Source organism: Canis lupus, chromosome 28 (assembly GCF_003254725.2).
Source record: "Canis lupus dingo isolate Sandy chromosome 28, ASM325472v2, whole genome shotgun sequence".
Taxonomy (NCBI): Eukaryota; Metazoa; Chordata; class Mammalia; order Carnivora; family Canidae; genus Canis; species Canis lupus.
This window is the reverse complement of record NC_064270.1, coordinates 9,671,787-9,892,375: the sequence shown is the minus strand read 5'-3', so window position 1 is coordinate 9,892,375 and position 220,589 is coordinate 9,671,787. Positions and strand designations below refer to the sequence as shown.

Here is a 220,589-nt window from a genome sequence, read left to right as displayed (position 1 = left end):
TCCGAGCACATACTTGTTGTGGAACTGGTTGCCGTGGTGACAGTGCTAGTGTGGTGGACACCATTCGTTTGTCCCTCAGCACCTCTCTGTATTCGTTTCCACCTGTTTGTGTGCTGAGGACCTCAGCTGGCATCTAAAACTGATGATCGCAGCTCCTCTAAGGTGGCCCTCTTTCTCTGGGCACTGCCAGCCACTCCTGCTCCCCCCTTCAGGCCTAGGGGTGGTAATGACGCTCAGCTGGTGTAATCCTGGGGCACTACGCTATCCCCCAAGGAGGACTGTTATAAATAGTCCTTTGAATAAGCCCTCTTCAAATATAGCAAATTGAGTATCTCACTTATTTCCTGTGATACAGGGTCATTTTTAACCCAAGGACAGAGGTTCCATCTAATCAAGGACAGTTAGGGAGACTTTGGGGGATGTTTAGAATTTTGTGGTTATCTCAGGAAGGGTAGTAAGGAATCCTGTTTTTTGTTTTAAGCACTCAGTTTGGTCTCAATGCAAAGCGCTCTAAATGCAGAACCACTTATGCAACTGTGTTGTGCTGCATGGGGAGTGTCAAGGTTTTAGGACTTTTCTTTTTGCCTTTACCAGTACCTAAAGGATGGACCCCAATGGGACAAGGGTATGAATGCTTGATGGGTCAGTCAGAGTAAAGGGGTTTATGCTGCATCAAAAAACAACCCCCACATATACAAAATTACATAGGAAAGGCTTATTCCTTGTTCATACTACATGTTTATTTCTGGTGTCTGCGAGCTCTTCCACATTAGCTGTGGCCAGGACTAGGATGAAGGAGCAGCTCCTACCTGGAGCGTTGCTGATTTCTATGGCAGAGTGAAAGAATGACAAATCACACACTGTCTCTTACAACTGCCTGAGAGTGCTATATGACTTCTACTCCCGTGTCGTTGGCCAAAGGAACTTGTATGGCTACTCTTAACTTCAGATTAAGAATGAGATGAACTAGAAATATCTGGCAGACCCCACTAATGGCTCTCACATGTGACATTCATAGATAGGGAAATGACCAGAATCTTTCTGTTTGTTTTAACATTTTACTTCATCACTATTTCCCTACTGGCATTTTAGGTACAGATTTAAAAAACAAAAACAAAAACAAGAATAAGGCCATTTATCATTTAGAATGGTCCAGGTTTTTAAACTGACCATTATTGCCTGGCAAACCATAGTGCGGCAATTTAAATGGTGGTAAGATACAAATGATGAGAGAATCTCAGAGTTGGTGCCCTCCATCTCTTCACCCACTAAAGGGCATTCCTTCTATAGTTTCTAAGAAGATAATTCCCAGAGGAAGAGGGACCACTTATTTCACCCATTCCCTCTTCTTTGAGTGATGGTGCCATGTTCCATTTGCAGAACACCCATGCTCCAATCGTGGTCACCTGGGGCACATGACCCGAGCCAGACTGATTAGCTCCTCTTCCTGGAATTGAAATCTTGATCAAGGGGCAAAAGGGCTGAGATTTTCCCCAGGGAGGATATCCTGAGAAGATGGTGGAAGAGTCTCTGCCACTGAAGCCTCAGTAGCAACCTCGTTCTGCCTTCCCAGAAGGCCTCGTCCTGCCTTTCCTAGCCCTCTCTTCTTTCTGTGAGATCTCCTATACAAAGCCAATCGAGTCTCTCTCCTCCTTCTTAAATTAATTACAGTCCATTTTCACGCCTGTGACCAGAGAACCACAATGGGCCCAGACACTTGGCCAGTGCACCACTGACTAGAGGTCTTAGCCATTCTCCTAAAGGGATACCCTGTCAGTTGGAGGGAGGGGTGGTGGTCAGTGGATGTATAGCAGAGTCAAAAAGGACCTCACCGGCCTTACCCATCATAGACAGCCTTATCCAGAGGGAGCGGGGGCCATGAACTAGAGTCCCTTGGTCCAGCTCTCTGGTCCAGGTATGAGTCTGTGCCCACCAAGAAAAGTTAGAGGCACAAGTTGTACCACTTGTACTGATTTCACTAGTCTAGTCACTGTAAACCTGATCAACCCCATTTGATAGAGACTGAGGCTAGAAGACGTTACTTTACTTGCCTAAGACCACTCAGCTTCCATGATTGCAGCTAAGGCGTTACACACAGGCCTGTCTGAACTTAGCTGTCTCTGTGACGTCCAGACACTAGGACATCAGTGTAGGCATCGGCATCGCTGTGGAGTTTTGGGAACTGGAAGCCCCATGAAGCACAGGCCGTATAGGTCTCGCTCAAGACAGTACCCTAGTGCCTGGATCCCTGGGCCCCAAATCCATTTTTCCAGTGTCACCTGCCCAAACACACGGTGCCACCGTGCCCTCTGTGAGCAAGCCCCAAACCCAGGAGTCAGCTTCCCTGTGCACATTTTACTCCACTGTCAAAACTCACTGCCTCAACCTCCACAGTAAGTCACATGCCCATCCACTACTCTCCATTTCCACTGTTCCCCATCCCAGGGCAGCCACCACCTTTGCTCTGCCAGCCAGGCTCTGGGCTGACACCCTTCCCTTGTGATCCAGGCTTCACGGGGAAGCCAGGTGATCTTTGTCAACAACAATTAGCTCCTGCTCTGCTCCTGCTTTAACTCACTCTGCCTTTTGTTGTTGTTAAGACATTTTTAAGTTAATTAATAATTATTTTCCAGTGCATTAACACTGGCATTAACATATGGCATTATATTAGTCTGAGGAGTAGGATATAGCCATTCAACAATTCTGTACATGACTCAGTGGTAATGGTCATCACAGTAAGTGTCCTCCTAATCCCCTCACTGTTTCACCCATCCCCCTCTTCCCCTCTGGTGACCACCAGTTTATGTTGCTTCAGGAACATGGACCTCCTTCCAGTCTGTGTCTGCTTCAGCCCTGGAGCTTTGCATATGCTGTTTCCTCTGCCTGGGACCTCTTCTCTTTCACACACATCTGAAGTGTCATCTCTCAGGGACATTCAAAGCAACTGTTTCCCAGTCACTCCAATCACTCCTTTTGCTCCTCTCCTAGTGGGTCTCACTTATTCTGATTGGGGTCCATTGGCCCTCGTTGGAACATACACTCCCCAAGAGTCGGGGTCTCATTTGTCTTCATCACCAAGGCCCAGAACCATGCCCAGAAAAACACCTGACATATAGAAAGTGTCAGAGAGATTTGTTGAATCATGATGAGTGCATTCATATAAGTCATCAGATTTATTGGTCATAATTCTGTTGTTTGTTGGCATGGGACTCCAGCTCCCTCACTGTTTCAAAGAAGCAAATTCCTAACAAAGACCTCATAAAAAACATAAAGCATCCATGTCTGTGTCTTCCTCCAACTCTAGGAGGATCTCCTCTCAAAATGTGAGAACAGAAAGGGGGGTGAGGCCAAATCCCCACTAGGAAGCTCATTGACCAGGGAATGTGTTCCCTAGGGCAGCTACAGCCCTGCCTCAAACACAGAGCAGGCTCCAACAGCCATCACTAGGCATCCTCTGTGTTGATGCTGTTGGTGTGCTGCCCCCCACAGCTGCTGGGACAGCGGTCACCAGGGAAGCTTGCAGAGGGGGAGGGTGCGGCCAGCCTCTGCCTGTGGATCCCATTGTTTCTAAAGTGCTGCTCACCACAGAAACCACTACGTTCTCTAGCCAGCTATGGGTTCTTTGCTGAAATGGAGATGTAGCTGAGGAAGGAGCCTGGAAAGCAAGGAGGGAAAAAACCCCCAAAGAGGATGGGTGATCCAGGCCATCCATAGTGGCTGTGAAGCAGGACACCATCTCCCTGAAGGATGGGCAGATGACCTGGCTACTCCCCTGACCATAAATGGCTTGGCCAGAGCTCTCATGGAGCCGCCCCTTGCCCTGTCACGCTTGCTCTCCCAGCTGGATGCTCCTACAAATGTTGAGACACAAGCCAACAACTCCAGCAAGAAAGGAGTTCGCTGAGGGTGGTGTTTGGTGAAGGTTCTTGGGAGGCTGTCAGAAATGGTGAGTAGGCTAGCATCTTTTCTTACCCTACCCTTCTGTTATCGCTATAAAAAATAACTCCCAGGCGTTTAAAGCTCACATCTCCTAATATGAATATGACTGTACCCTCAGTATTATGATTTCAAGGAGCTTGGTTTTCTTTTTTTTATTATTTTCCTATGTGCAAAATACTAATCATTAAAAACAATTCTCATCTACTATTTGCCGATCTCATCTTTTATTTTAACATTAAAGTTTTGTTTTTAAAACTCCACATACAACAAGGGTACAAAGTAGATGTTTCAGCTAAATTCACTTCCCAGTCGAAGCAGTGGGTGTGATGCACCTTTATCCTCATTTGCTCGGTCCACCTTCCATTACGCCATCAGCCACGTAGATACTCACAAGTTACATCGGAACTTTCCAATTTTCTTACTGACTTGTGACACATAATTGGGTGCGACTCAATCAAATGAAGTTTGCTAAGTTAAACGAGGCTACTGGGGTTCCTTTATTAAATAGATTATGAAAAGGAGTTGAATTCTGGCTTTGGAGTTAGGAAGATCTGTGATCTAACCAGACCCGGACCACTTACCAGCAACCTGTCTTGCTGAGTCCCCACACCCGCGATGTAGGGATGTTCCTTTTACAGGGAGGTTATGCATGCGGTGTCTGACACACAGTGTCCCCTTAATAACAGTGAGTAACTACCTGTCTCTCCCTCCTCCCCTCACAAATGGCAAGTTTGTAATAAAGGACACTTGGCCGCTGAGATCTTAATGTGCCATCAGAACTGTTATGTAGATATTGCATGGTGCTTAGACCAGCAATAAGTGTATTGTAACAAATTCCAGTACTTGGAATGTTGCTAATCTATGCATGCAACTCCATCCAATAAGAACTTCCCAAGTGGTTTCCTTATGCCTTGCTCAGAGCTGACCAAGCCACGAGGAGCATGACATGGTGTGACTCCCCCACCACATACTCCCCCACACACCTGGAATATTTTACAGTTCGGAGGGGGCTATCACAGATGTTATTCCCTTTGGGCTTCTTCTGTGAGATGGGCAGGGTGAGTTAACATTATCCCTATTTTAAGCCCGGGAAAATAGATTTGCTGAGAGGAAATGGAGACCAGAGACTTAGAGTCACTTTTCCAAGGCCACACAGTTACTAAGTGACTGAGTCTGGACTGGTAATCTAGATCAGGTGACTGCAAGCCCAGTGTTGCCCCACCCCACGCAGCTGCCTCTCTAAAGGACACTGCCGCAGATTCTCCCCACCCAAACTGATGTGATGTTTTTCTCTCCATGAGAGCACTGTAGCGTATTTCTACAAAATAGGAATGTCTTTCTGAAATCGGCCAAAATCTTCGTCATCCAGATATTGGTAAACAGCACATGCAATGGCCCACTTGTTGCTGCCCCCCCTCTTCTGCTGTCCCCCCAAAGGAAGCTTTGTCTTGGGCCTGCTGACATCAGTACTCAGTATTCACTGATGAGATAAGGCTCTGGGCAGATGTGTTCAATACAGTGGCCACCAAGTGTCCTTGCAGCATTTGTGGGCTTGGTTGATATTAGCAGGATGGGCAGCGGTTAGGTCCCTGGAGCAAGCAGACACAGGCCTAAGGTGGCCCAGATAGTCCTCTTGCTCTAACATTGTCCTAGAAGGTGTCTATCTTGGTCTCAGTAAAGAGCAGCCTGGAAAGATTGGCATGGGCAAGCCCAAACTGCAGTGACAGAAGATGAGCACAGGGAGCAGGGAGGAGCCACAGCAGGATTGGGCAGGCTAACGATTTGGTGCCCCATGGAGCTCACGATCTTTCAATATTGCCTCCATATTTGGGGGAGAGGTGAGGCTGGGTGCTGATTGAGGGGAGGGTGCAGAGGGTTACTTTCTCTTTTCTTGTCCCGAGCAGCTCTGCTCCAGCCTGGCAACTGTGCCTTACACTCAGCGCCCACAGAAGCCTTGTCCTTCTCAGGCTCTCTCTCCTGGGGAGGGGGTTAGGAGCAGGTGTTCTTGCTGGAGCATGCCCCTCGTGGGTCTTACTTCCTACCCCAAGCAGAAAGTACCCAGAGCTTCTAACTCCCACAATTCCCTTCCTAAAAGGAGTTCTGGGGAAAAACAACTTTCAGCCCTTTGCTGAATTTCTAATACTCTTTGCTGCCCGTGGGTTGGGACCCCCACCAGGCAATCACTGGCTGGCCCCTTTATCTGGCCCTGGCTGGGGATCTGGGTGGGGATGGGGGTTGGGGTGGGGGAGAGAGGCAAGACTGACTTAATATGGGGAAGGACTCAAGACCCTAGCCTCCTCTGCTCCTTCCCTCTTTGGGGGCCAAGATTGGAAGCAGAGGTTGGGGGCTGACTGAGCCTGTGGAATCAGTGAATTTCCCTGTGACCCCCGTGGGTACATGTCAGTCGGTAGAGGGGTCAGGAGCCTGACTGATCATTCCCAGAGTGCTTATGTTTGCTTCTCCCCTCCAGGGTTTCTCACTGAACTTCACACTGCCAGCCAACACGGTAAGTTCTGCAGGCTCAGTCTCCAGGCAGGTGCATGCTTGCCTAGGGGTGAGGAGGGGCAGGAGGAGCGCCCACCTTCACGTGGGCCTCATGCTGAGGGATGAATTGCTGGTTTTATTTTTTTTAAGATTTTTTTAATTTGTTTATTTGACAGAGAAAGCACAAGTAGGTAGAGTGGCAGGCAGAGGGAGAGGGAGAAGCAGGCTCGTGTTGAGCAGGGAGCCCAGTGTGGGGCTCGATCCCAAGACCCAGGGCCATGACCTGAGCCGAAGGTAGCCCCTCAACCACTGAGCCACCCAGATGCCCCGAATTGCATTTTCAAAGGCACTTCTGAATAGTTGGGGGGAAGGGGCTGAGACAAATTTTTTCAATTATAAAAGCTATAAATAAACATTTTGAAAGTAAACTAGAGAAAAAAGATCAACACACCTAAATTCTGATCAGCAAAAAACATTGGTGTCTCTTCTTCTAGTCCTGTTTGACTTTGCATACATTTTGACATTTGTTCTCTGTGCCATTATGTTCTTACTCTACATATTATTTAATATAGATTTTATGATAAATATTTTCTATCAGCCTTTACAACTATAACTGGGGGATGTTACATGATATTCATTTAAGTGAATTATTTCTTTAATTGATTAGCCACAATTAGGAATAATTTTGTAATAAAAAGCTAAATCCTTGTCTGCATTTAAGAGGATTTCTTTACTCTATGTTCTAGAAGGGGTGTTGTTGGGTGTTGAAGTTTATGGCTCTAGACTACGGTGTTTAGTTACAAGTCAGATGGAGCTTGTAGTTGCTGACGGCATGTAGTTCCAGTCCACAGCTGATCTGTCTTCTGCTCTCTGTCTTCTGTGCATAGCGATAACATAGCCAGGGGAGTTTTCTGCCCAGATGTGGTGTTATGATTGAGCCAGACATTTTCCTGGCCCAGTTTCTTAGTGGGTTTGGCTCTGCCAAATTTTTCTGATAAGTTACATTGTTGTTCAAAGAGAATAAATTGAATTTACCTGATTTGGAGGATGTATACACCAGTGTTCATTTTTACTGGAACATGGGGGCATCATCCTGGAGAGCACGGAAAGGGGCAACCTGGACTCATTGCTGCCTTCTGGCGCCCACTCCTGGCCACCCTGGATCTCTGTCCCTCGACTCCCCTGGCACCCACTCTGCCATCCCACAAGGGCCCTGCCTTTGGAATCACCCTGTCCTGCTCTCTCTGCTCTCTGCTTCAGCCTCTGACTGTTGTCCTCATACAAATTCCCCTATCCCTCTCTGTACCTGTCAAGACCTTCTCATATGGTTCCTGCTTAACTGAGCAGGTCTGTAGAGATCCCAGTTTCTGTCTTATCCTGGTTTTTGGCCTATCCTATGAGGGTAACTCACAAGAAGGCATTGCTCAGGGCTGTGGAGGTGAGGGGGGGTGAGAGGGAAACTCTTCATGATGCTAGTCATCACTTTGTGTAATGCCTCCTTTATTAATAGCCCATTTCTCTGGGCACTGTCCCTTCCTCCCTTTGAATCTATGTAAGGCAACCAACCATCCCAGTTTGTCTGGGACTGCCTGGTCTTAGCATTCATGTCCTATATCCTGGGCAAGTACCCTATCTGGCAGTTACATTTGACTGCATAACCCTTCCGTTTTGGGGGCACCTGAGCAGCCTGCTCTTGATTTCAGCTTTGGTCGTAATCTCAGGGTCCTGACATTGCACCCTGGGTCAGGCTTCACACTCAGCGGGGACCTTGCTTCAGGATTCTCTCTCTCCCTCTGCCCCTCCCCCTGCTCTCTCTCTCTCTAAAATAAATAAATGAAACTTAGAAAAATAAATAAATAACCCTTCCCTTTGGTGCTCCTGAATGACCAGAGATGCCAGTGCCCTGGGAAATAAGGGAGAGGTGAATACCTGGCCCATCAGAGCCTGTCTGCAGGGGGTTTGGAACAGGGGAGCATGTGTAAGTCGGTTTCTGTTGAGCCATACTGAACCATCAAGTACAAAAACCGGGTTGGGGTGCTACATTTGGTCTTGGAACGCAATGTAGCTAGCACATGGTTAAGAACATAGACCCTGGATCTACCACTGAGGGCACTTACCACTTAGGGCTGTGTGACCTCACACACGTTGCTTCACTTCTCTGTGCTTCTCTCTTCTCTGTAAAATGGGGGTCATTATTGTTTTTCTTCACTAGCTGTTGCGAAGAACAAATGAGCCAATACAGGGAAAGTACTTGAAGAGCCTGGTACTTAGTAAGTTCTCTGTAATTGTTAGCTGATACAGTTAGCAGGGCAGAAACATCCATCTGGAGAGAGAAAGAAGGGCAAATGGGCAGAGAAGAGCACGCGTGAAAGGTTACGATGCTCAGGAGAGATAGAGAGGTCCCAAGAGGTACGGCTCCAATCCCTGGAGAACCCAGATTCCCTCTGGACTTGGGCTCCCCATGGCACCCTGCAGCTTTACAGTTAGCTCCTCTTCTTCCTTCCTTCCTTCTTTCCTTCTTTCCTTTCTTTCTTCTTTCTTTCTTTCTTTCTTTCTTTCTTTCTTTCTTTCTTTCTTTCTTTCTTTCTTTCTTTCTCTTTCTTTCTTTCTTTCTTTCTTTCTTTCTTTCTTTCTTTCTTTCTTTTCTTTCTTTCTTCTTTCTTTCTTTTCTTTTTTCTTGCCAAAGCCAGCCCAAGTGAACTCTACAGACAAGAATGTTTTACCTGAAACAATATCCACTCTTCCCACTACCCTGAGGAATAGAACACTTTAGGCAGATGGCAGCCCTGAAGTGCCCCGGGCGGGGGGGGGGGGGGGGGCAGTGTGTGTGTGTGTGTGTGTGTGTGTGTGTGTGTGTCTGTATTTAGGCAACAGTGTAATCAGTTAAGTACAAATCCCTCCTCTGATGGGCGTTCTTTGGGAAAGAGACCTAGGCTTAGAATTCAAACACCCAAGTTTATGTTAGATTTATAGTTACCCCTGGAACCTAGGAAAAGACCCATAAGTTGTCTAAGATGTATTCCACTTTTTCTAAGATAGAGACAACAAGTAAAAGCCCAGGCCCTGGGCACTCCAATGTGCTCCCTGAGGTTGAGAAGATTAAGTAAATAATAGGTCTGACCAGAACTTTGCCAAGTTTAGGGGAAACATGGAAGCGTATACTTCTGATGCTCACTGGATCCTCATAACAACCCTAGAAGTAGGGACTAACATCCTGATTTTACAGACGAAGTGGTGCGGTCCCTTCCTTTGCTTGAGTTGAGAAATTACCATTTTGTTCCAGGCAAATGTGAGCCAGGGACCCCTGCTCTTAACCCCACCTACTGTAGCTTACACCAGCTAGTGGTGAATGTAGAACTTTGTCCCTTGAGATTTAGTGATCTATGGAAGACTCTCACCTGAAATATCTCATAAATGGGTGAAATATGATTCCCTCTCCCTTGAGTGGAGATATGGACTGGACACATGTATTCATGGATATTCACAACTTCAGATACCCCCCGAAGCCACTTGCTTCATTGTGTATTTGAAAACAAGGAAGGCTCCCTTGAAGAAACTTGCTTCCACCAATTCTTATATTTGTTTTCTTCCTAGCAACGTGGACAAGTGGCCCAAAGGATGCTGGAAAGGGTGTAGGGACTAGGGACAGATGAAAGCCTTTCTGAATTGTAAAGTGTTTTACGGTAAATCCAGAGGCGGAGTAACAAAGACATTTGAATTTCTGAATTCTCTCTTTATAGCCAGATTTCATTCCTTCTTACTGGAAAGCAATCGAGTAAGGTTCTATTTGGCAGTTGTCATCTGTTCTCAAAAGAAACTTGAGCAAAAGAGTGAGCTTTAGTCATTATAGCTTAACCTTTGATGGGCTCTCTTGTATAATGTGCACTGTGTAGATTTGGGCTTTTTAAGATGTATGTTCTTTTTCCACACAGACTTCCTCCCCAGCTGCTACAGGTGGGAAAGAAGCAGTAAGTATATCACTACATTATGGAACCTTGGGTTGGTTACTTATAAAATGGGAATAATAATGCTCCAGCCATTTCCTACTCATGTTTTGAGGATTAGAGTTCGATATGTGAACTGTTGCCAAGCATAGAATCTGGCTTAACAATTACTCTTCTGACCAATTTAGCCCCCAAAATGAGGGAGAGGGGCACCTGGGGGGCTCAACAGTTGAGGATCTGCCTTTGGCTTAGGGCATGATCCTGGGGTGGTTATAGAGATTCTGCAGATTATCTTTGATATTTCCATACAATATACAAACCTGAAAATTTAGGTGGAGACAAGTGTGGCTATTTCCACTCAGATCAAAACAAAATGGAAGTTTTAAAATTGATTGCTTAATGGATATAGTGTAAATAAATGTAAAGATCCGCATCAAAATGATGTGGGATATAACTTTTTACTTTTTGCCAAACTGGTTAAAATAGTATCTAATCTTTGCTTTGAATTATTTCTCAGCTTTTGCTATGTTGATGAGACATCTGTATTTCTGTTCCTAGGAAGAGCCTGTTCATATCATTTGCCCATTTTCCTACTGGATTATCACTCTTCTCCCATTGATTTAAACTATGTAGATTAAGTCCCAGGACATGAGTCATTTGTCATATATAAATTGCAAACATTTTTTTCCACAGTATCTTATTAACCTTTTGATTTTGTATATGACACTTAGAGGTTGTGCACGTTTTTGTTTTGTCTTATTTTTAATCAACTGAATTATTCCTTTATTCTTGGAAAACCTGACTCTGCCCTTCTCTGTGTGCCAGGACTGTGGGCCCTCTCTTGGATTAGCAGCAGGCATCCCGTCCCTGGTGGCCACAGCCCTGTTGGTGGCTTTACTATTTATGCTGATCCACCGAAGAAGAAGCAGCAATGAATCCACCGAGGTGATTAGCAGCTTCTTTGGGTTTGGCTGTATTGGCAGGAATCAGTATTTCAGTGAACTGGCCTTGGACTGAGAGTGTCAGGATTTGAATCTGTTTCCTGGGGAGACGATGGTGGACATCCTGCCCCTCAATTTCCATCTCAGACTCATCTCAGATGCCAGCAGAGCCAATCTATCACACATCCTTCATTTTAGGAAATCCGTGGCAACAAGGATAGTATTTGGGGTGGCAAAAAGTAGCAGTGGAGAGGGACATGTATTATCATGGCAAATGCGCATCTGTGGGTGTGTTTTCTAAAGTCAAGGAAAAAGGGCCTAAGCTTCATAAAGGAAGTGGAGACAATCTCAGGAAAGGTAGGAGACTAACAGGTACTGAGGTGTCTATGGTAGGGATACGCCCACAGGTATGTGGCTCTGTTTACCTTTGCACTTTTTCTACATCTGAACGCACATCAGTCACAAGGGAATCTGCCAACCCCACCCCTTCAAATGCTGGATTGCTCTGGAGACCATGCTCAGAATTCAAAGGCCACCCAGACAATGTCCAAGAAATTTCCATGGTTGTAATACAACTGTGTTGTGTGGACACTGGGCTCTAATTCCATCCTGTATTTATGAATGATCCTGGTTGTTCTCATATTGATAAGCACCAACGGGAGATAGACACAATAGGCTCTTACCCCGGCTCTGCCACTTTATGATTTATGTGATCCTAAGTAAGTGACTTCACATTTTCTGTGCCTTGGTTAGTTCTACTCCAAAATAGGAGTTATAAAAACTACCCTCCCTATTTTAGGAGGTAGGCAAAGTTCTGAGGATGGACTGAGATCATGGTTATAAAGATGTGTTGACAAGTTGTAAACTTTAAACATATTAAGGTGTATTGTGGTTGTTGGTAGTGTTATTTAAGTCATAGTTTCTTAACCTTCAGTGCACTTTAAAAATCATCTAGATTTTTATTACAAAAAATATCAATCACCAAAACGAATTTAGTTAGTATCTCTGGAAAATAGAGCTGTGGTGTGGAAAATTTTAAATATATACTAGAGAGTATAATGAATCCAATTATCGAAATGTGGCCAATCTTCCTTGATCTTTACTCCCACCCACTTCTCCCTGCTGTCAATCCTGGGCTATTTTTGAAGTAACATACAATGGTATTTCTCATTTATGGATTTTTTTGGGTAGTTATTATCTGTTTGCTTATTTTGTTTTGTTTTTAATGCTTTCTGATGATTCTTATGTGCATGCAGGTTTAAGAATCACTGATTTTAATCATGAGCATGGGCAAATGCTGTGACCTTTCATCTCTTCCTCCTTCCTTATTTATTTTTACCAACTTAGGAAAGTGAGAGGCCATGTGAAATTTCAGAAATCTATGACAATCCCAAGATTGCTGAGGTAAGAGCTCTGGGTTAAAATCACTGTATATCAAGGGAGCCCCTGGGTGGCTCAGTCAGTTAAGCCTCTGATTCTTGATTTTGGCTCAGGTCATGATCTCAAGGTGGTGAGATTGAACCCTGCATCAGGTTCTGAGCTCAGCAAGGAGTCTACTTGAGATTCTCTCTCTCTCTTTTTCTTTCTCTCTCTCTCTCTTCCTCCCCTTTGCTTCTCACCCCCTCTGTCTCTCTCAAATATTTTTTTTTGAAAATCACTATATATCATTGATACATGCAAGCTGAGGGTTTTTAAGCCTTCTGTGTATAGGAGAAGTACAGTGTGAACACCTGTGGAAAAGAGGCAACCCAATGAAGCTCAGGCATAAAGGAAGTTCTCACTATATTTTTATTGGCTGGATAGAAATTCAAGGTTGAATTAATATTAGAAAATCCATTTAACATTATTTAGTTCACTGAAAAATTAAAAGAGAAAAATTGTGTGACCATCTCAATTAGGAGAAAGAGTCCAAAAAAATTGAAAGGCCATTTGTGATTTGAACTCTTAGCAAACCAAAAACAGAGTAGAAACCTGAAATAAGACATCTTTTTAAAAAAAGTTATAGCAAACATCATACCTAAAGGTAAAATATTAGTGAATTCTCTTTAAGATCAGAAACAAAACAAGAATGCTATATTGAATACAATACTATTCGATATTAAATGTAATTCAATATTGTGCTTTAGGTTCTAGTCAATGCAGTAGGATTAGAAAGAGAAGTAGAAATTAACTCTATAGGGGGAATCCTTTCACAATGTATATATATGTCAAATAATCACATCATACTCTTTAAACATCTTATAATTTTGTTTGTCAATTATACCTCAATAAAGACTAAAATGAGAAGAAAAAGAAGTGGAAATATAAGACTGGGAAAGAAGAAACAAAACTTCATTATTTGCAGATGTTATGATTATCTACATAGAAAAGCTAATTATCTACAGATAAAGTATTAAAATTGAGAGATTTTTAACAAATTTCCTAGATATAAAATCAATATACAAAAGTAAAAGACCTAAATAATGAGAGTTACATACCAAGCTCCAGGATAGGAAGTCTCAAGAGCATAAAGATGTCAAAAACACTCAAATCAATCTATATGATAAATGTAATTCCAATATAAATTCCAATAGATTTTTTTCCATGGAACCCAATAAGATGCTCCTAAAATCTATGTGGAAGAAGGTAGAAAAAAAAACCCTTAAAAAGTAGCAATGAACAGACAGAACAAATAGAAAACAAATAGGAAAATGATACATTGAAACCCAACCATATCAGGACTTTACTACACATAAGTGATCTAAATACCCCAATTAAAAGGCAGAGATATAAACATCAAATTTTTAAATCAGTGCCTATAAAAACAAGATCCAGCTATACACTGTCTGCAAAAACTCACGTTAAATATAGAGACACTAATAGATTAAAGATAAAAGGAATGAAAAAGAAATACCATACTAACATTTAAACAAAAGAGAGTTGAGTAGCAGAAAAGATCTGCCAAGGCGTTAAGCTTGGCAATTGTAGGCCTTTCCTCATTTGTTTTCTCTCAAGGATCGCATCCTTCCTTGCCTGATGTCCAGTGTCTTGAAAACTATTGTTTTATTTTTTATTTATTTTTTAAAAAAGATTTTATTTATTTATTCATGAGAGATACAGAGAGAGAGAGAGAGAGAGAGAGAGAGAGAGGGACATAGAGGGAGAAGCAGGCTCCATGCAGGGAGCCCGATGTGGGACTCGATCCCAGGTCTCCAGGATCACGTCCAGGGCCAAAGGCAGCGCTAAACCGCTGAGCCACCCGGGCTGCCCAAAAACTATGGTTTTAAATGTTTTGTGTTTTTTTTTTTTCTTTCTGACTATTGGTTGTTTTAGGTGGGAGGGTAAATCTGGTTGTTGTTGTTCCAGTTTGGCTAGAAGCAGGAGCCTTTGCTCTATTTTTGAAAAATCTGTTTGTTTTCTCAAGAATCCTAGGAGGTCACCCACACATGAGAAGAATCTGATGGGAGCAGAAGGAGCCCATGTATATGTGAAGACTGTAGCAGGAAGCGAGGAGCCCATGCATGACACTTACCGTCCTGCTGTCGAAATGGAGAGAAGGAGGGGATTGTGGTGGCTTATGCCCAGATTGAGCCTGGAATGATGCAGTTCAGTCAAGGAGCAGATCTGGAGCTGGAACAGAGCTTAAAATCCAGGGATTCGCGCTCAGAGCGAGAAGAGATGCCAAGCTGCTTCTTAACCAATCCAAATTTCATTTGCAGATCTGGAAAACTTTTGGGTTGATTTGTCTCTGTAGGTGACAGAGCTAAAGATTCATCCCAACATTCAGATCTTGTTGTTTAATAAGCAGTGAAGCACCAAGTGAGATCCAGAAGGAGCCCTTCGATCCTCTTCTCGACCTATGCTTTTCTTTATGATTTGGGGAAAGGGGCTTGATTTCTGCATGTCTTGTCTTTTTATCTTTTTCCACATCTCTTTTCTCAGAAAAAATAAAACAAAACAAACAAACAAAAACCCCATCACACCTGGTTTCCATGGGAAGGGTTGGCCAGAGCCAGCGTGGTGCAAGTTGGGATATAAATAAAACTTAAAGGGGATGTATGAGGGGAAGTAATTTCTTATTTCTGAACATCTCAAAGTAGAAATCATGGGGAGTCATGTGTTCCCTGAGCACTGGGATAGCACAGAGCTGGGTCATTCATTGTTCCCATGTGTGTCTGTGATCAGAGAGTATTTAAGGAAGACAATTCTAAAATAGACTGTGTGTGTGTGTCTGTGTGTATTGAGGGTAAATAGAGTGGCATGAAAGCAAAGGTAGTTCCAGGAGATTATTAGAAATGAGGGCTATACTCTTGATGAGTAGAGAGAAAGGCCTCCAATCTACTCTCTAGAAAGAGAGAGCAAGAGGACTGAGTGGATGAACACAGGACCAGAAGGGTAGGCTGAGTAGCGATTTACTTGCCATCTGGGGAAAAGCCTGTGGACATCACCAGCTGGCTCAGGTCATACCTTCACCATTGCTTCTGTGAGGAGGCTTCCAGGAGTCCTGGTTCCTTCATGCACAGAGGGCCATTGTTGGTGAACAAGCAGGGTCTCCTCGTGGGAGAACCTGGGACCATAGCACCTCAGGATCCATCCACCAACTCTGCTTTGATATGTTGTGGAGGCATTTCTTTCTCACACAAGGCCTCTGATTGCTCAGCAACATGTCCCCTCTTCTTCAAATACCTAAGAACAGGTTCTACAAACCCAATCAATTACTGCCACCTGCCAACACATACTTTCAAAGCTGCCTCCCTTACCTTGGGTATCCTAAGATGAAAAGACCAAGAGAGAACACCTCCCTGAGAGAGAAAGGGCCACTAAGATCCAGAGAGAGACTCAGAGATAGAAAACAGGGGAGATATTCCTTTGGCTGGGGCAAAGTCTTTTTTTTTTTTTTTTTAAGATTATTTCTTTATTCATGAGAGACAGAGAGAGGCAGAGACATAAAAGGAGAAGCAGCTTCCCTACGGGGATCCCAATGTGGTACTCTATCCCAGCACCCCAGGATCATGACCTGAGACAAAGGCAGATGCTCAACCACTGAGCCACCCAGGCGCCCAGTTTAGGAAATTATATTACTGAGTGAAAGCAGTGGGAACACATCCATGTGTGGTCTTGTGTTGGGACGCCCAGAGAAACAGCTCCATGGACACAGAAGAAGCCGACTATGACCTGAGCAGAGTGGATCAGGAGTTACTCCATCCTCCAAAAGCTCCAGAAGGCACCCACAATGCCCTTAGAATCTCTGATCTTCTCATTAAACCTGTCTCTCCTCGAGATAAATCTTAAACTCCTCATTTTTTTCATTTTGTCACACTTTTATTTAGAATATTTTATAGTATTGAGTGAAAAAGAAGACTCTACCATCTTGTTTCCTTCTATTTTTATTGCAGATATACAGTATTTCAGCTACGCTGTGGGCAAAGTGGGCTTTGATGAGCCTCCCTGGAAACAAGCCACCAATTTCAACATCAATTCTATGGAAAAATGCATTGTGAATTCTAAGCAACAGTCATACAAATGGCCTATTAGAGCATAATCCATTACCAGGTGGTGTCTTATCATGTTTCCAAAACTATTTCTGAAAGCAATCTGCATTTCAATAAGGCTTAAAGAATCTCATATTTTCCTAAGGCATCTTTACTATAATATGAAGCATAATTTATTTAACCTAAGAAGAAAAGCTGAAAAAAAGTTGACAATTTTTTCTAGGCATTTCTTTCCCATGGTTCAATGTAATCCAATCCCAGATGTGCAAAAATTTCTTCTTCACTTTCTGCTTTGAGGAATATTTTCTGAAAGTATAAAAAGAAATATGTGCATTCAGATATTTTTAAATATCTCAATGCTGACATAGTGAAAGTTTTACTTGTAAATTGTCTTGGCAGAATGAACTATTACCAAAACATAATTCCCTGCTTCTGAGTATAAAAAGCTGTCTTAACTGACTTCTTTTTTTTATCTTAACTGACTTCTGTAATTTTTACATTTTCCCACCCAAAAATATGGTATTTTATGGATTAAAGTAAAATTACAACAGCCTTACATATTTAGCTACAGGCATTTGGTATTTTTCTTGTGGATCTGTAACCACAGTCGTTCATTAGAACCACCTGAAGGAACTTTTAAAAAAACATTGAAGCCTGAGCTACACCCCAATCCAGTGAAATTAGAATCTCAGGAGAGGTTCTACCACCAATCTATTTAAAGGCTCTGGATAAAAAAATAAAAAAAAATAAAAAAAAAAAAAAGGCTCTGGATAACTCTCATGTGCAGCCAGAATTATGCACTGCTGCTCCAGGTAATGAGGAGAAGCAATTATATGTTGGGTTCAGGCCTTCCTCTGTCCCCACCCCAACCTCCCCCAGGCTCCCACCCTATGATGTCTTTTAGACCAACCATCACTTTTTTCATCCCTTCTTGCCTTACATGCCCACAGCGTTGGGCATGTAAGATGTAGTCAGTTGTTAAACTATTTAGTATGTGTTAGTTTGTAAGTATTCCTAAATTGTGTTATGTAAATCTGCCTCCACTCACATGCTTGAGGCTTTCCTGCCAACATCTACAGCCCTCTCATCTGAGAGCACCTTGATTCTCTCTTTGGGAAACCACCTTTCCCTACTCGCAGTCCATGAGGATCAGGTGGGCCTAATTCCATCTTCAAAGAGGGCTACCACATGATCCAAGCCAGACCAAATAGCCACAGTAAAGGGTTCAGGGATGGGCACATGGCCCAGGCCTGGCCAATGAATGTCACCTAGGACTCTTGTCAGAACTATTAAGAAAGAGGTTCTTCTATGTCAAGCTTGAAGGATGAGAATCATAGGAAAACCATGCCTGAGAATGAAACCAACACTGAGGGAAATCTGCATTAGCAGCTGGATACAGCCACACCTGAAGTTGGTATTACCCCTAGATGCTGCAGTATATAAGCCAAGGACCCCTTTTTTGCCGTGCCATCTTGGTTTGGGTTTCTGACTTGTAACTGAGATAGCTCTAATTGAATACAGCTCAGTTAGACTGTAAGTTCCTAGAGCATAAGATCATTACTTATGGAGAGAAGGAGTTATTTTGTGTCTTATTCCCCTCAGAGCTTATAGTTTAATGTCCTTGACCACTGTAAGAACAGTAGACCTTGACCACTTGGAAGAGTAAACTTGTAGATTTAACAGATGAATATTTAACTCTTCATAATTCATACAGTAATTTATCATTTTGCTGAGCCATGAATTTGGATACCGAGTTATATAGCTGGAGAGTGAGCCTAGTTGATTGCCCATCTACATTTCAGGACATCTCTTTTGCTCTGTCTCTTGCAGTACACTCTCATTAATGACTTACATGGTCACTTAAAACGTTACTGCCCATTACATTTAAGGGGTACTTGAGTGGTATTTATGATTTGGGGAAATCCTTGGTTTCCTTTGGAATTATTCACTAAAAATACCAAATATAGACCAAACTCAATTAATGTTCACCGCTGTACTGGTTCTGAGGGCCCAGCAAGCTCATCATCATCGAGCCCAAAGCCCTTAAGGTACATTCTGGGCCAGGTGGGAATCATGCTCCCATCAGGATTTTTCTAGTTGCTCTTAACTGTGATCTGTGGGAGCAGGACACTTAGGGAAAAGAAACTGAACCTGAGCACTAAAATCAGGTCAGGAAAAGTGCTCAAGGAGCCCGCCATTGGGATGAGGATTGAAGTAGCCCATGTTGGGTAGACAACTCTACCTTGGTCTTGTCATATAATGCATGGTTATCCAGGATCATCTTCCGCTCATGAGAGGCATAACGCCGGAGGTCTCTCTCGAACTGCTGGACAAGATATAATTAAAATAAATTACTATCAAGTCTAGAATGTCTTCAGTATTATGTGTTTAGAGATATCTAAATCCCTATAATGAAATATTTATTTATCTCCACTAAACATTCTCAAAGCAGTTTTCTCCCTGAGGGCAAAGGTCCGTGATGACAGAGGTCTGCGCTTGCTCGTGCACACTAGAATGTAGGCTACTTGAAAACAGGAGCCCGACTTGTTAATGACCATACTCCCTTCTCTAACAGTGCCCAGCACCTAGAAGATGTACAGCAAATGTTTGTTGAGTGAATAAATAAATGTTGCAAGGATTGTGTCCAGGATAATACCTGGCCCTAGGTAAATGCTGGATAAATAGTAGGGTGTTTTTTTTTTTTTTAAGATTTTATTTATTTATTCATGAGAATACACAGAGAGAGAGAGGCAGAGACACAGGCAGAGGGAGAAGCAGGCTTCATGCAGGGAGCCCGACGTGAGACTCCATCCTGGGTCTCCAGGATCACACCCCGGTATGAAGGCGGCGCTAAACCGCTGAGCCACCCGGGCAGCCCTAAATAGTAGGTATTATTATTATTATTATTATTATTATTATTATTTGCAATATCACTATTATAGAGAGGATTAGGAGTCAGGAGACCCAAATTCCAGCCTGGATTTTGTCCCTATATGGCTGTGCATCTTTTGGCAAGTTACCCAGCTTCTCTGACTCTTGATTGGTTGAACAGGAGGATGAAGGACGTGCCTAAGTAAGGTCCCCTCTGGCTCTAACAGTCTCAGATGAGATTCTGTAAAACTGATGGTTTGAGCCGCCTATCCCAGAATATCCTGTTCCGTGGTCAAGGGTGGGCTCTGGGGCTGCAGGGAGTGAAAGCTGATCCTAAGATTGAGGATAGTTGCCACCCAGGTTGATTTTCCTGGGAGAAGGAAGCGTAGATCTCGAAACATTGATCTTTCCCTGAGAGGTAAGGAGGGAAGCATGGGGTAATCGCGCCCTCTAGTGGCGATGAGCCATCTCCTCTTTTAGGAAAGCTGGTTGAGGCTGGGACCCCTTCCCCACCACCACCTGGGGTGTAAGAAGACAGATTTTCCAAACAGAAGTCCTTTATAATGTGGCAGAGGGGGAGCCAGGGTTGTGAACAAATCAGGGTGAAGCAGATTCTGAGTGAAGTAGCTAATGGTCTGTGAAAATATGGAGGTATTACTGGGCACTGTGCTTCCTCTCAGCCCTGGGACACTGTCTTCATGCTCCCCTCTCCAGCATTTAGAGCAAAGGCTGCTCACACTATGTTATGTTGAGAACAATTCCCAGGCCCTGAAATCTTTGGGTAAAAAGGTGAAACTGAGTTTCTCACCTGCAGAATTTTAGACTAGGGGTACCTCGGTGGCTCAGTGGTTGAGGCATCTGCCTTCGGCCAAGGGGGGGATCCTAGAGTCCCAAGGATTGAGTCCCACATCAGGCTCCCTGCATGGAGCCTGCTTCTCCCTCTGCCTGTGTCTCTGCCCACCCCCCTCTCTCTCTCCCTCTCTCTGTCTCTCATGAATAAAAAAAAATCTTTAAAAAAAAGAATTTTAGACTAGAACTAATTCTGGTCACCCACCAACAGGTATCAACCTGGAGACAAAACACACCACATTCAGTGGCTGCATAAGTAGGGCATAAAGATTATAACACAAGTAGCTACCATATACTGAACAGGTGCCACATTTAAACCCATGTAGCCTCTTGTTTAATCCAAATGGCAACATTAGGAGGTTACCCACAAGAGAGATGGCACAACTGGAGCTTATAGAGGCTAAACCACTTAAAGTCGAAGAGTAGAAAGCTTAGTGTCCTATCAGCACCTGCAGAACCAATAGCAGTAATTTCCAAGAACTCTGAGACAAGAGACTAGAATGTGCTGGAAACATGCCTGTCTTCAAACAAAATGAACAAAAGGCAACCATTTCTGCCAGTGATTCCTAACTGGTCTGACCTTGTATAAAATTGGACTTCTTTTTAGAACTCTCCCCTTCCTCAACAGATTCTGCGTTCCCAGAGACTCAGGTCTGTCAGACAAGCTGCATTCTAGCTGCATCCGAAACATGAGCAGGGCTTTTTTCAAATACAGATTTCTGGGCTCCATCCATCCCCAGACTTTCTGATTCAAGAGGTCAGGAGTGGGGATGAGGGGGAGGATTTAGATGTCTAACCAGCGCCCAGGTGAACTGCTGCCGGCCTAAGCCCACACTGTTCTAAATTAATCAGTCTCACTTGACCACATGCAGGGGCAATGCCTCCCTCCGCTGCCATTGTCTCTTTCCTGGGCCTCAGTAGACTCATCTTTTGAATCCCCCATCTTTGAATCCATATAGCACTTACCCTCGAGCCAGTCCAGCCCAGCAGGGCAAAGGCACGGCGCTCATAGGGGCACATGACCAGGTCCACACGGATGGCCTTCCAGGTCTTCCCCTCCTGCTGGCTGCACTTGCCACCATCCACTCTCTGATGGTGCAATTTTAAAATCAGAAAACATTTTTGAAAATGATCTAAAGCATCCACCTTCCTGCTAGGCAACTTTAATTTTTCAAATGTCGACTCCACGAGGTCACAGTATAAAAGTAATCCCTGAAAACAAACAGAAAGATATCAGGAAGTGTCCCCAGTGGACGGGGTCTGCAATTTTATACTGGCTCTTACTGAATGCTCTCAACAGAAGCCTCACAGGTTTGAGCAGTGTGTGGCCATGCTTTTCCCTTTTGTGAGCCCACCTGGCACTGGGAGAGGAAGCCAGGAGGTGGGTGCATTATCCTCTCTCTGCTGCAGAGAAATTTAGTGGTTAGAGAGGCCAAGCCCACCTCTGGCAAAGCCACCAGAGAATCCCTCTCCTTACTTCTGAATTACAAGTCTGTGCTCAGGAACTTGCCCTACACCTTCGAGTACAAACCAACCATGAACAACAGCCCTGCCGCTTTTTAGGCAGGTGCTTTGAGTGTCCCTCTATATTATACTGATGACCCAGTTTCCTTGGCCCAAAGGGTTGTGGCTGGAGGCTCAGCCCCGCTTTGGGGTAGGACGACTCACTACTTCTAGGTAGCATTTTAAGATTGTCACTCTGTTCGCCTTGGAGAGTGGGATAAAGTTAGTGATGGTTATCCTACCTAATGTTGCCGAGTCAGAGAGATAAGATGTGTCCAGAGATCCTCCAATTTGTCTGCTCTGTGGCAATTTCTCACAGCACAGGGCAGATGTGGGGCAGGGAGAGGCAGTGATAATCAATGCTAAATCTGAGTGTCAACTAAAAAGGCAAATAACCTCAAAATAATTCCATCGTAGCTATGTTATTATGCATTCCTTAGATCAGATGTTCTCCAATTTTATCATCAGAAGCATTTGGAAAGTTTGTCACAGTACAGTTTGTAGGGCCCTCCCTTCTCCCCCCTCCCCCCAGTGATTCAGTGGAGGGAAAGTGAGAATTTGCATCTCTAACAAGTTCCCAGGTGATGCTGATGCTACTGGTCAAGGCACCACACTTTAAGCATCATTGGTTCCGTTTATTTATTTTCTTTAAAGATTTTATTTATTTATTAGAGAGAGAGAGCATGTGGGTACAAGCAGAGGCAGAGGAACAAGCAGACTCCCCACTGAGCAGGGAGCTGGCCATGGGGCTTGATCCCAGGACACCAGGATCATGACCTAAGCGGAAGGCAGATGCTTAACCAACTGAACCACCCAGGTGCCCCTGGTTTCGTTTATTTTGTTATAAGGAATGCTTTGCATTTCTTCTGCAGCCCTCCAAGAGACATTGTTTTAGTTCCACCAAACTCTGAAGGGACATTTTTCCTGACCTCAGAAAAGGACTCTAGCTCTCCAGTACATTCCTCAGGAAAGGTATTAAGAAAGAACACATTGTTTGAAGGGGGCTAGGAGGGAAGCACTGGTGTCAGGAAGACCCTTTGGGGGCAGTGGCAAATGTTGCCATAAAACAATCTAATAACCAGCTCAAGAAAACACAATTCTGCTTGTTAATGAAACTTTATGAAAATGAATACAGTATAGCAGCCTTTCTTGTAAATTTGAATTATGTACATTTGAAAAGTGAGCTATTAAAATATTACCCAGTCTTTCTTTGAAGTCCTATTTGGAATAACACCCACCTCCCCCCCAAAATCCACAACACTGGCTTCCTAATAATTATGAGCTGTGTTTGCACGACAGTCACTTTGGCTGGTTGTAGACAAGGGGCCATCCTGGGTAAGGGTTTGCTCTGAGTTTTGCAAGGTGTTTGAGAATACGTGCCTTGAAAATGCTCCTGTCTGCATGTTCAGGCACTTGTTCTGCAGTAGGGCACAAGTATCAAACACACACACACACACACACACACAGCCCCTGATGTGGCTTCCTGCTCTCTGGCTTGGGCTGTCTTGGGGCATCTCTGTGTTCTACCCTTTTGTGTTGCTCGCCATTTATTCTTTGGTAACTTCTTTCCTTCTTTGAAAATCCCTTTGAAGTTTCTGGCTCTGGCTACCCAGCCATAGCCACAGGGTGACTACATTTCCTATCAGCATGTTTTTTTCTTCCTACTACTGGAAACTAAGGGTCTCCTGACAAGGAGGGATGCCTTCCATGTTCCTCCCTCCCTCCCCAGGGGACCGAGCAGCCCACTGGCAGGCTAATGACACAGCCCTCCCCCTATCTGATAGCCAGGATCCATTATTCTTCGGTTTCTGTTTCTTCAAAGTCAAGTCTGTTTCTCAGCAGGAGTGAATATGTTCTTTACTCTAAAGAGTGTAAACACTTTCACTCTCTCAGCCTTCCAGGAACTAGGGATGTAGCCCAGTAGAACAGTGAGTGGTCCCGACCAGGGTCCTACCCACAGGGGTGAACCCCACCATGCTCAGTTAGCCCTCCCCTCTTTGGGTTAGGAGAATGCAGGCTGGAGGAGCCTTAGGCCTGGGGACCTCTACCGCACAACAGTGCTCCAAGCTCTTTTTCCTCCCTTTTTTCCCACTGACCAAGAGGTCTTCTATAAGGCTCACATTTACTTAAAAAAAAAAAAAATTAGAGATTTTATTTATTTATTTGAGGAGAGAGAGGAAGAGCACACAAGCAAGGGGAGAAGCAGGCTCCCCAGGGAGCAGGGAGCCGCCACAAGGCTCCATCCCAGGACCCCGGGATCACGACCCCAGCCATAGGCAGATGCTTAACCTACTGAGCCACCCAGGCACCCTAAGGCTCACATTTAGATTCAGCTGATGGGCGGCTCAAACCGATGCCTACTGGCTGCTCATGACGCTCACATACCCCGTGCATGCTGAGTATGTGCATGCACATACCTGCGTGGGATATTATCGTGCAATTTGGAAAATGGAAGTCTTGGTAAGAACGTCAGGGCTGAGAAGTGAAGTAGAAGATTTTAAAACCATGGTGGTAGGGGCAGGCCCAGGGCCACAGGGGTGCAGGCAGAGCTGGGACACCTGACTGCCCCTCAGTATCCCCTCCTCAAGGTCCTGTTTGTCCCCAAGTGAGGAGGAGCAGCTGCTCCTGGGGCCCTCAGCTGGCAGTGGGCCTGGCTCTCCGGCAGAACTCAGGGATAATTGTGCATGAGTGAATCATGCTTACAGCCAGTGTTTGTTAGGCATTATCAGGCCCTGTGTCAAGGGCTTTATCTAATAATTATCAGTTAATCCCCCTGCGCATTAATGAAGTGAGAGAGCCTTGCCATCTCTGTTTCATAGATGAGGAAAGATTAAGCAAAGCATACTAGGTGATAAGGCCAGTAAACGGCAGGGTTGTGCTTCAAATGTCCCAAATGCCCACACCCTGAATGTCCCAAATGCCCACACCTCCACCTGTGCCTGCCCATCTCTTTCCTTGGAGGTCAGAGGTATGACTTCCTCAAACTGAGAGAAGACGAAAGGAGAAAGGCTCCTTATCACCAGGTCTTAGTCCAGAACAGTCTCACGGCATGAGAAGTGTAGTGCCTAAAAACCCAGACTAAATAGGCCCTCCTTCACAGGGACCCCAGGTCTTGCAGTCCCACAGGCCTTGATCAGGAAGTCCATGAATTGTGCTGTCTCTCCATGAGAAATTGCCAACTTCCCTGCTTGAGCAGAGCAGAGGGGCCCATGCAGGTGGGGCTGACTCTTCCTCATCCTTCCTTTCCCTGGTTTGGCCTAGAAAGTTCACTCTCAGGTTCCCTGGCCACCCTGTGTCCTCTCTCCTGAGATGGACGAGGGGACTTGGGATGGCCTCAGAGATGAATTTGGATCTAGTTCTAATGTTGGGTCCTCCCTTCTGGTGCTCCTGGCTTTTATTTCACTTCATCTGAGGTTTCTCTCTCTCTGCCATATAGATCACTCAGGAAGGATGAAGTTGTGCCAGAAAAACACCAGCCTCAGTTTCCTCAGCCCACCAGGCTTTAGGCCTCTGGGGTCGAGCCCACTAGTCTCTTTGGGAAATGGAGCTCTCACTGGAGTGGGGCACGAGTCAGGGCCCTGTAGGTGGCTCTGGCTGCTGCTCATCCTTCACTTCCTCTGCCTGGCAATAGGTAGCCTAGGGTAAGTCTGATCTCCTCAGTGGGTGGAGGCTTCTGAGCCCAGCCTGTCCTGGCTAGTTCCCTTCTTCCCGTCTCAGCATAAAGTCAAGGTGGTTGTTGACCAGCAGAGTTCAAGGCACCAGCAACGACTCCTGGGCTAATTCTATCTCAGTCCCAGTGGTCCTGCTCCACCCCTAAGCCTGCGGCTGCCCCTCTCACACCTCCCAGGTCTTTATGGCGCATGGTCTCCATTTGTTTAGGGGATGTAGTGCTCCTGCACATCTGACACTGAGACATACCGCCCTCAGCGGTATGTCTTTGGAAACAGAACAAGTGTGTATAAACAAGATAGATATTCACATCATGGACTCTAGGACTCCAAGCAGATAAGTCTCATTGTGTGTCATGTGGCATCGTATAAGCTGTTGCAAATCATTGAGAATCAATCAGATGGTCATCACACAATTATGAGGTAAATAGTATGCAAAATTCAACTGTATTAATGTAATGCTTGAGTGTCCAAACATCTACTTTTGATCCTTCTTACCTTCCTTTCCCATAAGTTTATCACTTTAGGTAAAAGTTGTTCCTCATCTTCGTCTGTTGACCCAGGGCTGGTAATTAAAAAATCTACATCATGCCCCATCTTCTTACCCCTGACCAAAAAAAAAAAGTATAAAATGGAAATGAATTATATTTTTAGCTCTCAATTTTTCAAAGTCACCTTTATTTCTGTGCCCCATGTTCAAGGTTTGCAGCATAAAATGTTCATGATTATATATTTTTTAGATGTCCTTGGTTGTATAACTCTACTCTTGCAAAATAAATTTATGAAATAAAAAAATCACACATAGTACATATATGATTATATAACTATGGGTAAAAGAAATAACAAAGGAAGTGATTTCTTTTGCACATGCACATGTGCACACTCACCCCCACTTGTCCATACAGAGACAAGCATAGCGACAAGCAAACCAAGCACTTTATGCACATGATATGAGCGAGGGCTCTCAGAATTATGGCATTGACTGAGGTATTTTCTTAGATTTGATTTTCTTCTCCTACTTGTTGCCTCACTTCAAACTTGGCTTGCCAGGATGGCCAATGAACGGCTAACAGGTAAGAGGGCCACAGGGAGAGCTGGAGGAGTGGAGGGAGAAATCTCTTTCTGAATAGGAGGCTTCAATACCCAGCAACTGCACACATCTCTGTGAAGAGTTTGTTCATTCTCTTCATTGACTTAGCCAATATTTCTTGAGTACCTGTTTTGTGCCCGGCACCAGATTCTCACAGAGCACTAACATGTTTGTGCATACAAACAAATTGGTTGGCAGGTACCTCTGAAGAGGGCTGCCTGACTAAGCATGGAGGAGGAGGTGGTGTCTGAATTGGGTCTTAAAAGATGAGGAGAAGTCAGTCAGGTGGCAATTTGAGGAAAGCCAATCCAAGCAGAAGCGTCTGACTGAGCAAGTCACAGAGGTGTGAAACAGCTCCATGTGTGCAAAGGCAAGCCATTTGGGGTTGCTGGGGTGGAAAGGTGAGGAACAGGAGACAAGGCCACAGAGACAGGCTGGTATCAGATCACCAAAGGCCTTTGCATCATGCCCAGAAGCCTGAACTTCTGAATAGGGGGAGCCACTGAAGGTGTTAGAGCCGGAGAGGCAAAAGCAGCTCTCATTATCTACCTCCGGAATCCTCCTGTCATGGTGACGAAGGCATCCGGCAGAAATGCCCCGACGGCCTCTTTAACCAGCACTCCAACTGCTTCTGCTTCTGCCCTGGTCACACAACTGACGAGGTCTTCATAATAGAGGAAACCTAGGGGCCATTGAACAGGTCAACGGAGAGAGTGACACGTGAAATGACTAGCCCTCTGTGGGAAGGGATTCTGCGCCCAGATAGAGCAAACATGACACAGGTATCACCAAACGGTTTTCCCAGAGGCAAGTGTATTCTCTATTCTCTTGGCTGTAAATTTTTCATGGTAATGATAACTCTTTACTTTCTGACTTGTAAGAAAGTGTCTTACCATTTCCTGCCTAAGAAAGAGACTATTTCCTATCCCTCCAGAAAGCAAGCTCTTCGAATATGAGTTCTTATTGAAGAATCAGGCTTCTTGAATGAATACCTACCATTTACTTTGACATGGATGGACCTGGAGGGTATTATGCTGAGTGAAATAAGTCAATCAGAGAAAGACAATTATTATATGATTTCACTCATATGTAGAATATAAGAAGTAGTGAAAGGGACTATAACGAAAAAGAGGGAAACTGAATGGGGAAAAATTAGAGAGGAAGACAAACCATGAGAGACTCTGGGAAACAAAGGGTTGCAGAAGGGGAGGTGGGTAGGGGGAATGGGGTTACTGGGTGATGGGCACTGAGGAGGGTACATGATGAGATGAGCACTGGGTGTTATACTATATGTTGGCAAATTGAATTTAAATAAAATATTTTTTAAAATTAAATAATATGAAACTTACAATTAAATTTTATATTAAAACCAATGGTAATAAACACTCAAAGAATAACCCACCTTCTTGATCAATAAACTGTGCCCTGTAATATTTTAAAGATAATGCATAAAGATTTAGGATGGGAAGATTCAGAGTTGGAAAGTGGTGGATGAAAGTTCAGATACAGTTGTTATAATGACTTGGTTATTCCCAAAGACTCATGGAGGAAGCTTCCTCCAAAAATTAAAAAGAGAAGTACTATGTGATCCAGAAATCCTGCTTCTGGGAATGTATCTGAAGGAAATGAAAACACTATGTCAAAGAGATACACGCACCGTCATGTTCACAATAGCCAAGACATGGGAACAACCTAAATGTCCAAAAGCAGATGGATTAAGAAGTTGTGGTGTGTGTGTATGTGTGTGTGTGTGTATGAATATTATTCATCCACTAAAATGAGGAAAGCCTGCCACTTGCAGCAACATGGATGGGCCTTGGGGGCATAATGTTAGGTGAAATAAATCAAGAGAAAGACAAATAGCGTATGACCTCACTTATGTGTGAAATCTAAAAACAAAAACTCATAGAAGAAAAATCAGAGGAGTAAAAAAAGTGTGTGGTTATCAGAGGTGAGGGAGGGTGGAGGGGGAATTAGAGGAAGGTGATCAAAAGAAGTACCAACTCCCAGTTAGAAGATAAGTAAGTCCCAGGGATGTAATGTACCTTGGGATGGCTATAGTCAACACTGCTGAATGTGGTCTGCTCTTTCGCATCACAATTATATTGTATTTCTATTGCAAGTTAAAAGTAAATATTTAAAACACTTATAATTTTTTGACCCTTTATTTGCATTTCTTCATTAAAAAACGTTCACCAGAGCCCTCCATAAATGGAAGCACTCAAGCCATCACCTTCGATCTGTGGGAGGTCCTGCAAGGCTTCAGCTGCCTCAACATAGTCTTCTCTTCTTAGGCTGGCGGGTCTTGAACAGGTAGATCAACCCTCTGTCTAGATTTGCATACTTTCCCTTCTATTTCCTGGTGTATTGCTGTTTCTAAAGAAGATCTGCATTTGTGCCAGCAGTGACTCTGGTTTGTTCAAATATTTTTTACTCCTCAATCTTCATGCCCATTTTCTGCCCAGCACTCCTTAGCCTCTCACCCCAAGAGAGATAGCCAGGACCAAACATCTAGAGCCAGTTCAGTAAGGACCAGATCAGCAGCAAAACCCAGTGTGACATCTGGATGCAGAAGTGACAGCAGCCACCATGCAGAGCGTCTTTCCCCTATGCCAGGCACAGTGCTAAGGACTTTGCTTGCATTAACTGATTTATTTCTCATGAACTAGCAATGTTGCCCCTCCCCATCCCTCGTCCTTTATAGATGAGGTAGCTTAGGCTCAAAGACTTAAACAAGCTTGCTCAAGATCATGCAACCACAGTGTATTGGAGTCAGGATTTGAACCAGGTCTGTCTGATTCCAAATGCTTGTGCTTTTAACCATAGTATATAAAAAAAGAGAACAAGTGACCCAGCTTGCCCAGACCGGATTTGAAGTTCAGCGGGCTCAGAGCTGTACCACAACCTGGCCAGCCCCTGGCAACAGCAAGAGATCTGTAGGAGAGACAACTTACCTGCTTTCTGCATTGGTGTGAATTTCAGGCTTTTGTCCGACTTTATTTTGCTCAAAGTTCTGAAACCCATCCGGAACCATTTCTCAGATGTTTTCAGTCCCACTCCAAACACAGAGGTAAAGAGCTGAAACAGAGGGAAAGGCATGCCTTTAGTCTCTAAAATGATCATTATGACAATGAAGTTACACTTTTTAAGGTCAAGGGATTAGGAAAAAGTGTAAGGAAATTTCTGACCCAGTTCCTCCTGAATGTGACAAGTGGGCTGGGGAGTGATGGTAAACTTTTGACAGAGCTTTTTGTTTCAGGAGGGGCCTCTCCTGACATGTGGTATTACAAAATGGAAAGAAAGTGAAGAGGTGGGCTCTGGCATCTGCAGAGGCTTCTGTGGATTCTGATGGTTGGCGGCCTGTGCTGTCCATGTGTGACAACAGCTTTCCCTGTTGGGCACTCCTCCTACCCAGAGTCCCTTACATGCGCTCATGCTCTGCATATTTTAAGAGGGATGCTCATGTAGGTTGTGTGAATTCTCTACCATCACTCAGCTGATACATGGCAGAGCCCAAACTCAAATCGAGGCTGTCCGTACTCCAAACTTAGGCTCCTGCCCACAGCCCCTTTTTAGGCCTGTGTATCATTCCGGAACCGAAGGGATGGGCAGGAATCCCTGCCAGCTGCAACTCCAAGGTGGGGGAACATTGGGAGGTAACAAGCCCTGCTTCAAAGTAGAGCAGGATGCAGAGGAGAGCTTCCAACACAGGTTTGCTCTTTAAGAACAGCCTTGTTTTTTCCCATGGTCCTAGTGTCCCCATGATATTTGCACCCATGTGTGACAGATCCTAGAAAATAAGGCAATTTGTACCTCATCATAGCATAGTAATGAAATCATGCACCCTTTTTTATTTTGGCATCTGCTTCCTTGACCACTATTTTGGACTGACTGTGCCTGCCTCCATTCATATGTTGAGGCCCTAAACCCCATGGCAATGGTATTTGGAGATGAGGTCTTTGGGAGGTAATTAGTTTTAGATGAGGTCTTGATGGTAGGGCCCTCATGATGGGATTAGTGCCTTAACAAGAAGAGGCCCCACGGGACTTCCTCTCTCTGTGTGTGCCATGTGAGGGCACATTGAGAAGGTGGCCATTTGCAAGCCAGGAAGAGAGCCCCAACCAGAACCTGACCATACTGGCACCCTGGTCTCAGGCTTCCAGGCTCCAGAACTATAAGAAAATAAATATTTGTTGTTTAATCCATCCAGTTTGTGGCATTTTGTTACGGCAGCCTGAGCTGATATGACCACTTAGAATAAGTACTAGGAGTAACTGAAAAACCATTTTCAATAAATAACATGTAAAATTACTTACTTTGAAGGACTGATACCGTTCATCATTTAACACAGCTTTAACTTCAGAACTTTCTCCATCTTCAATAATTTCCTGCATGGAGAGTTAAAAAATATTTTATGCTAGTGACATTAAACAATCACAGTCTAGAGCTATCAAATTCCCAGACCAAGTAGCTTGATTGTTCAGGAAATGTACACCTGTTGCCTGCAGACTGTTTCCCTAGCCAATCTGGACAAAACATTTCCTATAATCTTAGAAATCCCAGCTTATTCTGAGTACCCCTTTATAGTCCTCAGGGACAAAGTCACAGAATGACCAGGGTCTAATCCACGGAACATCAAACCAAAATATTCACTGACAATAGTATGTCTGAATATTTGTGATAGTTTTCTTTTCGATGGATACGAGTCAGCTGAGACAAAGGGACTTCTCATCTGAGCAGGTTAATTTTGGGACCACTGAAAAAACCAATTCAAGTTCAAGCTCTTACGACGTCTAGCTCTAAATAGAGTTGAGATTATTTTCCTTGACTACTTTACTTTGCACTTAACTATACTTGAAACTTACTCTTGGATGAACAGTTCACTTTGCTGGGGAATCCTTAAACATTATTACATAAATAAATACCCATTCCTGACTTTTTCCTTGGAACACACAGGTAGAGATGCAGAATCAGTTTCACTGCCTGGTCACTCCCACCACCACTCTGGAGGGCAACGTTCCCTAAGAGGAACTGAGGTCCTTCACATAGTCTGTGTTTGAAGTCAGACCACCCCATTGCTGTTGAGCTTTTAGGTCACTTGAGCCTTTACTGTGATTAATAATATGGGAGAGTTCTGTTTCCACTAGATTGCCCCACATAGCCCCAGCTGTGATAATGGATTGATGGATTCTGTGATAATGGGTATGGATTCTATCTATCTATCTATCATCTATCTATCTATCTATCTATCTATCTATCTATCTATCTATCCATCCCACATCTACATAGTTGACAGGAAAATCAACTGCATTTACTTCCCCCTCCTCTCTACCTATTAGGAAGTAGGACAAATCAACATTTCACCCTTACCTCTATGATACACTTCACTTGGTCCCCCAGACAGGGAATTCCTTCTGTGTCCTTCATACTGATGATTGTGAATGGCAGAGATTTAAGTACAGAAGCTGCTCTCATAAATGTCAGAGAGAAGACTTCATTTTCTCTAAATTCATAGTTTTCAGCCAGTACCTCAAAGGCGTCCTGAAGAGTGAAACCAGTTAAGCAAAACATGGTCTGTTCCCAGCCCCTTAGCTAGCAGTCACCTGCAAACACCTCTTGCTCTTGAGTGTTGAAATACCTCCTGAAGGTGGGATTGGGGTCTCCCGTATCTTTGCTTGTTATGAGAGAAGGTGAATTGAAAAGACATGTCACAGAGCACTTTGTAAGGAAACTTTGAGTTCGCTGCCGTTTAGGTATTCGGGAACGATTTCATCAAAGTCTGATCTCATGCTCACTGCATCGTTCTAGTCATTACTCAGCAAGACTTACCCTACCAGACCCTCTTTCCTTGCAGACTTACCCTACCAGGCTGTGGCCAGGATTCTGCCTTGATCACTGGGCACTTTCATTTCTAGCTTGTATGTAAAACAGGCTTGCTGAATGAAACGAGTGTGATCATAATGACACAGACCCAAGGCAGGCACTTTAAGGTAGGGTGCATTTGCATTTCGGTAGGCTCCCTGCAGGGAGCCTGCTTCTCCTCCCGACTCTCTCTCATTCTTTCTCTCTCAATCTCTCTCTGTTTCTCATGAATAAATAAATAAAATCTTTTTTTAAAAAAGAAAGGAACTATCTTGCCTAAGCTGGTTAAGATCAGAAAGGTGAGAATCCAGAATCTACTGTTTCTCAATCACTTGGTTACCCAGCAAAGGCTGTTTATGCATTATTGTTTCTTTATGATTAGCTCTTATTATGTTTTGGACTAATTACAGTATTTGGTTTACCCAAATACTTGCCTTTGACAACTGTTGTGCCCCAAAGTGTGAACTCTCAATAAATAGTAATTTACCATTTCTAAAGAATATACATATATTTCCAAATGTATTTGTCCATTTTTATGACAGAAGTAGATCTTGACAGAAAGAAGAACCAAAGATCAGGCAAGGAGGGTGAGTGAGTGTGAGGAAAACATTTCTAGATTATTCAGGAAATTTCATAATTGAATTTGTAGACCCATGGAAAGAAGCTGCAAGCCCTTCATTTACTCTGGGTAGTATTGTAAAACCCCTTACCGTGAAGACATTGTTATAGTTGTTTAAAGTGGTTCTCCTCTGACATGCATATTGAGAGATCTTTTTTACAGCAACTGGCAGAGTCTTCTGGAGTTCTGGGTTGGGGCTAGCTGTATAGTCTCTTCTCATCTAAACAAATGCATAAGCATCCATTTTTAATAACAATTGATAGTAATAATAATAGATATGACAAGGAAAAAATGGCAGCAGTTTGATGGCAATTGTCTCTGGAGAGAGGATAAAATTATAGGAGAGTCAAAGTTTATGTTGTATGTGTCTCTAATATTAGGATTTGCTACAGTTAACATAATATTTTTGCAACAAGAAAAATAAACATGAAATAGAATGATCAATTAAGTACCATTTTCCTTTTCCATGAACTTATGTGATCATGGTCTGAATCTTCCTGATGGTTCTAGCATTAATGGTGAAGGACTTGGAATTAAGAGTTTAAATTTCTTTATTTTTTCTTTATGAATGATCACGGTAAGAAAAAAAATAGGAACCTTCCACTTTTTGGGCTACCAGAACATCAAGGCTTCCATATTTTGAAATATTTGTCCATAGTCTTGTTCATAAAACTAGCTACCATTTATTAGGTGCTATAGACCAGGCTCTGTGGTGAGCGCTTTACACATGTTACTCTAATTCTCATAACCATCTTGTCAGGGAGGTCCTATTGCTATCTTATATTGTAGAGGAGGAAATGGAAGTTCAGAAAAGCTAAGTGACTTGCCTGAAGTCACACAGGGAGTAAGCAGAAAACCTGGGGTCCCAATTCAGGTCTGTTAATTCTACAGCCCATGTTTCTAATCATCAAGTAAAGGGCAAAGAAAATCACAATCAGAAAAAGAAGAAAAAAAAGAAAATCACAATCATAACACTTACAAGCTGGTGTTTCCCTGTCATCTCCACTGGTTTTCCTGCTCCCATGGATTCTATCAGCCAGGAGATATCAAGGAGTTCTAGCTGCGAGCTGGCTTTTATATTTTGTACCTGCAGCCACTCCAGGACATCTGAACCAGAGTTGTTTTCTGCCACAATGTGCGTGATGGAATCACTGCAGAATTCAAGACAACGTTACCAGCTGAAGGGAATTTCAAATAAGTGCTCCTCTTTCCTTGAGATGTTCAGAACATCCTGTCTCATGAAGAAAAATGCATACCAGACCTGACCATAGGCACAGAGAACTTAGGCCTCCATGGAAGTGAATTCTATATTAATTAATATAGCCACAGTGGTCTATGTTACATGTAAAACACAAGAAAAATAAAAAAAAAAAAACATTAAGAAGATTGTGGTGTCATTGGAAAACCAAAGTACAGAGAAGAAAAAGATGAAATTGTTCTTAAAGTAGCACTGAGCACTCTACATGTGGCTTTGGTGTATCATTTCATTTTATTTGTAGAGAGCTTTAGTCCAGTGCCTTTCACAAACTGTCTGGTTCTGACCCACAGTTAGAAATACATTTTATATCATGACCTAAAATAGAAAGAGATACATATAGATATGCATCTAACGTTCCATTACATTGATTTCACAACCCATTAATAGATGGTGACCAGCTTTGGGGAAATATTGCTTTACATGTTTTTCAAAGCACAGTCTAGTGATAGAGGATAGGTGGAGAGTCTAATAACCACTGAGCCCATACCTGTTTCAGCACTATCCAGGTACCTTCCATCCATCATCTCATTTAATACTCCCAAAGCTCCTCAAGTAAGTGTTATTTTATTCACACTTCAAAAATAGGGAAACTGAACAACAGAGTTTAAGTGACACTCTGAAGTTCACACAGCTAGTAAATATTTATCCTTTTTGATCCTCTCTTTCTGGGTCAAGTATGTTATTTCTGTTTTTTAATAAGTCTTCACAGTCAGCATCATATCATTGGAACCAACATATTTTTTTAAGATTTTAATTTATTTATTCATGAGAGACACAAAGATAGGCAGAGACACAGGCATAGGGAGAAGCAGGCTCCACACAGGGAGCCCGACGTGGGATTCGATCCCAGGACTCCAGGATCACGCCCTGGGCTGAAGGCAGGCGCCAAACCGCTGAGGCACCCGGGCTGCCTGGAACCAATATTTTTAAGGCTTTTTTCAGTTCAAATAATCTATGAATCTGGGAGGTAGTAAGATGCATCTTTAGGCATCCAAGAGAAAAATAAAATTCTTGCCTCTTTTCTACATCTTTTCCATGACTTCTTTCTTTTCCCTATTTTAATTGATTCTTGGATTAGTTGGGTATTTTATGGTTCACTGTTATATTCATAGCCCTAGGTTCTTTCTGGTGGTGGTAGAGGTCGTTGTGGTGGCAGTGGTGGTGGGGTGGTAGTAGTGCTAGGAAGTTAGGTAGGAAGGTACCAAAGAAGGAAAGGGAAGTTTCTGGATATTAGTATCTTATGTGAAGTAGATGGTTAATCATATATTATGATAAGACATGAGGCATTGACAAGATCTGAAAGTGGTATGTAGAGAAGAAAGAGAGCTGGTGTGAGCTGGAAGAGGCAGGATGACTTTGTGGAAGGAGGGATTTTTGCCCAGTCTTGATGGATGGGGAAGAATAAGGACCTGGAAAGCAGAACTTTGGGCCCTCCTGGAAGAAAAGGTTCAGGAGCCAGAAGGAAAGTAGGAGAATGGTCTGGACCAGAGTGAAGAGTTTATTTGGGGAAGTAATTATAGATGTAGCTGAGTCGTTTGGGACAACCATGTTATAGAAGGTCTTAGAAGCCTGGTTGAGGAGGTTGGATCTTATTTTCTGGGGGTGTGGAGCCAGTGAAGGCTTTTGTGAGCAGAATATGCATAGCATCACTGTGTTGTTTAGAAAAACTAATCTGGTCCACACAGTGATTTGGAGGGAGGGAAGAATGATGGATAGGGAGGGTTGGGAGCTACTTAGTAGAATGAAACTGTGACTACATGTGAGATAATTCTAACCCGGTCTGGATCCTGTAGCACCAGGAAGGAAGGCAAAGGAGACATAGGAAGAGCCTCTGGCATTAGTTCACCTATATAAGCAGAAGCAGAGAACAAATATTAATTTCCCATATCTATCACAGTAAAGTAAGAGAAGTTTTGGTAGAAATAGGGATTTATCTCTTTGGGGTGGGGAATGAAATTTCAGGTATGCTGCATTTGAATGGTGGCCGGTTGATGTGAAAATGTCCAGTTGATGGTTAGGATCTGAGGCTGGCGCTGGAAGAGAGTGGGTCTGGAGACCAGAGCTGAGGCTTCTGGGTGTCAAGATGTGCAGTGGGCCAAGCAAAAGTATCGTGTGGTGAAACCACATCTGACAGGAGTCGCAGGAAGACAACTAACTGTGTCTCCAGTCTAGGTCCACATCATTCCAAAAGTTATTTATAATAAGCTCTGGAAAGCTTCTTTATGTGAAGACTTTAAGAAGACAACAAAAGGATTAATAGAGCTACATAGGAAGTGTTATTCCGTCTAGATTTCTGCCCTTTGGAGGAAAGCTTTATTATATTATTATTAATTATAATATAACATTATTTGTTATTATAATTATCATTAAGGTTCTGCCTAAACTTCAGGGGAGAAGGGTGTGCTTAGGAGGAGCTCTGGGGCTCAACTTCCAAAGTCAAGCCCCTCACCATCCGCTCTCCTGCCATCCTCACCCCCACTATGGCTTCTCCTGGGACAGAATGGCAATGTCTGAGCTCATACTATTGGATGAGAACCACAGGCATTTTTCACAGAGTTCTTATAAGCACATTTGCAAGTAAACAGGCTGCCCATCCTATGGAAGAAGACTCTGATTCAAACTTCCAACCCCTGCTCATTAAGCAATTAGCAAACAAAACTACAATAATAGAGCACACACACAAAATCAGACAGGACCTCTTCAGCCATCAACACAAGGCTACTCAGAGTTCATTACTACTTGTCACTGCTTCCCACAAGGTTAGCACAGAAATCAAAAGTCAGCATTTAGAAACTTTAATTGTAATTTGGCACCATCACAGCAGCTTCTTGTTTGTTGTTTTTTTGATAAAAGCATTGATCTGTAATGAATTTTTTGAAAACTGGTCCTTCACCACAAATAATTTAAGAAAACACTGTCTAGAGAATAATCTCTGCTCTAGCCCAATCTCCATTCCCTGTCTTCTCACATTGCCTGGGTTCAGCTGATGGGCTCCTCCTGGCCACCTGGGTCTGGATGACAACGTGCTTCTTGCATCAGGCTTGTCATACCCCCTTTGCAGACCATTAATGTCTCTGTTCATTTGCTCACTTTCAGTTCTGAACCCTTAGCAGCAGCTGCTAAGGAGAGCTGCTGCCTCCCGTGTGTTCTGCTGACAATTTCTTAGTGCTGTGTTGTGGCAACTCTTTGTCTATTTGCTGCTAGGGTAATTTTCTCTCTGCTCTGAGGACACCAATATTGGAAATATTAATAATATTGGAATATTACTATGTGCCAGATCCTATGGTAGGCACATTTCATGCATTCTCTCATTTAACTGTAAATAATGCTATGAGATAGGGGTTATCACCCTTATCATTATAAAAATGAGAAAAGAGACCTTGGAGACATCACAGATTCACCCAGCTGATAATTGGTGAAGCAGAGATTCAATCTTCATTCTATTTTATTCCAAAGCCTGTGTGCTGAGCTAACCTGAACTACCCCTCTTTGGCTTTGTGTTTATTCCATGGCTGTGGAGAGTGCTGCTCTTTTTTGTAGAAGGAACAACATCTGGAAGGGTATTATCATAATAAAAAAAAAAAAAACTCTGATTCCCTTCAAAGGGCAGAAACAGAGATATGGTAACACTTCCTGTTAGCCACACTGTCCCTGCTGCTGCCGCATAGAATTTGTGTTTGGTATCTTATGTCCAATAGCATGTGGACCTCAATAAGACTGCAAGACATGTAGACTGTCCCCCCAAATCTGAAAGAACAGTTGCTATAGCTACACACCAAGATGCAGAAGCCACAGGGAGACCTTCAGGCTCTCTGAGATCTAAATTTTACCTAAACCTTACGGAGAGGCAAAAGTGTTGAGGGGGAGCCCTGGGGCTCATCTTTGCAATTCAGGCCTCTCACCATCCACTCTCACCCCTGCTCCACCACCACTTACCTCTTCATGGGGGATGTCTCTGGACACCGCCCTGCCTCTAACAGAGATAGCCTGAATGCCTGGGGACGTGATGGGGGCTGCTGTATAAGGATCCACAAACAATATAACAAACAGGCATACTCAAAAGAAAAGACCAGATAAGACTCCAGAATACTTCAGACTGTTGGAAAATACACACACACACACACACACACACATATTCTTACTCAGTCCTCACAAGTCTTACGAGGTGGGCAATATGATTTCAGAAAAGAAAACTAAGGCTTGTGGAGGTTCCGTGAAGCCAGGACAAAGCCAGCTGTGCATGACTCAAGCAATCTCTTTAACGTTCTACTAAACTGTGGTTAGACCTCGGAGGGAGGTGGTGTTTAAGTTTTTTTCTATATTTTCCCATTTTATGTCATGAACCAACTATCACCACTTTCTACCTTGGAGGAAAAATACACATGAATGTCATTTTCAAAATCAAAACTTGGGGCTGGGGCTGAGGTGGTATCTGTCTTGGCACCAGTCCCAGGTTTGGGCTTTCTTCTTATACTAAAAGGCAGCAGAAGCACCAGGCAGCAGCCCCAAACCTCTTCCAAAGACACCAAGGTGCTGCTGAAATGGCTGTTCCAGAAATATCAGCGAGTTCAGTTCTTTAAGTACATCTAGTTTCTTAGCCAGGGCCAATTACTGATGCCTTGGACTAGGTTTGGGAGGGCTGGAGCCAATTATAACAATTCTGAACTAGGATTTGTCCCTCAACTTCTCACAGGGAAAAAGATGCAAGGTCTTCTCCTCCAACAAGTGTTCAACTGAAATGTGCTTGGCTTGCTCCTTGGTGCCCCTGAGGGCAGGAACCATATTATTATCTGCCTGGTTATCATCTGGGGGATAATTATGCCTGATGCCCAACACATGGCCAGATTCATAGCAACAGGGAATAGATAGATCTTTGTGGGATGATTTTATGAATTAATTAATCAATAGCTCTAAAGGAACTAAATTCTAGTGTCTACCAGAGACACCCAAGAAGCCTGGACCCAATTAGCAGAGATTCAGATCCAGTAAATCTTACTTAGAGCCCAGGAATATGCTCCCTTGGTAATTCTGATGTAGCCAGTTCTAGCTATTCATTGGTGCATAATCAACCCTCTCAAAATGTAATGGCTTAAAAAAGCAACAACTTTATTATATCTCACAGTTTTGTGGATCAAGAATTCAGGCAACTGTCGGGCATGGTGACAATGGAGGTGTGATGCTCCATAGGGCTCGGCATGTCTGACACTTTGGTGAGTATGGCAGTGGGGCTGGGTTCAGATGTATCTATCAACCTGAGGCAACTTCATGTGGCCTCTCTCAGAAGGGACTCAAACTTCCTTCATGAGGGTGTGAGATCCAGGGAGCAGTAGAAGTCTCAGGGACCTCTGTGACCCAGCATCAAAAGTCAGTGTCACTCTATTGGTTGAAAGAGTCACAAGCTCTCCCAGATGCAAGGCCAATAGTCCTTGCCTCTCCTTGAGAGTGACCATATTTCAAAACCACTCGACAGCCCAAGAACTATACTTTGAGAAATGCTGCTGGAGAGAAAAATCTCTCTTTAACTTCCCCCACACTGGATGTTGCGTTCAATGACAGCCACGTTTCCAATGTGGTACTTAATTCTCCATAGGTACATGAGATCATTTTAGCAGGTACACAACTGGGCATGAAAAATACATATCTTTTTATAACTACATTTTATTTTATATCTATATCTTCTTTATATCTACATTTTATATCTACATTTTAAAATTAGGCATATCAGACCCATGGTTTTTATGGGTATCATGGTTTTTATATTAATCCTTAGGACAAGGCTAAATTATCTGTAATAATTCATCTTAGAGACAATTGAAGGAAATACATTAAGTCTATAATAACGCATGTGGAAAAAATATTAAAACAATCATGAATGCGGCACTCAGATGTTCAGAAAGCCCTGAGTTATAGAATTAACTCACAAAGTTTGGTTCTTATTTTTTTTTCTGATACTTGTATCCTCACTATAGCTGTTTTTCTTTTCCCAGTTGGTCTGCCTAATAGTGTACTTAGAAAAATTCTTTATGAAGCAAGAGGCAGCCACCCTTCTTTGCCTGGAGACAGACTGACCCCCCAATCTGATTTCCCCAGCCTTCCCAGATGGTCACCTGCTTTTATCTTTGTCTTTAAAATTGTTTTCTTTTTGCAGAGAGGTCATTCCCAATTCTTCTCATCTAATGTAGGACTTATCTTGTAAACAATGATTTTAAATAGTAATTTACAGTTAAACTGAGCTGTTTGAAAACCCTCCTGCCAATTTCTCTTAGCAACTGATCTGCTTCAGAATCCCTGACATAAAAAAATCAAAGCAGTTTTATTTGGTTTTATCTCACACCTTTACTAGCACCAGTAGATAGGTTTCTATTTCCAGCTCTGATATACTTAAGACTGAGAGAGTCTTGCTTTGATTTTTTTTTTTTTGCTCCCACTTTATTTTTTTTATTTTATTTTTTAAAAGATTTTATTTATTTATTCACGGGAGACAGAGAGAAGAGAGAGAGAGAGAGAGAGAGAGAGACGCACAGGCATAGGCAGAGGGAGAAGCAGGCTCCACGCAGGGAGCCCGATGTGGGACTCGATCCTGGGAATCGATCCTGGGACTCCAGGATCATGCCCGGGGCTGAAGGCAGGTGCTAAACTGCTGAGCCACCCAGGGATCCCCTGCTCCCACTTTATATGAGATTATGAACAGTAACTTAAAGTCCACAGATTCTGAAACATGACTTAATTTGGACCAGAGGGGGACTAGAGCTTACAATGCATGTTCTTGAATTTAAAAAGTCTTCGTTATTTTGCTGATTACAGAAGTATTCCTGGTGCATCATAGAAAAAAATTAATTACAACAGTTGGGGTGCCTGGGTGGCTCAGGCAGTTAAGCATCTACCTTTGCCTCAGGTGGTGATCCTGGTGATCCTACCCTGTGATCCTGGGATCAAGCTCCTCGGCAGGCTCCCCACTCAGCAGGGAGTCTGCTTCTCCCTCCCTCTGCTTTTGCTCTCTCTCTTTCTCTCAAAATAAATAAATAAAATCTTTTTAAAAATTAATGTTGGTAGACACAAGTTCCTTTGGTTGGTTTTATATTCACCAGACGAATCATTCTTTGAGCACATATTTCCTGAAGCTACTATGTATAAGAAAAATGTCAACAGTCTGAGCGGGTTGTCTACAGGATGGCCCCCCTGATGCCCTTGACTTTGTGGAACCAGAGATGAGTAGTTGGAGGAGGTTAGAAGTAAATCCAAGTGGCCGAGCTGGGGCCAGCCCTATGCCATAGATTAATTACATCCACGTATTGGAGAGGAAGTTCTGTCCTCTAGCAGGGTTTCTGGAGGTCATAGGTCTTAGATGCAGAAAGGGGCAGGGAGAAAGGATTTAAGGTTGTGGTACATCTTGCTTTCATCAGACAGTATGTTTCAAAGGTACCCTTGTGGAAGAATTAAGGGAGTCTGAGCAGGACAAATGTATCATCCGGTGGGTTTCTACTGTTCCAGCAGTAGATATGACTGGTTCTAGCCACAGCTCTTTCTTCTCCGACATCAGCAGTTTAGGTCAAGACATAATGAGCTTCACTGTTGTGTTCACGGAGGAAAGTTGATGACAGAGTTTTAAAATAGTTCAAAGAACTAGAACTAGGGATGAAATAACAACATGACAAGTACTAGAGATTCTCATCCTTCCCTGGCTTGTCCCAGATAATTTGAAGATTTCGAAGTTCTCTAAAATTTAGAATGTTGGCCATGGAATAAAATTCGGTATCTTCTTCATGAATGTGCAAAATGCCTCGAATGACTTGACATCTCCTCTAATTTCTATTTTATTTTATTTTAAAAAAGATTTCATTTATTTATTCATGAGAGACACACAGAGAGAGGCAGAAACATAGGCAGAGAGAGAAGCAGGCTCCATGCAGGGACCCCGATGTGGGACTCTATCCCTGGGCCCCAGGATCATGCCCTGGGCCGAAGGCAGATGCTCAACCTCTGAGCCACCCAGGCATCTCCCCTGAATTTTATTTTAAGACCCAGCTTTCTATCAGACATTGAATAGCATGTCAATGTCCGATTAATATAACATATAACATAATATAAATATAACATGAAAGTGAAACCCATTCCAAATATAAGGATACAGTGCACATATGCTGGGGTAAGAAATAACTCCAGAATAGTTCAATGGATTTAGGTACATCATTTCTAAGCTATGGGTTCAGATACAGGTAAAGTAAGAGATTTTTCCTCAACTGTAATCCTCATGGCAGCCAAAGGTGTAGAAACTATGGAGATTGCTGCCTATATCCAGAGTGTGTGAATATATATATATATATAGTTATATATATAGTTATATATATAGTTTATAGTTTAAATATATAAAATATAATATATATATTTAAATTGTATATACATATTTTAAGCTCCTCTTCCTTTGGTTTTTATATACCAGAAAGGGAATGTATAGTCTTCACTATTAAAAAGTATCTTTTGTTTTATAAATCAACTTTCTTTATTTTTATTTAAAATATATACCTTATTGTAAAAACATTTGGAAAACACAGAATAAAAGCAACCATATCCCTTCCTATTAACCCCTTCCTCACAAAATAACCACTTGCAATATTTTGATGGGTTTCCTTCCTGTCTTTGTTCTGTTTGTTTTTATCATTTGACCTAGTTCATATAATGGAGACAGAATCGTCCCATTTGGGTTTTGCTATAATGGTCAGTGGATCCAGCTTATTAACAAGAAAACAATCACACTTTACATCCTTATATCAGTTTTTAATTTACCAGAGCACATTGACATCCATCATTACATTTGGTGATTAGCCCAGATAGAACAAACTATTTTTCAGGAAACTAAGGTCAGAGAGTGGGGAGGATGTCTTGTCCCACACTACATAGCTGGGAAGGGTCAGAGCCAGAATTGGAGGTCTCTAAATTTCTTACCTAGAGATTTCCCCCTACAACAATTTCTATTGCCCTTTCCAATTAAAGGCTACGTATCTATGCGCAGAAATTCCGTTTGAGAGCTAGGACTTCTACTTCCTGTGGTTTATTTTTGTGCTATAGAACACATTTGTATTTAATGTGTCTTCTGGGCTGCCAGCCTGGGAGCTTTGCCACCATCATACACAGAGCAGCAGTTTGCTTACCATGCACCAGTTTCCTCCAGAGCCTGACCAGCTGGGCTTGGTCCTTGGCAGCAGGCATCGGACGCTCGGAACTTCCTCTCTGGCTCTGTTGCCAAAAGAAGAAACTTGCCTCCCGTGTCTCTCCATGTACCTGCCTCAGCCCCCATGTCTGTATTCGTAGCTGTGCCTGTAACTAGTCAGTCCTTGCTGGAAGTGTGGACGTTTCAACCGCGAGCTTTCTATGTAAGTGGTACTTTGACCATCTGGCTGTTGCTTTCCTGCCTTGCCCTTGTCAAATTTCTTTATCACAAAAAGCAGTTCCATATTTGCTGAAGCTTTTCATTTCTTCTTTTTTAACTTCCTTTTTTAAAAATTTCTGGGTTTTGGCCTTTTACCTGTGTCATCTTTTCTTCACCTAATTCCAACATACTGTGTCAGTCGTAAGATTAGGTAGATTTAACAGATAGATTAAATCTATAATTCCATGGAAGGGATGTGGAGATTTGGGCCTAACATCCCAAATGAGATAGGGGGTTAAAACATAAATAAGAGGCAGAGAGGGATAAAGGAGAACACACAAAAATCACATGGGAGAGAGACCAAGGGAGATTCAGGAATTTCTGAATAGGGCATTTTAGTAAAAAAAATAAAATGTTTCTGTGACATTGACTCTTCAAATGAATTATGAGTATTTTGAAAATTATAATATCTTATTATTGACTTCTTACATGTGTTTCTCTAGCAATTTGAAGTTGGCGTTTCTTCAACAGGAAATGCTTATTCAATTTAGTTTTTAATATTTTAACATCAAATATATAATATTTAGTATTAAATATTTAAATATTTAAAAGTATTTTCAAATACAAATTTATTTTCATATATAATTCTCACAATTTTTCCTAAGAAAGTTGTGGTCAATCTATTTCTTGGACAATTAATGCCAGCCACTTGCATTGATTATCCTTTATCCACTGCAAGCCCCTAGCCATTCCATTTGGAATTACTTATGTCAAGGTTTTAATACCATTTATTTCTGGATTTTGTGTTGTCTTCTCTTCCAGCCAGTGGAGACCAATGAACAGCTGATAGAAAAACAGTTAGAAAAACAACAAGTCTAATTGCTGGGATGAGTGGGGTTGTGAGTGAATGAGTCTGGGTGGCCTAAGAGGTGGCTTCAGTTGTCTTTTTGTCTGGCAAACTTTTGTCTGACCGTATCAGTCTCAGCAGCATGTCTACCAGCCCTGGACAGAGCTGTCCTTGAATCTAACCAGCATTCCTCTGTAAACCCCACTGGTACCAATCTTTGGAAAAGCATTATCAAGGCCACTTTTGAGTGTCGATGGAGAGCCAGCTACAGTCACTCCTCCTAGCCCACCACAGACACTGGTCACCTCAGCACAGCCAGGTATTTCGCTTAATTGCCAAGGAATCAAACCATTCTTTCTGCCTCAGAGTAGCTGACATTTTTTGATTGAACTCAGTGGGGTTTGTTCAATTTAGTCAGGAATAAAATTGAGTGCTATCAGCATTAAATTTTCCAATTAAGTTTCTGTTATGATCCCTGGATACCACATCTCATAATGGTGAGAGGCAAAAACAAAAACAAAAAAACACCAATCCACAACTGAAATAACCTTATCTTTTGGTGCCAACTAGTTTCAATATAATTGTACCACTCACTCATTTTATTTCCCCAAACTAGTTGGCTCGAACGTGTTCTTTGATTGCAAACCTACTTTCCCAATGGGAACATCACCTCTTCTGTATGTGGAAGAAAACATAGGTTCCTTGGGTTCCAAAGAAGCTGTTCACAAAAGCCCTGCTTATTCACAAAGTGAAATCAGTGATGTCCTACCTGAACTCATTATCAACCCTGAATCCTTTCCTTCGTGCCAGCTCCATGAGGAAGGCTCTGCGGGTGGTTCCCATTTTCTTCTCCAAAATATAGAGGACCAAATCCTGAAACTTGATGTTATGAGGTGGAGAAACCATTGGGGCACCCATTTGCCTGGGCCTCTTCTTCCGAGGGCCTGAGTGGGCCATTTGCAAAGGATCCATGGGAAGAGACTTCTGATGCTTCTATCTGTGCCATCAAGTGGTGTCTCCAGAAATGAGGGAGAGCCTGCCCTTCTTCATGAAGAGTTCTGATGTCATCTTACTTGTAGATTCTCCTACCAGGGCAAGGTTTCCTGGGCTCTGCCATGGTGACAGCTTCCTGCTGAAGAGCAATGGAGAATATTTATCTCTGTTCAGCTTATTTGTTCAATGTGGAAATCATAATGGAAACAGTAAATTAACTTTGCTTTCCTGTGCATATTCTTACCAGATCCTCAAAATAACCTTGTGAGGAAGGTAGGGAAGCATCATTACTCCCATGTTAGCATCTATCTATCCATTCATTATTCTTTCATTCATTCATTCATTCATTCATTCATTAAGACCCTTCTTGTCATTATTTTTGATTCCTTTTTTGTTTTAAAGATTTTATTTATTTACTCATCAGAGACACACACACACAGAGAGGCAGAGACACACGCAGAAGCAGAGGCAGAGAAGCAGGCGCCATGCAGAGGCAGAGACAGAGAAGCAGGTGCCATGCAGGGAGCCCGACATGGGACTCGATCTCGAGTCTCCAGGATCACACCCTGGACCAAAGTCAGTGCTAAACCACGGAGCCACCCGGGCTGCGCTGATTCCTTTTTAACATTCCAACTTGCTTGCATTCTCTTCCTTTCAGCCAATCATTATAATACATTGGATTTCTATAGTTTCCATGGGTGTTATACATTGTGTGTTATTTTAATTTTACATAAATGGCATTGTTACATTTATCATTTTGCTGATCACTTTTTCACTCAAAACTATGTTTTCCGACCTCCCCATATTGCTCTATGTTCTAAACTGTTATCTCTAATTGTTCCACAGTAGTTCATGATGGACTTTTTAGCTATGTTGGTACATTTCGTAAGTGAAGAAACCAAGGCTCAGGCAATTTACTCAAGATCACAGAGTAAGAGGCAGAACCAGGTCTTAAACTCAGGTTTCCAGACTCCAAATGTTATATAGCTCAGTTTTTTAGTGGACTAAGGTTGCCTGGACAAAAGTCTATCATGTAACTCTAAAATTGATCTTTTGAGATGGAATGGGATGATATTTAGATAAGAGTTACTGCCATAAAAAGATATTTTCACAACTTCTGTTCAAAATAAAACTAGTGTCTCTCATCAGTGTACTTTATAGATCTCATTTCTTGAGCATCTACTATGTGGTCAAGGCAAGCACCTATAAGCCTTAGCTCATTAAGTCCTCATAATGCCACTATCTGGTAGGTACCAGCATCCCTGCTGAGGTAAACACCTTATGCAAGGTCGCAGAGCTAGTAAGTGGTTATAGGTAGGAAATGATCGAGTTAGGACTTGAACTCAGATTTGTCTGCTTTAAAAACCTGTACTCTTACTACGAGAAGCCTTCTTCTGTGCATGTCTTCTCTAATAAAAATCAAAGTTCTGCTCCCCTATTGGCTATATTATTTGAGACTCTTGCTACCTCCAAAGGCACATGAGCTCCTCACCACAACACTAGGGAAAAGTGATGTGACAGTTGCCTTCAGGCACTTGCAAAATTGTATTGTCCAAGAGAGCAAGATCAGAAATTTTAGGTGGATCTTATAGAGTAATAGATTTTAACTCTTTGCAAATAAGAACTTTTTATTAACTAGAGCTATCTAAAAATACAGGGCGACTGCGTGGTACAATGGGATATTACAGGTTATGCGAAGTGTTCAAATGGAATTCAAATAGTTGTTCACTGAGATGTTACAGAGGGATTCAAACATCTGGTAAGCATCTTTAATGCAATTCCAGTATTCTGTGATTGTTTGGTAAGACAAAAATCTGGTGCCTCGAGCCCATTCTGGACCTCACCATCAGGTGTTTGGTTACTGAAGTACTGAGTCCTCCGTGTGAGAACACAGTCTTAACTACTGAGTGCCCCACAGCATGGGAAAGCAAAAGACTCTTGCAAGAGTCTGGGGTTGTTGTGCTTATCCCTGTGACAAGGCCAGAGGAAGAACAGGTGTGTCACCTACATGGCAAAGGGGTTGGGAACCAGCACAGAGACACGGCTGAGAGCTTGGCATTGACAGCTGGCTGCTGGCAAAAATCCCCGCTCCACGTTTTTGAGCTGTGACCTTAAGCACGGTGCTTTCTTCCCAAAGCCTCAGATCTCCCTCTCTGTAAACCGAGGACTGAGGTAACCCTTACAACCTGCTGAGCAGAGTGATTGGCACAGAGGACACACTTCAAATAAATATCAGATGGTAGTAATTTGGTGTTTTGCGTTTAGAGGAGAGCCAGTTTTATCTGAAATCAGATCTTTATGTTTCATAAAACTACTAAATCATCAAAAGATGATGTTAATGTTACCCAATGTTACCGATGGGAACATGTTACCAAGACAATGTTAACCAATGTCTTACTTAATCTGCTTTGAATCACTGGTATTGAGAAGATTATCAACACAAATTTAAAATGGGATGATGGTTGTCCGATCATCAGGCTGTTGTCTCTCAGCCCCCAATCTACCTTTGTGTGATGGGCTCTATGAGGTTGGGGCTGGGATGGTGCAATCGCCATTTCTCCCCGACAGCTGACTCCATGCTAGACTCTACCAGTAGGGGGCACTAGAGGGGCACTGCAAAGCTGGACAGAGGGGAAGGTCTTGATCCTTTGGGTTGGCTTGCTGATATACTGAGGGTCTTCTTAGTAATGGTTTTTCACTCTGGCTGCAGCAGCTGGTTTCATTCCGCAGCATTTAAAAAAGATTTTATTTATTTATTTTGAGAGGGAGAGAATACATGAGCAGGGGGAGGTGTAGTGGGAGAGGGAGAAACAGACTCCTCACTGGGCAGGGAGCCGGACATGGGGCTCCATTCCACAACCCATGAGATCATGACCTGAGCTGAAATCCAGGCCGATACTTAACCCATTGAGCGACTCAGATTTTTTTTTCTTTTCCCACAACCCGATGTAGCTTCATCATGCCCTTCAGAGATACCAACGCCAGTCAGGAACATGTCCATTTCAGGGGTCTGAGTCTGACTCTGAGCTACAGGCAGTGCCCCCTCCTCAGAGATCTGTGTTCCAGCTCCATGGAGAGTGCCTGCTCCACGTGTGCAGGCTCAGCAATCCCAGCTGGGTCCCTTTGTCCCCACAGCCCTAGGGGTGAGCCATGCTTCCTACAGTTACTCTTTCTGAGTTATCTCAGTCTTCTTCTGCTTTTCAGTCCTCCAATACCTGATAAACCAATCTCTGATAGAAAATTCTTTCTGTTGAAATACCTTGTGTGTTTTCCTTTTTCTTTAACTGGGCCCTGACTGATACACTGTCCAATTAAAACAAGGCATAGGAAATGAGAACCCACCTACACTTCAGCAGCGTACTTTTTTCTAAAAGGAACTTTGACAAAAAAAACTTTGAGACATCCAAATCCCCTGAACAAGCTTTTCTATTTTTTTAGGAAAGAGAGACAAATACTAATGCACTAAGATGTTCATAGCAATATCTTGCAGAGAAGACTTGAAACAACATGAATGTCTAATAACGGGGGTGAGGGGAGCAGTGTGATAAAGAATAATAGGACACTATGCTGCCACTAAAAATCGTATCATGAGAAAATATTTTAAAACATGGGTAAATAGGGACACCTGAGTGGCTCAGTGGCTAGGTGTCTGCCTTCAGCTCAGGGCATAGTCCTGGAGTTCCAGGATCGAGTCCCACATTGGGCTCCCTGCATGGAGCCTCCTTCTCCCTCTGCCTGTGTCTTTGCCTCTCTCTGTGTGTGTCTCTCAGGAATAAATAAATAAAACCTTTAAAAAAAAAAAGGTTTAAAACATGGGTAAATGGTCACAATCTAATAATTATAAAATCAGTGTACAAAATAGTAGTTACTGTATGGCATCAATTTTGACAGAGAAGACTAGAAAAATATATGGCAAGCCTGATATAATAGTAGATATCACTGGTTGTCAGTTTATGCATGATTTCTATTTCTTGTCTTTGTGCTAGAAGTATTTAAAAATTTGCTGTAATAAACATGAATCATATTTGCCACCACAAAAACAAATGACTTCAAAAATTATGTTAGGTTGACACCATGGCTTTAGTGAAAACTATGGTTCAAAGATAGTGAGGTTGCTGGAGTAAGCTAAGTAGCAGGTGAACATGTTTTCTGATAATCACAGCACAGGGCTTTATATTTTGTGCGAAAGCCCTATCTCACTGCCTGGCAAGACTTCACTGAGGAATGTGAGGGGCTGTATAATCCTGCCTGATTTATATAACTTATTGGAGCTGATTCTCGAGAGGGACTCTGTGGCTTCTATGTCCTTTTTCCTGCCTCTGAGGGTATTTTTCAGTGGTATCATGTGGCCTATGCCAGGATGACAGTTATGCGAGCTGAAACCATTGTCATGGTTTGAGGAAGGGAGATGTAAAACCCTTTAGCTTCACCTTAAAACAGGCCTGAGTATACCAAAGTCTCATTGTTACTTCAAGAACTAAACTGAATCATGCCCATGAAAGTGCCTGAAAAATCATGAACCACTATTGTACAAAGGTCGATTGCTCTTGTTATTCTCATTGGCACTGCTGCTAATGGCAGGAATTAATTAATTTCCTCTTACCAAACCATTATCTTCTGGAGCTATTTGCACCAGGGGTTGAGCACACCCTTCGTCCACTATATGGATTGATCAGCCCCAAATCTCAGCGGCTTAACACAACAAATTTTATTTTCTCTTATGCTACTTTTTGGTAGAGACTTCTTCTTCACTCAAGACTCAGGTTGATGGAGGCTTCATATGTATGTACCTGTACTGCCTGGATCATGAGGTTGTCTTGATCACTGTGGCAGAGAAGAGGACACTGCGGGGGTGGAGGGGGGAGAGTCTTGTGTCAGCAATTAAATGCTTTGTCTCAAAAATGATACACATGACTGCTGGTCATAGCCCATTGGTCAGAGCAAGTCACATGGTCCTACTTAAATACATCAGGGTTTGGAATTGCAGGGGAGCACTGGGAATTTGGATTTTGGGGGAAGATTCTTGTTCCTGCTATGCCCAGGATCAAACTAAGGGCTCATTGATGGTTCTGGAGATGCCTAGTCAATGGGATGTTACTGCATCTACACTAAAGCTATGGCAGAGATTAGAGAGGACCAGGGCCCTGCACTTCCTAGAGGAGAAGCTCAAGAGAAGGACCACACTATACAGTAATCAGGCCTTTCTAGGACCTTCCTAGAATTCCAGGCTCTTGGTGTGGTCCTGGGGACAAGAAGGTCTGCTCTTTCTGAAATACCTCCATACCAACTGTTCCTCCTTTCAAGGAGTAAATAGAGGAGAAAGTCCTTTATAAAGTGTCAAAGTTTATCCTAAATTTGAGTCAGGTGCCGTCCCTGCTCACATGGTCTTATGTGCCTACTTGCCTACAAGAGCATGTGTCACCCTGTATTGCAACGCTCTAATCCCCTGTGTGTACCTCCTACTGGACCAAAAGTCCTGTTGGGGCAGAACTCATGTAGGTCATATTCACATCTGAGTCCCCAACACCTGATGCAGCATCTTGTACAGTAGACACCAGGTAAAGTGGAAGAAGCTAGAAATCGAATGTAAGTTGATATTATTATTATTAAGCTTCTATGCTGTTTGGGTAACTATGATATGTCTTCTGGACAACCTCTCTTCTCCACCCTACATGTTCCCAGCTAAATGTCTCTTCAAAATGAACAAGTGTAATACAGTTGTTAGGGGGCCAGACTACCTGAATTCAACACTCAGATATTTATGAGCTGTGTGACCTTGTGCAAGTTACCAAACCTCTCTAAGTCTCAATTCCCTCGTCTGTGCAATGGGGGTTATAATGATTTCTATCTTACAGATGGTTATGAGGACTAAAGAAACACTTCAAAGAGTACTGTAGTGTCCACTATTACTATAATTAGCACATTCTTCTTGCTCCCTCTTCTGTCCGTCCCTGTCCTCCCTTTGTATTCCCATATACTTGAGAGGTATTTCATCACTGGCCTTTTGACTTTCCTAGACTCTTGTCAGAGTGGCATCAAGCCCACTCAAGAACAGACTCAGGATCTCAGAGAGACTAAAGGAATGCCTGCAATGATTCCCAACATGGGTTCTGAGGAACACTAGTCTCATGAAGTGTTCCAGGCAAAACAAAAAATTCTGTAGTGAATTAAGTTTAGGAAATCCTGGCAAACTTTATACAACTTGTGTTAGAACATTGACGTTTTTGAGAAGCCTTTTAAATTTGTTTAGCCCAATGTATTCCCAACTTGCTTTTATTTTTGTTTGTTTGTTCTCTAGAACAGTTGTAGCATCTTGTTGAACACAAGTGCTGATGGTTACATATGCACTAAGCCTGGGGGCCTGGAGTAAGGCCTGGTAACCACCTGTCGCTCACCAAGTATATGATGTTGGGCAAGTCCCTTAACCCATGGGATTCTCAGCTTCTGATTTGTAAAATGGCAATTACGGCACCAACTTCATCGCACTGGAAGTGAGGAATAAGAGAACATAAACATACCCCCCTGGCCCACTGGGGTGCCTGTCCCTATTCTACTTTTGCCTTCACCCTGCTTCTCTCAGATGCTGGCAGACATGACCGGTGCTCCTGGCTTGGGTAGGCGGTGCCACCACCACCCCCCCACCCTCCCCAAAGGAGCATAGCTGGTCGTCATTGACTGCCATTGTCACACTCTTATGCAACTGCTGCCCTTCTTAGCTTAATGTTAACTTGTTCTTTCATTTTGGGTAATACTTGGTCTCCTTACCATCATTCTTAGAGACCTTTATGAGTGTGGGCATATGGGGCAGGAAAGAAGGGAGAGGATTGCAGGTTTATGCTGGTTTGGTGGAGAAGTGGGCCTCTTGTCATCAACAACATTATTTTTATCCCTAGCAGTCCTGTTGCTCTGTTTTTGTGCTTTAGAAGAAGTCAGTTTGAGAGAGAAAACTTCTGCATCCGGTAGTTTTATTTTCTTTTATATACGAAATATCTTCTATCATCTACTCATTTCAAGCTGTAGATCTGGGAACTCTGCCATCCCCAAATGTGCGGCAGGGTTTTGTTTTGGTTTGGTTTTTTACCGAGCACCAGCTTCCTCTGCTGCCTGAACAGCTGTGCTTGGTTTTTGGCAGCAAATGTTTTCTGGAGCCTTGATGTACCCCCTTGGAAAAACTTACAGAGTTTCTTGAATGACAAAAATCTTAGAAAATTTGCTTCTTGCCACCCAGAAGCAACCTGTAGCCATAGATCCTTCATGCTAATACATACAGAAAACTCTGTATTTCAGTTACAATGTAGGGTTTCACCTTTGTCCACAAGGTGAGAAAGGATGGTAAGAACAAGGAAATTGATGGGAACAGCAGCTTATTTGCACTAGTATTTATTCAAAAATATTTATTAAACTCTAGCTGTGCACAAAATGGTGGGCGAAAGCATGGGTATCAGGTGTGGAAGGGAGAAAGCACAGACACTTGCCTCAGTGGAGAGTTTGAAAAGAGGGTTGGGATTTTATTTGCAAAGAATTGGGAGCTGAGTGAGCAAAGGTGGAATGTGACAAAATGGTGCCTTAGGAAGACTAATCAGTCAGTAATGACTGGATGAATGGAAGGGAATAAATCAGGAGACATGGTGATAATCTAGGTGTGAGGTGATCGAAGACTGAACTAGGGTAGCCAAAGGAAGCCTGGACAGAGCCTAAAGGGGAGAGCCACAGGAGCTGATGACTGTGCCATTGGCCACTGGATGGGCCCATCCAGGTTCCTCTTATGAGTCTTACTCAAAATGCCTAAAACTACAAGCCCACACTCCCGAAACTCCTCCTTCATCTCTTCCCAAGATACTTTTAGTTCTTTCCTTGTCACTTGATGGTGTTTCTGAGATAATCAGTAGTGTCTCTGTCCCCTCTGGATGACACACCAGCAACAAGCACTGGGGAGCATAGCCCGGGAGCATGGAATGTTAGACAACTGGCTAGCAAAGTTCCAGAACATTTAGGCTTTGACTTTTGTCAGCAGACACTGGCTGGTTCCACCATGCCATGCGACCTAAATCATTAGATGCACTCCATTTCTAGTAAACAGAAGAACATGGCTTGATTCTATACTTCCTACCTTCAGGACACCTATAATTTAATTGAGAAGTTTCGTGATATCATCACATTATGATGATGGAGTAGCAATCACCGTCCTCTGTAAAGGTGTCAAGCTTTATGAAGTGCTTCAACAGCTCTCCTCACGCTCACTCTTCAGAGCACCTGGAGGACATTCAACCTGCCCCTCTTCCCATCTCCGATCTCCTGCTGGCAGAATTTGAGAAAGAGAGGGGAGGGACAGGAATGCTGCTCGTGGAGGAGGGAGCCCTCTGTTCCAGGGTGAGGAGAGATGGGCCAGATCTTGGAGAGCACTGAATGCCTGAGTTGGCAGCATGAAGCCAGGAGAGCTTCTGAGCAGGACGGTGGCAAGAACAAGTCAGCCTAGCAGTGTGGTGTAGAGCATCAGAGAGGGGACTCCTCCCACATGTGGCGATCCAAAGCCCTGACTCCAAGGAGTCAGTAGAGAGCTGACAAAAACCAAAACTGGAGCCACTCATTCATTCATTCATTCACCATATTTATTGTATGGCTTCTCTGTTCTGGGCATTCTTCTGCTCAGTAAGAAAACAGAGTGAATAAGCCAGACCATCCCTGCTCTACAGAATGTACATTAATTAAAGAGAAACAGACAATAAATACAATCAATACTGGACTAGAGTAGGCCAGTTGGTGGCAAGTTCTTTAGAAAAAAATCAAAAAGGTGGGGGGGGGGGTTGGGGTGTCCTAGTTTTCACTAGGACAATCAGAAGGCCTCACTGAGGAGGTGACATTTGGGCAAAGGCCTGAAAGAGGTTACTAGCAGGGGAGATGGAGAATGGGGGTAAAGACAGAACCAAGAGGCAAATCATGAAGAAACAACTTTGGGAAGAAAACATCCGGTAGTCATTGAGACAGTGAGTTGGGGAACAACAGGAGCATGACCAAAACTGTAAATAGATAGAATTAAACCAAATTTGAAATGTGTTTGGCCTTTCTGGTTTGAAAAGAGTCAGTTCAGTTTATTCTGTACCAGATTTTATGGGGGCAATTCTATGCTATAGCAGCATTTGTAACTCTGAGGGTTTGAGATGGTCTCAGGTCAGAGTGAAAGGAACAGCAGAGGCTGATGTTAGTAATATGCTTCAAATTCTCTGATGCTCCTCGTCCCTTAGGAATGGACTGTTGCTCTCTCCTGCTATAAACAGTACCACGGTCGGTGGCAGATGTCTGTCATGGCTACTGTCAGAACTGAGGCACACATTTCCTCCCCTGCAGGGAGTGAGCTGATGGCTCACTGCCAAAGGCAGCCACCTGGCCTAAGGGCAGAACCCTCCCCAGGGACAGCCACATCCAGTAACTGGTGGTGGGGTGGGGGGCGGGTTATGAAGGACAGACCATCTTGTTTCAAAGGGTGACAACTCTGAAGTCACCCCCTATAAAGCCCCCCAGCTCCAGAGCCTTCTAGAGATTGGCTTGAGGCCTGTGTTGTGTCTGCACTGTGGAACATGTTCCCTCTCCTTGGTTTACTTCCTTCACCCCCAATAGATGTTGATCCCACAGGCATCCCCGACAGGCTTCCTGCACACAAATCCCCATTTCAGGATCAGCTTCCCATAAACTCATTCTAAGAACACAGCTTTGACACTTAACCTATTTTATTGTCTTCTAACTTCCTTTCTTAAAGACAAGACATGATTGTCTTTCTACCCAGGTAGGAAGGTCTAACCTTCAAGATAACCGGGAGACCATCTTTGACCTCTGTATTCCCTCGAGGCCCAGAGCTCGTCCTTGTATGTAGGTGACCATCCCTAATTTACAGGCTTAAGAAGCTTTCTGCTTCCCTCCAGAGAGGCCAGTGAGACTTTTGAGGAGGACACACCCCTGGTGCACAGAAGAGAAGAGCTGAGGCTCGCAAGTGTCTGTGCCAAACCATTTCTCTAAAGCTGGTTTTGCTGGAGATGCAGCCAAAACCCTTTTATTCCCTGCCAGGAAGTGAAAGTCTTTTATCACCACCTGGGAGGAAAAAGGAGTTCAACCGCTCAGGCTTAGTAGAAACAATCTCACGTTTGGTGAATATGGTATGAAACTCAGTTCTGGATGCAACAACTTTGAGAAATGTATGCTAAATGTATGTTTCTCAAAGAATAATTTAGGGGCAGGGAAGCAGGCACTCACTTTAGACATGTTAATCTTTTTTTCATAAAGGTTTGTGAGCCTTATGCCTTACTTTCTTACAATTAAGCCTTAATTGCTTACTTTCTAAAAATAATAGAAAATTTTATATTCAATGTTTTAAAATTATGGAGGCTATTGTGTAGCTTCTGGTTTATGTGCTAAGTGATGCTATTTTATTTAACCAAAGTGCTTTAACTTGTATAAACTTTATGCTATTGTGGTGCAAAAGAGCCTGGTTTCTTTCAAAAGCTTCCTGAGGTAGCAGGTTACTTAGTCTCAGAGGAAATAAACGTATGTCAGTCTGAACTCTATTAAAATAAGGCAGAAGAGGGTCCAGCATAGAGAACTACAGCTGGAGTTTGCTTCAGACGACTTGGGAGGAGGACTTTGGGAGAGAACAGGGAGTATTCCAGAAAAATCCAAAAAGAGCCTGGCAGCTCTGAAAGGAAAACTCACTAAATTCTAGATGTTAGAGTCTCCCGGGATACTGGAGCATAGTGAGTGTCTTAGTCAATTTGTGATGCTTATAATAAAAATACCATAGACTGGGCAGCTTCAAAAACAGAAATTACTTTCTCACAGTTCTGGAGGCTACGAAGTCCAAGATCAAGGTGCTGTACAATATGTTTCCTGGTGAAAACCCACTTCCTGGCTTACAGATGACCGCCTCCTCACTGTATCTTCACATGGCAGAGATCTGGTCTCTACTGTCTCTTCTTGCAAGAGCACTACTCCCCTTCATGAGGGCTCCACCTACATGATCTAATGGTCTCCCGAAGGCCTCACCTCCAAATATGACCACATTGGGCATTAGGGCTTTAGCCTGTGAATTTGGGGGAGACACAAACATTTGACCCACATCAATGGGTAAAAAATAAAACCAAAAAACACCATTTACTTGTTACATGCAAACGTTGCTACATAATATTTGTTCTCTTCTGAGAACTTTGGTCCACATCCCTGCCTACAGGGTAGAATTACCTGAGGGGTTTTTTTTGTTTTGTTTTGTTTTTCTTTTAAAGATTTACTCTTTTTTTAGTGGGGGAGGGCAGAGGGAGAGAGAGCCTTTTTTTTTTTTTTTAAGGATTTTATTTATTCATGAGAGACATAGAGAGAGAGGCAGAGAGAGAGAAGCAGAGACATAGGCAGAGGGAGAAGCAGGCTCCCTGCAGGGAGCTTGATGCGAGACTCAATCCCAGGACCCTGGGATCATGACTTGAGCCGAAGCCAGATGCTCAACCACTGAGCCACCTGGGTGCCCCAGGGAGAGAGAGTCTTTAAGTAGACTCCATGAGGAGCGTGGTGTGGGGCTCGATCTCACAACCTTGAGGTCATGACCTGAGCCGAAATCCAGAGTCGAATGCTTAACCTACTGCGCTACCCAGGTGCCCTGAACTACATGAGTTTTTAAAATAACAGGGACCAGGCTCCATGCCAGGAAAATGAAGGCTGAATCTCAGAGGGTGGTAGTGGGGCTGAGCATCTGTGGTTTCCTCAAGCGCCACAGTTACTTTCCTGCACTGCCAAGGCTGATGCAACTGAGAGTTTAGAATTTGATTGTGGATGGCTGCCATTGCCAACTCTACTTTGTCCTCCTTCATAGAAAGCTAAAAAGATATGGGACATAGACTCCTGTCTTACTCCCTTTTGATATTTGTACTTGTTAAATGAAATCACTACTTTTAATTTGTATGTTTTCCTCACATTCTGGACAACTCAAACTTACTCCACCCAGCACTTACCACGTGGCATCAAGCAGGGCTTTGGGAGAACGCATTGTCATCCTTTGAGTAATAGCTCTACTTTGTCACCACTATATGAGGCAGTACTCCCTAATGCCACAAGGACACATGGCCACATGCTTCTCCCATATACCCAGGTGCCATCTTGAGAGTAGCACATTTTCTGGAGTTATTTAAGCATAAAGAGAGTTACTTAATGGGGCAATTTAGATTGGACTGAAATGACCAGATGAGACTAAACTTTAGTTCTTTCCCCCCATCCAGCAAGAAGAAAGAAAATCAGCTCTTCTATAGATAAAATAACAAAGCTCACATTTTCTCTGTACACATAAGGTAATGTGTATGTTGCACATACACAAGTGTATGTGATGTTGCATCCTACATAAGCTTATAAACGTACACACACACACACACACACACACACACACACACATCCACATCCACGTCCACACATGTAAGGTAAGGCAGTATAAATGAGATCCTAGAACAGGCCAGCAGTGGGCAGCACCTGGTATGGTCTGGGATTCTAGCATCAGAGAAGAAACACCAGCTTCTTGGAGGCAAATCCTGATTTGCAAATGCTACAAAATAAAACCCATCAGTTTTTTCTAAATAGGCATTTTGTTCAGTCCTATATCTAAACACACAAATATCTAAAATGTTATTTCTTTAATCCATAGACTTAGAAACTTACATTAATGTAAATAGCAGGCGCTTAATGCATATGGAGTAAAAAAGGGATTAACTGCATTTGTTTGTTTCAACAAAGTTTTGAAAGTAAAGCTTAAAACATATAATAACTGAATTTTATGACAGTCTTTTGAGATTCAGAAATTGTTTTCCCTCAACCCAGGCTGAACTTACTTCTGGTTCCTTTCATATTATCTTTCCTTGTCTTTACCTAGTGAGAAAAGATCCAGCTATTCAGGGGGCCTGCGGGCTAAAACTTTCAATGTATGAACTTTCAACATGGTTCTATCATTCTGGCAGGACCCCACTTGGTTGCCTTTAGTATTTCTCCTTCTAACTGGGGTCTTAGCCGTTTACACTCCGAAAAACGATGCAGCAGTAAATTTTGACTCTATGGAAAGATCACTGTTCATAGTAATACATTATTTAGCATATTTGAATATATGACTATTTCAGTTGGTTCGTCTGAAGTTTTAACAGGTTATTTTTCTCAATTCAAAATCACATTGAAAAGTAGTGAGAAAACTGCCACAGCTGAGTGTTTGCAGGTCCTAAGGTGAAGTACCACTTTTTTCCCAATAAAATAGTGTTTTATTATTTTAGAAAAAAACTATCAGTGGTGCTGTTAACAAGCCAGTTTACCTGGGAGCTCCCACAGTTGTATAATGAGCTGTCCAGACACAGCAGAGCTATTTTCCAGGGCTGTTGCCCTACTCATGGAAGTTCTAGTTGTCTCCACTTGGTGTCAGTATTTTCTATCTTAAAAGGTCTCTAGGTTCAAAGCGAAATACCTGTTGAAGAAAGTCTTGGGCATTTGGTTGTGAATAAATTACTTTACTTAAAAAAAAAAAAAAAAGTTTAATATTCTTCCCATGGTTTCACAACCTTAGCAGCACAGGAAGGTGACTGTAGTGCTTGGTGAAAACCCGGATGCTTAGCTCCACCACCAGCCTCTGAGACTCAGCCTCCCTTTGCCTGGGATGGAGCCTGGTCCCTAATATTTTAAAAATTCAGGTAGCTGTTCTGTGTAGCCAGGGATATGAACCAAAGTTCTCAGTAGAGACCAAAGAGCTATGTAGCAATGTATGTATGTAGCAAGCAAATAGTGTTTTGGTTTTTGCCCATTGTTATGGACTGAATGTTTGTATTTTCCTAAAATTCACTCCTTCATTTCCTGCATTGTCATTTTTTTTCCCTCTGTGCAGAGAAAGGGCAGCATCTTCTTCTTCGGCAAAGGCCAGCATAGGATTACCCCATTCATTCATTGGATCAACAAATTGTAAGGATCAGCAATGTACATGGGTCCCTCCTTTTACAGAGCTTTTGGGATTGTGGATGGCAGCATAAAGGGCCAGAGGAAGCTTCTGGAGGCCGCAGTTCTGTAGGGAAAAGAGACCGGTTCTGGCTTTGAGCCTGGCTTCACCACTTAGCAGCTGTGTGGCCTTGGGCAAGAAACTTAACTTCTCTGAGCCACAGTCACCTCATACATAAAACATACATATTATACAATTTCTTCCAGTTTACCTGAAAGTTAAGTGTTACTTGTACTCACCAGTACTAAATGAATGTCTGTTTAACGCATAGACAGGGGCTGCTCTGGCCGGGCCTCCTCCAGCTCTGGTGCTTTCTTAAATTTTTATAGATTTTTGCCCATCTGCAAATTGTTCTCCATGGAAGAGGTACTAGTTTACACTTAAATTATACAACAGAGAGGTGGGAATGGACCCATTTCCTCATCCTCTTAACACCTAGTATATAATCAGACTTTGAGATCTTTGCTGATCAGTCATGTGAAAACAGCCATCTCAGTGGAGTTTTTATTTGCATTTCCCTTAACATGAGTGAGTTCATGTACCTTTTCCATCTCTTTCAGGGCTCTATTTCTGCAAACCATCCATTTATATCTTGTGCCCACTTTCCACTGTAGGGTGTTTTTTTTTTTTTTTAATTGATTTGTGGGATTTGGTCACCTATTTCAAAATTAGCCTTTTCCTGCATATAGGTTGCACATACTTGCCTATATTTGTCCTCCAATTTTTGATTTGGTTAATGGTGGTATTTTTTAAACATACAGATTTTTTTGTGTGTGTGTAGCCAATATATTGATCTTCTCTTTTATGACTTCTAAATCTTGTGTCAGACTTGGAAAGCCCTTTCCCACTCTTAGACTCTGAAGTGAAAATGAAATCCATGTTATCCTTTAGTTTTTTTTTATGGTTTTATTTTCATGGTTACATCTTTAATCTTCCTGGAGTTTATTTTTGTGTACAGAGTGGGGTATTGGATCCAAGTTTCTTTCCCCCAAGTAGCTTCCTAGTTGTCCTAGATTCTTTTATTAAATAATCCATATTCTCTCCACTGATTTGAAACCTACTTAAGTTTTGAAAGAAGGTCAGAGACTTCTAAATTTGGCAGCAGGAGGATGTCCAAGCTGCAAAACTTTAGATGAAGCTTGTAGCTCTTTCTGAGTTGTGCCTCTTGTCATTTGGAAAAAGAAGAAATACAGGTGCATTGTTCTGAAAATGTAGTTCAACAGCCAACTGTGTGGGAGAGTGGAAAGAACACAGACTCCCAGGTCAGAAAAACCTGACTTCACTTCTCCTGTTGAGTAATCATGGGCTAGTCACCTAACTGCTGTGTGCCTCAGTTTTCTCCTCCATAAAATGGGTCTAATAATAGCATCTATGTCATACTGTATTGTAAAGTTCAAGTGCATTAATATATGTGAAAGAGCTTTATAAATTATAATGGTCTGTGAGCACATTAGTTATTTGAAGTTTTACAAGTTGGTACAGCAATGCTGATTGACTTAGGCAACACAATTCTAGATTTTTACATTTATTAACTTTCTGGAAATCTCCAAAGAAGTCCAACTTCTTTGGAGATAGTTATCTTCTTTCTTCTTGATGGTGAGTATTGTGGGTTTGCTGCATTTTTGCTTATTAGTTTGTTTTCTGACAGTATCTGAGTGGAGGAAGGAAAAGAAGAGTAGGAAGTTAGATCATCCATTGGGTTTTGAGGGAGAAGGAGGTGAATCAGCAATGGGGGGAGGAGAGGGACTTGGTAGAGGGAGGGAAAACCAGAGGGAGAGTGAATGAGTTTATTTCCAATCTCATAAATATAATTATTTCCTAGAAAATGTTAAAACTCATTGCTTTATAATTTAATTTGCAGCAAAGTTTTGTGGGCAGTGCAGAATAAACGCTGAGCGGCAGGCAGTATAGTGCTTGGGCAGAGTCCCTTGTCTTCTTAGTATACCCAACTTCCTCATCTCTGAAGCAGCGACACTCATAAATGCAGTCCTCATGCTCACGTGAAACTAGATTGAAGATCAGAGTAGGCAATTGAGGAAAAAGTATAAATATATGATGGTGGCTTGTGTTTGTCCCCAGAGAATGCAGTCTACATCATCTGCAACCAATCCTGCTGGAGACAGGTGAGCCTGGAGTCCCGGCAATGACTCTTCCCCATTCCCCGGGAGAAATGCTCTCCCTAGTTTGAAGCCAGCAGAAGTCCAGGCAGTGGAGGACTTTGCAAACTCTTGCAAACTCCTGCAAAGTTTGCAAGAAAGGACATGGGATGATGACTCCATTATCACAAGGGGAAGAGAGACTGCCCAGGAGGGAGAAGGTGGGGACACCGGATGGGGACCTGGAAGGGGTTTGGGGGGTGGTGTCCATGAAACCAGCAGAAGGACCAGGAGGGAATGAAACTACCATTTGGGTACCAGGTGTGGGGCACGTAATGAAGAAAAATGTGACTGTGATTTAAGTTGTTGGAACCAGAGAAACCTGTTCTTCAGAATGCACTCAGCTGTAAACCTGACTTTACCCTCTCTTTTGTTGATTAGTTATGAGGTGGCTAACAGGAATCACAGTTCCCAGCATGCAGAGCTCTTCCACATGCCTTATTACAAATGCTTCCAGCCCTAGGGGAAAGGCAACTTCAAAATTCCTTCCATGTGCACACTTTGGCAGCATGTATACTAAAATTGGAATGATAAAAAGATTAGTAAGGCCCCTGCACAAGGATGACACCCAAATTTGTGAAGTATTCCATATTTTTAAGAAAACAAATGCTTCAAGTCTACAAGTACAAAATTCCTCCCATGTTTAGCACATTTTAAGTGTATTTTGTTAAGTTCTAAAAATTTGAAAACAGATCACCCAAAACATCCCATTCATCAGTTGGCCCAGGTGCTACAACAAATTATAATATTTTCTCTGTATCACTCATTATAAATAAGTGAATTCTCAGGAAGTATATTGGAAACCACCACAGGATGTTTGCACTTTTTGGTGAGGTCACATAATTAAATTTTCACCATGAATTTCTGGTTAATTCTGTAATAGCCCAGAGAATTGTGCCTATGTCTATGTGTGTACACTTTCATTAATAAAAACCCTCCATCAGGGCCAGCTCCATGGGCATGTGTGTGGCCTGTGCAGTCATCCAGAGCCCCACCCTCAGAAAAGCCCTATGCATGATTCAGTGTTCTGCTGTCACTGCCTTGAAATTCTTAATAATTTTTGAACAAGGAGCCTCACATTTTCATTTTGCACTGGATCCCACAAAATATATACTCAGTCCTGCACACTATGAAATATTGGACTTTGTCCAAAATGGCAAGTTTTTTTAAACATTTAATTAGATAGTTATAAGTATTTTTTTTTAAATGCCTACTATTTAGAGAAAGGGGAACCCTCTTACACTGTTGGTGGGAATGCAAACTGGTGCAGCCACTCTGGAAAACTCTATGGAAGTTCTTCAAAAAGTTAAAAATAAAACTACTCTATGACCTAGAAATTGCACTACTAAGTATTTATTCAAAGGATATAGACATAGTGATTCGAAGAGGCACATGCACCCCAATGTTTATAGTGGCAATGTCCACAATAGCCAAAATATGGAAAGAGCCCAGATGTCCATTGGCAGGTGAATAGATAAAGAAGATTTGAGATATATACAATAGAGTATTACTCAGCCATCAAAAAGAATGAAATCTTGCCGTTTGCAACAATGTGATTGGAACTAGAAGGTACTACGCTAAGCCAAATAAGTCAGTCAGAGAAAGACAAGTACCATATGGATTTCGCTCATATGTGGAATTGAAGAAACAAAACAGATGAACATAGGGGAAGGGAAGGAAGAATCAAATAAGACAAAAACAGAGAGGGGGGCAAATCAGTTAAGAGACTCTTAACTGTAGGGAACAAACTGAGGGTTGCCGGAGGAGAGGTGGGTGGGGTGATGGGGTAACTGGGTAATGGGCGTTAAGGAGGGCACTTGATGGAATGAGCACTGGGTGTTATATGCAACTGACGAATCACTGAATTCTACCCCTGAATCTAATAATACAGTATATGTTAATTTAAGAAAAAAACACCTACCATTCAGGTATCCCAAAATTTACACGGGAATGTTTATAGGGGGGAAATACTTCATCGTGCCAATGTACAAAGATATGAATTTTGAATAAACAGCAATAAATAAATGGTTGGGAAAGGAAAAAATATATATAGTTGAAATAATGTCTTTGGTTCAGGAGCATTAATTCCAACCATGTCATCCCCTCTATTTAGAGGAAGTGAGAGAAAAATAAAGAGGCTGAACAGAGAAGGCCAAGGTTGTAGCAAAGAACGGAAGCGAGGGTGGGAGAGTGAAATGAATCAAGTGTTGAGTCCAAGTCTTCTTTAGATGCAAAAAAGCAATTTGCATGGTCACCCCCTCTGATGTATGTGCGTTATCTGATGCTATCGACTTCTCAGGGAGTCAGACTGTGTGCTCTCTTCACTGTGTGGTTTAGAAGTTTTAGTGTGTCTGGATTTGCTTTGCAGTGGAGTAGGGACCTACTTGGCAATCTCTGGACTCAGAGTAAAACAGCTGTTCAGTGGCTTTGAGCTTCTCTCTCTGTGCTTGCAGGTGGCTTATTGTTTGGCCTGAACCTGTAACAATAAAGTTAAAAAATGAGTTAGCCTCTTTTCTTACACTCTGCAAATACATACCTCTCTCCCTAAGTTCTCAGCATTGCTTTATTATATGTTTGGTCCCAGCCATTTCTTTCACCAAGTTTTCTCTTAAACAGATATGTGTTCACCCAAGAAGTGATTCTGTTGCTTTAAGAGGGGAAAAAATGTCACACTTGGTTGATCTGAAAATGTAGCACCTGGCGCCCATATTTAGAAATGTGAAGACACACACACACACACACACACACACACACACTTACCAGCCTTCACTGAAGTGTGCAAAACATCACAGGAAGCTCGTTGAGTTCAATCATTTATTTGTAAGTTGGTTGTTTGGAACTTGAAAGCACTTTTTTCCCCATAGAAATGAAGCTATAAATGGGGCTTTGGTCCCCAGGCTCGAAAGACTGTTGCAGAAATGTCTGCTGTGGCAATGAAAACAGAAAACGACTGTATGGAGATACAATAATTGAGCCAAAGAGAAAAGCTAGAGAAGTAAAGCTTGTTTCCTTCGAGTGCTTCCCTGGAAGAGGGATGGATTTCATCTAAAGAGGTGTGAAGGTAGCCAGAGGCTTCTGAGGTGCCTGGGGGTCATGTCAGTGCCCCAGACTCTTTGTAGATCCCCTTGAAAGCCCGGGTGCTCTTCATCCCCCTGGAAGGGTGTGCCACACAGCACTTTGGTGTGACTCCCATGTGTGCATTCTATTTGTGGCTCAGAATGGAAAAGAGAGCAAGAGAGGAGGCGAACTTTTCTTAGGTATCTGGAGTTTTGAAAAAAGAGCAAATAAAGTTGGGTGACCTTGTGATGCCATAGCTCATGTTGTTCCCTTGGAAGAGAAAGTCCCTCTGAGCTCCTCTTCACAAGCTTCCTATTTGTTTGGAAAACTCCAGCCCACAGGTCCTCTTCTCTGGGGAGCTGTCCCCACTTTCCTAACTAGCTCTCACTGTAGCAGATCTATCTATATCTATATCTATATCTATATCTATATCTATATCTATGAAATCACACTTCACATCCTTTATAAGTATTTGTCTGTATGTCTCTCCCACTTGATTAGGAATCCTTTAAAGAAAAAATAATTCAAATTCATTTTTAAAAATCTCAGGAACCTATACAAGAATGTATGTTTCCTTTGTCTATGTTGGAAGCAAACTATGAGCAGTAAAAAATGGGACTAGGGAAATATAGTGGGAACATCATCCCACCACAGGGGAAGATTGGAGAACACCAATCTTGGGAAGATGTCTCGGATCAGAACCTACCCCTCTCTCCCCACTTACCAAGAGCTTCACTAGTCCAGAACCACTTGCCTCTTGTTCCATGACGAATGGAAGAAGGAGACCTTGAGGTGGGTCAGGGGACATAGCTACTACTTTACAAACTACAGTGGCTGTATTTTGAGGATTGTCTGGTAGCCATTCTCCTTTCCTCCAATGACAGCCCCTGACTTTCATGTAGGGGTCATGGGTGGACCTCAGACCTAGCTCCAAGGTGGAGGATGGGCATCAATTTCCCCCTGGCCTTGGTGTTGGCTCTAGGGTTGGAGATGTGGCCAAAATATCCACTCACAGTGGATCTCTCACTTTTGAGGGTGCTGTCACCATCCCATTGTACTTGAACCTGAGGTTGGAGTGGCCAGAGTGATGGTATGTTAGTGAATGTTTAATAATTAGCTTTCAAACAAAAGCCCAAACAGCCCTGATTTGCAGTGTGTCTGCCAACTCCTGTAGGGTAAATATTTTTACCATGGCTGTTTTCAAGCTCTAACAGCGTCACTAAAAGTGGAGTTGGGAAGAGATTCACAGTGGCAAACTGCTATGTCGTTTTCCCACCTTCAAGAGAGATACCATAGGTGTGAATAATCTCAAGAGCATAGATATTAGCTAAATGTATTAAAATAACCAGAAAGAGATGAGTTTTGAATATCTATTACCTTTGTTTTAAATATAACTGATTTAATTATAGGCTTATTTAATTTATTTTTCAAATAATGGCTATATTAACAATAGCTTCACAACATTTCTGAAAATGTAATTGTCTTCCAAGAGCTGATATGGGCTCCATCCAAAACCCACTGAACCAGAGCTACCTGGTTCCCTTGAAGAAAGGAATTAGGCAGGAGGGTCAGAGGGTGTGACAACCAGTCCTAATCATAGTGTTTGGGCCTTGAATACTGTAGCCTGCTTAGCCCAGGACAGTTGGATAAACCAATAGTTTCCTTTCTTATTAATTCAGCCTGAGTTGGGTTTTCTGCTACTTGTAATTGAAATAGTCCCAAGTGAGATATAAATATTTTTTATATTTATGTACTTCACATTTCTGATTCAAATGAGACTGACTTACAATATGTAGTGGGTTGAATAGTAGCAGAAATATATGTGTCTATGCCCTAACCTTTGAACCATGAACCTTTTCCCAAAACGGTTGCAGATGAAATTAAGTTTAAGATCTTGACATGAGATCATCTTGTATTAACTTAGTAGGCCCTAATCCAATGACAAATGTTCTTATAAGAGATATACAGAGAAGAGACAGACCCAGAGAGAAGAAAGAAGGCCATGTGAAGATAGAGGCAGAGATTTGAGTTATGCAACCACAAGCCAAAGAATGCCTAGAGCCCCAAGGAGCTGGAAAAAGCAAAGAAGGATATGTCCCTAGAGTCTGTAGGGGGCCTGCTCCTGCTTACACCTTGATTTTGGACTTTGGTCTCCAGAACTTGAGAGAATAAATTTCGGTTGTTTGAAAGATACCAAATTTGTGATACTTTGGCTGTAGGACACTAATGCAAGGTAATAATATTTTGCCTGTTCAACAAGCATCTTTTCCATCCTTACCCTAATTTTAGGTTGGACAAAAGATCCATTGTAGAGTTTAGGAAAGTTTTTAAAGTGGATGTGATGATTACCCAAAGATAATGACTCTCAATATGCTAGTCTGCTCTCTTGGATGTGTGTAATTATAAAACCTGAATTATGCTATATAGACAGCTTCAGGTCATACTTTTATTTTATTTTATTTTATTTTATTTTATTTTATTTTATTATTTTTTGCCAATACATTATGAAGATTTTCTCATAGCATTGTAACTTACTTGAAAATAGTGCTTTCAGTGGCTGCAGAACACTTGATTTTATGGATATATCGTAATTTATAATGTTACTACATTATGTTAGATGACTATATAATTCCTAATTCTGCTCTATTATAAATAACTTTACACTCAGGAAAAATTCCTAAAATTTTATTTTGTTCCTTTGAGCATATTAACATTTTAAGAATCCTGCTGCACATGACCAAATTGCCTTCCAGGAAGTTTCTTTCAATCTGTGGCCCTGTCAGCCACAAGAGTACCCATTTACCAAGGCCTTTAACAAACTCGAAGCTGATCACTTTTTAAAAGCTGAACCAATTTGATAGGTTAAAAAAATGGTACTTAACACTTGCTTTAATTTGTTTCTTTGCCTTAGTGAGATTGTGAGCTTCCTTATTGGCCATTTGTTCCTCTTCTTTTGTGAGTTAACCTTTGTGCTCTCTGCTCACTTTTCTATTGGGGGATTAGCCATTTACTCATTGATTTGAAAGATCTCTTTAGATAGGAATGTTTTAGAACATTTATGAAGATTTCTTTATATAACGTGGCTTTCTATAAATATTTGCTACATTTTACATGAGAGTTCCTCTAACTTACAGAGGAGCAAAATGTTGAAATCACATAAGACAAGAAGTCATGCTCTGGGAGGATGAGAGGGATCCTTTGTATTTTGTCATTGCAACTCTAAGGCTGGCACACACGTGCTTGGATGTTTCTGGTCTGTCGATCCTTGATATGCCATTTCTTAAAAGGGAATTTGAATTCTTCCATTCAGGTAACCTGAGGTTGGAGATGCGAAGACCCATTTAAGCCTTTCACTTTGGGAACAAAATTATTAGGTTAAATAATTATAAATAGAATAAATAACTGGAAAAGCACGCAGATTTCTTCATAAGTGATCTGATTCCTTGCTCTGATTCAACATGTCTTGACCACAGACATGGTTGTATTCACAAAGCAGACATAGGTTGGTTGGGAGTAAGGAGATCTTTGTTCTTTCTGCTATATCGCTTTTTTTTCTGGTTTAGGCCTTTCTCCAAAATGGACTTTTGCAAATCAGTTCACCCTCTGGGCCTTCATTTCTTCATCTTGGGGTTGCTAGTGAAAATAGAGGACATGATGCAGTACTGGGGACATGCTCTTACTAAAAAAGTATCTGTTGCTTATCTAGAATTTTTCTGGCATCATGTTTTTATTTGCTGAATCTGGTAACTCACTGTCTAAGGCCTACTCCAGACCTGACAAATTATGATCGAATATAAGGCCATGAAATGTAACCCAGTCTCAAGGCACTCTGAAGTCTGGGTAATCTGGTCCTGCACTGCAGTGGGGATACCATTGTCCAGAGGAACCTTCCCAGAGAGAGCAGGAAATATTGGTTAGGCATCGGGAGGTCAGGGCTCTGTGTGCACATAGATAGAACATGCAACCGGGAGCAGAGCAACAATATGAAAAAGACTGTAGAACTGACAACTGCTACCTTTTTATGCTCTCCATCATTTTTGCCTTTTCGAGAATGTCATCTAGTCGGAATCATACAGTTTGTAGCCTTCTCAAATGGGCTTAAGTTACATTTCAGGTCCTTCCATGTCTTTTCATAGATTGACATCACTTCAAAAATCCTAATACATATTTTACTACTAAAAGTAAATGTAGTGAGAGGATTTTGAGATTTCTTTGCAGCCATTTTCATTCTTAGGGTATATTTTACGGAGGATGTACAAAGGACTGTGTTCAAGAGTCAAGATCATCCTCTTTTATGGTATATATATTATTACCATTTACATTCATTTGTTTCTGTTGAACCTAGTTTACAAGTTGAGACTCCATAAAAAGATTCAGAGAATCTATATCCATCCTTATCACTTCTGCTCTGTTTCCAGCTCCCTTTGCTTCCTGTTGGTGGCTATTGTCATTAATGGCTCGTTTTTCCTTCCTATGTTTTTGTTTATTTTTGCAGTACATGTGTATCTATAAACTTCCTCTATCTTCTTGTTAAAAAAAAGTAGCTGGCACTGTACAAACCTTGTGTATTCTACTACCAAATCCTAGAATGCAGGCTTTTTGGATGGCTACACTGAACTCTGCTATAAAAATGGACCAAAATTTATTCAGCCAGACCCCACTGATAGCCATTTAGGTTTTTCAATCTTCTGCTATTGCAAATAAAACTGTAATAACTATGTGCAGATGTTGCATGTGTGTGTGCATGCATGTGTATCTGCAGAGTAAGATCCTAAAAGTGAGATGGCTGAGTCAGAAGGTACATTCATGCAGTTTTGTTAGGTATAGCCAGTGCCCCTCCATGCGGACTGTAATGTACTGTAAGTGAAGGGTGCCTGTGTCCTCAGAGCACTCTATCATCAGACTTATAGATTTTTGTCAATCTAATATGTGAGCTATTCCTTCAAATGGTGATAGTTTTTCTTTTAATAGGAGTGTGATTGAGCATCTTTTCACCTGTTTAAAGACCTCTTGCTGTTCATGGTTATGGTTTTTGGCTGCCTTTTGTCTTGGTTTTTCTTTTTTCCATCTCAATTCTTAGGAGCTCTTTATCTATTAGTGATACATATCTCTATTATTTCTGTACATAGTATTAATATTAGTATTATCTCTAGACATCTCTATATTTGTCTGTGATGCCTAATGTAGCATTTTATTCCCAATTTGTCCTTTGTCTTTTGATGCTGCTTATGATGTTTTATATGCCATGAAAAATTTCTTATGTTTCTCTAGTTAAATGTATCAACCTTTTCTTTTATTGCCTCTGAATTTTAAGCCAGAGAGAAGGTTTTCAAATTTTACTGTGTTTTCTTTATTCTTACACTTAGCTCTCTGATCTACTGGTAGTTGTTTTTGTAAATGGTTTGAGGTTTGAATCTAGTTTTATCTTTTGGCATCATATTGAATTTATATATTAATTGGAGATAATGGACACCTTCATGATATTGAGTCATTCTACCCAAGAACATAAGATGTCTCCTCATTTGCTCAACTCTGCTTTTGTTTTGCAGCCCTTTAAATCCAAGTGGACTGTTTGGATAGGAAGACTAGGAACTAGTCAAGCTTCACTCTAGAAAAGATGATAGAAATATATAATCAATCAGAGCATCTGCTACCAAGAACTTCTAGCCTCTGGGAGCTCAACCTCTGGAGGCTGTGAGTCTTACCTTGGCTCTCCACATCTCCGTGCTCCCATTCCTTGGACAGAGCACACTGCAACCCCACCCTTGCCTGTTCTCTGGCTTCATCGTGGCCCTGACTGATGGGAATAACCTGGCCTCCTAATTGCCTCAGGCCCCTCATATCTGCCTCCCATTGTATTCCTGGCTGGTGGCGGGGCTGTGCGACTGAGGAGGAGAAAAGAGAGTTTGAAAACCCCCAAAGAGATGCTCACCTGCTGGGAAGAGTGAGGAATAAGATGAATCCTAAGATGAGACTCAATCATAGAGGGGCATGAATGACATTCATACTTGTTCTAGAAGAAAAGCCTCTGAAATCCTTAAGAAGAGTCATCAGCTGGGAATGTGGGCTGGGAACAAGAATGAGAGTTGATCTGGCTACCCAGGAGTATTAGGAGGCTGAGCGATTGGTGATCCAGGTGAGGGCTAAGGCTGGCATGAGAGCAGGGTAACAGTGCATATACTACAAAGGAGAATCTTGTCGGCAGATTGACTCTGAGGGCTGGAGGCAAGGGAGGATGTGATGGCACGTGGGCCAGGAGTGGTCCATCCTGACAAGAGACTACTATAATGTTCTTGCCAACCAGGGACTTGGACTGATACAAGAATAAAGGCTGTTACCATCCAGGTTATTCGCCTAGAGAAACACGTTGCACTCCAAGCAATTTGACCTACAGAATATCAAGTTTCCTGAATAGGTAAAATGGGGAGTGGATTTGTCTCACAAAAAGTGGAGACTTGAGCTGCAAAGAACCTTTGTCCATCTGCCCAAGTCATAGATCTCTTCTATTCTCTTTTTCCTTCTTTCTCCCTTCTGGACCCCACTCCCCACGAAGGAGGAAAACAAGACTGTCAGCATCTGCCGCACTTCCTTTTCTCTCTCTCTCTGTCTTTTCTGGCCTCTTCTGCTATTTTCCCCACTTGCTCTCTGGGTGCCAGGCTTCCTCCCTTAGCTTCCTCTCAAACCTTCCTCCATCTCGGCCCTTAACTAGTACTGCCTGGTTAACCAGGCATAGGCCTGACCAACAGATACTTTGGCCTGTAGTATCAGGAAGCTGCCGGAACCACTATTCCTATAGACACCCACCCCACTCCACCCCAAGAAAGAGGGCCAGCACAAGAGAGGAAGTAAGACTCAATGGTTCAAGACTTAAGGGGCCTGGCTTAGGGAGCAAGATGACTAGGTGGCCTTAGGTAAGCTATGTCACCTCTCTGAGGCTCAGACTTCACATCATGAGTGCGAATGATAACAATAGCCCCTCGTAGTTGCTGTGAGGCTGACCATCATGGGAGTAGGTTATGATTAGAACCACAGAACTGGAACGCCTGGGTGGCTCAGTTAGTTAAACATCTAACTCTTGGTTTCGGCTCAGATCATGATCTCAGGGTGGTAAGATCTGACCCTGTGTCGGGCTCCATACTTAGCCGGAAGTCAGCTTGAGATTCTCTCTCCCTCTGCCCCTCCCTTCACTCATATGCACACTCTTCCTCTAAAATAAATAAATAAATAAATCTTAAAAACAAAACAAAAGAACCACAGAACAATTCCGCATAGTACCAACATCACCACTTGCCGACTTTGGTGGTGTGTCTAAACCAGCCCTAGTAGGAGAAAAGCCATCAGCAGGTGGGTGGCAGGGCAGAGTGGCTGAACTTTCAGTTCCAGTGAAGACTTGGACTACTTCCAAGGCTCTGTAAACTGCCACAACCACTTAATCCCTCATTGGGAAGCAATCTAGTAAAGACCATCATAGGCTTCTCTTCTGGAAACCGTGAGGGTGTTTCCACTGGTGGAATTCAATTTCTGTACACACGGGCCAATGTCTAGGTGCCTGGACAGGAGCCTGAGCTCTCCTTGAATCTCTTTTTTGTTCTCTAAAGATGAGAAGTTGAGGTCAGGGAGACTAAGTGATTCACCCAAGGTCAGGGATAAGTTGGTGCCTCTGTGTCAGAGCAGGGCCCCTTCCTGAATACGGCCCATTCTTGTGATGGCAAAGCTTTGTAATTCTCAGCTTAGAGTACAGAAACAGGCTTGGGTTTGAGTCCCAGCTCTTCCACGAATGATTGGCAGAACTCTCAGCCAGTTACCTAACCTCTCTACAAATCAATTTTTTCACATGTGAAGTGGGCGTCATCATATGGAAACATGGAAAGCATTCAGTAGCATGTTGTTGTTTGTTGTCACTAGTAGATACAAGGAAAGAGCCAAGAGAAACCAGGGTTGGTTGGGTCTCATCCCCGAGTTCCAGTACAGTGTATCTTTTTGTTCTCAAGTCTCAACATCTCACAGAGCTGAGACTCAGTCAGGCTGTCCTGGCTTTGCCCCATAATTCTAGAACATATCTTCTTTTATTTATTTTTTGTTAAATATTTAATACCTACAGTAGGTATCTGTATACTTGCAACTCAACTTGAGAAGTAGGACATCACCATTGTCTTTGAAGCCCTGTGTTCCCCTTCACTCCAACCCCCTTCCTTGATGACCATTCACCTGAATTTTACATCTATTTACATCTATCATTCCCTCCATCTGTTTGACCACATAAGTGTGTGTGTCATAAATTATATATTAGTTAGTTTTACATGTCTTTAGCCTTAATAGAACAAGAATCATGATACATGATCTTCTTTAACTTCCCTTTATTGCAATAAATTATTTTTATTATTTATCCATACTAATGTGACTATACTTCACTCATTGTCACTGTTGAATAGGACTCCATTGCATTCATATGCCACAATTAATGTATTCATTCTCTGGTTGATGAGCAATTGGATTTTTTCCAGTGTTTTTAAATTTTCTATTAGAAATGGTTCTTCCATAACAATTCTTGCACATGGCCTTGGTGTACACAGTATATTCGTACTGCTTTCTCATGTCTATGACCCAAATTACTTTGGTAATAACAAAGTGTTTCCAGAGTGATTGTACCTACTTGAATTTTTGTCAACAGTGCATAGAGTTCCAAATTTTCTCTAAGGTTGGGATTGTCCATTTGTCATCTGTTCATCTAGAGATTAATTTTCATGTGCACTGTGCCATGTAAATTGTGACTGTTTATTACAGTACGTTGTTCTCCATGTGTTGTGGAAACCATGCCGTGTGGCCTCATTCTTTTTACGAGTCATTAGCTAAGACTTGGTACCCTTGATCTCCAGGCTTGCATTGATCTTCTTGGAAAGCTGGTTACAGCTGCAGAGCAGTTGTGGCAGCTTGGAACATTATGGTAGTCATGCTACACACCACATGGGGCAAAATGTCCAGTCTGGAAAAGCAGACTCTCATTTTTATTATGTCAGACTAATACAGTAAGAAAGAAGAAAGACAAGTGGCTGTAAAAAGAAAAAGCAGAAGTGTAACTCTTGCCGCTGCTTTTTTTTTTTCTCTGGGGAAATAAGAAGTTGCCAGTCCAGGTGCTAAACAGATTTGTTAGTTGAGAGAAAAGTCAAGTGGCTGATGGGGTGCACTTTACAGTAATTTAGAAGAAACAGGCTGGCTATCATCATCCCACTCAGTGAAGCTTGATTTTCTTGATCCTTGGTGACATTGTAATAGCTTTCCCTGTTCCCATCTACTAGTTTTGTTTTGTTTTTGTTTTTGTTTTTCAGTTAAGAACTATGGAGAGAGGATAGGTGAGGCTCTAGGACTCCTTCGGGATACACTGCAAGGAAACTGAGCTTCTTGTTTGGGGAAAATAAACAATTGGAAGAGGCAAGTGCTTGAATTTTTCTCATGAAAGATTGTCTGCTCCCTTGCTGGCCTGGCCAATTTAGTGGCTTGGCCAAGCAGAAGGGCCCCACCCTTTAATAGCTTTGAGGATTCTGCTCCTGAACACCTGGTCGAACTAGAAATTCAGAGGCAGAACATGAATGTGAACAATCAAGATTTACCTAGAGAAATATAGAACCTCTGTTTGTACAAAGAATAGATACAGAAGGGAAGAAATCCATCTACCACTTGTACTCTGCCAGAGAGGCTGCCTCTCCCTCCCCTCTTCCTTCTCCTCCTCCCTCCCGTTCTCCTCCCCACTCCTCCTACCCCACCTCATTCAGGTCTCTCCTTTTGGCTCTTCCTCCCATCTCCCCTTCTATCTTCAGCCAGACCTGGGGTCTGTAACAGGAGAGGTAACTTGGAGCCTCTGCTATGTCCTTCTTATATATTCTTCAGACCCAGGAGAGGATTAGTCACTGAATAAATGTGCTAAATATGCACCTTCTTCACAAAGGTGAGCAGGAATTTCTTGCTGGGTGCAGGGAAGTGTGCCCAGACATAAAAGGAACTGTCCCTCTCATTTTCCTCCTCCCTGACTTAAACTGCCTTCTGCTCTCTAAATGACAGTACAGAAATGCCGTTTTCATATCATGGTTCTTTAAGTGGAAAAATTTATCCATGAATTTATGCAAATGAACAGAAAGTCCCAAAGAGACCTGATGGAATTGATTATTCTGCTTTTCCTTGAGCCCAGGAAGCAACTGGGGACAGAATGACACCTGCTAAAAACAGGGCTATGTGTGTTTGGGACAACAGGAAGTAGTGACCATCTAGAAGCCAGTCCTGACCTGATTACAAATCTGGTTATAAAAGAAAGCAGCTGGAAAGAAATTTGCATGTCCAATAGGTTTCACTATTAAAGTTTACACGACGTGGAGTAATCAGCCAAGCCGGCTGGCTACCCAGATCACATGATTATGTAGAAACATGAAACTTGACTATGTGCTCGAGCAAGTTTTACTTCTCCCTACTGTAGGGTGTTTGCCAGCAGCCTGCACTCTCGGAAATCAGACTCAAGTGACTGGGACCCTTGAGATCAAAGGCTTACCATGCTTCTCCCTAAGAGGGCCAGGGCCTGCTGACATTACTGCTGACGGTTATTCGTGGTTCTTATAATTAACAAAAAGAATGGACAAGCTTAATAAAATAACTGTCCCTGCCAGTCAGAAGTTGAGGTAAGATTTTCCTTATCTAATACTTCTCCTTCCTCTGCTTCTTCTGCTTCTTCTTTTTTTTAATGCTCCTACTGCATCTGAGAAATATTGAAATCCTGGAATACTTTGCTAGTTGTAAGGCAGTGGGTGGCAGTTGCTATAGGGAAGTAGACTGAGTTTTTAAAGAGATATGTAGGAACAAGTGGGCTTATTCCTGCTGGTTTTAGCTATTGAAAGATTAAGGTAGAAAATTCTGGAGAATTCTGGCTTAGATTCTACTAAAGTTCAGCTTTCTGAGTCTGAATACAACAAACTAGTCTAAGGAAGGGTTTGTCTAACCCTTGTTTAACCTTTGCTAAACGCTTAACTATTTCATTGTGGATTACTATTTATTATTTAATGTTAAGGATCATTGTAATCATTTGTATTCATTGTAGTTGTACTATCTCTTATTTATTTTGTGGGTGTATATCACAAGTGCTTGGGGACAGGAGATCTGTTTTTCCAGTGTTCTTATGTCAGTATAACAATTATCTATAAAAAAGCCACTTGGAAAAAAAAAAAAAAACAGAAGTGGTGCAAGGAGCAAGAATCAAAAAACTCCTCTGAGTTATGGAAAAGACAATGTCTCAAATTCTCATTTGGAAGATCTTTTTGTCTCATTGTAACAGCATCATGTTTTTAGAGACTGAAACTTTTAAATACACAATGAGTGTTCTATATTCCAACTACCATTTGAACTTCAGTTTTTAGAGGGTGATATGACACGTGAAGCAAGTAAGTTTCCACAAATAATAAGGAGCTAGAGAATTAGAGCTTTTGAGACAAAATTTATGAGAAATTAGCCTGGAATTGGTAGAGGGATGGCCCTTTACAGTGAGAGTATGCATCTTACATTTGGCCGGTGCTTGGTAAATAGTGGTTTGAAATGAACTGCTGATCTGGGACCAGTAGGCTCCATTAATGTGCTCAGACATTTCAAGGGTGTGTTGGTGAGGGCTGCGGTATGACCTGCACTGACAGGGGACAAGAAGGTGCCTCAGCCTTTGCCTTGGTTTCAAGTTGCTACACTCTCATGGGAGGGGGGCAGGTGAATCAATGAAAGTAGTAAGTGACTGAATGAGTATAGAAAAGGAATTGGAAAAAAAAAATTAAAAAAAAAAAAAAAAAAAGAAAAGGAATTGGGATAGCCAGGAAAGGTTTCATGGAGAAGATGCTTCAAGAGCTAGGTTTGAGAGGTGGCTTAAGGCAAAAGTAGTGTGAGAATTGGAGGAAAAGCAATGAGCCAGGAGGAAGGAAATAGAGAAGCTGACACTTGAGGCTGGCCTTGACTCAGTGCATTGGTGGGATGACGAGGAGAGTGTTCTGTCCAACAGAGACTATGGAATAGGGTATATGGTACCAGAGGGTAGTCATAAGGGAGAATGTGTCGGGTGTGGCCAGCTCACAGAGGACAGTGAGGCTCTAACTGTGGGGGATTAGAGAATGGTTTACAGGGTTAGAGATGCCATGCCAGCAGGCTTACTAATGGGTGACAGAATGGACTACAGGGGTAGGAAGCTGGGGGCAGGGATATTCTGTAATGACGGTAGTTGAGGAATGACGGCTTCTAGTGTTAGGGGCCTGGACATGGGGCACAGCAGTGAGAAGGGAAAGGAAAGGAGAGGTAAGAAAGACATGCCAAAGAAACTAACAAGGCATGGATATTAGTGCTTCTCTCAAATGAGCAAGAGGGTTTTAAAAAGTCCTTTCTAAACATTCCATAACCTAGAGCTATACCAAGCCTTAGAACCCCTTTTAGGAAATCCAGATCAGAATTTAAGTAAAGGAAAGCACTAGAACCTGAATCACTGTATGATCTCCACCTGCCACCCCCCATCCCTTGGGACAAAGACCAGCTTAATCACAGAGTGGTTGACAGGCAATATGCAACCATAGATTATAGGGTAGAAAACCAAAACTCTACTGTGGATAATCATACACTACATTCATCTGCTTAGGCAGAAGTAACTTTTTCTCCACTTGGTCACTCAGTTGTCTTTACAGAATTGGTCTGTTTTGGTAAAATGTGCACTGCTGACGTGGAACTTTAAAAAAAAATGAAAAAAAATGAAATTGTAAACACGATGGACTTGAAGCACCATCTTAAATATTTTCTAGTTAGATGGGATGGCAAGGAGTAGGGAAATGAAGTAATTGATCCCTATGGTCTGTGTCCTCTGTCCTGACTCGTTAATACCAAATCAGACGGTTGTCTAACTGCAATTATTTGGTACCAGGTGACAGTATAAGTGAAGAGCTGTGTTTATATTCTTAGGTTTATCAAAATTTAGATGAGAATTTGCTTAAATTTTTAGCCACAAAAGTAGAGAGATAATTAGTGTCCATCAAGGGCACATAGTGATCCTGGCCCATAATAATTATCAGATTAAAAATGATATTAATATCATTATTATTCTTTCTTATTAATTCCATAGGTGTGTAATTGAAATCCTGAATAGAAACATAGGACTTTACATTGATCCTTGATAAAGTTTATGTTCATTTCAGTTCTTCTTTTTATCTATTTTGGTTATTCGGTTATTTTGGTTATTTTACCTGTTGGTTGTAACTCCTATGGCATTTAGCTTTGCAAGGACTGGAGGCACAACAAACAACCCTCCTCTGCCTTAACCTAAGTGGCTAATAAAACTGTTGAGCACACAGAGCCCTTCTTGGGTGTCTGGGTCTCACTGCTAGGACTCTTACTTAGAGATCTAATTTCACAGGTTTTGGGACATGGCTTCTCTTCTCGAGTCTTGGAATCCTTAATTGGAATTTCCAGTTACTTGATTTTTCAAGTTCGATTCTTCAGAAACAAATCCACTGGGGTGTCTGGCTGGCTCACTTGATAAAGCATGCGACTCTTGAACTCAGGGTCATGAGTTTGAGCCCCATGTTGGGCTGTAGAAATTTAAAAAAAGAAAGAAAGAAAGAAAGAAAGAAAGAAAGAAAGAAAGAAAGAAAGAAAGAAAGAAAGAAAGAAAGAAAGAAATTCACCTTCTTTTCACCTTCCTGCCACTAGCTCCATCTCTGATACTCTGTTTCTGTCAATAGTATTGTCATCAACCCTAACTCTGATTCATTCCTCTCTGCACTGCCATTTACTACCACGCCCTGTAGTCTTTATTTTGTGATACTTCCATATATTCTACATATGGCTTTTCTATCACATCACCCTGGATAGATCCTCATCTCCCCTGTGTCCCCCATCTATAAAATGAAGAGTTTGGAAACAGACAATTTCCAAAGTCTCTCTCAGCTCTAATGCTATGTGATCCCTTAAGCATGGAGACCATTCTCTGACCCCACTCTTGGGCAGCTTTCAAAGATTTTATCCCAAAGCCCTCAGGAAATATTTCCTGATTGAATCATCTGTCTTTGACAGATGCCTATCCGTAAACAGTAGGGTCAGAGAATACAACCAGACAGCATCCAAGGAGGTCATCTAGAAGGTTGCTATGATGTATTTAGAAGGACAATGCAGTTGGAGCCCCAAAGGGTTGAATTTCAATTGCCAATTATTATCTATGGGTCCTGAGGAAGTCACTCAACTTCTATAAAGCTTGTTTCCTCAATTGTCAAATAAAACTAGAGATGCCTTCCTCACAGGCTTATTGTGACTAAGTAAGAACAACATGGGCTGAAGTGCCCAGAATGATATTTTGCCTCATGGTCAGTATAACAAGTAAATAAAAAGTAAACACAATGACCAATACTTCAACCCACACTTCATGAGTGACCATTTGTTGTCTTTCTTCCTACTCTTGGTAATGGATCCAACCCCTTTAACTGGAGTGGCAACAGAGCAGGGGCTCGTGGTGGGTAGAGCAACTTTTGAATATATATGTGTCTGGGAGCATTTCTCTTCTCGTTCTTTATAAGCTTAGGGCAGAGACCAGTGCTGATATGGGAGGGCAAAAAGAAGGCACAGCATCTACTGGTAGAGATGAGATAAATTTCCCAGGAAGTATTTCTCTTCACACTGCCCACCTGCATTATGTCAGCTGAGTATTGGCTCAACTGGGACATCCTGTGTCACACAAACGGATGGAATCCCAGACAAGTCTTCTTTCTCCTTGTAGGCAAGCTGCACTGGAGCCATTACTAGAATTTGCTTAGTTTTTATAACTTTCAGGATCATCAGCTAACAAAACTCAGGTTTTGTCAGGAAAACTCTAAACCAGATTTCACACATCCAAGGCACCCTGTCTCCTGGATCCAGAGGTTGCCTGTGTGCTGTAGCTGAACAACTCCCTTCTTTTCATACAACTACTCTCCCAGTGGGCTGTGATACACTTAATTAGGTTTTGAAGAACTGAACCACAATTACATTCCAGCCAGGCCTTCTACATCACTGGATTTGAGGAGACTGGCCTGGTACCAGATGCTTAAGGTACACATTTAGAGTATCTTCATTTTCCCCCACAGATGACTAACCTTGTCTGTTCAGTAGAGAATTTACTGTTTGGTTCATTTTCAAAGAGGATCTTACCATTGCCCTCATGCAGTGGCATCAAGGAATCTAGGCTTGTTAAAGAATATGAATAAGAAAGATTGAATGGCAGCTTGCTGCAGGGAAACTGAGAACTTTCTTTGGCTTTTTAGTAACCCTATAGAAGCATCCATCTGTGCCCCCCCCCCCATCCCGCAAAGACATGACTGCATCATTTAGATCAGTGTTTCTCCACCAGGGGCATTTTTGCCCTCCAAGGGACATTTGATTGTCACAACTGGAAAGGGGGGTGCTATTGGCACCAAGTATGTAGATGCCAGAGGTGCTGCTAAACATCCTATGTTTACAGAGCAGTACTCACAGCAACGAATTACCTGGCCCAAAATTTCACTAGTGCTGCTGTCGAGAAACTGATTTAGACCAAGTAAATGAATTCTGTCCAGAACTGGAAGCACTTCTTCATTTGTATGTTCTTATGGTCACGGTATATATTTATCGTTTAGAATATATATTTCTTTGCAATTGATGGGTCCTCTGCTCACTGGGCTGATTTTCCTCTATCTGGGATGGTTTGGGTGAGGAGTTGCCAAGGAGAAGGGCTAGAGGTGCTTGGGCCTATATTTCAATGAGTTGTTGTTGTTGTTTTTTAAAAATGTTAGTGTCAGACAAAACTAGATTCCACAAACTATATGAACCGTTGGAGCATATTGTTCTTTACTGGGTTGAGAAATGAGAGCAGGAAAGCTCTCCAGTTGTAAGATCATCTTGGAATAGTCTCTGTTTTCTCTGTAAGTAGAATGTATAAACTATGAGTGGAAATCCTTAGAGTTGGGATAAAGAGCAAATTAACTGATAAGATAGATATTAAGAAGCCCAAGGGCTTATGGATCTGATATTTATGGCCAAACTCTGATGAGGTAGATATGCCATGCTTGTCCTCGAGCAGAATGTGTTGCCCTAAAGTCCATAGGTAGAGTGTTACAGGATAAAGGACAGATCAAGGGGTGAAGGGTGTCTGTCAACCCTTTAACATCTTCTCAGTCCCATATGAAGATCCTGCAGCTGTGTCTGTGTGGCGAGGATCAGAATAACTCTGCCATCACCTGGGATAGTTTCTGCTGCAGTATTTACCTTTTCTTGCCTGCTTTCTCCTTATGGCACTGGTGTATATTTTGTGAAACTGATGGCTGGGTTTTAAGGAGGCAACTTTTTAATTATTTTTATTTAAGATTTTATTTATTTATTTATGATAGAAAGAGAGAGAGAGAGAGTGAGAGGCAGAGACACAGGCAGAGGGAGAAGCAGGCTCCATGTAGGGAGCCCAACATAGGACTCGATCCTGGGACTCCAGAATCATGCCCAGGGCTGAAGGCAGGTGCTAAACTGCTGAGCCACCCAGGGATCCCCAAGGAGGCAACTTTTTAAAAAAGAGTTTATGCCAGCTCTGTTATAAAACAATCCTGTATCCAGCCTCCCACGACTCTTTAAGTTGATGTCAATCTTATCCAGAGGAGAGCAGTTTCTTGATTCTCTTACACTATTGGGAATGGTGGGAAGATATGTATGTGAGGGGTCCAGGATGGTGGGAGGCTGGTGTATGTTATAATATCAGTTCCTCAAGGCTCATGGGTGACACTAGATCCCGCTTCCAAGCTATAGGGCAACAATGTTCTTGCCCCTGTAGATAAGACCTTGCCAAGGAAACAAACCTTTTGTGTCCACTTAACCGGATTCTGTCTCTGTAGGATACTGGTCAGAGGGGTCACTGTCTCCCTGTCAGACACATTATGTCTCTTGCTTTGTGATTCCCATTGGTCAGCCCCGCTTAAATCTCACAGATCTGGGGCCATTCTGCTTCTTTAAGGTGATCCTGTGCCTCTCTACAAGCTCAGGACTGTTCAAGCCTTGGGGACAGATTTAGTTTTCTCATTGTACACACTTTCTGGGCTTCCTGGGCCCCCAGGCACCAGCACATGATTAGAGGTTAAGAGAATGGCACACCTGTGCTCCAGAAATGGGGCTCACCTGCTGATTGGGTAGAGTGCCAGCCGCAGTGTCTCACCTGCAGATCAAGGGAGCGGTGAATCCTGAAGTGTGACCATGGCTTGCAGACTTCCAGGTCCCATGGCCTCAAGGCTCCCAGCACCTGGTAGGGAAGTGGGTTTTGTGCCAGCCTCTGATGCTGAAGCCACGCTGCCTGGCCTGTAGTGCAAACCCTCTCTCAGGGAGCATGCCTCAGGTCCATACCTTCTGCCGTGGGGGAGCCTCCTTATTGGCTCGTGTGTTCTCATCTCCAGTTCTACACACATCCATGAACAGGCTAGTTTTCCTTCCCTGCCTGTACTTTGTTCTACAGCTGAGGGCTGTCTGCTCCCCAAAAGCTCCTCCTCCAAGCCCCTGTCCTCTTGCCTTGACCACATCCTCCTACCTGTCCTGCCTCACCTCCCTTTTGGAAGGGTGTCCGTGGGCAGCTCCACCTGCAGGCTGATTTTCAACTTGATAGGCTTACAACCATTTAGCAACATTGTGGTCTAGGCCCCCCCGCACAGGCCATTTTCCCAGTCCAGCACGGCTGTTTCAGCGCTCACTTCAAAAGCAAGACAAGAAAGCAGCTTTAAAGGGCGTGTTGCTTCTCCTTGACACACCACCACACTTCTCCGTTGGCCACTTTCCTGAGAAAGGATCGCATTAGCCTGGGGGGTCTTCCAGCAAGCTAGCTCCCTCCAGATTTTATCCCTTCTCACCATGGAGGGAATATGCAGCAGGCAGCCCTGAGCTTCTGAGACGTGTGGCCATGAAGCCACACAGGCCCCATACTTGGTTTAATGCCCTGCTTTTGCAGCCCTACAATTCTTAATGATTTTGAACAAGGGGTCCTACATTTTCGTTTTACCCTGGGCCCCAGAAATTATAGTGCTGGCCATAGGCTCCTTGAGCCACGTCAGCTAAGCCTGCTTCCCCCTGCTCTATGTCCAGACACAGACACCAATGGAGAAGCTCCTACCCAGAGCACACAGGTTTCCTGGCAAGGACCTGAGAGGTCACCTCTTCAGCTCCTTTATTTTGGAGGCAAGAAAGCAAAGGCCCAGAGAGGAGAAGTTACAATCCAAGCTCACACCAGCAGAGCCTGCTCTAGAACCACATCTCTCTGTTTGCCTGTGGGGAGATGGGGAGAGTAGCCACCTCTCTCCCTACCCCCTCTTTAATCCTGTGTCATTTACTGGCCAATAAAGCTTAGTCTAACTTACTCTGTGTTCTATATTTTCCCTAGGCTTTTTTTTTTTTTTTTTTTTTTTCCTAAAAGGCAACTAATTCACTGTGAGAAACCCCAGTGAAGCCCTACAGAACCATGCCCATCAGGATTTCAGGCTTTAACGTGTTTCCTGGTCCAGACTTGAATTCCATACTGACCCAGACATGTCTGGCATTTATGTACAGATACATATTTTTTCAAAGAATGCTCCCACAATAGTTTATTTAATCTAAGAGAGAGTTGTAATTATAAAGAGTTGCCTTACACATAGAGCATAGAGAACCAGTGTGGTATAATTTCAGAAGTGCTCATAAAGGTGTTTTTGCTGTACTGAAAAGAAGATGATCTTTGAAATCAGGCAGGCCTGGGTTTGAACACTTCTCTCTACTTACTAGCTCAAGGTCACTCAATCCCTCTTTGCCTCAGTTTTTCCCTCTGGAAAGTAATATCCTATATTGTTAAAATAATATAGAACATAATAAGGGTGTTTGTAACAGTGAGTATGTTAGAGAGCAACAGCTCAATGGATGCTTCCTTCCCCCCAAATCCCTCCCGGCTGGGGCTACCCACCAACTTGTGTCATGAGATAGGCATCCATGTGGGATAAGGAAGTGTCTCAGAGTCCCGGTTCAAAATTAAACCTCACTAAGGGCAATAGATTACCTCATTAAGGCATTATCTGTCGCTGACGCTCCTGCAGCTGGAGGGTGGATCGCTGGGCTCTTCTCTCCCTACACAGAGGTGGCTCAATCAACAATTGTTAGCTGAGAGAATGCAACACTGTTCAGGAAAGAACTGGTGATAAGAATGGAAAGGTCAGAGGAGGGAGATCATACCTAAGCAAAGAGAGTTGGTGGTGGGGAGCTGTGGCTAAGAGTGATCCCTGGAGGGTAGAGAATGGAGCTCAAAGATGGAAAGAAGGGCCCTTCCCAATTGATTTGTTGTTGTTTACTTTTAACTTTACTGGGTTCAACGTGTAAAAGGTCACAAGTCAGAGGATAATCTCCTAACCACGTGAAACATAGTAATGTCCACAGTCAATCCCCGACAAGGAAGGAGTCATTTTATTCTAGAGAAAACAACTATGGTAGAATAAAATACAAACATGAGAAGTATATTTTCAAAAAGAAAATGCCAAATGTAATACCAAATTCTTGGAAAACTGGAACCTTGATATATATATGACTATTTGACTATTTTGCCTTTTATACTGTCTTTACAGCCTTTTCAGGGTCAAAGTCCTTTTTTTTTTTATTTTTTTTTTATTTTTTTTTTACTATAGATGGTCTTTTCATTTCCTATCATCTCCACATTTAAAAGCAATCACATTTGCAAACCAGTCAGTCACAGATGAGTGGGCCTAATATACCTGATGAATGCTAAAAACAACCTCTTGGACATGATTAAAACAAAAAGAATTTGTATAAATACCTCCAAATGAAATGGGGAAAAATCTGCTTTGAAATTGCTAATAATCACTTTATGGGTATGAGGTTTCCTTTTGGTGTGATGCAAACCTTCTGCAACTCGACAGTGTTGGTGGTTACACAGCATTATGAATTTCCTGAATGGCTGACTTGTACGCTTTGAAATGGTTGAAATTGTGAATTTTACATTATGTGTGTCTTACCACAATTAAAAAATTGATAATGAAATTATTTTCCATACTGTCCATAAGATATCATATCTTGGCGACCCATGATCATATTTTTGTTGGACCAATTAGATATTGTTTCAAAGTGTTTTTTAATATAGTATTATTACTAAGCATTTCTGGATGGTTTTTAAGAATTGCCTTGCTTCTTTCCACTTTGATCCCTATACCTGATATTCCCCCAAATCTCTTTTTACTCAGATCTCAATGAAATGAACTTAACTGAGTTGAATTTTTTCAGGTGAAAAAATTCCTCAAAATCACTCTTTACTCCCTGAAAATATCTTCACTGTTAGCTACTGAAATGGATGTCCTGGGGTGCCTAGGTGGCTCAGTCAGTTAAGCATCTGTCTTCAGCTCATGATCCCAGGATGCTGGATGGAGCACTTCAACAGGCTCCCTGCTCAGTGGGGAGCCTGCTTCTCTCTCTCCCACTCCCCCCGGCTTATGCTCTCTTTCTCTCTGTCAAATAAATATATAAAATCTTAGGAAAAAAAAAAAAAGAAAGAAATGGATACCCAGACAAGTAGGTAACAATATTACATTATAACACATAGACATAGGCAAGACTCTTTTTTTTCCATCAAGGTTAATCCTTAAAGGAACATGCTCAAATTCTTAAAACACATTCCTTCTCTAGAATCACATAGAATTATGCTTTTGGCATTTTCCAAAAAGTGATTAGAATTACGTATCACACTGTCTTACAAATTTATTGCTTGGGAATCATCAGTAGTGCATGGTAATTGTGCTGGTGGAGGAGAGACTGTAAACATAGCAAAATTTCAGCCGTGTGTACTGTGTCAGAACAAAGAGCATTCTAAAGTGGAGTATGGTAATAGGATTAAATAACACGACCTTTGGGGACTCTTCCAAACCAACAGTCCGTCATCTGTGGATACAGGGAACTTTTTTGGATTTTGCTACCTGCTTGTGTATTGTTTTTGGGAAGAGATTTCCCTTTACCCAAGCCCTTCCCTGCCACATGACTGGCTGAGCACAGGGACCAACAAGGTTGCTGCAGTGCCCAGAGGAAGGAAGGGGCTTCATCTCTGTAGGCCCCACAAATCAGGGAGGAGGAAAAGCTGTGACAGATTCTACTGTCACACCAAGTGGCAAATCTTCTAAGAACTTTTTAAAACTAGTTTAGCATATTTTCTTGGCCATCTCATCAGTCTCAGGATGCCAAGTCCCACGCCTAACTGCCTGTGATAGGGTAAAGCATGCCAGGATTTTTTTTAAAAAGGACTCAGGGTATTAGCAGGATCATCCCTACTCCTGCTTGTGCCAAGTCAGCCCAGTTTCTGTCTGCTTATAATCCAGATCAGCAGTTCAGACATGCCAAAGATGACCACAGAATATTTGCAGATCTCGGTAGGAAAAAAGAGAGAAAGAAATGGTAGTGTGTTTGGAGAAACTTACAAGTTACCTTCTCCGGTTAATGGGTGTTTAAGAACTGTTGTGCCCAAGATTGCAAACCCGAGAAACCACCAAGGAGCCGAAGCCGATGCAAGTACATGAGGGTTTATTTACGAGCTCGAGCTTGGGTCCAAGTACACTCCATACAGCAGAGCAGGGACTTGGACCCCGAGACTAAGAAGCACAGCAGTGTTATAAAGGCCAGTGGCCAATGAGATTGTAACATATGTAGAAGGTTGCACAGTCATGTTGGTCCACATGCAGGTGGCCAATTGAATTATGATTCACCTTATAGTGACCATTTGAACTAGCCTATTATTCTGGTTAGAATTGGGGCGCAGGTTTGGCGGGCAAAAGAGGGGTTTTCATTCCTTGGCGGTTAAAGGTCAGAGATCCCGCATTCCTATGTGTGCTAGTTTCTGATAAGGGTGTGCTTAATAGCTAAACTAGGGTGAGGGAGTGCCTTAAACAAATAGGCAGGTCATGTGGGGGGCTTTACATGAGATGGCCGGTGTAGCACAAAATGGAGTTAGTCCTGCTCTGCTTGTCCAAGGGTAGGAGATTTTTGTTAGATTTCCTGGGTCCCACAGAACCATGACAGTGAGATGATCCCAGGTAAGGGGCACACATTCCTCCACTCCAGGGCTCCTAAGTGGTCTGACAAGGGTGCTGAGAAAGGATGCATGGGGACATGATACTCCAGTCTCTCTCCAGGAGTCTAGCCACTCTGCTCCTCAGCATGTCCCAGACCCCAAAGAGTCCCTGACCACATTCCCACCCTCCTCTCATCTGCTTGCACTACTCTCTCCCCTTCTCCTACCATCTGTCCCTTCTTCTTTGTTCTTTGCCCCTCTCTAAAGACAGAAAAAGACCCCTAGGAGCCCATGCTCCCCTCTGGCAATAGGTCAGCTCTGGAGACCAGCAGCAGGGCAGGAATGGGGGCACATGTGTCCCCGGTAAAAACTTCTTGGACAGAGAGACAGAATTGTCCAAAGAGGCATGTGATGAAGCCCACCACCTGCCCAGGTGAAGGGTCGGGCTGAAACAAGCCAGCACAGGTTATCCAGGGGTGGTTGGGAGCCTGGGCTCTGGGGTCAAAAGCCCTGGTTTTGAATCCCAGCTGTCATTTACTAAGTCGAGGATCTGGGGCAAATTATTTAACTTCTCTGGGCAAATATTTTCTCATCTGTAAAAACGGAGATAATCACAACAATGTGAATTTACAATGTATATGTGAATACACTACAGATCTAGACATTTAGAAGTAATTAAGATGACAAATTTTATATCATGTGGTTATTTTTCAATCACAATAAAAAATGAGGATAATAATAGGACCTACCTCACAGGGTTGTGAAGGTTAAATGAGGTCATGCATGCCAAGCACCTGGCACACAATACATGCTCACTGAGCGTTAGCTTCTGCTGTTGTTGCTGTCAGTTATCCCAGTTTGACCACCGCCATGGCTTCCTGGGCTTGTGGAGCCAGGGCTTCGGTACAAGAAGGTAGAAGACAGTCTCTGCCATGGAAAAGCTGAGCCTCTGGCAGGAGACTCCAGTCGTGTATGGGAAGGGAAAGAAAAGGGTGTGATGGAGAGACCTGGGGAATCTTCAGATTGAATACAGTCCTGGGGCCCTGGCAACCTTTCTCTATAGCTTTGTTTCCTCCCTTACAACAAGAGGGGATAGACCTAGGATATTCCTACAGTGTCTCTCACTGCCAAATATCTGTGACTACCTTAACGACAGAGAAACCTAGGAGTCAGGGATCCCAGCTGTGTGGTTTGAAACAAGTGTCATGAATTCTCTGGGCCTTAGGATCTGCATCTGTGAAATGGGGTGGAGGTACTAACTCAGCCTTGGGAGGCTTCTTCCACCATGGAAGGGGCTGTCAAAACTTCCAGGCCATCTTCAGCGTGACTCACTTTCTAGGAGGAGGAAGCCCCCTCGGCTGCTGAGTTGCAAATCTAAACATAGGTCCAGTGATGCTACAGGAAGGAGGAGCATGAGGAAGACGGGCCAGGACTTGGAAGAGGGTATGGAAAGGCAGAGGAGGGGAGCCCAGACAGGACAGGCTCTGCTGCATGCAAATAGCAGATCTAAAAAGTGCCACTAAAAAGTGCCACTAAAAAGTGGCATGCTGTTTCAAGCTGACGGCTTATAAACAGCGACTTCAGCTTTGAGACAAATTACCCAAAAGGAAGATATTTTGTGTGAATCAGAGAATCCCCTTAACAGCCCCCACCCCCATTCTCTGTCTGTGTCTGTCCTCTGGTTTCACAAAAGTCAGACAGTTTTTGTCATGCGATAAGGAGGCAGAAGGGACCTCTTTCCTGCATTCCCAGAGGGAAGGATTTATGTTCGGCTTCATTAGCTGTGTGTCCCACATGTGCCCTTCTCAGTATGTGTTCACTGAGTATTTGTGGACTGAAGAAGACAAATACAGGTCTCGTATAAAAAAATGACATTAAACTTTAAGGGAGACCCTCCCCATCAGTAAATTAAGATAAACAGTATTTTAAGATAATATTTTAAAAATTGAAATTAAGTACCAGAAAAAAAAGTTCATGATGAACAAAAATAGTGACATTTTAAAAAATGAAGACAGGACCGATATTGCCAATTTATTTCGCCTCAGACCCGAGGATGGTCCACCTTGCAGCCATTAGTTTTCCCTCTTGCCCAGCTGAGGCCCTAAAGGGCATCTTGATGGTGTCCCTCCAGCATCCCCTACTGCGGGGGGCCTGGGGGCCGGAAACGGTGACTGTCATACTGGCCTCCCAACCGCCAGTGTCCCCATGCGGAGGCCCTCCTCCATTCTGCCACCCTAATCAGGCCACACCTCTGAGGAAGGGTTTTCAGGGGCTTCCTGCTGCCTATAACCCATGTCCTTGGCCCGACTAATAAGGCCCTTGACTCCCTGTCCCCACCATCCAGCCTCATCTTGAACTACGCCCTCCCCCCAACACCCCACATCCTGCTACTTGCAGCTTCTCACCAGACTCCAAACATCCCGGCCAATTTCACCTCTCAGCCTTACTCTTGCTGTTCCTGTATCCAGCTGCTGTTCCTCACTCTTCTGCTTGGTGGATTTCTATTTTCCCAGCAGGACCCAGCTCCCAGGACACTTCATCTTAAAACCTCAAGTCAGCCACATCCTTCTCAGGGTCCTCATGGCCTCTGACCCACCCCGTGCTCAGCAAAGAGTAGTTTCCACTTTTACACGTCTGTGTCATATGAATGTTTAGAGATCAGCGTGTATTGCTTTCATAAACTGAAGAAACAAAACTACTTTGTGCTTAGGAAATTAAGATACAGCACACAAAAGATGTCCTGTGAGCCAGATGACACTTCAGAAGCTGCTATTAGCACTGGAGATTAAATGACCAGTCCGTAGTGCTGCCTGAAGTGCTAGAAATCCAAGATTCATAGAAGTTAAAATTTAGAGCTGCAAAAGACCTGTGTGTCCATGGAATCCAGTCTTCTCATTTTACAAGAAAAAGTGAGGCACTGAGTGATGACAAGAATTGCTCAGATGGGCACAGCCAGGAAGCAGCAGAGATGAGAGTAGAATCTATCTCTCTGGACTCTTTCCCTACGTGACCTCTTTCCTGTGCCCGAGAAATTATCTGGAAGGGGGAAGGAGCCACTTAAGAGGGGCCTTGGGCAGAAAGAATGGAATGAGAACAATTGTGGATTCACAGCAGTGGGTTAATTATGTCTAAAATGTCTGGTTGGGTCTGAATTGTGAAGGCCTTTGAATGCCAAGCAAATGAGTTTGTTCTCTATTGTGCGAGAAACAGGGAGACCATGTGTGGGGTGTTATGATGAAAAGGGGCAATGTAAGAAAATGCATTTGGGGGAGGGGAGAGATGGAAGTAGGGAGGCCAGAGGAGAGGCCACTGGCATCAACCATTGCCCATGGGATCACAGTGGCTGAGGCTGCAGGGGTGGGCACAAGGAAACAGAGACAGGTAAGATCCTCTAGAGGTGAAAGGACAGAACTGGTGATGGGAGAGGAAGAGTCAGAAGAAAGAAAGGGGGAAAAAAAAAAACCCCAGAGGTTTCAAGCCTGAGGATCCAAAGGTTCCACATTATAAATTTTGTAGTCTTCTTATTCTCTTTCTTTTTTTTTTTTTAAATAATTCTCCTTTTTTATTTATTTATGATAGTCACAGAGAGAGAGAGAGAGGCAGAGACACAGGCAGAGGGAGAAGCAGGCTCCATGCACCAGGAGCCTGATGTGGGATTCGATCCCGGGTCTCCAGGATCGCGCCCTGGGCCAAAGGCAGGCGCCAAACCACTGCGCCACCCAGGGATCCCTCTTATTCTCTTCCTAATCAGAAGTCTTCAACTTTCTATAAAATGCTGGTATTGAAATTTTAACAGCAAAAATAAAATATACTATAAAAATGATGAGTAACATCTTAAAAATCCAGAGTCAGTAATAGGAGATTATTTAAAAACCTAAGAGGAGAAAGTCGGATAAAAGATCTGCAGACCCCACGATGATCATTATGTTTTTGAAAACTCACTCATCGTATAAAGTAGTTCGGAGAATGGATGTCTTCTTTGCTTCTGTATATACATATATATATATACATGTGTATACATATATATGTGTGTGTGTGTATGTATATATATATATACTAAGAAAAATGTTAGAGAGATTGCACCCTAGAATGATCTTAGGAACATCTTAGCCAGATGTAAGGAGAGCACAGATTTTCTAAAGTACCTAACCAAGTAGATGTAGAGGATTCACAAGAAAGAGCCGGCCATCAGCGGGGGTTCCAGGAGCTGAGAGTGAGAGTAAATAACTGAACCAAGAGGAAAAGTCAGGATTATTCAAGACCACATAGAGGCTCTTGGGGAGGGTGTGGCTGGTGTAAACTGGGATTTAGAACCAGGAGCTGAGAAGGGCCCTCAACACACACAGAGGACCAGCCCCACAGATACTGAAAAGATAAAACTCCAGCCCCTGGCTGCTGTTAAGATTTGGAAGGAGAAGGAAGGATTTACCTGTTCTTTTTGTTTGCAAAGATTCTCTTACGTCTGAGACCCTTTTGAATCCATTCCTAAATCCAGATTAAACACAGATTTTTTTCTGATTAACACTGTTTTGCATTCCACCTTTCTTGGAAAGATCAAAGTGCAAAACCCCTCTAAAACCTGCCTTTCATGGTCCTCTGTGAATGCATTAAGGAGCTAAAAGGAAAGCAAGATGTTTTCTGATCCTTTAATTTTTTCTACTAAATTTCAAAAAATATACTTCTTGTGGATAATACCATCTTTTAAATCATCTCCTGTATTTAATAAAAATTATTGGAAAGGTATTTTGTAGACTATGAATTTTCTTAGGCTAGTTTTTGGTGATCTGGCCAAAATATCCAGGTGCAGTTATGTTTCCAGCACTCTTTTGGCCCTGATAGAGCCTTGCATCCACCAACCCACCCTTCCTGGATCTGTTCTGTTCCTCTATATACCAGGGCTGCTCTCATCCTGCAGATTCCTTGCTGAAGGGCAGTCAGCATCTATGGATTCCTCTCCTTGTGCTCTCTTAGCCAGTGGCTCTTTCTTGGGGAATCTACAAATGGTAACACTGCCAGTGGTTCTCAGTCTTGGCCATGCATCAGAATCTCCTGAGAGCCAATGGTCTGGGTATGAGGATTATTAAAAGCACCCTAAGTGACTCTAATGTGTAGCCAAAATCAAGACCTCCTCCTCCAAGAAGACGATGTATAGAGACTGCCTATTGATGTAATCTCTTTATCTTCAATTCAAAAACACCCATTGAACAAGGTTGGGCTGTTTGTGTTTAGCCTCTGGAGCTAGAGTTCCTGCTCTGGTGCCAGGTTGTTAGGGAACAGCAGGCAGGCAGAGGAAAAGTATCTCTGTATCAAATTTGTATTGATCTGAGCATACGTGAAGGTAAAAGCCTGGTCATGAAGGTAAAGCGGGGTTGTCAGCACTCACAGCTGGTTCTTTCTGCTCTTTCCCCCTGTTGAGAGCAGACATCACACCATTTGCTAAAACTCCTATTTGCCAGTACGTTAGTTTCCTGGGGAGAGAAAGTATCTGGGTAAGCCTTCAGCATCCCATTATGCAGTAAAGATTTGCTGTTAAAGATATTTCAGGCAATAAAGGCAAGTGGGAAAATACTCCGGAGAAGGGGGCGGGAGAGGGGAGCTTCTCTTGTGCTCTTTGGGATTAAGCCTGGCCTAGAAACAGAAAAACCCACCTTGTTTCTTTTAATAAAGGTTCTCAGCCTTCTGTGTGCATAAGAATCACCAGTCCCAAGAAGCTTGTTCAAATCCCCACCTGGGATTTTTATTCCATTGGGACAGTTGAGGGACCAGCAATCTGAATTTTTGTTTTAAATTTAATTTTTTGGCAAGCACATCATTTTTACTTGCAGTAAACTTACTGTAGGTTAAAATGCTCTCTTCTTACACTTGAATATGGCTGACTGTATGGAAGCACTCATTAGTACTAAAGGCACCCTAAGAACCCAAAATAATTAATCTTTTTGCAAAAGTATTACTGTAGGCTAATGATCAAAATGCCACTCGTGTCAGGGCACACAAATCCCCAGTTTTATGCAGAACCGTGGTTAGTAGGTGATTCCCACATATTGGTATCAATCAGCTATGCCAGGTTGGGGAGTGTTCTCAGCCAACCCACCCTGCCACCACCCATCACCCTTCCCCCCAAAAAACACTAATGAAACAACAATGACAAACACACCCAGAACCAAACCCAATTCTGGAGCACCTCCTGGCCTGGAGGAGAGCAACCCAAGTGAGAACGTTCCCCATTCCCATCTCTAGCGCATGTCACTACTATGAATCTAAACCAGTCTCCAGGGTCTTCTGCAAGAAGAGCGGCTATGATGAACTGACAGTGCCTGTGGGGGCAGGCACTTTACATTCATTATCTATTATCTTCACAGCAAGCCTGCTACGTAGATATCTTCATTTTACGATTGCTAGCATTAGGTAGTCTTCAGACCATACTCTAGAAAACACTGTTTCAGAGAGTGGTCTGGGTTTGAAGGAACAGTAGAGAACCTGAGATTGACTCTCTCCTGCCCCTCAGGCCCAACCCCCTGATCAAGGACCCCAGAACAAGGCCTCCAGCACTTCTCAACAACTCTTGTTCCTGGTCTGCTCAGGCCGGGTCTGGTCTCTTCTTTCCCTTCCTTCAAGTATAGGGGTCCTGACATTTCACTGTTCCCGGTTACATCCGCCCAGATTGGAGTTTCAGCTAATTAAAAGCCCCTTTGTTTGCAGGCAGAGGAAAGATACAGATAAACACTGTCTGGCTAAGCAGATAAAACCTATGGATCACACTCACTTATGAAAATGTTTGAGATATAAGTGGAAAATGTATGTTACAAAATGTCAAGTATGATCTTAATTATGTAAAATCTGTACATACTATACATGTGTATAGGCTGTTTAATTAAATCTTAATAGTGGAGGTTGGAGGGCATCTGAGTGGCTCAGTCAGTTGAGCGTCTGCCTTCGGCTTGGGTCGGGATCCCAGGGTCTTGTGATCCAGTCCCACATCAGGCTCCCTGCTCAGCAGAGAGCCTGCTTCTCCTCTCCCTCTGCTGCTCCCCCTGCTTGAGTGCACTCTCTCCCTGTCAAATAAATAAAATCTTTTAAAAAAATAGTGGAGGTTGGAATTAAGAGTGATGCTTTAAGTATTATTTCCAAATTTTGATATAATGAGCAACTGTTACATGTGGCCATTATAGCATTATACAAAAATAGTTTTACTATTTTTGTGAAATATATATTTCACCTCCTCCCGAACTCGTGACAACCAGTGATCTTTTTCTACTGTATCCATAGTTTTGCCTTTTCCAGATTCCAGTTGGAATCATTCAGTATGTAGCCTTTTCAGGCTTTCAGGATTGATTCACTTAGCATGTATTACATTTTTTATCAGAAATAAAGTTACAAAATTAAAAACTGTACGACCTATGTGACCAGCCACTACTCACGTGAGACTCCAAAGGAAAAAAGTTTACATTACTTTTTGCCATTCAAAATACAGTACCCCTATCCCACTTTTACCAGATTTCCTGCCGCTGGTATTCTGGGAGTCCCAGGGCTGCTCACACATTCCACACTGCTCCATATTGGCTCCTGCTTGTCTCCAGATCCATGAGCAGGTCTTCTTGGAGCCATTCCCTATACCCCCACACTCCCCTACCCACCCACACTGTGGTGCAGATGGCATCCTCCAGGCTCCGACGGATTTCTTGGGCTCTTACCACCTTTGGCCATAGACCCTTTCCTCATTTCCACACAACCTAATAGTCTTATAAACACATAGTAAGACTCTGCTGGAATTTGGGGACTAACAGAAGGGAAGCACAAGACAGAAAATGATTTATATTTGCTACTAGACAAGGCTTCGCTCAGTGTCCTGGATCTCTCTTCAGGTCTTCCCTGCTTTGCTCCCAGCCATAGATCATTTCAAGTGTCAGCTCACCTCTGCACTGTAGAAATCCTCATAGAAGTCAACCTGTGGAAGGACCAACAACCAGGAAGCCCCAGGAAGATAGGAAACATCCGCAGAGCAAAGCCCAAGGCCCGCCCACCACATCTCCATCTTCCTCACTTCCAGTTCTGGATGAGAGTCTGCAGGCTGAGTGCAGGGAAGATAGCCTGTTTCCCACAGACAGGGATATGGTCATGTCTTTAGTTCCAAAGTCACCAAATGGTCCTGACCGTGTGGCTCGACGCCAAGCAGATCCTGTCCCTTTTTTCCATTGTTGCAAATGCGAGAGGCATGTTCATCCTGCACCCTCTTCATCACGATTCTGCCACTTTGGCTTTCCTCAAGAGGAAAGCACACGACTCTAAAATAAATTAAAATATACAGGCAGTGGGTAATCTAAATCCATACAGAGAAAGGCAGAGTCACAGAAAGGAGGGACAACTACTAAAACCCACAGCCCAATGAGGATAAATTGTCTGAAATTTCGCACTGGGAGTCATGAGGACTTGAGCTGTCTCCCAAGCATCAATTTGCTTAACTTAGGCACTACTGGAAGTCCCACAGCACAAAGGGGTGTTCCGAGGGTGGTCTTCTGACCAGTGCAGTCAGCATCCAGGAAATTGTTAGAAATGCAAATTATCCAACCTTCTAGGAACCCATCCAATCAGAAGCTCTGGGGGGCCGGGCCACCTTCTGCCTTCCAATAGCCCTCTGTGTGATTCAGGGGGCAGTTTAAGGTGAGAAGCCACTTTGAAGACAAAAACTGCTGGTAACTTTCAAACTATGATTTGCCCAACTCAGTACATGTGGGATTTAAATCTTTTGAAATTCAGGCTCAGCCTGGGTCACACTACTTCAGGGTGTTGTTAAAAACTAAATTTGTTGACATTAATTCAAAAACTTAAAAAATGTTTAAATCAATGACAAAGGAGAGAATGCATAATTTGATTTGGTTTATATGAGTAATAATTATAATTATTTCTATAATCTGCTCACCATTTGAAAATGCTGAAATGCCATGCTGCTTTAAAAATATGTACTAACATCTTTTATTTTTTTCTTTTTTCAAGATTTTATTTGAATTCAAGTCAGTTCTAGTTTCAGGGGTAAAATTTAGCGATTCATAAGTTGCATATAACATCCAGTGTTCATTCTATCATGCCCCCTCCTTAATGCCCATCACCCGGTTACCCCATCCCCCCACCCACCTCCCCTCCAGCAACTCTCAGTTTGTTCCCTATAGCTAAAAGTCTCCTATGGTTTGCCTCCCTCTCTGTCTTTATCTTATTTAATTTTTCCTTCCCTTCCCCTATGTTCACTTGTTGTTTCTTAAATTCCAGATACTAGTGAAATCATGGTATTCATCTTTCTCTGACTTACTTCACTTAGCATAATACATTTTAGCTCCATCCATGTCATTGCAAATGGCAAGATTTTATTCTTTTTGATGACTGAGTAATATCCCTATATATTTAATGGGGTGCATGTGTTCCTTTGAATCACTATGTTTGTATCCTTTGGATAAATACCTAGTAGTGCAATTGCTAGGTCATAGGGTAGCAGCTCTATTTTTAACTTTCTGAGGAACCTCCATACTGTTTTCCAGAGTGGTTGCACCAGCTTGCATTCCCACTAACAGTGTGAGAGGGATTCCCCTTTCTCTGCATCCTCACCAATATCTAATGTTTCCTGAGCTATTAATTTTAGCCATTCTTATCACTATGAGGTGGTATCTCATAGTGGTTTTGATTTGTATTTCTCTGATGATGAGTGCCATTAAGGACTTTTTCATATGTCTGTTATATCTTCTTTGGAGAAATGTCTGTTCATATTTCTGCCCATTTCTGGTCTGGATTGTTTATTTTTTGGGTGTTGAGTTTGATGAATTCTTTATAGGTTTTTAGATACCAGCCCTTTTCTGATATGTCATTTGCAAATATCTTCTCCCATTCTGTGGGTACCTTTCATTTTGTTGATTGTTTCCTTTGTTGTGCAAGAACTTTTTTTCTTGATGAAGTCCCATTAGTTCATTTTTGTTTTTGTTTCTCTTTCCTTCGGAGACATGTCTAATAAGAAGTTGCTGTGGCCAAGGTCAAAGGTTGCTGCCTGGGTTCTCCTCCAAGATTTTGATGGATTCCTGTCTCATATTTAGGTCTTTCATCCATTTTGAATTTATATTTGTGTATGGTGTAAGAAAGTGGTCCAGTTCCATTCTGCATATTGCTGTCCAATTTTCTCAACACCATTTGAAGAACTGTCTTTTTTCCATTGGATATTCTTTCCTGCTTTATTGAAGATTAGTTGTCCATATAGTTATGGGTCTGTTTCTGGGTTCTCTACTTTCTTCTATTGATCTATGTGTCTATTTTTCTGCCAATACTATATACTGTCTTGATGATTACAGCTTTGTAATACACCTTGAAGTACAGAATTATGATGATTTCTGCTTTTCTTTTCTTTTTCAACATTACTTTGGCTATTTGGAGTCTTTTCTGATTCCATACACATTTTGGAATTGTTCTAGTTCTGTGAAAAATGCTGATGTTATTTTGGTAGGGATTGCCATATTAACATCTTTTTAAAACATATATTAGATTAATTTTGTTCTTCATTTTATTTTGTTACATGAATATGGCTGTGTCTTCACAATTTTAAAAAACTAAATTGTGATCCTATTATCCTTCTGCCATCTATGGAAGGATTTCTCTGAAAGGACTAATCAAAGAGAAGCTGTTTTATGCCAATTTTTACCTACACTTGACTTATCACACTGAGACAGCTGGTATTTAAATCTGGGAACAGTCCAGCAGTACATTCCTCTTGCATATGCTTTATGTTGTAGTAGAGGAAAAAAGTACTCCAAGTGGAACAGATGTTGCCAGAGAGCAGGAAAGCTGTGCATCACATAGTGTGCGAATAGTTGATAAAATGAGCTGAGAGTATCATCACATCTTCTTAGTTTGGGGGACACTGTGCTTTTCCAGGTAAGAGAAGCTTGGTGTCTGTAACTGAGCAGTCTGTGGGCAGTTTGTGTGAACTAGAGACAGAGGGAGAAGAAGAGTTTTGCACACAAAATGTATGGTTTATGAAACAATTCACAATGTGCTATAATTATATAATTATAATTACTTTAATAATCTATAATGAAAAGAAATTAAGACCGGCCAAGAAGCATCAGATACCAAGTTGAGCAAATGACAAAATGACATCACACTCTTAGTTTACATCTGTTTATCTAAACCTGCAACAAAGTTGCTTATACAAATCAGCCCCCAGCTCCCTCTTAACTCTGTCTGCATCCATCTTCACACACTTCAGAGAGCATCCTTTACTCTGGCTCATTTTGTCCTTGAATCTGGTTAAGGATTAATTTAGCCTAAAGGCGTTCTGTTCAATTACTGTCAGTTTACAGCCCGAGTTGCCTTCCCTTCTGCACTGGAAATTATTCAATTGCCTCCCAATCAAACCATTCTAACTTCTCTCTCTCAATCTCTCCTTTTCTTCATGCCCAGACCTCTTATGTTTGATTTTCCCTCCTTCCTCTGTGTCAGAGATTCCCTATAGTGCTGCAGGAAAAGGAGATGGGGGTTTGGCGCAGGATATATGTGAACAAACTCTAGAATCCTATGGTGTTCTGAAGCAACTCAAAGGTCCAGCTCTGGGGACACTCTGTCTTGGATGGGCAGGTAGTCCCCCATCTCCCTGATCCATCTTTCCTCTCTGCTGTCCGAGGCTAGGGCTTTGCTGAGTTTTCATATGAATGGAATCAGTGAACTCAGCCTCCCTAACTGCGGATATAAAATGTGATCTCATTTCCTTTGTTATCCCATTTACCACTTGGCACTGACCTCCCCCCATATCCCAACATGGATCCCTCAGTGGGTACCCCAGTTTTGTAGACAATTTCCCGAAATGCAGCCTAAAAATTGTCCTGTTTCTCTTATCCTTCTACTCCACCCTTCAGCCTGTTTTCCTTCTGCCCTTTACTCCTCCAAGCCAATGAATCACATACTTCCTGCAGCCTGGCTGAGACTGAGGCTGAGATGCAACTACCTACAGGATACCACTGAACATTCAGGAGCAATGGAGAGTAGTTTTCTTGTTGCAAATGGGTAGCTATGTGCCAGTAAGTCTGGAGCCCAGACCCAGTCTTAGGTTTCAGTCAACATGCCACTCTCAGATCCCTCCCCACCTACCCACCAATGACTATCCCTTAGATTTGTCTGTGCTCTTCAGAATTAGCTCCTAACAGTCATTAGACCTGGGAGGGGAGAGAGCTCCCTAAAATCCCCAGTGCAAGTTCCCATTCTTTGAGAATCTTCCTTTTCCCCAAATGGTAAAGGGTAGGAGGGTCTATCCCTACTCAGTAAATCTCACCCCACGCCTGGGTGCCCAATGGTCCTCAGTAAACAACCACAGCAGAACATCAGCCGAGATGGGTTAATTAGCCTTAAATTAAGACTTAGCAGTGAATGCCAACAGACCAGGCCAGGCACAGCTCCTCTAGCAAGCTTCCTCTCCTGCTCTAAACTGCTCCACCCACACTGAAGAGCTTTGCAACATATGCGTCCTAAATCCATGCAGAGCCAGAGAATATTCCTCCAGATTCCCCCTATTCAACAGGGATTCATAGGCCTCATTCCCCTAGTCAACAGGGATTTATAGACCTCTGCCAAGCTTAATTGTGCACCACTATTCATATTACCTAATGGAAGGCCTAGCTCCCAGAGCCAGAGAAATCTGCAATCAGGTTTATAGGAAATCACAATCTTCTCCAAGAATGGTGGCTGTGTATAAGATTTACACTTTGTTAACTATAGGGCCCAATCAAATGGTTTCCTCAGAACAAAGGAAAGGCTTGCTTGAAAAGTGAATTGAAACATCTTACTCATTGAGGACAGAACCATGTGAAATTTTATAAATATAATTTATGTTTATATATAAATGTAAATAATACATATTGTATATTTTAATGTATTTGTATACATTATTTATATACAACATGAAATGTAAGCATGTATGTTTTGTACACGTATGCACATTATATGTGTACATATATAATACATGATATAAATAATATATAAGATATATTTTCAATATATTAAAGTATATATGTAAATATAAGTAATGTATTTATATATTTTTTGAAGTCAGAAAATTGTTATGAAGAAAAAACTATGGCCTTATATTCATTAACAACCCTGTTAACATTTTTCTCTATATATGTATATAAAGTACCTATTTTATATACATAATAGAAATGATATATGCACAAGCGATGAACATTCAAATAATATAGAAAAATCTTCATTGTAAAGAGAAAGTCTCCTTTTTATAAAGTGGAAGCCCCTATCCCCACTCGAGCCTCCAGCCTTCATTCTATAGTTGATACAACGGTGCCCAGCTATGAGGACAAGTAGAGGCTGAAATCTATTCCTTGTCTGTTTGCCAAGCTGTGCACCAGGCCACCGAGGAGATGTCCACCCAGAAAAAAAGGGGTACCTTTTCCTAATTTGTATGAGAAACTCTCTTGCTTTTGAAAACAATCCTTTAATAATTGTTTACATATCCTTCTAAAAAGCTATACACATACTGACACATACGAGCTACATGTCCTTTCTCATCCCACACAAAAAATATGTGCTACACATTGTTCTGAACTTTCCTTCCTTTTTTTCTTTTTTTTTCTTCACTATTTTTGTTTAACTCAATATGTGTTGGGGATTTTTATGTGTCAGCAATACAGGTGTGTGTCTCTTTTTTTTCCTTTTTTTTTTTTTTTTAAGGGTCTGTGGTATTGCACAGCTTTATCAGAGTTTATGTGACTAGTTCCCTTTTAATGATTCATGGGCATTTAGGTTGTTTCCAGGTTTTTTAAGGGAGGGAGGCAGGAAGGATTAGGGTTATTAAACAAAATGAGTATATGTACATAATGGTATATAGTTTTATGACCATGTTTATAATGGCAAATTCCTAGCAGTAAAATTTCTGGGTCAGAGGCATAGAGGTTTTTAAATTTGACAGTTATTGATTGTAACGATGTGCATTCCCAAGAATATCTGTATTCTTGTACCCCCATATACCCAGGTTATTATCACATTAAGTTTTGCCAGTCTGATAAGCAGAACATACTTCACTGTTGTTTCAATTTGGATTCCTTTAAACATGAGCCATGATAAATATCTTTTCATTAGTCTGTTAGCCACTTGTCCTTTCTGTTAGCTATGTGTTCACATTCTTTGCCCATTTCCTATTGAATTATTAATAATATTTTTGCTGAGTCATAAGATTTGTCAATCAAAACATGTAGCCCCCCCGCCCCCCCCAAAAAAACATGTAGCCCTAGGGTATCTGGATGGCTCAGTGGTTGGGTGTCCGCCTTCAACTCAGGTCATGATCCCTGGGGCCTGGGATCAAGTCCCGCATGGAGTCCCCGCGGGGAGCCTGCTTCTCCCTCTGCCTCTGTGTCTCTCATGAATAAATAAATAAAATATTTTTTAAAAAACACATAGTCCTTGTTATTATTGTGTTGCAAATATTTCTTCCAGCACATCATTTATCTTTTGATCTTGTGCATACTACTTTTTGTTCTACAGAATTTCCAAATGTTTATGTAGTCAGATTCATTAATCATTTTCGTTATGGCTTCTGTGTATATACAATTCTTTGGTGACAGTTTTTCCAGATTCTACCCAGTAAAGTTCACCAAAAAGAATCTTGGACCTGATTTCAGCCCATGTGTCCTTCAAGGGAGCTCCATCTTGCAATGTGAATGCCCCAAGGACAATCAGTGGTGAAGAATGAGGTTTATCAGAGGGCTTTTACCTCACATGTGTCCTCAGAATGGACAGATCTGGAAACCACAATTTCTCTTCAGAGCCTGAGCCTGGCCCAGACATCCAATGGACTTGGACAGGGACATGGCCCAATGACTACATTCCTTGCAGAATCAGTCACACTTTCCCTTTACACAAGTAGCAGATGGTCAACTTAATTAAATATAATACTATTCACACTGTTTGGGGGTTTTATTGTAGGTCTTTTTTCTCTTTTTGTATTCAAGAAGGACAGATACTTTATTTTTTTTGGGGGGGGGGGAAACTGTAAAGTTCATTTAATTTTTTTTTAATATTATTATAATATTATTATTATTTATTTTTTATTGGTGTTCAATTTACTAACCTACAGAATAACCCCCAGTGCCTGTCACCCATTCACTCCCACCCCCCGCCCTCCTCCCCTTCCAACACCCCTAGTTCGTTTCCCAGAGTTAGCAGTCTTTACGTTCTGTCTCCCTTTCTGGAATTTCCCACACATTTCTTCCCCCTTCTCTTATATTCCCTTTCACTATTATTTATATTCCCCAAATGAATGAGAACATATAATGTTTGTCCTTCTCCGACTGGCTTACTTCACTCAGCATAATACCCTCCAGTTCCATCCACGTTGAAGCAAATGGTGGGTATTTGTCATTTCTAATAGCTGAGTAATATTCCATTGTATACATAGACCACATCTTTTTTATCCATTCATCTTTCGTTGGACACTGAGGCTCCTTCCACAGTTTGGCTATCGTGGCCATTGCTGCTATAAACATCGGGGTGCAGGTGTCCCGGCGTTTCACTGCATCTGTATCTTTGGGGTAAATCCCCAGCAGTGCAATTGCTGGGTCGTAGGGCAGGTATATTTTTAACTGTTTGAGGAACCTCCACACAGTTTTCCAGAGTGGCTGCACCAGTTCACATTCCCACCAACAGTGTATGAGGGTTCCCTTTTCTCCACATCCTCTCCAACATTTGTTGTTTCCTGCCTTGTTAATTTTCCCCATTCTCACTGGTGTGAGGTGGTATCTCATTGTGGCTTTGATTTGTATTTCCCTGATGGCAAGTGATGCAGAGCATTTTCTCATGTGCATGTTGGCCATGTCTAGGACAGATACTTTAAAAAAAAAAAGTCAACCTAGTTATTGATATTTTATGTTTAATTTTGTTTCTTGCAGGCAACTTCAAAAGATGGTCCATGATATCAAGAACAATGAAGGTGGAATCATGAACAAAATAAAAAAGTAAGTTAAACTCCATAGCACTATATAAGCACTCATTTATATAAATAACACATCATTCCAGCCTTTGCTCAGTGAAAGAGAACAAAGTTCTCTGTTACCAAGTGAGGAGTTGCCACCTCTTTAGTGTATAACCCTTTCTTACTTGTGCCTAGAATCCATGGTGGTAAGATACATATTTAGGAAACATGGCAAATGAACGGGGTGATACTCAGGGCACTTTGCTTTTCCCTCTCACTGCAGTAAAAGTGAGCTGTACCACTCAAGGTGTCAGCAAATGTCAACAAAAATGTTTATAGAACAGGACAATCAGCTTCTATAACTATTTAGTTAAAGTCCACGAGGACGCACTTGGAGGAATCCAAAAGAGAAGCTATAAGACCACAACTCTGTCATTTTTAGGATGCCATACCGGTTTTCCATATTTCAATTTTTGCTTTTTCAATTATAGCCTTAAAATAGTGTTTTCAATTGGCACTTGGTGAGAGACAGCTAGAATTTCAAATCTTCCTGCACATCAAAAACTTTGAAGCTTTCTTTTTTTTTAAAAAAAGATAATAAAAACTATGTACCTGTATTTGCCACTCAAGATCTAAGTTAAGAGGAAAGAGGAAATAGTATCCCATTAAGTTTTTGCTTAAGTTCTTTTATTCAGCAAATGAAAGTAGTAGAGATTAGCCAAGAAAAAAGATCAGAGTTCAGAATTGCATAAAGTCAAAATCTCCCACTTCCCCATACCCCCACCTCAACCCATTCCAGGGAAATAGACAGTGTCATGAGTGAGTATGGTATATATATCTATATGTATGTGATACAGTATATACATATACACACATTTTCATCATGAATGGAGTCATACTTCATAAACCATTCTATCAACTTGACTTTGTTTAGTGGTTTTCCTTAATGCTATATTATGGATGTCTTTGTTTGTTCGCATGTAAAGATAAGCCATATTCCATTTTGAACAGTCTGCTATAAACGCATTATCATTCATTTAACCAGCTGTGTATTGGTGGACACTTTTTATAGGGAAGGCAATGCAGGAGTTGAAACTGGCATATTCTTGGAGGGCAATTTGATAAGATCAATAAAAATTTTGTGGCCATTTCTTTCGGTTTAACTGTCATAAATAACATTTCAATAAATAATTCTTAGAGATTTTGAGTATACCAGAAAGCTTAATTCCTAAATGAAATTTCTAGCTGGAAGAATTTATGCCCTTGAAATTTTTATTGATATTACCAAATTGCTTTCCAAAAATTTTATACCACTCATAGTGTATAAAAGTTCATTTCCCTATGCCTTCAGAACAAAATAGTACCTTCATTCTATTTGGTCTTTGTTAAACTCGAAAGCAAGAAATCATGTCTAACAGTGTTTTTAGGCTATAAAATGCAAATGAGCCTCAATATGTATAAGTGATCATCATAAAATAGTTAAAACGGTGTTCTACTTGTGGAGCATCTCCTAGAGAATTAGTTCTCATGTTCTGTGGTAGGGAGAGGTGTGTTATTCTCATTTAATATTTCTGACACATGCAGAATCTCATTGAAATGAAGAACCCTACTAGTCATTGTTTAATCATTAGCACTTCTGGATTAATTATTCCACTGTTGCCAGTTTTACAGTACACCAGTTTTCTCAATAATATTAAGCCTCTGTGTAAAACGTCTCTCTATTCCATGGTCAGGCATACTTACAGCATCCACAGAGCTCAACGTTTTTCAGACAGTTTCTATTTTATTATGCCCTTTGTTCCCCAAAATACATTTTCACTTAACACACCATGTTTCCTCTCAGCTTGGAAAATATGGCTGCCAAAGTCATTACCCTAGGTGAGTCCGTGGCCCTTTGGTTCTGAGTGATCTGCTCTTACACTCTTGCTCGTTGCCAGGCAACAGGTGCTACCTTGAAAGGAGGAAGCACAGTTGAACACACTGTTTTCCTAACACAAGACCATGACAGAATTGTCATTGGTCCATGGCCAAATGAGAAAATAAGGACCTTGAAGCGTTGGGGGTTGGCATGCAGCTGCCAGCTGCTAAGTGAAGCCCAAACCACAGATTTTATTCCTGGTCGGTGTTCAGTGACCACCAGACCCTTCCTGAGTCTGTCCTATGTCCTGAGATGATAACCTTCATACATTGTGGGGTGTTAACATACTCTTTCTTTTCTCTTATGAAATGATGGCAATAATGGGTAGTGGTTGGTTTGTGTTTTTCAAAATTTTACCAGTCCAAGAACAGATTCGGCATCTTTCCTTGTTTGTTTCGTGCTTTTTCTCCCCCTATAACACTGTGGCTAATCTTTCTCTCTGGACCTCATTATAAGTCTAATGATAATATCTCCCCAGCACACGCTAGCTTGCTATGAGAACTGAATGAAATAATCGATCTGAGAACCTTTGGTGAAACAAAAAGCAGAATTTCTATGCAAATATAAATATTGTTATTTTTGCAACATTACAACTCTGGTTTGTCAGGCTTATTTTTTGTAATCAGACATGAATTTCTGTACTGCGTTTTTTCCCCCCAAAAGAAATGAAATGTTTTGCATGTAATGGTTACCTTATACCTTGTCTCTAAAAAAGGATATGATGTTTCAGTAAATAAAGGCTTCTGGATATAGGTTTTGTTTATATATACTTTAAATTTAATTAAGCAATGTATCCTTAAATAAAATGGGCAACTATTATGAAGAACAATAATTTACTAGAAAACCTACCCATTTCAAATAATAGAATGGAAAGTGTTGTTAGAACTTGTGATAAACCTAAAAATTGGGATCCATTTTTTGTTTTGTTTTTTTGGGGATCCATTTTTAAAATGTAATTTTAGGGGTGCTTGGGTGGCTCAGTCAGTTAAGCATCTACCTTTGGCTAAGGTCAGGATCCCACGGTCCTGCTCTGCAGAAAGCCTGCTTCTCCCTCTCCCTCTGCCTGCTACCCCTCTGCATGTGCTCTCTTTCATTCTGTCAAATAAATAAATAAAATCTTTTTTAAAATGTAAGTTTAATTTTCTTCTTTTAATGAGGGGGGAAGGATTGTGAATATTCAAACATTTTATATATGCATAAAGATGCTAAAGTAGTTTTGAGAGTGCCTGAAACAATTCAACTTCTAAATAAGCTAAATATCACGATCCCTAACCTGGAGATGTTTACTGCTCACTTGTTTAGCAATTTTTTAATAGTGCCAAAATAATCTCAGTCCAACCAAAACCAATGTGCTCATTATAACTAATATTTTTCTTGTTATTTAAAACATTTGTTGTTATTTATTAAAATAGAGTTCATCTTCTCTTACTGTCCTATCAACCAATCAACATTTCTTTTCCTTGAACCTCTGAACTCTGTGCTTGCTAGGATTCTGAACTCTCAAAACCCTTCCACCACTTGACTTCACCTTTGCCAAGTCATAGCCCTGTTACACACTGGGGAGATGAGGGAGATAGAAGACCTCTGATTAATGACTTCACTACATTTATAACACATTTAGTTTTTCAATGTGGTGGGTCCAAAAGAAGCCTTTATTCTATTAGTTATCTGTCTGTTATCGCTATATCCGCTTATATTATGTGCCTTGACAATAGTTGTCCTACTCACTCACCATTTGTTTAATGGTTGTTATCTATAGGCTGAAAGTCAAAGCACCTCCAAGTGTTCCTCAAAGGGATTATGCCTCAGGTAAGAATATTTCTCAAATACTTGGACTCTTGACTAATCTCATGTTCATATTTACTTCTTGAAAACGGAACTATGTTCTACTCATTTGAAAACAAGAGTCCCCATCTTAATTTTAAGAATGTCCAGATCTATCAGGTATTTAACTATAGTGGAGTCATAGTATCCCACCCATCCATCATCCATCCATCTATCCATCCATCCATCCACTCATCTGTTTATCGAAAATTTATTATCTTCCATGTTCCAGGCACACACAAGGTTGTAGGTAGAGATACAGTGCTAAACAAGACAATATTATAGTCTCCCCACTCAGTATTTACAGTGAAGAAAAGAAGATATATTATGTAAAAGCAATTAGAGTTCAGGGTGATGGGGAAGCACAAAGTTTGATGCAAGTCCATACAGCAAGGTCTAATCTGATATGAGGTAGAGGGTGTGGAGGAAGCGGGCAAGGGAAGGCTTCCTGCATACAGAACTGTTAAAATGGATACTTGAGGGATGGGGGAGGGTGGTGAGGAGGGGAAGGGAGAGGATGAAGTATTGATGGCACATGGTTCACTCAGTCCTCTCTGACTTTAGCCCTGCTACCAGTCTACTCATACCAACTAGGATCATTTTTGTCAGGGGAGAGTAGTTAACCTTCAGATTAGTATTGTTTATGGCAGTGGTGAGCAAACTAAATTATCCAATGTACTTCCCCATTTCTAGAAGACTTGGGAAAATAGGTCTAAAATATCTTTCTGCTGGCTTAAATTTAAAGATTTCCTGGACATGGACAGATCTATATAGCCCTTAAGAAAACCCACAGGGCTACAGACATCAATGAAGTCTCTTCCTCTGCAGGGCAACAGCTAAAACCAAATCACAACTTTAAGGGATGCTTACTATTCTTTTTTTCTGTCACTGATCAAGATAGCAATAAATCGGACAGCTGAGTTCCTCTTAGGCACTAATTAAATCTTATCACACTAAGAAATGCCAACCAACATATCAAGCCTGGTGACTGACTTGTTGGACCACTTTCCCCATCTCCTTAGGTTACAGAATACTTATGACGTACCTTGCCAAGTCTTAACAGTTAACCAGGAGATTCCTTTGCACTGAAAAAATAAAAATAAAAATAAATAAAGACCTTGTCCTGATATTTAAAATATACCTGATCAAAAGCCAAGGGGAGGGGCACCTGGGTGGCTCCGTGGCTGAGCATCTGCCTCTGGCTCAGAGTGTGATCCTGGGGTCCTGGGATCAAGTCCCACATGGGGCTCCCCGCGGGGAGCCTGCTTCTTCGTCTGCCTGTGTCTCTGCCTCTCTCTCTCTGGGTCTTTCATGAATTAATAAATAAAATCTTAAAAAAAAAGAAAAACCAAGGGGAAATAGTCAAGGAGCTGCTTAGTTAACAAATAAGAACAAATTCATCCTTCTCTCCCAAGTTCTAAAAAAAGAAAAGAAAGCAAAATAAAGCAGACTACATCTGCCCAAGTTTTGATAGGAAAATTATAGAATCATGGAATCCCAGGTTAAAAAGGACCTCAGAGGTCAGGACCTCAGCCTAACATCCAACCCAGTGCTTACAGCCACCCCGCCACATGCACCACAAATGAGGCTCACTTTCTGTTTGGACATTTCCTGTAATGACCTTCCAAGCATATCTGGTCCTGTCAAGGACAGATAGCTCCGGCAGGACAGAGATGCGGTCCATTTCCTTGTGGCCTTCTAAGTCTGTTCTCATGGCCACACAGCACAAGTCTTTAAACATTCAAGAAAACAGAAATAGAGTTGTGCTATGCACCTTCAAGGAGAAAATTAAGAAATTAGGGTATTTGAATGGTTCCTTCTCTAGTATCAATATCTTCAGGTGCTCCTGCTGTTTCACATGTTCTTTGGCTCATTCGACAAATATGACACAACTATGTTCTGTGTTATACTCGCTCTACTAGATGTGGGGGGGGGAACAAAATGTAACCCCTGACTTTCAGGCACTTAATGACTAGTGGGGAGTCCAATAATAACTGAGAAAGCCAACAGGTCATTATTTACTGAAAGTCACACAGTTGGTGGAGGGAAGCTCCACTGGCCGTTCCCCAAACCCCTGAGTGGTAAGAATTGAATGAGGCCTCTCTCCCCTAATACCCAGGGGCTGTTGTAATAATTCTCTTCCCACCACTGATGGCATTCAGGGAGATCAGAGCAGTTATAAAGAGGGAGAGGGAATCCCTGGGTGGCTCGGCGATTTAGTGCCTGCCTTCGGTCCAGGGCATAATCCTGGAGTTCGGGGATTGAGTCCTGCATCAGGCTCCTTGTATGGGGCCTGCTACTCCCTCTGCCTGTGTCTCTGCTTCTCTCTCTCTTTCTCTCTGTGTCTCTCATGAATAAATGAATAAAATCTTAAAAAAAAAAAAAAAAGGGAGAGACCTCAGGACAAAGGAAGGTACTCAGAGAGATTCTTGGGTGAATGCCCACCACAGAAACACAGAGAATTCCTAACAACCTTCCGTCCACTAAAGCAGTGAGCTATAACACCACTTTTCCCATGCCATGATGTCCTTACTGAAGCCAGGATTCACTTGATTTTTTTGTCTCCCTGTCTCCACTCTGACTGGTGGTACCAGCAAGCCTGACACGGGGAGAGCTGCACTCACCATCAGCCCCGCCTCATGGAACTAAGACTAGAGGAATGAAACTTAGACTCGAAGGTATTTGAAAGCCTGGGAAGTCCTGAAAGACCACCCAACCCTAGCTTCTCGTGTTAGGGATACTTGGAAACCAGACAGGCCAAGTGGCTGCCCACGGTCATCCAGCTGGATGATGGCCAAGCCAGGACTAAGTCCTCCATTTCTGCACACCCACCTGCTGTTAACAGGGCTCTGAGAAGGGATGAAGGGACATGCAGCAAAGGGACTTTTTAAAGATGTTAAGTATTTAGAGGACTCCTGGGTGGCTCACTGGTTGAGCCTCTGCCTTTGGCTCATGGCATGATCCTGGAGTCCTAGGATTGAGTCCCACATTGGGCTCCCTGCATGGAGCCTGCTTCTCCCTCTGCCTCTCTCTCTGTCTCTCTCTCTCTCTGTCTCTCTCTCTCTCTGTGTGTGTCTCGTGAATAAATAAATAAATAAAATCTTTTTTTTAAAAAAAGATGCTAAGTATTTAGATGCAAATCACCTCTCCCAGCCAGCTCAGATCCATTCCCCACATAGTCACATCCCTTTCTCCTTTTGGGATGTACCCAGTGGGACTGTTGCCTGGCTGCCTCCCCCACAGCTTCTGTAGTTCTTTCTGTTCCTTCCCTGAGACTGCCTCCACCACCACATCTAGCCCGGGCTCCTTCCTTCTTTCCTTCCTGCATCCCACTGTGGTATTCCCACTGGTTCCCCACATACCACCACCAGTTCCATAAGAGGAGAAGCTGGCAGGCCCAGTGGCCCAGAGTATGGCCTCTAGAGCTGAATCAGGGCCACAACTGAATGTATGTCAGGCACACAGCTTGGAGCGCACCCCTCAATGCCCAGAGTCACTGGCGCTGCTCATGACCCAGAATAGAAAGGCTCAATTCACACTCTTGGCTTCACCCCTTTGCTCAAGCTCTCATGACAGAATCCTTTACTATCTTTGCAGCCATCCCTTCCCATTCCCAAGACCCCCAGTGTGATTCAGCCTCTGTCTTTATGCCTGAATTACTCACACACCATCCTCATCAGCCTCCCTGCCTCCAGCTTGTCATTGGGACCTACAGTAGCCTCTGTGGCTTGAACAACCCCTTGGCTGGCAGCAAATTTGGCTTTGTCTTCTCCCCTGACTCTTCAGTACAGCTTGTTCATTCCAGGCACATCTATGCCTTACAGATGCTTCTTCCAGCTGTCAGCTAAACCCTGCTTCTGTGGATGACACTCAGGCCTCCGCCTTAGGCGGTAGAAGGAGGATGCTCTCCCTCATCTTCATCCTCTCGTTCAAGTCCCGCCCATCCTCCAAGGCCCAGGTCAATCCCACCTTCACAACACAGCCTCATACAGCCCCTCAACTTTTGCTGAGCACACCCTTCGCAGAACTTTGCCAGCACCTGGCCATGATTCTAGGTGTTGAGACATTGGTCAGGAGAGCTTACACTGCCCTGGATCGTCCTCAGTATGATACATGACTGTTCTTCTAGGCTCTAGCTCTATTACCTCCAAGGCTGGGTGAGAAGATCTTGGACTTTGGGATCCTTTAGCCCTGGGTCAGAATTCTGGCCTTGGCCCTATAACATTGTGAACCTAGAAAAGTTTTATAACTTCCCTGAGCCTCAGATTCTTGCTTGGAGATGAGAATGCCGATCTATCCTTCAGGCTATTATGAGCATTAAAGTAGATTAATAACAACAAACAGCATCCGTTACACTCTTACTCCTCTCAGGCACCCTTATATGCACTTTCCCTGGGCTATTTCTTTTTGTTCTCCCAAAACCCCATGACACAGGCACAACTTTTCATGTCCATTTCAGTGGTGAGAAAACAGATGTGCAGAGGTTAAGCAATTTACCTGTTCATGCTGCTAGCAAGCAGCAAAATCAGGATTTTGATCAAGGCAGCCTAACCCCAGAGCCGAAGCTCGAAGCCCTGGAGAGGACATGGCATAGTGCCGTGTCTCATAGTGCCAGGTGCTGTACCCACAGGCTTGGGGAGGCATGTGAATCACAAAGCCTGGACCAGGCAAGAGGAGGAGTCCCCCTATTATGTGGCATGGGATTGTGTCACTGTAAATAGAACATCAACCCCAAACCAGGTACACGACACAATGGGAAAGGCTTTCCCTAATAAGGAAGCCCAACCAGCCTTTCAGCTCCCTCCCAGAGACGTGCAACCTTACATCCCAAGTTAAGCCACCTGGCCCATCCATACTAAACTTGAACTTAACCTCCTGAAAGCGTCACCCTCTACACTAAAGGCTTCCTTGAGTCTATTTCTCTATGGTAGCCAAGTTGTGTGGTTGCAATTACAGTGAAATAGAATTGATATTGTTTTGAGGGTTTATTAAGACATACCAATACCCAAAACAACAATAAGTAACATTAATATAGCATTTATCATGTGCCAGGCTTTGTGAAGCACTTTACATGCATTGTATTACTTGAGTCTCATAAAAAACATGAGGCAAGTACTATTCTTACCCTTGTTTCACAGGCGAGAAATTGAGCTTTAAACAACGGAAGTCCTGGTTCACTGCCCAGCAGGTAGTAAAGAGCAGAGCCAGGATTTGAACCTGGGGGCCTGATTATAAAACCACAAGCCACTTACTTTAGGAGGCTCCCCGAGATGCTGGACAACCACCCAGTACTCTGGATCTAGTACTTTGGACCATCATGCTTTTTAGTTTGGGAAATGACCCACAGGCTGTGACTTAAAGAGTAGGATATTGTGAGCTGCCCCTAGGAGCAGAAGGTGGGTGTAGCTGGGAGAGGGAGGGGTACCATGAGGCAGTCGCTCCCACACGGTGATGCTTTTCTCTCTTTTCTGCCTCAAAGCTCCCCAATGCTGGATTGGGCCATCCTTGTTTTTCCTAGATTTTTTGTTTTTTAAGATTTTGTTTATTTATTCATGAGGGACACACAGAGAGAGGCAGAGACACAGGCAGAGGGAGAAGCAGGCTCCATGCAGGAAGCCCAATGTGGGACTCAATCCCGGGGCTCCAGGATCGCACCCTGAGCCAAAGGCAGATGCTCAACCACTGAGCCACCCAGGTGTCCCTCTCCTAGATTTTATCCAAAGGCTCAGTAGAGGGTCAGACACTTTACATGAGATTCCAGCTGCCGGGGCCATGCAGCCTCAGGCAGGTTTTGCAACATCTCTTAGCTCCAGTTTCTTAGTTTTTGCGACTATAAAATTGAAACATGATAGCACCTACCACAGAGCACTATTTGAGGATAATAGAGAATATACACTTACCCTAGCACTGAGCACATAGGATGTGTTTAATAAATGGAATCTATTATTATTATTCTAATTTTCATTCTTTCAACTCATTTGTTTGTTCATACTTTTATTACCGCATGGATTACAAATGCCAAATGTCATTCAGACACAAAGATAAATTAAATAGGCCTTGTTTTTCAGTACACAGAGACACACAAATGATCATAGCACAGGCGCAGAATAAAGCACATGTGTCATCAAGGTTCCCACAGCACCTACGAGGGCCCAGAGGAAGGAGTCATGGGTTATAACCTGAGGGACTGGGAAAACCATATGGCAGAGGTATAACAGGGATTTCCACGCAAAGAAGGAAGATGGGGGAATAGCCCGGGCAGAGAACTATCAAAAGCTCAGGCTGGGAAGAATACGCTGCCCAGTATCACTGTGAGAGCGTGGAGGCATTTGGACAGGTCAACACAGGGCCTTGACTTTACTCCATAGGGAGCCACTGATGATTCTTGAGGAAAGAAGCAGCATGACCCAAACTTTATTTTAAGAAAATAACTAGAAGCAGTACAAAGTATGTGTTGGAGAGGAAAGATAATGGGGAGCAGAAAAATAGTTAGATAGCTTCTGCAAGTATTTTCAGTAGTGACTGACCATAAAGCAGGCCCTGGCTCTCTGAGAAAAGGCTGAATACCAGTTCACCAAGGCAGAGAAGTGTGTTTCATAAAGATATTTATAATAATTCCTACTTAAAGGTTGAAACAAATACGTCTTGTCACCGTAAGTGCTGACCTTCAATTATCCCCAACCTTAAAGTTTTAGAAATGTATTCCACCTCTGTGTCAGGTATTGACATATTGGAAGGAGGACTCATTTACCTAGTCTTCTTGAGTTTCTTGGAAAACCCCAGTGGTCGCAGTGCACTCTAATTCGGTATAAGTTAGCCCAAATCATAATTTAATAAGAATTATCTTCTGTTGGGATCCCTGGGTGGCACAGCGGTTTGGCGCCTGCCTTTGGCCCAGGGCGCGATCCTGGAGTCCCGGGATCGAATCCCACATCGGGCTCCCGGTGCATGGAGCCTGCTTCTCCCTCTGCCTATGTCTCTGCCTCTCTCTCTCTCTCTCTCTGTGACTATCATAAATAAATAAAAATTTAAAAAAATGAATTATCTTCTGTTAATGTCAAAGTCTGACCCATTATTTGGCTCACAGAATAAAGCTCCTTCAGGGTGCCTGGGTGGCCCAGTGGTTGAGCGTCTGTCTTTGGTCAGGCAGTGATCCCGAGGATCCTGGGATCAAGTCCCACATTGGGCTCCACACAGGGAGCCTGCTTCTCCCTCTGACTATGTCTCTGCCTCTCTCTCTGTATGTCTCACGAATAAAGAAATAAAAATCTTTAAAAAAAGAAGAAGAAAACTCCTTCTTAGTACCTATCATGTTTTTCCCAAGAGAAGGCACTGTTGCTGCCATAGTTTGTTTAAAATCTGGCCACTCTGATCTGAACACCTCCTTCAGGCCCCCATTTTTGCTTGGCAATTCCTTTCCTTGTGCCTCTTTGAAGTCCACTGGAGCTGGACTCAAGGGTCTGCCATCGCAGGGACTGGAAATAGCAAGAAAAGTTTCTCTTGAGGCTCTAGAGGCTTCTGGGACTATCCACTGGGCTGATCAGTGGGATGGGAGGAGAGCTCAGAGCCTCTCTGGCACAGTCGCTGGAGCCACTCTGCTATGTGGCTGTGCCACAGCCAACCCTGTGCCTGGTTGATTGCCCACATAGCTGAGCGAATTGTATTTAACCTCTAATGTCAGTTTATGTGATGGGATGGATGCTAAGCTTCTCATACTCTAAATGTGTTTTGAAGAAAGGGAGTCAGTCTCTTTGGCTGTCATAATTCAGATCTATTTTATCCTTCAAGATCCTAAGCTCCTTGAGACCTGTCATATTCATTTTTATCCTGCCTGCAGAGCCTATACCCTGGCATTCAAAGGCAGTGAGGCAGCGTGGCACTGGAATCCAGAGCATGCACTTACAAGTCAGCCTGCAGGGCTCAATTCCTGGCTCTATTATTTGCTATCTGACCTCGGGCAAATGACTTATTTTTGCTAGGCTTCAGTTTCCTCATAAGGTTTTTGAGAGAGCTATGTGAGTGCAAAACTCTGATAATATTGCCTGGCATGTAGCAAAGCACTGGGTAAATGCTTCTTAATAAGAAAGTCAAAGTTAGAGCTACAGAGAATCACAGAAGTGATCTCATCGTCTTGTAGATCTTGAAACTGAGGCCCAGAGATGTTAGCTGTCTTGTCCACTTTCCGACTAGTTAGGAGCAGAGCCTGCATGGGAATTTTGGTCAATGGGACTCTCTGTCCAGTGCTCTTCCTACTATACCATCCACATATTGATTCATAGAAATCTTTAGAAGCAACATGGTATGAATTGCAGGTGCCCCCTGGGTTATTTGAAAGTCTTCTTAACAAAGACAGACATGGTTCAGATGTACCATTTCTCTGCTTCAGTGAGACTTCCCTGTATGCTTTGAGAATTGATTTCTTTGAAAAAGAGGAGTTGAAAGTGGATGAAGATGAGATAAGTGAACAGAACCAGGGAGCCCCAGGACAAAGAAGGCAGGCGTGGGGTACTGGTGGACAGGGTGGAGTTGGCCAGCTGAGATTCATGTTTGTGCCTTCTACTTCCCACATGCCATTGCAGAGAACCCTGTTGACGAAGAGGAGCAGTGGTCAGATGATTTTGTAAGTATTTGCTCCTGGGAGGAGACAGTTGTGGTTTCCACCAGGGTCTGTGGGAGGTCTTTGCAAGAGCTTGTTTCTGAACGATATGCTGGTGGCCAGGGGTACACCACAGTAGAGCCATGACTGGGCTGGAAAGGCCACCCATAAACAAGGCAGTGAGAACCTCCTAACGGCCAACTTGACCTAGTGCCACCATGTGCGGGGCTAAGTGCCTTATCCACATTGCCTCATGCAATCTTCCCCACAGCCCTATGTCTAGGCATTCTTATCCTCATCTTTGGTGCTGCTATTCAGAGTACTCACCAGCACAGCCAAAACAAACATGAAATGTTTTTAAATATTTCTGTATCAGTTGACAAATGCCTCTGCCCAGAATTCCTCAGCACTCCATCACTGCCTGGGCCTTATCTAAGAGCCCTAAACAAACCCACACCAAAAAGTGAATGCCTGGCACATCAGGGGGCCTCTGGGACACCCTTTAGGGCCAAGTCAGGACCTGGGCCATGCTGGTTATGTCAAACATTTTGAATATCAGCCCTGCTCATTTTACTGGTAAAGAAACCAAGGCACAGCAAGTTTAAGTAACTTGCAGTTTCAAAATTCAAACCCAGGCCCTCAGATTTCAAAATCAGGCTTTTAAACTCCAACATGCTTGCTGTAACCAAGAGGACAGTAGCAGATGCTGGGGACCACAGAGCGAGCAAGGGACGTGACCACAATGACACTGGAGGGTGATATGTCAGAGGTAACTGTCAACCTCTTCAAGGTGCAGCCCACACGGCCCCAGTGGTCACTTCTCTCTGGGGTGCAGTCTTGTTGGGACAATACATCCTAAAAACTTTTACACAACAATTATTTCTCATTTATATCAAACTCAGCCAGAATGTTAGCCTGCTGCACTTTGTGTGTTTTATCAGGACAGGATCCAAGAGGGCCTCCACACAGCCGCCCACCCCATTTAACAGATAAGGAAACCAAGGCTAAGAAAGTGAAAAGGACTTGCCCAACAGCCACTCTGTTACTCAATGGCCCAGTTGGAATGAGAGCCTAGGACTCCTGTCCACTGAGCCTGAGCCCAGCTCCACACTGTGTACACCAGCTGGAGTTTATTCAGAGTGTTATGAAACAGGAGTATCTCCCTTCTCAACTGCAGAGAAATGATCTGTAAAAAAGAGGGGATAAGAAGGTCTCTCCGCAGGTCACTTGGGTGTGGAGTTCCTTCCAGGCCGGCGCAGCCCCTGATCCCTCAGAAGCACTGTGGTTGCGCCCCCTGCTGGCTGCACGCTGCAAAGTTGAGAGCTGGTCTGCATCCACAGGGAAGCCAAGAAAACGGAGCTCTGGCTGAATAAAAAGAGCACAATGTGGGGACTTAGAACACACAAATAAAATCATCCTGGAGAGGAGGGGATAATTTGTGTCCCAAAGCCAAATAACTAAAATTAAGGTACCAGCTGCCATAAGGATTGAGTAAACATCCACTCACAATTATTTTGACCTTATTGGGTTCCCATTGTACAGAGAATGAAATCCAGGCCTGGGGCCTCTAGGACAGATGAGATCTGGCCCCTGCGGACCTGTCCAGCCTCAGCAGGGCCTTGTGTACCATGGCCCGGTGCACACATCTGCCCCCAGCTGTAGGACAGGCCAGGGTCATGCCTGCTAAGTGATTTCAGACTCGTGGACCTCTGGCAGGCAGAGGAAGAAGGCAAGAGAGGGGGAAGCGAAGAGCGTCGCCATCCTTCCTCACTTGCTCTGCTCTTTCTTGTCCTTCAGGCTTGGCTTCACTCTTTCTCAGGAAGGCCTTTGCTGCACCTGATGTAGAATCCCGCACCCCATTGCTCTGTCTCAGGACCCTGAACATTCCCTCAAGGGCATCTACCACTAGTGATAGCTGTTTTATGTTTGGTTTTCTACTTATTATCTCTTAGTCACTATTTGTTTATCATTGTTTTCCCCTGCTAAAATATAAGTCCTGTGAGGGCAGGGACTGTGCTCAAAGTCAAGCACGATGGCTGGCACACAATAGGTGCTCACTAAATATTGACTGATTAACTGAATGAACAAATGAATGAATGGATAATTTGACAAGGCTTTTGCCTGAATACACATTCCCTTCTTCAAAGTTTCCATCCCACTGTCCAACATATTCCACTTGCTCAAGTATTAACTGAATGAATGAAAGAATGAGTTTTGTTTGTCAGAATATAGAATAATTTGAGGGGAGGTTTCTTTTAAACTGTTCCTTCAGAAGTTTGAAGAGACTCCCCTCTAATTCTCTTGATTAAAAGGCAATCATTTCACTATGCTGGAAATAGGAAGGGCCTCAAAGTAGCCTCCCACAGAAAAGACCTTCCAAATGAAGGGGCAGCTCAGCACTTCCGAGCACCCACGTCCTCCTCCTCAGTTGCCTTCAGAGCCCGGGGTTCAGCTCAGCTCATTCATTCACTGCATGCTGGGGCCTGGACACACTGTCTCAGCCCAGTAGTCCTCATGGGGCTTATGGTCTGGGAGGTGGCCCAGTGTCAGCGTTGGGCTGCCAGGAGCAGCTGATGTGAAGTCGCTCTACCTCTACCTTCTCTGCGCCTTCGGCCAGCCTGGGCATCTCAGTCTGCCCAAGGGGCTGTAGGACCCCCGTGCCCGCCCCCCCAGGATGCACATGGCTCCCCAGCCTCCAGGTGATCAAGTCTAGGAAGCCCGGTGCCTGCTCCACGACAATTGAGACAAAGTGGGACACCCAAACCAGCTCCCACCCGGGCCCGTGTGTCTGGGTGCCTACTGCTTTTTTTCACTTTCCAGATGGTTATTAGAGCAACCGTTTCTCAGCACGTTACCGACGTCTCCCTAGGATGCTGCCACAACAGTGACCATGTCCTTGCATAGGCCAGGATGAGGGGGGTCCCAACAGCCTCAGGCTGGGTGGGAGGAGCCTTGTCAAGCCAGGCTCTTATCCCCAGCCACCCTTCTGCTTCCACTCCACCTCCCAGGTGGTCTGAGAACAGCTACGGCTTCTCCAGAACACAGATCGCAGACTTAAATTACTCAACTCATCATGCCTCACTTTCTCTGAGGACTTAAAAAAAAAAACTCCTACAATCGTGGTAAGGGGCACCTGAGGTATGCAGTGCATAGAAGTGTCAGTTACAGTAATAATCACCATTACCAGTATTCTATTTAGCCTAATTTCATATTCCTGGTCAGGATAGATTATTGAGTCTCCCTACCTGCTGGTAAGGGAGCTTGGGGAAAGCTCTCTCATCAGCCTTTCTCCGTCCCTGTCCTATTCACTCCACAACTCCCCTCTCACCAACCCCACCCCCCGACCCCCACCCCCAGACTGAGGAGAAGAGCAGCCCTCACTCCCTCACTCATCATTCACTGCTGCCATACTGTGCTCCTGCCCTGCGTGTTCATGGGCGAATCGTGTGAGCATCTCACAGTGTGTCAGGCAGTGTGGGCCAAGGACCTCTTAAGTCCTGGATCAAATATTTCCTGCACATGAATATATGTACAAGTGAAGAATTAGCTAAGTGATCCCTGAACAAAATGCACAAGAAGCTAGGAACTGTGCCCTGGGGGAGGAACTGAGAGGCAGGGAGACTTGATTTACATCCTTTTGAACTGTGTTGATGTATTTTCAATATACATTGAATATTCAATATTCAATCATTTTAATATAGACTTAAATAAAATTTATATTAAAAACAAGGAAAACAAAAATGAAGACAATGGATTCTGGGTCAGATAGAAAGTTTAGCCCCCACAGCTTGCCAGCTCCGTTGAAAAACAAACAAACCTCATCTCCTCAGAGGTATCTGTATTCTGTGCAGCCCCTTACCCTCTCCTTATTAATCTGTTCCCTCGACTGTCAGCATTCATGATAAATGAAACCTATTGGTTATTTCTATTTTATTGGGTCCTTTTCTGTTTTTTTAAAAATGTATTTTATCTCCGACTGTTCTTCTTTGCAGACACACAGAGTTTCAGCCACCCTTCTTGTTAAATGGCCCACATGCTCCCCCAGGATAGTGGTTCAGGTGATAAATTCTGGAGGCAGAAAGGCTCGGCCTCAACCCCAGCTTTGCCTCTGATGGCTGCCCAACCTTGCTTAGCCAACCCTTCCAAACCTCGCTCTCTGGTCCCTACACTGGGGGAGCAGTTCCCACCTCGTAAAGCCAGAGCTGTTCTGATAACTGAACATAGATGGGGCACTTGAGCATGGGGTCTGCACTTGCAGGACAGCGACTATGAACACCCAGATGAGCACTCGGACTCAGAGATGTACGTGCTACCTGCTGAGGAGACTGGGGACGACAGTTACGAGCCGCCACCTGCGGAGCAGGAGACAAGAACCGTTCACCCAGCCCTGCCCTTCGCCAGGGGCGAGTATGTAGGTGAGGCAGCCCCACACCCTGGACGCTCAGCCTGCCACAAGGGAAGGGGGGCAAGCTGGGGTGGCGAGATGGTGGGCGCCTCTCACTCTCACCACCTCCACACAAGTCAGCTGCTCACAATAAGCCATGGAACCCCCAGACAGAAAGCTTGCCCATTCAAAGAGGAAAGGTATCTTTCCTAAATCATGAATGTTGAAAACAGGTAAAGGATAAAACATGATGCAGTGAACCACACCCTTCAACAAGGCAGGAGCAGGCACCACGGGGAGAGCAGGTGGGGCAGTTGCAAGAAGCCCAGCAAGCACGGGGCAGACGCAGTGTGAGTGCCTGGGCTGTTCCCAGGGTGAGGACTCCAGGCTAGTCCTATGATAAGACTTTCCTGTGATGTATCAGTCTGAATCCATGCTTAGATTCCACTGTACAGACTCCATTGCCTCACTCCTCCACTGGGTCCTGTTGGTGTCTTAGTCCTGTTTGTTAGGCCTCCACTCTGCCAGACACACTGTTTCCACTGCTTTCTTCCTTATCCCTACAAAAACCCTTCTAAGATGGCTATTAGGATCCTCACTTTAAAAATGAGAAATGTGAGTCCTGGAGAGGTTGAATAATAAATAACTAGTCCAAACGAGCCCAGACAGTGAGAGGCAGAGCAGGGGACCCAACTCAAGGCCATTTGACTTTGGATCCTGTGCTCCTTCCCTGACGCATGCCTAGGACACAGTCTCACGGGCACGCCATGATTTGAGGGAAATCATTGAGGGGAAGAACGTGTAGGTTCACTCAGATGGGTAGTTGCAACCCTGAATACAACTTAGAAAAAGCTGGAAAACTTTTGAAACCTATAATGCCAGGACCTTCCCCTCAAGTTCAAATTAGTGTGTCTGGGGTGGGGCCTGAGCCTTGGCATTTTCTTAACGTTCCCCAGGTGGTTCTTGTGTGTAAGGAAGATTGAGGATCACTGCCCATAAGTGTTCATGGAGCAAAGTGAACCTTTGAGAAGCACACTCCTCTTAGGCTTCCCTGCCAAGGTCATCCATCCACTGTGTTTGGCAGAGTGCTAGGCGGTTGGGTCTCCTGAGTTGGTGGGTCTCCATCACTCCCCTGGGAGGATGTTTTTTGATGAGGACATTCTGTTGGTTTTTATAATGTAAGTCAACAGGGAGTTGAAATTTTTTGCCTAAATGCCATTTTACACTTGTAAGGGATGCCCTGATTAATCATTTGTGACTACATAGATGCTGGTGGTGGTTTTATTCTTTGGCCCAGGGAATGATCCAGAGCCCCTTTCATCTTCTACTTTGTTGTTGTTCCTTTCAAGACAATCGGTCAAGCCAGAGGCAGTCTCCGCCCATCAGCATGACACTTCCCAGTAAGCCCGACTGGCCTCCGCCAAAAGCAAAAGCCAGGCTGACCTCCACTCTGCCGGCTCTGACTTCTCTTCAGAAACCTCAAGTCCCACCCAAACCCAGGGAACTTGAGGATGAGGTAACATAAATCTGTCCCCCAGGCTTTGCTGCGAAGTGAAGTGGAAAGCAGGATGCAGGGGGAGGGGGAAAGGCCTGGATGGTCTGGCCTCTGGCATGCCTTCCTCCTCCATGTCCCCCCCCCCCCTCCCCACCCAGCACTTGCCACCCGTCCCTCTAACTTTCCACTGGTAAACCAATAGGGGTTTTTTCTCCCTAAAAAGGGCATATGTGGCCTTATTTTAAGGATTTTCACTCCCATGCTCCGTGGGTAATACCAGTACTGGATCTGTGCCCTTTTTACTAGCCTCCCCCCCCCCGCCCTTGGTTTCCTGCCAATCTTCTTCCTCCATAAGAGATTTCCCTATCATTATTGTCCTTTGCTTCTCTGCCCTGTCTGCCTTGCTTTCTTTCCTCTATCTTCTTTTCTCTCTGCTTCTCCACTTTTCTCCTATAAGATGCACAGGTATGTGGGCAGACAAATGATGGAGACCGCTTGTCCTAGGGAGGCCCTGCCCAACCTATGGAGGAGCCGGCACCTCAGCCACTACTATCCAGGGACTCACCTTTGCAGATTGTCCAGAACTCCATCCTGGGTTTAGCTCATTATCTCTCTTCTGTCAGCATCCAGGTTTTATGAGTCTTCCTCCCTATGGAATAGCTCCCGTTTGAAAAGGAACCAATAAACTCATTCAGACTGTGGTGGGAATGACTGATAAGGCTTATTAAATCTGTTGTGGCTCCAGAGGTCCTTGCGTTTTAAATAAGGACAAAGGCAAGCCCCCAAACTTAGCCATTAGAACAACCCTACAAGTTGAACAGCCTCAGAAGCAAAATAACAATAAAGGCAACTCTTAAATATGACTGGACATAATTTTACCACAGCTTTTGAAGAAATAACTTGTTTCTAAATGCCTGTAGGTGACAAAACCTATAATGTATAAACATGTTGTACAACAACCTACATTTGCACCTTAATATGATTTGTAGCCCAGCAGGAATTGGAAAAGAGAAACTTTTAAATAAGATAGAGGCAGTGTTTAGACCCAAATTGCTGCTTTGACCCTTACTAGCTGTGTGACATTGGGCAAGCTAGATAACCTCTCTGAGCCTCAGTTTTTAATCTCTTTAGGTTGCTTTAAGGATTTAGTAAGAGAACATATATACAGCACTAAATACAGTGCCTCATACGTGGAAGCACTCCATGTGTCATATATTCCTTTCTAAGCATGTTCTAGATTCTTTACAAAATCCAATTTTCTAGCTTCTCCTGAAAACTGAAAGCCTGGCAACACTGGGCCAGTCGTGGCCTGAAAGCAGCTGAGCCTCATGGCAATCCCTGACCCCTGTTTCCACTGGTCATAGTTCCCACCCCTCATATAAGGTGTGCATGCATCCTTCCTCCGCACCCGTCCCCATAACTGTCTCCTGCCTGCGTCTGGAAGTGGTTTAGTTTCTGACTTCTATGCTAGGGCTCATTTAAGTCAGAGAGGCAGCTGACAGAGAGAGAAAGGATGTGTTGCCAGCCCTCAGTCTGTCTGTCTGAGAGGCAATGCTGACTTTTTGGGGTGAGAAGAGGCTGGCAGGAAGAAGCTGAGCAGGAGACAGGATGCAGAGACTTGCTGTTAGGGGCTCACTGTAAATTCTTTCAGCACTTGGCAAATCCATATGAAGATATAAATTCAGACACAGAATATGGATGAATATGGTGGTACGTTATATAAGGCTCTCCATTTCCGTGAACAGCTGACAGTGGACCCCTGTGGGGAGACGCAGAGTTTTGCTAATACCAGCCTTGTGGAGGTGGCTGGGGCACGTATGAACCAGTGGGAAAAGGAGAAGTATGGAGGAGGCTGCATTCTGGAATGGGCAGATGGACAGTCAAGATAAGAAAGAGGTTAAAAAAGAAAAAATAGGCCAACATTAAGATCTGCCTGAACCATCAGATAGGAAAAGAAAAGTCAAGCACGCATAAATAACTAAAAATATTTAGCTCTGCTGTACAAATTACAGGAAAAGTATGGGGGTACAGGCTAACTGGAGAGTTGAAGGGAACGAAACGTAGGAGGAAGAAGCATTTGTGCTATAAGGACAAGAGTAGCTGGCACTTAGTGAGTGCTAGAAATCAACTGGTGTTCTGAGGGCTTTATATTTGTCCCATCAAGCCTTCCCAAGAACCCCATGAAATGGGTACTATCATCCCCATTTTATAGATAATAAAATGGAACAGATGAGGTGCAAAGGGGTTGAAAAACTTGCCCAACGTCACAGAAGTCAGATTTGGAGGTAAAGAAAGAGATGAGCAATAGCAATTAAATGAAGAGAGGGTAGAAATTGGGGAGAAAGAGAAGGGGAAGGCAAGAAGGTCCTAGAATGTAGTGGATAAGAGTATGGGCACTGGATCCTTGAACTGATTCTTGAATCCCAGCTCTACTACTTTTTAACTATTAGGACATGAGAAAGCTACTCGACTGCTCTATGCCTTGGGTTCTTCGAGTTTCTTCTTCTTGAGGTGGAGCTGACTGACAGTAGCACCTACCTTATTGGGTTGTTGTAAGGATTGAGTGAAATAACACATGTAAAGTACTCAGATGAGCACTTGCTAATAAGTGCCAATAAATGTTTGGATTTTGTTTCTCTAGAAGCCATCTGGGCTACCCACCAAGATGGGTTGCAAAAAACCACATTTGGGATCTGATTATCTCCTTGGCTTCCTATCAATATAAAATCACTTCCTCCCCTTATTTATGGCCAACTGATTATTAACAAAGTTGCCAAGACCAGTCAGTGGGGAAAGAATCATTTTTAAACAAATTGTGCCAGGATAACTATATCCACATGCAAAAATGTGAGAGTGGACCCATGTTCTGCCATAGAAAAAAAAACTCACCAAAAATAGATCCTAGATGTAAATGTAAGAGCTAAAACTATAACATTCTTAAAAGACAACAAGGACATAAATCTCTACAACCTTGCATTAGACAGGAGTGTCTTACATATAGCACCAAAAGCACGAGCAACAATAGAGAAAATAGATAAAGTGGGATTCACAATGTCAAAACGTTGGTGCTGCAGGTGACACCACCAAGAAAGTAAGAAGATAACCTACAGAATGGGAGAAAATTTTTTGTAAATTGTATACCTAATAAGAGGCTTCTATCAGAGCATTTAAAGAACTCTTCCAACCTAATAATAAAAAAGACAAAAAAGAAAAAGACAAATAACCTATCTAAAAAATAGGCAAAGAAGTCATAGAGGCTTTTATCTAAAGGAGGTATAAAAAGGGGGGCACCACCTCAGTGTTTGAGGGTCTGCCTTTAGCTCAGATCATGATCCCAACGTCCTGGGATGGAGTCCTGCATCGGGCTCCCTGCAGGGAGTCTGCTTTTCCCTCTGCCTGTGTCTCTGCCTCTCCCTTTGTGTCTCTCATGAAAATTAAATGAAATCTTAAAAAAAAAAAAGATGCTCCACATCATTAACCATCATAAATGCAAATCAAAACCATAGTTATATACCACTGCATGTCTTAGGATAGCGATATTCAAAGATAGACAATAACAAGTGTCAGTGAGGACGTGGAGAAACTGGAGCCCTCTTACACTGCTGGTAGGAATGGAAAAGAGTGCAAATGGAATGGAAAACTTTGGAAAAACAGTTTGGCAGTTCCTCAAACTTAAACAGAGAGCTACCATATGACCCAGCAATTCCACCACTCAGTATATTCCCAAGAGAAATGCACATTTACACAAAAACATGTTCATGAATGTCCTTAGCATCATGATTCATAATAGCCCCCAAAGTGAAAACAACCCAAATGTCCCCCACCAGATGGATAAACAATATGCAGTATATTTATATAACAGAATATTATTTGGCCACACAAGTTAATGAAGTACTAACATGCTACATGGTTGAACCTTGAAATTAGTACACTATATGAAAGAAGTCACTACACATTATGTGATTCCATTTCTAATGTGATGCCAAGAATGGGAAAATCTTAGTGATAGAAAGTAGATTAGTAGTTGACTAGGTTGGGGAAGTGGTAGGTGAGAGGTGACAGGGCTCCTTTTGGGGGCAATGAAAGTGTTCTAAAATTAAATTGTGGTGATGCTTGCACACTCTTCAAATACACTAAACCCACCAAGTTCTACACTACACGGAGAGGAATTTAATGGTATCTGAATTAGATCTCAATAAAGGTATTAAAAAAAAAAAAAAAACTCCTTCCCAGATAATAAACCTGGCCAGAGTGGACAGCTCCCTCCTCATTCACCTCTGTACTTCTTCCAGGTGGATTATGTGGTCCCTGTGGAGGATGGAGATGAGAACTACATTCACCCCACAGAAGGCAGTTCGCTCCCGGCAGAAAAAGGCAAGAGTTTGTAGTTTTAAGCACTTGAAATGTTTAGTGGTTGAGGGGGGTGTCTGAGATTATCTGGTAGCAAGCAGCAAGGGGTGCACAATGCGTGGGGCCCAGGCCTCTATCCTCCATGGTGGCGGCATCTGCCTCCCTGGGTGGAGCAGAGCATCTGCGAGAGACCCATCTCTGTCACACCCTTCTGCCTCCATCCACTTTGGTGCTTTAATCCTCCCAGCTCAAATTAGGAAAACATCTAGGTTCTTAGTTAACTGACTGTCCTCACTTAGAATGGATTTCTCATAGAACTCAATCCTTGCAGAGCCACAGGCCACAGTGTTGGCCTCAAAAGTATTGCACCAGAGCAATGTCCACGGAGGACAGAAGAAATGAGAAAGCGAAATCCTCTCTGTGTCCTGACTCTTGAAATGTAGTGCTATCTAGGTGATGGGAACTGCTTTGGTTGTAAACCCTTCATGGAATAACACGTGTGAAGACAAATTCTCTTTAAAAGACAGTGCCATCTACCCTCAGGCCAGGAGTGCAGCATAACATGTTCACTGTGGACCTAGTTGCTGCGGAGGATAGGATCCTGTAGAAACGATGCCTACTCATCTAACAAACTCAACTCTCAAGTTGTCATAATCAGTTTTTACTCTACCCTTCTGTAGCAACCCTCTACTGGCCTCTCTGAACATCACCAACAGCTTCAAGACCCATTTGAATTCCTGAGCCACTCATCACCACGAAACCAGAAATTGCTCCCCACCCCCAAACCCCATAAAATCCAAGAGAAATCGTCTGTGTTGCATGTGGCAGGGGAGGTGCGAATTTGTTCCCTTCACTATTGGTTTGATACACTTCTCTCAATGAAGAAAACAAAACTCTCTCATCAACTAGACCACCAGTTTGGCAAATGAAATTCCAAGCCAGAGTTCATTTTAACAAAATCCCGATAATAAAATAATTTGACTATCCCTTTTATCATTAGTATATTTATTCTGAAGAAGTTTCTTCAGGCTTCTTTCATGGCTTATATATTTAACAGGTGGGTTTCCCATTCTTTACAAATTCCCTGATCTGCCCCACTATTTCCACAATGCATTTTTCCATTAAGTGTGAATCTCCCACAATAGACCGTATCTATGATTGTTATATGTATGTATATATTTGTGTGTTTAAGCTCCCATGGTGAATAGATCCACCAAGCCAAGTAACTCCTCAAAGCCAGCCTCTCCTCCAGGGACAGCTTCAGGTAAAGTATATGCATGATTTGGTGTTTCGGGTTTTTGTGTGTGAAGTGATTGTTTGGGGGTTTGGTTTTCCAGTCTATTCCAAATAAGATAAACAACTCAGATCAAATATTAAGAAATAGTCACTTGTTTTTCCAAATTTCTTAATATATTGTGACAGAAGGCCTTGTCCTCATCTTCATGCATTGTCTGGTGGCACTTGTGTCAAAGGGACCCTGCCCCATGCTTTCAGGCCTCTGTTAGACAAGTCCTGGCTTTCCTCCAACCTCATTGGGCATTTCACTGGCTTCTCCTCCTCCCCTGCACTGACTGAGGGTGTTTGCACTGTTGGGTCCTCAGCCCTCTACTCTTCTTCCAGAAGTGTGGTGGCTAAGACCTTGAGTTTGGACGAGATGGAGCCGGATTGGAATCCTAGTGCTCCCAGTTGCCGGCTATACCATTTTGGGTCTGTCCTTTGGATCTCCACTCCTCAGATTTTTTCCTCTGCAAATGGAGATAAGAGTCCCTGACCTGTGACAGGAAAATTCTGGAATTGTGCATGGGAAAGCTTCAATGCAGTACATGGCACAGCAGGTGCTCAAGAAAGAATATCTTTCATGTCTTTGAGGTTCATCTATTCTTCTGGTTTCACCTCTCTTGTCTAAGCCAATAACTCTCTGGTGTCTAACTTTGACCTGATTTCTCTTCTGAACAACTTGACATTCTCACAGCCTCAAGCTCAATGCATTCATCACCTCCCTACCCATAGGGCAGGCCTATTCCTCTGTGCCTGTCAGCCCACAGGCCACATGTCCAAGGACCTGTGTTCTTTCCAGAGCCTGCTATGTCTTTTTCCTGAGTTTGCTCTTCCATTTTAGTTGACACCACTGTAGTCTAGGCTTCCTTTACATTGTCACTTCACATGTCCTATGTCCCATCTTCAAGAGTGCACTAGCCAATCTCTACCCTTGCCTGTAGGCTTTCTCTTCAGTCATTAAGATGAATTTCTGAGTGCCTCCAAATGTTGCCAGTTTTATTCCATTTCAAAGTTAGTTTTTGCCATGTCACCTGTACCCAAACCATGAACACCCAGTGGTTCCTAGTTGTCTACTGTACAGATTGGCAGCCCCAAGGCCAAGGCCTGTGATGCTGAGTGGCACCCACACCCCACCCTGTTCCAGCACAGAAGCACAGGAGCCTCCTCTCCAGCCTTCCCTTCTTTTTCACAGCTCCACCCATATCTATCACACACACACACACACACACACACACACACACTCCCTTCCCTCCCAGCACTGAAGGCTGAACACAGATACTAGGAGACTGAGCTCTGCTTCTAGGGATGTGCTTTTTGAAGGAAAATGAAAGGAGGTTATTTTTTTTTTATAGACCACAGACTCATTTCTTGAGCAATTGTTCACCTTCTTCACAAATTCTTGTCTTATTTATTCTCTCTCTCATAACCCACAGGCTCTTTATGTGTAGGGAGAAGAGATCAGAGCCACCATATCCAGCTCATCTTAACTTCTGGGAACAAATGTCAATGCAGCAACCTAAAATGTCATGGCAAGGTCACTTTGGTCCCAGATGAAGTGGTGACACCTGACTCCTGATAACTTGGAAGAAGGGTTATTACCAGAATAGAAAACCTTTCCCTAAAATGTAAATGAAGGCCTAGGACCTCCTTTACAATGACAATTTAATCATCTCTGGTGTCTGCATCTTAAAATGTTCTTCTTACTTTGCAAAGACCTCTTCCTAAAACACACCCGGTACTCCAAACAGCCTGTACCTTTTGGCCTTTGTTTATGTTCTCACTTTTATGATACCAAATCCTACCTAAGGCCCAGCCTGAGGTCTCTCCACTAGGAAACCTGTGGTTTCTGCAGCCCACAGAGAGCTCTCCTTTGCTTTAAGTCTCATCCCATCTACACTCAGCCCATTCCTATTCTCTAATTACGCTGGGTCTCAGTCTAACCTCCTTAAGTACCCCGGTGGCACAGCGGTTTAGCGCCGCCTGCAACCCAGGATGTGATCCTGGAGACCCTGGATCAAGTCCCACATCAGGCTCTCTGCATGGAGCCTGCTTCGCCCTCTGCCTGTGTCTCTGCCTCTCTCTCTCTCTCTCTCTCTCTGTGTCTCTATGAAAAAATAAATAAAAAATCTTAAAAAAAAAAAGTACATTACAAGCTCCTTAAAGATATTGCCTTACATCTCACATGTTCAGGAGGCCTTTCCTGACCTCACAAAGAAGGTAGATCCCTTTGGTATCCCCTATAGTGCCCTGCCCTGCCCCTTTATCTCTAATCTCCCCAGAGATCTCTGCCTGTCTTTTCTATAAGATCCTCAGCTCCATGTCTTGCTCATAGATGTGCTTCCAGGGGTTATACAGGACCTGAATCAGAATAGGTGCTGATATGGTGGTTTAGTCATTTGGTTGAGAGTGAATGTGTCCCCCAGTACTGGCCGTATTTGAAGAACTACATGGTGCCATCATCGGGGCATTAACCCGTTGAATTTATTATTCGTTAACTTTACGTTAATCTAGTATCACTATATTTTAATACTAGAGGCATCAGAAGAAACCAAATCTGAACAAAAAAATAATTTCCTGGTTATATGGTTGTTGGATATGCAAGAGAAGAAGTACAGGAGGAGGAAGGAAGTGAGATAATTTGGGAGGGACAAACCTGAACAGTTAGAATGATTTTCTGAATATGCAAACAGTCTTCAGAGATGGTTTTTACAAAAGGAATAACCAGACTACTTGCCTGTGTCTTTCCATAACCCTCCACTAGCCTTTAAAGACTTCAGGCAGTGCTAGATAGGCATCATGAAAGTGCTAAGGCTTCAGATCTGCATTTCTGTCAGAGCAGCACACCACAACACTGGTCTCTGATTAATGGATGTTGCTTTTGGCTCTTTGATGGCTCATAAAGCGCTTGCCAAGGATTACACAGAGGATTAGGTGCAGTGGCAGTCTCTGCTTCTGCTCCATGTTCCACATGGAGAAGCGCTGTTTCAGGACCACACAGACTCCAAGGCCAAAGGATTATGATCTTGGCTCTGACGCACACTAGGTGCCAGACTTCAAACAAGCTGATCAATCTCTGTTTCTTAGTCTCCTCCTCTGAAGAAGGAAATGGCACATGTGCCTAAGTCGTGCGGCGGGGGAAGGGGCAGGGCAGGTTAAGTTGAGTAAACATATATGAATCCCACTCCTAAACTGATAGCTCTGTTTGCCAGTTTTTGGAATCCTTTGTTTCGCATGCCTTGATTCATGACCAGTCTGGAGGAGTGCCCTGGACCCATCCCAGGAGACAGTGGTTTCTTCCTTTCCGCATAGAGTTTTAATGTAACTGAGGGTATCTTGACCTCTGCACAGCTGGCATTTGGGGCTAGATAATTCTTTGTTGTCCTGGCTGTCCGGTGTACTGTGAGATGTTTAGCAGCATCCTTGGCTGTCTCTGCCCACTAAGTACCAATACCATCCCCTCCCCAGTAGTGCTAAACAGAGATGTGTCCAGACATTGCCAAAGGTAACCCACCCTCCCCACGGAGGGGGCGGGTACCAAATACTCCTAGTTGAGAAGCACTGGTTTAAACAAACAGAAAGACTGAAGTGTTTTAGTGATTTATCTCTAAATGTGATTTGGAAGAAAGTTGTGGAGACCCTAATTTATTTGTAGATTTTGTCAGAAGTGGGTAGACAGGGCATGCATTTCTGAACTTCCTCTAAGTCGGTAGCATTTAAAAAGTGTTCTCTCTCCTCATTTCCTAAAATGGGTGGGTGGGTGGGGGGAGTTTGGGAATTTACAGTTCCCTGCCAATATGCAAGTTGAATTTTACCTATAAGCCAAATTGTTCTGAAGCTATTAAATTAGATCTCTTTACTTGGCAGCACTCATGCAGGGCCTGAGAGTAAGGGACACTCCAGCTGGTGGACAAGCCCCACTAATAATAATAGGTTTTCTAGAACATCTAGAAGAGAGTAAAATCCTAAGGGCTTACTATTCCAGCATTGAGACTGTTACGGGTAAGGAAACTTGCCACCATTGCATGCAAGAGTGAAGAGAGGATGATGCAGTAGAAGGAAAAACTACGAGTAGGTCATTTTCCCAGTTGAGAAACTTTGGTAAGCACCAGCTGTGCAAATATTAACATCATTTTTTGCTCAATACAATGAAAACAAAGCTGATTTTTCTCTTTTATTATACTTTTAGACACATCTCCGTTTATCAAATTCCCAGTTTCTTCTTTGGAGTGTCACAGCCAAGAATTTGGCTTTGCCAGAAAGCAAGAACCCCGGTCACAGAAGGGACCAGGTTGTCCTACCCCAGCTATGCCCCTGGGTCTGACTTCAGGCCCAGAGCAGCAGAGAAGGTGACTGGCCTATGAAATAAGAAAGTCAATTTTCATCTTCCCGTGGGCATTCACAAAAACACCGCTCTGTTTCACTAATCTTTCCCACATAAGGTAGAAAGAGCAAGTGAATCTGAGCTGCCAAATTGCAGCCCAGAGTAATATTAATAGGCATTGGTTGGAGAGGAACATGTCCACTGGCTTTAAACTCAGCTAGCCTCGCTGTTCAACTCCAGCCCTGCCACTTAACCTCTCTGAGCCTCTGTTTGCTCCACATGATGTTATGGGAGGCTTAGAGACGGCACATTTAAAGTACCCGGCATAGTGCCCAGCACCCAGAGACACTGTGGTGGTTGATAACAAGATGCTAAAACAAAAATAGCAATAATCACATTTACTGAGATCCTAATGAATTATAACATACACATCATAAAACTCAACTCATTTTACATTTATAATGTGGCATTTTTATAAATCATTACATCTACGAGCTTTTCCACCATCACAACAATCCAGTTTTAGAAAATTTCCATGCCCACCCCAACTCCAAAAGATCCTTTATGCCTATTTCTGGTGAATGTTCTTCCCACTGCCAGCCCCAGGTAACCACGGATCTGCTTCCTGTTGCTATAGATATGCCTTTTCTGGACATCTCATATAGATGGAGTCATATAGTATAAAGCCTTCCCCGTCTGACTCTCTTCACTTTAGCATAATGTTTTTAACCTCATATACTTTCAGTTCCTTTCCAGCAATATTAGTTTTTATTTGGCTGATTCTTTACAATTTCAAAGTTCTCCCATTGCCTTACAACAATAACTCTGAGTTAGGTAAGGTAGCTGGTTGTGTCCCCATTTCACAGTGGGGGACACTGGAGCACCAGTGGCCACCCAGTCAGTTTGTAAAGGAACACCTAGCCGGTTTGGTGGCCAAGAAATAGCTAGAACCCTGTCTTCCTGATGAGACACCATCGGTTTTCTACCAGAACTCATACTACCACCACAGAGAAAAGCGGCATGCTTCTCCCTCTCTTATTGCAGAAGTGATTTATGAGGAAGGAAGCGGGAAGGAACATGTTGGCAGACTGTTTGAAGATATGAAGGGAAGGGAAGCTTAGTAGAGAAACTAGGCAGTAAATATGACAACAACAATGTACTCAAGCCAAAGGAGCCCTTGGCAGTGAAAAAGAGGGAAAACCCCTGGGAGGAAATTCTGACTTAGGCCTTCTTTCTACTTCTTCATTTTTCAGACAAGGTTTTTTTTTTCCCCTTCCCTGAAATATTCCATCAAAATCTATGAGTAGCCAAGGATATTTTAATAGGGTTAATCAGGTGTTAAGAATTTGAAGAACAGCATCCATTTGGTACCCTAGCCAATGAAACACAGTTGGATTCATAGTCCAGATGACATTTCAGTTTATTGTCACATGAAATATTAAAAATTCCAAATGTAGTCTCTTTTTCTATATGTTTTCAAAAGTCACATCAAGGTCGGGTAGCACCTTAGTGAGAATCACATAGAGCGGCCATTTCCTTATGGAGTGCTAGAGAGTCAACACTATGCACTCTTGACTGTTCTTTTCATTTATAAGCATTCATGGAAATTAGCCCTGTGTGAGAACCATATGTAGAAGAGGAGTGGATGGGCACTGAGTGAAAGCCTGAAGGCCTCTCTCTAGTAAAATACATGAGAATGAGTTTTATGACCTCTATTTGTAATAGTTCTTGAAGCTCTTGTGTTTTGGATGGGCGGTTCTGTCAGATGAGGTGGCATGGTGTGTGCATGTCCTCACAGTATAAGTTCTGGGGGGACAGAGGCCTAGTTCTGCTTCTCTACCTCTTTGACAACCCCTAACACAGTGTTGTTCACATACCAGGTTCTCAATAATTCTTAGTAAATGACTATTTCCTCAGTGCTCAGCTATATGTGCTTTATCTTGCAAACTAAAATAATGCATCCTGAGGACACGTCCAACCTATATTTACAGAGTATCCTCTGTAGGTCCAATAGGAGTTGTAGACTTAGAAATGTAGTAGGTTCTTAATAAAATATTATATTCGGTTCAATATATTCAGTAACGAGCCATAGTGTCCAGGAAGGTGAGCATCAGCATGAGAGGAGGCAGGCAGGAGACACTGAGAGAAGCAGGCTTAGCATCTGGCTCTCCCCCTCCAGGCCTGCTCTGTCTGGTGGTGAAGCTCTGCCTATCTCTCGGTTCTTCACTTGTGACTGTCTGCTTTCTGTCTTAGGTAGCCAGAGGGGAAATGAGATACAGTGGACAAGGTGCTCTGCGTCTCTTCTGTGGCTTTGGAAGATGCAATTTGGGCAGTAGCTTGTCATTGGTCTCAATCTTTCTATCAGTGCAATGGGCAAAGGCCCTGAGAATTCAGAGGTGAATGAACAGCCTCTGGATGTGAGGTTACTATGTGTACAGTAACCTATGTGTATAGTCTGTGTGATCATGAAAAGCAATGCCTATAGGCATGTAGCAGGAGTGGTGGGTCTGTGTCTCTCCATCCTTAGGCACCACTGATGTGCACAGCTGTGCAGTGTATATAGATGCACATGTGTGTTCTTGGCTCTTTCCTGTAGGAATCTTGTGGGCCTTTCACTGAACCTGCAGAATCAGGGGACTCTGCACTTGCCCCATGGGAGAAAAGAGAAAGTTGTTTAGAAATGTCAAGATGGGGGATCCCTGGGTGGTGCAGCGGTTTGGCGCCTGCCTTTGGCCCAGGGCGTGATCCTGGAGACCCAGGATCGAATCCCACATCGGGCTCCCGGTGCATGGAGCCTGCTTCTCCCTCTGCCTGTGTCTCTGCCTCTCTCTCTCTCTCTCTCTGTGACTATCATAAATAAATAAAAAATTAAAAAAAAAAAAAGAAATGTCAAGATGGAGTCCCTAATTCACATTCTGGTTCCAAGCTTATAAATTGACATCATATATATATGATGACATCATATATATATGACATCATATATATATATATATATATATATCACCTTTGTCTACAGATTTTCCCCAATAGCATCCATATAACCACCTATTCATGCTTAACTGAAAGAAACCCAAAAATGTGCCGGTATTTCTTTTTTTTTTTTTTTTTTAATTTTTTATTATTTATGATAGTCACAGAGAGAGAGAGAGAGGCAGAGACATAGGCAGAGGGAGAAGCAGGCTCCATGCACCAGGAGCCCGATGTGGGATTTGATCCCGGGTCTCCAGGATCGCGCCCTGGGCCAAAGGCAGGCGCCAAACCACTGCGCCACCCAGGGATCCCATGTGCCGGTATTTCTGAGCCTATCAGGAAGGCCAGCCTCACTGTCACTATAAGCCTCAGATTCAGGAGTTGGAGACTGACCTGTGTATATGTTTGTGCAGGTCGTAACAGTGGAGCCTGGGATGCTAAGTCATCTTCTCCTGCTGCACCATCCCCACTGCCCAGGGCTGGGTGAGTACCTGCTGTGCAGGACAGCTCTGTGAGATGTGAGTGGATGGTCTCCACCACTGTTGTGGGCGGGCCTACCTGGAATCCACAAAGGGGTCCAGCCTGCAAATCTGGGGGGAAGTGGGTGCTTTTCTGCTATTTCCATCCAGAAGGGCATACCTGCCCGAGCACAGATATAGGTGTACCTCACATTACAATAGGTGTGTTCCTAAAAGATGTAGAAATGAAACCCCGCTGCCCTGTTCTTCTCTACCCCTATGGCATGCTTCAAGTCGGACTAGGGGTCCCCTGCTGAAATTAAGACTAACAGTCTTTCCTTTCCTAAATTTTTAGTTAAATTGACTTGTGTTCTGTAAGACAGAAGCTCCAGCATCTGAATAGTTTTGAGACCCATAAGCAAGTTTCATCTTTACTTTCGACTCCTCCACTTCTCTTTCAAGTAGTTAGTGAGCTATAAACAAACACATACATACCCAACAGCATACACTGGGTTGTTCAATCAAGGCCACACTGCTGAGATTCCTTTCAAAGGTGATACAAGAGAGTCATTCTTTCTTATTGGATTTAAAAGAGCTTTGTAAACTGTTAGGAGATATAATATGTTAATATCACAAAGGGACCCCATAATTTTATATTGTTTCAATAGGTTAGTTTAAAAGTATGCTTAAATATGTGCAAAGCTGGCCTGCATGATTATAAACTTAATTCTACTTAAAGACATTATTTAAAAAAAAAGACATTATTTTTTATTTTTTAAGATTTATTCATTTATTTGAGAGAGAGAGAGAGAGAGCACATGCGGGAGATAGGGGGGTATAGAGGGGCAGGGGAAGAGAAAATCTTGAGCAGACTCCATACTGAGCTTGGAGCCCAACACAGGGCTTAATCTCATCACTCTGAGATCACCACCTAAACCAAGAGTCAGACCTAGAGTCAGGAAGCTTAATCTCCTGAGCCACCCAGGCACCCCAAAGCAAAGACATTCTTAAATTCAAGGGTTTAACCAAAACTTCTCGCTTGGCTCAGCTTTATCGTTTTGGGTAAGTTACTTAAACTCTCTGAGCCACAGTTTCCCAATCTCTAAAATGTAACAATAATAGCCATTTTTAGAGGTCACTGTGAGGTTTAAATAACATATGAAAAGCCTTAACCCAGTGCCAGGCACTTAAGAATTGTTAGTGTTCTTCCCCCAATCTTCCAGCTCTCAGCCAAAAACAAAGTGAGAGAGAGAAAAGGTGAGAGTGTCTTTAAAATAAACACAGAAGAGAAGCATACACCCTTACAGTATGAGATTACAGTCTCTACCAAAACAAACCAGAACATTAGCTCAAAAAGCCCCTTCAGGACCAGAGATCACAAAGGTTTTCACATTTATGTTGGTCTTAGATTTCTCTGTTCGGGATGAAATCCTAGGCAGATGTCAAGTAGAAAATGTCACTAGAGGCAGGGCAGCAGTTGGCAGGGGAGGTGCCTGCGGTAGCCTCACCCGCCAGGCTGTCCGCCTATCTCCACCCGAGGCCCTGGGCTATAGCCCGAGGGTGCTGTTGGAGGATGGGAGGGCTCTGCATACATGCCTTGAAAATACTGATGCTAGTCCTCATTTTATAGATGAGGAAACTAAAGCTCCAACCAGCCTTACAGGCAAGAGAAAGAGGCCTGATGTCACAGAGTAATCAGCAGCAGAACTGGAACGAGAATTGTTTTCCTGACTCCCTGACAACTGGCGCTCCTATTTATCCCCAATTAACTCTTTGCCATCTGTCCATGGACCCTATCTGAAGCTAGGAGGATCACAGCTAAATCCTGTTTCCATCCCCCTTGGCCTTCAAGGACAGTCTTTCAACACACTCATACCATGTTTATTATTCTAGTTTAGATTTGAAAGTAAAATGATAAGTAGTCAGCTCTACTTTATCTTTGTTATGTTTTAACAAAGCCCAATCTTTTTATCCCTCAGGAAAAAACCAGTTACACCACTGAAGACAGTAAGTTAATTTTGCATTTAAATGTGTTTCATATCTCCTGCAATGCTTATTCTTGTTCTCTTATTTAAAATTGACAATGAAAAAAAAAAAATAAAATTGACAATGCTTCCAGATAAGGTGAACGCAGCAATCTTAGCAACTGAAATTGCTGCCCAGACTACCCAAGAGAAATTCAGTGTTCTTGGTTAGCCAGGGAAGATGCTGCGTGGGAGGAGCTTATCCTCACTTGACCCAGGGTGGCTTCACTGAGTGTGAGCGGCAGATCCAAGGTGGAAGCCAGGCTCCCTGCCTCCCCTGACATCTGTCTTCCCCACAGGGAGCCCCTGTGTCTGCTTTCCATCTGCTGGTCTGGGAGCTAATGGTGTATCAGGCACACATTGGCCTGACTAACCTCAGATTCTGGCCAGAATTTTCGGGGAACCTGGGCCAGCCCACTATTTGAGGAAGCCCACCTGGACCTAGTACCTGCTCTGTAACCTGACATTTACAGTCATTTAGCAAACACTGAGGTGGAGCCCTAAGACCAAAGCCAGGTGACACTTTCCCACTATGCAAGACCTACTGGCCAGCAGCTACTGGGGACCACAGTATCCATCAACCCTGTTGACAGAGCCAGGAAGTCCCTAGTCCATTGTCACTTATTGGAAAGGTTGGTCTGGGAACTGTGTGTTTTTTATTGTTGTGATTGAAAGAATAGCTATGATCAAAGAAATGTTCTCCCTAAATATTTATTTTAATTATATCTCTTTAACATTTATTTCCACATTCTACTGTATTGAATATCCTTGCCTTTTTTTTTTTTTAAATAGACTCCAGTTGCCTCTACACAGAATGCCTCAAGCATTTGTGAAGGTAAACTATATTATTCTGAAGGCTGAATATATCCTCTTACAGTTATTTTAATTAAGGATTTGTACATAAGTGTATTTCTAAATTGCTTTCACTGTTTATAAGGCAATAACAAAATGGCCTTCACTTTGCAATGAGTAGTAAGGACCTGAGCTTTCAGTCCAGTGTCTTTGGGGCAAGGCTATAGTTTATATGCCCCAAACCTGCCTGTTTGTAGACATATGACTTGCTAGAAACAGTACCATCACTTCACATAGATATGAGGCCTTATTCAGAGCTATTCACATTTCTTAGAACTAATAGCTTAGTTCAGGTAATGAAATTTTTAAAAATCTGCTTATTTGAAAAAGTTCTTATGCTGTTTTCAAAATTTTTTTTCTGAATTCAAATGTCTGTTTTAGTACATCTCCAAATGTTTTCCTTCATCTTATCATATCCTAAAAACCTAATATATATTCTTTTAATTCGAATTTTCCCATTTGAAAATTACTCATATTTGAAAAATACCAGAGAAAAAAAAAGAGAAAGAAGTAAGAATGATCCATAATCTCAACACTTAAAGCACTATACGGAAGTTAAAGTCCTGAACTCATCTAATTCACAACTGAAGCTACCCAATGTTAAAGCTGAGTGAGTGTTCTCACCATTTCCTGAGTTAACATGGGCACATATACATAAAATGTCCTGGTTTCTCTGGTGATGGTTGGTGGACATTTTCTGAATGTGTTCTACAACTTGCCTGTCTGCTTTAATTGCTCCACTGGGGATTTTTTACATCTATTTCCCACATCTTTTCTCCTCCAGGTTATTTCAGAGATATCATTGCCTTTCTGGTGTCATGCTTTTGTCCGCTTGTCCTTTGATGCTTTTGTCTTGCTGTCCTTCCATTCCTTACAGTTTTCCATGCTTGTTGAACAGTGAGCTCAAATAATAGTGGAGCCTTAGGGTAAGCCTCTGCAGGAAATAAGCTCAACCTCGTGCAGATTCCATTGGCTTCAGGGGACTTTGAAATCCAGCAGAGAAAGAGCTTGTGAATGCCCCCACGCAGCTTGGGTGTCCACACTGCCAAAGGGCTCCTAGTGCAAGAGCTTGGCATTTCATCTGTTTTGTGACTTGTTTTAAGAACAGAGGCAACCATCATCCAAACCCAATGTGGGTAAGCAGCCTCTTCTTACCTAGGAAGGAAGCCTCCAAGATGCAGAGGCAAAGCGAGATGGTCAAAGCTCAGCAGCTGTAGGAATCAAGTGTATTTACTATTTCTGCCTTCTGAAATTGTTTTTTTTTTTTTTTTTTTTTTTTTTTGCCTTCTGAAATTGTAAGCTGTAAAGTCATGAACAAAACATCTCACACAGCTGTTCAAAGAAACTTGCCACAGACTTAAAACATTCTTAAGGGATTCAAGGCTTCTGAATTTTGCTGCAATACAAGAAACTCCAAAGTCTATCTTACCATTTATTTGAATCTTTGAGTTTGCACTACTTTTATTCCTTTTGAGTTCCTGTAATGGAAAACCAAGAGTTCACCTTTCTTCCATGTGGGACACATACCCATAGACATATCCAGATTTGACAAACCCCAAACCAAATTTGAGGTAGAATTAGCATGAAAGTGATTTATAATCAGATTATCAGTGGTTCAGCAGTAAAGTTCACTGCGTTCAATATAAATTTCTTACATTTCAGGTTATACCCATTTCCCTATATACTGATTATAACTCCACCCTTTCGTCTTCCACTCAGAAAAACAAATGAAACGCAAGTGAGATTAACATTATTATAAGGATGACCTTGAATTTGTTCAATTAACTTTTTTAAAAGAGTAGATTATTTGCAAACTCTGATATGTACCTCTTATCAGTAAAAATTACTTATACCACCTCTTATGACTAATGAAGATACTCCAGGGTGTTATAACATTTGTGTAGGGGATACCGGTGTGGTTCAAACTTGTTCGTTTCAGGTTGCCACCTGTACTCACACGCTTAAAGGTCCACCCCACAGGCTCAGTCCCCACGTATATTGCCACAGAATGGTAAGATGTGCCTGTAACGCCTCTGGGGAGGAGTCCTGGTCCTAATAGTACAAACACATCACCAGACCGCCAGATGCAGAAACAGATAGTGTCCCGGTGAAAGACATATTCATGGGAAGACATCAAACCAAATCCTGGTCTCCTCAGTTGGTGTTGCTGGGTTTGGACATGGAGATAGACATTTCATTTTAGCCTAATACGAGAATTTTCTTAATGCAGAAAAACCTATACCTGCTGAACGCCACCGAACATCTAGTCACAGACAAGAAAATATGCAATCATCAATGTTTCCTCCTACCCAGAAGTAAGAAACCTTTCTTTTAAAAATAAGTTTCCTGACACTTTTATTGTTAGACTACATAGTGACACTGGTTTATAGTGCTTGGTATAAAAATCTGACATTTCATTGCATTGCAATTAAATTTTTTAATTTTAATTTTATTTTATTTACATTCAATTAATATATAGTGTATTACTATTTCAGAGGTAGAGTTCAGTGATTCATCAGTTGTATATAATACCCAGTGCTCATTAAATTTTAAAAGGTGTTGAGCAGGTGAAAACTTTAAAAGAACTGCTGGGAATCACAAAGACCTAATATTTGGGTTAAGTATTGGTCTCAACGAAAATCTAACACTTTAATCAAGTCTCTTCCTTTTTAAAAACTGAAGGGGACAGTGTTACTTAAGTTGAAGACTTTGGTGCCTTTCCTATCTTTAGATATGTTTTATTGGTCATTTGTGTTAATTCCTTTGTGGTGGCTCTGCTCAGAGTATCTTCACTGCAAGTAAAATGTTGAACTTACTCATCTTGTGCTTTGCCCTTTAATTAATATGAAAATTCTTCCTTTCAGACAAATCCATCACAAACCCATACCTCTGCCAAGTAAGTACAATGAAGTCGCGAAAAGCATATTCAGATAGTGGGTAAGGCTGGATATTCCTCTCTGAGCAACATTTCCAGCTGGAGGATGTTAGTTCCTCTCTTGTTTGTTTCCTTTCCTGTTAAGTGGAGCCAAGAGTATTTATTTCATAGAGCTATTTTCAAAAGTAAATAAATTTGGGGTGATTTTTACTTTCTATTTTTTAAATATTGATTGAATATTTTACTGATCATATTGGTCATCTTTTACACTTAATTTTTAAATAAAAACAGTACAACTTTTTTCAAAATAAGGAGATTAAGTACCTGGTATAGTGCTTTGAATATAGAAGGTCTTCAGTAAATGATAGCTATTTAAATTAAATCTAAAATGCATTTTGATGCTCATAAAATATATCCCTAAAAGCTACCCCCAAAAGATTTGGGGGGCACTGGATGGGTCAGTCAGTTACACGTCTGCCTTTGGCTTAGGTCATAATCTCAGGGTCCTGGGATTAAGCCCCACATCAGGCTCAGCAGGGCATCTGCTTTTCCCTCTCCTCTGCCCCCTCCTCACTGCTCATGCTCTCTCTTTCCCTCAAAAAACAAAAAACAAAACAAAAACAAAACAAAACAAAACCTAAAAAAAAAAGATTTGACAAATACTCTGGATAATTTTCCCAAAGCAAATAGTACCTCACCCTAAAAATATATGAAGTCAGTCTTGTAGAACATAACTGCCCAAACTTTGATTTGCCTTCTACTCAATGGAGGAAAAATGAAAAACAAAACAAAACAAAACCCTACCTTGCATGGGTCATTAGGAAAATATTCCAAAATAAGCAGGATGTGGTACATTTAAATAAAGAGAGTAATTGTTATAAATAAACAATTTATGTGCACTTATCTTAAACATTAATCAGATTTTTAGGTTTCAATTAGATTTTTAAATTTATCTTCAACAAATGAAACTTGAAGAGCACCTAAATGGCTCAGTTGGTTTAGCATCCAGCTCTTGATTTCAGCTCAGGTCATGATCTCAGGGTCCTGATATTAAGTCCTATGCTGGGCTCCATGCTCAGTAGAGAGTTTGCTTGAGGGTTCTCTCTCCCCCACTCTCTCTGTCCCTCCCCTGACTCATGCTCTTCTAAATAAATAAATAAATAAATCTTTATTTTATTTTTTGTAAGATTTTATTTATTTATTTGAGAGAGAGAGAAAAAGATAGAGTAGGAACAGGAAGATGGGCAGAGGGAGAGGGGGCTCCCCACTGAGTAGGGAACCTTACTCAAGGACTCTATCCCAGGACCCTGAGATCATGATCTGAGCTGAAGGCAGACACTTAACTGAGTCACCCAGGTACCCCTAAAATAAATAAATAAATAAATAAATAAATAAATAAATAAATAAATAAATAAATCTTTTTTAAAAATTTAAAAATAAATGAAACTTAAACTAAATATATGTATATATCTTTTTAAATTCTGAACATCAACTGCAAATGGTTTGGCTATAAAAATCTTATTTTTCACTATATAAAGCTTTATTATACTTTTTATTGTTTTTCAGCCTAAGTCATTCTTTCAATGAACAAATACTTATTAACCATCTGTCACATGCCAGGCACTGTTCTAGACACAGGGTATATACATCATTGAATAAAACAAATAAACCCTTGCCCTTATAACAACTAGATAAATCATATAATTTCAGGCAAATGCTAAAGTGCTATAAAGAAAAAGAAATCAAGATGGCAGGGGGTAGGGTCACAAAGAGTAAGGAAGGAAATGAAGTCTGCTATTCTGGATGGGCAGTCAGGGAAGGCCTTATTTGTAAAATGGGGTCTAATAGCTCCTCCCACAATGGGCCAACATGAGGACAAAATGAGCTGGGAAGTGGAAAACAGAACAGGACTGGTACTAATTCAAGGCTCAGCAAACATCAGCCTTGAACACCCCCAACTACTTAACCTGCAGAAACCGCCAACCACAACTTATACTGTACTGTGTGCCTTGGAAGAGCCTGACCACCCACTCTCTTTTGCTGTTCCCACCCAGGAGTACCATTCCTACCTTAGAATGAGCCCTTCCTTCACGCCCACCTGGCTGAGCCCACCAAGCCATCACTGCTCACTCCTGTTACAATGGTGGCTGTCACTTTTAAACATCCAGGACACTTTCACCAAAGTCTGTTTCTCCTACACACTTCCCTTCCTAATAAAGGACAATTCTAGTTGTTCTACTCTGCTCTAATTAAAAAACAAACAAACAAACAAACAAAAAACCTTAGAGTCCCCCTAGGACTGCTTGCTTGCTTTCTTCACACACCTTCCAGCTATTCTTTCAAAATATAATTGATGTCCAACCATCCACTGATGCCATCTGTCCTGGGCCACCATCATGTCCTGCTTGGGCTTGCAAGAACACCAAACTGACCTCTTCTCTTCTTCCCTTGCTCTCTTGGATCTATTTCCAACCCTGTAGCCAGGGGACCTTGTTGAAAGACAGACAGATCACATTCCTACTCTGTTCAAAACCCTCCAAAAGTTTCCCATACCACATTTGTTAAAGCTGAAGTCATGCTAACAGCTCCACCAGGTCCTACACATCTGTTCCCTTCCTTACCTGCTGTCTTCCATCCCTTGGTCTCTCCTTTTCCTTCCACACTCCAGGCACAGTGGTTCCCTGTCTATCCCTCAAATATGCTAGGCCCTAGTGTGCTGCTATCACTCCTACCTGGTACATTCTTTCCTGAGACAGCCACATGCTTCCTCCCCTACCCTCTCTCTTCCTGCAGATCTTACCTGAGTGTCTCTTCATGAAGCCTTCCTGACTAGCCGATTTAAACATACTGCGTGTCCAAGGCTAGTCCCCAACCCCCTTCCCTGTACTTCTCCATATACTTATGACTCTGTGATATTGTATATACATTTGCTTATGTCTTTATTGTCTATCTCACTCACTCCATTAAAACTTAAGCTCCATTAAAACTTAAGGGCAGGGCATTTTGCTGTATTGTTTGATATATCTATACATCTATCCCCAAGGTTTTGATCCATGGCAGGCACACAATGATGAATGAATGAATGAATGAATGAATGAATGAATGAATGAATGCAGTGAAGTATTTTCCCTATTTTGTGTGTCCCATATTTAGATTATAAACTCCTTGAGGAATTTCATGCCATAAGACAGCAATTCTCAAATGTTTTGGTCTCAGGACCACATTAACACTCAAAATCATTGCAAACCCAAAGAACTTTAGTTCACATGTTTCTTTCCATTGATATTTAATGTATTAATTAAAAGTGGACAATTAAAATAAAATCTTAATTAGTAGATTTATTAATCTATTTTAATTAAAACTTATATTTTTCATTTAAAAATATTAAACTCAAAAAATACATTACATGTTAACATAACATGTTTTTATGAAAAATCTTCCAAACAAAAACAATTTAGTGGGAAGAGTAGCATTGTTTTATATTTTAAGAATCTCTTTAATACCTAGAATAACAGAGACAGTTGGATTCTCACATCTGCTTCTGTATTCAAGCTGTTGCAGTGTTTTTCTAGCTGAACTTTACTAAGAAAATGGCGCTTCACAGAGATATGGGTTTAGAAAAGACCTCACAACCTCCCTGAAACAATCCTGGGATTCCTGATGTCCTCAGACCATGCTTTGAGAACCACTGCTATTAAGGATTTTTTGGTGTGTGTGTGTGTGATTTTTCAGTGTGTGTGTCCCCCGCAACATCTAGCACAGTGTTGGAGTATAGGCACACTTAACTGCTCAAGATACAATGAAGACCTGTTGATTTTTCAAATCCTTTCCAGGATTTCCAGAAGGAGGAAGCCCAACTGTAGATGGCCTATTTTCATCTAACCCTCATTTGTCAGAACAGGTATGAATGAACTCTTATTATTACCATTAAACTGCAGGAAAAGGAATGTCTTCTAATGTCTTCTTATAAGGAATTTAGGGTGAAGCTTGAGGACAGACTATCTTTTAAGTCAGCTTGAGAGTTGTCATTTGCTAATAGGTACAGAATGCATTTTGTTTTCAGGGATTAAGACCCTGCTCCACGTATTCCAATTTGTATTCTGGATGCCCTAAGTAATAATTTGTGTTTTTTCAAAACTAGCAAAGAAGTGTGCTATTTTTATTGTTCTTCCTTTCACAAATATTCTATTTAAACTGTGTAATTTTCGCAGAATAGATCTGTGGAGGCAATATGATATTAAAACCCATAAAGCAGCAGTTTTTTAAAAAGGGAAAGAACTCTGTGTGCCCTTGGGCAAGTCTCTCTAAGCTTTCTCAAATGTAAAAGAAGAATGATAGCATGTATCCTTCTTGCCTTCAAAGTAGTTAAAAGAATCCAGTAAGATCATACTTGGTAAAAACACTTTGGAAATTAGAAAGCACTCCACAAAGCAACAACAATAAGATCGTGATAGGGAGCTTATAACTTTTTAGGAGAAAGGAATAAATGGCTTAGGAATCTTGCAGGATTGATTGATTGATTGATAATAATGTTCAAGTACTAAGGCCAAAAAAAAAATCAATTATATAATCCTGTGATTGATCAAAGAAGCAGAGAACTCATTTTCAAATTGTTGGTTCAAATATAGTTAAGTAATGCAAACTACCTATAGTTTGGTAATGCAAAATGGGACTGTTTTCAGTGCACAGAAGGTGCCGTATTATTGAAGGACCATCTCATGCTTAGTAATGGTCTCCATTTCACAGGAAGCAGACATTCACTGCAAGCCTTGGTACGCTGGTGCCTGTGATCGGAAGTCTGCTGAAGAGGCTTTATACAGATCAAACAAGGTTTGACCATTTTTAGATCCCATATTCTGCTCTAGGCCTACAATAGGCACAGCTGTCATCCCAATAATCCGTTGACTAAATAAGTGCAACAATTATGGATTCAGGGATATTTATTTATTTATTTATTAGAGAACAATTGCCATCCCCTCCTCCTTTTCTCTCTCTCTCTCTCTTTCAAGTTTCTCCCTCTTTGTTCTTCCATCTCATTTCTACTTGTCCTTTCTTTGCAAGGATCTATAGGCTCCACTGTTCTCCAAACAATGGGAGAGAATAAGGCTCCTGGGTGAGACCTCTGTAAGGCTTGGCGCTACATGAGAGCCATTCAAGAGTGAAAAGTAACAGGCTATTTTGAATCAATGCATGGGTTAAAAGATGGAGGTCAAGATGGCAAAAAGTACCTGGAAGTAAATTTTTGGAGAGTCTAAGCCCAATCATATAGGATCACTAGGAGCGGTTTGGAAAATCCAAAGTTAAAGTGCCACTTCTCCCTTGCTTTCTCTTTCTTCCTTCCATTTTTCTTCACTTGCACCCTACTTTGTTGGAATATATAACATTTACATATTGGTTTTTGTTACCTTTGCTTTAGTCCTAGCTCTGTAATTAAATATGTTAAATGCTTTCCATCAATCCCTTTGCTGGCTTCACCAGTTATCTCTTTTTGTTTCACCAAGCTCACCTTGTAGTAAATTCTCAGGAAGGACTATATTTACATTATTATTCCCTGAGTTCTTGCACATTCAAAGCTATTCATAAGTTGATAACCTGGAGGATATCTTGGCTGGTTATAATATCCTTGTCTTGAGTTTTTAAAAGTGTTGCTCCACTGGATAGCCTTGTTTTATAGGATGCTTTTGAAAAGTTTGAAACTAATGTTATTTTCTTGCCCTTATAAATAATATCATATTTTAGTCTGAAAGCTCTGCAGACCTTTTGCTTTTAAAGTCTAATAGCTTTCCAGAATATGTCTCTGAGTTGACTTCCAGGTCAATTTTTTCAGATAGATGGAACTCCTTTTAATATGTAGATTTAAGTTTTCTCTTATTTCCAATACATTTTCTTAAACTCCAGTCTTAAAAAGCAGTTCTGCTTTATTCTATTTTTCTTTAAGATCTCAAATTACATGCATTTTGGACCTTTTTGTCTTTCTTTCATTCCAGCCACTCTGACCCTATTGTATTTCCTTTTTTTAAAATCTCCTTCTCGGGCAGCCTGGGTGGCTCAGCGGTTTAGCGCTGCCTTCAGCCCAGGACCTGATCCTGGAGACCCAGGATCGAGTCCCACGTCAGGCTCCCTGCATGGAGCCTGCTTCTCCCTCTGCCTGTGTCTCTGCCTCTCGCTCTCTCTCTCTCATGAATAAATAAATAAAAAATCTTTAAAAAATAATTTTAAAAAAATTGTCTGGGTTGCTTCCATGCCTTCCTTCAGTCTTTTATCATATCTCCTTTTAAAGATATTGTCCCTTGGGCATCTTGTAATTTCTTCATTACTGAGATAGGTTTGCCTTTCTCTTTGATTTCCTTCCTGAGTTTGATCAATTCTTGTTGCATTTCTTCTTTTTTGCTTTTTGTCTATTTTTTGTTCATAATTTTTGGATTTATGATTCTAGAACATTTATTTTTTAAAGATTTTTAATTCATTTATTCATTTTAAGCAATCTCTACACCCAATATGAGGCTCGAACTCATGACCTCTAGATCAAGAGTCTCATGCATTTCTGACTAAGCCAGGCACCCTTTGAATATTTTAGAAAAGAATTAAATTGGTATGTTGTGTTACAGTTCCTTTCTGCTTTAATATAAGTTTTAGGGAAGAGAATTTTCATCAGCTAAAATGATTTGGTTCCCAATTTCAGCTTTTTTCCTCATAGTACTTTTGAATGGAATTTGTCTCATATTTTGTTGTTCATACATAACTTGTAGACATGGTTTCTAGTTCGAGTGCCCTATATATTTAATCTTAATGTGTCCTTTCACACATTTCTAAGTGTATAAACATAACATCTTATTTCATGCATCAAAAAGCTAGCGTTGGGACGCCTGGGTGGCTCAGTGGTTGAGTGCCTGCCTTTGGCCCAGGATGTGATCCTGGGGTCCCAGGGTCGAGTCCCACATCGGGCTCCCTGCATGGAGCCTGCCTCTCCCTCTGCCTGTGTCTCTGCCTTTCTCCTCTGTGTCTCTCATGAATAAATAAATAAAACCTTTAAAAAAGAAATCTAGCATTGACTTTACTCAGGATTTTCTATAAGTATATATTTTACTGAAGTATTTTCTTGGAAAATAATAAATTGTAACCAATAATAAAAATCACATAGCTCAATAATTACCTTTTGAATATAATATAGGTATAAAATGATTTATAACCTGTGAAAACATAAGTAATACTCACCACAGTTATGTTTTCCTTTTAATAAACAGGATGGATCATTTCTTATTCGGAAAAGCTCTGGCCATGATTCCAAACAGCCATATACACTAGTTGTATTCTTTAATAAGCGAGTATATAATATCCCTGTGCGATTTATTGAAGCAACAAAGCAGTATGCTTTGGGCAGAAAGAAAAATGGAGAAGAGGTCAGTAACTTCTCTTTTAATCTAACTCTATAACTATGTATTGAGCACAATGGCATCATAGTGTATTAGATGCTAGAGAAGAGGAGAAAAGATTCAAGAGTATTTGGTGCAAAGCTCACATGCATGTCATAAAAAGAGTACAAGATAAAATACTGTGTTCAGGCAGCATGTCCTATGAGAAATCAGAAAGGAAGAAAGACTTGTATGATGTAAAGGCTGCATCTCAGTCCCTTTACCCTGCTATTTAGTGCACTCAGTCTGATTCAGTATTTTGGTTCAGGAAAACATAGAAATCAAAGTTGAAGTGTCAGTAGAATCAAGGCAGTGTCCAAAGCTCCTAAGTCAAGAACTAGGATCTCAACTCAAGTACCAAAGCAGATGACCAGGGAAAGATCAGAGGAGATGCAGAAACTTGTGTTGAAACATTATTCTGTAGCCCTAGGACCAGAATGAGCTTTTGGGCCTGTAGCAAGAGAAGAGCATTCCAGTATGTCTTGAATACTAACCAAATATTAAGTCCAACTCCTCTTTAATCTGGACCAAACTCAATGCTTACCATACATCTGTTTAGTCAGCTTGTTTTTATAAGAAAGCCCTGATATATGGGCTGGAATAATGATCTGATTATTTCTGATCATAAATGATCAGAAAGGTAGTGAAACTTGTTCTGAACTTGAATGATGGATTGAGTTTAGTAGGGAGAATGAAAGTTAAAGATAAGGAGAAAAGTGGAAAGAACAATCTAAGCAGAGAAGATAGCATTTTAAAAATCTAAGTTAAGAAATATTTTTAATACTACTTCAGAAAGAACTATACTCATTTCAAACCCAGCACTTGTTAGAAAATGTTTGAATTGAATTGTTAGAAAGTGTCATAATTGCTGAAGTGTTTGTCTTTTCCACTAGGTCTTACTCATCTCTGTATTTCCAGAACCATAGCATAGCTATCTTCAGTGGATACTTGATTAGTACTTATTAAATGAATGAATTTACTTGTTGACTGAGTGATCACAGGCAGGAGACTAGCATTTATAAAACAAACTGATAAGGCCTTCTATCAATGAGTGTATTCTTTATTTTGCTTTTTAAAAAATGTGGTAAAAACTTCTAATATCTTAAAATTTACTATATTAATCATTTTAAGTGCATAGTTTAGTAGTGTTAAATATACTTACAATGTTATAAAACAGATCTCCAGAACTTTTCATCTTGCCTATCTATGTTCATTGAAAACAACTCCCCTTTTCCACTCTCCCCCAGTCCCTGGCAATCACTTTTCTACTTTCTACATTCTACTTTCTATTTCTATGAATTTGACTACTTTAGATACCTAACATAAGTGGGATCATACCATGTTTGTCCTTTTTTTGACTGGCTTATTCCATGCAGCATTATGTCCTCAAGGCTCATCCATGTTGTACACCATGTGACAATTTCTTTCCTTTTTTGAGGCTTCATAGTATTCCATTGTATTATACACCACATTCTGTTTATCCATTCATCTGTTGATGAGCATCTGGCTATTGTTGATGGCTATTGTAAATAGTGCTGCTATGAACATGGATGTGCAAATATCTCTTTGAGACCCTTGCTTTCAGTTCTTTTGGGTATATATCCAGAAGAGGGATTGCTGGATCATATATGGTCGTTCTATTTTAAAACTTCTGAGGAACTGAAGTATTGTTTTTCATGATTTCCTCATTTTACAATCCTACCAACAGTGCACAAGTGTTCCAACTTTGCCACATGCCCACCAACACCTGTTCTTTTCTGGGATTTTTAAATAGTAGCTATCCTAATGGGTAAGAGGTGATACCTCATTGCATTTCTCTGATTTGATTTGCATTTCTCTGATAATTAGTGATTTTGAGCATTTCTTCATGTTTGTTGGCCATTTGTATATCATTGCTGGAGAAATGTCTATTCAAGTCCTTTGCCAATTTTTAAATTGGGTTATTTGATTTTTTGGTTTTGTGTTGTTGGAGTTCTTTATATATTCTAAATATAAACCCATTATGGGATATATGATTTGCAAAATATTTTCCTCCATTCCATAGGCTGCCTTTTCATTCTACTGATTATGACCTTTGATGAACAGAAGTTTTAAATTTTAATTTAGTCCTTTTTGTCTATTTTTGTTTTTGTTATGCTTTTGGTGTCATACCCAAGAAATCATTGCCAAATACAATCTCATGAAGATTTTTCCTCTTTTTCTTTTAGGAGTTTTATAGTTTTGCATTTTATTTTGCTTTTCGTAAATTCTAAGATAATTGGAAATGCAAAACTCTTGAATATGAAAACACAAACCATAGATCAAGACCAAACTTAGGTTTTAAAATATAGATTGCATTATAATTTAATACCAGTTAAACTTTAACAGAACTGTCTACTTTTCCCTACTCACAAAAACCTTCATTCTCACTGAAACCTTTATCTGACAAACCTTTTAAAAATAAATGCTCTTCAGTAGCAATCAGTTGTAGCAGATGGTGGTGATCCTAGTAGAACAGAGTGACTTTGGATGATGGCTTCATTCTAAGCCTTCCCAGGCAGGGGTCCAGTCCTTCTAAAAGAGGCTTAAGGGTGGGTGAGGTAGCTATCCTGTTTAGAGGTCCTGAAATTCTCATAAATTTTGAGCTCCCAGAGGGGCTCTGGACTCTTGTCCTGCTAAGGAAACTCTGGTAAGCAGGGATTCCTCTTGGCCTAAAGAGTCTTCATCCCTAGTACAGGATGAATATAGATCAGAACTTCACCTCACTCCCCACATCCAGCCTATAGATAGCAAAACAAATAGCATATTATTAAATGGTATCTAAAAGTGCTAACAGAGTCCATTAAAACTCTTACTTATCTATAATTAAAAGGTTATTTCTCCCATATACTGAATATCTGAATGGAAAATGAAAACTCTGGTTACATGATATCAGATATGTGGATATTGTGAAAAGTTTGTTTGCCTGTATTTGTGTTTGAGTGTATATGAGTAGAAAAAGAAACCAACTGACTGTTTAACTATTTTATTAAGTTGTTTTGGCATTAGTAGATATGGCATTCAGTAATTTTGTAGCTTTGATATGTTTGCTTTATTTTATGGACCATGAGATTTTGAGTTATTAAACAAGTTGTTTTTCTGTCCACGTATGAATATCTCAAATACAATGAATTACTGTAGCCATTTTTTTTAAAAAGCACTGAGGGGAAACTGCAACTAAGTTATGCTCAATTTTACATTCAATACGCCTCAACTCTGCTCCCTACTTCACGCATTTCAACTCACCTCAACTCCCTATTTCAAACATTTCAAGCCCCAAACATTCCAACAAAGAAATACTCAAAAATACTCAGGGACTGGATGTCTGTTTGTGTAAGTATAGCAACTCTCTCCTGTGTTTCCTGGGTTCAGAAAATACTTTTTCCCTTGGAATCCACTTCAAAGAGGCCATGCTATTTCATTTCCTGGTTCTTTAGTCCATCAATTTAACTTCCAACTGTATTCAATTTAACAACATGCTATGCCAAGCAAACAAAATGAATGTCTTTATGAATATTATAAAAGAATTTCATTGGCAATTGCAAAAGAGCTGTATGATTGAAGAGCAAGTTAAGAAATAGTGAAGATAGTTGAAGGCCCCTGTCTCTCATCTTTCCTCCTTGACCTAATATTCAAATAGCCAATTATTTAAAAGACAACTGGTATTTTATTTGAAAAAGTTGACCAGTATTCTGAGTATTTTATTCAGTATATAGATATTTGGAAGCTATCCAAATAATAAAGGCTTAAATTTTTTTTATTTTGTTTGTCTTTATATAAGAAATGAAAAGACAATAAAATCAGTTAGTGATAATTGCTAAATTTTTGGCAGTGTTGCAAAACAATTACTGCTTTTTTGAAAATGACTCTAAATGCATTTATTTATGATTATGAACTTGTAATACTTTTGTATAATCAATGCATTTCATTTCCTGCTGTATATTTATTTTATCTTTCATTTAAAATGTTGATAAATTTTCAGGAAAATATTTGTCATAACCTTAAATTAAAATCCATAGACAATAGGAGTTAGCACACAGGAAAATAAGTATGTATGGTAAGAGCTTAGCATGGATTCCATTATTGATTAACTCTAAACTAATTATTAAGTAGCTCTGGGAGCTAGAGAAAAAATGGAAATATGAGAATTTAATAAAGCTTTCTTTATTCAAAATGGAAAACAAAAACAAAACTAGCATGAATTAATCTGGGACATAACTCTCTTCTGACACTAAAACACCTAATTTATTCCATCAGTCCTTGCATTTAAGACTCGTGCAACATAACAGATAAGCTATATTTTATAAAGAATGTAGAGAAACTCAGTGTATGACAGTTTTACACTTGTTACTAAATAAAAATCCATTAAAATATTACATCATAATTCAATGAAATAATTTCTCTAAGTGGTTACACTAATTGAGGCTGCCAGTGTTTTTACTGTTACCGACTACAGGCAAGGCCAGAATCTGCCACTTTGAGGATTACAGCCTTTGTTAAATTAGACTTTTTTGGGTAGAATGTCAGCTGAGACCTAGTAACTTTGACTAACTTGAGAAAGTGGGAGCAGATTGGAGGAGCAGAGCTCAAAGTTAAATTCCAACGTTTAATTCATTTATGTTTTCTTGCTGTAGTACTTTGGAAGTGTTGCTGAAATTATCAAGAATCATCAATATAGCCCTCTGGTTCTCATTGACAGTCAGAATAATACAAAAGATTCAACAAGACTGAAATATGCAGTTAAAGTTTCATAGATTTTTTGAAAAAGGTCAACATCATCGCTTCAGACATTTTCTTTATTTCTGCTTTTGAGAAAAAGTCCCCAAACTTCATATTTTGGATTCTGAATCCTCCAGTAATAGAAGATGGAGGCAGCTACTGAAGTGGTCATCCATTTCTTTATAAGAAGCTCACATGGACTTGTTCTATTGCCTGACCTGATGAACTGTGAATATTTGGTGAGGTTGAGTTATCATGCTACTAATATTCTTCAAATAAATGCCTTTATTTAAAAGAAATAGGTGTAAAGTCTTTTTAGTCATGTATGAAAATAACCCTCTGTTTTCAAAATAAGAAAAAAAATACTCTTGGATTAAAACAAAGCTACTGGAAATTTGAGCCACCACAATGGTCACTGGTACACTAATGTAATGTCTACTGCCAATGCTTGACAATTATGTCTTGGTTGAAATTGCAATGTGTAGAAAATAAAATATAGACAATGTACAATATTTATAAGTACAGATTAAGGGGGATGTCTGTTTTGTGAGTGGGAAACTGCAACTAAGCCATGGGAGATGTATGTGAATAGGAACTTTCTAGAAGTCCTTGTCCACAATTATGTTGTTAGCTTTGTTTATTAAAAATAATTATACTTCTTTGATCTGCATGTCTATTAAATGGACCCTAAGCTTGATATAAAATTCAAAGGGGGATGAAGGCAAAAATAGGGAAACATCCCACAGAACAAGAGCAGAAAAGCAGACATTGATGAAACTAAGGAATAAAAGAGATACCATTATCAGCAGGCACATACAAGGTCTTAGATCATCCCAGAAATGTAATATACTTTGTCATATCAAAGCTTTTTATTCTACTGTGTACTTAAATGGTAAAGAAGCTACTTAAGATAAATCTAATAATTGATCACTGAGTAAGAGCAAAATCTGAAAAGATTTTGAAAGGCTGGAAGGCAGTATTTCAGAGTAACACACAGACCCACTTGTAAAGATCATTGTACTTTTAGCCGCTAGAACTGGGAGACAATGAATTTCTGGGTTTTCTTTTTAAGGTCATTCAATTTATAATACTTTGTTATGGTAGCTCTAGGAAACTCAGATAAACTGGGTTTATCTTTTGTAAAGCAAAGCATCCATTAGTAGTATGGAGTATAGGTTTCTGTTTCAGTTTTCCTCAGTGCTGTGTGGAATTATTTTCTATTTGAGTAAATTCTCACTAATTTATTCTGCTACCAAAATATTCCTGGCCCCATAACAACCTCTTTGAATCCATCCCCACTATCCTCCCCCCAGGTAGCCTAGTGAGGCTAGGTGGAGGAGAATAGCCATGAGATAATATTAATCCAGTCAAATGATACTCAGCACTGCTAGGGTACATTTCTTGGAGCAGAGGCTGGGAGAATTTATGTGAGATAAGCCAGTCTCTGCCAAGGCATCCACTTCTCCCCAGAGCTGGAGAAACACCCTATCCAAGAGAGCAGTCTCTTCTGCCTGTTACAAGAGGATGGCCTACCTACTTCTCTAAAACTTTCTTGTGCAGGTGGTATAGGCTACTCTGTGAAACTAGAGAAGCTTTTAAGAGATCTCAAAGGCCCTGTCCATGATTTGCAGTGCTTGACAAACAAATGGTTTTGCATAGGGAGATTTTCATGCAAGCTAGCAGGTAGAATAAAAGTCGCTAGTCAAGAAGTACATTGCATAGCAGCTCAAAGAAGCAATTGACTACAGTTCCTGTTTTGTGTTTCAAGGATGTTGCTAACTCCATTGCAGCTGCAGGAGGAGGAGGACTGTTCCTTTGTTCAAATGGACAATGGAAATGGGAAAAGGAGGCCTGTGGGCACCAGAGGCCTAAAGTGTGCTATAATGAGTCAGCCAGACCAATGGTTCAGATACCCTACAGTCTGGGAGCTAAACCAATCCCACTGCAGCTGTGACAGACTTGTCTAAAAGGGAGTCCCAAAGAACAGAATGTAGAGATGTGAATGGGATATGATCTTAAAGCCAAACTGAATTCCTGTTCTTCAAAATGGCCCGAAGGTGCCATATAACTCAGCCTCTATTTCTAGGTAGTATTGTAAGGAAACCACAGAAGAGCTGCCTCTCAGCAAGGCTGGTTACATTGAATGCCCTTAGCATTTAGCAACTGGGTCTAACCACAAGGTGAGGTGGTACCAGCTTCAGAGTTAGGTCTGGGTACCCTAGTCCTACCACTTATCAGTACATTATCCGCCATGTTCTTACCATTCTAAGCCTCACTTTATACAATTGTAAAATGATATCTTTCTGGTAGTGATACAAGAATTAAGATAAGCTTAGATATGTTAAATACCTGACATTTATTTATTTTTTTTTAATTTTTTTTTTTTTATGATAGTCACAGAGATAGAGAGAGAGAGGCAGAGACACAGACAGAGGGAGAAGCAGGCTCCATGCACCGGGAGCCCGATGTGGGATTCGATCCCGGGTCTCCAGGATCGCGCCCTGGGCCAAAGGCAGGCGCCAAACCGCTGCGCCACCCAGGGATCCCAAATACCTGACATTTAGTTGTGCCTAATAAATATTAATTTCTAGTCCCCTAACCAAAGTATCCTTTGCAGAGATAAAATGTAGTCTGTGGACATTCCTTCAAATAAACTGACCTATAAGTATTTTTGAACATTTAATAACTTTAATTTTGTCTCAGGAAAATCCCAAATATTTCTCCATGTCCATTATTATATAATAACTAATCTTCTGGTTATTACAAAATTCTTTAAGAATCTGATGAGAGCTTGTAGGTCTCTGCCCCAAGGAAAAAATGTGTTTATGCACACACACAAACTCTAATCAAATTTCATGAGATACATGGTCCCATAGGGCCTGTCCATGGACCACAGATCCAAAGATCCAAGGCTAAGAACCCTTGGCCTACATCTTAAAATGTGAAGCATCAAGATGCATATATTAATTCTACTAACAATCTCATTGACCACCAAGATAATTCTTCCATGAGCCAAGAAGCAAGATACTATTGTGGTTTAGTGTAAGGGATTATGAGTTAGTTGCCTCAATCTCTGTTTATAAACCATGGTCTGCCAATAATCATATGAACTTGGCCACGAGTGTCTTGGTTTCCTCATTTGTAAAATGGAGATGATAATGCAACCAACCTTATGGGGTTCTTAAATGAGTGCATTAAATATTGTAAAACTTGAAAGTGATATTTATAATTCTTTCATTCAACCACCCAACATTTACTGAGTATGTCTGTTGGTATGTATGTCAGGCAAATGAAATGCACAAATAATCTCAAGACCTTGAAGATAACCAAATAGCCACTCAAATATCTTTAAAATCAGAGTCATCACTTTATGAGAATGTCAAACAGAACTTTTATTCAGGATGGTAACTGTACTTAAAATAATGGCTGAGAATTAGAATAACCCTTAAAGGAAAATAAGTGGAATAAAAGTCCCTACTTAAAAGCACTTGTCTATTATCTCAAGTGCAAGTCTCCTCCCTTTTTAACCCTAGACAAATGTAGAACTTTTAAATTTTATCTGTTATCTCTTTTTACTTATAAATGGGCCATGTGGGCCTAGGTCTTAATCCTGCTGGCTCTGTCCTTCACTAGCTGTATCACCTTGAACAAAGTACTCAGTGCACTTATTTTTCTTATTTCCCTTGCAGGGTTTTTATGAGAATAATATATACAAATACTTATGGCAATGTAGGTCTCTGAAAATGCTATCCCCATTGTTGAAGTCTCAAATATCTCACATGTAAGTCTAGAAGCAAAAGACACAATTTGAAGATTATTGCAAGCAGGCTGTTGTAAGATGTGGGTCTAAACTCTGGTACTGACCAGTCAGTCAGTAAGTGTGTGCCTTCAGCTCAAATCATGATCTAAGGCTCCTGAGATGCAGCCTCGCATTGAACTCTCTGCTCAGCAGGGAGCCTGATTCTCCCTCTCTCTCCCCCTGCTGATCTGCCACTTGTTCTCTCTGTCTCTCTCAAATAAATAAATAAAATCTTTTTAATAGAAAGAAAGAGATATAAGGGAAATGTCTAAGGACTTAAAGGGAATGTTAACTGATCATATATGGGGAATAGGGTGAAATATGAGTCCACACTAACTCCATTGATTCAAGCCTGGATAACTGGAAGACTGGAACTGCCTCTGACTGAGAGAAAAAAGTCTGGACGGAGAGCTGATTTGTATTACATCCTTGACCATACAGTTCTAAGGTAAGAGTCTCAAATCCAGTTCATTGAATAGAATATCAGAACAAGTTAGAAGACTTACGTACAGTCTCAGTAACAGGAAAATTTATTGTATTGATCTGGCAAGAAATCTTAGAGTTCTGGAAGCTGGGGCATTAGAAGAATTGCATTAAATGTTAACACAATATTAATTATTTTACATTTTTGTTTAGTTTTCGCAATGATATAAGGAAGTAGCATTTATGAAGATTGTTCTGACAAAGTGCAGTTGAAAATTGAAAGGCTGGAGGCAGAGTGGCCACTGGATTAACTAAGGCCTGAAGTGCTGAGGCTCCAGATTAGTATGATGGGAGCAAGTAGGGGAATGGAGGAGAATCCAGAAAAGGACACTCCAGAACTTGGAAGTCAGCAAAATACATTTGAGATTCATCTGCATTGTTATGTGTATCATTAGTTGTTTCTTTTTATTGCTAAGTAGTATGCTAGTATATGGATATACATCCATTTGTTTTTCTATTCACCCATTGATGGAATTTGTTTCTGGTTTTAAAATGATGGAAGTTGCTATGAACATCTATGTGGAAGTCTTTATGTGAACATCTGTTTTCATTCCTCTTAGGTAAATACCTAAGAGTGGTAATCCTGCGTCACATGGAAAGTACATATTTAACTTTGTAAGAAACTGCCAAAATGTTTCCAAAGTAGATGTCCCATTTTACAGTGACATCAGCAATATGTGAGAGTTCTGTTGCTCCATACTCTAATCAGCACTTAATATTATCAGTATTTTATTTTATTTATTTATTTTTTTATTATTATTTTTTATATTATCAGTATTTTAATTTTAATCATTCCAGTAGGTGTGTTGTAGTATTTCACTGTGGCTTTAATTTGTGTTTTCTTGATGACTAATGATATTGAACATATTTTCATATGTACATATCTTCTTTTTTTGAAATGTCACTTCAAATCTTTTACCCATTTAAAAAATTGGGTTGTCTTTTTATTAAGTTATAAGAATATATTATATAATCTGGATACAAGTCCCTTGATGAATATATGTATTGTAAACATATTATTTTACTTCCCTGGAGTAAACCCTACTTGGTCATGATGTATCATCAATTTTATATATTGCTAATTAGATTTGTTAATACAGTGTTAAGGATTTTTGCATACATTCATAAAGGATGTTGGTCTGTAGTATTCTTATAATGTCTTCAAGTTTTAGTATCAGGTGACTGATGAACTCATAAAATGACATGAAAAATGTTCTCTTTTCTACTTTCTGAAAGAATTTGTATAGCACTGATATTATTGCTTCCTAAAATGTTTGATAGAATTCACCAACAAATTCATCTGGGCTGAGGTTTTCTTTGTGTGAAGGTTTTAAATTATGAATTCAATTTCTTTAACAGATACAGGCTATTAAGACTTTCTATTTTTTCTCTGTATTTTGTTTATATCTTCCACTAATTTGTCTAATTCAAATAGAATGTCAAATTTACATAAAGTTGATACTAATATTCTCATATAATCCTTTTAAGGTGTGTGGGGTCTGTAATAGTATCCCCTCTTTCAGTCCTGATGTTGGCAATATATATCTTCTTATTTTCTTCAGTCCAACTAAATATCATTTTTATGATTTTTTCCAAAGAACCAAATTTTGGTTTCACTAATTTTCTCTGTTGTCTGTTTTCTATTCATTAATTTTCATAGATGCCTTTATTATTTCTTCCTTCTTCTTATTTTGGGTTTAATTTGCTCTTCTTTATGTGCTTTCTTAAAATGGAAGCTTACATAAATGAGTTTAAACCTTTATTGTTTTCTAATATAACTTTTTAAAACTGAAAGTTTCCCTCCAAGCACAGCTTTAGAACATCCCACAAATTTTAATATAGTTTTCTCAATTTTATTCACTTCAAAACATTTTCAAATTTTGTGGGGTTTTTTTTTTATTTAAACCATTGGTTGATCAGAAAAGTGCTATTTAATTTCTAACATCTGACAGGTTTCCAAATATTTTTCTGAGGTTGATTTCTATTATAGACAGAAAATAGTCTGTATGAATTCAATTCTTTTAAATTTATTTCAATTTATTTATGGAAAATTGGAATGATCTAGTGGATGTCCCATGTATATTTATAAAGAAGTATGGAGTGTTATAAAATTTCATGTAGCTCAAGTGGATTGGTAGTGTTGCTCAAATCTTTTATGTCCTTACTGATCTGATTTTTTTGCCTAATTACTCTACAGAGAGCGTTGAAAACGCTAACTATACCTGTGGATCTCTCTTTGTAATTCTGTCAGTTTTGCTTCATATATTTTAAAGCTTTGGTATTATGTGCAGAGATCTTTAGAATTGTTTTATCTTTTTTACAATTTTATTTAAATTCAATTTGCCAACATATAGTATAACACTCAGTACTCATCACATCATGTGCCCTTCTTAATGCCCATCACTCAGTTACTCTATCCCCTTACCCAGCTCCCCTTCTGCGACCTTTGTCTGTTTCCCAGAGTTAGGATTCTCTCATTTTGTCTTCCTCTCTAATTTTTACCCATTCACTTTCCCCCCTTCTCTTATGGCCCCCTGCATTACTTCTTATATTCCATATATGAGAGAAACCATATAATAATTGTCTTTTTCCGACTGACTTATTTCACTCAGCATAATACCCTCCAGGTCTATCCACATCAATGTAAGTGGTAGGTATTCATCCTTTCTGATGGCTGAGTAATATTCCAGTGTGTATGTGTGTACACATATATATCTCACATCTTCTTTATCCATTCATCTGTTGAAGGACATCTCAGCTCCTTCCACAATTTGGCTATTGTGGACATTACTGTTATGAACACTGTGGTGCAGGTGTTTCACTGTATCTGTATCTTTGGGGTAAATACCCAGTAGTCCAATTGCTAAGTCATTGGATAGCTCTATTTTTAACTTCTTGAGGAACCTTCACACTGTTTTCCAGATGGCTGCACCAGCTTGCATTCTCACCAACAGTGCAAGAGTGTTCCCCTTTCTCCATATCCTTGCCAACATTTGCTGTTTCCTGTCATGTTAATTTTATCCATTCTCACTGGTGTAAAGTGGTATCTTATTGTGGTTTTGACTTGTATTTCCCTGATGGCAAGTGATGTGGAGCATTTTTTTCATGTGTTTGTTGGCCATATGTAGGCCTTCTCTGGAGAAATGTCTGTTTATGTCTTCTGTCCATTTCTTGACTGGATTGTTTATTTCTTGTATGTTGTTTTTTGGGTGGTCTATAAGTTCTTTATAGATCTTTCATACTAGCCCTTTATCTGCTATGTCACTTGCAAATATCTTCTCTCATTCTGTAGGTTGCCTTTTAGTTTTGTTGACGGTTTCCTTTGCTGTGCAGAAGCTTTTTATTTTGATGAAGTCCCAATAGTTCATTATTGCTTTTTTTTCCCTTGTCTTTATAGATGTACCTTGCAAGAAGTTACTGCAGCAGAGGTAAAAAAAGGTTGCTGCCTGTGTTCTCCTCTAGAATTTTGATGGATTCCTGTCTCACATTTAGATCTCTCATCTATTTTGAGTTTATCTCTGTGTATAGTATAAGAAAGTGGTCCAGTTTCATTCTTTTGCATGTGACTATCCAATTTTTCCAACACCATTTATTGAAGAGACTGGGTTGTTTTTGTTTTTTTTTTTCCTGATTGGATATTCTTTCCTACTTTGTCAAAGATTAATTGACCATACAATTGAGGGCCCATTTCTGGTTCTCTATTCTCCATTGATCTATGGGTCTGTTTTTGTGCCAGTACCATACTGTCTTGATGATCACAGCTTTGTAACACAGTTTAAAGTCAGGCATTGTGATGCCCCCAGCTTTGGTTTCTTTCTTCAACATTCCTCTGGTTATTCAGGGTCTCTTCTGGTTCCATACAAATCTTAGGATTATTTTTTCCAACTCTGTGAAGAAAGTCTATGGTATTTTGATAGGGACTGCTCTGAATGGTGTAAATTGCCCTGGGTAGCGTAGACATTTTCACAATATTTATTCTTCCAATCCATGATCATGGAATGTTTTCCCATATCTTTGTGTCTTCCTTAATTTCTTTTGTAAGTGTTCTGTTGTCTCATGGTCTTTGGTGCAATTGTAAGTGGAATCGATTCCATAATTTATCTTTCTTCAGTCTTACTGTTAGTATATAGAAATGTAACTGATTTCTGCGCACTGATTTTGTATCCTGCCACATTGCTGAACTGCTGTGAGTTCTAGCAATTTTGGGGTGGAGTTTTTTGGGTTCTTCATATACATGGGTTCTTCATATATACTATCATGTCAACAGTGATGAGTGAGAGTTTGACTTCTTTGCAATTTGAATGCCTTTTATTTCTTTTTGTTGTCTGATTGCCAAGGCTAGGACTTCTAGTACTATGTTGAACAACAGTAGTGAGAGTGAGCATCCCTGTCATGTTCCTGACCTTCAGGGAAAAGTTCTCAGTTTTTCCCCATTGAGAATGATATTCACTGTAGGTTTTTCATAGATGGCTTTTATGATATTGAGGTATGTTCCCTCTATCCCTACACTTGGAAGAGTTTTAATCAGGAAAGGATGCTGTATTTTGTCAAATGCTTTCTCTGCATCAACTGAGAGGATCACATGGTTCTTGTCTTTTAGGAATGTGATCTATCACATTGATTGATTTACATATGTTGAACCACGTTTACATCCCAGGGATAAATCCCACTTGGTCATAGTGAATAATCCTTGTAATGTACTGTTGGATCTTATTGGCTAGTATCTTGGTGAGTACTTTGGCAACCATTTTCATCAGGGATATTGGTCTGTAATTCTTTTTGATGGGGTCTTTGTCTGGTTTCAGAATCAAAGTAATGCTGGCCTCATAGAATGAGTTTGGAAGTTTTAGTTCCATTTCTATCTTTTGAAACAGCTTCAGTAAAATAGATATTATTTCTTCTTTAAATGGTTGATAGAATTCCCCTGGGAAGCCATCTGGCCCTGGACTTTTGTTTCTTGGGAGGTTTTTGATGATTGCTTCAATTTCTTTGCTGGTTATTGGTCTGTTCGGGTTTTCCATCTCTCTGTTTCAGTTTCAGGAATTTATAGGTTTCCAGGAATGCATCCATTTCTTCTAAATTGCCTAACTTGTTGGCATATAATTGTTCATAATACTTTCTTAAAATCATTTGTATTTCCTTGGTGTTGGTTGTGATCTCTCCTTTTTCATTCATGATTTTACTAATTTGAGTCTTTTTTTCTTTTTAATAAGTCTGTCTAGGTGGTTACCTATCTTTATTCTTTAAAAAAAAAAAGCTCCTAGTTTTGTTGATCTGTTCTACTATTCTTCTGGTTTCTATTTCATTGAGTTCTGCTCTAATCTTTATTATTTCTTTTCTCCTGCTTTGCTTAGGCTTTATTTGCTGTTCTTTCTCCAGTTCCATTAGGGGTAAGGTTAGCTTATGTATTTGAGATTTTTGTAATCTTTTTGAGAGAGGCTTGTAGTGAAATGTACTTCCCTCTTAGGACCACCTTTGCTGTATCCCAAAGATTTTGAACAGTTGTGCTTTCATGCTTTCATTTTCATTAGCTTCCACGAATCTTTTTAATTCTTCTCTAATTTTCTGGTTGAACCATTCATTTTTTAGTAGGGTGCTCTTTAACCTCCAAGTGTTTGAGTTCCTTCCAAATTTCTTCTTGTGATTGAGTTCTAGTTTCAAAGCATTATGGTCTGAAAATATGGAGGGAATAATCCCAACCTTTTGATATTGGTTGAGACCTGATTGTGACCCAGTATGTGGTCTATTCTGGAGAAAGTTCCATGTGCAATTGAGAAGAATGTGTATTCTATTGCATTAGGATGGAATGTTCTGTACATATCTGTGAGGTCCATCTGGTCCAGTGTGTCATTCAAAGCCCTTATTTCTTTATTGATCTTCTGCTTAGAAGATCTGTCCTTTGCCGAGAGTGGAATGTTGAAATCTCCTGCTATTAATGTATTATTATCTATGCATTTCTTTATTTTGGTTATTAATTGGTTGATATAATTGGCTGCTCCCACACTAGGGGCATAGATATTCATAACTGTTAGGTCTTCTTGTTGGATAGACCCTTTAAGTATGAGATAGTGTCCCTCTTCATCTCTTACTACAGACTGGTTTAAAATCGAATTTATCTGATATAAGGATTGCTACCCCAGCTTTCTTTTGAGGTCCATTTGCATGGTAAATGGTTCTCCACCCCCTCATTTTCAGTCTTAGGTCTAAAATGAGTCTCTTGTAGACAGCATATAGATAGGTCTTGCTTTTTTATCCAGTCTGATACCCTATGTCTTTTGACTAGACCATTCTCATTCAGAGTAACTACCGAAAGATACGAATTTAGTGTCATTGTATTACCTGTACAGTCACTGTTTCTGCAGATTGTCTCTGTTTCTTTGGTCTCCCTCTTCACTTACAGGATGTCCTTAATACTTCTTGCAGGGCTGGTTTGGTGGTCACATATTCTTTCAGTTTCTATCTGTCCTGAAAACTCTTTATCTCTCCTTCCATTCTGAATGACAGCCTTGCTGGTCATAAAGTATTCTTGGCTGTATGTTTTTCTTGTTTAGTACCCTGAATATATCATGCCAGCCATTTCTGGCCTGCCAGGTCTCTGTGGATAGATATGCCATTAATCTTATATTTCTCCCCCTGTATGTTAGGAATCTCTTGACTTGAGCTGCTTTTAGGATTTTTTCTTTATCTCTGAAATTTACAAGCTTCATTATTATATGTCAGGGTCTTGATCAGTTTTTGTTGATTTTGGGAGGAATCTTCTCTATCTCTTGGACATGAATGCCTGTTTCCTTCCCCAGATTAGGAAAGTTCTCAACTATTATTTGTTCAAACATACCTTCTGGTCCTCTCTCTCTCTCTCCATGCCCTCTGGAATCCCAATAATATGGATTTTTTTTTCAAACTATCATTTATTTCTCAGAGCCCTCTCCTCTCCTCCTGGACTTAGTTGTTTTTCTATTTTCTTCAGCTTCCTTTCATTCCTTCAATTTGTCTTCTATGTCACTTTTTCTTCTGCCTCATTTGTCCAATTGTTAGAGCATCCAGAGTATTTTTAATTCCAGCCTGATTAGATCTCATTTCTGTAGTAAGAGTTTCTCTAGAGTCTTTTATGCTTTTTTCAAGTCCAACTAAAAACTTTATAATTGTAATCCTGAATTTTATCTCCAACATTTTACTTAAATCCATATCCATTAGATCCGTGGCAGAGATTATTACCTCTGATTCTTTCTTTTGTGGTGAATTCTTCCTCCTAGTCATTTTTTCCAGTGCAGAATGGCTGTACAATTCAACAGAATCAAAAATATCAACCATGACCCAAGCAAAATATATACTAAACAATTCTGAAGAGGTCAGGGACCAGAAAAAAAAGAAAAAAGATAAAGACAAACAAATTCAAAGGGGGGGGCGGGAAATGGGTGGGGGAGAGAGAGTATAATCTCACAGAGTGGACCAAAATGGTGGTCCACTTCATTCTCAGTGTATTTTGGTCTATATGTTAGAAGGTACTAAATACTGAAATTATAAAAGAAAGCAAAACTTAGGGATCCCTGAGTGGCACAGCGGTTTGGCGCCTGCCTTTGGCCCAGGGCGCGATCCTGGAGACCCGGGATTGAATCCCACATCAGGCTCCCGGTGCCTCTGCCTGTGTCTCTGTGCCTCTCTCTCTCTGTGACTATCATAAATAAATAAAAATTAAAAAAAAAAAAGAAAGCAAAACTTAGATAGAGAAACAGCAACAACAAAAAAAGGGGGGGAATGGGATGGGGCAGGACAGAGAATATAATCTCAGAGTGAACCAACATGGTGATCCATTTGGTTCTGAGTGTATTTTGGTCTGTATGTTAGAAGGTACTAAATTCCAAAATTATTTTTTTAAAAAGCAAAACTTAAATAGAGAAAAAAACAACAGGAAAGAAAGAAGGAAGGGAGGAAGGAGGGAAGGAAGGAAGGAAGGAAGCAAAAGAAAGAAAAAAGAGGAAAAAGGGAAGTGAAATGGTGGGGGGAGAGATAATATAATCTCACAGCATACCAAAATGGTGATCCACTTGTTTCTGAGTATATTTTGGTCTATATATTAGAAGGTACTAAATTCCAAAATTATTTTTAAAAAAACAAAACATATATACACAAAAATAAAATTCAATATGGTGAAAGGAAGCCAAAAATGAAGAACATTTTTATAACATATAATAATTATAAAATATGAAAGTTAAAAAAGAAAAAACTTAAAAATGAAGAGTTAATAAATATTATAGTTAAGAGAGAAAAAAAGAAAGACTATTGGAAAATTTTAACCTGAAATGTAAATGAATCATAAGAAAAAAAACCCCTCAAGTTCTATATACTCCCCTAGTCCTGGAGTTTTTCAGTCCTGTTTGGTCAGTAAACTTGCTATTCGCCTGTTCTTCCTGTTGGTCTTCTGGGGGAGAGGCCTGCTCCACTGATTCTCAGGTGTCTGTTTTTGGGTGGAGTTGCACTGTCAGGTGGCTGGGCTCAGTATAAGCAGTTTGCCATGTGAGGTCTTTGTTCCTGGAGGCCATGCCTCTCTTGAAAGAAGTGGTCACTTTTCTATTTGTAAGTGCCCGCCATTCTTTCTTTATATCTCAGGTTGAATTCATAGGTGTTCAGGTTGGTTTGAAAATTATCTAGCTAAATTTTGGGGAACCAGATGAAATGAGGATGCCACTCTTCCGCCATCCTGCCTCAACTCCGAATTGTTGTATCTTCCTAATGAACAGATCTCTTTATCATAAGTGTTTCTTTTTATCCCTAGTATTATCTTTTGCTCTGAAGTCTGTGTATTTTTATCCTAACAATTTCTGACTTTTAATGGGAGTGTTGGCACCATTTACATTTAATGCAGTTACTGATGATTGGGTTTAAATCTACTATCTCTATTGTTTTCTATATAATCTCACCTGTTTTTCCTCCCCCTTTTCCCTGTCTTGATAGGTTTGACATTTTAAAATCTACTCTGTCTTCACTATTGACTTAATTAGCTATATCTCTTTGTTCTTTTTTAATGGTTTTAGGGTTTACAATATACATCTTTTACTTATCACAATTTATCTTCAAATACAATAGTGTATCTCCATTCCTCCTTCCCTGCCTTTGCACTATTGTTATACATTTTACTTTGAAATGTTATAAATACTATGATGTTATTTTTTGCCTTAAATGTTGAATTCTCCTTAAAAGAACCTAAACAAAGCAGGGAAAGTTTTTAAATATTTATTCATTTACTCATCATTTCCAGTGCTCTTTAATTCCTTTGTATAGATCAAATATCCATCTGGCATCTGAGTGTATTTTACTGTCACTTGAAGCATTTCTCTTAATATTTAAGATAGTGCAATTTTGCTGGTGAGGACTTAGATTTCTCTTGTGTGAAATTGTCTTATCTTCATTTTTGAAGAATAATTTTGCTTAAGGATTCACTTTTTCCCTTCAGTATTTTATAGATATCACTCCACAGTCTTCTGGCTTGTGTCACTTTGATGACAAGTATGATGACAAGTATGCAGTAATTCTTCTCTTTGATTCTTTGCACATAATGTGTGCTTTTTCTTCTCTGACCACTCAGCATTTTCTCTTTATCACTTGTGATTATAAGAATGTGATTATGCAGTAATTCTTCTCTTTGATTCTTTGCACATAATGTGTGCTTTTTCTTCTCTCACCACTCAGCATTTTCTCTTTATCACTTGTGATTATAAGAATGTGATTATGGTATGTCTTTATATGGTTCTCTTTGTTCTTTTCCTGCTTGAGCTTCATACTGCTTCTTAGATCTTGGGATTTATAGTTTTCATCAAATTTAGAAAAAAATTCAATCATTACTCCTTCAAACATTTTGCCTGTCCTTCTCCTCCCCTCTGAGATTCCAGGGACACAGATGTCACACTACTTGACATTACCCCACAGTGTGGCAGCCATAGAAGTGTACTGCTTGGATTTCCCATCAAGAAAAAACTTGGCATTTAATTGTGAGGAATGCAATTAGCTGACAGCCTTCAGCTGCCAGGGCCTTTACAATCTACCTTGGGTTTTGAGCCAAGTCCAAGCTCTTCCTGGCCATTTCTGCTCAACATGGAACTCCTCTAATGGGAAGTCTTTGACCTAATACATTCATTGGATTGGCTGACTTCATCAGCAATGCACAACATACTGAGGCTTTTTATACTCAAACCTGCTTCTACTCACAAGCCCTTTACTTTCACCAGGGTCTGTACTATGTTTCAAAGCTTTTCTTACTCAATCCTGTTCCCTTCCCTTTAATTTTTCCCAGGCATTACTACTCTTGCACTCCAAACTCAGCATCTTCTCGTCAGGAAACCCAACTGACAAGGCTAATACCAGGAATAGTCCAAGAAAGTAGGCACTAAGATAGGTCTTTGGACAAGATTGCTAACCACCAAGATGGTAGTGGGGACCTCATCCTGGGGGTAGGTATTTGATGCATGGACCATCTCTGGTATAAAGTGGCAACCCAATTAATCATCTCCTACCATGAGAGAGGAAAAAGCTGAAGACCAAACTCAGGATTTAAGAGTTGCTGAGTTGTAAAGATAATTTAATTCTAACCCAAGACAGGTCTGTTATGCTGCAGAGCAGAGTCCCAATCAAGAAAACCTTAGACCATGACAAGTGGGATGAGTATATCTGGTGATGAATGGTAGTGAACTTGGTGGTGGTGAATGCCACCAATTATTTAGTTTCCCAGACTCCTCTAAACCTTCAAAATCTACAGAAAGGACAGAGGTGTCCATTTCATTAAAAACTATGACTCTGTGTAGGAAGACACTGCAGAAGCCTCTCCCCTGCAAGACAACAGAAATTTCCTTTAGAATATGCCCCATCTTGTCTTGGCTGCTAGACCAGTAACTAAAGTTAAATAACAGCCATGGGTGTGCTAGTCCTGCTGAAGAAAGAAAAGAATAAATTATGAAAGATTAAAGAATTAGGCACTATGTATTTGGCAGGAGCTGAGGGAGTATCATAGGACTATATTTTGAGAATGCTTGAACAAAAGAGCCAGAATATGACCCAATAAAAAATAATTTATTAACTTAAGGGAACTTCTCAGGATACAGAATTTAACACCTGGAAAGATCCCTAGGAAATGGTACCAAAAAAAAAAAAAAAAAAAAAAAAAAGGAAATGGTACAAATTCACTGGGTGGCTCCTGCAAAACTAGAGAAAGTGATGATTTTCACTAATTGCAGCTGAAATGTCTGAATTGCTGTGGAAGACAGTGGAGGAAAAAATTTAAGACTCAGAGAAATAAGCGTGCTAGAGTGGATGTATTGTGAGGGAAAAAGACCCACCAGAAATTTATGTTCCAGTGTGTTCACCAAGGCCTTCAGAAATGCACTGGTAAGCATCACTAAGTTCACTGGTGGTCCCTTCCTGGTTCCAGTATGTTTTTTCCCATGAGTGGATTAGGGATGCCCAGTGACAATCAGTCTTCAGCTACCTAGCAGGCCCAGCTCATTCACTGAGCTGCCTACAGGCCAATTTCTGCTAACTGGCTCTAGCTCACCAGTGCTCAGAGCAGATTTCTCTCAGCCACCTAGTGGGCTCCAGCTTGGCCACACTCTCCAGAGAGTTTCTCTACCAGTCAGTGGGGCAACTACCTGGGGACCAGCCTACCTAACTCCTTCCAGTGAGTTTCTAGAACACTCAGCAGGCTGTTTACAACCTGAGAGGCTCTAACTAACCAGCATCCTCCAATGAGTTCCACAGCTACTGAACGGACTACTCCTACAGACCAACTAAGGTCTGTACCATCTGACAAATTTCTTTACTGTCAACCAACTAAATGTACCTGTGGCAGCTACAATATCTTAAGGGGATGCTTGGGTGGCTCAGCAGTTGAGCATCTGCATTCAGCTCAGGGTGTAATCCCAGAGTCCCAGGATTAAGCCCCACATCAGGCTCCCTGAATGGAGCCTGCTTCTCCCTCTGCCTAGGTCTCTGCCTCTCTCATGAATAAATAAAATCTTTTAAAAATCTCTTTAACAAGATCTGAATCTCAGTCTAGAGATTGGGGAGCCCTACTCTAAGTACTTAGTTTCTTCCTATTTATTCGTTTTTACTCCTAAAAAATAATAGTGATTCCTACATTTGCCATTTCTGTGCTCCTTAGCATCCAATTTCCCCGTTCTAATGGTTAACTTTTACTAGATGATAATTTTAATGGCATCATTGAGATATGATTCACATACTATAAAATTCACCCACTTAGAACTGTATGATCCAGTGGGTTTTACTACAATCTGCTTAGAACATTCTTACCTCAAAAAGAAACTCCATACTCATAAGCAGACACTCTCTATTCTCCATCAGTCCCCATCACAGTTTACTTCTAATCTATCATGTCTCTATAAACTTAATATTCTTGACATTTCATATGAATGAAATCAATCATACAATATGTGGTCCTCTGTGACTAGCTTCTTTCTTATAGCATATTTTCAAGGTTCATCTATGTTACAGCATGTACCAATACTCCATTTCTCTTTCTCTAAATAGTATATAATACAGATATACCACATTTTTCATTCATTGGTTGATGAACATTTGAGATGCATCCACTTTTTGACGACTATGTATAACAACATTCTAATCACTTGTGTACAAGTTTTTAGGTGAGAATATTTTTTGCTTTGGGGTATAGATCTCAAAATGGAACTGCTATGTCATATGATAACCATGTTTAATAGTTATGCCCAACTATTTGCCAAAGCACCATTTTACATTCTGACCAACAATGTATGAGAGTTTCAGTTTTGCCACATAACAGCACTTGTTATTGTCTGTGTTTTTGATTATTTCCATTTTAAAGGGTGTGAAGTATTATCTCATTGTGGTTTTGATTTGTATTTCCCTAATGACTACAGAGGTTAATTAAGCATATTCTCATATGGTTATTAGCTACTTATATATCTTCTTTGAGGAAATATCTACTCAAATTCTTTGACCATTTCTTAATGGGATTGTCTTTTTATTGTTGTTATAATCATTTTAATATATTTTGGGTACAATTCCCATATTAGATATATTATTTGAAAATATTTCTTCCATTCTGTGGGTTGTCTTCTAATCCATGAACATGGATGTCTTTACATTCATTTAGGTCTTCTTAATCTTTTTCAACAATGATTTGTAGTTTTAGTGTAAAAGTCACAAAGAATTGTAATCATTTGACTAATCTGGTAGCTTCCTGGAAACTGACTTTTGTCCACCTGAAGTTTGCCTGGAGCTAAAGCTGCTACCTGGGGGCAATGCTAAAACATTAATAGGCAAATATTTTGGTTACTGTTGCCTGGGGTAATAGATAACATTTGAAGCAACAGACCCAAAAGCTAGGAAGGACAGGCTAGGGAATGAATGATGTCCATTAGGGCTTTGGAAAGTTATAACATATTCCTGGGAATCTAGAAGGCGACATGCATGGTCAGGGCTGTGTGTATTCTAAGGAAAGCCCTGAGAAGGCCTCAAGCTGTCATCTCTGACTGACCTGGAGGTTCTCCTAAGTAGAAAGCTGAGGTTAAGGCACAATTGTAAACTACCTGGCTGAGTGCTGGATGTGCACCACAAAAACACACACAGAATCCACGGCAAACAGTGGGAAATTTTTTCATTCTGGATGTTTAAGGAAATCTCTGTCCAATCATTAGCTGGCCATTAAGTTAACAACAGATACTTCAGTGGCCACACATGACAAAGAATACAGACTTTACAAAATTAGTTCAGAAAAGTTACTAGACAAACAACAACTACAACAAGCAGCAACAACAAACACTAGGATGGAAGAGGGAGTGGAGAATCTGATTTTCAGTGTTGCCACATTATAATAATTTAAAAGTTCTGTTTTCAACTAAGAATTACAAGGCATGCAAAGAGAGGAAAATATGGCTCATACACAGGAGGAAAAGCAATCAATAGATATCCTGAGAAAGCCCAGACACCGGATTTTCTAAGCAAAGATTTTAATGAAGCCATGTCTAAAGAATGAAATCAAAGTATGTTTCAACCAAATGAAGACTATAAATAGAAGTAGTGAAAAGAACTTTTAAATCTATAACTTTCAATTAGAGTTGAAAAGTATAATAATTGAAATGAAAATTTCACTTGAGTGGCTCAGCAACAGATTTGAGCAAGCAGATGAATATATAAACTTAAAGATAGATCAACTGACATCGTACAGTTTGAGGAACAGGAAAAAAATGAAGAAAATGAACAGAGCCTAAGAGAATAGAGCCAACAAGTATAACAGCATATATATAATGTGAGTCTCAGAGGAAAAGGGAAAAAAGCATCGAAAAGAATATTTGAAAAAAACTTCCCAAATCTGATGATAAATATTAACCTACAAATCCATGAAACTCCAGGAACTCCCAAGTTCTCAAAGATATGTATACCCAGACATATTATAATCAAACTATTAAAAACAAAAGCAAGAGACAATCTTGAAACAGCAAGGGACTCATCAATACAAGGGATCCTCAATAAGATTAACAGCTGACTTATCTACAGAAACCATGGAGGCCAGAAGCAGTGAGATGATGTACTCAAGGTGCTGAACAGAAAAAACTGTCAATCAATTCTATAGTCAGCAAAACTATCCTTCAAAAAGGAAGAAAAAAATTAAGACATTCCCAGATAAACATTGCTAGAGGAATGAAGATATGTAGAGCAAAGTTTTTATTGAAATTATTGAATTAGATGAAATAGGTCAACTCATAATCTAATAAAAACTATGCATTTTAAATTATTTCTTTTTTCATTTGTGATTTTGGTGTCATATCTAAGACGACTACTTAAAGAGGTCACAATATTTTCATGAGTTTTATGGGTTTTGCTTATATTTTGGTTTATGATCCATCTTGAGTTGACTTGTGCATGTAGTGTGAGGAAGGCTTTTTTTTTTTTTTTTTTCCCATTCCTTTTCCCATTTGTGCTTCAGATTTTGTAATTTCTCTCCATCCATCTTCAGGTTTGCTGATTCTTCTGCCAGCTTAAATGTACTATTGAGCCTCCCTAGCAAAAGTTCCAAATTTTCAACTCCCAAAATTTTCATTTAGCTCTTTTTCTTCCTACCTTTTTATTTACATTTGATGAGTCACAGTCAGCATACTTTAATTCTTTAAACTTGGTTTTCTTTAGGTGTTTGAACAGATTTACAATTGTTTCAGAACACTTATCCTGTATCTGCTGTCCATCAAAGGAAATTTCTGTTGCCTGCTTTTGTCCACGTGTCACACTTTGTTTCTTTGAATGTCTCATAATTTTGTGTTGAAAACAGGTTTTAGGTAACATATTGTAGGATGTCTACATGGTGGTTCTCCGGTCTACTCTGAGCTTATTTTTTATTTAGTGGCATGGCTGAACTAATTCATGAAGTCTGTGTCCCTCACAATGTGCAGGGACACATCTGATGTTCCTGCTCAAGTTGTTTCTCTCATTTTTATCTTTAAGGATGACTTCCTAAGGGTTGCTTCTGAGTCAGCATCATTAATGATCAGCCATTAATTAATAAGAGGTTGTGTTTAAGCCCCCTGAATCAGGGAGATTTACACCCTACAACAATATGTGGGGTGTGGCATCTTTCACTGTTTAGGGAGTTTACAAGTTTTGTCCTACATTCTGTTAGGGACTTGTAACTCTGGTTGTTCCTATGTGGCTCTAGCCTGAATCACACACATTAATCACAAGGGATGTCTGTAGTTTTACCCAGTCTTTGTCTCCCCGATTTGGTCTTTAAGCTTTCTGGCTGGTATCTATTGGTATTACCAGTAACTGCTAGCCTCTATTTAATTGGTAGCTGATTGTCCTATAGTTTTCAACAATTTTGGGGGTACAAACAGCTCCAGTCTGTTCCAGGTAAAGTTAGGCCCCTAGTATATGGGAAGTGTGCTGTCAAGCTCACTCAACCCTTCTCTTAAAGTGAACCCCTTTCTTCGCCTTTGTACTATGGAGCATGTTTGGTAGGGCGTAGGAGTGAGGGTATGGGAAACCTGGCTCTTCGCTGAATGTCTCCCAGATCCTCCCTGCAGAGCAGTTGTGTCAGGGGTTAGAGGACAACATGGGGGAGAATCTTCTATCACCTCCCAGTATGGATCTTCTATAGCCCAGAATCACAGAGGACGGAATCTGCTCTAATGTTCACTAGTGGGATGCCTGAGTGGCTCAGTGGTTGAGCATCTGCCTTTGGCTCAGGGCGTGATCCCAGAGTTCCAGGATCAAGCCTGCATCGGGCTCCCTACATGGAGCCTGTTTCTTCCTCTGCCTGTGTCTCTACCTCTCTCTGTGTTTCTCATGAATAAATTAAAAAATCTTAAAATAAAAAATAATTAAAAAAAATAATGTTCACCAGCTGCTGAATGTACACAGAATAGCTCTTCTGTCCCCAGAAAGCTTTGAGAGATATAAGCTGTCATCTGGATGCCAAGCTCACCAGGGCAGGTCTCTCATAACACGGTTGTGTTGGAAAGGTACTTGTACAATAAGAGTAGCTGTCCTGCCCTGATTCTCCTTACACTACAGGATTTGGGAATGGTACAATGGGCACCACTAACCAGCTGCCACCTCCCACTTGATACAAGCCTTCTGTGGAAGATCTGTGTGGAAAATGGGACCTATCAAATGGGGATATATTTAATCTTATACCCAGAGACACTGTATCTCCCAGTTAAGTTTTGTAGTTTTTTCCTTTGGCAGCGCCACATAACTTTTATTATTTTGTGGATCTTACTATAAATGGGTCTTCTCTTATAATTTGCCAATTGATTATTATTGTTTAGGAAAGCTAATTTTTGGAGCAGCCTGGGTGGCTCAGCAGTTTAGCGCCACCTTCAGCCCAGGGAGTGATCCTGGAGACCCGGGATCAAGTCCCACATCGGGCTCCCTGCATGGAGCCTACTTCTCCCTCTGCCTGCGTCTCTGCCTCTCTTTCTCTGTGTCTCTTATGAATAAATAAATAAATAAATCTTAAAAGAAAAAAAAGGAAAGCTAATTTTCAGTGTAATTCTTTGGATTTTCAAAATATTGCAATCAAGTAATTTGCAAATAGTATTTTATTCTCTATCCAAATTTTTCATTTTGTTTTCCTATCTTTTTACATTAGCAATAACTTATGAAATAATTGATGAGAGCAGGCACCTTAACCGAAAGAAGCAATTTCACTTGCAACCTGAACATTACCTTCACATCAAGGAAGAATTTTTCTAACATATTAAAAATGACTTTACTAGAAATGAGTATTTTTTATTTTTTTAGTAAGTACATTCTAGACATTGACTAAAATCATGATTTTTTAGATTGATCTACCTAATATTAACATTCTTCCTACACTCTTTACTCAAACATTTACACTATCATAATAATGGTATGTACTTTTTAAAGAAAGATGATTTTTAAATTTGGGGCACTTATTAACAGAAGCTCAAAAGACAGAACTAAAAAAAAAAAAAAAAAAACATTCAAAGAAGACTTTGAAGAGGTAAAATACCTGTTCCAAGATACTACTTCTCAATTATCCAATTAAGAACATATTTAAACCAATGAACACCAAAATCAACCAAACTGATCCTATTTCAACTGCATTATAGGAAAATTTTTCTGCTAATGCTACCTTCTCAACTAGCAACAAATAATGTCCTAGAAATTTCTCCAGCAAGTTTCACTGGATAAGATCTTCAATGGAGTCAAGGCACTTTGCTGAAAATAAGAATCCTAACAAATTGCTAAAATAAGGAATAAACAGTGCCAATACCCCGATTAAATGGGACATATTCCAAGTTAAATAAGCAGATATCAGTAGTGGGAAAAAAAAATCAGTAAATATTGTTTTCACCTCACCTCCATTCTCCTCCATCCCAAGAACTCTAATTACTTTTCTTAAGGGCTATTTCAAATCACTTAAATAACTAGTATCTATTTCTCACCTAACCTGGACAGAAATTCCCACAGCACCTGTTTTACTGTTAATTCCTCTGTAAGATGCATTACCGTTTGCACACAAATGACCCATTTACTTTACCCACTAATCACTTTCATTACTTACATTCTCTTCACTTTTAAATACATTTACATTGGTAACTTATATGCATATTTTTTATATTTTGTGACTTTTATACAGCTGGTATACATCACAAAAAAAAACTGTATCAAACTTGGTTTTAATTTAAAAAATTCCATTCTAAGAGCAGATTGTTGAGAGAACTAAAAGCAAGGGGTAGTAAAAACTTTGGTGGGCCAAACTCAGCCCATGGCTCATTTCCTTAAATGAAGTTTTATTAAAACATAGGCATACTCATTGATTTACATATTGTCTAGGGCTGCTTCTGCATTATGACAGTGGTGGAGTGTCTGCCTCTGGCTCAGGTTGTGAGTCCTGCATCAGGCTCCCTGTGGGGAGCCTGCCTATGTCTCTGTCTCTCTCAAGTAAATAAACAAAATCTTAAAAAAAAAAAAAAAAAAAAAAAAAGTTATGACAAGAGACTAAATGGCCTACAAGGTCTAAATTATTTACTATCTTAACTTACCCTTTATTAATAAACTTCCCTGACCCCTTAACAAAATCATAATCTTTCACTTAAAAAATATATATTATCTTTCAATCTATTAAGTGCTTAGTAAGATAGAAAGGTAAACTTTTTAAAAATTCAACTATTTTTTTTTCAACTATTTTTTTAATTGAATGCCAAATAGGCCCATTTTCAATGGAGACAGACAAATAGGGAAAAATAATGAAACACATTTCTAACCAAGAAATATATTAACAATCCCAAACTACTGGATATTCATATTTTAGAGAACCATCTCTAGTTCAGTTTCAGCCAGGAGAAAAAAAAAAAAAAAGGATGGACAGTTTTGATTCTGGATTTTCCACTCCGGCAATCTAAGGCTCCAAGCAGGTTCGCCTTCTTTAGAATAACCTAACAAATCATAAAAGGTACTAACTAGAGTACCTGGGGCATGAAGTTTTTTAAATGGCTTTTAAAACTTTAAGGCAAAAAGTATATATCACAACATTAAATATATTTTTACTGACATGGCTATTCTGAAATGTATTTTTATAATGCTGCAAACATTGGCAAGATCGCTGCTTCTCTCTTCTCTATTCACGGAAGGCAAGGGATTATAATAAACTTACCCATAACAGCAGAGCATTTTAATTTTATTGCTGTTAAGGTACTAAAGCGCATAACCCTCTCTATGACTTTCCTTATCAGCATAACTACAATAATTTTATGGTAAATGTAAACCTTCTCAAACAAAATCTCAAAATTTCACCTATGATGGGGGGGACCCACACTTTATTTTACATAGTTCCCTAGTATTTAAAGAAAAAGCTTACTTGAAATATAAATATTTCCCATTAGAATAAAATTCCCATTTGATTTTAATACAGTAAAAAAAAAATTATTGTGTAAACACAAACTTAAGATAAATTTAATTGAAGAAAATGTTCATTACAGAAATTAACAATGCTTACCATTCTTTAAACACCATATACATTATTAATATATACTATATATTTCCAATCAACTCCATTCTTAGGCTCAATTTAAGAAACACAATTGTAACAGGTTTTATACAAAAAATACTTCACTAGTAAAGTAGACAAACTGCACAAAAAAAGTACATGTATAATGTGCATAGCAAGATAGCTTGAAGCATCTATGTATGGCTTTCTTTAAAATAAAACTTTTGGGGGACTGGGCCCATTTGGGACCTACTGTTACAGTTGACATATGTAAACTGTTTCACATCTTTTAGGCACTTGCTAACAATAGTGTTCAATCCCTGAAAAATGAATTTACCCAAAAAAAAAAATTTCTACATGTAAAATAAAACCCAAGAAAATAACATGGGTAAAGTCTTACATATTTCTTTTAAATTAAACAACCAGTTTATTAGTGCATGCACAGAACTAAATTGAAGGAAAATAAACTTTTTATGTCAAAAAATTTTCTGTGCAAAATTTACATAACAAACTGAAAGGTACAAAAATATGTACAGGTTTAAATTCTTTCTTATATACAGAAAAGAAGCCCTGAAATTTTCAATCAATGAAAATGTTTTAACACTTGTAGTAACAATGTAACAAAAATTATACAGTAATTTGTAATACAAGAACTCCATTATCCAATAATCCAACAAAATTTGATCCAAACTTACACGGTCAAGTTTTAGTTGATGATTCTGTTGTCGTCATGAAAATATCCATTTTAAAATTCTATCTGCTGGGTATATCCCCTAGGAATCTGTCCTGAAGTTTTATGCCCTGCCACTGAGTCCACTATTAATGCTTCTTCATTTCAACTGCCAACAATCAGTAAATAATCTGCTTTGGGTCATCAGTGAGACTGAAAAGGTGCTAACAAAAATGGTTTGTCCCAATGTGTACATGTTCAGACACGCATCAGTAATTAAACAGCAAAAATCTGATTTGCTTTGCTAATCCTGCTTCAAAATATTGTTCCTGTAGAGTAATTCTGAATTTTCAAGAAAAGCCATTCACTTGGAAGTGCTTCTATGTTCCACTTTATAAATGGATGGCAACTAAGATAAAAATTGGCCATTTGGTTTGGGGGACAAACAATTTAAATCAAGTAAGCATAGTTCTGTGCAAGAGAATCACTGGAGATTATCATCAAATTCAGAAAAATGTTCAAGTTCTTTAACTGGACCAAGAGAGTTTAATTCTTCTTTTGAAGCTGCCCATCTACTGCAATGCTTGACATAGCCATTTAGAAAAAGAAAATCACCTTGGGAGGGTATTCCAATCCCTGATATGGGACACAGCATAAAAGAGAAAAAGATTTACTCATCAAAAACTCTTTTCAAGCATCATGAGGTGTAACCATAGTTAAATGTACTCTCAAAGAAGCCTAATATCCTTCAAAAGAACTATACTTAGCAGATGTAAAATTAAGTTCTTTATTCAAGCTCTCTTAGTGTATCTTCACAAATGAGGAGAAACTCCTTCAGTTCCATGGTGAAAGAGCTCTCCATCTTCAAAGGAGCTACACTTATCAGATTCATAAGGCTGGTGGAAGAAGAGAGGGAATGGGGCTGTCAGCCATTACCCTCTACTAAGAGTCACTATATAACTAAGTTGGGAAAACTGTTTTATCAAAATTTTCTTTAGCCCTAACTTCCCAAGAACACATTTTTTAAAAATTAAATCAAGGTACATCTGTGCTGCAATTAGTTTCTTGCAAAACTTATGTGTGCAATGATAGCATTTTCAAATATCACACATAAAACTTTTTTAGTCTCCCATGGAAATACAGCCAACTTTCAGATGCTCAATTTTAGGTACTATATTGAAGTAGAAAATGTCTGCCTTAAGGTAACTCAACCCACTATTTTCTTCTAAGATAATTTTACTTTTCTTTTCCTTGGTAACTACAGTAAATTATTCTAATATATTCCAATCACGAGTGGCTTCCATTAAATGTCTCTGCCCATGACCAGCCCAAGCATCCTGATTGTCAAATACTCTACCACAAAACCAACAGTTAAATTTAGCTTTCAGAACATTTTCAGAGGTAGTTTTCACAATCTGATAATTGTTTTTGCTTGTCTTTTTGAGTGTTAATTTTAGCACAAATCTTTCTTTCACAGAACTAACAGGTTTCAATGTTTTATGTCTTTTGGAAAAATCATCATAAATTCTTTTTGAAGAGTTATCACAAACTGGTTTCAGTAAAGCACTGATAGTTCTTTTTGACAATGAAACCTTAAGTACACGTCCATTAAATTTAGCAATAGTTTTCATTACACTTACTACTTCTGGTGCATCTGCATCAGGATGATTCAAAACTACAACTGGTTGGTTTCTCCTAGGACATTTCACAAGCTGTTTGGAACTAAAAGGGAAAAGCCGCAAAGTTCTGACTGAATCTTTTGAAAGCCTTGGTCTGTTAAATCCAAATGATTCACGGGCATCTTCAGGTTTAGACTTTTCTTTACACTTTCTATGTAATGTTGCTTTTTTTCTTGGAGGTTCCTGGTAACTATCTCTGCACTTTCGTTTACAGTTTCTGTTCCTAGATACAAAGGCAGTTTCAGAATCTTTACTTCTTACATGAGTTTTTATTCTTGAAAATTTTTTTTTCGAAGTCTTTTCTCTATTGAAGTTTCTCTCAATTGTACAATTTGTTTTACACCTTAATACTCTGGAGTCTGAATGGTCAGTGAAACACATTGGATCCTCAGAAGATTCTGGGCATGTTGCAGTAGAAGTTATCACAATTTCATTTGCTGGCATCATATCATCTAGTAAGAAGGGTAAGGCATCTCTAGAAGATTCTGGCTCTCTCTGCTCTCCTATAGTTTGATTAGATGGTACCTTGTCTTTCTGCACTGAGGATGCAGAGGTACTTACAGACAGATTGTTAGCAGCAGTCACATTTAAAACAGGGTTAAAAATTTTCAGCAGTATTTTTTGTGGTGTTCCTTCAGGTTTCTTTGGCTGTATGTTTTGATAATACGTACTATTTTGGACTAATTTAGGCTTAAGCAGCTCAGTCTTATTTGGCATCACACACTTTAAAAAAACAGCTTGTTTGCCATCAGGCAAGAGGGTATAAAGAGGTGGTTTTGGAAAAATCTCATTCTGCTTTTTTACTGAGTCCAAGATATTCAACTTGGTGCCCTGATGCTCAGATACTGTATTAGGAGTAGGAACAGCTTTTACTGAAGAACTTGCTGATGTTTTAATGATGTAAGGGCCTTTTAATGACAAAGTATTTTCTGAGCTACTTTTCATGCTCAAACAACTGCCAATGCTGGAACAAAGTGCAGGTGTCAGACAATTACTGTTTGGTTCTACCTTCAAAAAAGGTGTTCTGCAAGACTCCTTAGTTGGAGTTCCACAAGCTTGAGCACTCTCAGTTTTGACAGTAGAAACACCTTCAAGTTTCCCATTATTAAACGTTAAAATCATCCCAGGTTTCTTGTTTAAAAGAAGAGAAGTAGGTACACCTTGTGTACTGACCAATGGAAGTGGTCTTCCTGAAACAATATGTAATCCAGGTTTGTTAGCAATGTGCAATGGTACAAAAAAGCCTTTTGGAGTTTGAACAAATATAGCCTTTTTTGGTTCTGAATTCAGAAGTGGACTCTGTCTATATAAAGAACCTAAATTTTGTGTAGTGGCGCGTAATTTATCTTTAACCAGCTGTTGTGTTATTATTGCATCTGACTGAGTCTTAAGTAATGTGCCAATACCTGAAATTCTAGGTGTCTTTTCTGAATCTCTCACATCTTGTGATATTGACAGATTTTGTTTTTCTTTTCCACTACATTTTAAATTCAGATCATTTGTAGGCACATTAATCCCTAAACTACCAGATGGAACTGGGAAGGTGCCTTGTACTTTAAAGTCTTTTGAAGATTCAACTATTTTGCCTTCTCCCTCAAGTTTCTGAAATGACTGGTCACTATGAAGTAGCAGGCCTTTATCTGGAGTGTTACTAATACTACAGTCTTGTTTTACATCAGATTTTGCTCTTAATCCATCCTGAAGTAACTGGTTTACTTCAGGTGGCAAGAATTCTGATGCCTGTTGACTCTGGAGAGAGAAAACAGATGTGATTCTAGGCATCATAGGTGACTCAACATTAGAAATGCCATCCCACTTAGATTTTTCAGTCACACTGTCTAAATTTTGATTTTCATTAGTATATAAATTCTGTCCATCAATGTTCTGTCCTTTTTCTAAAACAGACTGTTCTTCGATTTCAGCTTGCATTTTTAAAGTTCCATCTTTAGTATTTAAAAGGCTAATAGATGCTAACATGCTATCTGGATTTGAACTCTCTTTCCTCACCAGTGATAAAACTGATTCACTTATTGGCTGCTGAACAACTGTCTTGCTTGATGAAGGTTCTTTTTGAGGGTTTTCACACATTCCTGTTCCTGAAAACCTACGACGTTTATTAGAATTATTTACTTTTGAGTAATTATGAAAGGGTAATGATCCTTGGTTGGAAGATTCAACAGGTAATTCAGAGTTGACATAATTAATGCAATAGTTATGCATATCTCCACTGTTGTATGCATTTTGCTTGGTAGTAGAGGTGACTTTATCTGGACTTTTAATGGTAGTACCTGATATCTCAGAGTGACTCTGAGTAACATAACTTCCCCATAGGTCAATATTATCCTTTGTTTCAACTTTTGTGGTCAAATTTACTGATGCTGTAACCAATTCTGATGCTGACAAAGATGACACATTTTTTTCATCATCCATTGTTTGGAGCATATTACTCATTTGAGATAGCAAAGCCATTTCTTTTTCTGACGTTACTTTCCCTGAAAGTATAGGAGATGAACATGAAAATGGAGTAGTTGCTTTCATGTAAACTGTGTCACTTAATTCAGCTGTTACTCCTGCTAAAAATCCAGTAGTGTCCAAAGTCTGGGGCTGCAAATTGGCAGTACTGTCCTTTGCAGCATCTGACTGTGAACCTGGTGAATATAAATTCTGTTTATTGGTAGGTAACAATTTTATTACAATATGTTGTTTTCCATCCACCATCTTAAAGCCCATAAAATCAGCACTGTAGTTAGCAGGAATGGTTATTCTATTATTTTTCACCATTAACACTGTAGGTCCTTGTACAGCAGTTTTCAAGAAACCTAGAGTAGAATTTGATCCCTCTTCAGCTCTATTACATTGCGCAGTGGACAGAAGAGCTGGCTTTTCTGATTCTGACTCAGCAGGTTTATCATTATTCTCACAGTGTGGTCTTTCATCCTTTCCTTCACTTAAATGCTCTTGAACAAGATGGCTCTGGTCTTCAGATTTAGCCTGTGTTTTGTTCACTTTTTTAAGCACTTGAGTGTTTTTTTCTATACTTCTGTCACTTCCATTGTTGATCTTCTTGCGTTTCCAGAATGTCTTCCTTGATGCATCTATTCTGTATCTTTTCAGTATCAGCTTAAGTCCTGAAGTCTTTGCCATCCTCTTTTCGTATTTGTCTTTTTCCAGTTTTTCTTTTGCATATAAGTGTTCTTTGTGCAAAGTTATAACATGTCTTACCAAGTGCTCTCTCCTAGTGGCACCATAGCTACAATATTGACAAGTGAAGGGAAATGTACCAGAATGAACATGAAGGTGCTTCTGAAGCTCTCCTTTGGTAAAACATACATGATGGCACTTACCACATTTATAATGGATCTCATTATGTCTATGAATGTGCTGAACAAATGTGCCAACATCCTGGGTGGAGAATCTGCACTTTTCACATTGAAAACTACCATTTACACAATGTGTGGATGCAAAATGCTTTGTCAAGTCTAATAAAGTATATACACTCTCATTGTTACAAATGTCACATTTTACTAAAGTGCTTCTATGTGTCCGTCTGTGTTGTTTAAATATCTGGAAGTCATTTGCTGAAAAACTGCACATTTCACAAGGATATGAAGGTAATTCACCACGGTGCCACATTTGAAAGTGTTTCTGCAAATCATTTGGGCTATATCGAGTGCTGTCTCGGCATTTTAAACAGTTGAAATTGAGTATTTTTGCAGACATTTTTAAACCCTCTTCTTCAACTCTCTCAGACTTATGGAGCAACATGCACTCCTCTACACAGCTTACAGTCCTTACACTGATAGATTTTCTGGCAGTCTGTGGTTGACGCTGAAATAATTTTCTGTATTTGTCAACTTCATGTTTCAGAATGACTTCATTTGGAATATTTATCTTCGGCAAATCAATTTTCACATTTTTTAGTTCATAATGAAAACTACTTTGTGAAATTTTTGGCCTAGGTAGTGATCTGAAGGAATCCACTATTTCATTTTTCACATCATAATCTTTTTTAAAAGTAGTTTGTTTTTCATCAAAAAATAACTGTTTCTGTTCAGATGGCATGATTTAACCAAAAAATCCCAATTTCTTTTTTCTCTAAAAACTGGTTACTTGTAACTTAAACAGGAAAAAATACTGTGCCAAGACATCTTCAAAATACCAGAATTTTTCCCACATTAACTCACCTAAAATCAAACAAAGAATTGAATTTTCATAAGTAGTCAGTAAATTTCATATTTTAAAGTTCATTTTGACACAAAATAGGCATGTTGATCAAACATATACATAAAAGATATAAAAAAAACAAGTATTTTAAGAACAGCTTACCAAGAAGTAATAATTTGAAGTAGAAATAACACTAATCTGGAAGTCAGGAAATACAAGTTTTAATTCCGTCTCTGATCTGTGACACTGGGCAAGCTCCAACTTGTCATCTAAAGAAAACCATAATTGGATAAGCACCTTTAAGCTCTAAGGTTTTTATATTAAATTGATATTACAATATTTAAACAGGATTTTAAAAATCTTAATGATAACCATAAAAATTTAAGTTCCAATTACACACATGTCACCAATTACACCCATGTACTATTTATTAACTTCCTCATTTCCTTACCTGACCCTATGGCTATTATCTTGTGAGAAATTCAACAGGCTTCTCTCCAGATTTTCTATTTCCTTAGTGCTTCAGGGATATATATGTTTAAAATAAGTTTCATTTATCTAACAACAACAGAAGACATTATCTGCTCTTTCAAGTTATCATTACTAACTGATTAAAAAGAAAAGAAAAGGAAAGAAAAGAAAAAGAATAAAAGAAACGAAAAGGAATAGCACAGTTTGCTGGGGTACTATCAAAGCCTACGTATTACCTTTTTGGTTCCCAACCATTTGGGCTTTTTGGCTCCTGTCCCTAGAACTCAGGCAGAAGGCAGCAAGAAAAGCTCTTGGCATATGAGATTACACTCATTACTATCCACCTCCATTAATTCCAACACTTACTGGTTTGTGTTACTCTAGATAAGTCTCAATCTTTGTCTTCGTTTCTTCATCTATAAAGTGAAAAAAAAAATTTAATACTTTCCCAGAATTTTTCCCACATTAACTCACCTAAAATCAAACACTGAATTTTCGTAAGTATTCAGTAAATTTCATAAAGTTCATTTTGACACAAAATAGGAATGTTGATCAAACATATACATAAAAGATATAAAAAAACTTGTTAAGTATTGGAGTATCACAGGGTTGTTGTAAAGATTAAATGAGAAAACATATGAACAGTATCCCGTAAAGTGCTACATAAATGGTAGCTATCATTACTGTATGTGATTACTATGGAATGACACATTAGGAGTTAAACTGCAAAAGAATAAAAAATAGTAAAGTAGTAAGATGTGACAATACATTGCTAAGAATGGAATCTGCATACTAAAGGTTCAGTAAGATATCAAAATGTATACTAGGGGAATTAGATTTTCTTACTTTTCTCATCTTAAATATATAAAATCTTAATCTCAGAGTTGTGAGTTCAAGACCCACACTGGGCAGAGATTACTTAAATAAAAACTTAAAAAATTTTTTTCAATGAATCTAAGTAACTAGAAACTTTGTTTCAGAAATCCTTTATTAAGGGAACATAATTAAAAGCTAAATTACTTTACATATTAAGAAACCCTTTTAATATTTCTCACACTTAGTAATTTTGATTGGATCTAAAAAACACATTCTTTAATAGTCTTTATATATATATATATATATACACTAAACTGATAATGAATTCATTAGCAGGGTACCAGTTTACTGATTTTTTTTTTAGTCATGAAAAATCACAATTTCATTATTCACTGCCACACATTGTGCTCTGACTCATATCACTTCCTCGGAGTTAATCTGCCAAGGGGAGTAGGATGCTCAGGAACTGTACAAAATATGGAATGCTTCACATATTTGCATGTCATCCTTTGCAAGGGGCCATCTTCTCTGTATTGTTCCAACTTCAGTATATGTGCTGCGGAAGCACGAACTAGTTTTACATACTATTTGTAATTCAGTAAAATATTAAAACTTTTACTTAAAGTGTTTTACTATATTATTTAAAGCAAAATGTAAAAACTTTTTCTTCAAAAGTAAGAAAAACTAATAAATGTCTAGAAGAAAGTTCAATGACATCTGGTGGATACTCCACACCAACTGAGAAGATTGCCTACAGGGTGCTACATTCTCAACAGTGACAAGCATCATAATTACTGAGTGAGATTTCACCATATCAAAATCTGAGAGTGAGGTTCAAACATGTGAAACTTCTAAGCACACCTATAATGGTTCTCCATTTGGCTGAATACCATATTGTGGTCAATCTGGATTATCCATATTCAAGCCTTTTTATTATACACCTGAGAGTCTGTATCATGGGTTTTATTGCAAAAGGGAAATTGCTTCTTGCAGTAATATTACACGTGTCCAAAAATATATGCATGATACTAAAATAGATTGATAATATTTCTAAATATCATTAACTCCATTTCAAAATATCTACACAATTTAAAATTTTTCTTATAACACATACCCCAGAGTCTGACAACCAGTGTAAAAGTGGAATTTGAAACAACTCAATCAAATAACACTAAAAAATGCCTATTATGAATGTGAGGCATTTTGATGCATGCTGTGGAAAGATTCAAAAACATAGTTCCCCACCCTACTGCAGTTTACAATCTGAAGGAAGAGGCAGGACATATACATTAATATATTGTTTGAGAGTTGACCATTCAGCAACCTCACCCTTCCAGGATATCAAGAATAGAAAATAATTAAGTAGGATGCATGGCAGCCAAAACAGATGTCACAAAATCCACTCATTAAAGTGTATGTCCTTTCAACACAGGCAAACCAATGTTAATGAAAGGGATCTTATTAAGAAATCCATTTAGCGTTTACTTAGGTTTGGTAACTGCTAAATAATTAATACTATCAGTATTTTTTACATTTAATGTATGTCATGTACAATACAGTATTAGGGAAGTTTGTGTATTTTAGGTAGTTTAGGGTTTGTTATTTACACTCAAATTTTAAATTTGGAAATTCTATTTTGTCTTCAACTATGTTCAACCTATAGTATGTGAAAGCAAATTATACTAGGATTGGTAGCAAATTATACTTAGGGTTGCCACCTATGGGCAAAAAATGTATTGTGTGTTGTGAATTTCTCAGATAACATAAAAAAAGGAAAGAGAGAGGCAGCCGGGTGGCTCAGTGATTTAGTGCCGCCTTCAGCCCAGGGTGTGATCCTGGAGACCCGGGATTGAGTCCCACGTCAGGCTCCCTGCATGGAGCCCGCTTCTCCCTCTGCCTGTGTCTCTGCCCCCCACCCCGCCCCCGTGTGTCTCTCATGAATAAAGAAATAAAATCTTTAAAAAAAGAAAAAAAAAGAAATTTTACTATAATTTTAATCTTCCAACCTACTAGCTAATGCTCTTTTCACTACAGTTCAATCTTTACCACCAACAAGGATTACTGATTTTAAATCTCCCATTTAAACTAGTGCCCTCTCTCTACATATTATTACCCAAGACTTGACTAACATCTCATCAAGCCTTGAAAGAATACTATTTGCAAAAAGTATGCCTAGCCCTTTCAAGTAACCTTGCCTGCACCAAGGTGGCAACTTACGCATTTGACTTCCCTCTTCTTCCAACTGCCCAATAAAACACAAGCCAAAATATGTAATAAAGTTCTACAAAATGACTAGAAACCAGAAAAACATTCCATACACATACTGCGGGGTATTAGGTAAGAAACAGTCCAGAGAGAGAAGAATGAAAATAGATGGTAAGCCAGTATCAAGCACCACTTTTAAAGAGGAATTTCACTAGAGAACATTCATTTAACTAATGATAATAATGATTATGCTGATTAATATTTAATCAGCATCTCCATGCCCTAAGTAAGAAAGTAAAGAACATAAATTGCCCACTCCCTCCCTGAACATACCTTGGGATTCGAGAAAGTGAGGACTTGAGAGGAAGATCATGTAGTACCCTTTGGGGTGATAAAAAGGTCAAGCTGAGGTATGGGACAGAGGAGAATGAATCCAGAGTTTTGAGCTGAGTCCAGGGGTCGAACTGGGAGTTGTTAGCACCAGCTGTTGGGAAAGATATAAAGAGGAAATTTTTTCTGAACAGAGGTAAGTCTTCCTATATCCATGCCTATTTTGTGTTTAATAGTTCTGTCCTTTATCCACATAAGTAAATTATCTGTAAGTTGTCAGGAAAAAAATATTAACGTCTCCCCTCCTTTTAACTAAAAAATTGAAAAAAATCTTGGTTCATTCTTTAAGAATTCATCTCAACCACCACCAATGCTATCAGAAGTTAGTAGGCAGAAACATCACGAGCTGCAGTAGCTCAACAAAGAGAAAATAAACTGAACACTAAGAGAAACCTCTCTTCATTCTCCCAGCCAGCAATGAAAAATAGTGACTACATAAAAGTTACTACTACCAGAAAAAGAGACAAGCCTAGGAGGTAAAAAAAATCAAGTAGTAATTGGCAATTTCTGTAAGAACTAAGAACATACTGCCATGAAAGAGAGAACAAAGTAGATGGGAGAGAAATAATAATTTTGAAAAGAAGAAAAAAAATAACATTTGAGTTTTGGGTTTTTTTAAAAGACCTGAATTTTCAAAATCAAAGGCTCCTCAAATGCCAGGCAAGATTATTAGTGAGAAGAGAATATAAGACTCAATGTTAAAAAAAAAAAAAAAAAAAAGACAATGTTTACAACTTATCCTAGTTAAATTTTTGAGTTTATTTGTTTTTTAAAGATTTATTTATTTATTCATGACAGAGAGAAAGAGAGGTAGAGACACAGGCAGAGGGAGAAGTAGGCTCCATGCAAGGAGCCTGATGTGGGACTTGATCCCGTGACTCCAGGATCATGCCCTGAGTCAAAGGCAGATGCTCAACCACTGAGCCACCCAGGTGTCCCAATTTTTGAGTTTAAAAAAGAAAAATGAAATGCTACCAAAAAAGGTAGAGGAGAGTTACCTAATAAGGTATTTGATTTTTCATCAGCACTGCCAACTTTAATCAGAAATCAATATTTTCTTTTTTAGAAATCAGTATTAATCAGACATTCTACTTACAAATCATATTAATCAGACATTTACTTACAAATCTAAATGCTAGAAGACAATGGAATAATGTTTATAGAGTGCTGAGGAAAATGGATTAACCTAAGAATTCTAAACACAAAAAAATTCATATGTGAAGAAAAAAACACAATTTTAGATGTGCAAAGATTTAGAAAATACACTACATATATACTCTTTCTGGAATAAAGTTTCAAGTAAATATGTCAGCAAAATCAAATTTCAGTGAGAAAAAAAAGAATTTAACAAAGGAAATATATAATAGAAGAAATCTGTCAATAAAATCTATGAAATAGAAATAAAAGCAAATATTTTGTTAATACAGCTTTTTAAAAAGCAGAAAAGACTGGAAAGGAAGACACAACACAACAAATATGTAAGAGGTCTTTAAAGAAAAATTAACAACAGGCAACAGGAGACATGGCAATAGCAACAAATTTCTAGATGCTGGAAAGCAGATAAATGAGTGAACGACCTTGCAGAGCCAAGAAAATGTAATCCCAGACAGCAGGGAAAGCTAAGAACTAACCTATTTTACACTCTGAATCTTCGAAAAGCTTAGGAACTGGCAGCACCAACTAACTATGAAATGGAAAGAAGGGAGGAGAAAGCTAAAACAAAGAGAAATTTGGAGAAATCTGCTTGAGCTCTGGTTAGATTCTAGGATTCTCTTCCCCACTCCACATGCTAGGTTACTGCTATTTCCCCACCACAGCAGATGCCTGCAGGTTTATTCTCTGCAGAATGTACACAGAGTCTCTTAAACAGGGGATACCAGACACAGTTGAGAGTGGGTACCATATCCAAAGCAAGAGGATTAAATGACCATATATGGATGAGACACAAACTCCAAACCAGGCTCCCTTTTCCCCTTTCTACACTGGCTCCTAGGCTAAAATAGTGGTACTAAAAATATGTTCTGCCAACAGTCCATGAAACATTTGTCACCAGTCCACGACAACATATACATGGAAACTGAGAGTAAGCATTCACAAACTACTACTGCAACTTTACAGAGTTAAGTTTCTATCTGTTGACTCTAACAATAAAAATGTGGACTTGTATTTTGTATGCCTTCATTTTCAAAATTTCATTTTCTAGTAATAGAGGCACTATGATATACTAATGATACAATCTTTATGGTTTGCTATATATACTTACTTACATTTAATATAACTTCATATTGTTATAATTACATACATAACTGCACACATATTTTTATAATACACCAGATAATGTAAATCTATACATGACTGAGAACAAAGTATATAACTTCTGATTCACTTCTAGAAATGTATCCTAAAGGTAATGATCATGTTCACTGAAGCACTGTCTACAAAATCACAAAATCAAAAATGATAAAATGCCCACCAATAAATAATGGTTATTTTCATTCAACAAAATATTATTCAATTTTAAAAACAATATTGTAAGCCTACATTTATTAATAGGAAGATACCCAAGATGCATTCAATGAAAAAAATATCAAATATTGATAGGTGTATCAAGAATAGATGGATAAGCAAACAAACACATGGACCCATACAAACTCATAGTAAAAAGTCAAGAATATACACATAAAAATGTTTATAGTGATTACTGGTCATCCTAAAGTCAATGTTTCTTAAAATGTCCTTGGACCATTACGGCCTTCACGTTGGCAAACTTCCTTATCACAGCACAGTAAATAGCTTACATTTGGATGTAACAAAAATGACCTCTTTGCCTCTAGACCTCAGTTACGATACTTTATCAAAAAATGGCATGAAGCCATGAAAATTTTGAAATTCTCAAACAAAGCAAGTGAATTCTATGGTAAACCAACTGAGTTTTTTCTGAACAAACTTAAAATAGTAAAACTGATGCCAGCACAAAGTTGAGGAATGGTAATGCTAAAGAGGAAATCAAAACAAAATAGGTATCATTCAACATTGTACTATTCACATCAGTACAGATACCCAACCACACCTCTAGGGAAAAGACTATACAACAGCCATAAGATTATTGTCAAACATAATACTAAGAGAATAAAAAGTTATCTATGTCACTCATGGTATATAAATTCATGATACTGAGAAGTAATTTTTTTGCTTAGTTTATTTGTGAGCCATGAGGTTACTTTAAATAAAGGAAGTTGGCACCACCAGAGTAACAGTTATGCATGCAGTGTTATTACACAAAGACAAAGCTGTATGTATTTTATATAGAAAACAAATGGCATTCAACTAATATGCCTCCTAATCTTGGTACATCCTTAAAAGAAAAAAATTTTTTAAAAAAACTAAAACTTTAAAAACTAGAGTAAAAAGTGTAACACTGACCTAAATTTGACTATCATTTTTCTATACAAGTATCCCTGCTTTATGAAAGTTCATTTTTCAAAAGTTCACACTATACCACTTCACTTACAAGACCTACATTAGTTTTGCTAACTAAAAGAAACCCAAAGAGGATTTGTTTTTAGAAAAAAAAAACTGAAGAGTAAAAACAATGTTCAGCCCTTGTTTTGCAGTGCTGTTATAGAGACAGCACGCAGTCCAAGCCTTGAGAGCAGCATTGCCAAGCTCCTCTCCCAGAAAATACAATTCAGATATGTCAGCATCAGGAGGCCATAGCTTTGGACAGTGTCTATGGGTATCTGTGATTTATTTCAATTATTTTATGCCTCTATCAGCAAGATGTGCCCCTAGGAAATCAGAAAAGCCTAAGAATAAACTTATTTTGGGGTGTCTGAGAACATTCAAAATTTTTCCACATAAATTAATGGTAACTGCTTCTTTGCTTTGTATCATTTCAACTTACAAAAGGTTTCATAAGAATGTTCTGTTTTCAGACAGTGGGAAAGCTTTATATTATACAAAGAAATGAACAGCAAGGATAATGCTGAACTATTTTTACATCAGTTAAGCATATTATTCTTCAATAAAGTGTTAATTTTCATCTGACAAAATTTTATTGAGAATTTTCTTTTTTGATGCTATCTTTAATAGTTTTTACATTGGCATTATGGAGAATATATAAAATGAATTGGAGTAATTTTTACCATTTCACCTCCTCTGGAAGAGTTCAGTAAACATGAGAATTGCCTACTCCTTAAAATTACATGACTACACCAAAAATACCCTATATGCCTGAGACCTCTTTGGATTTTAGGCCTTACAAATCTTTGCAAGCTCTTCTGCAGTTTTTTGGCTCTTAGGGGTTTCTACTGCTTGAGTCACTTTTCACAATTTATATTTTCCCTGAAAATAACCAATTGCCTTCACATCGTCTAAGAATATTCCCATAGACCTCACTTTTAACAATCTATCCTACAGAAATAAATGCACAACATATGTATCTGTCACTTAAATGTCTATGAGTAGAAGAATGATTAAGTAAATTATAGAACATCCATCCACATGAAAATATTATAAATAAAAAGGCTTATGTATGAAATTGACTCAGATTTCATTGTGGATTTTTTTTCGTTTTTAAAAAGAGAAGTTACAGATGAAGGCATGTAATACATTTTTTTAAAAAGATGTTATTTATTCATGAGAGATACAGAGAGAGAGAGAGAGAGAGAGAGAGAGAGAGACAGGCACAGGCAGAGGAGAAGCAGGCCCCATTCCATGCAGGGAGCCTGAAGTAGGACTCGATCCTGGGTCTCCAGGACCACACCCTGGGCCGAAGGTGGCGCTAAACCGCTGAGCCACTCGGGCTGCCCCAGTACATTTTTAAATTAGGAGGGAAATCCTCATTTTCACGTCAGGAGCAAAAATACTTTGAGGGTATATTTGTATAAGCTAGACAAATCTACAGAAAGATACCTCACAAACTACAGACACCAGGTTAATCTTCTTAGGAAATGATAGCATGGTGGACCAAAAGATAGATGTACCCAAAAGGCGGGGAGAGAATCCTCAACTCTCCTGAGTACTACTGTGAGTGAAGCAGAGGGCAATGTTACTACCACAAGTCTTTACTGAGGCTTGTATCTATTCCTGCTCTTGAATTCTAGGAAATTTTATATCCTTAAAATAATTCCTCCTTTTCAGCTTACCCTGACTTAAACTAGTTTAAGCTAGTTCTATTACTTGTCACCAAAGACCCTTAAGACTTTAAGTTGATAGATCAATGCTGTGCATTTAATTCACAGAAAGGTAGGTTTTGTGATGATCTTTTAAAGAGGAGTAGACTTATACTTGCAAAAGAGGAGCAAAGGCTATCTAGACCAGAAAAAAGGAGTAACACTGGAAGAAAAGCATTTTTCTCCCATGGCACTGTGAAATCTAGATCACAGGGAAAATGTATAATGGAGAGGTTAAGTGAGAACAGACTACAGAGGACAGATTTGAACTTGAATTGAAAGGTAACCAAGAGCCATGGCTAGTTCATGAGCAGAGAGAAGTTACAAAAGCAGTATTTTAGAAATATTATTAGAATGGTATTAGAAAGCAAGATATATTGCAGAGTATAAAAATAGAAGTCAGAAAATTAGGGGACTAAGTGACAATCCAAATAAAAAGTGAGGAACCAGAGAACTGGCAATGTTAGCATAGGTTTGGAATTATATACAGAAATTTTAAAAAGATGATTCCCAAAGTAAAATGTCAAGGATAAGGAACATCTGAATAGAGTAAATCAAAAAGCACTATTCCTAGGGCTGCCTGGGTAGCTCAATCCATTAAGCAGCTGCCTTCAGCTCAGGTCATGATCCTACAGTCCTGGGATTGAGCCCCGCAGAGCCCAACATTGGGATCCCTGCTCAGCAGGGAGTCTGCGTCTCCATCTGCCCCTCCCCTTGCTTGTGTGTGCTCATTCTCTCTCTCTCTCTCTCTCTCACTCACTTTCTAAAATAAATAAAATCTTAAAAAAAAAAGCACCATTAATAGACTTTTATTTGCTTTCTACAACAGATTAAAAAGCAAAGGCATTCTATAGTTTTAGCTTTACTGATATGACATAAAAAGAATCTATATGCTCTTTATTACATTCTAGTTGCTTTAACATTAAACAAAGAACTAAAAACTCTGATTTTAGCTTCCTTTCATTTGTAACACAGCATGTAGCTCTGTAACCTAACCTGTCACATTACACAGATACAAAAACTGGTATAATTAGTCATTATTTTGTATACTATTTCATTCCTTGAGTTACTAAATTCTTTTCTACATAGATAACTGAATTCAAAATAGTCAAATGAATATATAACTAGAAATAAAACAAAAGAAGCTTGCAAGAACTTACTGGAAAAAAAATGTAAGGCTCTGTCTAAAAGGGATCTAGAAGAAAAGTACAAAAAAACTTAAAACTTATTTTAAAAGCAGAACCCTATAGTACCTTCAAAATAATAATCTTTTCATGACTTGAAACACATATTCTGGGCTTACTTTTTTTGTAGCTGTTTTAAGTTTTCAAAAAATTTACCTGTAGGGCTAGTACCTGTCACATTTTAAGTAAGTGAAGAATAACTTTGTAGAATTTATAGAATAAAAAAATATATATAACATATATAATAAAAGGCAGCTCCCTCCAAATCGTGGTCTCATAAGCACTTAAAACACAGAAAGGAGAAATAAAGAGTTAAATTTGCTAATGCAATTAAGTACAGATCTAGAAAGGTTCAAACTAATTACACTCAGGTAGGCTAGTGACACTGGTATACAATTATGAGGGAGTCCAAAATGAAAAGTTAAAACATAGCAACAGTTTTGGTTCAGATAATCTTTCTTATTTTTTTTAATCTTTCTTATTATGACACAGTGACTGCATATATAATGTACAGCACCCCAAATCTAAGATGCTTTCTGCTCCCCTACACATATATCTTTATTTATCTTTGTTCACCTTGTTTCCTTTCACCAGGCTTGTCATCCCCTTCTATCTTCATTCAGTACTGGTCAAACTTCCTTTCCAATTCTATCTCCTATAGGGACATGAAACCCTCCGTAATATACACTAATCTCTCCCTTCTCTAAATATCCATTTAAAGTAGAGCAATTGTTCACCGCTTCATTACACGGCTTTATAGTTACATCATTTATTTTTAAGTTTTACCTCCCAGGGTAATTCATAATCTTCTTAAACGTAAGTTCTATTTTATATTTATCCCTCAAAAAAATCAAAATGATTTGGTACACAGGGTCCTAATACACTCTTGATTCATTTATTTGCAACCCAAATATCTGACTTCCTATGATTTTAAATTACTTTATAGCAAATGCTACAATTCATGTAAACTTTTTTGCTGCAATGGAATTTGACTTAAGACATGTGTGCGCGGGATCCCTGGGTGGTGCAGCGGTTTGGCGCCTGCCTTTGGCCCAGGGCGCGATCCTGGAGACCCGGGATCGAATCCCACGTCGGGCTCCCGGTGCATGGAGCCTGCTTCTCCCTCTGCCTGTGTCTCTGCCTCTCTCTCTCTCTCTGTGTGACTATCATAAATAAATAAAAAATTAAAAAAAAAGAAAAGACATGTGTGCGCACACACATGCTCTCTCACATGGTCAGAAATGACATTTTCAATGTGCAGAAATTGGAAGAAAAATCAGAAGTAATCTATCCAAAGTGAAACCAAGACCACTGAATTTAGTATGGGAAGGAGAAAGATTATTTCATCTTGTCCCTTTCTTTAAAAAAATTTTTTTTTTTTTTATTCATTTGACACAGAGAGACAGAGAGGGAGAGAGTGAGCACAAGCAGGGGGAGTGGGAGAGGGAGAAGCAGGCTTCCCACTGAGCAGAGCCCATGGAGGGCTCAATCCCAGGACCCTGGGATCATGACCTGGACCAAAGGCAGATGCATTAACTGGCTGAACTACCCAAGTGCCCCTTTCTCATGCCTTTCTTCTTTTGTCATTCTGCTGTGGCAGTGATGTAGGAGATTAGGCAGATTTTACTTAAAATTTTGGAACACATGATGTGGGGGGGGGATCAAAGGATTTATGGCTGCTTAATTGGGGTAACATGCATCAACATGTAACCCATTTACCCCCAGCTTTCCAAAATAATATAAACTATTCAATTTTTCTCTGTCTCTATAAAGCACCTGTTTCTATGACAGAAACAAATTCTATTTCCCAGGATTCCTCACCTTAGTAATATAGCACCACAATCCATCCAGTTACTCATCCCAGAAATCAAGGAATCATCCTGCATCTTCTTTCCCTTACTCCCATGCTAATCCATAAGCAAGACCTGTCAATTTTATCTCCAAAATACATCTTTAATTCTTCTCTCCATATCCACTGTCATCATCTCAGTCCACTGTCATCTATAATTTGGGTTAAAATAACTTTCTAACTGGTATTCATGCTTCTCTCTTGCTCGCCGCCTTCCTCTGAACCCATTCTCCACAGGAGCAAATGTGATCTTAATATAAAATAGACCACAATGCTCCCTGCTTTAAAATCTGCAGTAGCTTCCCAAAGCATTTAAAATAAAATTTATTCTATACCAAAGCTTATAAGGAGCAGTGACATCTGGTACTGTACCTCTTTCTTAAACTTCACCTCATACCATTCTCATCTGTAAATATACTCCAGCAAGGTACCATAGATGGTTTCTCAGTTCCTCAAATACACCTTTCTTATCTCAGGCCTTTGCTCCTGCTGTTCCCTGCTTGAACTGTTCTTTCTCCTATTCTTCAAATAGCTAGATCTTTCTCATCTTCTAGGTCTCAGCTCAAATATCACCTCAGAAAAGCCTTCCCCAACCTATAAAGCATCACTTCTCAAACAGAAAAAAAGTATTCTTTACCTAAACCCCTTGTATGTCTTTTCTCTAACACTTTAGCCATATTTTATGTATTTGCCAATTTATTTTCTGTCTCTACCACTGGAATAAAAGCTGCATAAACATAAGGAACACATCTGTCTTGTCTTTTGCTATATCACCAGCATCTGGCATAGTGCTGGGCATGAAGGTAGCACCAAATCTGTGCTAGTCTTTGTTCTAAGCATTGAGAATACAGCAATGAATAAAACAGACAAAATTCCCTCCCTTCATGGACATAACACTCTGGCAGCTATTTAGATAACAAAGTAAGTCAATTATTTAATATACTCCAATGTCACAAGTGCTGCGGAGAAAAATAAAGCAGAGAAAAATAGGCAGAACTAGGAGAGTTGCAATTTTAAATGTGAAGTCAGGTAGACCTCATTTGAAAGTCTTATTTGAGCCAAGATCTTAAGAAGTGGAGGCAGAAAGCATTCCAAGAAAACAAATAGTTAAGTGCTAACACGCTGAGTGTGGAGTGTGCCTAACATGTTCAGAGAATAGCAAGAAGAAGGTCAATATGACTGCAACAGCAAACCCCATAGGGAAAGTAGTAGGAGATGAGGTCAAAGAAGTAATGGAACTGAAACAAGGCCTGAGGGACACCAAAAGGACTTTGGTTTTACTATAAAGGAGATGAGAAGCAACTGCAGCATTTGGGGTAGAGACGTAACATAAACATATTTTTTAGAGATCACTTTGGCTGCAATGTTAAGAACAGACTACCTGGGAAGGAGTTAAGAGTCTAGAGATAATTACACTATGACTGCCAGGTGTGAGATGATGGAGACGTGAAACAATGGTGGAGACAATGAAGCATGGTTAGACCATGACTATGTTGTGACAACAGAGCCAAAGGATGTGCTGGCAAACGAGGTTTGGTCTGTGAAGAGAAAGAGTATGTCAAGGATTAACTCTAAAAGTTCTAACCTTAGCAACTGAAGAAATGATTTGCTATTTATTAATATAGAAAGAGTCTGTGGTAACAGTAAGTATAGAAAGTACATCATGAGTTCAGTTTTCGCCATATAGAATTTGAGATATCTAGTTGACATGTGAATGTGTAGATGAATATAGAATACAGTGATCTAGGTGAAAGGTAAAATTCTGGAAGTCATTGGTGTATGGTGTGTGTATATGTATTTACATACACAGAACTGAAATCACCAAGGGGTAAGTACACAAAGAGAAATGTCCAAGGCCTAAGCCTTGAGATACTACAATATTTAGAGTAAAAAGAAGAGAAAAAACAAGCTAGTAAGAATGAAAGGAATGTCTAGTGAGGTAAGTTAGGAGAGTGGTGTCCTGAAAGCAAAGAAAATGTTCCCAGGATCAGGGACTGATCAACTGTGCCAAGCAAGATGAGGACTGAGAACTGACCATGGACTTAATGTCAATACCACCAGTGACACTGATTAGAACAGTTTCAGTGGGGTTATACAGTAGAAGGGCTGACTAGCATGGATTTAGGTGGAAATGGGAAGAGAAGTAGAGATGTAGTACAGACAACTTCTTTAAGGAATTTTACTACAAAAGACCAAGAAAGGAATTAGAGTTATTTTCTTGTTTTGTTTGCTTTCTTAAACTGGGGGAAATTAGTGTGATTGCACACAAAAATGGAAAAATTGATGATGAGGGAGAAAAAAACAAAGAGATAACAGCAGCAATGCCTTTCACTAGGTGAGAAGGGGTGGGATCTAGTTAACAAGTGGAAGAGGTGAACTTAGAAAATAATAAAGATAATTAAACTATAGTTATTAGAGAGGAGGATAATGGGAAGATGAGAAGCTGTGGAATGAAATGCCTCATTAAGTCTATGATGAGGTAGTCTATAGCCAACAGCCTGTGGGTCAAATGTAGCCTGTTGCCCTTTTTTGGTAAATTAAGTTTCATTCTCTTGAGTTGAGGATCAGCTAACTGGTTATTGAAGAAAGGAGGTTAAGTAAACAATAACATTCAATGAAAGATTAACCTATACCATCATTCCTACTGTCTATAGCTCAAAACAAATATTATGCAAGTAATCAAACATTAATTTCAGACTGTTTTTATCAACTTGGAGTTACAGATCTTAAATTCATAGGGGCCAAATATCCACCAGAACATTTTCTGCTGCAATCTAATTCAAATTAATTTATATACAAACTTTTGGCCCATGGGCCTGGGAAGGACATCACGGTAGCATATAGAATCAAAAGAAAACAATAGATACCTCTTACCATGGTCCCTGTAACTGAAACTGAAATGCTATCTCCACCAATCTCCCATTTCTATATGGCTTCACTTTCTCCTTCTACAGATGAGGTTCTCATACATGTGGGAAAGAATGTCACTAACACCCTACCGGATTAATAACTTTTGAGAAAAGGGAGCATCCATCCCTAGCATTCATACATCAATTTCAAAAAAGGATTCTAATGGGCTCTGCTTGATTAACAGGCAATCACTGTTGCAATAGGGATAACTAGGCTTGGGTTATAAGACTATATGATTGGCCTACTAACCATTCACAATAGGGGAGAAATGGCTCCCCAAACGAAGAGACATTGAGTTGACAAAATTAACATACAGCTGACCCTTGAACAACCCAGCTTTGAAACATGCAGGTCGGGACGCCTGGGTGGCTAGCAGTCAGGCGTTTGCCTTTGGCTCAGGGCATGATCCCGGAGTCCCAGGACTGAGTCCCGCATCGGGCTCCCTGCATGGAGCCTGCTTCTCCCTCTGCCTGTTTCTCTGCCCACCCCCCCTCCACTCCGTTTCTCTCATGAATAAATAAATAAAATCTTTAAAAACAAAAACATGAAGGTCATCTTATACACTGATTTTTTGGATACAGTACTGTAAATGTATTTTTTCCTCTTTATGATTTTAATAACATTTTCTCCTTCTAGATTACTTTATTATCATTAGTTTTAAGAATACAGTATCTAACACATATAACATACAAAATAAGTTAATCAACTATTCATGCTATCAGTGAGGCTTCCACTCAACAGGTTTATGGTAGTTAAGTTTTAGGAGAGTCAAAAGAATAGATGCAGATTTTCAATTGTGTGGGGGGTCAGTGTCCCTAACCCCTGCATTGTTCAAAGTCAACAAATACATATATATTTTTTTCTATCAGCTCTTTTAACAACGCAATTTTAATTAGGAATTGGTGATGATTCTACCACATATTGAAATTATCTGACTTTCCATGAAGCCTCTATTTTTCAGCTATTACCATTTCTTGAAATAAAACCCACATGAGATCTACTTAATTATCCTAAGCTTCAAGTCCTGCAACTTCATTCTGATAGTCTGATACCTGTTTCATGCAGTCATACCAATCATGATTTTAAAATTTAGTCAGACTTTGCTCACAATTTTTCAAGATGGAATAATCAGTCAGTCATCATATAGCGGCCTCTTGTCTACTTCATTACATTTGAAATTTTCATTCTTCATCATACTACTTTTTCTGAGAATTTGGATCAAACACAGTAAAGAGCATTCTTAGTATTCAGCATTTACTTTATTCAGAAACAACACAGTACCCATGTGAACCTAATTCAGTAAGAGGGCAAACAAATGTTATAAAGGGAGAAATTACACATATAAATGAACATAAATAATTACCCAGTATCTAAGCCTTGTTGCTCTCTACTCATTGTAGTTGTCAGACATTAACTTCTAATAAAATAAAAACATTCCTGCCTTTGTATAAAATGGCCCTAAAAAGAAGGCCATCTACCAGTAAAACTCATGGCAAAATCATAACCATTTATGATTACTAAAGTAATAATTTAAGTCGGCATAGTCTCCTTAAACTATTTTAGTAGTACTATATATAATCTTATTTCTAATTTAGGGTTATATTTATGAGAATACTCATTGTATTTGGTGAGAGGAATTATATAATACTGTGGTATCCCAGTACCTATCCAAAACAAATAGTAAGAGATACTTGTGTTTCAAGGGTAGATAAACCATGTTTTTGTACAAGGGTATAATATTTTCCACTGGATTTGCAAAGCTTTCCTTATAATACCATGGATTTGATGGCAGATTTTTTTTTCCCTCTTTTTGTTCACACTAAGATATTCAGATGATTGTCTTCAGGAAACCAATCATAATGCCACAATGATTCTTAAGTACCTTTTCTGACTCATAATGTAGATGCCATTAATCATGATATAAATATGTATGTTTTTCTTTAGCTGCATTACTTTGCACTTCCTAGAGCAAAACACAAACACTCTTCTGGTCATTTATATACAACTTCAAAACACCTCCCCACCATATGTAACTCCATGGTTCATTACCCAGAAGTCCTTACTGCTGTCTTTATGTTTAGAAGAATATAGTTAAAATTATCTTTAAATCGCTAAATGTTCACTTGACGGGATGAGCACTGGGTGTTATTCTGTATGTTGGCAAATTGAACACCAATAAAAAATAAATTTATTATTAAAAAAAGAAGAAAAAGAAAAAAAATAAATCGCTAAATGTTAAATAATAAATTATAAAACCAAAACGACCTTTTTTGCTCACATTAAAAAAAACCTGTAAATATTTTATTTAGGCCACAAATAACACTATAACTTATGCAAACTTATGTATGTATAACTATTCTACTTTATTTTGTCCCATATCAAAACATATTAATTTACTGCTTAATGGACTACATGCTATAATACTTCAATCTTTACCATACCTCCTTCTTCAAGGAACAAAAGGCACGTGATTTAATGCTTAGACAAAGCCACAATCAGGAACAGCGATCAAAAGAAGAGACGATATCTGGAAATGAAGACCAAAATTTTAAAACTGACTACAAAACCTGTTAGTAAAATGTTTTTTTATACTTGATTTAAATATGCTTCATATTCAACTTATGTGTATAAATTTAACAGGAAAAAGAAAACCTCTCTTCACGTAAGCAAATAACCCATCATTGTACTCCATGTCATAAATTTATAAAAATCCCAAAACTCAAAGCTTTTAGACTCAATCCAATTCACTTTTTTTATTACAAGACCAGAAAAATGGATCTTGCCAAAATCACAAACCTAGAACAATCTAGTTCCGATTCCAACCCAGACATCCTACTACCACAATACTACCTCTTATACTCGTACTTTCTAACACCCATGAAAATTGCTCACCATGTGAAGCCAATACCCCATACAGAACTGAAACATTCATAGTCTACACACCTGGGATTAGATAATCAATAAAAATTTCAACTTCATCACAATTCTTCTGCTTATAGTGCTTTACCACAAAACTTTTGGTAAAGTCCCTGAAGAAAACTGAGCAAGATTTAAGTGTTTTATCATCCCCCTCCCCCCCAAAAATTGGATTAAATGATCTAAAGCAAACAATGCTTCAATAAGAACAATTCCAAACAGAAAAGTAAACAATAAAAGTACCTTAAAGGAGATGTCTAAAGTATATTCTAAAGTCAAATTGTATATTTACGCTAAAATATATCCTCTGGAATGCTTCAAGATACAAAAACTTGGGACCACACATACTATCATGAAATTATGAAAGAACAGGACAGGATTTGAAGTGTGATAACAATATTAAAAAAAAAAACCCTCAACCACTTAAAAGCTCATACATTATCAATGCACATAGTAGGTATTCATTGTATTGTTTTCCTTTTACTCTTCCATAAATCCAAATATAACCTCTTGAATAGTTACTTATCCTTACTTTCTAATAAGGAAAAATTTGGATGTGCAAAACAAGTCAGATACCTGCATTTTATCCCTACCTCTCCTTTTGTAACAATTTTCTAATACGGGGGCTCATCTTATTTGAGAACTTTAACAAAACTCAACGTGGTCTACTATGCTTAACACCTTCATGAAACGCTGACGCCCTGAAAATGTTAACACAATGCAATCGTCTTTCATTATATCAAATATAGCTTTGCTAAAAGATAATCCATTTCCACGGATTTGCAGTTAAAACTTTGAGAAATGTCAGGGTATTTCACTGAACCAATTTAAATGGCTTCTATCTGTTCAACCTGAGAATACTAACTTTTAGTTACACTCAGATCAGATCCCTTGCTGCATTAAAAAAAAAAAAAAAAAAAAGCCACAGTAAACTAGGCCTAACACACAGTCACTCAAGTTACTGAAAATTCCTACCCTGATGTACAGTTTGGTGTCTTGTTTCACCATTGTCACAACCACACAAAGTTCTGCATTCTTATGAATTCCTTAAATACTGACTAATTTTCCCGGTGCTTTTTTAGACTTTTGATATCCAAACATGCTCAATGAATGTTTCTGGCTAAAACAGCTCACAAACACTAAACGCCCCCCAATTTACACCTAAAAAGAAAACTGAACCTCAACTTTCAGATTCTGCACCTTAAAGCTACCCTATCCGTTCTGTTGGCCTACTCCAAGAGTTACAACATTTTACCTTACAGTCACCCTATTATCTTTTCCATGACCAGATCCACCGAGGAAGAGACTGTCTATTTGACAATGAGAACACCATGTTAGGAAGAGACTCAAAATGGACCCTACAAGTGAGAAAGCCAAGTTACAAAGAAAAATCCATCTGCCACTGGGTGTGGTTGGGGTCTGCAAGAAGGGCGCCTCTGGCCAACTCTGGAGGAGGGGGCGCGCGCCCGAGAGCTGAGCGTATCTGCAAGAAAAGACCTCCAATGACCAGAGAGACTGGACCCACAGTGGGGACGCCGTCGAGTCGGGCTGCCGTGGGAATGCGAATCTACAGCTCGAGGGGTGCGGTCGCAGCAGTACCCATGCTGTCTCCACCGGCCCCGGAACGCGCCGAGCGGGTGCTTCGAGCGCCGCGCGCCCCGCTCCGTCCCAAACACCGCGCCCGATCCGCCCCTTCCTCCGGGGCTCGGCTCCCCTCGGGCGCGCGGAGGCACACTGTCGCCGCGCGCCCGCGCCAGACCCTAGGCTGTGGGAGAATGTCGAGTTCAAAGAGGCCGAGCGTGGTGCAAACCCACGTAAGAAGCGGAAGGTTCGCTCTAGCAGCCTGCAGGACCGCCGAGGAAAAGCGCCGACTTCTCGAGAAAAACTTTGCGGCAAGTTAGGCGGAAGCACTGAATAGCCGGGACTATTTAGCAGGCGCTTCCTATCACCAGAGGCGGGTCCCGGAGTCGGTTCAGGGGACCCGGTCGCCCCCGCAAACTCGCATCTTGCCCCCTCACTGGCCGTTTAGAAGTCCCGGCATCCTAACAGCTCCGGGCAGCCGCGCACATAGGGAGTACCTGTCGTGGTGCCCATTGCCTGCGAGTCCCTGATGGCGGCCATTACGCTTCCATCCGGGTATTGCCGAAAAGCCGACCGCGGCGCTACCGGGAGCGCACGCTGCGGCGGAGGGATCCGCGGGCTGTACCTGAGGCGGGCGGAAGAGGACGGAGGCCGGCAGGGTCCGCGCCTCAGCCCGGCGAGACTAGGCCCCTGAGCTGGACTCGCCGCTGACCTCTCAAGTTGGCGCGCCCGCCCGATGCCCGCCACGCCACTGACTCACTCTTCCCCTGCGCTCTTCAGCAGCTGCAGCGCGCCTACTGCCACCATTATGGTAGACAGACCTCTACTCAGTGCTCTTCAGAGTAGACACCAGAAGCAGGAACTGTGGTCTTGGCAAGCCCTCACTGGCTGGGGATGGTCTCAACCCTGAGATTTTAATCATTTCCGGCTTTGCGAATGGCGCCCCCCCCCCCCTTGTTGCTTTTGACTCCCAGGTTTTAGCAGCCATTGGAGCCCACCTCAACGAAGGAGGCTGTCCCAAGTCCCTCAGGAAGACCTGCTGAACTCCAGACGTGTACATATTTACTCATTGATCTGAAAACTGTCGTTACAACAAGAGAGGATTTCATCCGCACCAAAGGAATCCTTCCGCAACGTCCCACAACTGGGCTGGCCAAAGAAGTCCATTAGTGATATGATTGGGTTCCTCCCGAAGGCCAGCATGGCGCCCCTTCTCTCTTGTAGAGGGTTTCTGGAAGCCAACCTATTAATCTCACTTTTTATGTATGTTAAACATATACATTCACACATATATGTAATGTATATGTATGTATGGTGAAAACTAAGAACACCTGACCGGGGCAGAGATACATCAAATTATTAAAAATGGAACTGCGATTGTTGTCTCCAGTTTTCATTACGTTTCTTTTCTTAGAAGTACGTACGGTATTTATAATTGGAAAAAAAATTAATGTTTACCATAAACATTTTTTATTGTCTTGAGAGTATGCTTTTGAAAATGTCAACCCGTAGCCAGGCACAAGATTTTCTGCATCCTTTAATAAAAAGCACACTGAGAAATCCTCACTGTCCTTGGGGAGCTTTCTTATCTCTGTGTCTATTGGTCTACACAGTGCCTTCTGGAAAAGGCAAATGAGCCGTAGTGCACATTAGATATACTTCTGTATCTTGTATTCCTATGCCTGTGTAAAATACACAAGGAGAAATCTTCTGTAAATACCAAAAGAGAGGCCATTATCAAAAAGCATGTTTACAAAATGGATTTTATTTTGCTTCAAGCATCATCCCCCCTCTCTCTGGTCTTCCTTTACATGCAACCTGCACGCACATACACGTAAAGAGAGGATAGGAAAGGGGTTTGTTGTTTTTTAATAGCAAAAAAGAAGATGATAGTTGGGAATGTGGACAGAGTAGTTAGGTTTGTGTTTTGATGTGAGTTTTGGTTTTTGTTTTTTAGATTAAGATTTGCATCCCTCTCCTCCACAGTATTCACATTATAACTTCATTTTTACTTACACATATATGTTCACCTAAAAACATTACAAATCTGCATATATGATATGGCAGAATTAGAGGGTGGGTATTTTTTTTTTTTAAGGAAATAAGCTATTATTCCGTCACAAATTTCTCTCTTCCCCATTTTATTCCTACATCCATATCACACAACCTCCACCCACTTTCTTCCCTTTTTGGATTTTGAACATTAGGTTAGCACAGAAGAAGGGAGTGAAAGAGATAGGGAAAGAAGATTTTAAAAGAGAGAGAAAGAAAGAATACAAAGGAGAGAAAGTGGAATCATAGCTTAAGAAAATATTTTGTACTTGAGAAGGATAGTTAGTGGGGATAGGGCACCTAATTTAATGCTTTAAATAATTGATTCATCTGCACACCTGAATCTACTATTTACTAGCTGAGGGCACTTAATCTCTGAGCGTCACTGAATCATGCAATATTTAACTAACAGTTGATAGATTGTAGAAAGTAGTCAACCCCACTGTACCCACAGTGTAGATGGTAGAAGTGGTGATGATGCTGATAGTCATAAAGTTTCCATCTTGATTATAAGCCTTTCTCTTTTTTTTTTTTTAAAGATCTTATTTATTCATGAGAGGCACAGAAAGAGAGACACAGGCAGAGGGAGAAGCAGGCTCCATGCAGGGAGCCTGATATGGGACTCCATCCTGGGATCCCAGGATCACGCCCCGGGCCAAGGCAGGTGCTTAACCGCTGAGCCACCCAGGCGCCCCTCCTTTTCAATATTATAATTCATGGTCATTGTATCATGAAGCAGATCACTTCAAGACAGTGAAATCTTCTCCTAAAAATAATATAGAAGTGGGAATTACACCCTCTAGGGATTCATACCTCTGAATCATAGGTAACACCATATCATAATAAAATTACAACAAACTTACATATACATATATAATATTTGTAATATTTATTATATATTTATATAAATATATATATTTACAAAAACAGCATACTTTTAGTCATAGATAGCTTGGTATATCTTAAGGATTATATGATATTACAGAGATGATAACTGTTATAATTAAAGAATTAAATTATATTAATTTGATAAGTAAGAGACTTTGAAAGATGGCTCTCTCCTTTTTGCTGATTTCTCAAGTCCAGACTCCCTACTTCCAATAATATAATCAAGTACAACTGGAATTGGAAAAATAAAGATACCAAGAGCCTGGTAATCTAGCTTAAAATGGTCCCACTTCTTGGTCAAGAATGCCATAGGTTGATTACTCTCTTTAAGCTATCAAACAAGAGTTAGTTGAATAAGAACTTCAAGTACTATCCCTCCCAATGTCTTCTGCATGGATGCTATTTAATATTCTTTTGGCAGACACATTCTTGAACACCTACTATGTGCCAAAAAATTTGCTAATAATAAGTAAGATGTGAGCCCTCAAGGAGTTACTAGTTCAAAAGGAGATTTTTTTTTTTAAAGATTTTATTTATTTATTCATAAGAGACACAGAGAGAGGCAGAGACACAGGCAGAGGGAGAAGCAGGCTCCGTGCAGGGAGCCTGACATGGGACTCGATCCCAGGTCTCCAGGATCACACCCTGGGCTGAAGGTGACACTAAACCTCTGAGCCACCCGGGTTGCCCATAAAAAGAGATTCTTAATATCTAAAAGATTTCATGATTCAACAGAGCAATTCCAAAAATGGGATTTCAGACACTGTAATGGGAGATGAGAAAGATCTTTTTAGGGCAGGTATTTGTGCCAGTTTCCTCTTAACTCAAACTTCCTAGATGATTAAGACTTTAAATATCCTATTTTTATTAAGTTGTTATTAAAGATATAGTCATTTTCTCTTAGTTCTTTCAGTGGATACCAAATTCAACTATGAAGAACATTAAACTATATGAACTATATTGGCCTTACCTAAATATTTTAGGGTATCTCTCCCTCTCCTCAGTCACATCAAATTCTTTATAAGAATTCCTGTATCCTGAGGGCAAGAGAACAGGTGACACAAATAATTCAAGTCCTTAGAAGAACAAAAAGAGAGAGGTGCGTCTGCCTTCAGTTCAGGTCATGATCCTGGGTCCTGGGATTGAGCCCTACTTAAGGCTCCACTTAAGGCTCGGTGCTCAGTGGGGAGTCTGCTTCTCCTTCTCCTTCCGCCCCTCCCCCTTCTTGTGCTCACTCTCTCATCTCTCTCTCAAATCAATAAAATCATTTTTTAAAAAAGAAGAAAAAGGGGAAATGTAATCCTTGTTAATTATATTTCTTTTAAGAACAAATCTGCTATATATATATGTTATACATACTTTTTTGTATACTCTTTCATATGTGTAATACATTTCATTATTTGATATTTTAAAAGAATAAAAAAGTATAAGACTTTTGTGTGTGTGTGTACATGCACACGTGCTATTTGATAGAGATTAAATGCTACCTAAACTAATTTGATCCTAAAAAATTTTTTTTTAAATTTTAAAGGGTAACTCTAATTTCTATGAGACCAATGACAATAGACCATGTTAATATCAATAAATTACACTTAAGAACTTATAAGAGTAGATCAAGTTGCATCCACCAGCAAATTTTTCTAACTTCTCCCAACAAAACCAAAAACCTAGATTTTCTTGTTTTAAATAATCATATTCCTTAATACTGCTATATATAGTATCTCAGAGTTCCTAAAGTTATATTAATGTTGACATTCACATTTTCTTAATGTTTGTTGGGGCAGTGGGAGGTAAGGGGATACACAGGTCTCCGTTGTATATCCTAGAATGCCTGATGGAGTAAATGACAAACAATTATGAAACAGAAAAGAACCAACAACTCATTTCATTTAGTTTTATGTGCCTTGTTCCTGTTGACATTAGGATACTTCAAGTCAGTGAGGCAATCCTAGAGTGCTAGGATAGACTAGGAATTAAGAGTAATACTACAGCAATAGGAAGAGCACAATTTGTCCAAGAGGAAAATATTAAATGCAAGGAAGAAGGAAAAAGCTCTATTCTAAAACTTTATAGATATATATAGAAAGGTTTCAGTTGGAAGCTGAAAACACAGAGGAGAGCACGTGAATGAATATAAAGGTACACAAAACACAGCTAGGATTGATATGAGAATAGATTTCAAAATGACTCAGACAGATGGAGGAGACAGATGATACTATCACAAAATAAATTACAAGAGTGACCCAGAGTTCAATAAACATTTTGGAATATCTTCTAAGTGCTAGAGGATACAAATACTGTTCTCAGATATGAGGTTTATCAATGTTGAATAGAGGGACAATGCAACTTAGTTTGTCCCAAAAAAGCCCTGATTTATACCAGTTGTCCCTAGCTCTTACTTTTTCAGTCAAGAGTATCTCAATGTGCATGATAGTTGCATGATCACTGTAATGATAAAGGAAAACTGATAGAAATCTTATCTGTTAAGGGCAAATAATCTGAGACATGTTTGACCTGCCTTGCTCTTGCTCAGAGAAACTAAACAATTCATAAATAGTAAGAAAGAAAGGCAGCAGCAAAAATTATTGCAGTGAACTTAAGGCTAATCAGCAAAAAGGAAATAGCTATTCATGATATAATGGGCTGAGTGGGTTGGCAACAGTGCAGTAGTGGCTTTGGGCACCTGGTTTCTCAGATCTGGAGTTCTTCCATTTCTCTCACCTTAATTCACATACCAACAGACACTCACTCACTAGATTTCCTAACAGATGAGGAAAGCTGGAGGGAAAACTGGACCATAACAGAAAAGGGAAACATTATTCTGACAATTTTGCGTTTACCATGTAAGTCAACTGAGAGTAAGAAATGTATCCATCAAGCATAGGTCTTCACTTTATCTAATCCTATTACCAAGATGGCCAATGTTCCTCAAACCCAAGAAACCAAGAATATGCAAATTGGCTCTCAAGACAAAAGGCAAAGATCCAAAAGATTCCTTTTTTTTTTTTTTTTAGATTTTATTTATGTATTCATGAGAGACACAGAGAGAGGCAGAGACACAGGCAGAGGGAGAACAGAATTCGATCCCAGAACCCCGGGATCAGGCTTTGAGCTGAAGGCAGATGTTCAACCACTGAGCCACCCGGGTGTAAAAGATTCTCATGTGAAATTAAATCACTGCCTTTTTCCTCTCTGGTGAAATGAAAGTATTCAAGAAAAATACTCAACAGAGATTGACATGCAGGAGTCTGCCAACAAAACTGTAGGACTCCACAATAAAGGCCATCAGTTAATAACTAATCCAATCAATGTTTAATTAATTGCCTCACTTTTCAATATAAACCTCCGGGGGGCAAAGATAACCAAAAGTGCAAGAAAAAGCTCTGAAAAATTAGATTTTTTTTTTGTAAAAAAACAAACAAGAAAGTAACTGAAGAAAGTTGGTGCAGCAAGCAGAAGAAAGCAAAGCAAAACAAAAGCAACTATAACAGCCCCAAATAGATAAGAAAAGATAATGCATCTGTGAAAGAAGAACAGAAATTCTGTGAAAAGAGGATATCCTGAGGCTAAGAAAGAGATCTTGAAAATTTAAAGAATGCTGTGAAATAGTCAATAAACAGTTTTGAAAATAAAATAGTAAAAAATGACTCCCCAAAATAGAATAAAATTCAGAATTAAAAGATAGAAAACATAAAAAGTTAAAATCTGACATTCAAGTAATTGGAGCTCTAGAAAATGAAAAAAAAAAAAGAGAATTATTAAATAAATAGCACAAGAAAATGTCCCAGAACTGAAGGACATGAATTTCTATCCTGAATTTACTCACTGAATATCTGCCACAATGACATACACAGATATATCACTATAAAATTCAGGATATAAAAAGCCTAAAATCTTTCCAAGAGAAAAAGCAAATCACATGCAAAAGATTGTGAATAAAAATAAAATCATATTTCTCAACAATTACACAAATAGCTAGTCCACCATGGAGTAGTACCTTCAAATTTTAAGTACCTTTAAAAAAAATGTTTCCAACAAGGTTCTATAATTAGTCAAATTATCAATTAAAAATAAGAGTGGAATCAAGACATTTTCAGAAAGGCAAAATCTCCAAAATTTACCTCTCTTGTACTCTTTACCAAAAAAGTAATGCTTCACTAAAATACTGCTTCCTCACAAGAAAGAGGAAGACACAGAAACTAGGAAATAGGAAGTAAGTCAGGAGAAAAATCCAAGAAGTCCCAGGAGCAAAATAAAATCATCCATTGGCTCTATGGGGAACTGTGATAGCCTCAATACTCTGAAATAGAAGACCTATAAACTGCAATATAAAATCTTGTTCACCCACATAGGCTGGGATAGGCTCAGAAAGACAGCTTCAAAATAACTATACAAGGGAGAGAGGAAAAGAGGAGAGAAGAGGGGGATTAACAAAAGATAAACTTCTCACTGATTTAAACTAAATTCTAGATTCCATAAAGTAATCAAATTCTTTGACAGCAATTTATAGAATCAGAACCTAAATTCACTCTGGAAGGAAATGAACTGTCTCACAAAGGTAAACAAAGAAATGATGTTATTAAAAAGAACAGGAGGGAGCTTGGGTGGCTCAATTGTTTAAGTCTCTTACTTCAGCTCAGGTCATACTCTCAAGGATTCTGGGATGGAGCCCTGCCTCAGGCTCCGTGCTCAGCGGGCAGTTGGCTTGAGGTTCTCTCTCAGTCTGCCTCTGCCCTTCCCCCACTCGTGCTCACACACTCACTGTGTCAAATAAATAAATAAATATTTTTTAAAAATTACAATGAGAACATCTTGGAACAACCACTGAAATAATTAAAATAATATGTTACAACATGGATAAACTCTACAGTGGCTACAACAGGAAAGAGAATCAATATGAAGATAGCCCTGAGGAATTTTCCCAAAATGCAGCAAAGGGAGATAAATACATTAAAATACATGAAAGAGCAGTTAACACACATGGAGATATATGGTCTCCAACATACCTATAAGAAAAGAACCAGAAGTATGCAAATGTGTTAATAGTGGAAAAGTAGCATTTAAACAGATAAAAGCTGACCTTTCTTTTGAATTGAAGAAATAGAAGAGTCCTTCCTTTTAAAATAGACTATAAGCACTTAGTAGGATAAATAAAAACACACCTGGGCACACCTTAGTGAAATTTAAGAATGTCAAAAGTACAGAGAAAATTGTTTAAAATTTTCAACTACAAATGACAGATTAAATGCAAATGAATGACAGACTAAAAACAAACTTTTTGAAAAAGATTTTATTTGGGAAAGAGAAAGTGAGAGACAGAGCACAAACAGAGGGGGAAGGATAGAGGGAGAAGCAGGCTCCCCACTGAGCAGGGAGCCCAATGTGAGACTTGATCCCGGGACCCTGAGATCATGACTTGAGTGGAAGACAGAGGCTTAACCACCTGAGTCACCCAGGCGCCCCCCAATTTTTCAATACTATGGTAGATGCCATAAGAGAGACATTGACTATCAAAAAAAAAAAGAAGAGAGAGAGAGAGAGAGAGAGATTGACTATCAACCTAGGGCTTCATAAGTAGGTAAATTATTATAATGAGGGCAATATAAAGATAAATGCCATCATATGTCGATTAAGTTAATTTATTCCCCGTATATCCTCCCTAAAAGTACTATTCAAAGAATGAACTTTAGCCAGAAGGTAAGTAAACCTAGAGAGAAGGTAGGTATGAGATGTAACAAAAATAATGAGTTCTGAAACTTACAAAATAGGTCTGGAAATTAATGAACTCTTCAAAAAAACATTTTCTTTGGAAAAAGTTGAAGCTGAAAATTTATACAATTACAGGGTTTGGAGTTGGGTTTGGTGGTTCAGTGAATAAGGTCATATTGTATTCAGAAAATAGAAATACTGGGCACCCCAGGTTGCTCAGCGGGTTAGCACCTGCCTTCAGCCCAAGGTGGGATCCTGGAGTCCTGAGATCAAGTCCCATGTTGGGCTCCCTGCATGGAGCCTGCTCCTCCCTCTGCCTGTGTCTCTACCTCTCTCTCTCTCTCTGTCTCTCAAGAATAAATAAATAAAATCTTTAAAAAAATTAAACTTAAAAAAAAGAAAATAGAAATACTGAGTAATTACAGACATTGTCAGAAAATTTTATATGTATGTATGTACTTTAAAAATGAAGGCTACTATTAAAAGACTATATATATATATATATATATATATATATATATATATGCTCTAGTTTTCAAACCAAGAAAGGAATCAAAAGGCAGTAAATTTTTTCAATCCAACATAAAAAAGAGAGATACACAATAGTAAAAGTTGATAAATAGAAAATGCAATTACTATGGTAAATCAAAATAAGTCCAAATATATAAATAATCAATTTAATAGATTAAGCTTAGATACTGGAAGACAGATCTTCAAAATACATCACAAAAATAAATTCCTTCTCTGTACTGCTTACAAGAGAAAACTTAAAACCATATAGAAAGTTTGAAAGTAAGGGATAGAAAGATATATCAGGAAAATATTAAAGGAAGATAGGTTTAAAATGAGCCCAAAATAGAATTTAAAGACAGAGCTGTAATAGAAATGTAAAAGTGACTGCATATAAATAGTAAAAGAAACAACCAACCAAGGTCTCACAATCCTGAACTTATACATAACAACATAAGATTAGAATTTATAAAGCAAAAACTAACAATTAAAAGAAAAACATTGAGTCAGAGAAAGACAAATACCATATGATTGAGCATCTCATATTGAGATCTTTATATATATTTATTGGCTAGCTGGATTCTCTTTTGTGAGGTGTCTAAGTCTTTGCCCATTTTTTTATATGGTTGTAGGTCTTACTGATTTATGGGAGTTCTTTAGATATAGTATTTTGGATATGAATTCTTTGTAGATTAAATGTGTTATAAATATATTCTCGTCCTTCATAGATTATTCTCAATCTCCCTTTTCCCACAGCTTTATGAAGTATAACCGTATACAAAAAACTGCACACAACTAATGAATACAATTTGGTGAATTTGGACATATGTATACACTCATATTGCCATCACCACAATCAAAGTAGTAAACATACCCATTACCTTCAAAGGTTTTCTCATATTTTTTAGTGGTTTGTTTTGTTTAATTGTAAGAACATTTAACATAATGTCTACTCCCAACAAATTTTTACTTATTTATCTTTTTATTTTTAAAATGTTTTTAAAAGATTTGATTTATTTATTCATGAGAGACAGAGAGAGAGAGTGAGAGAGACAGAGGCAGAGACACAGACAGAGGGAGAAGTAGGCTCCATGCAAGGAGCCTGATGTGGGACTAGATCCTGGGTCTCCGTGATCACACCCTGGGCTGAAGGGAGGCGCTAAACCACTGAGCCACCCAGGCTGCCCATCAACAAATTTTTAAAACCATGTTGTTAGCTATAGGCACTATATTGTACAGCAGATCTATGGAACTTGTAAAACTGTAATTTTATATTCATTGAACAACTCCCCTCATCCCATGGTAATCATCACTCTACTGTTGAATTCTATATGACTAACATAGCATTATATGTCAATTATATCTCAATTTTTTAAAAAAGAATTGTGTTCCCACCCCAAGAAAGAAAATGTTTTTCATATATGACCTTCTAGATGTGTTATTGCCTACTTTCACATTTAGAAGTAGAAGTTCCTTCATTCTTTTGCCATTGAGATATCCAATTTGCCTAACATTATTGAAAAGACAGACCTTTCATTACTGTTCTACAGAACTATTTTTTTCATAAATCAAGTGTCCTCATGAATGAGGCCTATTTTCAGACTATTTTCTGGCCAATTATTCTATTTCTCTATACTTACAACAATAGAACACAGTCTTTTTTTTTTTTTTTTTTTAATTGGCTCCACAAACAGTGTGGAGCCCAACAGAGCTTGAACTCATCACCCTGAGATCAAGACCTGAGCTGAGATTAAGAGTCAGACGCTTAACCAGCTGAGCCACTCAGATACTTTAAACCCTGTCTTCATTACTGTAACTTTTTTTAAAAAAAAGATTTTATTTATTCAGGAGAGATACAGAGAGGCAGAGACACGGGCAGAGGGAGAAGCATACTCCCTGCAGGGAGCCTGATATGGGACTTGATCCCAGGACCCCAGGATCATGACCTGAGCCAAAGGCAGATGCTCAACCACTGATCCATCCAGGTGCCCCTACCATAACTTTACATTAGTCTTGATATAAGATGAGAAATTCTTCCCACCTTTCCCTTCTTATTCTTACAAATTCTTGGATTCTCATAGTCCTTTATGAATTTAAATGTACCATGTATTTGTTTTTGTTTGTCCTACCTTTTCTGGGTTCCCTTTCCTCCTTTATTTTTCTTCTTTTGAATTGATTATTGTTCCTATTTTTTATCAGCTTGGCATGTATTTATTTATTCTTTACTACTATTTAAGTGCTTTACCTATAGCTTATTTTATTCACCCTTGACTTATCAATGTCTACTGTGTATTAGTACTTTATCCTTTTTCTGGACAATAAATAGAGAACACTTTATTCAATTGAATCCCATCTCTCCTGACTTATGTGCTATTTTTGTCCATGTATTTTAATTCTCCTTATATTTATATATTTTAAAATATTTTATTTATTCATGAGAGACACACAGAAAGAGGCAGAGACATAGGCAGAGGGAGAAGCAGGCTCCTCACAGAGAGCCCGATGTGGGACTCAATCCTGGACCACGCGATCTCACCCTGAGCCAAAGGCAGACGCCCAACTGCTGAGCCACACAGGTGTCCCTAATTCTCCTTATATTTTAAATCCCAAAATACATTGTCATTACTGTCTTATAATTGATTCAAATTTCTTGCTTTCTAATGTCCTACAACTTCAAGTTTTCATGTGGATCCTTTCTTTCTGCCTAAAAGAAATACCCTTTATTATGTCTGTTAAGTGGATTTTCTGATGATGAAATTTTTTCAGGGTCTCTTTTTTCTGAATATATATTTATTTCACTTTTTTTTTTTCGCTTAGTATGGAATTCTAGGTTGGCCATTACTCTCCTGAGCTATGTTGAAATTACCTTTATGTGATCTCTGGCCACTATTGTTGCTATTGCAAAGTCACAGTATCTATCCAATTTTTGTTCCATTGAAGAAAACATGTCTTAAAAATCTTTGAAAGAAAATAATTTTGCTTGGAAAAAATTTTCCCTTTGTCTTAGACTTCAGTAGTTTAATTCTTATGTGTTTAGTATGATTTTCTTATATTTCTTCTGCTTGTGTTTTTTTTAATATGGAAAAAACCCTCAGTTTTGGAAATTTTTCATGTATTAGCTATTTATAAATGCAAGAAATTACCCAAAGCTTAGCAGACAAAACCAATACACATTTATTATCTCTACAGCTTGTATAGATGAAGAACCCTGGAGTAGTTTAGCTAGATGCTTCTGGCATAGAGTCTACATGAGGTAGCAATCAGGATGCTTGCCAGTACCACAGTCATTTGAAGGCTTGACTAGGGTTAAGGATCTATTCCCAGGGTGTCTTACTCAAGTGTTTGTTAAGTAAATAATGTTAATTATTAGCAGGTGATCTCAATGCGATGTCACACGGACCTGTCCATGGGGCTAGTTAAGTGCCCTTCCTAGAATGGCAGCTGGCTTCTACTAAAGCAAGTGATCCAAGAGAACACAAGATAGAAGACACATTTTGTTTCATGACAGTCTCAGAAGTCACTCTCTCATTTCTACAAAATCCTGTTGGTTATATCTTCAACTATATTCAATGTAGGAGGGAATTATACAAGTGTGTTGAGAGACAAGAATCACTGGAAGCCATCTTGGTGGCTGGCTACCACATTCTACCCTCTCTCCCTCTCATGTAACACATACTCACCCCCAAAAGATTTATTCCATTACAGCATGAGTTCAAAGTAAAAATTATTTACCTAGATCAACTCCAAGTGTGTATGAGTCTCCTTGAGAATAGGTCCTTAATAAGATCCCCTTGAGTACTATTCCTTTTAATCCAAAGTTATGTGAGCTAAAGAGACAAGTTATCTGCCCTTTCCATGTCAAACATAGAATACTTGGACAGCAGAGGATAACTGCTATCAATGCTCTTGTTCAGAAAGGATTTATGGGCACAATGCATGGTCCACAGCAATTCTGACTTCAGACTGAGCAAAGTTTAGAAGTTCTCTGATTAGAACTCATTTCTACTCCTGCAGAGAAATGATTCTCCAGGACAGCCTGGGTGGCTCAGCAGTTTAGTGCCGCCTTCAGCCCAGGGCGTGATCCTGGAGATCCAGGATCAGGTCCCACGTCAGGCTCCCTGCATGGAGCCTGCTTCTCCCTCTGCCTGTGTCTCTGCCTCTCTCTCTCTCTCTCTGTCTCTCATAAATAAATAAAATCCGAAAAGAAAAAGAAAAGAAAAGAAAAGAAAAGAAAAGAAAAGAAAAGAAAAGAAAAGAAAAGAAATGATTCTCCATATATCATGCCTCCCCATCTGGGCTTCTAGTTCTTATATTTGTCATCCTTTCTTTTTTTATTAAACATACCACTGTTTTTGGTTGGATGATTTTCTCAGCTAGCTTTCTGCTTATAGAAGTTTCAGAATCCAAAGCCTCTTCCTTGTTACTGTCTCTAATTCTTTAAGTCCAAGTCAGTGGTGTTTCTGCTAATACAAATATCTTTCTAATTTTGTGGATATGCTATGGATGCTATCGGAGTTTATACTCCATTGATAAAGGACACACCACAAGTCTTGTCAATGATTTCTGGCTCTCCTCCCCCACTTTTTAAAACAGTTTATCTCTGGCTTATGTCTCTCCTTTTTATACTTTACTATAAGAAAAAAGAAGAAATAAGGCACTCTCAATACTTTGCCTAAAAATTCTTCATAGCCAGATCACCCAGCTCATCTGGTATGTTTTCTAACTTCCATGTTACTATAAGCAACTGTTTGCTAGAGTTTGTTTCTACACTAGGATCGACTTTTTTCAACATTCAGTAGACTTTAGCTCACTTTCATTTAAGTCTCCTTGAAGGCCATCAGGCTTCTAGTAACAGACACATAAAGCCTCTTTCTGCTTTCCCTAACCCAGGTATCACTGATTGCCTAGTTCCAAAGCCATTCCATATTTTATGTATTTGTTACACCAAAACTACACTTCCAGACCTCAGCAATCTGTATTTGTTGTCTGTCTCTGTATAGCAAGTTACCCCAAACTTAGTGGCATAATTCAATCAACATTTGTGATCTCGTGTGGTTGAGAAGTCTGGAAGTGGCCTAGCTTAATGGTTTTTTTCTTTTTAAAGATTTTATTTATTTATTCTTGAGAGACAGAGAAAGAGTGGCAGAGACAGAAGCAGCTCCCTGCAGGGAACCCGATATGAGTCTCAATCCCAGGACCCTGGGATGACTCCCTGAGCCAAAGGCAGACGCTCAATTACTGATCCACCCAGGCACCCCTGGCATAATGGTTTTAACTCAGGGTCTCGTTAAATATAAGATGTCATCCAGGGGGACACCTGGGTGGCTCAGCAGTGGAGCATCTGCCTTCAGCTCAGGGTGTGATCCTGGAGTCAAGGTATGGAGTCTTGCATCCCCTCAGGGAGCCTGCTTCTCTCTCGCCTGTGTCTCTCCCTCTCTGTGTGTGTCTCTCATTAATAAATAAATAAATAAATAAATAAATAAATAAATAAATAAATAAATAAATCTATCTTTAAAAAAAATATGTCAGCCAGGAATGTAGTTATTTGAAAGTTTAACAAGGCCCGAAAGATCTGCTTCCAATGTAGCTTACTTATGTCTACCAAGTGCATACCACACCAGTGTGGACCTCAGGCCCTTGCCACATGGGTCTCACCATAGGGCTACTTGAATGTCTTTGTGACATGGTAGTTTCTCTGAGAAAGTGATCTGAGAGAGCAAGGGAGAAAGCCGTGTCTTTTACGGCCTTGCCTTGGAAGTCCCACTCCATCATTTCCATAATCTTATTGGTTATACAGATCAGCCTTCAACAATGAGAGAGGAAACTACACATGGGAGGAGAATATGAGAAGGTGGAAATCAGTGGAGACTGCTCTGAGGCTGGGGACCACCTTTCACCTTGGAAAAATCTCAACCGTGATCTCTCCACGCACCATTGCTGCTCTATTCTCTCTTGCCCTTCTTCCTGGAATTACAGCTACAATTACTCTTATATTAGACAATATGTAATACCTTTCCACTTTATTTTCTATGTCTCTTATACTCTTATATACACCTGCACCCTTTTGCCTCTCTGTACCTCATCCTTTTTTAAAAGATTTTATTTTTAAGTAATCACTACACTCAACATGGGGCTCAAACATACAACCTCAAGATCAAGAGTTGCATGCTCCACCGACTGAGCCAGCCAGGCACCCTCTGTACCTCATTCTTTCCTCATAGTTTACTAACTCATTTACTAATTCTTTTCTTCTTTCAAATGACTCAAGTGTTTTTATTATTTATTTTTTTTCTTATTACCTTCCTGATCATACAGCTTTTAATCAGTCATGTAGTGTTTACCACAGAAATTACATTATGCCCACTGGACTGATTAGAGTCTCTCCGATATTAGTGATTTTACCTCTGTACAAACAACGAAAGCACTTTACACATTTTAAATCCATTTACTCTCCCAGTGTGTCCTTTTGTTGTGATAGTTTTCTTTCTCTGTATACATTAATTTAAAAAAAATTTTTTTAAGATTTTATTTATTTATTCACGAGAGACAGAAAGAGAGAGAGACAGAGACACAGACAGAGGGAGAAGCAGGCTCCAAGCAGGGAGCCCAATGTGGGACTTGATCCCAGCTCTATAGGATAACACCCCTGGCTGAAGGCAGTGCTACACCGCTGAGCCACCTGGACTGCCCCTAAAAAGAATTTTTTTTTAAGTAGGCTCCATGTCCAGCACGGAGCCTGATGCAGGGCTCAAACTCACAACCATGAGATCAAGACCTGAGCTGAAATCAAGAGTCCAACACTCAACCAACTGAGCCACTCAGGCGCCCCTTATATATTTTAAACCCAAAGAATTATTATTATCATTTTATAAAGTCAACATTCACTTTTAGATAGCCACATATTTATCCTTCTCAGAACTATTTCTGCATTTCTGTTGTTCCATGTGGGTCATTTTTCTTTTCTCTAAAAACTTCCTTCAGTATTTCTTTTGGTGAAAGTCTGCCTGCAATACATTCTCTCAGCTTTGGTGGGGAAGGGTTGGAAATGTCTTTACTTTGGTTTAATTTTGTTACTTTGCTTGACTTTTGAAGGATGTTTTTGCTGGTTATAGAATTCTAGCTTTATAGATAGTTTCTTTCAACAACTTGAAGTTTTCAATCTATTGCCTGCTGACTTCCATCGATTCCATTGAGAAATCATTTGCTGCTCCTTTGAAAATAACATTTTATTTTGCTCAGGTTGCTTTTGGAATTTTGCTTTTGGAATTCTTTTTGAATTCTCAAAGGCGGGAGCCTTTGACTATGATGATCCCAGGTATTATATTCTTTGTAATTATCGTACCTAAGATTCTTGGAGCTTCTCAAATTTGTGATTTAATACCTTATATCAATTTTGGAAAGATCTTAGCCAATATGTTCTGAAATATTGCTACTATTCTATTCTCTCCTCTTCTGAGATTTACACGCAAGTTAGAACCCTTCACCGTGTTCTATGTATTCTTATCCTTGTTCTATATTTTTCATTCTTTTCTCTTTATACCTTTACCTGGATACTTTCTACTTACATGTCTTCTAGTTAGCCAGGTTTTTTTTTTTAAGATATTTATTTATTTATTCAGGAGATACACACAGATAGAGGCAGAGACACAGGCAGAGGGAGAAGAAGGCTCCTCGCAGGGAGCCTGATGGGGACTCGATCCCAAGATGCTGGGATCATGACCTGAGCCGAAAGCAGATGCTCAATCACTGAGCCACCTAGGCGTCCCTAGTTAACCTATTTTGATGTTTAATCTCTTATTAAACCCATCCATTTCTTTCTTAGTATTAGTTATAATTTCAGTGCCAGACCATCAATTGACCTTTTCAAAAAGCTTTAAGTGTCATTTGAAATTCTCCATATTTTTTCACCATTTTCTTGACTATATTAATTACTGTTATTTTAAGTTCTCTGTCTGATAACTCCAATATATGAATCATCTGTGGATATATTTCTACCATCTATTTTTAATCTGCATTGTGGTTATATGGACACTTTTATAACAGTCTCATAATTTTTACTGGATGCCAGACATTGTGTATTAAAAATGTAAACGTTTTTATCCTACCTCTTTTTTGAGCCAGTTTTCTTCTAGCAGACAGATATAGTTCAAGTAGATCATCTTAATTGTCTAGGCTTGGTTTTAGCTAAAGACGATTTACTCTATTTCCTTACTCCTTGAATATGGCTTTCCTGTGGTTTCTTCTAAAAGTGCATTGTATTTAGTTTCTCCACATTCTCCACACTCTCTAACTCCATCCTGTCTCTCTAGTACCCTGCAGCTGCTGAATCTCTGTTCAGCTCTTTAGTCTCAAAGATGCTTATACATTTCACAACTTACAACTCAAAATGGATAGTAGATCTAAAAATAAAATTTGAAAGTATAAAAATTCTAGAAGATGACCCAGGAGAAAATCTAGGTAACAATGGGTTTGGCAATGACATTTTAGGTACAACACCAAAAGCATGATCCATGAAAGAAAAAATTGATAAGTTGGACATCATTAAATTTTAAAAGTCTACTCTGTGAAATGCGCTGTTAAAAGAATGAAAAAAAAACCCCATCCAAAATCTGAAAGAAAATATTTGTAAAATATTTGCCAAAAATTTTTGTAAAAGTCTGATAGGAAACTTTTATTCAAATACACAAAGAAGTCTTAAAGCTGAACAATAAGAAAACAACTCAAATAAAAAAATGAACTAAAATCTGAACAAATACCTCACCAGAGCAGACATACAATTGGCAAATAAGAACAGAAAATTTTCAACTTCATATGTTGGAAATGCAAAATAAAACAACAATAAGATACCACTACATGCTTATTAGAATGGCTCAAATCCAAAACACTGACAATAGCAAACACTGGGGAGGATGTCAAGAAACAGGAACTCTCATTTATTGTTGATGGGAATGCAAATAGCCCATTTGGCAGTTTTTTACAAAGCTAAACATAGTTTTATAATATGATCCAGGAATTGCCATCCTAGGTATTTACCCAAATGGACTGAAGAGTTACATTCACACAAAGTCTAAACATGAACATTCACAGCTGCCTTATTTATAATTGCTCAAAACTGGAAACAAACAGGTCTTTGAAAAGGTGAAGGAGCTGATGAACAAACCATAGGACATTCATGCAGTAGAATGTTATTCAGCAATAAAAATAAATGAGATAGCAAGCCAGAAAGACCTAAAAGAATCTT

General features: G+C 40.3%; 4 protein-coding genes, 1 non-coding gene and 1 pseudogene across 24 annotated transcripts; 3 read left to right on the top strand and 3 right to left on the bottom strand.

Annotated features, from left to right (window-relative positions):
* Positions 1-3,519: 3,519 nt before the first annotated feature.
* OPALIN (oligodendrocytic myelin paranodal and inner loop protein) lies at positions 3,520-15,259 on the top strand. Of its 2 annotated transcripts, none has more exons than XM_025466748.3 (6): positions 3,520-3,946; positions 6,410-6,445; positions 10,356-10,391; positions 11,193-11,312; positions 12,656-12,712; positions 14,712-15,259. In XM_025466748.3, the coding sequence occupies exons 1-6, from the start codon at positions 3,944-3,946 to the stop codon at positions 14,886-14,888; spliced, it is 429 nt and encodes a 142-aa protein (XP_025322533.1). In that variant the 5' UTR covers positions 3,520-3,943; the 3' UTR covers positions 14,889-15,259. The 2 variants fall into 2 exon arrangements, with proteins under 2 accessions (XP_025322533.1, XP_025322534.1); XM_025466749.3 differs by lacking the exon at positions 3,520-3,946 and adding an exon at positions 5,479-5,777.
* Positions 15,260-16,658: 1,399 nt separating this feature from the next.
* DNTT (DNA nucleotidylexotransferase) lies at positions 16,659-45,728 on the bottom strand. Of its 3 annotated transcripts, none has more exons than XM_025466747.2 (11): positions 45,483-45,728; positions 34,221-34,392; positions 33,333-33,461; positions 32,131-32,301; positions 31,077-31,148; positions 29,715-29,838; positions 27,310-27,442; positions 26,169-26,277; positions 21,466-21,711; positions 19,022-19,105; positions 16,659-17,085 (listed from the first exon to the last, which is right to left on the bottom strand). In XM_025466747.2, the coding sequence occupies exons 1-11, from the start codon at positions 45,683-45,685 to the stop codon at positions 16,999-17,001; spliced, it is 1,530 nt and encodes a 509-aa protein (XP_025322532.1). In that variant the 5' UTR covers positions 45,686-45,728; the 3' UTR covers positions 16,659-16,998. The 3 variants fall into 3 exon arrangements, with proteins under 3 accessions (XP_025322532.1, XP_035563556.1, XP_025322531.1); XM_035707663.1 differs by having other exon boundaries at positions 19,022-19,102; XM_025466746.3 differs by lacking the exon at positions 45,483-45,728 and adding an exon at positions 43,649-44,051.
* Positions 45,729-62,344: 16,616 nt separating this feature from the next.
* On the top strand, positions 62,345-62,448 carry LOC112672664 (U6 spliceosomal RNA). Its single transcript, XR_003144404.1, has one exon. It is a non-coding gene; the product is annotated as a U6 spliceosomal RNA (small nuclear RNA).
* A 12,827-nt stretch (positions 62,449-75,275) lies between these two features.
* BLNK (B cell linker) lies at positions 75,276-152,702 on the top strand. Of its 2 annotated transcripts, XM_025466743.3 has the most exons (18): positions 75,276-75,573; positions 102,887-102,952; positions 106,587-106,636; positions 109,246-109,329; positions 115,231-115,271; positions 119,506-119,662; positions 120,981-121,147; positions 125,419-125,500; positions 126,669-126,740; positions 134,459-134,528; positions 136,483-136,510; positions 137,320-137,362; positions 139,610-139,694; positions 140,244-140,275; positions 144,088-144,155; positions 145,001-145,084; positions 147,499-147,654; positions 152,319-152,702. In XM_025466743.3, exons 1-18 carry the CDS (start codon positions 75,527-75,529, stop codon positions 152,436-152,438), a joined length of 1,452 nt encoding a protein of 483 aa, XP_025322528.1. In that variant the 5' UTR covers positions 75,276-75,526; the 3' UTR covers positions 152,439-152,702. The 2 variants fall into 2 exon arrangements, with proteins under 2 accessions (XP_025322528.1, XP_025322530.1); XM_025466745.3 differs by lacking the exon at positions 109,246-109,329 and having other exon boundaries at positions 75,279-75,573.
* ZNF518A (zinc finger protein 518A) lies at positions 94,295-203,753 on the bottom strand. Of its 16 annotated transcripts, none has more exons than XM_035707659.2 (7): positions 202,687-203,753; positions 200,134-200,219; positions 198,801-198,897; positions 186,519-186,669; positions 183,531-183,580; positions 182,856-182,962; positions 176,718-182,713 (listed from the first exon to the last, which is right to left on the bottom strand). In XM_035707659.2, exon 7 carries the CDS (start codon positions 182,589-182,591, stop codon positions 178,119-178,121), a length of 4,473 nt encoding a protein of 1,490 aa, XP_035563552.1. In that variant the 5' UTR covers positions 182,592-182,713; positions 182,856-182,962; positions 183,531-183,580; positions 186,519-186,669; positions 198,801-198,897; positions 200,134-200,219; positions 202,687-203,753; the 3' UTR covers positions 176,718-178,118. The 16 variants fall into 16 exon arrangements, 13 of the variants coding, with proteins under 13 accessions (XP_035563552.1, XP_048959270.1, XP_035563553.1 ...); XM_049103313.1 differs by lacking the exon at positions 202,687-203,753 and adding an exon at positions 202,423-202,518; XM_035707660.2 differs by lacking the exon at positions 202,687-203,753 and adding an exon at positions 202,134-202,276.
* LOC112672669 (U6 spliceosomal RNA) lies at positions 184,452-184,548 on the bottom strand (annotated as a pseudogene).
* Positions 203,754-220,589: the final 16,836 nt, after the last annotated feature.

Coding starts and splice junctions, on each gene's coding strand:
- OPALIN (XM_025466748.3), top strand. Junction 10,392..11,192: donor CTACAGGTGGGAAAGAAGCA/GTAAGTATATCA, acceptor TCTGTGTGCCAG/GACTGTGGGCCCTCTCTTGG. Junction 11,313..12,655: donor GCAGCAATGAATCCACCGAG/GTGATTAGCAGC, acceptor TTACCAACTTAG/GAAAGTGAGAGGCCATGTGA.
- ZNF518A (XM_035707659.2), bottom strand. CDS start 182,591: ATGCCATCTGAACAGAAACAGTTATTTTTTGATGAAAAACAAACTACT.
- DNTT (XM_025466747.2), bottom strand. CDS start 45,685: ATGGATCCTTTGCAAATGGCCCACTCAGGCCCTCGGAAGAAGAGGCCC. Junction 32,302..33,332: donor ACTATAACAATGTCTTCACG/GTAAGGGGTTTT, acceptor TTCACTCTTCAG/GACGCCTTTGAGGTACTGGC. Junction 17,086..19,021: donor CATTATATGACAAGACCAAG/GTAGAGTTGTCT, acceptor TTATACTTTCAG/AAAATATTCCTCAAAGCAGA.
- BLNK (XM_025466743.3), top strand. CDS start 75,527: ATGGACAAGCTTAATAAAATAACTGTCCCTGCCAGTCAGAAGTTGAG. Junction 119,663..120,980: donor CGCCAGGGGCGAGTATGTAG/GTGAGGCAGCCC, acceptor GTTCCTTTCAAG/ACAATCGGTCAAGCCAGAGG. Junction 126,741..134,458: donor TCCTCCAGGGACAGCTTCAG/GTAAAGTATATG, acceptor ATGTTTGTGCAG/GTCGTAACAGTGGAGCCTGG.